At 44.4% G+C, this 285,618-nt stretch overlaps 1 protein-coding gene across 2 annotated transcripts; it reads left to right on the top strand.

Annotated features, from left to right (window-relative positions):
• The first annotated feature begins 98,771 nt into the window (after window positions 1-98,771).
• Window positions 98,772-277,491, top strand: GALNT10 (polypeptide N-acetylgalactosaminyltransferase 10). 2 transcript variants are annotated; one of them, XM_016166984.2, is made up of 12 exons: window positions 98,772-98,930; window positions 184,949-185,051; window positions 187,598-187,736; window positions 204,879-205,045; window positions 245,397-245,582; window positions 248,898-249,081; window positions 252,168-252,285; window positions 265,174-265,281; window positions 269,845-270,066; window positions 271,798-271,914; window positions 272,797-272,946; window positions 273,421-277,491. In XM_016166984.2, the coding sequence occupies exons 1-12, from the start codon at window positions 98,772-98,774 to the stop codon at window positions 273,577-273,579; spliced, it is 1,812 nt and encodes a 603-aa protein (XP_016022470.1). In that variant the 3' UTR covers window positions 273,580-277,491. The 2 variants fall into 2 exon arrangements, with proteins under 2 accessions (XP_016022470.1, XP_036080537.1); XM_036224644.1 differs by lacking the exon at window positions 98,772-98,930 and having other exon boundaries at window positions 184,947-185,047.
• The last annotated feature ends 8,127 nt before the right edge of the window (window positions 277,492-285,618 follow it).

Raw genomic sequence — 285,618 nt, 5'->3', positions numbered from 1 at the left:
GGTGGAGGTGCGGCTCACTGCTTCAATGCCACAGACTCATTAGAATGAAGACCTAGCCGCTGCTTCCCCATGGCAAAAAAATCACTAGACTTGGAGTTCTGATTCCACCACTAGCCATGTAATAATGGGACTTAGCCTCTCTGGACTTCATTAAAATGGAGTCGATAGCATCTACTTCACAAAATTAACATGAGGATTAAATATAGCTTTGCTCCAGGAATCTCTGAGAGAAGGATTCATGCGCAGCAAGTCTATCTGGAAGGCGATCCCAGGAAGGCAGGGGAGTGGGGAAGTGAGACGGAAAAAAGAAAAGCCGATATAGGTGCACTAATGAGTGGGTCACTGCTTTGGGCAACTAGTATTCATTCCTCCTGGGAACCTCAGGGATCTCTGCCTGCCCGTATATGTAGTTCATTCCTCAAAGTTGCCCCACCTGAAGGCCACGGAGCTGGGATATTCATGTACAATTTCCATTTGTCATTGATGGCCACTCCCAAGGTCACTAACTCCTGCACTTCAACCTGCCATATATGGGCTAAACTTGATCCTGTAGCCAGCAAAAACCTTCAGGTGCAGAATCACAGGAGCTTTTGTGGGAAGCCAGTGGTGAATATAGGAATGGTGAGTGTGAAAGGGTTATGGGCAGAGCACTGATAGCACCTGCTACACAGGATGACTCCTCCAGCTCCAGCATCTTGTCTGTATTCCAGGTGAAAAGGGTAGAAGGTCAAAGGACAAAAGACACATAGCAGCTGAGTCTATACCTTTTTATCAAGAAGGCCATAGCTTTCCCAAAGCCTCACCCAGCTACTGCTGCTCAGCTGCCAGAACTGAATTACATGGCTACCTGCTGAAAACCTGGGGAGATGAGTATGTGTAATTTTAACTGGGCACATTGCCCCAAAGGGTTCTATTAAGAAAGGAGGGAAGAATGGAAATTGTAAACAACTAGTAATATGTGACAAGGTCATCTTCACATAAATTACAGGAGCAACATGTACTTCTGTAGTAGATAAAATTGCAAACCATTTTCCTCAAAGGAAGAATCTGAAGAAATAAATCTTAGGCTAAATCTTCAAGTCATCATTTATACTGTCTCCAATACATGTGTCTCAAACATCAGACAAGTTACGAGAGTCTCCTGGGGCATAATTGGCTTATCGTAGCCTATTTATTCATTAACGTGTTTACTGACCACCAGCTAAGAACAAGCAGTGATAGTTCCTAGAGGAGAGCAAGGCTGGCCTGTTGGAGAAGTAGAAGAAACAAGCCTGTGGCTGGTGAAGGAAAATAGAAGCAGGCCGGGGCCAGAAGTACAGTTAAAAGATTTCAAAGCTCTTTTTGGCTGGCCCCAGAAATTCATTTCTTAGAAGAAATACTAGGAGTGCCTAATCTGGAAGAGGAGATTTACATATTAAGAAAGTTTGATCATCCAGATAATGCTATTTGTTTTCTCCTGAAGATTGTGTTAAATTTCTTTAAGGAATTAAACTCCTTCAGAGCCCCTTAAATTCCACTTATGTTCTTGAGTTTTTATGTTTTTGCTGAAACCTATTGATTAGGAAATATATATATGTAAATATACATATGTCGCTCCATCTGCCTAGAAGATCGGTGGCTGCCGGCAGAGTGCTTATTTATACATCCTGACAGTTGGGAACACTCTGCTTTGCCTCCTGCTTAGCTGTGCGAAAGGGAGGACTCAAGTGTCCCAAGTGATGATAAAGTACCCTTCAAGGGACCTCCTTCCCATAGAAGAGCCACACTCTGGGAAATTTTTCCTAAGCAGAAGGGTTTATCAAGAGTAACTCCCTTTGGGAGATAGCTTTGCTGTGTGAATTTCCTTGCTCTTTCAGAAACGTTTGGCAAACAGTTGGACCATGTTGGAGGCTATTCCACTTAAACCCTTTGGCCACCTTGAATACCTAAAGCCACACCTATTCATTCAATTTCTCAACAAGTGTTTGTTGCACACCAACTAGGGATACTACTATGAACAAAATCAGAGGTAGCCCCTGCTCTATGGGAACTTACAGCCTCTGGGAATACATATCCTATTCAAAAATCGGACATGTTTAGTTGAAAATGGAGAAATGGGCTAGAAAATAATTTTATGAGAGCTTGAAACAACAGAACCTGATCTAATTAGAGGTCAGAGAAGAATTTCCTGAAGAGACGACACTTGAAGCAACAGGCATTGCTCGAGGGCTTATGTTCTTCTACCTGAGCCCAAACTGTGGAGTTAAGATGAGTTAAAAAGATGTTCCTACAATAAACCATCTGAAAGAATGTGTCATCAATTGCTGAAATGGATGAGCACTATAAACAGGAGTACTTAAAGATTAAAAACGAGTGGTAGCAGAAGGTGTGCGATCCTTTGTAGATGGGCTGAGATTTCAGCCTAATGCAAAATGATGAATAAACCATGGAAAGAGAAGAAAAGGTGCTAATATGATTGTGGAACTCAGAAATCTTCAATAGTGTCCTATTATCTAAGCAGAAAAAAAAATCCAATTTCTTGACCCTCCACAATCAGTTCCCAACCCATCTTCCCAAGTTGATCTTTTGAGAATCCCCTCCACATTCTTGGAAGTGCATTCCCATATTCTACCTTTTATACTGTTACTCTTTTCTTACCTGTTTGTGAGCAACTTGAGAGTTGTCCATCTTTATAGCCTCTTATTTTTTAGGGTAACACCTTTCACATAGAAGAGGCAGTAAATGTTTAATGGAATAGGAGGGATGAAATTGCCATGCTATGATATATGACCATGACCATAGGTCAGTGTGGTACTTAAGGATGAGGCTTTGGCTGCCCCTTCTCCACCAGCACTCTTTTCCTTGGTGACATCACCCACTTTCAAAGTTTTAAATATGATCTTTAATTGGAGACTCCCAAATCTATATTTCCAACTCTAAGTGCTCTCCTTCAGACTTGTGGATCCAATACCTCTCTGCTTAGCATCTCTATTTGGCCAGGCATCTCTAAAAGGCTTTTCAAAATTAATATGTCCAAAACAGAAGGTTCGATTCCCTGCCCTGATAACAAAAAGATACATCAGCGTCTATCCCCTGTCACCTTTACTCAGTAAATGACAAGACCCTCTACTCATTTGCTCAAGCCAAAAACTTGTCATCCTTGATTAATTTGCCTCACCATGTTCAAGGTCAGCAAGTCCTGGTATCTCGTTTCAGGAAACATATCTAATCCATCCACTGCTCTCTACTTCCAATGACACCATCCTAGTCCAAGACAACATCGTCTCTTGCCTACACTATTTAATGGCTCTCCTGAGCTCCTTGCTTTCACTTTTGTCCACACTACAACCAGAATGAACTTTCAAAAGCACAAATTACATTATGTCATCTCTGCTTATATTCCCCATAACTAGGAGAAAATTCTGAAAGACTATCCATACTCTTTACCATGGCCCATGACCTTGTATGAGCCGGCTCCTTTCTGTGTGTCGAATCTCATCACCCAACTCTCTCCACCTCACTCGTGACGTCCAGCCACCCTGACCTTACTGTTCCTCAAATACACCAAGCTTGTTCCTACCTCAAAACCTTTCATTTTTGTTGTTTCCCTTGACTAGAGGGATCCCCCCCCCCCAAATTCCCTTCATTGGCTTCTTGGCATCCAGATCTCAGTTTATTTGTCAACGTTTTAGAGAGACTTCCCTAACTATACAATAGTAGATGCTTCTAGCATTGAGGTTAGAGTCAGGGTTAAATAACTCTCTAATAATAACTTTTATTTTTATTATAATGTTTGTCACTATTTGTCTTAGTCCATTTGGGCTGTTATAACAGAATACTGTAAACTAGGTAGATTAGACATAGAAATTAATTTCTCACAGTTCTGGAGGCTGGGAAGTCCAAGATCAAGGTGCCAGCAGATTTGATGGCTGGAGAGAACCTGTTTTCTCCTTCACAGATGGCTGTTTTCTCACTGTGTCTTCACATGGTAGAAAGGAGTGAGAGACTGCTCTCTTTAATAGGAGCAGGAATCCCATTTATGAGGGCTCCACCTTTATGACCTAATTACCTCCCAAAGGCCCACTCTTGATACCATCATGTTGGGGATTAGGTTTCAACATATGAATTTTGGGGAACAAAAACATTCAGCCTATAGCACTATTTGAGATTAATGATTTATTTGTTTACTTGTTTATTATCTATACCCCCCCCCCCCCGTGTGGAACATCAGCTACATGAGAACAGGGACTTTATCTGTCTTATTTCCTATTGTACTCCCAGCAAAAAAACAGCGGGGCACCAAGTTGGCAATCATTAAATATTTGTTGCATCATTGATATAGATGGACGGGTGAATACTGATTAATTGTAGCAACTTAAAGAAATCATTTAACATCTTTGCCTCAATTTACTTTCTTCCCTGATATAATACACTACTTGTCTCTTGGACCACAAGGAGGCAGTTAAGATAAGTGAGAAGGCTGAAGGAAGGCCTTACCACTTACTATGAGAAAAATATTGGAGTGTATGGGCAAGGAGCCATTTGAAAGTGGCAGTGACAGGCTAATGGAGAAAGAAATTCATTTGTTTTATTACCCATGAACCTCCTGAGGACTGAGTAAGATGGGGGAAAATAAAATGTACCCATTTGTAATATAAAAATTCATAAATACAGCTTACATTAATTCAAAGTAGAGTAACACTATCTGACATCAATAGGTATTTTGCGAAGTGTTTTGTATTTTCACATAGTTACTTGTTCCCATTGTAAGATTTTTTTCAGTTTGACCGTTTTTAGTGAAAATAGTTTTCAAATGAATTTCAGTGCCACTTTCTCTGGCAGCACAGAGCCTTTCGGCAATAACTTGGGGACATCATTATAGGCTTCCGTTACTATATTTGGATATAAAACAGTGATAAACTTTGAAATCACAGATGTGTAGAACAGTTGTGCTTTCTGAGATCTCTTATGTGTATTGCATAGGTTTTTCTCTCTTCTCTCATTTATGTAACCAGCAAGTAGGACACCTGGCACCTGCAGGCTGGCTACTGAGGACTACACCCAGACTGATAAACAATGCTGTCCCTGCCCTCTTGGAGCCCATGATGTGTGGGGAAAGATTATAGTGATCAAGTAAGTACAAGCATGACAAGAATCTCAAAGGCCTGTCTTGGGGCTGGGGAGGTCTCCCCCAAAGAAGTGGCCTTTAAGCCGATTTCTACAAAGGAGTTGCTCAGGGGAAAATGTTCCAGGCAGAGGGAAAAGCATGTGCAGAGGTTGTGAGAGCCAGGGTTCATTTGAGAAGACAGCAGAAAACCAGCCTGACTCCTGATGATGCTTCAGGGTCCCTGGGGGCCAGATTGCAGACCCTTCCTCCCATATGCCCAGGTTAGGAATTTGAGTCTTCATTTTAAAAACAAATTAAATGCTTTTAATGAGAGGAGTAATACGATTAGCCTTATATGTCAAAATATGTGTTAGAAGAAAATTAACCACTAGACCTGTGCTTTCACACATATTTTTTGTTTAGAAGAAGTTAAAATAAGTGATATCTCAGTAATCCATCTTCTACAAACTATGGAATTGGCAGGTAGTACTCAGGCATGAGGATAGTGCAAAAACTGAGAAGTAGATATTCAGGTTTGAGAAGTGTGGATTTCAGAAAGAAACCTAATTATTGAAAGCCTATTACAAAATTGTCCACGTAAGAGCCCATTTTAATTCAATTCAGTACTGTCTGAAACACTTGCTCTATACCCAAAGCCTAAGGAGAAGTGTGTTAGGGTAGATGAACATGCACTGGGAGTAGATGTCTGAGTTCCAGGCGCACCTTGGCCACTACCTGTACCCTGGCCTTGGGCAAGCCTCTTCCCCCATGGACCTCAGTTTCTCCCCTCCAGAGTAAGATGATGACTAAGGGCCTTCCCCTCTCTGGAATGCTGAGATGCATGTAACTTAGCAGGCAAGAGGCTCAAGGTGTGAGGGGCTTGGACAGAATACTTAACTACTTTGAACACCAGTTAACCTCTTTTGTGAAAACAGTACTCACCGGGGAGTTGTGAAGCCTACATCGCCTGTCACAGAGGAAACAGTCAGTAAATATTAAGATCTTTCTGTAATTTTATAGCTTAATACCTATGGATCACATATTAGCCCATTAAGACAGGAGCAAGAATTTGGAAATGAATGTCTCCATCAGGAAAAAAGAGGCTCCTAATTAATTAAGAGCTCATGCCACATATTATATTTTTCTGTATCCTTTTGAGACTTAGTAACATCTTGCACCATCCATCTGTCCAACATTTGTGCTCTGGAATATCTTCTCTCTAACAGCTTGGCCAAACTCTGTTTTAAACGTGTTCAGCGCCGCTATCCCTGGTCTATCTATTCTTAGCGTGTTATTAACCTGACTTTGCATGGATCAGTTTAAATTCCGCTAAGAGCTAAGGTTTTCTTAATTTCTGAGCATCAGTGCAGAAATAAGCTTGCGTGGTTTCTTTGTGGTCTCTTTGCAGACCCCAAGTGTGTTAATAACAAGTCACATACCCTCTACTTTTCTTATTTTTAAATAACTGGGTTTTAGATGATAAGCTTAATACATACACACTGTTTAAAAATATGAACAGTATAAAGGTTTTTAGGTTAAAAAAATCTTTTCTTTGCTTCCTATTCCTTGCTCCCTAGTTATACTTCCTATGTATTAGCAGTATTTTATACATTCTTCCAGAAATGTTTTTCCTCCCTACCTTCCTTTCTATATATAGTCTACATAATTGTCTTTATTTTATGCAAATAAGGTTATAACATCCTTTCCCATCTTCCTTTCTATATGTATTTTAAATCATATTTATTTTACACAAATGGGACTGTATTGTTTAGATTCCGTTTTTCCATAGTAATACCTATAGATCTGCCTTATTCTTTTCAGTGGCTTTCTAGAATTCTATTTATGGGACATACGCTTTAACTGCCCATGTTGGCAGGCATTTTAGATGTTTGCAATCTTTTGCTCTTACATACATTTCTGTAACAAATATCTCTGGACATATGTCTTTGCACACTCAAGGGACTTTATCTGTAAGATAAGTTCTTAGAAGTTTCGAAACCGAGAATAGCATCCTCCTATATGTTCACTAAGCCTGTTACTACTAATGTCAGACCTCCAAAAAGAGCTCCTTTCAAGGCAAGTGGCTGCCTTATTGGACATCATAGGTACAATCAATACCTTGAAAGTTATCATTAATCTTTATTGTGAAGATAGGTGATAACATAGCAAAATGCTTAACAAATATCTGATGCACCATAATTACCCGACGAATGGTAGCCATTAGTCATATTGCTTTTATCCTTGTGAATAATAGTCAAGAATTTATCTCCAAGGCCTGAGGCTAAATATAACCTGAGTGAATGGACTAGTATAATATTAGTAAACTTTAGGTAGCACTATTTTTAGGATATTCAGCCATTTATTTAAGAGGAATGTCCAATGAAACAGGAAAGTCCTTTTTAGGTGGTAAAGGAAAACCTACAAAGCACTGTGCTTCGATATCAGAAATTTTCTCTGGCTAGGTCTCTAAGAAGCCTTAACATTTTCAACAACAAAAATCAATCCATAGGTGATAGGTTTTTGTCTGAGCATTTGGAGAAAAATAATTGCCACTTTAAACAACATAGTGTTGGTTTTAATCTTAACTAGCCATGAGAACATAATTTGAAAAAAACCCTGAGATGGAAATCAGGCATTTGGGTTCCACTCATTTATTTAACAGATGTTTATTTAACACCTGCTAGATACCAGGTGGGGTTCCAGGTTATGTGAGCGAAACAGATATGGCACCTGATATTAAAACGCCATGTGACCTTGAACAAGCCCCTTGCCCTTCTTGAACTTGACCTTCCATGTCTTTACCTGGCCAAACTGCATTATCTCTAAGAGTCCTCCCAGATGTATCATTCTGTGCCTCTCCTTAATGCATTCTTAATGGCGATCTCAGTGCAGTGCAGCACTAATTGATGTGTGTGGCACACAGGGGTACCACAAAACCCTTCACAGGTGTACTGCCAAGTTCTGACCAGTGGGTACTGTATTAGTTTCCTCGAGTTGCCATAACAAATTACCACAAATGTACTGTTTTAAGAAAACAGGAATTTATTTTCTCACAGTTCTAGAAGCTATATATCTGAAATCAAGGTGTGGTCAGGGCCGTGCTATCTCTATCTCTGAAGGCTCTACAGAAGGAGCCTTCCTTGCTTCTTACAGGCTTCTGGTGTTGCCAGCAAGCCTTGGCATTCCTGGTCTTGGAGCTGTATCCCTCCAATCTCCGACTTCCTGGTCATATGGCCTTCTCCCCGAGGGTCTCCCTGTGTCTCTGTTTTCTCGTCTTATAAGGACAATTGCCACTGGAGTAGGGCCCACCTTAATCCAGTGTGCTTCATCTAGAAATTTGCTGTTACACCCGCAAAGACCCTTTTCCAAATAAGGTCACATTTTGAGGTTCTTGGTGTACATGAAGTTTGGGGGGACACCATTCAACCCGGGACAGATATTATTTCCTTTTGCTTCTACCAAGAATATGGACTGTTACAGCAGTGACTATACTAAACTGGAGAGGTCATGCATCCTGGGACAGAGAAAGGAGCTCTATAAGGAAGAAGTAGGGAGTTATTTCATCCTTTCTAGCTGAGCATCAAAAATACAAGAATTTAAACGGGTATCCCACATGCAGAAAGCCCTATGGCTAGGCTTTGCAGAGCAGGGGTCAAGGGCTCCAGCTCTGGAAGTGATTCCAGGATGAAACCTCTGCTCTCCTATTTTATTGGCTGTGTGTCTTTGAGGGCATTAGTTCATTTCTCAGAGTTCAGGCTCCTCTGTCTATAAACTAGGAATAATAATAGAACCTCATCATAGGATTGTAGCAAGGAGGAAATATTCGAGGAAAATAATTCTTGTGTGACATAAAGCACAGTTCCAGGAGTGTAAAAATGTGCTTAATGAATGTTGTTGTTATTAAAATAACAAGTCATTTTTTCCTGTGCTGGAAGATCTTCCTCAACAAAGAGAAACATGTTATTTCTCTCATATTAAAAAAAAAAAGACCTTGTTGACCCTATTTACTCCATCACCCTCCCTTTATAAATATTGCAAAAGAATTGTTTGTCCCCTGTATCTCCAGATTTTACAAACAGGGCTTTGCCCTGCTCTCAGTCCCTCCACTAACATTAGTCTCAGTCATTGTGGCCTTCTGCGACCTCAAAGCTGCTAAATCTAGCGGGCAATTCCCAGTTCTCATCTTACTTGACCTATCAGCAGCATCTCACAGTTGACCATTTCCTCCTTCTTAAAATACTTGTTCACTTAGGTTTCTGGGACATCACTGGCACTTGGTTCTCTTTCTACTTTCTTCCTGCATTGACCTGCTCCTAGGGCTACATCTGACTTTTTTTTTTTTTTAATCTTTACTCCCTAAGTGATCTCGTGTAGCCTTATTACTTTAAACATCATCTGTCACGGCCCACAGAATTAGATGTCCACCGTAGGCATCTACCCTGAACCTAGTCAGCGTCTCCATTTGGATCTCAAATAGACATCAAACTTACCATGTTCAAAATCAGACTCCTGATTCCCTTCCCTGAGGGATCTGTTCCTCTCACCATCTTCCCCATAATAGCAAATGGAATCCTCATCCTTCCATCTGCTCAGGTAAAAATCAGGGAGTCATCCTGAGTTTTCACTTTCTCTTACACCCTGCATTGCATCCATGAGAAAATCTTCATGGTTCTACCTTTAAAATCTATCCAGAATCTAACCCTTCTCACCACCTCCACTGCCACTTGGGTCTGAACTACTATTACTCCTTCCTTGATTTATAGCAGTACTTCCCAACTGTGCTCCTGGAGGGTTTCAAAAATTCCAATGCCCAAACCATATCTCAGACGAATTAAATGGGAATGTCTGAGGGGTAGGGCCAGGGCACACAGTGTGTTTTTTTGAAACTCAGATCATCGCACTATTCAGCCCCAAAGCTTCCAATGGCTTCTCATCTCATAATAAAAAGTCAGAGTCCCCACAGTGGCCCGTGAAGTCACGCAGCAGTGGTTCTCAGAATGCAGCAGCGTCAGACTCACCGAGAGGACTTGTTAAAACACGAACTGCTGGAACCCGTCCCCAGAGTTTCTGACGCAGTAGGTCTGGGGCTGGGCGCAATAATCTGCATTTCTAGTAAGTTCCCAGATGATGATGCTGCCATGGAGGCCCATGCCTTACCTGACCTGGCCGCACAGCCTCTCAGATAGCATGTCCTGTTGTTCTTACCTCGCTGTTGCTCTGTCCCAGCCTTGTTGTTCCTAAAATAGGCCAGGTGCCCTCTCACTTCAAGGCCATTACTCCTCGCTGTTTCATCCACCTGTAATTCCCTCACCATTTCTCTCAGGTCCCTCTTAGATGTCACCTTATCAATGAGACTTCTCTGCCCACCTTTTTGAAAAGTGTTACCCTCTTCTCATCCCTATCCTTCTTTCCTGCTTTATTTTTCCATAGTTTTTTTGAACATGGACATATGTGTACAGTTATATGTATGTATATTCTTTCTCCTCTCACACATGCTAAAGTGTCAACCTTAAGCATAAAAGGACCTTGTTTTTTCACAGATATGTCCACAGTGTTGAAAACCGTGGCTGGCACACCGCCAGTCTCAATAAATATAAAGGGAAAGAATGAAGAAAACCAGACAAGAGTGCCTGTAGCTCTATTGATGGCCACAAGAGGCCACTGTTGTGTCACAGAATGGACAGGATGGCTTGATATTGCTCATCCTGTCATAGCCAACACTTTTAATATAGAGTCCTGGGTGGGGCTCAATTGCTGGGCACCTGAGTGGCCAAACAAGCCCAGCTGGGACATGGAAAAGTTATTATCTCATCCAAAACCAAGCCAAACTGCTCCTGGAGCTGCTCTTGGAGATAGCTGCAGCCCATATCCAGTAAAACTGTCACAGAACACGTCAGGGTAAAAGCATTTCAGCAAGTCTCCAGTGGGTTTTGGTGAACACCAAATCCTGGGGGAAGGTTGAGGAGAAAGAGTAAACCTGGCCTGGCCCAGGTAGACATAGCCCATGGTCAAAATTATATTGAGTGGAGTGAGTAGTCACTCCAAGTTTAAGGCCAGAAACCAGAATTCCAGGGAGGATGGATGAGGAGCCTTGCTCGACTTTTTTTTGAGGGCCCATGCTTTACTTTTTTCTCATTAATATAGCCATCTGTTTATCCACATGTACATACATACATACAATCATGTACCTAAAGGCTCCAATAGAACCTATTTTTATTCTTTATGACACCGTAGATAAAAGCTCTAGACTTAAGAATTAAACAAAACAAAAGGCTTTTATCCCACCTCCAGCTGTGTTGACTCATCTTACCTGAAAGAAGTGGTCAGCACATCTGTGCTCCTAACCTCATGGATTAGTTGTGTCGATCAAAAGATGAAATACTGTGAAAGCTCCTTGTGAACCATCCAAATGTCATATTGGTTTTCCTGATGATGGTGAGAATGACTATTTAGCTTTTACAAATGACACTTGAAACTAGCAGGGATTTATCAGAAGACCCAACACAGCTATGGAATTCAGGGGAGCCACAGGTTTATTTGCATGTGCTTTGCATATATTTAAGAATAATATTAATAATGGCTAAAAGTATGGAGCCCTTGCTATGGGCTCATAAACCTATTACATACTTAATTTCATTTAATCCTCACAACAAATCTATAAGATAAGGGTTGTTTTAATCCTTTATTGTATAGATGAGGAAACTAAAGCTCAGAGAGATTAAGTAACTTACCTCAAATGATGGACTAATAAATTAAATTTGGACTCAATCAGTCTTTTCCCACCAGAGCCTGTTGAGCTAGAGGGGCAGTGAAATCTGGCTCCTTTGTAAAATGGTAGCAGGATGTGGTGGACCAGCCTTGGGCCTTAGGATCAGACAGACATGGTGTGCATCCTAGATTTGCTACTTCTGATCTATATAAACTTGTGCAAGTGGTTTATCTTCTCTAAGCTGTTTTACCTCTGTAAACTGAAGATATTATTTTCCTTGAAAGTTGTTCTAAGCATTAAATGAGATAACACATAACGCATCCAGTCAGTTCTTGCCAGAGCAGATGTCCATTAAATAGCAGTCCACCCCTGACTTCTCATTAAAGATGACAAAACAAAACAACAAAGCACTGAGAAGGTAAATGTCTTAGCTGACTTTACCCAGCATGTTCTTTTAGACTTTGTGGCCTGTCCTCAGGCCTTCTCCAGATAAGATGTTATCTTTGCTGCAGTTGGCAGCGAAGGATCTTGACTTTTCTCTGTTCTCCCTTAGCCAATTCCCAATCCCCCCGAGGTGGGACCCCTGGAGGTAGGGCTTACCAGAAGCCTTTGCCCTGCCACCTTTTCCTTTTGCTGGTCCTTCTTTCCTGCCCCTTCTCTATAGATCAAAAAGAAGAAATGGGACAAGGAGAGGTTAAAAGTTCCCTTGGTCATCAAGAGAATTAAGGCGAGGAGAAGGGATGATGTGGAAGGGATCAGTGGCTCGGATCACGCCTGCACTCCAGTCAAGAGCCTCTTAGCTCTAAGCCACCCACTTAGGCACAGCACAATTCACTTAGCAACACAGTCTAGAATCACCTTTGGTATCGGAGCTGAAAAAGACCTTAGAGATGATTTCCTTTTTCATCCAGGCTTCATGCTTGGTAGATGAGGCATCACAGTGATTGGAGTCGCACATTAGCAGAGCTGCCCCAGCACCCCAGGGTCCTGGCTCCCCAGCCTCTTTGCTTTGTGCTACTTTGAATCCCGTGACCTCACCAGTCTCTGTTGGGCCGTTGCCCTAGAGTTTGGCAAGAGTTTGGCATGGTCACGGGTGCAGTGGTGGACTTCACCCTCCTGGCGTCATCTTCTCCCCTGCACTCTTGCTCTGCTAGGTTCCATTTAGGCCCCCAAATCTTTTTTTTCTGCTTCCTGACTGCCCAGGACCCCACACTAAGGTAGCCTCCATTGGGCAAAGTCCAATGTCCTGAAGCTTCCCCTTTGCCCATTTCTCTATCACAATCTTTCCTACATCTCAGCAAATTGCAAAATTCAAAAGTAAATCTGAGATGTAACAGACCTCAAATTTATGACTGATAATGAACTCAAATGGTTCTATATGGTTGTTTATTAAAACAACATCCTGTCCCTGGTCTCCTAGAGGAAGGAAATCTTTACCCAGAGGATTAAGGTCCTTTTATGGTAGAATTCCGGGAATTCTGGTGCAGAGTATTCTCCCCAGCATACCTCCAACTGTCCAGTATAGACAGCTACTCACATTGCCCCCAGGTAATACTAGTCTTGAGTTAGAGGTACGTGTGGTTTTAACCAAGAACCTGATAATGGCCTGATGTCTTTTCAGGATCTAGGATGTTCCTTGGTCTTCTTATCATACCAAATCTACAGTCATTTGTCTTCCTTTCCTTGATGGAGCACTCTTTTAATCCATCTCTCCTTTCACCCAGAGCCTGTAGTCAGAGGGCGAAGAAAAGTGGGGGGTTGATGAGGAAGGGTGCCAGCTGCTCTTTGACTACTTCTTGTAGCAATCCAGAGGCAATTAAATTTACCCCTTCCTAAAAATCACGAGCACCAAATCCCAAATGCCTCATTTCCACAGCACTTTACCCCTTTCCTAAGATACTTTCTAAAATCAGTATGAGTGTTAATTGTAATAATAAAAATGGTGGTGGTGCCGTCTATAGTAGATTTCTCTTCCATGTCATCATGATTCATGGTGGTCCTGAGGACTGGGGAGAACCCAGTGGTCAAGAGCTGGGGCAACCATATGTCTCTTGTTTCTGCCTGCTGTCCTGGCATAATTATTAATAATGCCTTTCACTCTTCACAGTGTCCTGGGTTGGACAATAAACTCTATAGTCATCCTATTACAAGCCTGAGCTTTGGAGTGAATTTAACCTGGATTCAAACATCAGCCTTGCTTCCTAATAGCTGAGCCACCTTGGACAAGTTACTTAAGGCCTGTGAGCCTCAGTTTCCAAATTGGCAGAAAGAGGGTACCATTAACCCCCATCTGATAGGGTCATTTGGGAGGACCGGCCTCACACAGTGCCAAGCACATGGTATGGTAAGAATGCAAGATGAGTTAGCTCTCATTCCAGAATTACAGAACATCCATGTACATCGTCCTCATTGGCGAACTCACCTTGAAGGGGATGTAGAGTCCTTTGTGGAATATTTTGCACTGGAAAAACCTGGACTTGTAACCAGACAGACTAGCACTCAAATTCCAAATTTCCTACTTGCTAGCCCTGTGACCCTGGGCAATTGAAATGTCTTTTCTGAGCCTCACCTTGTTCTTCTGTGCAATGGGGATAGAAATCTCAGGGTTGTTGTGAAGAGAAAATGAGATAAAGGTACTGGAAAGCACTAGACTTTCTGTATGAAATCAATAAATGCTGCTCTTCTTAGTACTTTTGGGGAAAGTTAGGTGCAGGGAGGTGAGAAGATCTACCCAGGTATACAATTAGGGTTCGCCAGTGAAACACAGAGCAGGTCTGACCCCGTGTACTTTCCACTCTATCTTATGATCTCTGAGGACTATATTCTCCCTCTGCCTTAGGTCGTGGTTATGCCATAAGCCGTCAGCATCATTTCCAACTCAAATTACTCCCTCTCAAACTCTCCCTTTCTTTATTATGAAGATTAGAAGAAACAGGAAAAGGAAGCGTCATGATGACATGCAGCTGGCCCTGGGGTTTCTGGATTGGAACCAAATTTCATGTTTGTGGAATTGATGTCAATTTGCTTGCTGTGTGACATTGGGCAATTACTCCACCCTGCTGAGCTGCAGTTTTCTCATGTGTAAAAAAGAAAATGATCCCCCTCGCGGGATGAGTGGCAAACCCAAGTCATTTTGACTCCCTAGCCCATGCTTTTAACCTTGATTCTTCCTCAAGTTTGGGAACCGTTCAGTCCCCTGGCCATTTGGGGGATAGTTCAGATGATGGCAGGCAGTAAGAATAGAATCTACATTTCAGGTGTATGAGACTGACTTCAAAGGTTTAGGATTTGTACTAACGTATGAGATGTGATGCTATCTCTCATGGGTAGATATTTTATTCAAAATAGTCTACAAGGCATTTGGCTTGTTTTTTGTTTTCCATACCTATAAACTTCTAGCACAGACTGCAGCCTGCAGGCCAAATTCAGCCTGCCACCTATTTTTGTAAATAGTTTTATTGGAGCATGCCCATTTGTTTATGTACTGCCCATGGCCTCTTTCTCACCACTATTGCAGAGTTGAGTTGCAACAGAGACCATATAGACAACAAAGGTTAAAATATTTGCTATCTGATCCTTTACAAATAAAGTTTACGATCTTGCTATAGAACATAAGGTCATTTAAGTATTAATATGATAACTACGGTAATACCTAATGCTATTATATGCTTGCTCCACACCAAGTACTGTTCTGGGGACCTTATATATATATATACTATATATGATTTAATATGTGCAACAGTCCCATGGTACACACACTATTATTCCCATTTTAGGAGTGAGAAAACTGAGGCAGAAAGAGATTAAGTCACTTGCTCAAAGTCTTATAGCTGTTATGTGGCACGGTAGGATTCTAACCCAAGTAGTGTAAGTATTAGACTTCCTTAGAAACGTTCATGCCTATTTTCCTTTTCTGACCAACTTAGCCACTCATGATATGAGAGACAATTTTATATGGTCCACAAACACATTAAAAAACATCCTCTCCTATGATAATGAAGCTGTTCTCTTTTAAGTTCTTTAACATTATGAATCTTCCTTTTAACAGAGAGAGTGAGTGATCTCTTCGCATAGAGCAGTACCTTGCTAAAATTTAACTATATTGCTTTGTTTCATTGCATTTATTTTTATAGTTGCCTTCTATTTGTGGCAAACGATCCTTGCTTTCTCTTTATAGCAGTTTCCTTTCAAAATAAATTTATTTAGGAATATAAAACAATCAATTCAAGTGTTAAAGAAACCATGCTAATAAAGGTACAGATGGAATGTAAATATGAGAAAAATCATGACAATGGCACAGAAACGAATGGCAGCCCAGAGCACTGGCCCAGGACACAGTCACCCTGGCCCTCGTCTCAGTTTGGTCCGTGGATATGGACACATCAGGCCCCCACTGAACCTCAGGCACCTTATCTATTAAGCGAGAGAGTTGAATTAAATTATCTCTAACATTTTACGGCATCCTGGTTTATGCTTCCTGGCCTGGAATTCACAGTGCTTAGATTAAATTAGACTTGTTAGAGATCCATCTTTTCAAATCCTATAAACACAAAGGACTCAGCACCCCTGTGTCTCTCCATTTTAGAGTGAGCCTATTAATCCCCGTGGAGATTACTACAGGAAAAAGGTGAGGAGACAAATGCATATGGTACAGGATTCAATTTATGCTTCTGGCCTAGAAATTAAACAAGTCCAGGTTGGCCCAAGGCATTTGTCAGGAGAGGTAAAGTCCTTGACATTTCTTCGTTCATACTTACTTCCCCCAGGCCTAGCAGGCCTGGCCTGATGGATTTCTCCCTCTTTGGAGGACTGTGTCTATCCACCCAGAGACCACTATAGTCAAGCTCATGGTGGCTGGAAGGAAAAGAGAAGTATTCTTATTAGAAAGTACAAAATGAAGCACTTACATGGTTTTCCAAGCCTATATGACCAGTAGTGGCAAGATGGGAAAGACCCATTCTTATCTTTAAGGGGATTTGGGGGATGGAGGGATGGCCAGGATAGGCCAGGATAACCTATTTATAGCACACTGTGATATTTAGGTCTTAAACCTCTATATCTATCCTAAGAGAGTTATCATCCTCATCATCAACATCATCATCATTTATCATTAATTTTATTAAACTTTATTTTATAGATGAAGAAATTAAGACTCACAGAGGTTGCAGTTCCCTCTAATTTCAATACAATCCTAATAGGTGCAGGTATTAACTTTCCCTATTTTATATGTAGGAAACTTGAGATTCAGGGAGGTTAATTTACTCGGCTAGTAAGTGATGGAGTCAGGATTTGAACTCAGGTCTGGCTCTCTCTAAGTCTTATTCTTGTGCTTCCTCTCATGTAGACCTAGTGAAAACTTACCCTTAATACCTTTTAGCACTTAGCAGGAGAAAGGGAGACGGGGAGAGCGAGAACAGACAAGCTAGAATCCAATGGAGATGCTAGTGAAAGAGGGCAAGGGAAATTTCCTCTTCCTGTCACATCTTCATAAGGGCACCAACCCGACTCAACAACATTGTCATTTTTCATTCCTCGCTATGAGTCAAAAATTCCTATGCGGTCAATACAATGCACATTTTTTTTTTTAGCCATCCAGTCTGTCCCATTCTTACCCTAAATTATACTTGTGCCTGACTCTCTGCTCCCACTATCTGAGCACAGACCCCTGACTAGGTCCCTATCACCCATCCTGTACCTATTTTCTGCCAAGCAAATTTTCCCTCAAAGGAATGAGCTAGAAATAAAAATATTTGGTTGATTAAAGCAAATAGGTTGTCAGGAAATGGCAGCTGCTCCTATGTACATCTTTGATAAAAGAATCTTTCCATTATGAGGGACTCAATCAAATGACAACCTTCTCTTATTCCTGATGTTCGCATCTCACAGTGCAGAGAAAAGAAGCCCCACTTTGTGAAGCGTATACCCAGGCAGTGAATCAGAAGCTCTTCAATCATTTATTGATTTTTCCCTCTTGCCATTCCTATTGAGCATGATGTCTTTTTTATCCCACACCGAGGGGTTTTGTGTGTGTGCTACTCCTCATTAATCTGATCACAGAGGGCAGATCTAAGATGTGATTCAAGTAAATGAAAGGTTCTCCAGAAGCTATCCAGGTACAGGCATTCTTTGCTGAGCCCTCATCCGTGCCTTTGAATTCATTAGCTCAGAGCACACTGCACCTCCAAAGAGACACGTAGATCACATGTACACACTCCAGAGAGCCCGACTCTGCAGACTGGCACCGAGTCACCTTCTCCCAACCCAAGTAGACAAGACACACATCATGTTTACTCCAGTTTGCTCATTAATTTTGCTAGCTGCCTGACAACCTCTGTCTCCCCAGATTAGATTTCTGGAATTAGACTGATCTTAGTGTATAAGAGAGCAGCAGACCCAACCTCTTTCCAGACAAATATCTCCATCCCCATTTTGCAGATTAGGCAGCTGAAGCTCTGCTAGGAAAGATAGTCTCCTATGTGCTGGGGAGACTTGCCTTTATGTGTAGGGCAAGTAATTTGCCTAACTAGAAAGAAAACCTCACCAAAAGACAGCTGCCTGCCACTATGCTGCGGTGTACAGCATAGGTCCAGGATTTAGATGGGGTATTTTAAAATGCAGCACTTACCCGGAAGGATTGCTATAATCAGCCATTAATGCTTCAGTGCAAATGAGCTCGATCAAATTGACTTTAGCCACCCAACGGGGTCAGGAGGGACACAGAGAAATAAATTCTAGTAAGAGAAACGGATTCTTAAGAGCAGCAGAGGTAAGAGTGCTAGGGGGCTCAGGACTCCAGGAACATCAAATGGACATTAGACAGCAGGTTGGAGACTAAGAAAGACCAAGAGAGCATGGGGAGATGGAGCAGATAACTTGTAATCACCCAACAATCTTAGGGGAACTTGAGATGATGTCAGACACATTTCTGAATATCCAAGCTGTGTGAATGAGCCTCTTATTTCCCTGACCCCATCATAATTATCAAAAGCAGATAATAATGGTTTATTTAACCAAAGGCAGATGGGTGAATCAAAAGACCTCTGGAGATCTCTTACTCCAGGAAGTTTCTTTGAATCAGAGTGAACTCCAGGCAATGAAGAAATCCTCTGATTTAACCCTTTCCAGGCTCATCATCATCTTTAGAGCCAGATAGACTTTGTTTCAGTTCTGAGCTCTGCCTGCTGTTCAACTCACTGTGCAACCTGGGATGAGTCCCTCAGTCTCTTTGGACCTCAAGTTTCTAGTCTACACATAAATCATAAAAGTAGCTCACTGGGTTGTTGGGAGGTTTCAATAGTACACTGTATTGTCAATACAGTGCTGTGCATAAAATAAATGCTTAATAATAACATTTTAGCTACCATGTATCATCATTAGCACCACCGTCATCACCATGCCATGCCCACCAGTGATCTTGTGCCTTCTGGTGGGTGCTAGTTTAGCACCCGCATGCTGAGGGGAATGGGTTCTGTCACCTGTTCATCCTCTCAAATATGAGTTCTAATGGGGACCAGGTATCTTACCTTGGGCAAGGTATTTACTCTAAACTTCAGTTCCTTCATCTGTAAGTGGGAATAAAAAAAAAAAAAAGCCTGCCTCAAAGGCTAGGATTAAGTGAGATGATGCATGTGATTTGCTGAGGGCAGTGCCTGGCACACAGTAAGAGTCTAATAAATAGGACATACGGACCCCTCATCCTCTGATTTTCTATTGTGTATCTCTTTTGTTTGTGTGTATGACAGATGGGTTGAGTAGAGAGAATGGAATCCAGTTCTATGAATGATCAGAGTAGATGCAGAGACCTTGCTTTTCAACCAGAGAGACAGAGAAGACCTCTGTGAGCCAGCTTATGGATCCAAATCCGTTTTCTTCCAGCTCCCATAGCAGTATTCTAGCTTTTGGACTGCAATATAGAAAAATTAGCTCCCCTGAAGTTGTCCCCATCAGAATGGAGCTGGGGAAGATAAGGAGTGGCTAAAGAGCTCTGGACAGTGGCTAATCTTCTAATTCACACTTCAGAGAGAAGTGATAACAGAAAGCCACTCTCAGCAATAAGCCCAAGGGAACAGTAGGGTCTGATCAATGTTTTCCCGGAATCCTCCACAAAGCCTCTAGGCTTCTGCAGCTTAGTGTGTGTCTCCGTCCTGGAGAGTTACCTTCTGTCCCATTCTGTTGTCCTTCCCTTTTTCTCTTTTCCTTTTTCTATCCTGTTCCCTCTGGGTTTCAAAACTCCCCCACCCACCCCTAATTCTTCCATCTCTTTCTCTCAAAACTGCCAAAAATATGGGGTGCGTGTAACAACTGGGTGTTTGTTCCTTCATTAGACGTTTACCGAATACCAAGTAGGTGCTAAGAATATAGAAAAGAATAAGATAGTCTCTTTGTTCTCAAGGACATGGACTAACACACAACGGACAGTGCTTCCAAACAACTACGAGTGCTTTTTTAGAAGTGTGCATGGGGTGAGTGTATACAGAAAGTGCCAAATTCTGGCTGGGTGAGGCAAAGAAGGCTGTTCTAGAGGAGCAGATGCTAGACCTGAGACCGAAGGATAAGTCTAGGTTTTTATATGGTCTAATCATTTAATCGACTGTAGTTCTTAGTCTTTCTTTAAACTGCTATGACTTAGTTATTTGTCAAGTAGGAACCAGCATTCCTAAACTGAGTTGTTTTTGACAAATGTGTAACCCTTAGTTTTTCCCTCCGTATGCCAATGATCCAGTAGGAAAAAAAAGCTTCCCCTCCTCCAGGGCTCCGTAATCCCGTGGGTGACTTAAGGTGGAGGTGAGTGGGTAACTGAACCAGAGAAGTGCTCCACACTCTTAATATCTGTAGACTGAGGGTCCTATGCTTTGCAGTATCTAAGGTTTACTCCTTGTGATTAAGCCATGGTTTTCAAAATAACCCAGTGCCTTCTTTTCCCCATACCTCTCCAAGGCCAGAGCTCACAAGTAAGAGGAGCATGGACTTGAAAGCAAGACCTCTCTCCATCCAACCATTGATCTGTCCTCATTCTCCCCAGCTCAATGGTTGGAGCAATTTGTGAGTGGCAGCTCACAGAGACAACATGTTACATTTAAGCCATTTGGGTTTTGAAGCCTTTTAAGTCTGTCAAAACAATGCTATACCCTGCTGTGTTTCTGGCTTAATAACAGGCTGAGCAGAGCAGATTCTGACTCAATTTCTATGTGATCATGTGAATGTGTGGGGATTAAAGGAAAGAGAAGTTGTTGTTGTTGTATTTAATTCTTAACAAAAACAGGGACCTTTCGTTCAAATTTTCCCTCTCATTCAATGCCATGCACCAGTAAATCTGGATCTGAGAAGGGCTCATTTTAGCTGAAGTGTTAAGTGTTGAGGTTTAGCAAAGAAACTTCACTCCCAAGATTTAGAGGAAGTTAAAGAATATCCGGTTACCTTTATGTGGGCAGGAACTGCAAATGCTTTATTCACTGGAGTATTTATTCCACAGCTTTGCTCAGTGCCTGCTGTGTAGTAAATGCTCAAGAATATTTGTTGATGGAATCAATGTTTTTAACAATACCATCTGTACCTCTCACCCCCATGCCATACACGCTTTCTCCCAATTAGTCTATTCCTGGTGCCATCATGCCACCTCCTTGTGCTTCTAGGGAGCTACATTTGGATGATCCATCCTCACTGTATCTCTGAGTGGATTTCTATCCTGCAGCTGAAGCTGTTCATTCCTTTGTCAGTCCTATATTTGTGTGGAGGACCCATCTTGGCCAAGCTTCCAATTAGTGAAAGGAATGTGAAGATAAGAGACATGTGTGAGATGCCCTTGAAGAGATACCAGTTTAGTAGAGGAGATAGGGCTACGGATATCTAAAATCAAGAACATCAACCTGGGCAGAGATGAGTTAAGATAGAAACAGGAAAAAGAAGACATTCTCAAGGCAGCCCCATGTAAGAGTTTAGAGAAATGACAGATGTCTAGTCTGTGGGGCTTGGGGGTTAAGAGTGAGAATCAGTAAAAGAATTATGAAAAGAGTGACTTTGGAGTTGGATAGTGGGTTGCCTGGAAATAAGCTAGCTAGGATCAAGATTCCTCCCCATTCACCAACCAGAGAGCTGTACCCAAACTCAGCTTTCCACAGGACTATGGCTTCCTTTGTCTGGTAAGGAGGACTCTAACTTTCTATGGACCCCAAGTTCAGGTTCACTCCAGGCTATTCTGGTAAGTGGTTTGCACCCCAGTTTGGACCAAGTAGTCTGTGTGTTCCTCTGCCAAGGCTGTTTCCTCACTTTTGCCCTGTGGTTCCCTGCTGGAAATCAGATCCTCACCGTAGGCCTAGCAATGGCTTCTCTCTGTGGGGTATGGAAGTACCAGCTTTGCAAGTTTTCTCTTTCCCCAGTGAAACCTACTCCTTAACCCATGTGCAATCCAACCCAGACTCTGATACATGACAGGCAGAAATAAGCAGGAAGGGCATCCCGGAGTGAGCAGGGCATGAAATGGAAGGAATGGGGAATATAGTGAAGGAGAGGGGACAGTATGTTCGGAGTCATGGGAAATGGGCCAGCAAGGGTGGCTGGAGCCTCTTCATGCAGGGCCTTTGTGGTAGACAGCTGCTGTTTCTGCCTGCCTGCCTTCTTCCCTTTTTTCTGGTAGCAGTACATCAGTATTTCTTTGGGGAAAACTGCATGCCATCAGGTGGGCCTGTCAGTCCTGGCCACACACTGACCAGAAGAGAGCTGATCCACATCATCATAATTTCTGTGATTTAAATCCTTAGAAAAATGATACAGAGAGAAAGCCATGCCACTAACTCACCAGAAATAGTCCCTGTGGAATGATTCTGTTTCTGCCTTGGATCCTGGAGATGCCTCTGCTGGCCCTGTCCAAGGCCTCAGCCTTTCTTTTGAGTCTCTCAGCCCCCAAACCTTTTATTAAACCCACTTTGGGCATGCGTTAGTCTGAGTCAGTCTGGTGGCTTGCAAACAAAGAACCTTGACAAATAGTCCTGAGCACCAGGCTGAGGCTAAAGAATGCCAGCCTGGGGCATGTGTAGCATTAGAATCCATACCTTCTGTTTATATGGCGCTGGGCAGTTTCTTCACACATTCCCCTAAAGTGGCATAGTTGGAACATTTTACCTACTCTAGAGATACTGAAAATTAAGCTTCAGAGAATTGGGGACATCCCAGGCTCCCACTGTGACATAAGTCTCCTCTTGGGGATGTTCAATTAGAGAGAGATGTATTGGTGATCAGGGATGAGTCTTTATCTTCCCAACTCAAAGCTGCCTCTGAAGCTTGATAAAGAAATCAAAGTTCTGTGTGCGTGAAAGTGTATGTATGCCGAAGTGTCCCTGATGGTATTTTATGAAGCCATGAAATTTATTTGTCATTGTCATTTGTAAGATTTACTCTAGATAAAATTCAAACCCACGGCATCCTCTGGAGCCTGGTGACAACCACCCCTTCCGGGGCTCTGCCTGAGATCAGGCTTGCCCCGACTCTGCTCTCTGCTTTTCTGCATAGGGTTCTAGGGGTGGCAAGATACCTAGCGTGGCTCACCTGCTTAGAGGCAGCAAGCTACACACACCCATCCCCTCCCCAGATTTTACTCCCCTGGGTAGAAAGGATGATGAAACCATGTGTAAATTTTCAGTAGTGCAGGAAATGTCAATTCCAGAACTCTTAAGGAAAAGGGCAAATTCATCAGATACTGGATCTCTAACCACTTGACTGTTGGGGCTCTAATGCCTTGTTGTTGTGCATTATCAGCAACAGATGGCCATGTTCCTTGCCACAATGGTTTGGCCATCAAGCACAGTTGTCTTGGAGCCTATTTTCATCTTACCAAACATGCTTACTGGGTAAAGAAATTAAATGCAGGAGAGGGAAGACAACTTAGGTCCCCTGCTATTAAATATATGGTCTGATTAATGAGGAACCTTTTATCACCTTAGAATCTCAGAGCCAGAAGCAATTTTAAAGGTCATCTATTTCAAACCTTCATCTAATCCCCTTAAATTAAAAAAACATATATATATAGATATGTGCATACCGAATGAATCTAGGCACTGTGCTAAGTATTTTACATGGATTTCTCTCATTAATAGACTTTGAATCCTCACAATGACCCTCTGCAGTAGCCACCATTATTCTCTCCACTATGCAGACGAGGAACCTGAGGCCAGAAGTTTCTGTCATTCACCCCAGGTCATAAAGTGAGTAAGTAGCAGAACCTTTTCAGAGACGGTGGCTTGACAAGTCTTGGCTAAACCTTGCTTGAATGTGTGCTTTTAAATCTTTCAAAATATTGTCAAAAATTTTAAAAATTGGGAGTTTCACATTAACAATAGCCAGATTTCTAGTTTTCCCTGAGAATTCAGAAGACTTGACCACACGGGGCCATATGTACGTTTTTACATGGCATGTATGGGTTGAAGCTGAGAAGCAGTCACCTTTGGACATAATGGCAGATGATGTCAGTGACCAGCTTTGGCTTTCCAACGGCTCCCGATCACACTTGGAGTAAAATCCGGAGTCCTCGCCATAGGCCACAGGGCCCCCAGGCCTGGCCCCCACCATCTGCTCCACCCTCATCTTTTCTGCTCTCTGTGATCCATCACCTGGCCATTCCCTTCAGTGTGTGGGCCTAAAAAGCTCTCTCCTCAGGGTTTTTGTCCTGGAGTAGAAAGCTGTTTCTTCTATTCTTCTCATGTCTGACTCGTACAGCGTCTTTAGCTTAAATGTTATTTGTGCAGACCTTCTTGACCCTTGTGATAGGTAAATAATGCCTGCTCTCCCCAAAAGATGTCCACATCCTACTCCCCAGAACTTGTGAATATGTTACTTTACGTGGCAAAGTGACTTTGCAGGTGCGATTAAGGATCCTGAAATGAGGAGATTATCCTGGTAACCCTGATGCAATCGCAGGGGTCCTTATACGAGGGACGTAGGAGAGCCAGAGTCAGAGAGAAGATGCGACACAGACACAGAATTTGATGTACTTGGAGGAAGGGGCTGTGAGCCAAGGAACGCGAGCTGCCAAAGGCAAGGAAAAGATCGTGCCCTAGGACCTCCAGAAGGAAAGCAGCCCTCAGACACCTTGACCTTAACTAAGTGAGACTGCTTTTGAACTTCTGACCTCCATAACTGTCAGAGAATACATTCATATCGTTTTCAGCTACTAAGTTTGCGTTGATTTGTTACAGCAGCAGTAGGAAACTAATATGACCAAATATTCTAAAATACTCTCTTCCCCCTCATTAGTCTTCAGCTTATTCCTTTTTAGTATTCTTGCATGTACTTATCACAACTCGAAATTACTAATTTTAGCCCCTTTGACTTCTAGGCTAGAAGTCCCAAAAGGACAATATCCAGCACATTGTAGGGGCTTGGCAGATATCTATTGAAAGTTGAAATTGGTTATTGAATAATTGACCTCATTATCCATCTCAGATGTTTTCATCAGAGCATTTCATCTGAAAATGTCCATATTTAAAGGTGGAACTTAGAATTGAGCTCAGCCAGGTGCAAGTATTTCTCTGAAGCATAAGAAACAACCAGAAGTTTTAATGAAATTAGGCAGCAAGCAAATGAAAAAAACAGGCAATGTGCCCAAGATAAATTTATTTCCTGTTTCTTACATCCTGGCTACTCTCAGCATCACCTGGGAGCTTGTCAGAAATGCAGAATATCAGGCCTTGTCCAAGACCTACTGAATTAGAATTCTCATTTTTAGCAAGATTCCCAAGAAATCCATTTGCATGTTAAAGTTTCAGAAGTGCTGCACTACATATTCGGTCATGGGCCGGGGGCAGGGCACAGGGGAGCGCTCCTCTGAAGGGCATGCTACAGGTGTGTTTGCCACAAGCTGGTCTAATAAGCATTAGCTTCCCTATTACAGCCTGAGAGAGCCCCTGACCCAACAGGTCTTTGTTGGCACATTCCATAACCTGCTCCCTATGCTGAATTTTCTGACTCTACTGATGATGCTCCTCAGTCCCATCTCCCCACTTCAGCCATCCGCCAAGTCTGCAGATCCAGGCAAAGAGATAATGAGTTTTTAGGCACCCACAAAGCTGATGAGAACCAGGCCTAATCAGGGGAAGAAGCCCCTTCCTGCCAAAGGTGGTGGTGACAGGGTTTGGCTTTGTTGAATCTTGCCCTGCCTTATTATTCCAGGGAGTAGAAGAAGCTTGAAATAGTACCAAGGGCCTCTAGGCAGCTGGAGTTAGAGATGGTAAAAAGATCAGTGGTTGCCAAGAGTTAGGGGGAGGGATGAATAGCTGGAGCACAGGGGATTTTTAGGTCAGCGAGACTATCCTGTTTGATACTGTAAAGGTGGATACGTGTCATTATAGGTTTGTTAAAACTCATATAACACCTAGAGAGGACTGTGACTGTAGTTAATAACAATGTGTCGATATCAGCTCACTAAATGTACCACACTAATGCAAGATGTTAATAATAGGAGAAACTGTTGGAGGAGGGAGCAGAGGTAAGGGGCTACATGGGAATTTTCTATGCTTTTCACTGTTTTTCTATAAACCTAAGACTACTCTAGAAAATAAAATCATCTAATAGTAATAATAAAAGAGAAAATGCAGACCACTTTGGTTTGAACATGGGTCAGGCATTTAGAATGGGGAAATCTTAAGCAGGTTACTTAATCTCTCAGTCTCAGCTTACTCAGCTATAATTTGAGACCATTAATAGCCACTTCATAGGGCTGTTGGGAAAAAAAACAAGTTAATGCATGAAGTGCCTAGTGTAGTCCCAGGCATCATGTAGCAAACACTCAGTAAGTGTTAGATGTGGGGATTGGGGGGTAAGGGTGTTGTTTAGTTGTTTTCTGTAAACACCAAAGAAGCCACTGAAATTTTAGATTCTGGGAAGCTGCTGCTCAGAATTCCGCTTTAATAATCTTCAAATGGCAGCTACCTACAGAATGGATTTTCATATAGAGAAGTTTGAGGCAGGAAGATAAGTTAGGACATTATTCCAAGAAGACATGGCAGTAGAGAGGGAGGAGAAGGAATGATGGAAGAGGTGTTGATAAATAGGGAATATGGAAAGGGGTCTTAAGAGGGGAACAGATGCCTCATATGAAGACTGGAAATGTGAGGGTATAGGGAGCCAGCACTGGACTCTTAAACTGGTCAGAGAACTAGCTGGATTGCTGAAATTGTTTGTGGCTTCCTCTTTGACTGAAGACAGTCTTCATGTTCAATTGCCATCAGAGAATCTTACATCATTCCCCTACTCCAAAACAGAAAGTAGATTTTTACACAGAAATTTACCTGCCAACTGCATTTCTGCCTTGACATTTTAAGTGGTACCTGCCCTTCTGTGTCAGACATTTACCACAGTAAAAAAGTGACAAGCTTCCCTAATGGGCATTCAGTGTTCAATCAAATGAGAACCCTGCTATGGGTGGGGAAACCTGGTGCCTACAGAAGACAAAGGCAGCACCAGCAACAAATATATTTTGAGCAATTATCTTGCAGCCCTCCCACCCACTGTCCCATGCTCAGCCAAGCAAGGTCTTCAAGAGAAAGGCTGAGCAGATGGGTGCCTCTTCCCCCCACCCCTCCTGCTGATTCACCATAGTAAATTGCAAATAGAGCTACCTTGCAATCGGCAAGACCAAGCCCCAGGAAGCACAAATGTTGGCCTTCTAGATTTGAAAATAGGTAACAAAACATATTGATATTCTACTCTCATAGAAGAAAAAAACTGTAAAGGTCATGTGGACCCATCTTGCTGTCCCATAATGGAATCCCTTCTGTGACTTTGTTGTCCTGGGCTTGCCTAGCTATGACTCAAGCTTACTTCCGATGACAAAGAACTTACCACTACACCACAGCTAAGTGGTTAGTTGGAAGGCTTAGAGTGATCTCACTAATTCAGCTGGGGACTTTAAGACCCAGATGAGAGAAGCAGCTTGGTCTAAGTCATTAGTGACCTGGAGGCTGACCTTCCAGGGTCTTCTTGAGTACATATACAAGAAATAATATAGTAGTTAAAAGTGTAGTTCTGGGGTCAAAACCAAGCCCTTGTCGTGGTTCAAGCCATTTTTCTTTCTAAGTACCTGTTTTCTTGACTGAAAAATTGAAACAATAATAGTACCTAACTTACTAGGCCATTGTAAGGATTAAATGAGAAAATGGACACCTAGTATTTCACACTATGCCTCTAATATAGCGACATGCAGTAATTTTTAACTACTAAATATAACTGACAGTGATTCTTCTTTTGTTTTCCTACAAGCCCAGTTGAACATGAGAAAATCGCATTCACCATCCTGACTCTTGACTGCTCATCATTTGGTTTTATGTGGATCCCAGGGTCTCATAGAGCCAAAATAGCTATGGACTTCCAAAAAGACATACTGACAGGAAAGGACCCATGGTGGTCAGGGACCTCCTGTCTCTACCAACCTTGGCATCCCTGCCCCCCGCCTCCAATCACCCATCTCCCTGATTGTGCACACCATAGTCTTTGAGCTGGACCAAGACCTCTCCTCTGAGAGTTCATTTAAAAACAAAACAAAACAAAACAAAACAAAACAAAAAACACTTTATCAGCACCTTGGACAGCATGCAAGTGATTCCAGATCTCAGGGAGGTGCCAGTTCTTTGACAATGCCAGGTTAGTGCAGCTGAGATATTTGGAAAGCAGGCATACAGAAATCTTTCCCTTAGACCATATTCCAAGGGAAATAGTACAGACAAGGGCCTATAGCAACCAAACCAAGAATAAAACCTCCCAAATGTATGGCTTTCGTTCTTCACTTCCTACAGAAAGCCCACCGCTTATTAAAAGTTTGGGATAGAAAAAAAACAAAGTTAGTACCTATTCCAAAGAATGTGATTAGAACAAAGTAGGCACATTTCATGGGACTGGCTGATTCGCCAGCTACCTCTTTGTAGCATTGTTACAATTACATCTATTCTTGGGGATGTAATTCATTACAGACCCATTATTCCCAAGAAGCAGAGAAGAGCAAAAATCAAAGGTTTATCATCTGGCTGTGGTGCACAGAACACAGCAGGCTGCCTGCTGGGCACATCCCAGGTGGCACTCACAAAGCTCAGGGACAAATATATATTCTACTGAGCTCCTTCATCCGCCCAGATAAAATGATGCTATTTGCATCAAGGAGAGAAGGCTGCTGCCTTCTGGGCAATTTCTAGTCAGCTGGCCAACAGAGGAAGAGCTGCTACCTGGAAATGGATGGAGGTGGCCACCCCCACTATCAGAGCTCAGAGGAAGAAGGGCAGTTGCCAATCTTTGAGCTCCCATTACATGCCATCACTGTGCTGGACACCTTACATATGTGGGAGAGCTACTCTTAAACCCCACTTAGCAGAAGACAAACCTGAGCCTGAGAGAGGTTGTTGAGGACTCTTTTAGTGACAAAAACCCAGTTCTGACTGCCTTAAGTAAAAAGGGGGAAATATTGGCTCAAGTAACTAAAAAGTCTAGGGATAAGTTGGTCTTCAACATATCAGCTGACTAGAAGGACTCAAAGATGTCAGGAGTGTCCATCTCTTCGGTTGCCTTTCCAAACAGGCTTTTCCTTTTGGTTGTAAGATGGAAGCCACAAACATCGTACTTCATTCTTCCAGCCTAGCAACTCCAATAGAAAGAAGGCTTCTCTTCCTCGATAGTTCTAACAAAAGTCCCAGAGCTGACACCGATTGGCCTGGCAAGCCCTGGGGTCAGGGTAGTGGAGTGCCCTAGTTGGCCAAGCTTGACTCAAGGAGCCACCACCGGAGCGGGAGGAAAGACCACCTTGAATATCACACAGACTGAGAGGCAGAGCAGTAGTGATTTCTTAATAAAATTTGACTTGCAACATCAAGAGAGGGAATAAAAGATTCAGGCAGGCAAGAAAAACCAATGTCCATTATAATCACACTGCTGACAAGTGGCCACATTCTCCTGCCTATCATATATGTAAATGTCTTAGCACACACCATGTGCTGGATCAGGATGTCACTCTGGAGCCAAGCTACACTACTAGCAAAGATAATATTTAATGTTCCCACTGGGCTCCAAAAGAGAGGACCAGAAAATTATTCTAGATAATTGAGACTCCAACCCGGCACCTTCTCAAAAATCAGCCATTTTCCTATTTGGGGTGATTGGATGACCAAAATGATCAGATTTGTTCAGATAAGAGGATAGATTCCTTATCATCTTGCTCAAGGAACTCACATATAAAAATATATATATGTATATATACTTATGTTTAAAGCTTTATACAATGAACCAAAAACATAAATAAAAATGAGACATAACAAATAAGGTCCAAAGGGCTAATCACACCAGTATTCTTGCCATCAGGAGAGTAAGGAATAATAAAAATTCTTTTTAAATAATAGGAAATGTTAAACTTGTACCAAGTGATTTATACATATGGTTTCATTTACTCTTCACTGTCAGAGCTCAGAGAAGGAAGACAGTCACCTCCAATACGTGCCAGCACAATCAGGTGTGTAATATAAAGCAGCCATTTGATCCAGGCTTAGAAATGTTAAGTAGCTTGCCTGGTACCTACAGCTAGCAAATGACAAACTCAGGATTTGAGGACAGGTCTCCCTGACTCGAAATTAGTGTTCTTAACCATATGCAAAAAAATCCATGAGAACCTCCATTCTTGCTGGAAGATGAGGTAACATTTCCTAGAGAAGGAATCATTTGAGCAATATAGTCGTCAAAAGTGTTTGGTTATAAGTCACAGAAATCTTATTCATACTGGTTAAACAGAAACATAAGATATTTTTGTTTTATGTAACTGGGAAACTAGAGACTGTAGGCACAGGCTGATCCAGGAACACTTGTGATATCCCCAGGGCTCATTCTGTCTCAGTTTTTCTCTTTTGTATGAGCTTCATTCTCAGGCAGGCTCTCCCCCTCATGGTGCCAAGACTGCTGCCAGCTGCTCAAGGCTGACATTCTCCTAGCTAGGCTACCTTTCTGGAAAAAGGGCACCATTTTCCCAAGAATTTTAATGAAAGTCCCAGATATGAGTCTTATGCGACCATTTGAATCATGTGCCCGTCCTGATGGCCAGCTATATACTGATTATCTCTGGAATCAGGGGAGCAGGTTGAATTAGGTTCAACAGAAACATGCACATAGACTGAGAATGAGGGAGAATGTTTGTCTGTATAAAATCAGGTTGCTATAACAGAGAGGGTAGGAGATAAGAAAAATTGATGGTTCCATTCAGTATCTATTGTGCTTAAGAAACCATCCAAAAGATATAACTTAAAACAATCACTGTTCACTTAGCACAGGATTCTGTGGTTCACAATATGGGCTCACTCATGCATCTGTGAACTGATACCAAGTCCACTTGAGGCTGATTGGTCTCGAGCTCTTCGTGGAATGGCTCTTCTCTGTTTCACAGGGTTTCTCGTCCTCTATCAGGCTGGCCCAGGTTCATTCCCATGGTGGCAGGTTTCCAAAACAAACAAAAAGAATTCAAGCACTTTTTAGGCTTCTACTTGTATCACATTTGCTAACATTGCACTGGTCAAAACAAATTATTTGACTGAACCCAGCATTAGAATGGGAGGGCACTCAAAATTACATGGCAAGGGAGCATGAATACAAGAAGAGGATGAATTTGTAGCCTTTCTTGCAATCTGCCACGTCAGCCATATCAAATAAAATCTTGTCAAATTAATTGGAGGAAGAACAAGGAAGCCCTTCAGGCAGAGGAAACAGCATTGGCAAAGGCCCAGGGAGTAAATACAGGTTTATTTGTGGTGAGTATGTATGCTGTGGTTAAAACGTGGAATAGAGGAAGTGGGCCGTCTTAGGTAGGGATGTGAGTGCTGAGCTTAGGATCTGGGCTTCTGTATGCACTGGGGAGTTGCTGAAGGTTTTTGTTTTTAGCAGTAACATAATTTCCATTAGCAAGTTCCAAGCAGGGTTTCGAAGGGTGGCTGTAGACAGGCGGCCTTCTCTGGAGGACAAAATCCCAAGGAAGGTGGAGGGACAATGACATCTTTGACGTCACAGAAACAGAGAGGCCGCAGAGTCTAATGTGTTCCATTGGGCACCCAAACTGAGTTTTAACTCGTTTTCACCCTGGCATGTCCTAGATACGAAGCTTCTTCCTGCCTCCCCCCAGGCAGTGAGGGTTTGGAGGTGCTCTGTGTCCTGAGTGCCAAATAAATGCTGCTTGTTTTCTTCATCAGCATGTACGTGGCTACCACAGTACCTGGGACCAACTGACTATTGGTCTACCAAGCCCAGATATTTCTTGGTGGGTCTTTAATGCTCTAGAGCCTCACTGGGAGTAAGATTTCAGCTCTAAGTTCCCATTTACTCCTCTGTTCTGGAATCCGATTCTGCTCACAGCTGGCCTGTCCTGGTCTTTGCCAGCTGCTCCAATGTGAGACCAGCAAATACCAAAGACCTGAGACCTGTTTAGGGGTGTCATTTCTGTGCAGAACCACTCCAAGCTCAGTCACAAGCTCAGCAGGCTTTGAAAATGGCTGTGATGGAGCTTTACTGTCCCTGATTTGCCTAAATATGTGTCTCGTCTCTTAATGGAAATGCTTTGCGGTGTGGACTTTTTTTTTCTTTTTCACTTATTTGCATGTGTATTTTAGCAAACAAATGCTGGCCTGTGGCATACAAAAAACAAACCCACAGGCCACATGGTTGTCTTTTGAGAAACAATAAGCATTATGTTCATATACCAAAAGGATACCTTGCAGCAACTCTCACGGCAACACCGCTCATTAACTATGGTGTAGGCTTCATCCACAGACCAGCTCACTGAGGCTAGACCTGGCTTCTCCAGCTCCCAGGAGCAGGGTTTGGAAATCACAAGTGTCTGAATTGCTGCAGTCGCTCATTCATAGCCAATTTCCACCTAATGGTGTCCTCTGGGATGGAATGCAAGAATCGTGGAACAGTGCAGAGCTCTACTCTAAGCACTTTATATATTTGAACTCATCTTCTCAAGCACCCTTTGAAGAAGTTGAGACACAGAGAGGTTTAGGGACCTGTAGAAGCTCACACAGCTTGATGATAATGCTTCCTCCATGATTAAATGCTCAAACTTAAACAAAACTGAAATATAAATAAGTGATTTTTTTTTTACTTCTAATTAAATGATTTTAAACAGAGAACTCTAATAAAAAAAAAGTTCAAATATTACTTTTGCATTAAACCTTTAAGACCCCATCCACCCTGCCTGCCCTCTCCACCAATGGAGAAGTGTTAATTCCCTACTTTGGGGTCCCCCTGGAGATGACCCACACATATTCCTATCATATCACTTCTAATGTAGTGCTCATAAGTGTTTATGTTTCTCTCTTCCTTAATAGAAGTGAGCTTATCAGCATCTAGCTTGGCACATAGCAGATACTCAATACTTGATTGAAGACCAAGACTTAGACGGATCCCTAGGTCTTAGCCAGACTCATAATTGCAGTGACTATAAGCAAATTATTGCCTGGTCTGTGCCTCTATTTTCCCATAAAGGAAAATTGTGGACAGCGGCACTACTGTTTATAATTTAGTTGTGAGTGGTGGTAAACTCAGAAAAGTTTTATCTATGGAATCCCGAACTCAGAACCTGAAGATTGGGAAGGAATGCATGTAGGCCATGTGCAAGAATCAGTCTGCCCAGCCCACCTGCCCTCAGTGGCATTGTGGCATTGTGTCCAGAAATGAAAGCCCTTGCCTCAGTGCTCATGCTGTGTTGCTATTGCTGCCACATGCATTGACTTAGCAATGGCACTTCCCTACATCACTGCATTATCCAAAGGCTGCCAGGTGACAGCTGGCATCTTTGGCTGCCGTGGTAGACCAGGCAGCATGTGTCGCTCCAGGCATCCAGCTGGCTCTGTTGGGGAAGGACTGGTGAGGATTGCCTTCCTCCCGCTGGGTGTATTGGCTGGTAATGCTGAGCAGGTGGGTGGGGGAGTCATCAGTGACACTTGGCTTAAAGCCAATCATATCCCCAGCACTGGAGTTGAGGGTCGGGGTGGGCAGGACAATCATCTGGATTCTTCACCCTCATCTGAGGTCTGCTGCTTAGTGCAATCTGGGTAACCTCCAAACAACTGGCTTCAAGTCTCAGCTTCTCTGTGACATGGGACATGTTATCAGATCCTCTGAGCTATTGTTTCCTCATTGAAAAAAAAAAAGGCGAGGAGATTAAGAATAGGTACCTGGCAAGTTTGTTTTCAAATCGAAAGATGAAAAACATTATCTTCATACTCTAGCTTAACACCTGAATTTTTAGGCACCTATTCTCTTTGTAGTTACTAGGCCTGATTACCCATCCAAAAAGTGCCCCCCAATCCCTCCCTATCACACAGTCCTATTTTATCTTCCAAGTAGCCCTTATCACAGTCTGTTTAAGTAAGCTCTTGTTTAATTGTTTGCAAAATGTGTTTTTAAATATTTGTTTAGTATATTAATCAATTTAATTGATTCAGTGTTAAGTTGTGTGCCTCTCCCACTCTAGAACATAAGTCCCATGAGGACACAGGCTTTGCCATCCCTTGTCCCTGCTGTTTTTCTAGGACCTTGGGCAATGCCTGGCATATAGAAGACATTTGAAAAACAATAACTCAATAAATGGATGGTAAGTAAAAGAATGTAGTAAGGCCAGACCTGGGGCTACAAGGAGAACAGGTATCCATGAGTTTAGGTGTTCAAGGAACAAACTAGGAAAATCTACCAAGAAGATTCCGAGCGGACAATACCAAGTGCACCCCAGCTAAAGGACACAGAAATTACCCTCACCAGGGTTGTCATCATCATTATTATCGTGGTTACCATTTATCGAATAATAATGTCTGCTTGGCACTACATTAAGAAAGGGAAAAAACTATTATTTATAGCAAGAAAAGTGTGTACTTGCTCTTTATATCATCTGTACATTTGTACACACTTACACACATGTTTGAAGTTGAGTTCCTCCAGAAATAGACCCTGAGACAAAGATAAGGTACACAGAGCCTATTTGGGAGGTGATCCCAAGAAGTGATAACTGAGTGGGTTAAGAAAGGCAAGGAAGGGAAAGAAGTCAATACCGGTGTAGTTCTGAGAGGATGATTGCTGTGGGCAGCTGGGGCTCAGTCTGCTGGGATCCTCTGAGAGACAGAGCTGCCCATTCTAAGGGGCAAAGAAGCTGCAGGATTTACCCACCAACTCCTGTCCATCACCCAACAGAGTCAACTCCTGGCATTTCAGTCCTGCCCACGTAGAGGCTGAGTAAAGTCTTTAGACAAAAAGGCACAGCTACATTCATGAAAAAGCAGAAGTGGCAGTTTGGGAACAGTGAGTGCCAAGGGGCTACAGGCAGAGCAATGATAGTGTCTGCCACACCATCTAAGAGGATGGATCTTGGCTCGTGAAGTCTCACTTGCTGTTGGTCTCGGGTGTACCTGAAGGCAACATTAAGTGATGGGCATGGGATACAAAACTGTAGGGGAAAAGCCAAAGCTAACTGCCTCTGAGATAAAGGGAGTGATGAGGAAGGTCTGAGGGAGCATGGGGCTTGGGGGCAGATAGAGAGTAATGACCAGATGTTAGTAAAATTTATGTTGTTTGTTGAGGTCATGGACCAAATTTGGATGGGGTGGGAGGCTAGGGCAGGAAAGTTGATAAAGTCAGAGTCCTACACTGGGGCTGGTACAGATTGAACCAAGCAGTATGGCTCATGAAGACACCAACATCCAGGTAGCATGCATATTCTCATTTAATTTTCACTGTTGAAGCTTCTCTGTATTAGTCAGCTATGGCCACAATAATGCTATATAACAAACTACCCCCAAACTCAGTGGCTTATAATAAAAAGCATTTCATTTTCTAGTTCATGTGTTTGCTGCCCAGTTTGAGAAGGGCTCATCTTCAAGCCACAGGTTGTCTCCAGCCTGATGATTGTCTTGATCTGTTCCATGAGTTATCTTCATTCTCCTTAGACCAGACTTAGAACATAGACTATAAAGTGTATGTTCTCCCCGCGGTGGATCATAGGTGCAAACACCAAACCAAAGCTCAGAAGCACATATATGGCCTCTGCTCACATCAAGTTCTTAACATTCTGTTGGCCCAAGCAAGTCACATGGCCAAGTCCAACACCCTAAGGTGATTAGTGCACTCCTGTGCATGTGTGTGCACTGCGAGGTCACCTGGAAGAGGGAGGTTGGGAAGAATTGAGAACAGTTCCATCTACTACAACCTCATTTTACCCCATGGGGAAGCTCAGACTTCAAACAATTAAGCTATGTGTCTGAAGTCACAAGCCTGGTCTGGGATGCAGCTGGGTTTTGGACCCAGCTTGGTCTGACACCAAAGCTTGTATGTTTAATATGCTGAACTCCTCTGCTAGAACGCAAGGTGAGCTAAGCCCCACAGGCAGGAGTTCCTGGACGCTCTTCACCCACCCAGCAGTGTGCAAAAGCACCCATATTAGCCAGAGATTGCCCGTCTACTCAAGATCATGCCACGAGTCCATGTCAGGGGATACCTGCTCTCGCACAGTTCTCCCTGGATAGGACCCTGTGTTTTTGGTGTTAAAACATCACCCAGGGGAGTTCCTCCTCTCTGAGAAATTTTCCTCTTTGCTCTCTAGCCGGAGGTTTTCAAAGCAGGCTCCTGAGACCCAGAGGTGACAAATAGTTCTGTTTTCACTTCCTTGAATTTTCTCCTAAATGTGCCTACTCTGTGAACAGCATCTGCAAAAGGAAAGAGGTGAAGTTCACACCATTCAACTCCTGGCTGTTGCCATGGAGCCCATCCAGACACCAACACAGCCAGCAACTCTGGCTGCCTTTGCAATGGAATCAAAGAAGGGGAAATTATCAGCAGGGGAGCAAACTCTTGTTTAAATGCAAATACCTTTGAGAGGAAGCAATTGAGGGAAAAGAAATGATGAAAACTCTAGTAAAGAACACAGAGTTGGGACTAAGGCTGATAAGCCACACAGGTCTCCCAGAGGGATAGTCCCTGCCGAAGTGGGAAGCTCATTTCTAGAAGTGATTTGCCAATGGTACATATCCCAGTCACCCCTAACAATGTTCTTAGAATGGAGCAGAGCAGACTTCCCGATGGGCAGAGAGCCTGTGGGAGCCCAGGGACGCAGACAGGAGGGCTGAGCTGCTTTGCACTAGAATTTACAGTGACAGAAATGAAAGGTTGAGAATTGGAGCCCAAGTGAGAGATTTTAGAAGGCAATATAGGTAAATTTCTCAAGCTTCCCAAAGGAGAGGATGCAGCAGGGAAAGTGAATGGTGAGGAAGGTGTCTGAAAGCTCAATTAGAGGCAGCAATGCTTTAGATCTTTCTAATAAGAATTATAGATATTTATTTTTTATCTTGTTTATATTAAAAATAAAACCACCCATTTTTAGCTTAAAATTTGTCAACGCTCAAGTATTTAACCACAAAGGAAGTTATATCTTTGTATTGAGGGTTGTTTTGTTCTGTAACCTTTTTAAAAAGATTCTCTGCAACTAAAAGATATTTTGTGTCTGATCTCAGGGAAAGTGGGCAGAGCTGGAGGCTTGGCATGAGAGGAGCAGCTGAGACAATTCTAGTGCCTAAAAACTCTGAATCTTCCTGCCATCCCTCTGCTCCCAACCCCTATCACTGGGCTGTGGGTGTTACATGCAAACACATTGGTTGAGGTTCTATGGAGGATCTCAAACCGCTGTTATCTGCAAGCACTGCAGGAAAGGATGAGGGAGAGAAGCGAGGAGCACTGTGTCTCCACCCCTGAGCTCCTGAAGGGCTTCTGGTCAGCCGCTGGCAGCTTAGCCTCCAGGCTATGATTTTCTAGAAAGATTCCTACAATGTGGCAAAAAGGCACCAACCTAGGAGCCAAAAGACCCACGTTAGAGCCAGGATTCTAATATAATCTAGTCATGCAACATTAAGGATAGCTTTGGCCTCAGAGTTCATATCTTTGCAATGAGGTTGTTAAGAGAGCTAAATCAGATTATCTGAGTTTTTCTTATCATTCATGGAGCACTTAATGGAAGTTACAAACTGACAAACTATGGGCCACATCCTGGCTGCAGCCATTTCGTATTTGCACAGTGTTACAAAAAAAATTGTGAGCCAATATCTTAAGATCAGGCAATTTTACATAAAAATGCAGGTTTCTGGTTTCTCTTGGGAAAAAAAAAATTCAGATCTGGCAACACTGAGACCTACAGTGTTACAGTCGGCTGGCGTAAACTACCCCATTTTAGAGAATATGCACTCTGCTTGGCCTCAATCACCACCACTCTCTATTTCCCTAATCCTAGAGTCAAGGATCAGTTGCCTATTTATCAGAGACACTATGTTTTATCCTATAGTAGACAGAAATTTGGAAATCACTATACATTTAATCTTTATAAACAACTCTAAGCAGTAGGCAGAATTTTCACTCCCATTTTACAGATAAGAAAACTGAATCTTCTTGCTTTCCTGCCTAAATAGAATTATACATGCTTCCCATTGATTGGTACTTGCTCAAGGCCATACAGCTAGTAAGAGACAGAGACCATATTTGATCCCAGGCAGTCAGCCTCAAAGCCCATGCTTACAATTACTTTGCTGTTCTGCTGGTCTACAAAAGGTACTATTAAACATATGACTTTATTCAGATCATCACACTGTGGTTTAGGAGATGGTAGACCACCTGGGTTGCTTTTTCCACATTACCCTTGTTGCTGAAGATAAGTGACCTGCACAAGGATCAAAGCTATGAATAAAAAAAGAGCAGAGAAAATGAGAACTGAAGTGGTCCAAATTGATGATTCAGTCAGATGTTTTCATTTTAAGAAAGGGAAACAGATCTTTGGAAAGGTTAAGCGACTTGCTTGTGGTCGCATATTTATTAGAAATATCGATGCTAGGACTAGATCAGGAAAATGCAGTGAAGAAATTAATTCATTTGCCAGGTATATATTTAGACTCCCAAACTCACTTAGGTTGCAGTTGTGTAGATTTTACATGTACAGGCTTTTTGAGGGGGAGTCAGAATTACCTGGGGGAATCGCCTCCAGTTTTTTCCTTTGCTTTTGATAGATGTTGTCCCCAAAATCTTAACAAGGGAATAATGTAGTCATTTCACATACTTTCCTTCTGGAAACATAGAATGCCAGGAGAACAAATGTCATCAGAAGTCATCTAGGCCAGTCATTTCATTTTACAGGTAAGAAAATCAAGGCCCGTATGTGAGGGAACTTGTCCAACACTGTTCAACAAGTTAGCACAGAGCTAGACAGAAACAAGTCCCTGCCCCACATCCCGAGGTCTCACTGTTTGGTGCCGCTGCTGCTGTGAGCTTCTCACCCACTCTGATCCATTCTCTTCCTGAGAAGCATTTTAATGATGTCATTTTGAGGCTCCAAGCTTCGTTCCCCAGGGGCTCTGTGGGGGAGGACAGCTGGTCTAAAAAATGCTCACAGCTGGATTAATAAAAGAAGTAACACCTCTGAGTTTCTTCACTTCAGCAGGAAGGCAGGCAACGCAGCTGTTTCTCTCTCAGCATCCCAGATGCTCCCAGGAAGGCAAAGATGTTTCTTGCTTTCCCACCTGACTAGATTTATATAAGCTTCATGTTGGTTGTGCATGTAGACACCTCCCCCTCCAAGCAGCCTTCCAGACTCCCTACAGGAGTAAGCGTCTCTTCCTCTGAGCTTACTCACTGCAATGTCAGTGGAGAAATTCTAGGCATAGTCGTGGGACAGCTATTGCTGATCTCCTCAATTGTACTAGAAGTTGCTCGAAGGCTGGTACCAAATCTAACTCATCCTTTCCCCCCTAGCTCACACTAACAGTGCACCTTGCACAGTTATAAAAGGATAATTGCCATTTATTCTAGGATTGTAATAGATCAAGTTCCAGGCTAAGTACTTGGCATACTTTATCTCAGTGAAACCTCAAAGCCACTCTGCAAGGAAGGAATCACATACCCATTTTATGGATGAGGACACTGAAAGGTAACTTGTTGACATATTTCATTGCAGAATGAATACGTTAGAACTCCCCATTATGTGTGGCTCCTCCTTCGCCTTTCCCTTCACCCTCTACATTCCTCCAGGGCCCTCAGACTTGCCCAGCTCCCTCTTTCCTCAGGGTTTTAACTGAACAGATTCCTCTGTCTGCGTCACACCCCCTCCTTTACCCAATTAATTCTTGGCTCAGATTTTCTTCAAACAGCTTCTTCTAACCCCTAAATGAAGCCCCTCTTCTTGTAATTAGCTCTCATAGCTTCCTCAACTTTTTATTCGTGGCATTTACCACAATTTGTGATTCCGTATTTTGTGGGATTATGCAATTACCAGGTTTTCTGCACCAGTAACAAGCTCCTTGAGGACAGGCCCTTTATCCGTTTCGCTTGTCATTTTGTCCCCCTTGCCTGGCCGAGCATTCAACATAAAGTAGGCACCCAATAAACATTTATTGAATGAATGGACACATGATTTCAAAGCAGGTGCACCAACTACCATGCAAAGTAGAAAAAGTAGATCCTCAATGAGAGACTAGATGGAGGAGGTGATTAGCCACAAGAGACCGGCTAGGAAAGATCAACTACTTGGCTAGTAGAAAATGTAGAGGCCCAAAAGCCTGCTGGTTCACTTTTAACAAAGTAGGCTCCCTGTTTAGACAAAAAAGAATATGCTTAGGTTTTCCATTTTCTCTTTTCAGTAGCTGCTAGGAGCCCATAGCTGTAACAGTCATCAACTGCAAATGAAAGAATAAGTTGGCTCATATCAGAAATGAGTATTTAAGGACATCTCTATTACTTCCTCCCAAGCACTTCACACTCAGTCTCTTGGAAGAGCTACTCTGTTGGCCCAGCCCCTAAAATCATGTGAGCCATCTTTTTTTTTTTTTTTCCAAATTGTGTTTTCAAAATTCTTCTTAAAGGAAGATGGAGAGTGGGAGAGTATGAACTGAAAGTGACAGGAAAATCAATAGCAGGGTTTCAAAGTCATTCTGGATGAAAGGCTCAGAGGCCATATGATAAAAAGGAAGAGGAAGGGCGGGGACGGTGGGGGATCTGTCGCAGGCCTCCCAGCGCCTCCCGAAAGGCGCGCTCCTTTTACACTGGGGGCGGGAAGAAATGGGCACATGTTGATAAAAAGAGTGGCCGGATAGAACTCCAAACCTAAAGCTTGTACATAAAAACATATAAAGTGGAGGCCGGAAGGCACGTGTGAGGTGTGTAATCTGGCCCGGCCCTTCATTTTTTATCTACTCCAAGTCCAGAAAGGCAAGGGATTGGCCCGCGGTGCCACGACGAGTCAGCACAGGGTCCAGATAGAAGCTGGATTGCTGATTCCCACTGCAGGGTTCTTTCTGTTGCATCAGGATTCCTTACACAGTAAGTAGTCCAATGTGACAGATAGGCAGAATAATGGCTTCACAAAGATGGCCATGTCCTAATCCCCAGAGCCTGTGAATGTGTACCTCACATGGTAAAAAGGACTTTGCAGATATTATTAAGCAAAAGATCTTGAGAATGGGAAGTTTCCCCGGATTACTTGGATAGATGCAGTGTAATCACAAGGGTCCTAATAAGAGGAAGGAAGAATAAGAGAAGGAGACGAAATGATAGAAGCGGCGGTCAACCCAGGTGGCCTCTAGAAGTTGAAAAAGGCAAAGTAGTGGGGGGCAGGAGGCATGGCCAAGCTAAGGAGTTTGACAGTCTGGCTGAAAGTTTGAAGTCTGATCTCCCGAGGCCAGTGCAATAACAAGGTGTGGAGAAAGATAAAGGGCTCAGGTAAGCAGTGAAGCAGTGTGTACAGCGCGTGCTTTTATCTACTTATCCCTGGAGGAGGAGATATTAATCAAAGACTCATCCTGTGAACAGTCACTACCTTCTCCTACAGCAGCAGGTCAGCAGGAGTGATAAGCTGGTGCTGGGGAAGGAAGTCGGATTCTCTGCTTTTCTCTTAAGACTCCCAAGCTCCCCGCTCCATAGTGTTCCCCAAGCCAGGAATCAGTCCTTTGGCCAGATAACCATCAGCTCCACACAGGAAAGTAGAGAGTGTGGGAAAGCTGGCTGGGGCAGTGGAACGAGTCCTGGACAGGAGAAGTTCACATAGAAATGTGCCTAGCACATACTGAGCACTCAAGATGGGTCTGGTGGTAGTGGTGGCAGTGGTGGCCCCAGCTCTGTGTGACCTTGGAGACGCCATGCAGTCTTTCAGTGTCTCCCTTCCCTCTTATGCAGAAGGCAGATGAAAGAAATTGCTTGCTGAGCCCTCCTCTTGGGGCAGTTGGGAGGTGCTCAGCACAGCGGATGGTGCCTCTTAAGTATTTACTGAATGACTGTTAACCACAAGCCCTTTAAAAATGCAAGTTCTTGCTCTTTCAGCAGCCAGCTGAAAATTTAATAAGATGTCTGGGCAGGTGGTGAGCTCCCCATCACTGGGTACATTCAGAGAGTCGCTGAGAGAGGAGGTACGTGCATGGAGTACCAGTGTAGGCTCCCCTCTGGGGACATGGTGCCATTCTGAGATTTAGCTTCAGAGCCCCACAGTGAGAGTTCAAATCCCAGCTGAGCTACTTATTAGCTGTGTGCTTTAGATTAAGTTCCTTAATCTCCTGGATCTTTAGTTGCCACATTTCTAAAACTGCAACAATAACCGTACCTGCCTTGTATGATTGTTTAGAGAATTGAGTGATATAGTGGACGAGAAACTGATTTATTGAACCATTGACATGAAGTGACTTTTTTCCTTCTATTTCTGCCCTAGTTGTCCCCCAGTCAAATCTACCACCTCACCCATTTGGTAATGATCACTTCAGCAGATGCCAAAACATTCTGGTCATTTAAAGTCAAGTCCAATTTAGATCTCAATTCTTCCCTCCTCCTAGTGTGAGTTGGACCCACAGCTCAAGAAACAGAACTAGAAGTGAGGCAGGGGCTTGGCCTGCTCATTCACACCCTCTCTCCCTGCACCTCGAAGGGACCACCTCCCTCCCTCTCTGATCCTAGGTCTCTCCTTCCTCTGAGGTCCACTGTCCAAGGCAGGCAACTGGTGTATTACCCATCTGACCTCCTGATGAGAGGAGGTCAGTGACTTTCCACAAGGCGCTGATGGTCTCTGCTAATGTGGTGTTCTTTGTATTGGTGATGTATCTGCTTCTCCTAGGTGGCATTTAATTCAGCATAAAGGCAGCTCTGAGGACCACCCAGAAAGGGGCAGCCTGTTCATCCTACAGCCCTGCCAGGACTTCACGAGACCACCTTCTCCTCTCTTGCCAGCTATGGTCCCTTTCAGAAGTCTCTAGCTCCTTCAGATAGAGCTGCTGGATTGAAAATTAAGCTGACATAGACAGATTAACAGGAAAAGAGCATAAAGATGTATGTAAATTTTAAGTGACCTGAAGAAACCTGAATATTTCTATGCTAGTCTGATGAGAGTGGACAGTCCTAAAGGAGTATGATAGGGCAAGAAGTACGGGGCAAATGTAGTAAACTGGGTGAAGTCCAGCAAGGCCTGTTGGTTTAGATTCTTCTCCTTGTCCCTTTTTCTTCAGAGATGACGATACCACTTTCTTCCAGGTGTAGGCAGGCAGCAGCTAAACTGTAGCCAGCACTTACTACCTTGAGTTGTGAATTGTAGTGAGCACTTCCAAACGGGGCTCCAGGGTCAGAGGCAGGCTCCGTGCACCCTGAGAGGGGTTTTATGGCCTTCCTCAGAGGAGGGATGGGTGTCAGTGTGGTCTTTGTCCTTCTTTTGTTTTCTCAAGTTCCTTCAGCTTAAAATATTCAGTATGCCAAGGTGCTATATTTTGGGGTAGTAATTCCTGAACCCCATCATCACTTAACTGTCCCAGGCAGCTCCAGCTGTCCTCCTTCCTTCCCCAGCAGCAGGCTCTGGACATTGTTGCTAGCAGGCCTCACGGCACCAGGGTGAATAGCAGCACTATTGGATCCTTTGCTCTGGACCTTAGGCACCTGTCTCAGGGCAAAGGATAAGTTCTTCCAACATCCTGTTACATAGAGAAATGTTTCATGCAGCATATAGTAGATGTTCTCCACCATGTAGCCGTCGGCTGGCTGCTTGACACACTCCCTGCATGACCTTTTTGCCTTCCCCTTTGCCACTTGCCTGCCGTGCTCCAGGCTACGGAACTTCTTTGGGGTTCCTCAGATCTGCCCCTGTGTCTTCTCACAGTCCATTCCCTCGCCCTGGGGCAGGCTCCTCCAACTCCACTGTCCCCTAGCTAACTCTTTTCAGTCATTTAGGTCTCAGCTGGAAGATGGCATCCTCAGGGAAGACCTTGCCGACCATCCTGAATGAGTCAGGTGGTACTCTGGCTAGGTATTCCACCGCACCTGTCCTTTCCTGTTAGAGTGCATTTTTGTTTTTTTCGAGCTTATTTTTCTGCTTCTCCTATTACAATGCAGGAACATGTCTATCGAGTTGTCACAGGCCTTGCCTGTAGTACAACAGCTGGTACAGAGGAGGTGCTCAATACCTGTTTGTTGAATGAAAAAAAATTAGCTGTTCTTTATAACAACAATTTTTTTGGTGAATCTCCCGAATCCTGGAGGATTGGGAGGCTTAAAGAGTGGAGAACTCAGAGAGCCTCTGCTCTTCCTCCAAAGAGGCAAAGAAATCTGTCAACACCCCCCTTGCCTAGGGCAAACTTCATTCTGCCTTCCCACAGAGCTTCCCCGCACCGGCCCAGAGTGATCACTGTCAGCAGATTTGACAAGGCCTGTGGAGCTATGTGGAAAGAGAAAGAAAGAAAAAGAAACTGGAAGCCAACTCTATGAAGCTATAAAGTCACCAGGACTCATTTCCCCCCTAAGGGCCTCCCTCCCTAGGGTCTGTGTTAATGGAGCAGTTAGTAACAGTTCCATCTGAGAACTACACAGATAGTTAAGGGCTCGAGACCAAGTCTAAGGCCATTAACCAGCTAATAGGTGAGAAAGAATGTGTGGGCCAGCCCTCGCGCAGCTGTCAAACACTGCTGGGCTGTGCAACAAGGCAGAATCCCCATTTGGATCCCAGTGGCCTTCACGAAGTTAGCTAAGCTCTCAGAACCTGATAGGCAAACAGGGCTTCATTCATTCCACAAATATTTGCTGAGTACCTAGTATGTGCCAGGGCCAGAGGTTTCATTCCTTCCTTTTCTGTTGGTTTTAAGGAGAAGGAATACTGACTCAAATGTGTCCAGGCAGTTGACAGAAATGAACAGGTAGGGGAAAAACTAGGGCGCGCACGCTGGTTTTGAAGGAGCAGCAGATGCTCCAGCTGGTTATTGCCCTGTAGGAATATGACCCATCATCTCTTACTTTTAGAGAATCTGAAAATCTGTATTATTATGTGAAATCTTATTATTTTAAGTATTGGCAACTAATTCAAAATTTTAAAAATTTCCATGCAGGTCAAACGTGGGCTAGATTTGACTAGCTGGTGACCCTTGGGAAAGGCTATGAGATAATTAATGTGAAGGACCCAGCTCAGAGTATCTATTCTTAGCTTAGCTTGTATCAGTATTATTATGGTTTGTAATACATACTCAGTTCCCAGAGAGCTCTTGGCCCAGGGGGGGAAATCGGGTACACAAATGTAAAGGTATAACCTACAGTCGAACGTGTTAATGTGTACCACAAGATATCTGTAGAGGATGGAGAGATCATTTCCCTAAAAAAGAAGGCAGACTTTTTGAAAGATGTGGCATAGTCTGGGCTCAGAAAGACTTATGAGACCCAGGGGTCCTTAGCCACAAGGTCATACAAAGTGTTTTACCAACTCCTTTATTCTGATAAGGTGACATCATCTGATATTTTGGGATGGGAAGACTCAATGTCATCATAAAGATGATAATTCTCCCTAAGTTAATTTATAAAACCTAGGTAGTCCCAATAAAAATATATTCGGATTTTTCTGTAGCTAAATAAGTTGATTAAAAAGTTCATTTGGAAGAAAAGCAAGTAAGAATAGTGAGGAAAATCCAGAAGAAAAAAAAAAGAGGGACAGACAACAGGGGCCAGGCCTACTAGCTATTAAAACATGCTATAAAGCCTCTGTAATTGAAATAAAAAAGAACAGAAAAGTCAGGAAAATACTCATTCATATGCAAATTTTATATGTGATAAAGACAACAGCTCAAATCAGAGGAAAAATAATGGACTTTTAAGTTGTATGCAAAAAATTGGGGAGCCACATAGACAAAAATTGGATCCTTTTCTTGTGTTATATGCCAAGATAAATCTCAAATGGATGCGAAATGTAAATGTAAAAAAGGAAATCATATAAGCACTAGAGGAAAACATTGTTCAATTACTCTATAGCCTGGGAATAGGGAAGTTGTTCCTAACTATGACTCAAAATCCATCAGCAATAGGAAAAAATATAAAATTATTACATTAAAAATTTTTTTTTGCATGGCAAAAGTTGTTACAAGCAAAGGGAAAAGATAAATGGTAAACTGAGAATAATATTTGCGATTTATATCACAAAGAGTTTATATATCTAACATATAAAAGAGCTTCTAAAATTAGAGAAGAAAAAGACCAAAAGCCTCTAGAAAAACAGGCTAGAGAATTGTACCAGTAGTCCATAGAGAAAGAAGTGCAAGTAGCTCTTAACTTTTTGAAAGATGCTCGAATTTGTTCATAATAAGATAAATGTAACTTAAAACTATACTGAGGTATAATTTCTCCTCTATTCAATTGAAAAAAATAAAAGTTTGACAAATTTGCTGTTGGTGAGTCTCTGGAGAAATAGGATTACAAGTTTTGCTGACAGAAATACATGTCACCCAATCCTTATGGAGGAGAATTTGACACTATCTAGGAAAATTACATAATATTTACCTTTGAACCAACAATCCCATTTCTAAAATTATAACTCAAAAATGCACTAGCAAAATATGAAGACATATGTGCACAAGGCTATTCAGTGAGAACTATGCGTAGTAGTAAAGGTTTGGAAACAACACAAATATCCATTCAAGGAAGACTGAATAAACTGTAGTACATTCATACAGTGACAAGGTGACTAACCAACTTGGTTTGGGACTGATGAAACGTTCATCACTACTAGAAAAGTGCTAGGCACATGGAGATGAGTTAGTTACTTTTGCAATTGAGGACTTTGCAACAGTAATGAAGGAATGAGCAATATCACTTTTTACTGGTATGGAATGAACATCAGAATAGTTACATGAAAAAAAAAGTGAAGTGGAAGAACATATAGAGAATATACTACAATTTCTCTAAATAAGGGATGAATACAAAGCATACACACCTGCTTATGTTAACAAAAGAAAGAATAGAAAAAAATCATAAATATTTTTAATGGAAAGAGTAGGGCAAAAAGGTACAGGAATACCGTATGACCTCTATGATTAAATCTCATTTTGGAGATTTGATGTGGACTCATACAAATATTCTATATTATTAAAAAACAAAATTAAATTACAAAAAGCAACTCCTAAAAGCAAAAGAATATAACTTTGCTCTTGGCATTGACAGAGTAACTAGGACTGGACCAGTGCTTCCACCATGGGAAAGCATATAAAGTAACTGTTTTTAGATGTTGCACAACAGGCAGTAGAGGACTGCGATCCATCAGAGAAATTGCCCTTGCTCTCTGCTTGGAAGTACTGCTCCAAACCATGCAGCATAGTGAGGTGGAGTTCAAGCAGAACATGGCAGTTTTGCTGAGTTGAGGGACCATATACTAGAATTCAAGGCTGCTGAAGCAGTTGAAATTGCAGGACTGGGAACCAGACAGGAGAGACTTGTACATGGAAAGAGCTATGATATCTGCATAATGGTCCCTTAAGTCTCTAGCCAAATACAAAGAGTAAATGCACAAGACTAGATTATGGAAAGCCTGGCAAAGAACAGCTACTTTAAAAGAACTGTGAACTAAATGCAGATTCTAAAAGTCGCAGCTCTGGGAGACACATAAAGTCTAATCATCCAGAGCAGAGAGACCTGCTGAACTCTCTAGGCATTCATCTGAGATACTGGAAAAGCCACATCTTAGAGTGAAGGGCTATTATAGCTAAAGAGTAAATACTATTCTAGACATAACTTTACAAAGCTTAAAAACAAGCCTTTACATGATCAAGCTGATCCACTGCCTGCCAGAAAAAAAATTCAAAACTCTCTAATGGAAGATACCAAATCTCAGACTCAACAACATAATATTCTCAATAACCATCATACAAACAAAAGTTGTTAAACATGCGAAGAAACAAGAAAAGAAGACCATAACCAGGAAAAATAAATTGTCTATAGAAATCAAAAGAAACAGATCCAAAAATGACAGAGATATTGTAATTAGTAGACAGGGACTTTAAAATGGTTATTGTAAATGTGTTTTAAATATTTCAAGGATAATAGGTAAACCCATGGAGGAATATCAGTAGAGAAATGGAAACTATAAAAAAATCAAAATACCAAAAAGTATAATATTTGAAATGAAAAATTTAGCGAATAGGCTAAACAGAAGATGGGACACTGCAGGAGAAAAGATCAATGGACTTGAAACAACAATAGAATCGACCCAAAATGAAACACAGGGAAAAGGCTTTTAAAAAATGAAGAGTTTTAGTAACCGTTAGGATAATAGCAAGCAGTCTAACATATGTGTAATTAGAATTCCAGAAATAGGGGAGAGAGCGGGAAAGAAAAAAATATATTTAAAAATAAATAATGGCCAATTTATTTTACTTAAATTTGTTGAAAAATATCAGTTTACTTCAAAGAGCTTAATGAACCTCAAGCAGGATAAAGGCAGGGAACAAATAAGCATACCATGGTCAAATTGCTTAAACCAAAAATACAGACAACATCTTAAAAATAGCCAAGGCCAAAAGATACATTATATGCTGGAGAAAGATCGAAAACTACCTATGTTTTTTAAAAACAATGTAAGCCAGGAAAAAAAAAATGTAATGATATATAGAAAGTAGTGAGAAGAGAGAGGGAAAAAAAAACAACCCTGTCAATCTAGAATTCTACATCCAAGGAAATAACCTTCAAAAATGAAAGCAAAATAAAGACTTTTTCAGAACAAAAACTGAAAGGATTTGTTATCAATAGATCTGCACTGCTAGAAATACTAAAGTTTTTCAAATGAAACATGGATCTAGCAGAAGAAAGGAAGAAAGCTAAAATAATAAATATGTAGGGAGACATAAATGTCTTTCCTCGTTCTTAAGTTTTAGAAACATAATGACTGGTTTAAAGCAAAAGCAACAATGTATTGTGGAGTTTATAACATATGTGAAAGTAAAATGTATTCTAATAACCAAAGGATGGGTAAGGGGTGAATGGAAACATACTGTTGTAAATTTTTTATATTACATGTGAATTGATACAATATTAACTTGTAAGTAGACTGTGATAGCTTAAGGATGCATGTTGTTTCCATAAATCAACTATTAAATATAAAACAGAGAGGTCTATCTAAAAAGCCAACCGAGGAGATAAAATAAAATACTAAAAATAAATAATTCAAAAGAATGTAAGAAAGGAGGCAAAAAGGAAAGAAAGAACATATGAACAAATACGAAGCAAATAGCAAGATGGTAGACTTAATGCTAACCACATCCATAATTATGTGACTTTATATAGACTAAACACTTGAATTCAAAGGCAAAAATTTTCAGATTGGATAAGAAAGCAAAGCCCAACTGTATGCTGTCATCAAGAAATGCTCTTTAAATATAAAAGCATGGATAAGGTTGAAAGTAAATAAATGTGAAAAAGATATGCCGTGCAAATAATAAGCATAAGAAGGCTAGGGCAGGCAAAGATTTCTTGGGCAGGACACAGAAAATTCTAACCATAAAATATTGATAAGTTTATCTTCCTCAAAATCAAAAACTTTTTCTCATCAAAAGACCATTAAGAGAATGAAAAGGCAAGCCACAGCTTGAAGAAAATATGTACAATACACATATCTGACAGAAAAATTTTATCTAGAATATATAAAGAACTCTGAGTTCCCATAACCCCCGTCCTTGGGTTCAATAATTTGCTAGAATAGCTCACAAAACTCATGGAAACACTTATTGATGTTTACCCATTTATTATAAAGGATATAGGTGAATAGTCAGATGCAAAGATACACAGGTGAGGTCCTCGAAAGCACAGAAGCTTCTATCCCTGTGGCATTGGGGTACACCACTCATGTGGCACATGGATGTATTCACCAGCCCGGAAGCTCTCAGAACCCCATAATGTGGGGATTTTTATGGAAGTTTCATCACATAGATATGATCAGCAATAAACTCAATTTCTAACCCTCTACCCTCTCTGGAGGCTGAAAGTACCAAGGGTCTAATCATGGCTTGGTCTTTCTGGTGACCAGCCCCCATCCAGGATCCCACCAGCAGTTGCCCCATTAGAACAAAAGATAATCTGAACACTCCTGTTTAGAAGGGTTTTAGGAGCTCTGTGTCAGGAACTAGAGGCCAATAGATGATTGATTGATTGATAGATACATACATACATACATACATACATACATACATACATACATACATACATAGATGGATGTTGGATGAATGGATGGATGGATTTTTTTTTTTTTTTTTTTCCACAGATAGAAAGTAGCTTTCTAGGCTATGGGCAGTCTATATCTTGTGAGGGGTATAAGTTACATGGGTATAGTTAAAGGTCATCAAACTGTAAAACCATGTATAAAGACTTTAAGAACTGAGCATTTCACTGTGTAAATTATACTTCAATTAAAAAAATAGAAATAAAAATTTTAAATGAACTTAATTACATATGTATTGGTGGCATAACCACAAATAAATATTCCCAGTGACTTTATAATAATTTGACTGCACATCCTTAGTAGTATATACTCCAAGTACAAAAATAATTGCAAGAAATAAATTGTAAACTCTCTTCAGTGATCACATTGGTGGTACTATTGGTATTATTATTTTCCGACTGTATCATGGGATAAAGAAAATACGTAATTAAGTGATATTCTAATGTTGTCGTTGTCACTGAGAACCTGGATTTTCAATTTAGGAAAAAGGTGATATGGGTGGAATATTTAAAAATGGTTAAATAAAAAAATTCTAAAGTACTTAATTTAAGTAGGAAGAATTAATATTGAACACATCACATACTTTATCCTTAAAAAATTTTCAAGCTCTGTTTTGAAAAGGCCTAAAAATAATAACCAACCAGTGCCAAGGAGCTCCCTTAATAACCTGTTATGATCATGAAATATCATTTTCCACCAATAAGAACTAGAGATTCTTAGAGAAGTGGCTGATTCAGATCAGGCATAATGTTTTTTAAAACATACAAGATGAACCTAGAACATCTTACTCTTAGTAACAAGAAGATTTTGAACAACTGGTAAGGTCATGTCAAAAGGACTCAGTAATTAACTTGAAGAAGTGGTTCCCACTGGCCAAATATGAATAATTTAAGCATCAGTAAGGACAATAACTGCAATGGATTGAAACACATTCAATATTTTTAAATCCATGAATTCAATATGATGTTAAAACAAAATAAGACTAATTAAATACCACGGAGAATGCAAGATAATCAACTTTTGAAAATTGAAAATTGGTGAAGAAATGGAAAGAATCAAGTGTTTATTCTACATTCTCTATTCAAAATAAATTACTAGAAAGCTAATAGCATTAAATGAGGGGATATTTCTCTTTCTAGAAACATTCCTGTTAATAAACAAAGAAGACTATTACCACTTTGCACTTCCTTGTGAATTAATTAATCTGGCAATGGGCAGCAATAGCTGTTAACATCCAAAACAAGTCAGTCAGACTTTATGAGCCTCCTAGTGGAAGAACACAGCACCGCCTATGAAACAGTGTTGCTGAAAGGAAAAAAAGAAACTGAATCTGATGAAGCCTTAGATAACTACAGAGGACACAGGAACATTTTAGACAACACCATGGGGATGCAATCTGTGGTATTGATCTATGGGATACTCTACAGGACAACTCGATTTCTTCAACAAATTGAAAGCAGAGAGAGAGAGAGAGAGAGAGAGAGAGAGAGAGAGAGAGAGAGAGAAGTCCTATATAGAAGAGACTTAAGTGCCATATCAGCCAAACTAAATATGTGGACCTTATTTGGATCCTAATCCAAATTGAGAAAGAAAAGGCTATGAGAATTGGAACTATGAACACCAAAAATTTAATAATAGTAAGGAAATATAATTTTTAGATGTGGTACTGTAGTTTGTAAGAGTTCTTATTTTTAGAAATACATACTGAAATTTTTACAGCTGAAATAATTGTAGGGGTTCAAGGGATCTGGGGACACATCAAGGAAAAAATGTATGACCATAAGAAGCATTAACATACAACACGCTTTGTTGGGTGACAGTTGCATGAGATGGGGAGTCCATACAAAGCTTAGGGCAGGAAAGGGGCAAAGGAACTTCTAGGGGAGAGAGGGAAAAGAGAAGGTCCTTAGGTATCTAGATGATGTCTGTCACTCATCAACACAGTGGGAAGTCTTTGGGTCGGAGAACTCAGAAGGGCAGCTTGGGAACTCATAACTCCAAGGCTCCATCTTACCAAAGGTCAGCAGATCCAGGTGAGGTTTCTGGGGTTTGCAAAGCAGACAGGCTCTAAGTGGCTAAAAATCTGCTTGTTTTGGATGTTTTGAAAACAAATGGATGTGTAAAATTTGAGTTTGGCTCCCTTGGGCTTTTAAGCTAATGGATCTAGCCTGCAGTGAAAAGGGGAAGTGTAAACAACCTAGGGGCCAATACACAGATTCCATCTTTGGCTCATTTATAACAATATATCATTTCTGAGATTTCCCAAAGCAATCTGGGAGGGAGGAAGTGGGTAATGAAACAAGACTGGCTATGAGTTACTAATTGTTGAGGCTGGGTGGTGGATATATGCGGGTTCATTAATACTCATACTGTTGAGTAGGTTTGAAATTTTCTCTATGAAAGCATAAATAGTCCCTGGTTTTTGTGACCCTGGGAAGATGTTCCTCTCTCATCACAAGCTAGGTCTGAAAACCCTTCCCAAGAGGCTTGACTTTCCTCTGGGGCTTGAAAGACTTGCTTTTCTGGAGACAGCTCCTAAATTTCAGTATTAGGAAGAGCATCTTGAACCCCTAGTCCGTTGGCAGAGATTCAGCAGGAGACAAGGAAAGAACAAAAATGGTAGCAAAAAGCAGAGGACCAAGTAGGAAGTGAGATTTACGTAGCCAGGAGAGTAGAGAGGGAAAGAAGGAAGCACAGTAAGGTGAAAGACCCCCACCACCACCAAGGCCAACTTTTCTCTTACTATTCCGCTCTAGGGTAAGCCCAAGCAAGGGCACTGTAGGGAACCATTCCTTCAGAGTAATCCGGGAAGGGAAGTGGGTGGGAGTAATGAAATGAGATTGGCCATGAGTTGCTGATTGTTGAGGCTGGGAGGTGGGTACATGAGGGTTCCTTAATACTCTTTATACTTTTGTGTAGGTTCAGTGCTAATAATCCACTTGCTGTGTGACCTTGAGCAGATCCCATCCCCTCTCTGGGCCACCACTCCCTCGCAGTGGTATGACCTCCTCATTTACAGAAGAAAGAGAAATGGCTATTCAGGGGTGCAGGGTAAAGGGCTTGCCTAAGGTTGCGTGTGTTATAAGGAATTTTTCATTAAGAGATCACTGAGCAGTAAACTTTGGGAAAGAAGAGAGGAAAAGGACCAGCAAAGAAAGTGGGGAGCGTAGGGGCGGCACAAAACGAAATGTAGAACTTGCTGAGTGTATTCCCAGCTGGATAAGAAGGGAGAGATAGAGACATGGGCATAATTTAGAGAAATACTTCAGTGCAACACTGTGATAGCAATCACCCCATCACTCCCTGGCTCCCCAGGCCAGACTCTTGAATCATCAGTGAGTAATGATGCTGAGCCCAGCAGGCAGACACTGGATTTGAGCTTCAGTCCTTTGATTTGTTTTGTTAACATACTAACAGTATCCCTGCAGGTCCTTTACTTCAAAGGCCTGAGGGTTTGGGATCTGAGGGCCTGCAGCTACTGCATGAAGAGAAGGAAAACAATGGGAAAGGGGGTTCTGCTACAGGCACCAAGATGAACTGCTTTGTCTTCACAGTTAAAGCTTCAGGCTGTGGATTCCAATCCTAGCTTCACTACTTCCTAGTTGCGTTAGCTTTGGCGAGTTTCTTAAACTCTCAGAGCTTCCTCATCTATAAAACAAGATTACTTACAGTTCCCAGCTTAGAGTGTCCTGGTGGATTAAAAGAGCAAATATATTCAAGGCACTTTGTTTTCTGTGATAAAAAGGTAAACGGGCCATAGTCTCTGCTTTCAGGGAAGTCATAATCTAGTAGAAAAGGTTAAGCTAGGGATACACATAGCAATATTGGAAGGCATAAAGTGCTAATGTCTTGATAGTGGAAAAGATAAAGTATCACATGAGTACCGGAGAGAGAAAAGATCATTCCTGTGGCCAAAGACAGGATAGGCTCCAGGGGGTGGTGACATTTTAGTTGGACTGAGGATAAGTACAGTTTGGGAAACAGAGGCCAGATAACAGAAGCAAGAATGAATAGGAGCCTGAGGTGGCTTCTTGGCAGAGGGAGGTGTGTATGGTCAAGGTCAAGAACACTGCTTGGCAGAAGAGTAACCTCCATGATAAGACTTGCGGGAGCTAAAGCTGAGAGTGGGCTGGAGCTGGCTTCTGGATCGGGCTCTTTTGGATGCAAGGAGCAAAGAAACCTCACTTTGAACAGCAGAGTTCTTTTAAGGGAGCAATGCAGGAAAACCCAGCAGAAAGAGGGAATAGGTATTTTAAGAGTATTGGGTCCTTTATTTAACAAAGGGTTACTTAGTACCACTGGATACCTGGCAGTGGTCTAGATCCTGGGAACAAGGTTTCTGCCTTTGTGGGCAAATAGTAAACATGGAAACAAATCAATAAGATAATTTCACATAGTGGAAGTGTTGTAAAGGAAATAAAAAGCAGAGTAACGGGATCATGGCTGGCAGGGGCAAGGGGATCTGCATTGATCAGGGATAGGACGGGCTTAAATGGGGAAGGAGCTTTCCAAGCTAAGACCTAAGTGGTGAAAAATCTCATTAGCAAAGATCAAGGGGGAGCGTGGCTGGCAGAGGGAACCATGAGTGCAGAGGTTGAGGATGGAAAGAAAGGAGAGGAAGCCTAAGGAAGCCAGGTGGGCAGGGCCAGATCACGAAATTGTTATCCTTGTTAGACTATGGCAAGGGGTTTGGAATTTATCCTCCGAACGATGAGAAGAGATTTAAGCCTTCTCAGCAGAGGAGTGACATGATCTGTTGGGCATGGTTACAAGCCAGCTCCAGCTGCTGTGTGGGAATGGATTGTCAGGGGAAAGCCTGGAAGCAGGAAGGCCAGTTAGGAAGCTTTCCCAGTGTCCGTGCAGGGACGGTGCGTTCTGGATCCAGGGAAGCTCTGGGAGCTTGACAGGGGGAGTTTGTGCATTTTCCCAACTGGGGACCTGGTAATTTATGGTGCATCCATGAAACATTCCGCAACCACAGCTATGGTGCAGATCTGAATACATTGTCAGAGAGACACCCAGGACATGAGAGACAAAAAGTGTATTGCACAACTGCATAGACGTTTTATGAGCCCAACTATGTAAAATTAAATTCTCAATTCTATATCAATTTATCTACATATGAAAAGACATCTGGGCAGATACTTTCTTATCAATGATTTTTATGAGAAGCAAGGGTTTGTGTTGCTTTCACTTTTTTAGTTTCTTCTTTGAACTTTTCTGAATTAAATTTTTTTTTCAGTGAGTATCGTTTATATAAGTCTAGCAACTTGGAAAAAAAAAGAGAAGCAAGGGAGGGAGGGAGGGTGGGAGAAAAAGATGGAGAGAGGAGGAAAGGAGAAAGAAAATAAAAGACCAACCCCTCTGTGCCCCTAATTCAGCCTCACACGCATTCCCCATCATGGGGCTATGAAAGGCACCTGGACCAACTCCAGGTGTGTATCTTCCAAGGACAACACCAGAGCCCTGGAGAGTTTCTTTCCAAGAGGATGATTAATGAAGGATGATTAATCCTGCCACCACGTGGCTCAGGTGCCCAGAGCAAAGATCCCTCACTCCTTGAGAAGCCAGCTTTGAATTCAAGAGGCAGGAAGCAGAGATGGTGCCTTCGAAGGCCCCCTCCCCCATATGCACACTCCCTGAAACTGCCAAGCTGCCTTTAACCACCTGTAGAGCGTTGCCAAGGCATCCATGGGCAGGAAGGAAGTGTCCAAAGGGAAACAAACCAGAGTGTGGAGAGGGTAGGACAGCTGCAGTCTTGAGACCCAGGCTCAGCTCGGTGAGCTCGGGAAGATTTCTTGATAATCTCAGAAGGAGAGCTCACCGGACCATGAGATGGTCAGGACAGAAAAAAAGAAAAAATGGGAGACAGCAGAGGAGGCATGCTGCTCATTGTGGAGCTTACTGAGTGACTCCTGAGTGCCAGTTATTGTCACTTGGCATGTATGGTTACAAGCTCCTGGCCCTCCAATTGTTTTGTTTCACCAGTGTTGTTTAAAAACTGAATTAGTTGCTAAGGCCTAAAAATTAAGAGTTTTTACATAAAGATCTGAACTTCTGGTTTTTTTTTTCTTAGAAAATTGGGAGAGTGCTATTCCCTGGGCCTCCTTCCTCCAGGGGAACAGTCGGGTAGAACTGAGTGGCGGCTTCCACTTGCGACTGTGCTGTCCCTACTGACCACCCTGCCACGCTCACCCATGTCTGTTGCTCCCCGGGGCCATGCAGGCATATGCCTTTCCAACTCCTTTACTCCTTAGACAAACCTGTGATGTAGAACTATTTTCATTTTATGGAATAGGAAACAGGCTCAGAGAAGGTAGATGACTTACCCAAGATCACACAGCCTTTAGTGACAGAGTCAGGATTTGAACCTCTGACTTCAGACCCTATGCCCTTGGCAGTGGGGCATAGAACCTGGACCAGTGAGTCATCTCCTCCGCTAAGGTTCCTTTTTAGAGAAAGAACTGCTCCTCGTCTAAGACAGCACTGAGCTCCGGGTGGTGGCCAGCTGGCCCCTGTTGAGTACAAAGGGAGTATAGACACAGCGGCAGGGGGCTGGGAAGTTTCTCACCTGTGATGTGGAGAAGGTGAAGGAGCATAAAGGTTTAAATCTATGCTGAGCCTCCTGTTGCCTGAGGTTAGGCCTGATGAAAGGTGGGAGGGGGGGATATAACCTGAGTGGGTGGGGCACCGTGCCCCCATCTTCATTTCCATATTGGGACCACAGCAGCTTGCCTTTTTCTCTTTTCTATGTCAGGATTCCATTTAAAACCTCCTTTGGGCAAAAGGGGATTTTGCTTCTCCAAACTAATTTGAAAAAATTTGACATTTTGAGTTTGTGTCAAAAAGCTGCAGATATATATTTTGTATGTGGCTAAGAAGCTATCACCAGGAACTGTCAAATGAGCCCTGCAGGCCATGGCCAGCTTCTTATCTTCAGCTTTCAGGAGGGGCCTCCTGCTAGATCAGCCTCCCACCCACTGCTCCTGAAAGGGAGCCCCTCACAGAACTCCCAGCAGGGCCTAGAATTTGTTTGCGTGGATTTGCATAAAAAGCTTCACTCAGTGAGATTCACTGAGATTCACTGAATGCAGGTGAGATTCAGAGTCCCCCAGGGCAATGATTTTCTCTTTGAATTCCATTTTCTTGTGAGAAGCAAACACTTCAGTTCTCTGGTTTTCTCCCTCCAGTAGACCTGCATTCCCTCCCTTTCCGTTATTCCTACATGTCACGCACACAGAGACACAGAGACACGTGCATTCATATGCATACACACATGCGTGCACTCACACATAAATGCACATGCACACGCAGCCAATAAGTTTTAAGTCAATGAATACGTGACTGTGTTGTTTCTGTCACAGATGGATCCTGGAGTTTAACTCTGGTCTATTGTAAAGTCTGGCCGGGGTGCAAAGGAAAAGCTCCCATTCCTGCGTGCCTGAGAAGCACCTGTCATTGCTTTGGGCATGGCGGTGTGGCCTCCAAAGACACATTAGTGAGATCCTGCCCTGTGGACTGAGGCTCGGGTCTGTCTTGAAATCTGGGGAGAATCCGAAGGCCAGCCAGTTTGGGAAACCCTGAGGAAAACCCTCCCTCTCTATTCCTAGATTGCATCTCAATTCTTGGCAAAGAGCTTCAGACATACCATCATCCAGGCATTGTCACCAACCCAGCACATGGGGAGTGACTCTAATAGTAAGAAGTCACATCACTATAAGGGATGGGGTAGAAGCTTTGAACGACCCTCCCAGCAGCCCAAAAGCATAACATGGAGATATATGCCATTTAATCAAAAACCAAACCCACCAAGACACCTAGATGGTTCTACCCCTGGGCCCTACGGATGGGATGAATGGGCTTCCCACCTCACCAACCTGCCCCCCATTTCCTGGCTTGACCAGGCATCCTCAGGGACCTACATGGGAGTCCCTGCTGGGTAAGGGTCCAAATCCACTTCTGTCTTCTGGGCTGGGTCCCCCACAGTCCTCTTCTCCTTCCATATCATCCCACCCCACCCCAGCCAGCCGAGTTTGTTCACCTCTTCCTAGATCCCTCACCAGCTCTCTCCTAGGTGTCTGCACACCCCTACCTTCCTGTCTTCACGCAGCTCGTAGCCACGTTCACCGCCTCCAGACCCCTTCCCCAGTAATATTAACCATGATAATAACCAGCATTTATTAAGCACCTTTTATGTCCCAGGTACTCTTATTCATTTCATTTAATTCTCAGAAAAACCCTGTGAAGCAGATATTATTACAACTCTATAGATGAGAAAAGTGAGGATTGATGAGGTGAACCAGTCTACTCAGGTCAAACAATATGTACATGGAAAGCGAGGCTTCACATCCATGTCAGTCTTGTATATTTCATCCGCCTTATCCCTAGCATTATATTTCATGTTTATTGATTTGGATATCATCAATGTAGAATGTGGGCTCCCTGAGAGCAGGGACCGACTTACTTACCACTTCCTATATCACCACTTCTTATATACCTGGCATATAATTGATGCTTAATAAATATTTTTTCAGTGAATAAACAAATTGAATGCAAAGTCTACACTTTAAAACATTGTTAATTTTCAAAGCAACAATGCACACGGTTAAAAACATCAGAAGTATGACAAGGTACAACGAAATTTGAATCTCCTTCTTAGACATTTAGTTCCATTCCTCTAAGGTTACAAGGCTCTTGCATATTCTTCCAGAGACTGTGGAATATTCTATGCATGTGTGGGCTTGTATGAGCATGTGTATAATATGTGCGTGTGGTATCACGCCATAGAAATCATTCTGCAACTTGATTTTTTTCACTTAATATGTCTTGGAAATGCTCAAACCAGTACATATCTACACACACAAATCTCTATGCTTCTAACCAATATGCTAAGCTTTGTACCCATTATGGTTCCAGAGAAGTCCCTGGAGACTTTTTAAGGCTGGAGTAGTAGGTATGACCTGGCATCATAAGTGACCTAGAATCTTAGAGTGGGGAGGGACCTCTGAGGTGGTCTGGCTTAATCCCCTCATGTTACAAATGGGGAAACTGAGGCCCAGGGAATGATGATATTGGAGTCACACAGGGAGCTAACTGCAGATCAGGGGCAAGAACCAGGCCTCTGGAATCCTTGGCCAGGCTCCTGTTCCCCCAGTCTCTTCTCCACTTGGCAAGCACAGAAGAAATCATAGCCAGTTCCCAGCAGAGAGAATGCCTGGTCTGGCTTTGTCAGCAGCCGTGCCTCTCAGGCAAGATGGGGTGAGAGTGATTATGTAGGTCGCCTGGTAATCAGAAAAGAGAGCTCAAGCCCTTTAAATGCTGGCTGTTTCATTTGGTCCCAGAAGACTGGATTAGCATTGATTGTCTGCACTGAGCTGGTAGATAAAAGACCCACACCGAAAGGGAACATCAGTCTGCAAGGATGAGCCAAGATGCCTCACTCTTCGCGCAGCCTCCGCTTTAGCATCTGGGACTTCCGAGCCCATCAGCAGCTTCCAGGAGTCTGTGCCTTTCCCTCTAGTTGGCATAAGTATAGGTGGGTTGGGAGAACAAATCAAGAAGGAAAGCTGGGAAAGCAAAAATTCAGGGAAAGGAGTCTATTGGGATGAATGCTCTTACCTGCAGGTGCCTTCTCCCAATGTCTTCCATCCCGTCCTTCACCATACCCTCCCTGACACACACACACACACACACACATACACACACACACACACACACGTGCACATGCACACACATAAACACACACATATGTTCGGCAAGCCCCATGAGGGCAGGAATCTAGCACATCTTTGCTGTGATTCTCAGTTCCTGGTGCAGTACCCAACCTGTTAGGTGCTCAATATTTATTTGCCGGAGCAGTCAATACAAGCACATGCATGTGTGATTCCTCCTCACTAAACACACCCATGCTGTCCCACCCTCTGGATTATTGTTTATACTGATTCTACTCCCCCACCTGTCCTTTTCCTTCCTTATGGCCGCAGGTCCAGCCTCCTCCAAGAAACCTTCCTGCTCCTTCAGCTACAGCAGCCTCTCCTTGCCCTGAAGCTCTTGTAGATTCAGTGAGTAAAGCAATCGTATCTTCCAGACCCCACACCCAGACATGATCTGATGGGTATGCATGATTTACAGGAATGAGACAGAAGGTTTAAATGTTGAACTATCACAGAAAATCCAAACTAAACTATTATTGACGTCATATAAACAATAGTTAATTCATGTTGCTTTTTATAGAGAGGTAGAGGCAGGTAGTGGAGGGAGCCTTGGGCAGTCCATCACACAGCCTTGCATTCAGATCTGTCCTCTGCCACTTGCTAGCTTTGCAACCTTAGACAAGTTGCTTAGTCTCTCGGTGTCCAGTTCTTACCTATAAAATAGGAGAGATAAGACCCTCCTCACAGGATTACAAATATGAAGGGAGAGAGCACTAAAATGTCACCCCACAGAATGATGATTTTTGTCAGTTTTGTTAATAGATATATCCTAAAACAGTGTCTGGCACATAGTAGGCACTCAGTAAATAGTTGTTGAATAGTAATAAATGTAATTATGATTTATTAATCACTCACTGTGTATCAGGTTGGATGTTAAGCATTTAATGTGTATTATCTTATTTAATCCTCACCATAGTCCTGAAGGTAGCCCCATTTTTTTTTTTCAGACTAAAAAACAGGCTAAACCCCAGGCTTCATAGCAAAATTTCAATGGCACACTGTCACGTTTCTCTTTCCTCTGTAATTAGCTTTGTCTGGCTCATTCAGCCTCAGCAATCCAGCAACCACAGCCTCAGCCTTGTCCTTTCAGGGTCCCTGCCTTGGGCCTTCTGCTGAGGTTACAGGGTACAGCCAGTGCTTATATCCAAAGAAATTTGATGGGGCCAGACATGGATCCTCATTTCCATGCTCCATCTTCCCCACTGGCTACAAAAAGCTGCCAGTGTTCCAGCTCTCACTCTGTAGTCTCCTCCTCTGTCCATCATGCGAGCTGTTTGCTGACCTCTAAGACTTGGGCGTTTTCTGCCTACACTAAACCTTTGCCTGGAATATCCTTCCTGTCTTCTTCTCTTGTAAATAATTAGATAGCTCAAGTTAAGGGTGGCATCCTCCAGGTATCCTCCTCTGACCCTTCCTGCATCATGACAAGGTCCCTCCTTCTGTTCCTGTGGCTCCGTATATCCCGCCACCACACCCCATCGTTCTGTTTGTTATTGCCTGTTTAACTGCCTGTCTTCCCCTACCCCGCCCTCACTTACTGAGTCTAAGTTCCTATTTGAGACCAAGTAACTTTCCATCTGGCCTGCTGCTGTATCCCCCATACCTCTCTCAGTGTCTGGCTCCGAGTAAGGCTCACTGATAATTTGTGAGTAAATGGTCTGTTCTATTAGCTGACGTTACGCTCCGCCAGGACCCACAGTTTTGCTGTCCCTTTCCCGTCCAGTCTGCAGTCCTGCAACCCTCCTAGCAACGCCTTCCTGCTGCTGAGCCGGACTCCTGGATTTGGCCCTTCCTTACCAGGCCAGGCCAGTTTCCACCAACTCTGGGAAAATTCTTCCTTACTAGTTCAGAGAGATTTTTCCAGGCTGTTCTAGAAAAACATGTCAGGTGCTCAATAATTATTTGTTTAGGTCAGGGACAGGAACGAAACCCAGGGTTCCCAACTGAACATGCAAAATCGTTTCTCTAGGTTTAGCCCACGGCACATCTAAAACCAAACAATGAGACTTGTTTGGATGGGATTTCACAACCACAGAAATCAAGACTACAACTTGAATGTAGGATTTCGTACCTCATTAATGCGTGTCCTGCCCTGTCGCACACTAGAAAGTAAGATGAGAAGCGTGGTGGGATTTAGACTTTCCCGCGCTGGCTGCAGCCTTGCCACTAATGGGCAAGCCATTTCCCCACTGTTCTTAGAGAACAGTGAGTTTCTCTCTGTAGCGTTAGAGGAAGAATGGTGGAAAATAAGGCTGTAAAGAAAGGGTGAAGCGCAATCAAGGAGAGAGAGCTTGGAATGTCCCGGTGAGCAGCACTTTGTTTGGAAAGCGAGAGGAGCCTCTGGGGGCCTTTGAGCAGGAGGTGGCCTGCTCAGCCACAGCTGAGCCCCTAGGGAACACTTGGCTAATAAACCTTAGTGGAGAAATGATCATTCTATGTGAATTAGTAACTTTACCCCGCCTGCTGCAGAGGCTACTGTCCTAGTATCTCTACCTCACCGGTAACAGCCATCTCCCCTAACAACTCTCATTTCACAAGCTCAGGTTTCCTGAGGGAGAGATTTGAGCAAAGCAGAAAGCTTCCCCAGGTAAGTCATTAGCAGGGTGGCTGGAATCTCAACAGAAAGCTTTGATGAATAAATCTGCCCTGAGAGGCCAGTCCTTGCCAAAGCCTGTGCTGTGGAGCCTGGCCTTCCAGGAGAGGACAGTTAAGTGGAGGCAGAGAAAGGCCTCAGCAGGACCTTTTCTTTGCCCAGCCCTGAATGCAGGGGAGGAAATCATGGCACCTGCAGATGAGCTCAGTCCAAGCCAGAATGTTGTGTCACGACTGATGCCTCTGGGACTGCCATAGGGGAAAGACTCGGCATGCAGAAAACAGTCCTGCCACTAGTGGGCTGCATGTCTTTGGGAAAAACTTCATCTTTCTGGGCATCCATTTCCCAAACCTTTGAAGGAGATATCTGGACCACTTCAAATACAAAATTACAAATAAAAAATGGGTTCCATCTCCCCTTTTCAACTCTGATCAGTTGTTAGCAATTGACAGATATATTGTGTTAAGAATGATTCTGAGACTACATTTAGAAAAGAGAACAGCATTCTATCAGGTTCTCCAGAAGAGGGAGTAGCCTCATGTATTAGTTTCCTATTGCTGCTGTAACAAATTACCTAAAGTTTTTGGATGAAAACAACATAATTTATTCTTATAGGGGTAGAGGTCAGAAGTCTGGAATCAGTTTCACTAGGGATTAGGACATGGGCATATTTGGGGGGCCTATTACTCAGCCTGCCATACCTCACATACGGCACTAATTTGCAATCCCTATAATCAGCCTAGAATTAGAACTGGAATGGAATAACAGAATAGTTCTGAGTTAGTCTATGAGGCCTGGCGTATGGGAGCTATAACAGAGAAAAAGATTGCATGTGGCATTTTCTGTTTCAAGAACCATGCCAGCCTCATTGAAATTCCACATCCCACTGCCTTCTCCTGACACTGTATCATTTACAATGTTCCCGAGGCTAGTACAGTGACTCATTATTATTAGTTAATGAAGCATCGAAGGCCTAAACCCAGAGTCAGCATCTGGGATAAAGAGTGAGGACAGAGCTTGACTGAATGGAGGTCTATAGCTGGGATGTAGACCAGAGAAGACAGAGGCCATGCTGTCCTCATGTTTTCATTTCACTAACATTTACTGAGCACTTAGCGCATTCCAGAAACTGTGGAAACAACAGGAATAAGCCATGTGAGTGGTCCGGACCCAAGAATTCACAGTCACATGGAAGAGACAGACATGCATGAGTATACGAAGACACCCGTGAAAAATGCTCGGAAGAGATGGGGTCGGGCGGTATTGAGGACAGTCTCTGCCTCAGAGAATCAGGGGAAGCTTCCTAGAGGAGGAAGCTGTTGATCTACCTGGGTCTTGAAGGATGACTAGACATTTCTGAGGTTGGAAAAGGGAAGGGAGGGGGACTTTGGCAGAAGAAACCGATGCTAAAGGGAACAGTGAAAAGGCATGGTTTTTCACGGTACCCTGAGCAAAATGCAGAGAGATTCTGGCAGGAGAAAAAGAGAATCTGGAAAGTGTGCCTTTAGACGGCAGTGATGGCAAGGAGGTGACATTTGGCTGATAAGGGGAACATGAGCAGACACTGCGGGGTAGTCTGGCTTTGGGAACAAAGAGCCAAATCAGCCTCTCTGAATAAATCCAGGGGGCTACAAGGTGAGGGCAAATGCTGAAGTGGTAAATACACACTTGGGTTCAAATCTCAGCTCTATCACTTACTAGCTGTGTGATTCTGGTAAGTTCCTTAACCCCTCTCCTCATCTCTAAAATGGGAAAAATCATAACCAACTGTGGGGATGGTTATACAGTGAGAGCCTCGTCTGCCTTGTTTTCTTCAGTATACCCACCATCTGGCACATGTTCGTAAACTGAATGAATAATGTCTGGGCAAAAAATGCTTGGCGGAGTGTCTGATGAATAATAAATGTTTAGTACATGAATTAATTAATTAATTAATTAATTTTAGGGGAAAAAATTCAACGGTCATCTGGCCCAGCTCCCATGTCCCGCTGGGCATCTCTAATATTCCTGAGGAGCAGTCACCACCTGTAGTGTCATGGCAGGCTGGAACCAGGGCAAAGACCCCTGAATATGGAATGAGGGAGGAGGTGGGCTTTGGTTCCAGTCCTGACTGTCCCTTGTGAACTGTGATTCTGGGGACACCCATGTCCTGGTCCAGGCGCTGTGGCTTCCTTAGGCCACCTCCCAACTCAGTTCTGCCCCATTCTCAGGGAAGGTCACCGAAGGCTGAGGAAGGGCACTAGGCCGTTTGGGCTTCTTGATGAGCTCCATGCCCTTTCCCTTCCTTCTCAACTGGCGACGCAACAGCACCTCCGGAACTTTTCTCTGGGGCTTGCACCACAGAAAGAGCCTGGTCTCTGGAGCTTTGCCACTACTCACAGGCTGTGTGACCCGGACCAGTTTAACCTCTCTGACCTCAGTTTATTTATCTGGGCATAACAGCTAATTCCAGGATTCTTTAGCTGTGTTACTGTGGGAACTTAACATCTCTGTCCTTCCGTTTCCTCGCATGCCCTATGTGGATAATAGCACCGCCTCCTAGGGTTGCTGTGAGCACTGGTTCCCAGAGCTGCCGTAACGAGCCTCCCACCTGAAGACCGCACCCCACCTCCGGCTCTCTAATGAGTCCTGCCTTAGGCTGTCCTGACTCGGCTGCCAGCATTTGGGCCCCAGGGCAGGTTTTCAACCCAGTCTAGTGATGGAACTCTGTCTCCTTCCCTCTGCAGGAAGCCTCTAAAGACTGAGCCTTCCCACTTCCTCATCAATTATGGGTGGGGATGGTGGCCCTGGCCCAGTAACACAGGCCTTATGCCCGAGACCACGGGGCCCAGAGGGATAAATATTTTGAAAGAAAAGACTTTGAAGTGAAACCTCTTAAATCCCTCTCTGTCTTTGGATTTCACTTTAATAACCTCTCAATAATTTATGTGGTCCCTCAATTAAGAGAAGGCAATAGCTTTTCCTTCAAATGTCTCAGGAGATATATCACCCATAAGTACCATATAAAGTGAGAAGAGGTCCTCTCCTGGGGCTGTGTGGAGGGAGACTGGGTCAGGATCAGCCCTACTGCCACTTAGTGTCTCTGTCTCTGTCTGTCTGTCTGTCTGTCTGTCTGTCTGTCTGTCTCTCTCTCTCTCTCTCTCTCTCACACACACACACACACACGCTCATACACACACATTCATTCTTACAATGAGTTAACCCCTTCACTAGCTGTGCATGACTTCGATCCTAAACCAGAACAACATAGTGGTGAAGTGTTGAGGCTCTAAGTGACCCAACCTGGGGTAGGAATCCCAGCTCCGCCATTTCCCGACTGGGCAACCTTGGGCATGGTCTTGAACCCTCTATGAGCTCCACGTTTCTCACCTGTAGAAGGAGCAGATAATAGTACCTACATGATATACGGTTGTTGGTGAGGATTAAATGAAATGAGACATGTAAATAAAGCACTGAGCATTATCTATCTTTAAATAGAAGTCATTGCTATTATTATTATTATTATTATTATTATTATTGTGTTATTATCATCTCTATGAAAAAGTAAGCTCTGTGAAGACTGGGTCATTGTCTGCTTTGTTCGCCACTATATCCTCATCACCTAGGACAGTACCGGGTGTATAGGCAGTGCTCGAAAATATTTGGAGAATCAATTAATTATCGTACTTCTTGGAAGCATGGCGTATTCTCTCCTGATGTGATTTCAAGAACCCTCCACTGGGTTCCCACAGCACCTGGATACAGGAATTATCACAAGAGCTTCTTATGTGCCAGACATAGTGCGACGGGCCTTATCCTACATTTATTTCTTGCCTCTTTTTCCTTTGCCTTGTGGATTCCTTGAGGGGAAAGAATAGAAGTTCTAACCCGGAGTAGGTGTTCAGCAAGTGCTTTCTGAAAAAGTGGATAATTGAGCAGCCCATTTTACACACAAGGAAACTGAACCCCAAAGGGTTAACATACTTGTCCAGAGCTGGGTGAGGGGGAAGTTCTGGTCCCCAGAGGGCCAGACCATCACTGCACCACCCTCCAGCACCAATGACTCAACATGGATGGGTCTGCCAGCACCAGCAGAGAGAGAGCTATTTAGCCAGAGGAGGAGAGAACTGTGTGCTCCTACATCCGTCCTACAGACACCTGCCTGATCATGTGGAAGGGTTACCTATACTACTGTGATGTGCTTTTTATTAATGCAGGGCTCCCTCATCGGTAGTCTTTCAAATGTCAGTTTTAATTAAAATCCTAATCCCGATAAACACATCACAGATTAAACCCAGCCAGAGCGGCTTCCTGCTGGGTGAACTTCTCACATGCTTCAATAGACAAAATTGTCTCCAGTAAAAGGGCATGTGTGGGAACATCCAGTCCACCAGGCAGCCTCATTCAGAGAAGGACCTTGGCCATGATTCCCAATGTCACTGATTCCAGGCTCCCAAAGACATAGCCCAGAGTGGAGACAGCTCAATGCCAGTCCCAGATCAGCCCCTGATATGGAGTTAATGCTTAGCCAAGAAAATTAGAGCATCATCAGCATTTGAAGGGGTTGTGGAGATCCTTCAGGCTATATCATTTTACAGATGGGGAAACCAAGTCCTAGAGAGAGGAATGGACGGAGACCCGTTAGTCACTGGAACCCAGATCTCCTACCTCCAAGCTCAAAGCCTGCCCTCCCTGTTCCTCACCTTGGCTTTGCCAACTGGTAGCTATGTAACTTTGACCAAATCCATTTCCTTTCTCAGCTTCAAATTTCTTATCTATGAAATAGAAGGGGTTGAACTAGAGCAGTGGGCTCAACCTTGACCACACATTAAAATCATCTGCGGAACTTAAAAAGCTTTCAGTGCCTAAGCTTGCCTGAGACCAATTCATCAGAGCCTCTGGGCATGAGTATTTTATAAAGCTCTTCAGATGATTCCAATGTGCATCCAGGATTAAAAACCAGTAGACTCAATAATCACTAAGCCTCCCTGGCTCTAACATTTTATGGAAACCTCTGTGCATCACGTACTCCCATGCCCCTCCCCCTCCACACACACCTACGCCACTGTTGATTTAAGCAATTCTTTCTTATACCTCAAGTTCCAGACTAAATATCCCTTCATCAGGCTGAATGAGGGAGGCATTAACTGAGTTCTACTCCTCTCGTAGCCTTCACGATAATTATATTTTGTGGCTGTCTTCCCAGAGTCATACCAGAGACTGAGTATAGTGCATGGATTCTAAGACGTCCTCCAATTATCCTCATCTCCTATTCTCACAGCCATGTATCATCCTCACGCCCTCACCCTTGAGTGTGGGCAGGACCTATGACTTCCTTTAACTTGTACAATATGGCAAAGTTGGCAGGATTATGTGATATAAAGTCATAAAGTCTGTTATGTTAGGAAAACTCCCTCTCTTCCTGGCTTTGATGAAGTGGGTGGTTGTGTTGGGGAGGACCACAAGGCAAAGAAATGAGGGTCACCTCCAGCCAACAACTAACTAAGAACTTAGGTTCTCAGTCTTAGCCTGTAAGCACCTAAGCCTGCCCTACTAACTACTACATGAGCTTAGAAGTGGATCATTCCCCAACCAAACCTAGCTGACACCTTGATTGACACCTTGTAGAGGACCCAGCTAAGCTGTGCCCGGACTCCTGATCCACAGAAACTCTGAGATCACAAATGTGTGTTATATAAGGTGCTACATATATGGTAATATTGTTATGTGGCTAGAGATAATGGATACACAGCCTATCTCCTTCAACTGATACATCCTTGTCTTCTAGCACAGTGCAGGGCACATCGTAATGTCATCAGAATGATGACGTTAAGTCCTTTGAATTCAACATTTGCCCAACTCCTTTTTTTTTTTCCTCCTAATGACAAGCTAATACCCCATAATTCAATGTCAGACCATCAAACAAGGGCTGTACTCAAACTGTTTACTCTTAAAAGTGAAAGTGGAAAGCACACATTATGATGATAATCGTGATCCAGCTTAATGAAATCAACGTGTGGTTAAATAACTATTTGCTGAGTGTAAATTTTTATTGTTATTGATGGACCATTTCCTTTACCTGATAAATGCAGCACACAGTGCTCCAAGCAAGGAGCAATCATGGCTTTATCGATCCTCAAACTTTCCAAAGATACAGGGGATGCCATTGACCACTGTGGGTTGGCCTTTGGATGACACTGACTCTCAGTTAAAGCCCACACCTGGACTCGCCCACACAGTCTTGGCTTTTAGGCCTGCCCATGTCAGCTGCTCAAAGTAAACTGCATGTTCACTGCTGCTCTTTGTGGTCTGAACAGCAGCAGAAACTTCCAAGAGTAAAAAATTGCAGAATGCATACTCGCTTTTCCTGCTAAGGCTACTGCCAGTCTCCTGCTACTCTGGCCAGTCTCCACAGGGCTTTGACAGGACTCTGCGGGCTCGGGAACAACTCTGTGAGGTTATCAGACTTTCCAAGGTCACTTGGGGAGTCATAGACAGAGTGAGACAGGATCACAAGGCAAGACCTCACTGGCCTCTGTTTGATTTCAGGGCAGCTTATCAAGAACGCTGCTGACTGGCACTCAGATAAAATTTGAGTAAATTGAATGTAACTAGGTCATCAGAATTAGTGGAAGTTCTCCACAGAGCCTGCTGAACGCGTGTTGGAGGTCCCTGGGGAAAGGGTGGAAGGACTTTCTAGGAGAATATTTGTGGCTGGTGCTGGGAAGGCAGTGTGTGGTCAGAGGCCCGGGGCAGAGAGAGCTGTCTGGGCCTCTTTTCTCACCCCCACTCTCTTCCTTAGTCTGTGTTGTGTCTGTCTGTCTGTCTGTCTATCTGTCTGTCTGTTTCTCTCTCTCTCTCCCCGCCCCCTCCTTCCCTCTCCCTCTCTCCCTCTCTCTCACTCTCTCCCTCTCTGTCTCTCCACCCTCCTCCCTAATTCTCAATTTCCTCATCTGCCTCTGATTAGGTCTCAAGCTTGTCATTGTTCCCACCACCCAAAGCTCATTGCCCAAAGGCCATGGATGCAAGTGTCTTGCTCCTTCCTCCCAGCTGGCCTACTGAAAGAGTCCTCCAATGAGGACAGGACCTACTCACAGCAATAATGATAGGAGTTCCTATTTTACCAAACCCTGACCACTTACCATGTACGATGTGCTAGGCTTCTTACACACATGATCTCATGACAGCTAATGACAATGGTTCATTACTGTTTTACAGGAAAAAATCTGAAGTTAGTCCTTTGAAAAACTGATAACACTGATAAACACCTGGAAAGACTGATCAAAGAATAAAGAGAGTAGGAACAAATAACCAATGAAAAAGGGAATATCACTATGTATTCTACAGAATTAAAACTATGATGAAATGATAGTATCAACTATTTTACATCAATAAATTTGAAATAAGTTAGGTAAAATGAACACATTTCTAGTAAAACACAACTCACCAAAACAGATGCAAGAAGAAATAGTCTGAATAAGCTATTCATAACTCATAATTAAAACTCTCTCTCAAAGGAAATTCTAGGCCCAGATGGCTGTGCAGGCAAATTCTATTAAATATATTATACAAACTCTCCCAGAGAATAGAAAAAGAGAAAAATATTTCTCATTATTTGAGACAAAATACTTCTCAATTCATTGTATGATACATAATTTTGATACCAAACCCTGACAAGGATAATACAAGAAAGAAAAATTACAGACCTATCTCACTCGTAAACATAAATGCAAAAACCCTAATCAAAATATTAGGAAAAATGGTTCCAGTGACATATAATTAGCATATATATGCTAACCAGATTGGGTTTTTTCCATGGATGCAAGGTTAGGATAACATTAAAAAATTAGTCATTCTAGTTCGCTATGTTAATTGAATAAAGGAAAAGCATCAGATGATACTCTCAGGTACAGAAAATGGATATGATGAAGTTTCATATCTAGTCATGATATAAAACTTTGAGAAAACCAGGAATAAAAGGGAATTTACTTAATTTAATCAAAGGTATCTAGACAAAATCCTTCATGCAAATATTCTACTTAGCGATGAAACGCTGAGAGCTGTCCTTCAAGATGTGGAACGTGACAAGGATGCCTGCCATCCCCGCTTTTGTGCAACATTAGACTGAAAGTCTTGGCTGGAGTGGTGAGCTAAGAAAAAAAGTTAAAGGCATAAGGACTGGAAAGCAAAAAATGAAATTGTATAATTTGTATTTGCTATGATTTTATACAGAGAGAATTCATAAGTCTCCATTGATAAATCACTTATACATAAAAATCAGTAACAAGTAGGCCACAGACATTAATCTGAAAGTCAAAACAACAAAGCTTTAAAAAGATGGCAGAAAGATTTTCCTATGAGGAAGAAATTTTTTTAAATAATATACAAAAAGCACTGATCATAAAGGGAAAGAAAGTACAAATTTGACTACATTGATATTTAGAACTTCTGTTCATCATATGATGTTATTATGAAAGTAAAAAGGCGAGAGTCCTGCACAGAGGAGAAGCAGATATCTGCAAAACTCACAACTGACCAAGGGGTCATATTCTGAATATACAAAGAACTGCTATAAATCAATAAATAAAAGACAACTCAGTGGAAAAGCAGACAAGAGTCTTAAACAGGAATCTCACAGAGAGATTATCTGAATGGCTAAGAAATATAAGAGCAACTCAACATCATTAGTCACCAGAAAATGCAAATTAAAACAATAATGCAGTACTACCGCATTCCATATATCTGATAGCACGGTATAGACACCAGAATGGCTAATTTCTTAAAAAGACTTATAATACCAAAAGTTAATGCAAATACTGTCATAAGAACTCTCTTGTACTGCTGATGAGAGTATAAATTGAAACAACCATTTCGGAAAACTTACCAACACTTTCAACGATCCTTTCCTACATACATGTCCAATAGAAATTTGTGCACAGTTGCACCAATAAATATATATAGGAATGTTCGTGGTATTATTTATTGTTTATAAGAGCTAGAAACAATCCAAATATCTGTCAAAAGAAGAATGGATAAACAAATTGTGACGTGTTTATGCAATAGAATATTACATAGCAATGGAAATGGATAAGCTATAACAGCACACGCAACAAACATGTTGAATGAAAAAACTATACATACTGTATGATTCTGTTTAGCTGAAGTTTAATATTAGATAAAGCCACATTTTAGTGTTTAGGGATGCATCTTTAGGTAGTTAAAATATTTTAAAAGCAAAGAAATTATATCAGTCAATTTCTACTCATGAAATAGGAACACCATCACACAAATTATTTTAACAGAATTTTAAAAATCATCCATCGGGTATTTAAAAACAGAAAAGGCAAAAGCAGTTCAAAAAGGTAGCAACTGCAGGAAGCAGCTATCTGAGGGAACAGAGGAAAGGGGCTGGAATGATTAAACCTTAGAAACTTGGAGCTGTGACTGGCACTTGTGAGGAGAGGGGTGCTGGCCAGCCAGCAGGTGCTCATGTCTCTGAAGGGGCACCAGGAGACAGTTTCTGTGAGCGCTGGAAAAATTACAAATGAGAGGCAACTTCCGCTACTGAAACAAACTGCCCTGCTGTGGTGTAGCTGACAGGCACAGAGGGTGAATAGGGGAAGCAAGTCCTTTCTCCCTCCTCCGGGCTTGCCGTCTCTCTATTGGCAGCACCAAAAAGGAAGCTAGCTGGTAGAAGAGAAAAGTGGCTTGTAAGGTCCCAGCCTTAGCATCACAAAGTAGAGATTAGGATGTTGAGCTTGAAGCAGGGAGACAAGAGCTTATTAAGCAGCACAGATATGATTACCAAGAGGTCAGAGTACTGGTTACTTTAAGGAAGGAGGGAGACGGTGTGCCCTGGAGGAACTGTTTAGGGATGAGCTTCTTTCTAGGATGCAGGCAATTTTTTATTTCTTAACGGAGGTTGTGGTCACTTGGGTGTTTGGTTTATAATCATCTACCATGCTATATACCTGTGTTCTATGTACTTTGCTGTATGCGTTATTTTTTACAATTAAAAATGAAGTAAAAATTTTAATAGAAGAGCTGGGGGAGGAGAACAATGCTGCTGTAGACTGGAAAGTCAGAGGCGAGCTCTCTGATGGGGAGCTATTTGACCCTAGCTTGAGTAATCAGAGGGACCAGCCATGTCCAGAGCCTTTCTGGCAGAGGATGATGGGTACCCTACATCTTATGAATGCAACCCTGGTGGCAGTGTGCAGCTGGCCTGGGGGGACAGGAGGGACCAGAGGAAGGGAGGCAGCAAGAGGCCGCTGCTGTGGAAATTGTAGGGCACAAGCAGAAGTGGGCCTGGCTTTGGGGGTGACCCTGGTAGTCAGGTGCTGAGCAGTCCCTTACCCATGGGAGGGCCAAGGAAATGCAGCTTGCCACTCTGACCACACGCCTCTTCAGTCCCAGCCTCCTGGAAAACATCCCTAAGTCCTGAGAGGTGATTCTGGGACATAGAAGCTGGCAGATGGACTGGCTCCAGAGAGAGTCCCTGAGATTTCTGAAGCAGTTCCAGTTGGCTTTCCTGGAGCTGGCAGAAGTTTCCAGAAAGAACAGCAAGATTCGATCTTGTGCTGTCTCATTTCCCTCTTTCTCCTCTTCATCCTGAAGCCTTATCATTCTTACTAGTTCCTTCTCCCTTCCTTCTTCCCTTCTCCCTCCCTCCCTTTCTTCCTTCCTCCCTCCCTCGCTTTCACCCTTCTTCCCTACCTCACTTACACACATTAGCTCACCCACAGCCATAACACCATGTATATAAACATACACACCCATGTGTCCACCTTCTACACACGCATTATTATGTCTCCACACACACACATGCACAAACTGAAACACAATATATGCAGATTCATTCATACACATCTCACATGTATTCCTCGTATGCCTGCAAATCACTTTAAAGTTTAGCTTTCAAGTTCATAGCCTCTTTGCAAGTCAGGTGAAGAACTTGAGACTCAGAGAAGTTGAAGAATGTCTTCAAGGTCACAGAGCTGGGAAGTGGTAGAGTGTAGACTAGCTTTCAGGTGCAAATGAGGCTTCAGCCACACCCTCCTATCCCGCAGGATTTTAATTGCCTTCCCAAGTGGCTACACCCACCAGCAGTGGTTGATAGCACACATTTCTTCATATCCTCACCGTTTGATATTATCAAACTTTTTTTTTGCCACCTGATGGATTAAAAATAGCATGACATTGTTTTAATTTACATTTTGGAGGGAGCTTTCTCAGAAAAATTCCTGGGTCCTAGTCTCAACCTTTCTGGTCTGAGGCCAAGAACCTGCGTGATTTACAAACTTCTCAGGTGACGCGAAGCAGGATGTGGAAATTAGTAGCCTAGTTTCCATAGGGTGACATCCCTTCCAGCTCTATTGCTCTATGATCCTGGGACACCTGCCTCCTCCTAGCTGGAGCTTGTTTAGTTAGGTCCAGTGTCTACACCATCTTTGCCACTCACAATGCTTTTTTCTCCATGAGGGAAGATTTTTAAGACAGAATGAGTCCTGGCAAGTGTGGCCACTTCCTAAGTTGGCTCTTGAAACAGTATTTCAGATGTCTCACTGGAGAAATCCCGCACCTCAGAAAGAAGAGACTAGCATGTGCAAACAATCCGTTGTTTGCTCAGTACCATGCTGGGTTTGCTGGATACAACTTTTATGAGGTCATTTAAACCTCACAACAACTTTGGGAAAGTATTGTCCCTATTTCACAGATGAGGGAACTAAAGCTCAGTGGCTTAGTAATTTGCCTAAAGCCACACAGCTACCAAGGGGGTTCTGTCCAGATCTGTCTGGCTCCATAGTCTGTGCTCTTTTCATTGTCGCCTGCCTACAGAATAGGGTTTCTTAGGAGAAAAAGACCATAAATCGCCAGCGCCTCCTTTCTACAAATGCTCAAAGGATTCTGATCACTTTGGCTCCCAACTCACACACCCTGCCTGCCTGAACTGCCCTTCTGACTCCTGGAGGTCTCTGGAAGGTGCAAGTATTTCATGGAAAGAGTATTATTTTATCTTACTAAGCATGTAGTAGTTCGTTTGATTCAATCCTAGAGAGTTGTTCCTGAAAATATGAACCGAAGGGTAGATGGACTGGGAATATGAGAAAGGGGATGATTAAGTTCTATCTCCAATTATCTCTGCTGCTTCTGTACTCTGGGATTCACGTGGAGAAAGATAAATATAAAAATGACTTGTCGCACTAATTATAATCAGTTGTTCAATTCTTGAGCTTTTTTTTTTAATCTGGGAAATTTTGAAAGAATGGTAGTATATACTAAGTAACAATTCAAAAATATTTGTTAAATTTCTTAATAAAATAAGCAACGTATTGTTCATTTAAAGATGAAACCCCCTGATTCTACATTTCAGATTTCATTTCCTCTCCATCTCATCCCCTGGCAACCTCAGTCATCAATTTAGTTTATTTCTGCCTGATTCATGTTATACTTATATCTGTACGTATGTGTTAAATACATGTATCATGAACAAATAAAAGGTAAAAATTGAGTTTATATAAATGGTATTATACTGTATCATTCCACTCCCTGCAGAGCTCTTTAAAAGTTAAGAATCATGTCTTATTTAATCTCTGCATCCCTGGCGGCCTTATACATTCTAAATGCTCATTAAATCAGGAAGGGAAGGAGGGAGGATGGGAGGAAGGAGGGAAAGTCTTTTAAGTCAAACCTTTTTGTGAGGCTCCCAATTACAAGTGAGGGTGATTACAAAGCCTGCCATGTCCTCCATACCATGAGTTCCCTGACTCTGAGAACTGTTCGCGTTCCTTTAGAGCAGACATCCCTCCAACCTTTGATCTGCTCTCCATCCTCTTCTCCTGAGAAGACCCAGCCATGGCTCCAAGAAGTTCCAGGCCACATAGCCGCCTAACGTGCTTAGTTCCAGTGTGGCCCAATCTCACTGTTCATAAATCAACCAGCCAAGGCTGAAGTTTGCATTACTTTATCTCTCAAAAACCCTCAAGGATTTGGGGAATTTGCTGCTAGTCAAACAGTTGTCTTTCCTCCTTTCCTTCTCCCACTCTGTCTCCGTCTTGATGAATGTCTCTGCCTCACTGAGTATCTTTCTTTCTGAGTATTCTTGTCTGTCCCTGATTCAAAATTATGCCTTCCTTTTTTCAGCCCCGGCGTCTACCTTCCTGCCCTTCCTCCTTCCCTCCCCTGAGTCTAGCTGCAGCCATAGATCCAGGATCCCAGCTGGGCCATAGATCTCCCCGTTACTGCTGTTCTTTCCCTCTCACTTTTAAGAATGCTTTTTATGGTGGCTTCTAGCACAAACAGCTGTTGGAGCTTGTTTGCGAAAACCTCCGGGAGCAGATGCTCTGGCAGTCCACAGAGTCTTCTTCCCTCTGCGATCTGAGATGGATGTAGGAAGAAATTCATTCATTCATTAACCCATTCAACAAATATTGATTGCGTTCCTATGATGTGCCAGTCTCTGAGGTGGATGCTGGGAATGTAGCAGTAGGTAAAACAGCCCTTATAGAATGTACAGTCTAATGGGGGAGGTAGATATAAATCTAATGGTCACTTAAATATATAACAAATGATGTTCAATACTATGAAAAATAGCCCACAGTGTTCCAATAACAGTTAACATCTATTGAGTGGTAATTATGTAACTGGCACATTGTAAGCATTTCACATATGCTTATCTTAACAAAAACTTCCATACTTCTATTTTACATATGATGAAACTGAGCAACATAATGGTTAAACAACTTGCTTGTGTGCACACAGCTTGTGAGTGAGAGGGCCAAGATTTATACATAATTTGGGAATTGGGGGAGCCAGAGGAGGAAAGCCTTCCCAGAGGCTCAGTTTCTTAAAGAAATTGAATTTTCTTCCCTAAGATCACATAGAGAACAGGAGGCAGAAACGGGACTATAATCCAGCCTCTTGAATCCCAAACTAATCCAGTTTCTAAAGTCAGATAGGCTGGAATGTGAAGACTGACTCTGTTGCTAAACCCCTGGGATTTCCTACAAAATAAAGGATGGGGGTGGGGAGAGAGTGGGGAATAGACACATCCTACTAAGATGAGCCCGTGGCGGTTGAGCGTCCTGCCCTGGGACATCCTTGGGGATGGTAAGCTCCTTGAAGGAAAGACCACATTGTGTTCTTCATTGCATCCCTACCACTTAATCTCTATTGACAAATGAATGCATGGATAAGTTGAATTAAATGTAAGTAAATTAAGTGAAAAAGAACAGATGGAAACTTCATGTTTATTCCAGTAATTTCATTTCTTTCCACTCTTGCTAACACCAGCCAATAGTGTGGAAATATCCTGCCAGGTATTTGGCTGGGTCAGTTTCTACCCTTTCTTTTCAATCTGCACATCCAAAATGTTTTCCTGCTGTTTCATAACACTCTCTTTTGTATGTATGTATGTATGTATATATATATATATATATATATATATATATATATATATATATTTTTTTTTTCCCCAGTTTTTTGCTGATTCAATTAAGAGCTGAGTTTGATCTAGAAACCTTACTTCTTAAGTCTCTTTTGATAAAACAGTCCCCAGAGTACCTATCTCTTTAAAACCTCTTTATGAGTTTTGGAGCTGAGTAAAATGCCAACCACTTTCAGGATAATTACACTGGAGCAGACACATTGTTCCTGGAATCTGTTTCCCAATCTGGGTAAACAGAGCCTGGTCCTTTTTATGTTCTTGTAATATGCACTGCTTCCTCCTTCATTTTTTTCTCTATCTGGAGAGCTACCTCTGGGTTATTTAATCTCTGGACCAGAGAAGGAGGAAAGACTTATTTGGGAAAGCATCTTCTATAGGAAATTTGGCTATGAAGGGGCCTGTGGCTGGGGGCAGGGCTGACTTTGCTGATTCTGCTGCATTTAGTGGCTTTCTCTGCCTCACAAAGAGAACAGAATGCCAAGAAGCACTCAGCAACCTTAGAAAAGGATCAAGTGTACCCACCAACTCAAGAGCCTTTAGGCTGAAACAAAGTAATGCCTGCTGTACCATCTTTTTTACAGGTGATATGTTGGATAAGAACACAGGTGGGGATCAAGCCAGTGGTTCCAGCTATTTAAATTAGCTATGTGACCTGGTTCATGTGACCTACGCTCTGGTGGCATCGATTTTCCCATCTGTGTAATGAGAATAATAATATTATTTATCTCGAATCCTTATTATAAGAATAAAATTAGGCGATACCTTTAGAACAGTGCCTGAAATATAATAAATATCTGACATGATGACGATGACAGTGATTATGATGATGATGATGGTGATGGTGATGATGATGATCCATGAGGTGCAAAACACTTTTACATTCGTACTTGTGTGTGATCACATTTTCCTTGCTCTCTCAATAGAAGACCTGAATGAGAATCATACTCTTCTGACTCTCAGTCTCTATGCTCCTTTATTCTGGACCATTCCAAAGGGTTTTGACTTATTCTCTGTGACTCCCAGGACAAGGAGAAAGAAGCTACAGGAAGACAGATTTTGGTTCAAAATAGGGAGATTTCTTTTTAAGGGTTAGAGGTATCAAAAAATGACTGCCTCAAACAAGGAATATGTTTCCCGTCCCTGGCAGCACACATGCAGAGGTTGGCCAGCCACCTGCAGAGGATGTTGTAAAGGAAATGGAGATGTTAGACTTGGTGGCCTTCCAATCCTGACAGTCTGAGTTTCTCATATGAATAGGAAGTGTTTATTTCTGCCAGCTCCATACTCCTCATTATTTTTCTGAGAAATCCCATGAGGCTTGAGAGTTTTATCTGCTGTTCTAGCCCTCAAACTCCAACCTATTTGACTTAAGAACTGGATTTTTTAAGATTCAAGAGTCTGGATTCTAGTCCTATTTCAGTTTCCTATTCTCTAAATGATCCCAGGAAAGAAAATTCTGCAGAAAAAAACTCCCATTTCTGGAACAGCTCCTTCATTTCCCTCTGAGGACCACTCCTCCCCTACTCTCAGTCCATGTGGCTCTAGTGAGATTGTCTCAACTCCATGGTCAGCACATGACCCAAGTCTAACCATGAGCTGTTCCAGCCCCTTGGCTACAGTAATTGCTTCAGGAATGGGCATCTGATTCAAGTTGGACCCATCAGAATCCATCCCTAACCTTTTGCTAGAAAAAGAGATGCTTTTTTCCATGGAGGTTGCTAAGCTGGCAAAATGCAAGGCTGGATTTTCTGGGATCCATCACATGGGCAGAGCACGCCTGAAAATGAAGTCAATATAGAGAAAAGCAAAGCCGAGAGGTGGTGAGAACAAATCCTGATGATATCATTCAGTGCCTGGCTCTAACAGTACCTGAAATTAGACCTACAGCTAGAGTTTCTGGGTTATGCTAACCAATAAATTCTGGTTGTGTTTGGTTTTTAAGTTTTTGATGATTGCATTTATTGTTTGTTTCTCAGACACATTTGCCTTGGATTCCAACTGCCCACAACCAAGAATTTCAACAAACACCTGTGACAATGTGCTGCAGGGGGTAAGTCTTGAGCTGCACTCTTCCCTGCATCAAATAGACCTGGTAAAATCTAGTAAAGACTGAAAATTATTTAATGTGTCACTTTGCAGAAAACCTTGAGGGTCTTAACCAGAACCGTCAATGCCTTAATGAGAGTGAAATTTGGGACCACAGCAGTCATTTTCATAATTATTTCTTCTAGTCCTTATGTATAAGTCTAGTCTTTACCAGCATTTTCAGAGTCTACTCTTTCCTCCTTTTATAATGAATGAAATTATCACTTATCCACCAAATATTGAAAATACTAAATACTTATATGCCAAGTGTTATATTAGATTATGTTTGGAAGACAAATAAGTGCAGGATATTAAGAAGCTCACAATAAAACCAGGACACACTATTTGTAGTGAACTTTTATGTAACCCACCGAATGTGCCTGGCATTTTACTGATTAAAAAAAAAAAAAAACTTACAGTAGTAATACTTTATTAGTTTCCTTTTGCTGTTGTAATAAACTACCACAAACCTAGTAGTTTAAAACACACAAATTTATTTTCCTGCACTTCTGGATATCAGAAATCTGAAATGAGTTTCTCTGGGCTAAACTCAAGGTATCAGCAAGCTGTGTTCCTTCTGAGGGCTCGAGGGGAGAATCTGTTTCACTGCCTTTTCCAACTTGTTCACGGCTCCTTCCTCTATCTTCAAAGCCAGCAGTTTACCATCTTCAGTCTCTTCTCTCTTTCTGACTCTAACAATCCTGTCTTCCTCCTATAAGAACCCTTGTGATTATATTAATCCCACCTAGATAATCCAAGATGATCTCCCCAAGTCAAGATCCTTAATCGTATCTCCAAAATCTCTTTTGCCATGTACGGTAACATATTCACAGGTTCTAGGGATTAGGATGTAGACGTCTTTGGGGGGCCATTATTCTGCCTATGACAATTAAAAATAAGTATTATAATTATTATTGTCCCATTTTGTAGAGAGAAAAACTAAGGCTTAGAGAGGTTAAAGTAGCCCTTCTGATAACTAGTTAAAACCAGAGCCTTCGTTCATTCCCAGGGGGTTCTGATCCAGAGTGCACTTGTTTATTCATTGTTATTTTCCCTGTCGACTTAAACATTTATGGATTTTAAAGTCACACTGAACTGGGCAAGTCACTTAACTATCTTGTGCCTTTTGTCATCTGCAAAATGGAGCTAATAATCTTATGTTTATGAACTTTTGAGGTTATGCATGTGGCACTGTTGGTGCTGCCCCTGATGCAGGGCAGGTGCTCAATATGTGGCCACCACTCCCCAAACTGTTATGCAGGAGTAAGGATGGCAGGGACCCGAAGAGACAGACACAGTGCCTCCGAATGCGGAGAGGAGTCTCATCCAAGGAGGAAATGCTCATCTGTGGCTGAGAAGAGTTGAGTCTCCAAGGACAGCTGTGGGACTTTGGGGGAGGAGGGAATGCTTCCTGCCTGCTTTTAGAACACAGGTGAACACAATACAGTGTGTGCGTGTGTGTGTGTGTACACACATACACACATACATGTACATACATACATGCATGCCATACTATTAAATTGTGCACCTGAAACTTACTGGATTTCGTTACCCAATATAAAAAAAATAAATAAAAATGAAAAATCGTAAAAAAAAAAAAGAACACAGATGAGAAGACACCTGGCTAGGTTCAGACATCTGAGGGAGTAAGCCTAGGGCCGAACAAGGCTGGGGCGACGTGGTGGCAAGATGAGCAGATTTAAAAAAAAAAACCTACCATCCCCGCCACTCATTATTTTCTCAGATGTTTAACAACAGGCATGTCAATCCAACCAATCAAGACAAATTATTGGCCAGGCCCCACTTTGAGAAAATGTACTTGGGGAGCAGCCACCCCCTCTGCCCTGCAGAACTTTGCTGCCAGGTGAGCCCTCCCTCCTTGTCCGCTGCTGAGCTGGTTTGCGACAGGGGCCATCTTGCATCAGAAGAACAGCAGGATTTATCACGGCCCTAACTTGCCCATTTGTCTTCACTCGGAGGGTACTGTCAGGGGAGTTTCCAGGGACCTCACTGAAGCATACTTGAGTTCTTGACAGAGACACATGGCTGTGATTACACGCCACGTTAGGCACAGTTACTGCAAGGCACAGCAGCTCCAAGTCCTCTCTTGAGCACAGTCTCAAACTGGCTCTACAGCCTTTTTTGCTTCCAGCTTTTATAAATTATGTGTCGAGATGTGGAAGGAGGGGAGGTTCCTCTTTCTCAGAGATGGAAATGGGTGTTGGCACAACTGAATGAGGCCCCTGGGAATGATCTTCATCACCAGTTTCCTGTCCTAGGACGCAAAGGCATTCATTCCTTTCTCAAACATGATACTCAAACCGAGATCCCCTCGGGAAGGGGCATGCGAAGATACAATGTGAAGGAAAGACAGAGTGTTTCCTAAGGTGAAAAGTAGAGGAAAAAGAAGATGGAATCACAGAGATTTTTAAGGCCATGAACTCCAGCTCCTGGGCTAAGGTTTGATTTCTTTCCTATCCCTGTCAGGTATTCATCTGGCATTCGCTTACACATTGACAGGGGGCTCTCTTTGGGCAGCTATTCTATTCTTGGGCAGCTTTGACTCTTAGAAACATTCTTCGGCCTCCTCTTGGTTCAGCTTTTCAGTCCACTTTCCTACTCGCAGTCTTTCTCCAAGAGTTGCTTGCCTCTTGCATGAGAATCATCCAGGGAGCTCTTTAAAATGTAGACTGTTGAGCCCAACCCCAACCCGCTGAATCGAATGCCTGAGGCAGGGGCCTCGGGATCTGCACCGGTAAGGGTGCATGATCTGTAAGAGTTGCAGACTCCTGAAATGAATTAGAAGGGTACCCACAAGCCAAGACTGTCTAAAGGAAAAGTCAGAAACCCAGAGGACAAACTTCTCTAACTTGTCAAACTCTGCCAAGGGAGGGGCTGGTTGTGGAAGAACTACCTAACAGCTAACACTGCGCCCGCCTGTGGAGGCACAGGCCTAAAGGCTTTGGCATAACCCTCTATATTTAGGCACTACAATGATCTCTAGTTGACAAACAAGGAAACTGAGGTTTAGAAATGTGACTTCGCCCAAGGAAATGCATCTGGAAAGTGTCAGTGCTGAGGTTTGTGTGACTCCACACCCCTTACCACCATCTGACAGCCAGATGGGAACCCCAGATCTAAAACTCCCGAGGTCCGGACTTCTTCCTTTATCTCAATAAGCAGACTCTAAGTTGCTGCCACTTAACTATAGAACTAGTTTTCACCCTTACCTCCTTTTGAGGAGTACTGGCCAGTCCCCAAGGTGGGGGGGACTACTTGGAACAGCCAGGTGATGATTCTGCCCTGGGGAACAACACAGACCCTCAGGGAGCAGTCTCGCTTCCGTAGGCTGCTCACCTCACCTGGTCACTCCTATGGACAGGCCCACACCAAACATGTCTGAAGCGTTAGAAGTTATAAATTAAAGTAAATAATAAAAAAAAATACATGTTCTATCTTAATTACTTTGACAAATATTCTTTCATCGTGGCCTGGAAGGCCAAGTTCACATTTAGACTTTGAAGGACCTCCTCCTTGGAACGTGGCAATGTGGGAGAGCTAGCCTCCAGCTCTGGCTTCAGGCACGGCACCTTTCTCTTTCTGCTCCCAACTCTGCCCCACACCCAAAGGCCTCATGAACTTGTGTGTGGACACCACAGCCTGAACACCCCATCTCTGTCCACCTGTCCTGCAATCAATTGTACCTTGGCCCCCCTTTGTGCTGGGCAGAGTCATTTTGGGGAGTCTGTCTTGCCCTGTCTGCTCTGGTCATGGTCCCTGGCCAGCTATCTCCATCCCCTGAATCCATTTGCTGCAGCAGCTAATCATAGGGGCTGGGATGGGAGGGGGCTCAGGGTGCTGCAGCACCTCGGGCCGCAGGCATTAGCATGCCACTCAGCCGCCTGGGGGCCTGCAGTCCCTGCTCTCAGCCTGGCACCAGGCCTGGCAGAGGGGGCTGGGAGGCAGCTCCTCCCACGGCAAATGAAGCACCAGGCAAGGAAACGAAGTATTGAGCTACTGCTCCAGGCCACAAACGAGAGAGGATATTAGGTAGGGTGGGGTGGGGAGAGAATCTTATACTTTAGGCAGGGAACGAGGCCACCTAGATCGTGAGATCATATCTACTTCACGCCTCACTTGAAATTTGCCTATTAAATCTGATCTGTGGATTTTTAAAATACCGTAATGCATCTCGCTTCGGAATGATATCAGCTGCAATCTTACAGGTCAGTGATGATCAAAGTGCCATCAGGACCAGGAGCATCAGCTTCACCAGTTGATAAACATGGAGATTCTTGGGACCTGGTCTGACCTACTCAATCAGAAACTCTGGTTGGGTCCTAGCACTGTGTTTCACAAGACCTACTAAAGGTCGTGATGTTCGCTGAAGTCAAGAACCACTGATATAGGTGATATAGTCATTGATTTTTTTCAGAGCCAAGCAGTGATTCCATGAGAGCGTGTTCATTCAACAAATTTTTATGGAGAACCAAACACTGTATTAAGTGCTGGGGATTCAAGATACCATCTCTGCCCTTGAATTGCTCATAGTCGAGCTCAGAAGCAGGCAAGTAAACAGATCACTACACTAGGATGTGACAAATGTTAACACAGGACAGGTGAAGGATGTTGTGTGGCAGAGGAGTGTCAGATAAGACTTCCCAGAGGCAGCTCTGCCTTCATGGAAACTTGGAGAAGCAGGCATTGTCAGATGCAGAGTGGAGAACGGTAATGTGTTCCCAGTGACAAAGACTCCTTGATCAAAGTTTAGTCAGGCTCCTCCGAGCCCTCTTTTTGACTAGATCTTTACCTTGGCCCCCATCCTGTCTGTGCTCTACCTAGCCCAGTGTTAGCAAAGAATCCTGCCAAGTCATCCTCTCACCCTTAAGATCTGATCAAATGCTTCATCCCTCACCCTTGATGTCGAAGCCTTCACCTAGGCCACTTTAGCGAGAATCCCCTACCCTTGGTGCTCCATTTAATAATTTTCCATCTACTGACACCCTCACTGTGCCCATTGGCTAAAGATCTCCAGCTGTCTTGGTTGTATTGTGGATTGAGCCCTGTCTCTCTCCCCTATTGCAATACTCCTGTTATAATAGCCTCAAATAAGTCTTCCTTACAGTTTAACAAGTGTCAGAATAAATTTTTCTTTAACACTGGACAGGGGAGCAGTTGTGCAGAGGCCTAGAGGAAGGAAAGAACATGGCCTAGCCTGCGCAGGCCATTAGCATGGCTCACAGGTTAGAGTGAGTGTGAGTGAGAAGTAAACAGGGCTTGTGAGGCTCTCTGGGAGTTGGGGTTTGTCCTGAAGGAAGTGGTATCAGGGGGAGATTTTAAGCAGAAGAGTAGCATGGCTAGGCTTTTGTTCTAGAAATATCTCTCTGGCAGGCTGCCTCATGGTGAATGGATTAGGGAGCCCAAGCCTGGAGCCCGAAAGGACCAGTGAAGCTGTCCCCAGGGGAGAAGTGATAGACAGAACTGGAGTAGGGTGGGTGGTTAGAGGGAAGTAGACATCTTTGAGATCAGTGTAGAGAGGGGGCCGTACATCGGAATTACCTGAGAGAAGTTTTGAACACATACTTGCCTGCATTTCCATCAGAACCACCGAATCAGAAACTCAAGTATCCGTATGTTTCAAAAGCTTCCCAGGTCTTTGATTCACAGGCCGAGCTAGAATCTGAGATAGGAGGTGAAGAAGTGACGGGGTGCAGAGGAGGGCAGAAGTGATGACGAGGAAGGAGTGTGTGTGGGTGTGTGTGTGTGTGTGTGTGTTGGTGGGGGCGGCCCCCGGGAGTCAGTGGGAGTCATCAGAGATGTCAGTTACTTCGTTTTCAGAAGGCAAATCATGAGACTGAACTTAGAGAGTCGGGGTCCGAAAGCTTCATCCTCCTTTGCAAAGGAGATTCTGGGTTTTGAGGAGACGAAACCTCACATAAACATACCATTTGATTAAAAAGGTTGAATGAAGACTCATTCATTCACTTCTTCATTCAAGAAATGCTTACTGAGCACCTATTATTATGTGCTGGGTGCTGGGTGAGCAAAATTGGGGATGGTCCCAATCTAAGGGGTGAAGCCAACTTTATACAAGTAACAACTCTAATGTAAAATTACAATTGTGCTAAGGGCCATGAAGGCAAAATACTATGAAAATATATAATAGGAGATGTGACCCAGACCAGGAGGTCTGGAAGTCTTCCCCTAAGACAGTGTTACCTGACCAGAGGTGCAAAGGATGAATAAGAACTGGCTAGGCTAAGAGGGAGGAGGGTGCTACAGGCAGGACAGCATGCACTAAGATCCTGGGCAGGTGGCCCTTATCTTCACGTGTTGGGCTCTTCGCAACTATCCAAGCCCAGATTCTCCAGGTTATGGGAGAAGCCTCCCAAGTAGCAGTCGCTGAGGCTCCTTCCTCTGAAAGCCCACTTTGGATTATGTGCTAGCAGAGTACCCCAATTTTCCTGTGATGCGGAGATGGCCAGAGGCCTGTGTGGAGCTCCCTGGTGGCCTCCCACAGGCTGGCATGACAGGCCCAGGCATGTGAGCTGAGATGACCTTGCAGCAAGGTCATTTGCTGTCTCTGCTGGGTGAAGTGCTTTGACATCTTCTCTGAAGCGATTCTCCTTCAATTTCTATTTTATAGCCCCTTGTTCCCTCTTCAGAGGGAGGCTGTATCTCTAAAGAAGTCAGGCTGACATTGCAGGCAGCAAGCCCTCACCTGACTGAGATGCCATGGTCATCTCCTACCTTTGGGCTGCTAAGTATCTCTGCATTTATTCTGTTGCACAGATGTTTATCGGATACCTGCCAGGTGCCCATCATATAGCTGGGTGCTATGGTGGATAGCAATGGATAAGAAGAAAATTTAGGATGGCCTTTCCATCTCTCAACTCACAGGTGACCTCACATAACTAGTCAACAGATGTTTGTAGAGTAGAAACAAGGGATCGAGGTTTGAATTATTTAAAGTCCCACCCTAAGAGACTTACTTTAACTTTATTACTCCTTTATAGGCCCAGTCTCCAAATACAGTCACGTTCTGAAGTAGTTAGGTTAAGGTTCAACATCTGAATGGAAGTATACACAATTCAGCCTATAACAGTGCCCTGAGTCATTTGGCCCCCCAGCACCTAGGAGTCTATTGCCATGGTATTTTGAGGCCTAGGGTCAAGTATCAGGCACATGACTAGGGTAGACAGTGTCACCTGGGCCTACAGGCTATAGCACTGGCACAGAATGAGTGGTCCCAGCCATTCCTAGAAATGCCCATATCCTTCTCCAAGTCCTTGCCTACTCAGATAGATGACTGCTCATCGCATGAGGGTCCTGGGTTCAGCGCACCAGGGCCCCTCTTGGATTGTTCCCCTACTCAATTGTGTGATGGTGGGTAATTCACTTTTCTCTCTTCCTTAATTCCCTCTTTGATAAAATGAAGAAGTTGTTTGTCCTGAAGGACTTGAATTCTAATCCCTGCTCCTTCTTCCTCAATCTTTGCAGTCTAGGAAGCTTGAGCTTTTATTGTCTGGTGTCAGAAACCAGACAGCAGTGTGTGTCCAACCCAACTCTCTAGAGACTCCAGAGACTCCTCCACTCTCATGAGACAGATGCAGTCTGAATCTACCACTGCTTCTAGATCTAGTGGTCTTGCCTACGCAACATCTATCCATTTACCCTCTAGACATAAGACTTTAATTTTCCTTCATGGTAGGGGTGAGCAGATGACCCAGACCTAGCCAATGAGGCTCAGGCCTGGTATTTTAGTGAAGCTATTGGGGAAAAAATAAGTCAGCTTCCTGTGGCATTGCTAGCCATCAGGATAATGTAAACCTGGAGCTATTGGCAGGTGCCCTGTCACCTGGAGAAGGTAGGCCGCCTGAGGGCAAAGAACGTATAAAGAAGCAGCAGAGCTGAGGTATTTTCTGAAGCTTAATGATGTCCTTTGAACACTTGTATCTTGCTCTATCTGAAGAGATATCTACCCTGGGATTTTCATTAAATAAGGCAATAAATTCCTTTCATTCTTTTTCTCTTCCTCTATTTATTTGTTTGTTGCCAAAATCTTTTTTTGAGCTGGTTTTCTTTAACTTTTTGAATATTTATCTTCAAGAAATTATTTTCGTGTCCCTTTTTTTTCCCTAGCAAACTTCGACACATCTTCAGGATCCACCCAAAGGCACTTCCCCTGTGACCTCTCTCATATGCCCCTCAGCAGAATTAGAAGTTCTCTTCTGTGGGCTCTTATGGCAACCCATACCTTTCTCCAATAAAACACTTACCATGTCATCTAGAGCTCCTGCATACCTATCTGGTCAGATCCCTATGTTTAAGTGTTTGTCTTTGAACCTCTAGTGCCTGGTTCAGGGGCTGACACACAGTTTATGTTCAATGAACTAGAGAGTGAATAAATATATAACCCGCATCCTTCTGCTGTGGCATCGGCCCTCTTTCTGGTTGCTCAGAAGAAATAGAAATCAATTCGTTTATCTGCTCTACTCAGATTAGTCAGTTTAATCAACTGCAGGATGGTGTGATATAGTTACTGAGTTAGGTACATACTAAAAAACAATTCCAGTTTTAAGGCTGCAGTATTGTCAGTGCTTTTACACATTTCTCTGCCTCTCTACTCATCCCTCTTGTATTTACTCTGGAATCCATACGGTGCAGGGGGCTGGGAGGGAGTAGACCTGGGTTCTAGTCCCTACTTAGTTTCCTCTGAATTTGTGGAGTCTCTCCATCTTCACAATTAAGGGGCTGGACCCGATCAGGAGTTGGAACTCCCAAGACCAACAAGGGCTATCGTGACAACTCGGCCTCAGTGACCACTCAACTCCAGTTTGTTATGGCCATGCAGGCAAGCAGGCCCAGTACCGCCAGCACTTGTAATTTTTAAGAGAACATAGGAGTGTAGATTCTTATATAAAATGCATGCTTTGAAAAAATATTTGTAGGCCTAGGCCGTGAAGAATCAAGTACTCTCATACATTGCTTGTAGGAGGACAAAAGGATTTGGCCCCTATAGTAAGCAACTGGGCAATATCTTTCAAAACTAAAGGAGTGATTACACCTTGATCCAGCCAATCCTACTTTTAGGAATTTCCCACAGAGATTCACATTATGCATTACAGAGCAAGATATGCACTAGGTTATTCATTATGGCATTACTTTACTAGCCCCAAATTGAAAGCAACTCCAAAAGTCCATCCACAGGGGACTGTTGGAACTTTGGTTTATTCACACCATGGAGTACTTTGCGACTGGAAGAAAGAATAAGACAATCTGTGTATTTATATGAGTGATCTCGAGAATCACTGATGTGATAAAAACAGTGCAGCACAGAATATAGAAAGGTGCTCTTCAAACTCAAGTCCCCCAGCTGAGGACAGAGGGCATTTGCAAAGGCTACTGCGTTGGCTCTCCCCTTTCTGCATCTGGAAATATAGGTCAGTGGAGCTCTCCCGATGTGTGTGTGTGTCTATGTGCGTGCACGTGCATGCACGCATGTTTGAGCCAATGTTTAGGCAGGCCTCCCACAGTAAGTGGCAGGGACTTGTTTACTGCAGACCTCCTACAGGGACAAGCACCACCCAGAGGGCCATTGGCAAACCCAGTGTCTCATCAGAACAGCCTGGGCAAGTCATGCTAGTGTAATTTTGCAAAAAGTGTATTGGACTTGGATTCCAACAGTATTAGATTCTAATACTAGCTCTGCCCCTAACAGCCATGAGAACCTTTCTTCTTCCTCCCACGTAATGCAATTATTATGTGTGTTCAATCTTATAATGCCTTTCCACCACTAGACCATGAGCCCTTTGAGACTGTGAATGATCTGTTTGCCCACTACTGAATTGCTAGCACTTCCCGTAGTTCCTGGCATGTGATAGGTTTTTAATAAATATCTCTTGGATGAATGACTAAAATGGATATATGGGTGATGTACATAGAGAACTTAGCCTACTACCTATGTTACAAGTAGCAGCAGGTTACTTAATGTTAAGGATGACGGTGACTACAAGTTGTATGACTGTAGAGAAATTAATGAAATCCCTGAGCCTCAGTTTCCTCATTCGTATTATGGAAGCAGTAATACCTATTTCCAGGTGTTGTGAGCATTAATGAAATAACATATGCAAATCAGTATGTGTTTTGGCACATGACATAATAAGTGGTGGTTATTATTAAAGAGAAATAGCATGAAATAAATAGATAAATCAGGCAGATCCCCCCATTGAAGTTAAAATGCGAAGAGGCTCTGCCTTGCACCTTCCACTGTCCTCCTGTGTAGGGCAGCCACTCATTCTTCAACAAGTGCTGGTTAAACAGCCTACGTGCTGGGCACCATGCCATCTGTTAAGAGTAACATCAAAAATGATCAATTAATAAGTCTGTACTTCTTTTTGAGGTGAGGAAAATGTTCTAAAATTATGGTGGTTGCATACAACTTAGCGAATATACTAAAAACCATTGAATCGTACACTTCAGTGGACAAATGAATTGTATGCCATGTAAATTATATCAATAAGGCTGCTATTAAAAAAAAGATAGACCTATGTCTGCCATTTCTTACCTCTGTGACTTTGGGCAAGTCACTTCACCTCTCTGCTTTAATATTCTCTTCTGGAATATAGAAATAATAATAGAACCTATTTCATAGGGTTTTGGTGAGGATTTAAAAAGATAATGTTTGAAAAGTACTAGCTTAGAGTTTGTCATGTAATAAGAGCTCCATAAATGTTAGCTAACATCACTACCATCATCTTTATTAATATGTAAATACTAAGATAGAAATTATGTAATTAGTATGGAAAAAAGAGGAAGAGGCTCTTAGCTTCACTGGATGGGAGCAGGAAGGAGGCAGAGAGGAAGTGAGGGAGGAGGAGATGACATTTAAGCTGACTGAGAATTTGTCTGCGCAGAAGGATGTGAAGAATGTGAAGCCCTGGACGTGGGAACAGCATGAGCCCACTACTGAATCGCTAGCACTTCCCATAGGCATGGGGGCGAGAGACACCATGGTCAAGGGGAAGGACCTACTAGCAGTTTCGCACAAGGTGCATGTCTAGCAACTTGAACTTTGCTGTATAGACAGTGGAGGCATGGCAAGCAGAAAGCAACACGGCAAGTTTGCATACCAAAATAATTACTGCAGTGGGGAAGATGAATTTTAAGAGATGAAGGACTGAAATGGCAGAGGAGTTAGGAGACTATTGCAGCAATCCCAGTGAGAGGTGATCAAGGCTTTAACTTGGACTTTGAGATGAGGATACCAAGGCTAGGGTTCCTTTGATCATAAGGAGCAGAGACTCATAACTTCAGGGAAAGGTTATACAAGAGGAAACCTCACAGAAACCCCAGTGCAAGTATCCCAGAAACTAGGCCTGGAACAAGAAAAGCAGGAGCCAAGGTGGTTGTCTTTCACAGTTTTCTGTCTCGGCATTTCTTCTCCCCTGTCTCCTTTGACCAATGCACTTCTTATATTACTCATGGTTCCTGCTTTCCTGTAACTTCTCTTTGTGAGTGGCTTAAGAGTAATCTCTATGCTGAAGCCACCAGAACTTCCACCTTCAGGGACCACCACCTCTTGCCCCTGGGCCACTTGATTCCAATTTCTTAGACAGGCTCTGAGTGGCTCTACTCATTATTTTGATCCAGGTCAGGCAGATCATAACCCAAAGCCGAACCTATAGATGAAAGTGGGAGCTGGTCCACAAGGAAAAGACTTTGGCTATTTCAAGTAGCAGGGTTCTGACAAGGGACTCTTCTTCAGACACCTGAAATACATCTCATATAGGAGGCCTAGAGGGGAAGTGATAAATTTAAATTTTATTAGGCAATAAAATCAGCATTATTAGGTAATTGTTTGGATGTGGGAGGTGAGTTGCAGTGAAGGCAAGGATGATGTCAGGGGCTGGACTGGGTAACTGAGTGATCTCTCAGCTCCACTCCTTCTATGGTGGTGGTGTTCTTGGATTCTCAGGAAGGTTTCCACTTGATTCAGTATGGTCTCTGCAGAAAACAGGTGGTTTCCTCACACTAGCAAATTTGAGGAGAGTTTATTAAGAAGACAGAGTATAGGGTAACTGCAAGGGATAGTGTAGTACCTTTGAGCTACAAACAGCAGTGTGCTGTCCAGCCCCAGGCAGAAGGGTGAGAGCAAGGCGGTTCTCAGCATCCGGACAGGGAGGCCTGCCTGACATGAGCTGTGGCCTTTAGTGTGTGGACACAGCCAACCTGTGGTAATAGGAAGCCAGAGAAAGAAACACACGTCCGTGGCTCCCCAAATGCTGATGCCAACAGGAAGACAGAGAATAAGGAAGCCCATTGATGTATTCTATACAGCCTCCATAGGGCGGGGAAGAGAAGCTCTGGAGGAGTAAAGGTAAGATGTCCAGAAGTACACTCCTTGTGGTGGGGTTTATAGCCAATCCTCTTAGCAGTCCGAGCTGGAAGAGGCAACTACTTCCTGATAGCTTCTACCTAAAAAGCACAGGATTGAAACGGGATTGTCCTAATTTGCTTGGGTAGGTCAGGTAGCCATCCTTGGAGGAGTCACTGTGGCAGAAGGGGATAGTGTGCTCTGATTGGCTGAGCCGGAAGTTGGGAGTGGAGTCAGCTCTGATCCAACCTCCCAGCTGGAATGCGGGGAAAGTCAGATCTCCAAGGAAAATCAGGGTTTTGTTAACTGACCAAATAAAAAGAACAGATGTCCAGTACTGCCTACACGAGTCTCGTTAAGGCCTTCTAACTGAGGGATTGTAGTTCCTGTTGGATGGATTGGGGGAAGGAGACCACAATGCACTGTGGAAAGAGTGAGCCCAGCCACAAGGGATGGAGCTGTCCCCTCCCCTGGTCTCAGTTTCCAAGCGGGGATGAGTCTTAACATTCTGTGGCTCTAGCGCTTACCAGCTAGTTGTTAACCAAGTTCAGCCCCGTCATCAAGAGTGCAAGCCCCTCAGTGCCAGTAAAGACCACCAAGCTTTGTTTTCTGAATCCTTGCAGTTAGACCTAGGTGAGACTTCTCTGGACTCAATGAAGTTTGCTAGACGGTGCCACCTAGTGGAACATCACATGACCTACTGCTTAGACAAGAAACCTTAGGAGGGTTTTACAGCCCTGAAAGCCTTTGAGCAGTGGTCCTCTCACCTAATTGGAGATTGAAATCAGTAGGGAATGGTTAAGCCCTAATCCTAGAAGTTCTGACTTAATTGGCCTGAGGTGAGGGGTGGACATCCAGAATTTTGAAAGGTCCCCAGATGACTCTACCCTCAGCTGAGGTTGAGACCACTGGGTTATAGAGTTCCTAGCCCTGTGTTTTACAAAGGTGCTTACAGATGGGAGTCACTCCTGCAAGACTCTCAGACTCCCAGGTAGCCCCCTTCCCCTGCACCCCACCACCTCTCTCTATTTGTGTTTTTGTACAACATTTTTTTCTTTGTGCAAAAATGAATAGTAATTAAGCAGGAAGCACTGATATTTATTTCCCAAGCCCTGATATTTATTTTAGTGGCACTGCCAGGAGGAAGTTAACTCCCTGTATACCTGATATTTGCATATGCCCCTTCTGATTAATACTCTATTTGAAGATGTACCTACCCAATGATGTAGTATATTTACTCTTTGAGATTTAAGGCTTTCTCTGTTTGCTCTTTCAAAATGTATCCTACTCAAGGCACCTTCCGCATCCACTGTCTCGATTCAGTAGCATTTCCTTATAGTTGGCAGGATTGGCTTTAATTGGCATCTCACTGTGGAAATGACAAAGTAGATGCCAAGAGAGAGACAGGCAATTTTCTGTCTGGAGGTCATTTCATATAGGCATTCTGCAATCTCTTTCTTTTTACTCAGACTAGGAGCTGAACCACCTGAATGCTTTTGCATGTCTGGCTCCCCTTCTCCCATCCTACCTTGCAAGATTGAGTCCCAGAATTTTAGAATTAAAACAAAAACAAAAACAAAAAAACCTCAAAGAGCATCTGATTCAACTGTTTTATTTAATGTAGCCATAGTCTATATTTACATAGACATCTCCAGTTCCTGCTGCCAGAAACACTCATGGATCCATACATGATAAACCTGACACTCAGATAATTTGAGGTTCTTGTCTGGAGCCACACAGGAAGTTAGGGTCAAAGTCTGAACTGATTAGACCCAGGTGGGTCTAATTTTCAGCCTGAGAACTTTTTTTCTCTTCCTCTATATTAATCTGAGCCTTGTTAAATGACAAAACTGGTAGCAATAGCAATTTGGGTCTTCATCACCAGTGTTAATGAGTTTCCTGAGTGCAGGTGTTAAAGAAGTGAGTGCTTGATTAATTAATTGATTGATCCATTCATTGCCCAAATGTTTGCTGAGAACCTTTTTGGGGCCAGATACTATACTAGGCATTGAGGATATGCTTGGGAGGCGGGGGTATGGTCTCTGTTCTCATGGGACTTACAGTCAGTCCAGTGAAGGGAACAGATATCAACCAATCATCTAGTAACCATAGATACTGTGACTGTCAAAGAAAGGCATTAGTAAGAGGTCACATACCTGGGGAGCTTAGTCTGTCCAAGGAAAAGAGGCAGGCTTCTCTGAAAACGTGTGATGATTTTGACAATCCTCAAAGAGAGGAGGAACAAGAGGCTTAAAGCTTGCAGCAAACACAGAAATCCAATGCCTATAGCTTCTCAAGCTTTGCTTAGGGTCAAGCATCTCTCACCACCCTGGAAATTATATCATTATAGAGTCACAGTTACCCCATTTTACAGATGAGGAACTTGAGGCTGAGAACAGCTAAGGACTTGGCCAGGATTACAGAGTGTTAAAAGTAGACTGACATACAAACCAACACCTCCTGCCTTGCTGATCCATTCCACTTTTACACTGTCTTGGCTCTGGGCTGTGTTAGACCAGCCTGAGGGTATAGCCCTTGACAAATCGGGTCAGCTACAAAGGAATCTAAGAAAGCCAAGATGATGACCTCTAGTAGGAAAGGTTTTCATAACCTCATCAGGAAGGCTAAAGGCCTGCACCTATCACCTCTCTTCTAGCTGACTCTTCTTGCTGAAGTATATCTCAGAGAATACAGAAAGATATGCCTGTTATTGATGACGAGAGGGAAAACTAAGAGTAAGAGAAGGTAAACAGCTCCTTAGGAGGAGGAGGGGCGGGGGAGGAGAAGATGGGGGAAGACAAGTGTTCCTCATCATTCATCAAATGTGTGCCACAAAAACAAGTAAATAAGCAAATACATAAGAGGGATATGGCCTATGAAGAAAACATACCAAGATGTAAAGTATGGAGAAAGCACGGTCAGAGAGGGTCTCAGTGAAATGATGACATTTAAGCTGAGATCTAAAGTCTGAGAGGGAGCAACAATGGGGGAAGAGTGGGGGAAACTGCATTCCTGGCTGAGACACAGGCTAATTCAAAGGGCTTGGGGCTGGAATGAACATAGTGATGTCAAGGACCAGGAAGGTGCTTGGTGGTTCGGAGTGTATGACAGGAGGGTCATAGGCGATGAGATTGGAGAGGCCCAGGCCACAGCCGAAGGTTTTTGCCATGTAGCTGAAATCCTTTTCATCCCTCCTCAGTGTTCCTATCGGTGTTGGACTATTTTTTTTGGCCTGTTACTAGTTTCATTAGGCTAGTGTCTGTGGAAAGCCCTTTATGCACATTACCTCATTTAATGCTCACAATAAGCCTCGGACAGCTCAGTCTGAGAATAACACCTCTTGTTTAATTCAATGAATCACCAGATCAGTTTTCCCAGAAAGACAGCCAGAGCTAATGGGCTGCCTGCATGTCTCAAATGGTATTATCTCAGTGAGTGGGATAAAGCCCCAGGACTTACCTCCCCCTGGAAGCCCCCATTGTAGAAGGAGAGCAAAGAGTCCTGAGATTAAAGCTGGGTTCATGGGTTAGGGTTTCCATTAAGGGCTGACCAGGCTGGTGTGTAGCTTTGATTAACAAGTCACTCAGTAAGACAAGAAAACACTCAAGTCCACTTTTGCGCAGAATCCTCTAGAGAGTTGAAAGAAGAGATGGGGAGGACAGACACTGAAGATTTTCATGTGCGTCACCTCAGTTGCTATACTTCACTCAATCAGTAATTACTGAGCATCTATTGTATTCCAGGCCTGGAAGAGGCCACAGTTTAGTTTCCTGTGGTTGAGCAGGAGTAGGAGCTGAAATCCATATTCCCTGGCTCCGCTCCTGCTGCTTTGGCCTGGAGAAAGGGGAACGCTCTTTTAAACTTCCTTTGCCTGGAAGGAGCACTGATTTTCTGATTCCCAAAAAAGGGAAGTATGTGCTAGCAGAGGCAGGACATACTGTACAGGACAAAAAGGTACAAAGCTCTTCCTCGCTTGGAACTCACAATCTAGAGGAGGAAACCCCAAATGATACCCGTTCTGAAGAAAAATCATGCAAATGGTGGTGATGGGGGCGCTCTTTGATATTTAAGATCAGCTGGTTGGGGATGCTCTCTCTGAGGCAGGACATTTGATTTGGTTCCAGTGAGATAAGAGAGAACAAAGCAAGGGTTTAAAGGAAGAAATTTCTAGACAACGGCACAGTAAATCTGCAAAGGCCCTGAGGTCATCATCAGCTTGGTTCATTTGAGGAATATAACAAGAAGACCAGTGTAACTTGAAGGGAAGGAAAGAAGGCAGAATCTAGAAGTAAGGTCAGATCACGTGGGGGCCTCACGGCTATGTTAAGGATTCTTACAGAGTGTTCTAACACAGTGGGAGGTCACAGGTGAGATCCCAGGAGCAGAGTTTGCCTCCTTTATGAAAAGATCACCCTAGCCACTCTGTATCTAGCATTGTGCTTCTGCTGTGGAGGCACTTAAAAGAATTCTGCAACATTATCTTTCCCTCTAGGAACTTCCACTGTTGTCAAAGAGAGAGGATGGAAATTATATTACATAAAAACTGTATATCAACTGCAATTTTAAAAAATAGAGCACTTTATAGCAGCATTATTCACAATAGCCAAAAAGTGGAAATAATCCAAATGTCTATGGAAGAATTAATAATAAAATGTGGTGTATTCATACAATGGAATACTATTCAATCTTCAAAAGGGATGAAATTTCCATACATGCTACAATGTAGATGAATCTTGAAAACATGCTAAGCGAAATAAGCCAAACACAAAAGAACAATCGTTGTATGATTCCACTTATACGACGTACCTAGAATGCTCAAATTCATAAAGACAGAAAGTAGAATGATGGTTGCCAGGGTTTGGGGGAGGGGTTGAGAATAGTGAGTTAGTGTTAATGGGTACAGAGTTTCAGTTTGGGATGATAAAAGTTCTGGAGGTGGATAGTAGTGACAGTTGCACAACAATGTGAACATATTTAATGTCACCGAGTGGTTAAAATGGGAAATTTTATGTTATGTATATTTTGCCACAATAAAAAAAAATATTTTTAAAAAGGCATAGTGCAAGGATCTAGGAATAGAAGAGTGGGCCATCTAGGCAAAGGCACTAGCAAGTGCAAAGGCTTGCAGGTAAGAATGTGTTTGGTGTGCTCTGATGAATAGCAAGGCCAATGGGCTGGGGAATAATGCAGTAAAGGGTGAGGGCTGTAGGATTTTGTAGTTCTTTATAGAAATCCAGTGGGAGGTGGGAAGCCACTGGAGAGATTTGGGCAGAGAAGTGAAGCTATCTGACCGTTGTTAAAGCAGGATCATTCTGCCTTCCACTTTCTTTAATCTGAGACTAATCTGCAAATGAGGATAAGAAAAGCATTTACCTCACAGGGTAACTCTGAGTATTAAAAGAGGTAATACATACCCAGGCTTTAACATAGTGCCTGACATACAGTAAGCAGTCAATAAAAGGAAAGCATTACTGTGACGGAAATCCAAAGAAAGACAGCAGCTCCCCCTCCCCGCCCCCCAGGAGTTTTGGAGGACTTCATGCAGGAGGTGGCAGTGCAACTAGACATGGAAGGATGAACACGATTTCCATCAGCATAGATGGGGAAGAGGAAAGGGCTTTCTGGGTGGAAGCAAGTATGTGGTGGAGGAAAACAGCCAGCAACTAGGCGAGGAAAAGAGGAGAGAATGTTTGATTAGCCCCACATGTCGCAGGGAGGTGTGTGGACTCTAGAGCCTAAGTAATAAATAGCTTTATAGGTTTCATTAGATGTCAAGATCTATGAACTTTGATTTTAGAAAACTGAATCTCCATTGCTCTGCCTGGAACTAGAAGAACTGGAAGGCAAGAGGCCTTAAGACATTGGTCCAAAGCTGGGGGCAGCTAGGCACGGGGTGGGGTGGGGTGGGGGGGGGTGTCATTGGCTGGGCTGGAGATGGAGAGAATCAAGAAGACTCACGTAGGGGTGGCAGAGGAAAGCAACCAGGAGGGCGCTTAGTCCCTCAGCACTAGAGAGGAAGCACTTGCATGAAGAGCATTGAGGCGCCCCTGGCACCACCCTCCAGCTCCGTGGCCCTCTGTAGCGCCCAGACGGCCTGCCTTCCCCAGAGCCCTCACCACGGTTACAGACACATTCCCTCGTCTAATGAGATTATGTGTTTAATGTTTCAGCTCCCAGACGTCAGGGATCGAGTCTGTTTTTATTTTATCCCGGTGCCTGACACAGTGACTGGTACACAGCAGGCGTTCGCTAATGGTTTGCTGAATAGCTAGCTACCTAGAGACAAACCAACAACAGGTTTCAGGAATGAGCTCCGTGAGCTAAGTGCCCAGAGGCACACATGGGACCAATTTCCCAAAGAGGTTGGACTTGTGCGAGAAAAGGTCCATCCAGCAGAGAGGCTCCAGTCACCTCCCCGTGGGTTTGCAGGGACAACAGGCGGCCGGGCATACCACTGTACAGTTCACAGAAGACGTTCACACCCAACTCCAGAAACTCCGACATGAAGAGAACGAGGGCCCGCGGGCAGAACAGTGCGCGTGGAGCACATCTGTGGCCTCATTTCACGCCTGGGAATACCGAGTCCGGAGGGTCACATTAGGTCCGCATGTCTTTGGAGCCGAGCTGCTAGGGGCGGGAAGCCACAGCCCCAGGGACTGCGGGCGCGGAACGTCCGGCCCCGGCCCGTCTCCAGCACTAATTGCAAATCCCCGAGGAGCTCTCAAACTGTTGACCAGAGTCCACAGCAAGAGGTTGCCGGGCGGGGCTTAGGGATCCCCGGCGCGTCCCAGCGCGCGAAGACACACGGCTGTCCAGCCCGCATCAGTTAGCGCCCAACTCGCCAACTCCGGGACTTTCGCAAAGCTCCCGCGGGCGGGGGAGCCGCGGAGGAGCGGGCCGCACCATCGCGGCCGGAGAGGGGGAAGCGGTCCGCACCCGGACCCCGCCGCGCCGGGGCGGACGGGGAAGAGCCGCGAGAAGGCTGGGGCTCGCGCCACACAGCCCTCGGCAGCCGACCTTCCAGAGGGCGGCGCGGGGCGCGCGACTCGGTGGGCTCAGGGGCGACGGCAACACCCCCGCGGCGGCGGCGCAGTGGCCAAGCCCGGCTCCCCGGCTGGCGAGCAGCGGAAGTGCCGCGGAGTTGGAGCGGGGCCGGCGCCGCGGCCGCTTCTTGTCGCCGAGCTGCTGCCGCCGCCGGGCGGACAGGCGGACGCGCGGAGCTGGGAGCGGCGCGGCGGGGCCGGCGGGACGCGGCGGGGCTGACCGGCCCCGATGAGGCGGAAAGAGAAGCGGCTTCTGCAGGCGGTGGCGCTGGTGCTGGCGGCCCTGGTCCTTTTACCCAACGTGGGGCTCTGGGCGCTGTACCGCGAACGACAGCCCGACGGCACCCCCGGGGGATCCGGGGCGGCGGTGCCCCCTGCGGCCGGACAGGTGAGTCCTCCAGTTGTCGTGAGGTTGGGAACGCTCCCCAAATTCACTTCTAGCTTTTAGTTGCTTCCTCTGCCTTTCCTTGTCTGCCTCCTCAGAGTCAGCGTCAGAGGCTTTTCTGTTCGTCCCATTTTTCGGATGGGAAATTGAGGCTCAGAAAAGGACAGGAACTTACTTGCCCAGGGCCCCACACCCATCAGAGACAGACCAGAACTAGAAACCAGGACTTCTGATGCCCAGCCTGGAGGTCTGTTTCTTACCATAGGTCCCCATCCTCCTTTCTGTCCATGTCTGGGTATCCCCTTGCTCTCTTTTGGAGGACCCTGTCTGCATGCTGTATCCCAGGCTAACTCTTCTGGAGATGCCGGTCCTTCTATTTAGTATCCAGGTCTTTTCTGCTTTTTCTCCCACCTGCTGATCCCAGTGTTGCCTACTGTGGTCGGCTGCTTTCCTGTTTTCCCATCTGCCCAAAGAGACACCTGGGCCTCCCTCCTCTCCCCATTTATTCACCCTCCCTCCTTCTCAGCCTTCTTTCTTTCCCAGATCCTGTGGATTCCTGGGAGGATGCAAAGATCATGCTCCCTTTGGAGCTTCAGGCCCTGGAGGTGGCGAAGGGGTGAACTCCTGGTCCTTGAGGGGCCAGCTGCCTTTGACCTTCTGGGAGTCCCGAAGTGGTCGCTCTAGTGGAAGGACCACTCCAAATTTTCTAGAGGCTATTTGTGCCCAGTGTCCTTCTCAAAGTACTCATGACTCCTCTGAACTTGTCTGGTAGAGTTAGGTGTAGTGTTTCTTGCAGCAAAGACTGGGATCTCTATTGTTTTTGTCTCCTCTGAACTCACCCACGCGTGTGTGTGCAAGCGCGCGTGTGTGTGGCACGTACGTATGGACTGATAGCAGAAGCTCTGTCATATCACTCCTACCCTCCCAGCTCCTGGCTCAGTAGATGCCAGTGCACGTGTGCATACTTGAACTGTGTCACACAGTGGGACATTTCAGGTTTTCTTATGGGATTTCCCGGGTTCCATAGGAAGTAGATAATTTGTACACAAGGGTCAAACTTGACTAATTATTGGCAAGACTAGAGAAGAAGCCAAGACTTTGGGGGTTGATGGTTCTCCTTCCTCTCCCAGTATCAGGCTGCTCTCTGGGCAGTCTGGCATCTTGAGCACAGAGGGCTCTTTGGGACAGGGCTGACCAATTTGAATGTACAAATCATCCTGGAGGGCTTGGTTGATTTTTCTGTTGATCTTTCTATTTGGAAACTAAGGGCCCTAACTCCCTTCCTAAATCCCTGGTTCAAAGCTGATAGCCAACCTAGACCTCTCGCCCTTCAATTCTGTATTCATATGGGTTTTTCCTTCATGAAATCTCCTTCTTCTTTTCCCATCCTGTGCCAGCATCAAGGTCTGGAAGTCAGGGTTCTATCCTCAGCTCTACAATTAACTTGCTCTGTATGTCCTCGATCACCCTTCCAGCAACCTCTCTGAGCCTCCCTTTCTCCATCTGTAAAATGTGATTGTTGGTCCAGCTTCACCATTCTGTGATGCTGACAATGAATCACTGAGGAGTACAGTGACCACTTTTTCTTTTTCTTTCCTGAAGCAGGATCTTCATGCAGCATCCCTAACTATGGGGGCTCCGTACTAGACACAGCCCCAGGTCAATAGGGGAGCACGCCCTGCCCAAGTACAGACTCTCCTTTGGAATATCTCTAGCCAGTTCTAAAATAGCTCATGACATTCTGCCTCTGCCTGGAGAAACCCCTCGTATTTCATTTGCTATGAATGCCAGAGACGTCCCGATTTTCATTTTCTATAGACCCAGATGTGTAGAGAGAAGGTCAAGGTTAACTGCCAGTTTGGCCTGAGCTTTCAAAGTAAATTACTCACTTGTGCAAGAGGGAATTGATGGAGTAAGGCAACCTTTTGGGCAGAGAGAGAGGGGAGCAACAGCTGGGTGCTGCTCAGAGCCCTTAACTGAAATGGACAGATAGGCTCATCTGGGAAGGTCTAGTTCTCGTTCATTTCATTTGCTCTGGAATATTATGAGGAAGAGGAGGAATAAGTACAGGGGTTTGGAGCTGGTGGTGGGGAGTGCCAGCTGGTTATCCTAGCTTTAAAGAAAATCTCTGTTTCCTGGGAGCAGTAGAATAGAGCTGTTTCCCCAATGATAAGCTCTTCTAGGTGCTATAGGATTCTGCATTCATCTGCTGCCTTTCAGGAACGCTCTGCCAAATTTCCACACAGTCCTCTATTTGTTCCACTCTCCTGCAGATGCACTGCACTGGGCTTGGCCCCCAGGTCCCATGTTTGAATGTCAGCTGGCCTCGAGGGAAGAGACTGACTTCTCTGAGTGATGGTGTTCCATCCCTCATCTCAGTGTACTGGAACGTGCACGGAACACATCAGGCTGCTGCTATCTGGGAAATCTGGCATCTTGAGCACACAGACCTTTTTTCAACAGGGCTAACCAGTTCTGAGCTCAACCTGTCACTCTTGTAATTGTTGAAAATCATCCCAGAGCACCTCGTTGATCTTTCTGGTAGAAATAGTTGCAGAGCCTCTAGAGGGAAGTCTTACAGGACTTTATCCAAGTAAAAAATATATTCTCTGTGGGTTTGAGAGAAGTTTCTTTAAGGGTACATACCCACTGTTTGAGCAGTTTTTAACTCCTTGATTTCTACACTGGTTTGAAGAATACAGTTTTAAATTAAGAGCATTTATCATCTGCTAGAACTTAAGTCTACATAACTGTCATACTGACCCATTCTGGGTGTGCCTCTGGAGCTGGATAGGACAGCTGATTTATAAAGGACACATAATGCTTTTAGGATTTTAGCATTCATCTGGTCAGACAGCTGGCTGCTTTGAAAGCTGCAAAACCAAGCAAGAAAAGCCAGTCTTGAAGCCATCTTCATTTTAATTTGGGGTTCCCTCTCATTCCTAGCCCCCATCTGCTTAACATCTTGTTTTAATTCTACAGTCTGTTTCATATTCCAGGCTTGGGAACTGGCCATTAAAAACTCATGCTAAGAAATACGATACAATCCCTCCCTATTTCTGAGCTATAATCTCTTGTAAGAAATGACTTCACTGGATAATAGTGACCATGGAATAAAAATTGGTGGGATAATAGAATACCAATGACTTAATTTTCAATTATCGAGAGTTTTTTTCATTATGTCAAAGCTAAACTTTACTCTTAGAAGATCCAGATTTCAGTACTCCCCCCACCCCCTTTTTTCAGTCTTCCTGATGGCAGAGCCTTACCATTCAGAAAGTTAAGCACCATAGAAATGTAGCCTTGGAATGACTTCCTTAATTTTCCATAGAGGGGCTGAGATCCTTTGGATGGCTAATCACTTCTCTGCATGCCCAGCTAAAATCTCATGCCACAGGGGAAGAGTCATTGATTTACCTGAGCAAATCTGGCTTCCTGCATCCTTTCTCATCCTGGGCTTGAAGTCTCAAGGAGCTCAGGTGAGGTTCTAATTCTCTCTCCTGCCCTAAACTCACCATGTAGCCTCAGGTAAGTGGTTTAACCTCTCTCTGGGCCTTAGATTCCTCATCTGTGAAGTGAGGGCTTAGATTCAGAAGGAAAAGGTATTGTGTATCATAGTGATGCTTCCCATTCCCTGGCCAGGGCAGACATTGCTAATCAATCTCTTTCTCACTAAGCCTAGATGTGGCCTCAGATGTTTCTCAGTACTGTTACTCAGATGACATTAATGGCATGTTGAAACTCGTTTGTGATGTAGGGCAGTGGTCCCCAACCTTTTTGGCACTAGGGACAGGTGCTCCCGTGAGAGTCTAATGCCTAATGATCTGAGGTGGAGCTGAGGCAGTGATCCTAATGCTGGGGAGCGGCTGCCAATACAGATGAAGCTTTACTCCCTCGCCACCACTCACCTCCTGCTGTGCAGTCCTGTTCCTAACAGGCCCTGGACAGGTACCAGTCCATGGCCTGGGAGTTGGGGACCCCTAACATAGGGAATAGATACTGTGTTAGGACTTTTCCAATTCTGACATCCTGGTGTTCTACGAGTGTATTTGGAAACATATATTGGAAAGGCTTGTATTGTAACAGTGTGTTTCAGTAGGCCTCTGTATCTAAGTTGATGAGGCTACTATTTAGGGATATGTTCATTTTCTAATGCCCCCTCACAGGCTGTGGTCTAAGGACGTTTTAATCTAGTGACACCATAATAATGGAATCAGGAATTAAAAAGCAAAGGCCCACTTAAAAGATAACCATCTAGCTTGCTAATTGTACCTTGTCCACAGTCAGCTCCTACACAGAGGTGGCATCAGGATCTCATTACAGAAAACTGGAGGCAAACTTGGCAACCAGAAGTATATTCTATGGCATCTAAATGCTCATGATGGTGTTTGCAGTGGGTTCTATATTTTTCATATATTTGACCCTGTGTCAGAGCCAGTAGAGGAAGAGTTGATGGATAATGCTCAGAACAACTGCCCTCATGCCCCACAGTAGGTAGCCTAGACATGCCTGAATTCCTGTGGCCAAGGAGTGCATTGTGGCCTCCCCTTCCAAAAATGTCTCGAAATAGGAACCACACATCCCTTTTCTAGAACATAGCATAAGGCTTAGCTCTTGGAAGACAGTCAGAACGTGTTCGCCAAATAATCGATATGTGTCAGAGCAGGAATGGGGTTTCAGAAATCATCTAGTCCAACCCCCTGTCCAGTAGGTACAGAAACAGGCCCAGGAGAGCGAAAATCAGTCCTCAGAGGGAAGAATGCAGACCAGAACCCATTTCTTCTCCAAGTTCTTGCTGTCTTTTGCCATGAATATTTTTTTTCCTCCATATTCTAATATTTGATCCTTCTTTACCATTATTTCCCTTATGAACCAAGATTATCCCTCCCAGTTGGGAGGCCAATACTTATTGAGACCATCTCTCTACTGGCACTTACCTGGCTTTTAAATTTTCTTCCCAAATTTTTATAGTTTAAAGCAGGTAAAACGAGTTAAATTTTAAGGTGGCAAAGGGATCTAGCAGGGGAATAGAAGGCTTAAAAGGATGTGTAGCACATGGCATTATTACTGCTGTCCATGGCAGATGACGCTAATTTCAATTTAAGAGCCACCTCAGATTCTCTGTCAGTTGCAGGTAACAGAATGAATTAAGCCATGTGGGCTGAAAGGGAACACATTCTCTCTGGGCATTGCAATTGTGATATAGAAGTTCATGTCCTAGACTAAGCCCCCATGGTTGCAGCTCTTTTCAGTCTCATATCCACACCCAGATCATAGAAGAAAGAGGTCACCTCCTCTGATAGTTTCTGTAGAAGAGAGAGGAAACTTCTTGCCTATAAGCCCTAGTAAGATCACCTTAGGCCCGATTCAGATCTGATGTGCTCTTTGAATTGTTCATAGTTTGTGCTGATTGATTTAACCCACCCTGGAGATGGGGATCAGGTCGAGCCACCCAAATTTTAGGAAGAACAGATTTCATTTCCCCTCTTCCCCACAAGAGCACCCAGATTTTTTCCCAGACGAAAATCTGGGTGCTCTTGTGGGGAAGAGGGGAAATGAAATCTGGGGAAGAAGCCAACAAATGTCCACTTTAGAATGCGTCTGTCCCAGGCCATCACTACTGAGGGATCAGACTTGCTCCTCAAGATAAAGTCCCTTTGCCGTCCTGGACTCAGTTTTGATCACCGAACCTGCAGTCTAGAGGTATGATTCTCATCTCAGCTCTGCCACCCCTTGCCTGAGACGATTAGCTCCATGTGCCTTAGTTTCCTCCTGAGGACAGCTTGGGTACTAATGCTTACCAGCGCCACGTAGAAGTTTGAGATGAGGAGCAGTTGAAAGCTGCTTTTATTTAATCTTATGAGTTCTGCTGCTGCCTTCCTTTTCCCTCACAGATGTCTTAAGAGCTACCCTCCTATACGCAGCACACGCGCACGTGCACGCGCACACACACAGGCACACATTAAAATTTAGTTCATTGAAAATTTCTCTCAAGCTGAAAAAGAACTTCTGTCTCTTTTGCTTCGACTTTTTTTTGCCTGGCCCTCTTAGCTGGAGGAGGCGGAGTGTTCATACTTTGGAAGCTAGAGGAAGCTAAACAATTCCGCTTGCTGGGGTGGGTGGGTGTGTATTTATGAGTGTGTAGCTCTCTCCCCATGTGTCTCTCTTCTCCCTCTCTTATCTTTGGATGGTTCACGTTTGCTGCCCTCTACTGAGTATAGATAGAAAGAAGGCAAAAAAAGCAGACCCGTTTGTTTTCTTCTCTTTGATTTTAAGAGAATTCTGAGTTTCAAATGTTGAATTTTCTTCAGTTTGGTGATAAAAGCCACAGCATACAATGATACTACTAAAAACAGTGATGCTGAGCATGAAAAATGGTAATAATAATAATTGCAGCTATCATTTATTTAGCCCTTATTCTGCTAGGCAATGGATTAATAAGCCCTTTACCTGTACATCTTGTCAGAGTCACTGTTATAAATAGGTGGGCATGAATGAGGGAAGTGAGGCTCACAGCGGGGCAGGTATTCATCCTATGCGTGCACAGCTTGTTGTTGTGGAGCTGGTATTTGAGCATGTGGGTATCTGACCCAGGACCTAGCAGAACAGAGGACCTATCTCCCACCCTGCCCCTTCCCCACATCCTGAGAGGCTGCCGTCAGAGCTCCCGATGTCTGGGCAGAGGGAAGAGACTATCTGTCCAACACGGAACCTCTTCAGTAGCCAAGGAGGAACCTACAGAGTCCCTTGGTGGTTTTGTGACTTGGTAGGAAAAGGAAACTTCGCCCCACCCCCGCTTAAGCCCCATCAGCAAAGCGACTGATCCTCCTTGATTGTGATGGTGTTAGAGTAGTGTGTAGGGCTCGTGGTCAAGGTAGGGAGGGGTGCCTTTACTGTCATTGTTTGGAAAGTGAGCAGTCCAAGCATAGGTGGTGGCCTAATGGCATAGGGTTCAGAAGTGGAGCAGGGCCAGACAGCTTTTAATGATCGGGTGTGGGAAAGAGGTTGTGCATGCCCTGACTGCTCTTCGTGCCCCGCTCCCTGACTCTTTGAAATCTGAAGCAGTTATTAGGGTGACAACCTTCCTGCTTCCTACCCTGGTAGAGAACCCAGGTCTTCTGCTTCCTTCTAGGAAGTACTCTTTGCCACCTCCAGGAAGTAGTCTTTGCTCACTCTAGTCCTGAGGAGTTGCTCACACATCTTAGATCCCTCAAACCGTGGTTTTTTCATCTGCCCTTCCAGGAAGTCATGGCCTGGTATTCTTTCTGCTTTCCCCCTCCCTGCAACTGTCAGTGTGTTCCATGTGTCTGGGGCTCTACACGGGCTCCACACATATTGCTCCCTTGCCTCTGACACCCTTCTTTCCTGCTTCCTGACTCCTAAACCTGGCTCACCCCTGCTGGGGTATCCCAGGGTGGCAAGAGTGAGTCGGGAGCTCAGAGCCCATTAGATAAATGTATTGTTTAGTGTAGTAATTGTTTTTAATCTGTCCAGACTGGCTGCTTCTGAACGCAGGAGCTAACTTCTGTCCTGGTCATCCACTCTTGTTAGCCCACAATATTTGCTGATGCCTTAAGAAACAAACAAGTGAGTGAATAATATGGTTTATACCCAGGCACTGCTGGCTGAGTGTAGGAAGCTTAGCCTTGAGGAATGGTTCCTCTTGAACTGCAGGGTGCTTCAGAATCCATAGGGAGCCTGTTAGCTGGGACACTCATGGCCATGCCCAAGGAGGATGATTGGGCCATTGTGGGGTGGACCAAGGAACCTCGTATTTAACAAATTCTATGAAAGTCCCTCGGGGAACACTCTTCTCTCCGCCCACATCCCCAACTTGCTAGTACTCCAAGAAGCAGACCTCGCCTTCCTCAGGGCCCACTCTACTCTCCCCATGTGCTTCGGAACCTGCCTTTGAACTTCTGTTCCTGGAAAGTGCAGTTATCTGCATTTTCCCCAGGTTGCCAGCCCACACTCCCAGGAGAGCTCCATGGAGCCTGTTCGTAGTAGTGCTATATCAGATGCAAGTGGCTCAGAGTCGAGATCTGAGATCTTAGTTCTCAGATGGGCAGCGCACATTGAAAACCCCTCTGCTGTGGAATGCAAGGCCTCTCAGGAGCCCGCAAGCTTTGTTTTCTTCTGATGTGTGTGGTCCGTTGCCCTTCCAGGATTTCCAAGAAAGGTGGCTATAGTGGGGGTGAGTGGTGATACTGAACTTGGGGCCTTTTTGGAAAGAGGTGGCATTATGGAGACCCTAAGAACCTCTCCCTTGAGCTAGAGAGAGTGTGGGATCGGGAGCCACTCCCCGTGATTCGCAGGCCCAGCTCTGCCACTTACTTGCTAGGCTCGTCCGACCTCTGGGGCCGCAGCTGCCTCCTCCTAAGATGAGCACACTGATTGCTACTTCATAGTGCTGTGGTAATGATTAAATCACATTAAAGATAAACACCTGAGGTGCAGAGAGGTTTGGTGACTTATCCAGGGCCACACGGCTCGGAAGTGATGGCAACATGTCCCCTGTGAGTGGAGGGCACAGTCTGAGGCTTCCTTCTGCAGCCTCACTACCCGCTGGCCCTGTGACCTTGGGTGAGTCCACCACCCTCTTCCACTGGACATGAGAGCACAGTGGGAGGTTATCGCTGAGGGCCCCATGAGCCTAGTTCTCAGATTCGTCATGTTGGCTCTGGAAAGCCCTTCCCTTAGCTCAATGGCCAGGCGGCAGTTCCGAGGCAGGTTACAGAGAGCCCCATGCACGTCCTGGGAACCGACCTCCCTGGGGCAGCCTCCCAAGAGTCCAGTTAACCAGGGTTGTGTGTTGTGTGGGCCTCCCTCCGAGTTACAAATGTCAGCCTCCTTGAAGAGGTGGGCTGCTGAGCAGAGGAGGCTGGCAGGGGCTTCTGGAGGAAGGGGATTTCTTAAAGGGAACAGGTTTGAAACATCTGGCAGGGAGTGTGTGTGAAAATTACTTCCTGCTGCTAAAGCACATTGTATGTACTCGACTGAAAACTGTTATTTTTGCATGTTTCCTCCTGAGTATTGATCAGAGTCAGCTGCTGACAGTTAAAATGTGTATGTGTGTGCACATCTATTTGTGAAATAACTAATTTCTAAATTTGGCACCTAAAGTTTAGTGAAAAGTTAGTGATTCTGTTCTTAAGGCACCAGGTTCTATAGTTTGGATTCCTGGCTATTTTATTGATAATAAGCCTAATGGCTATCTTTTTCAGAGAACTCTTTTTTATTTATTTGACCTTTATATTTGTTTTTCTAAAACCTTACATGTTTACTTTAATAGAGCTTGTAAACTTGTCGCCTGTGGGCCTGATGTAGCCCAGAGATCTGCTTCATGTGGCTCACCTAGCGCTGGCCCGTAGATAATTGGGTGTCTTTATTTTTAAATGTTATTAAGTTGTCAGTACCTACACATTGGACACATTAGAATATTTCACATTTTAAAAAATTCCCACTTTTGGATTTTGAGGAAAAACAAACAAACAAAAAGTCTGGCATCAGGGCCTGGGTTCCAGTATCATAAAAAGTGGCTGCACATGAGTAGCAGCCGCCGCCTCTGAACAGGCCCAGCTCCCTACGTGGCCATGGCCCCTGCCGCACCTTGTGGCCTCAGACGTGGGATCTGCACCCTTCATGCAACTTGCCTGGGCTCTGGAGACATTTGAGTTTGGGAGCCCTGCTTTATAACCTTGTTTATGGCCCGCCCCACTTTAAAGATGAGAAAAACAAGTTTCAAAGAGTGTAAGTGACATGACTACTCACAGAGCTAATAGGTTGAGGCTAGTCCTTCTGTCAGCCTAATGTACTTTTCAGGGAAAGAAGAAAAAAAAAGACGGTTAGTTGAAAAAATAAATATATAAACCCTAGGCTCTTGAACAAACTCACTTAAGTTCATATCCGGATGATTTCTGCTCTTTCTGGGCCCAAGGCCCACTTACCTTGCTTCTTTGTGTCTCTAGGGCGTTCTGAATTTGAGGCCCACTCTGCCTAATAAAGCTTGTTCCAGCTGTGTCAGGGGCTGCTGTAGGTTAGTTAGAAACAAAGTAAGCACACGGTGTACTTAGTTTTCTGCATTGAACTTCCTGGCATGTGAGGCAACCCCAGAACGTGCATTCCTGTAATGGGTGGCGGGGCGGGGCGGAAGGGGGGGAGCGGTTAGGAATCTATGAAATAAGAAGAAAGATGGCTTTTCCAGCAGAAATGGCGCTTGCCTCATTCCCTTGTCTGAGGGGGCCTCAGAGACATCTGGGGACATTTTTAGAAAAGAGAGAGCCTGTGTGAGGACCATTTGTGGCCACCCAGAGCTAACTGGGTGAGGCAGTTCGGCTGAACACAGCTGCCCATGTGTATTAGTACGGGGCCCTTTGCCAGGGCAGGAGTGGCCGCAGCTCCGCCCCCTTTGGAGGTGTCAGGTGGCTGCTGATGTGGCAGTGGGACATGGATGTGGGGCACAGTCGGCGTGGCAGCCAGTCCTGGGCCGAGAGCCAGCTCTGTCTTTGAGCCCTGGCTCCACAGCAATAACAATGACATTCATTAATTTATTGAGCTGTTGCTGTGCGCCATGCACTGTGCCCATCTCATTCCATCAGCGTTACAACCCCAGGAGGCGAGTGCTCTTGCTGACGTCATTTTGTAGGTGGGGAAACCGAAGCTCAGGAAGTATAAATAACTTCCCAGGCCTGCAGAGGAAACAAGTGGTAAGACTGAAATTCAGGTTCCTGACTCTCAAACTTGTGCTCTTAACTATCATGCATTATTGATGCCTGTGGCAAGTCATTTCACCTCTCTTGGCCTCCATTTCCTCTCCTCTAAAGTGAGAATGGTACCTTCCTGGCATGCAAGCCGACCCCAGTAGAGATGACTCTTCCTGCCCTGGACTCCCCGCCTTCGGGCAGTCGTCAGGTATTGCTATCTGCTGCATTATCATTCCTGCTGGGGTAGGCAAGGCTTCTCTGCTTCTAGGGAATAGGGTCTCCCCACAGAGTAGGCCCCACATGCCTGGGGTGCATCTCTCTGTGCCTCCCTCTCCAGCCCGGAACCTGGCTGGGCACCTGCTCTTTATCTCCTCTGCCAGTGATAGAGGCAGGTAGAGGCAGCTGAGGGCCCTGCCAGAGAACAATGGGGCATATTAAGGAGGCTGCTAGGTGCCAAGCCAGAGGTATTAAAGAAGCATTTGATTAATTTTAACCCTAATTGTCAAGCTTTTTTGCAGGCAAAGGGGTAGAAGACTGGTATGGATTCCCCCCCTCTGTGGTTTGTGTGGGCTGTCTTTCACTCCTCTCCTGTTCTGCACCCTTTCGTCTCCCTGTCTGCGTAGGTCTGTTTGTCTTCCCCTCTACTCTCACCATCTCTGGGCCGTGTGGTGTTTCAGAAAATGCGATGAGAGATGAGACTGAAGAAGCCACAAGCCTACAATTGTGAAATCCACAGTTTTAAGGGACTGTCTTTCATCATGTCTCATCTCCTCAACCTCATATCTGCCAAATGGTCAGCCCTCTTTGGCTTGAATACCTCCAGTGATGGGGAACTCACTCCTTTTAGCTCAGCAGAGTCCTAGGTAACCTACTATGGCATAGGGTGACTTAGAGGATTTCTCAAGTGCCCACGACCCATCTTTTAGAATCTTCTCAAATCTTTCCTTTCCCAGAGAGTCTTGTCTGATCTTTCCAGTTAGAATTAATCTGTCTCTTAGAAATGCTTATGGACTTTAATTTGTACAACATTAGCAGCATGGGTGTTATACAGCTGTGTTTTGCCATTTCTCTAGGCAAAGGGCAGTGATGCTGAAGGAGGCTTCACAGCAGGACAGCCTCTTGGGTGAGGTTCCAGCTGGAGAGAAGGGACCCCAGAGAGCTGCTGTGTGGGCCTAGGCTTCCTCCCATTTCTAGAAGGTCCATCTCCAAATATGGCCAGTGTATTTCATCTATTCTTCTAGTCCAGGGAAATTTTAGGCTTTGTGGATCACATGGGCTCTGCTGTGACTTCTCAGCTCTGTCGTTGTAGTATGAAAGCAGCCAGAGACAATACAAAAAAGAATAAGTGTGCTGTGTTCCAATAAAACTTTATTTGCAAAAACAGGCAGCAGACCGGATTTGGCCAGCCACAGTTTGCTGGCTCTTGTTGTCATCTCTTCTTGGTGGAGGAACCACCTTGTGTTGCTATGTGACCTTGAGCAGGTCCTTCTCCCAGGACCACATCTACCATTAAATTGAAGAATGGACTATTAGGGGTTGAATAGTATCCTCAAAAAAGGTATGTTGACATCCTAATCCTCAAGATTGCAAAATGTGACCTTGCTTGAAAGCAGGGTCCTTGCAGATGTACTTAGTCAAGATGAGGTCATGCTGGACTAGGGTGGGCTCTTAACCCCATATGACTGACTAGTGCCCTTGTTAGAAGAGAGACAGAAAGAGAAGATGGCCATGTGAAGACTAAGGCAGAGGCCTGAGTTCTGCTGTCAAGGAATGTCTGGGGCTACCAGAAGCTGAAAGTGGCTTTGGAGGGAATGTGGCCCTGCCAACACCTTGATTTCCAATTTGTAGCCTTCAGAACTGTAAGACTATAAACTTCTGTTGTTTAAGCCCCCTAGTTTGTAGTACTATTTTAATGGCAGCCTTAGGAATCCAATAGATGGACCATCTCCCATTTTCCCATCAGATTGTTCTGTGTGTGTGCATGCAAGTGTTTACGTGTTGTGTTTGGGTGGAGGTGGATGAAACACTTTGCAAAGGCAGATAATTGTCTTAATCTCTTCTAGCTACTTGGATTCCTTTTTAATTCATGGGGAAAATCCTCTCTTCCTGTGGAAGATTAGCATATTACCCTGCACATATGCATTCTTTAACTAAAGCCACTCTCCTTGTTAAGAGATCAACCTTTTTTTTTTTTAACTTGGATTTTAGCCTTGAATACTAATGAGTTAACACATGGTACATATTGCCTTTTACTTAACTGTATCACTTTTCTTTTTCTGAATTTCAACTACAATGTTTCAACAATTTCTTTTCACCCTGGATCCCAACTTAATTAATTTTGGGAGCTACTAAGTGATAGGTACAGGAAACAGTTCCTATCCTCAGAGAGGTCATAGTCTACAACGCGACATGGACAAGTTCATGGTGATGTAGTGCACAAGGCAGAGCATACTTACACTGCTGGAGGAGTCAGCCAGGTGTTGTGGGTGCTTATACTGACTGAGGTCAGGGTGGACTTCTGAAAGGTCAGACTTTTAAGGTGGCCCAAAGAAAGCTTAGGAATTTAGAAAAGTTCATACTAGGTTTGGGGCCTCTGAGGTGGTAGAAAGAGGGAACCTGTTCCAGGAGCAGAGAGTAAGCCAGAGTCTCTGAGCCTTCAGGTGTCCCTTAGAGAGTAACTGCGGGGAGGTGGGGGCCAGATCCCTGGGGCTCTGAGAGGGTGGACTTCAGGACGCAGGGAAGCCACTGGTAGTTTTGGCACAGAAGGTCAGCGGTTCATCTCGGGAAAGTGGATATGGCAATTCAGAAGTCAGTAGAGGCCAGAGGATCCATTTAGAGGCAGTGGGAGTGGAGGGAGGATGAATCCATTCATTCATCCACTATGCCTGCTGTGGTCCAGACACCTTGTCAGATAGTGAGGACACCAAACTGTGTAACTTGCAACCTCTGAGTCTCAGATACTCATAATAGTAACGACTCTGCAGGCTGCTTTTGCTAGGCAATGTTATACACATCATTGTTCTTAATCTTCACAGAAATTCAATGGCATACACACTATAAATATCCCCATTTTATGGACAAGGTCACCAAGCACTAGGGAGAGGAAATGTTACACCCAAGGCCACATAGCTGGTCCCTGATGGAGCTATGACTGGCCTGCAGGGCCCTGAGCCTTTACCTCTGCCCTTGGTTCCACACACCACACAGGTCAGTGAGGGTACAGTGGCATCTCTGGTAGCTGCAGGTAAAGTGTTCTGTGTGAGCACATAGGAGAGCCAGGTAACCAGATCATCAGCGCGGGTGGAGGAGGAAAGGCTTCCTGAGGGAGGAAGTCCAGACCTAAGGCCTTGAAGGCGAGTGGGCTGGGTTAGCCAGGCAGGGAAAGGGCTGGGGGCAGGGCGGGGAGCACAGGATTCCCAGCAGAGGAGAGGCACAGTCTCCGCCTAGACTGGGGAAAACAGCATGGTATATGCAGGGTCTCCCAAGTTCAGTGTTACTGGCTCCTAAAAAGTAAAACCAGGAGTTAGCCTGGCAGAGGCAGGAATGCTGGTGGGGCCACGTCCATGATCTCTGCAGTTCTCAGACACGTGATGAGCAGAGAAATCATGTGACCGAATTTACTTCATGACGGGTCCTGGAGTTTAAGAGTTGAAAAAGACGTAGGAAGTCATTTTGTCAACCACTATCAGATGTCTGCATGTGAGACCAGATGAGACAAAGATGCTCCCAGGACAGGATTTGGGAGGCCAGACCCCTCCATGCACGAGAACATAACTGGGAGGCTTAGCCTGTTATTTAGCTGGCATTTGGGTCTGTAGTTCTGCTTTACTCAAAATGTCATTTATCCTGCAGATTTTGACTGAATACTGACTGTGTCCAGACTGGCTTTCTGCTAAGCATTTGACATTCCAGGAGAAAAGGACATGGTCTCTGCCCTTGAAGACCAGCTGGACCACTAGGCAGATAGTTCCAGGGCAGTGGACGTGGGCAGTCAGTGGAGAGGGCATGGGCCCCTAGAGCATGGTAGAGGATGCACAGTAGCCTTCATGCTGATCTACCTGTCTCCACCTCTCTCCTCGTCCCTTCCCCGCCTCACCCCCCAGGTTTCTACGGCCACAGATTTGCCCTGGTTTGAATCCTAGCTCTGCCCTTTCTTTATTCCCTTTATTCGCTGTGTGACTTTGGGAGAGTTCCTGAATCTCTTTGTTTTGCCATTTCCTCTACTTTAAAGTGGACATGGTAATAGTACCATAGGATAGTTACTAGGATTAAATTAGTTCTCACACACGAAGCACTTGGAATAGTGCCTGGCATATAAGAAATGATGCATAGGTGCTATTATTATGTCAGGTCCAGAATCCTTTAACCTAAACTCTCTGTATGAGGCACATTTTAGGATTCAGAATTATGTTAGTCAGGATTCAATCAGGAATGAGAAACCACCCTGAACATGGAACATTTAATGTAAAGAAGTATTCACTATGACAGCAGATTGGAGTAATGGAGGATTGGCTATTACAAAGTAAAGAGAGCTCTAAATATTTTCTAAAGAATGTGAGAATAGCAAACATGGGAGCAGCCACTACCCCTACAGCTGAGATGGAGCACCAAGAAGCATCCCTCCACCCTGTTAGGATGCTCAAGGTAGAGGCCCCCAGGCTGAGATCTGGACTTGGTTGAAGAGGGCACAGCTATGCTTACTGAATGGCAGCGAAGTTGCTCTGGGTCCCCACCAGTGAAATGTGCTGGGGAAAGCTGTTCGTGTGAGGTGTCTCATGGAAGACATGCAGCTACAAAACCGCCCAAGGGAGTGGGTGCTGCACGAAGCTGCTGATTATTGATGCTGCTGGGCACTGCATCTGGACGGTGGAGAAGTTGGGCTTGATTCAGGAGCTTGGTGCCAGAGAAGCCGTCTGCTGCCTGGCTGGCTAATACACCAGAACCCAGTTCGAAAACAAAAACAAAAAGCCTTCCTCCTGCAATGCCTTCCCTGCATCTTCTACTGATCAGTGTTAACATTTTATTAGCTAGAAAGGAAGAGATGTTTAAAAGGCCCAGATCTATCTTTGCACAGCAGGAAATGAAGGTGGATTTCAATTCGAGAGGCAATAAATTGATAACTGGGACAAAAATCTTTCTGGTTTAGGAATGTTAATACAATGCCTACGCTGTATTATGTAATAGCCCCAGTGGGGTCTGCAGTAGCTTCCCATAATCAAAACTCTTTTTTTTTTTTTTTTTTATCTCTGGCAAGAATGTAAGTTTTCATACAAAGCAGATGGATAAAAACTGTAGGTAGCCTCATGTTCATTCAGGTCAGGTTGTCGTTAAATGTGTTATTTTTTAAAAAAGTTACAAATAAAGCCTTTTAGATTCTAGAATTGAGGCTGAGAAATTATCAACCCATATTACTTTCATTACCTTTTTCCACACAGCAGTCAGAGTGGTCTTTTGGAAGTGTAAATTATACTTCTCCTGGGAACCCATCCGTGGCTTCCCATTGTTCTAGGGTAAAAACTAAACTCCACCCCTGGCCCCGTATCCCCTCCACCTCTGCCCTCCATTCATGCTGACCTTGAACCAGCCATGCGTTCTGCACAGAGCCTTCTCGTATGTCATTCTCACTGCGTGGAGTGCTCTTCTTCCAGTTCCTCCCCTCTCACCCAGACACACACAAACTTTGAGCATGGCTAACACTGCCCCGCCCTTCACATCTCAGTTCAGGTGTCTCAACCTCAGGGGACCTTTCTGACCTTCCTCCTCCTCAAGCCACCCCCAACCTTTAACCCAACTGGAGGTTTTTCTTTAAAGCACATGTCTTAGTTTGTGGTTATATAAATTTATAATTAGTGTGATTATGTGGTATGTCTCCTTACTAAACCGTAAGCACCATGAGGACAGTGATTGTGTCTTTTTTCCACTCATTTTATCCTCAATGCTTTACAGAATGCCTGGCATGTGACATATTTGATCAGTGAAAACAAACAGTGAATGAAGAGTCTTGTATTAGATTCTGAACCAGAAAAAGTATCTGTAATGGACATTATAGGAACAATTGGCAAAATTTGGGTATGGACTATAGATTATGTAGTAGTGTTGTATTAGTGTTTAATTTCCTGATTTTGATGTCCTTATTCTTCAGATATACACACTGAGGAATTTAGAAATAAAGGGTTATCATGTCTTCAGCTTTCTCTCAGATGTTTCAGAAAAAAAATTATAGATAGATAGAGGAGAAGGAGAGGGAACGAGAAAACAAATATAGAAAATGGTACCAGCGAACATGAAGGAAGGATATGGAGGAGTTCATTGTGCTATTCTTGCATCTTTTCTGTAAGTTTTCAATTTCACGATAAAAAAAAATGTTTTAATTCGGTGAAATAAATGAACGAAGGGGAAGGGGATACTAGGGGAGGACTCCCATCCTCCCAAGTACGAATGCAGGAGGGCAGGAGAGGGCTTGGTCCCTGCGGGGAGCTCTGAGGGGGGCTGTGTGGCCGGAGTGTAGCTGAAGGAACGGCCAGGTGTGGAGCCGGGGCACTCATCTGGCTGCGCCGGACAGCGAGGCCCTCTCCTCTTTTGAGGGCGTGGAGAGCTGAGGGCTGAGCTGTTCAGCCAGCCTTAGCTTGAGTGTCCTCATGCATATTTCCCCGTCTTGTCTTCCCCATGGTGATTTCTGGGCCAAAGCCTGAATACATGAAGCCAGCCCATCTCTAGACATCCATCAACAGGGCAGCTGTCATCCAAGTGTGAAGTGTACTCCTACCCGAAACCTATGACTTTCCTGTTGTCTGCATGCTTTAAACTCACCATATGGTTCCTGTTCGGTTATATATTGCTGTATAACAAATTATCCCAAAATGTAGCTTAACACAACACACATTTATTATCTTACAGTTTCTGTGGGTCAGGAATTCAGGCTTAGCTGGGTGGTTCTGGCTCAAGGTCTGTTCTAGGATTGTAGTCAAGACTTTGGCCAGGGCTGCAATCACGTAAAGTCTGTACCGAGACCGGGGTTTCTGCTTCCAGGATGGCTCACTCGCATGGCTGTTGGCAGGAAGCCTCAGTTCCTTAGTGCCTAGACCTCTCCATGAGGAAGCTTGAGTGTCCTCACTGCATGGCAGTTAGCTTTTCCCAGAGCAAGTGGTCCAAGAGAGAGCAAGCTGGGAACCACGAGTCCTTCTATGACCTAAATTGCACACTATTAGTGACACTTTATTCTGTTAGTTGGAAGTGAGTCACTAAATTCAGCAAGGAGAAGAGAATTAGACCCCACTTCTTGATGGAGGAATGTGAAAGGAATTGTGGACATTTAAAAACCACCATAGTTCCCAAGGGCCTGCTCTGTGCTTGGCACTATAGGTGATACAAGAGATCCAAGGCACAGATCAACGTCTGCCTCTAAGAGGTCTATATCTGCTTGGGGAAGCAAAACGTACTCCAAGATTTTCCATGGATGGATAGCAAAGGAGAGCTCTTGAGAGCAGGTGACACCTGAGCCAGGCCTTCAGAGATGCTGCTCTTCCCTTGGTTCTTGACCCTGATTATTAGCGCCGTCCTACAATGATCGTGAATCCTCATGGGAGCATTTTGAGCATTTTCTCCACGATGGGCACTGTGGCAAGCAGGATTGCCTCATAGCACGTCTCCATTCGTGAATAACGTTCCCTGGAATCATGCAGTAGGGCGGCCCCAAAGCCACATGCTTCATTTATGTTATCTCATCTGTCGCTTTGAACTGTCTTATAGGGTCCCTATTATTATTTCCATTTTACAGATTACAGAAGTAGAGTTTAGAGAAATTAAGTAATGTATGCAAGATCACACAGCTGGTAAGTAGCAGAGGGCTTAAGACCCACGGCCCAGCAGGTTTAAATTTCATCTCCTCTACTTTAGAGTTGTAGACCCTTGAGCAAGCTGCTTTAACCTCTCTGCCTCAGTTTCCTCATCTTTAATATTCATATAAAACTATTGAATGTTCTCAGCTCAGTGCCAACATGTGATAAGCATTAGCTACTACGGCTGTGGTATCGGCTCACAGTCAAACACAGCTGTGCTGTCCTGAAGTTCTTTGCATTAGTTTGTTATAAAGGGTTGAGATAAGAGAAGCAAGTAGTAACTAAAGCCACCCCTTCTTTGTGTGTAGAGATTACAGATTTGAAAGGGAAAACAACTTTTCCAGGCTAAACATGCCAGCAGGTGTTAAGTGATGCTGCCATTCCCCATTTTTACTTTATTCCCAAATGAGGATGTGAATTCTTTGAGGGATACCTGCCCATTCCGTCTTCTATATAAACCCAGATGGTGGCCAAACTAGGGTTTAGGAAACTGAACTTGATTTGGCAACTTTCTTTGGAAATGCTTTCCCTGTTGAGAAGCAAAGCACACTGGATTAAATATCAGTCAGGATGTAGGTCTGTACTATGTGTCCTTGAGCCAATTAACTATACCTTTCTGGGCTCCAAGGACCCCTTTATAAGGGGGGCTTGGCAAACTGTCCTCTCCAGGGTTCTCCATGGGAAAGAAGAGGAGAGGATGAGTTTTGAAAACTATAAAACTGTGGTGCGAGGCCTTGGGACTCTTCATTCCCTCCAACCATTTGAGAAATTATGGCTTCTTAAGCAATTGAAATACAGAAAGTCTGTTTGATGGGAGTCACTCCTCCCTACCCACTGCCACCCACAACCTCTTTGCTAAAACATTTTGGAGAAAAATCACTTTCATCTGAATTCTGAGAATCAAAACGGCCTCCAAACAAAATTAAGAACCAGGTGGTTCTCTTTTTGAATATTCATATCTGATAACCAACTTGAAAGACTTATCTTTTAGAATTAATCTTTTTTTCTTCATTAATGAATTGAATTTGCATTTGTCTTCTGAGCTGGTCATTATGGAATTCATCTGAATATTTCATTCACTGTGATCTCAGAAGCCGAGTGCACTCACCACCTGTGGGAATGACAGAACTTACTTGGCGAAAAAGAAAAAAAAAATCTTCCTCCTTTCGTTTCCTCACTTTAGACTAAAATGCTTCCCTTTTAAAACTTAAAAGGACTAATTTTTTTCTTCTTAAAATTCAGATATGCATGCACCAATCTTTTAAAAAAAATGAATACATCTCAGTGTATTCACTACCCACCGAGGTTATGAGTAAGTCGTCCCTGAGTCATTTGGTGGCACAGAGTGATGGGAGGAGATTCAGTCACTTACCTGTCTGGGAGGCTCCGTCTCACGGTCTCTCCTCCATTTTCCCATTGTTAAACTGAGCTTACCAGAAGACAAAAAGGGGAGAGGAGGAGGGGAGAGGAGGAGGACGAGGGGAAATGTCAGAGAGAAGCCTGGAGCTGCCAGTGATTTCTGCTCTCCAGCTGTCTGACCTCAGGGCAATTACTTAAACTCAGAGTCCTTGTCCCACCTCTAAAATGGGGATAATGACAATAATAGCTATGTTACAGGGCTGCAGGGATGATTACCTAAGAAGATACATGTGGGAAAAATGCTTCGTAAATGCTATTATACTACTGTTGGTACTAAGATATGATTATGTACATGTATAACTTATGTGGTTTTTTTTAAAAAAAAAAATTTAAAGAGTTGCTTTTATTTTTAGAAACAGAGTTGGAGTTGGAAGGGAACCTAGGAATCATCAGTACAACGTCTCGCCCTTGGGGAGGGATCCTCTCTGCAGCTGCTTTCAGAGGTAGCCTGCTCGTCTCATCTTAAATAGCTCCATAGACATGGAGGCCACCACCTCTCCCTTTTCTTCTTTCTCCACATCATCCCAGCCCTTTAGTTCTAGATATAGAATAGACCAGCTGATTTTTCTTTCCGTCAGATAGATTGCAAAAGAATAATGTCGTGGTTGAAAACAAATGAGCTTGCCATGGTGTGCATTGTGCAGATCTGCTGTCTCTACATGTTACTGCTTGAAGGTATGTTAGCCACTCTCCAGAGTATTTAAATTGCTTGTTCAGATGGATCTGGTATTCTCCGTACCAACTGAGTTATCAGGACTGAGGCTGCAGCCCTGGAGCAGGAAGAAGACCTCGCAGGGCCCTCTTAGCTCTGGGCATCTGAATACCTTTCTCTTTTTCAGATAGTGGTGTTTCTAGCCCTAGGTATATATGGATTCATCGGAGAAGGTGAAGTCTGTGGCAGTAATTATTACCTTCTCTTCCTCATCTCCCCACTTTCCCCTCTGAAATGGGGGAGGCAGGGAACAGGTGGAAGGCCTGTTGCTTCAGGCGGGCTCCTGCCAGAGGGGCTTGTTTCCATCCCTCTCCATTCCAGATTTAATGGTGAGGAGGCGGGGCCAGCGCTGGGAGGCCTTGCAGACCATACCAGCCAGCACTTTACAGACTGTCTGTAGAGGTCCGAGTGGGTGCTTCAGGGATAGTGTAAACATTGTTTCAAATGCTGCTAACTCTTCTTAAAGCTGTGATAATAAGAAAAAACATTTTCTAAAAACAACTTATATGCGTTATATACTGCACTTTTACATGTGGAAGGTCACCATCTTATTCTTCCAGCATCTGTTTAATTGAAGAGAACCTCGAGATTGCAGGGCAGGCTCTGTTTAAAAAAAATATATCTACTTACTCATCAAGTACATCTACTATCTATTACATAAGAAAGGTTTTCTCAATATTGGCCAACTAAAGCAAAATGGAGAAGTGGTATTTTGAGGCAGATGTAAGCTGTTATCTTTAATTCCTGAGGTCACAATTATTTACGTTGATCAGAACAACCTCATTGTTCTTATTGGTTAATGTTACAGTAAGGAAATGTTATTGATTTGAGAAAAATTTATAACAATATTGGGCTTAGTAATGAAAGACTTTACTCACTGAAAATTTACCAGCTTTTCAAAGAACGCAGACCTGGCATCCCTGAAAGTAGTTTGGTACCCTCTTCTAGTCCATCATTGCTTACTGATTGAATCATGTCCCAGGTATGTTGGATAACAGCGTGGTATTTGCACTAGAAAGCTTACCTACTGACGACTACATTTGTATTTTCATGTTCATGTCCAAGCAACAGCTTTTTACTGGTGAGTGGACCCCGACAGATTTTTTTTTACCATGCTAGATTTTGTCGACTCATGAAAGAAAAACCCCTTTTCTGTTATCATGAGTGAGAAATTCCTTCCTCTGCCCAACCTTGTCATACTTTAATTTTAAAACCATAACCTTTTACCTCTCGTTCAGTTTCTTTCCTATGTGGTCAGAGGGCTGTTGAGCAGTTTGCTCCCCTCAGAAATTACTCCAGCAGCCATGGAGCACCTAGGATGATAAATAGCTTACCTCCAGGCCTCCTCGAGGCCAAGCAACCCCCATTGCCTTCCTCTTCCTCTCACTGAATCTCTTTTCCACTACCTGGCAGACCTCACCGATCCTACTCCTATCTTTTGCAGCCTTTGTGAACTACAATGGCTTCAGCCTAAAGCCCTGTTCTCCATCCCAGTGATGCTGATGGAGCCCCCAGATTCGCATGTTCTGTGCCCTCTGGCAGGTCAGGCACCCCTTGCAGAAAATAAGGATATCGCCTCACGCTTCAGGGAGGCAGTGAAGGCAGCAGGGCGAGTGCTGCCTCTTCCTGTGGAGTTGTCTGTGCCCTTTAACCCTTCGGTGCCCCAGCCCTGTCTGCTGATATGTCTCCTTTCTCATCTCAGGAAAGCAGGCAGGAAAAAGATGGAAAGAGTTCCAGCTTGCCTTCTACATGAAATAAAGTCAGCGAAAGTTCCCACATATACATGGTCAGTGTATCCCTCCTTCCCCGTCATCAAAACCAGCCTGGTGAGGGGGCCTCCCCCTCAGACATCACCTCCTCCTCAAGCAGACCACAGGCCCAGCAGTCAGAAGGGCCTGGATTGGAATCTTGACCTTGTCATTTGTCATAGCTGTACGAACCTTAAGGAAGATGTTTAATCTTTTTGAGCCTCAGCTTTCACACCTGTAAAATGGAGATAATAGTTACCCACTTCGTAGACTTACAATTAAGATTCATTGTGAGACTGTATAGACAGAGCTTGTACTTGGCACTTCGTAAGGGCTCAAAAATAGCTATTAATTTTTTAGTGATAGTGGCATTTAGAGACGGTTTTCCTTTCTACAAATAAACTATACAGGTTAACTTAACCTGATTTGCCCTGGATAGGACTATTAGGGGTGGGAGTAGAAAAAAGAGAAGCACTGCATGGGATTTGTCCCCGCTGCCCCTGCCAGCGCCCTCTGCTCCACCCCGCCCCAGCCTGGACCCTCCTGCTTGACTCGGAGCGGGATTATCCCACCTCCCAGGAGCAGAGAAGGGCCTCAGCTGTGCAGGCTCAGCCTCCTCGGAGGGAGCATTTTACAACCAGGGATGACATATCCTAACAGGCCGTGACATCTTCTCCCTCCCCACCTTGTAGGTCTCTCCCTCATTTCAGAAGCCCTCCCAGGACTTCAAGATGAAACACTTCCACACCCGGCAGATTGTTTTCATTGAATATCCCAGTTCGCTGTCTCCAGTGCTGAGGAGAGACATTTTAATTACTTACAGTCCCCGTGGGCTCAGGGATCAATAGCAGTAAAGAGCCGTGGAGTGAATTCCTAGCCTCCGCTTTGTTTCCAGCTCTGGCTGTGATGTTGTACCAGGTGCTCAAGGCCTCCGGGCCTCAGTTTCCTCCTCTGTAAAATGGGAGTGCCTTTTTCCCAGGAGCACTGGGAGCCTCCTAAAAGGTATGGTGATCAAAAGTGTTGTAAACTGTGGAGAGCTGGCCTCAAGTAAATTGCTGTTAAGATCACATTTATATGCCCAAAGGGCAGGCATGAGAGCTGTTTCTCTACTGAGCTGTTTCTGGAACCTTCTTGCTTTTACTTCTGGTTACCTTAAGACCAATTAGCAGATTCCATCTCCCTTTCTTAGCCAGGGAGAAGCACGCAGCCCAGACCGAATTAGGCAGGTGGTATGTAGGTAGGAAGAGGTTCCTGCTCTCCCAGCCCCAAGTTTCTCCAGGGAGGAAAAGTGATCATACTAGTGGGACCTGGGATAAGAAACTAAAAGCCTAGGATTCTCCCTGACAGTCAGGGCCCCCAGCCTTTCCGACACTCGCTATGCTGGCCATCCCTACTACTGAGCCTTTACGCTCAGGAACAGAGCCTTGTTTATTCCAGCCTCTTCTTTATTCTTGCTTCCTCTTTCCTGCAATGTATTCTGGACACAGCAGCCAGAGTGATCTTTCTGCAACACAAGTCTGGTCATGTCTTGACCCTGCTCAGAGCCTTTCTTTCCCTTTAGGATAAAATCCAGAGTTATTGGTGTGGCTGTCCAGGCCGTGCACGACCTGGCCCCTGCCAGCTTCTCCAGTCACCATCTCCTGCTGCTCCTCCAGCTCCCTTGGCTCCCTCTATAGCCCACCCCAACTCCTCAGATGCACATGCTCTATCTGGTCCCCAGGATTTGGACATGCTTCCAATTTGGGTTTCCTTTAGCCACATCCTCCATATGCCTTAGGTCTCTGCTGAGACATCACCTTCCCCAGCAAACCGTTCCTGACCACTCTGCCTTCCTCAGTCGGGTGGGCTCCCATGGTACCCTGTGCCTGTGGGTGTCATGGTCCTGACCACATCTTTGGCAGTCTCCCCTCACCTACCAGCCCCGCCCACAACATGTGAACATCAGAGCTGTGCCTCTGTGACTTGTTTACTGTTATAGTGATAGCCATAGGATCCTACTTTACCTCCTACCAGAGCACATGCCAAGTAGTGGAGTGGAGGAGTGGACTAGATGAGAAACCCAGGGTTTCAGACTCTCTTGGGCCTCTGTCAGATGCCAGTTTCCTGACTACCACAGCCATCTCCGAGCAGGGCTTTTGTGGATATGTCAGGGAATCTGCATGGTGAACATGCACACCACACCCAGGGGGACCTCTCAGTGACCTGGTCCGTGCCTTGCTCTCTATAAGACAGGAAAGTGAAATCCAGACACAGACAGCTAGTGACTTATGCAAAACCTTAGCCTGCCCCCGCCCTCCTGTCTGTCTGTCTGTCTCTCAATGTCTCTTAGGCACACATACACACTTGTATGAGATAAAATAAAGGCCCAATGCTTTTTCCGCTCCCGAAATGTTGATCTCCAAGAAAACCACGAGAAGCACAGGAGAGAGAATTAATTTTTGTCCTTGTTTTAACCTTAGGTCTGAACAGTGGAATCCTGGCATACTATATATTTCCTTTCCAAAAAAGGACTTAACCTCAGAATATGAGCTACTTATTTTTAAAATTCGAAACAGTTACTTTCACTCCAAGATTTACATAATTTTTTAAAACGTGGGAATTCCCCAATGTTTCATTTTTCTGTTTCAGAAATGATTTGTGGAGAGTATGAATTTTCCTGCCTGATGCCATGAGGTCTATTTTTATCAATGTGAGGATGTTGAAACTAAAACCTACAGAACATATTTACTGCTGCTTATAGTACTTGGTGGCTCTGCCTCTGTTCAGAGCCCACCAGAGGACAGAAGCCATGTAGTAACCCGTGTTTGTAATTAATTCAACTTGCTCACTAGGACAAAATGGGAAGGAAAAATCCACTAGCTCCACAAGTGACAGAGACAAAGTGGAGCATGTTCAGAGCAAAGCCAGGGGCTGAGGACATCGTGTCTAAAGGGGAGGGCTGAAGAAAGTGGGTATAAGGATTTTCATGGAAGGACCGGTGGCTGTAAATGCCCAAAGCACTGGAATGTGGGGGAGAGGGACATTAAAGGAAAGCAGAGCCCAGGTCTGAGGGCGGGAAGACCTTCCACTGGAGTTTAAGGAAGAACTTTTCAGCAGATGGAATCCGACCAGTGAGTGTCCTCAAAGGTCATGAGTTCCCACATCAAGAGAAATAGTTGTTCAAGGCTGGAGCCATCTCACAGACCTGTCACAGAATGTCCAAGGTGAGAGGTAGTCTGGACTAGATGAAGTCTCGCTGACTCGAGAGCAGACCCAAATGCCCCACAGGCCCAAACCAGCAGCCTAAGTGAGTGAAAGGTTCTCTGGCGGGGGACGTGGGCAGGTGAGAAGGGGGCTCCCGCTTCTTTCACTCAGCTCCAGCTGATTGCTTGAGAATGTGGGTCCAGTGAGGCCAGATCTTTGGGTTTTTCAAGAGAAGACAGACTTCTGGCTTTTTTCATATGGACTCTTCCGACTTTTCAGTATTGTGGCAGCCAAGTAAAGCCATCTGTGCCTACAGTCCTGGCCATGGCCTGTCATTTTGACCCCTCTATTCCAGTATTCTCAGGGTTATGTGGGCTCAGTCCTTCAAGCAGGGGATAAAATGAGCAAAGGGGGCTGGGCTGGGATTACCGCTCTGTCCAACAAGTGGGCAACCAGGACACCTAGAGGCGAAGGGGCTTTCGGAGATACCAGTGCAAGATAATAAGAGATGAGGGCTAGGATCGGGGTAAGCATGATGGATGGACAAGGCAAAGAATGCATTTCCTTCTTTGCCTATTCTATTGACATTTCACTTTTAAGCTCTTCCCTTAAAATAAGGTTTAGTAAAGGGAGCACTGGGAAGGCCCAGGACTTCCTGGGGGGAGGCCTGGAGCCGGAGATTCGGTCTAGTGGGTGGAGAAAAGCTTTCTTTTCCCTCCATGCGCTGCACCAGGGGCACCACATGCCCTGTGGTCAGTGTTAATGGTGCCCCTTGGAGTTGCGCTGTGCTCAGGCTGCACATTCCTATCTGGAGCCATTCCAAAGCTCTGCCTCTCCTTTCCCCCAAGGTCCCCATCTTTAGGCCTCCAGCCATGCTTGAAATCGCCATCATAACTCTGCTTTTGGGTGAAGGCTTCATGGCACCCAAGAATCTCTTGAAATATACGCAGAAAAAGAAAAAAGGCCGCAGGAATGCAGCCCGGTATCTGACTTAGATTCGAAATATTGGGCTGCCAGGGATTTGGGCACTGAATAAATTAGCTTTGCCACGAAGCCAGCCTCAAAAGGCCAGTCCTAGCCAAACCACATTTATGACACTCCCTGCTAAGATTTGAGGCCTGTCTGTCTAGCTTCCTGCCTTTTGGCCTTCCTACCACTCTTTATGCTGAGGCTGTGCTTTCAAGAGCAGCTGTTGGACCAACCTTAGGCTTTCACCGGTGAATAGCCTACTTGCTTTATTTTACTGTCATTGTTTTTTTAAAGTAGAGTTTTAAAAAGTATTAGTACTTGTTTTCATACCACTTTGTTGCAGTGTATTTGAAGTACAATAAATTGCACATTTAAAAAATGTGTAACTTGATCAGTTAATTTTAACATATGTATAAACCTGGGAAACTGTCATCAGAATTAAAATTGTAAACATTTCTGTCATCCCCAAAATGTATTTTCTGCCTCTTTCTCCACAAAACCACTGAGCCGCTTTCTGTCTCCCTAGAAGAGTTTGCATTTCTTATATAGGATTCATACAGCCTGTATTCTTTTTGCCTGCTTTGTATTACTAAGCAAAATAATACTGAGATCCATCCAGTGTTCTTGTGTACATCTATTATGTGGTTATACCACAATTTGTTTATCTGTCACCTGTTGGTAGGCGTTGGACTTGTTTCTAGCTTTTAGCTATTCCAAATAAAGCCGCTATGAACATTTCTGTGCAAGTCTTAATGTGCATATGTGCTTCTGTTTTTTTGGATAAATAACTACAAAAACAGTGGAATGTCTGGGTGGTATGGTAGGTGTATATTTAATTTTTGAAGCAATGCCTAATTGTTTTCCTAAGTGTTGGTATCATTTTGCATTCCCATGGTCACTGTATGAGAGTTCTAGTTGCTCCACACCCTTGACAACACTTGGAATGAGCAGTCTTTAATTTGAGCTATCCTATTGCATGCGAAGAAATGAAGTTAACAGGCTCTCATGAAGAGTGCTTCGTGTGTGTTTATTGGATATTTTGTATCTTTTGCGAAGTGTCTTAAAATCTTTTGGCAGTTTTTAATTGGGTTGTTTATCTTATTATTACTGAGTTTTAAGAAATTTGTTTTAGATATTCTGTAATAACAAGTCTTTTGTCCAATATATGTTTTGAGAACGCGTTCTCCCAGTCTGCAGCTGTGCCTTTTGTTTGCCTAATAAGGTGTCGGTAGCGTCTAGTAAAATCTAGAGCATATGGGGTTTCCAGGGGCAAGAAGGACATTGACTATTTAACAAATGTAAACGTAAAGAGCCCTGGAGATCCTGAATGTGGTACCAGCATAAATGAGAGCATATTAATATCGTTAACTCTCAATTTGGAAATTATTTTGTATCATTTGAGAAGAACACTGTGTGGGCCAACATACTAGGTGCAAGACGAGACAGAAGGAAAGGCGCAGACGTTATCAGACAAGGGTAGTGTTCTCAGGGGGCTTAATCTGTGGAGGAGGAGGAGGCGTGAACATGAATTCTGATCACAGGTATCGTATATGCTGTACGCTTTATTGGCACATAAACCTTTAATCTTTAGAACAATCCTCTGTTGTAGATTTTCCCTGTTCTGCAGATGAAGAACCTGAGACTTAGAGAAGTTAGCTAACTTCTACAATTTGTCTAGCTAGGGCACGGCAGACCTGGATTCAATCCCACATCCGTCTGACTCCTAAATCTATGTACTTAACCTTTAGGCTAAATTGCCTCCCAAGCACATCATAAGAAAGTTAGAAACAGTGTTATGGAACAAGAAGTGAAAAATTTATTTTTGGCTCTTCACCAGAAAGTGCAGAGGAGTTAACCTTGGAGGAGCTAACATCTGAGTTGGGCCTTAAAGGATGTACGCAACTTCAGTAACAAGGATGGCCGGAGGGGAATGATAGTTGGAGGGAACAGCACGAGCAAGGATGCAGGGGTGAGAATGGCCATGGCATCTACCGGTTAATTCCTAACATTCTTAAGGGGGAATGGTGAGAGAACAAGTGATTAAAACTGTCAAAAAGCCTTGGAAAGCAGGCTAAGGAAACTGAATTTATTCCAGAAGGCAGTTGTGATCCATTGAAGCCTTTCAGTAGGAGGGGGGTGGCGAGTGATGTATATAGTAATAGGAGGAAGTCTGGATGGACAAAGAAATAGAAGAGGGACAAAAGTCAGTCAAGGACCTTGTGGCCCCTACTGTAGGCATCGAGGGTCCAACTAGAAGTAGCCGCAGAAATGGACAGGAAGGGATTAATACATAATTCAAAAGTAAAAGCCACCTCCCACACATGATTTTTTTTTTTTTTATCATTTCTATAATACGACCCATTCCCTTACTGCCTCCCCCTTCATTGTCCATCTGTATTTTGCATATGTCGTTGCTTCCAGACAATGGCCAGGGGGAAGAGAGAAACTCACTTTGACCTACCTGTAATTTGCTAGCTTATTCCGGTAAATGAAGTGATGCCTGGAAAAGACTAAAACTTTTGGCCAGAATGAACGTTTAGATTATTAACGCATTCGTTTATTCATTCACCTAACCAAATTCGTTCATTTACCATTCCACTGTGTTTTTTCCAAAACCACCAAGCAAGTCTCCAGTTCTCAGCGACACTAACTGAGTATCCTACAAATTTAACTCAATTCTGACACTTACCTACCTGGAGTTAGTATCAGATCCCACAGGTTAAGGGCTCAGCCTTACAAGACTGCTCCCACTTCAGATGCCATTCACAAGTCCAGGTTGTCACCTGTGCCTCTGACCAACCAGCTATAAATCAGAGGTGCCTACGACCCCCTCCGCGGGTTAATTAATTTGCTAAAGCGGCTCACAGAACGCAGAGAAACATTTACTTATGTTTACCAGTTAATTATAAAGGGTATTATAAAGGATACGGATGAACAGCTGGGTAAAGCAGTACATGGGGTGAGACCCAGAAGGGGCTCTAGCACAGGAGCTCCGTCTCCATGGAAATGGGGCGTGCCACCTTCCCCACATGTTTACCAACCCCAAAACACATCAAATCTCCTTATTCAAGAGTTTTTATAGACCTTAATCTGTAGCACCCCTCTTCCTCTTTCCAGAGGTAGGTGGCTTTTCTGGAGACCAGCCTCATCCTAAGGCCATCTGGGGGACCCACTGTAAGTCACCTCATTAGCATAAAATCAAGTGTGTTCAAAAGGGGCTATTTTTATGATTGACAAAAGATATTCCTATCACTCTGGCAATTCCAAGGGGTTTAGGAACTTTGTGCCAGGAATCTGGGACAAAGACTCATGGATTTCTTACTAGACCACAACTTTCCTTTCATTCACACATTTGTTTATTCATTCAGCAAGCTGTCAGTCATTTCAGTATTTGTCAAGTATCTAATATGTGCCAGACACTGTGGTAGCACAGAAGGTACAGTGATCAACATAGCATGGCCTCTATCCACAAGAAGTTCACGTTTTAGTGGAGGATTATTTCTGCCTTCTAGGCTTTCTTTTTGTCTCACCTGTTTGTTTCTTTTCCTTTTTATGTTTCTTTTCCAAGAAAAATTGCCTTCTTTAGATTTTTTTCTCATTTTGCTCTTTTCCCCTCTTCTGCTAAGAAAGTTCAGTGTTTTGTTTCTATATTTTGAATAGTTAACCAAGAGATTTCAACACGTATTCTTGAGTCTAATGTTAATATTTTACAAGGGACTTAGTGAGCCTGTCAACTTTAGACACCTCCCCTCACCTGACTGACATGCTGTGGTTGTCATGTGTTTTAGTTATTATTTTTAATTCTGTAAGACTGTACTATTATTGTTTTATGTGGGCCCTCCAAACAGAATCACTTTCTTTCTGCCTAAAGCATATTCTTTTAAATTTCTTTGACTGACTGAGGGTCTCTTGACAGCAAACTCGGGTTTTGCTTGAGAATATCTTTATTTTGTTCCTGTTCTTGCTGGGTATACAATTCTAGTTTGACAGTTGTTTACCCTCAGTACATTTAATGTGTTATTTTGCTTGCTGGATTCTATTATAGGTGTCGAGAAGTCAGGGCTCTTATAATGATTATTTCTTTAAATGAAATCTGTCTTTTCTCTGGCCACTTTCAAGATTTTATCTCTGTTTTTGATGTACAGTTTCACTGTGATGTAGATTTATAATAACAGTTTTATTGAGGAATAATTGGCATTCAGTAAATTGTACATCTTTAAAGTATATAATTTGGTAAATTTTGATTTGTATGTACCCATGAAACCGTCACCACATCGGATAATGATCATGTCCATCATCCCTCAAAGTTTCCTTGTGTCCTTTTGTATTTGTGACCCCTCCGACCTGCCCTTCTATCCTCCTCCATTCCCCAGGCAACCACTGGTCTGCTTCTATCATTATCAATCAGTTTGTATTTTCTAGAGTTTTATACAAATAGAATTATATAATATGTACTCATTAAAATCTGGTTTCTTTCACTGAGCATGATTATTTTCAGATTTATCCCTGATGTAGCTAGCATGTATCACTAGTTTCTTCCTTTGTTATTGGTCAATAGTATTTCTTTGTATGGACTGCATTTACCTGTTGATGAATATTCGTGTTGTCTCCAGTTTGGGGCTAGTACAAAGTTTTTGTGCGTATCCATATCCAAGTCTTTGAATTGACATATGCTTTTATGTCTCTTGGGTAAATACCTAGTTGTGGAATGGCTAGATTATATGTTAGGTATATATTTAACTTTTTAAAAACTGGCGGAGATTATTTTATGTTCCCAGCAGCAGAGTATGAGAGTTTCAGTTTCTCTGTATCTTTGTCAACACTTGGTATGATCGATGTTTTTAATTTTAGCCATTCTAATTTGTATTTTTCTGATGACCAGTGATGCTGATGCATGTGCATATCTGCCCTCTGTATATCTTGTTTGCGATGTATCTGTTCAGATCTTTTGCAGATTCTTAAAAAAATTAGATTGTTTAGTTTCTCATTATTGAATTTCGAGGGTTCTTTATATTCTGGATACAAGTTCTTTAACAGATACATGCTTTACATTATTTACTCCCAGTCTGTGGCTTGTCTTTTTATTCTCTTAACAGTGTCTTTTGAAGAGCAGACATTTTAAATTTTGATGCAGTTTGATATACCAATATGTTCTTTTGTGGATCATGCTTTTAGTGTCTTGTCTAAGAAATCTTTGCCTAACCCAAAGTCACAAAAATTTTTTTCTTATGTTTCCTTCTAGAAGTGTTATAATTTTAGGTATGACATTTAGATCTATGATCCATTTTGAGTTAATTCTTATGTCTAGTGTAAAGTGTAGATCAAAGTTCTCTTTTTTTGCATATTGATATCCATTTGTTTTAATATCATTAGTTGAGTAGGCTGTCATTTCTCTACTTACTTGCCTTTGCATCTTTGTTAAAAATAAGTTACCTTTATATGTGTGAGTCTGTATCTGTACCCTCTCTTCTGTTTCCTTGATCTGTTTGTTCTTCTTTATGCCAATTAAACACTATCTTAATTACTATTTTATAAGATGTCTTGAAATCAGGTGTTAGTTATCCAACTTTGTTCTTCTTTTCTATAGTCGTTTTAGCTATTCTAGGCATTTTGCATTTCCATATGACTTTTGGAATCAGTTTGTCAGTTTCTATAAAAGAGACTGCTGGAATTTTTATTGCGATTACACTGAATCCATAGGTCAGTTTTGGAAGAATGGACATCTCGTCAATATTTAGTCTTTTGACACATCGATATCATGTTTTATTTATCTTAGCAATGTTTTGTAGTTTGCAGCCTTTTACACCTTTTCCAAATTTACCCATAGGATTTGATAAATTTTGATGCTTTTATAAATGGTAATTTTAAAAGATCAGTTACTGGTTGTTCATTCCTAATATATTGAATTACGATTAATTTTTTTGTATATTGATCTTATATCCTGTAATTTTCCTAAACTCAAGATTAGTTTTAGTAGCTTCTTTATAGATTCCATCAGGTTTTCTAAATAGTCATGTGTTCTGCGACTAAAGAGAGTTTTACTTTTTTATTTGTAATCTAGATGGCCTTTTTTTTTCTTGCCTTATTGTACTGGCTAGAACCTCTAGTACAATGTCGAATAGAAATAGCAAGAATGGACATACTTGTTTTGTTTCTGATCTTAGGGTAAAAGTATTCAGTCTTAATAATAATATTATATATAATGCTGGCTCTAGGTTTTTTGTAAATGACCTTTATCAGAATGAAGAGCTCCCTTTTATTTCTAGATTCTCAAAGGTTTTTAAATCAGGAGTAGAGGATGTATTCCGTCAAAAAGATTTTTATGTGTGTATTGAGGTGATTATTTGGTATTTTAAAAATTTCATTGATCGATCTTAAATGTTAAACCAGCATTGCTTTGCTGATATAAACTCCACTGGTCATGATTTATTACCTTTTAAATATATTGTTGGATTGCTTTACTACAGTTTTATTTAGAATTTTTATATCTGAGCTAGGGAGGGAATTGGCCTATAATTTTCTTTTAATGTCTTTGTCTTCTTTTGGTATTAGTATGTTTTTTTAAATCCTGCTTGGAATTAGTCTTTCAGAACCTTGGATTATTGTCTTTTATCAGTTCAAGAAATTTCTCAGCCATTATCTCTTCAAATATTTCTGTTGCCCAATTTTCTTTTTCTTTTCCCTTCCTACTAGAACTTTAGATATTTTTTTAGACCTTTACACTTTGTCTTTCATGTATCTTAACTTTTTCTGTATCTTTCCTTTTTCCTCCCAGTGCAGTATTCTAAACAATTACCTCAGAATTCTTTAAATGAGTCGTCAATTCTGTTTGAGCTCTACTTCAGCTTCTATTTTGCTTCCCATTGAAGCATTTTAATCTTTGTTTTAATTTTCTATTGTTATAGTTCTAAAAGTTGCATTTAGATCTCTTATCGTCTCATTATATTTTCATATTTTTAATTTGTTTTATTTAGCAAAGCATGTTATATACATTCTATGTCTGAGAATTTAAAGTTTCACTGTTTGTTTCTTTCACTGCTTTTCTGATACCTCGTTTCTTTGTATGTTTTGCATGTTTGCTTGTTTTGGTTTTCATTTTACCAAAAACCCGTATTTCTTAGAACCTTTTCTATGGGGGTTCATGGAGGCTGGGTGAAGGTGTGTTCCTCCACAGAAGTTGATATTTGGTCCTGCCCCATACCTGGTGGGATCACTTTATGCTAAATTCTCGTCTTGAAGTTTTCGGACCTCCCAGGTCCTCTGATGATGGACTACAAACCTAGACTGAGAGTTGGCTTGTGGTAACAAATTCTCAAGAGATAGTCTCCTCCCCCCAACTCATTTACTCTTTGCCAGACTTTGAGCCAGTCAGTCCTCTGGCAAAGCAGATTTATTTCCAATTTATCCTTATACTGGGGATATAGGGAGTCCCAGTGGTGGGGTAGAGTAGACTCCTGTCAGACTTCCTGCAAGGTATGTATGTACTCTGGCTTTGCCCTCCGTGCCCTGTGTTCTAAGGGGATCTGCAAATCTGCAAGCCTGGTTTAGTAAATGCCCTCAGACAAAAGCCAGTTTTAGTTTCTGGGTTCCTATTTTCATTTGATTTTTGGTTTCTCATTATTTTTTACTTTCTTGAAAGCTTACATTTAAAAATGTATGTTTTTGTTTCTCTCGTTGCTTTTTATTTTGCCTTTTTACCTGTTTTCATCTACTGGTCTGGTCACAGTATCCAGTTCATCACACTGTTGGAAATAGAAGTTAGGCCTCAAACTTTATGTTGTGGTTGTTAGAAAATGTTTCTGCCATGCGATCAATTGCATTCATGTCCGTTCTTGTTTCCGTTTCCTTTGGTGAGCATTAGAGAATCACAGGAGGAAGGCATTTACTTTTCCTGCATTGGTGATGTGTTCACTGTGGTATTACTGGGCTTTCCGTCTTTCCCGTTTACTAAATCATCTCTGCCAGCAGAGGAGGTTTTGTTCTGGTATGACTAAAATGCCTGCACTCTGCCTCATCTAGAGTCATTCCCTTATTATATACTGTCATACTATTCTCTACCTCTCCTTTAGGTTATTTATTACATTAAAGCAATATGATTATTTTTATGGCTGTTGGATATGCACATCTATTTCCCTTGCTGAGAACATAAGTTTCATGAGATCAGGGACCAGGACAGTCTTACTCCTCACAGTACCTCTGTTTTCTAGCACAGTGCCTGGCACGTAAAGAGCAGCCGATGACAAAATGAATGATTAAATGACAGGGTTTGTTAGGCTACACCAAGGAGGCAGAAAGTTGTAATAACTCAGTTTCGTTCAGTAGCCATGTCTGGAGCCCCTGCTCTGTGTCATTATCCATGCCAGGCACATTGGAGCGTGTAGAGATGAGCAAAACATGTCTCACCCTCTAGGAACCCACAGTCCAGTGGAGAGAAGGCACTGTTTCCGTTATTAGAATTTCCAAATTGAAATGATAAATTCCTCTCCCTGAGAGTAAACTGTGTTGGGGTATAACCTCACTAGTGATTACTATCCGGGGTTTAAATACTACATTCCTATATACACAAAGCTTTGTATCCCCAAAATAGTCCCAGCTGGGCACTTTATGGCGAGATGACCAAACACCTGTCTCAGCCCTCCTTATAGTGAGCTCTTGAGTTCTCTTTGCCCAAGATGTATCAAAGCATTGATCCCTGGCCTCCAGGAGTTTATTCGTTTGGGAGGGTCGAAATCATGGGCAGCAACTACTGGACCTAGCCATAGAAATCCTAGGTGGACATAAATAGACAATTCCTAGACTCTTTAGCATAGTGCACAAATAAGGGGACCCTGTCCCTTGGTGCACAGCAAGATGTTCAGGGCCCCAAATCTGCACCTTAGGCCTCTGTGTCTGGCTTGCTGAGGTGCAGGTGTATGGTCTCAAGTTGTTTTCTAGGTGTGATGAGGCTAGGAAACAAGTCCACAATTCTGCTTTTCAGACCTGTGAGGTCCCTTGCCAACGTTGGGCTGCCTAGATCCCTGGGCCCTTAATGTGCCTCTGAGAAGACACGAGGCAGTGGGGAACCATGCGTGCTCACTGCATCTTCTGTGCATCTCCTCTGCTCTGCTTTCTAGTGGCTTCTGGGTAAAGTAAAGCTAAATGACTGTGAACTTAACCCAAATTACAGTTCTCACTCTATCTGGAACCCAGACAAGCCCAGGTGTCCGTCCTAGCCCAGGAAGAAAAAATGCAACATTTGGCAAGTATAGAAAAGTCAAACTCTTTTGACATATCTTTTATGCACCTGTCTTCACAGCTACGGCAAGACACACATCAGGCAAGGCAGGCCTCATGGTTCCTGAGAGCCACTCCTCAGCTTTGTGGAACTTGGGGTTGCCTGTTCCTTATTCATAGATGAGGGAGATGGGCTGGGTCCATGATTCCCAGTCATTGGTCTATAGACCTGGTCCAGTTATTAAAATTGTCAGCAATCCACGGTAAAATGAAAGACAAAATGAAGAGAGAGCACTGAGTTTTGTCAAAGAGCTCAGTGAGTTACCGATCCTGAGTGGATGTCTTTCCAACGTGGTATATTTTTTGAAACGATAGCAGACAGTAGGTAGTTTGTCTTCTTGGTTGAAATGTTCTCACTGAACAGAACACAAAGCTGACAACACAATGTCTCTTCCCAACATTTTTTTTAAGGACCAAGGAATCTGCTCAAGTCTACCACATTCAGAAGTCAGAGAATCGCCAGGTTAGGTCGAAATGGAATAACTTCAGCTTCTCCTATGTGTGGATTATGGGGAGGGGAAGAAATGACTTTCCCTTTCATGCTACCTGCGAAGTTTGGGTTTTGATTAATTTTACTTTTGAATTTATTTTTTCCTATGGGCGTATTAGAATGAGAATGAAGCCTGCTCCTTGGGAGGGCCGAGGCCATTGCGGGGTAGCACCTCAGTCCATTTTCTCAAGGTCGTGCATATGTTTCTTCTAGGTCACGGGTTTGGTAGGAGCCTTACTGCTGGCATAGCTCTGACTCTGTACACCTTTTAGCTTTCTGGGATACAGATAAGCCCTTTGACACATGCATGCTTGCCTTTGCTGAAGCCTAGAACCCAGGTTTTTGTGCTAATCAGCTTTTCTGCACAAGTTTCTGGGTACATTGAGTTGTGGATTATCTTCACCTCAGAGAGCCTGATAATTCATATTTCCTTGCAGTATTTCAGCTCAAAGCAGTGCTGCAGGCATGGGCAGCTCTCTTCCCTCTTGAGAGGGAGAGTCAGAGGGCTCAGCAAACAGTACAGTGACCTGTGAAAATCTTTAAGGAAGTGGGAAGAAACAGAAGGAAAAACATTTTAAACAGATTTTTATAAAATTTGACAGTATTAGAAAGCCAGACTGCAGACAGGTTCAGGGTCCAGCCCCACCTCTTATTGCTGCGTAGCTTGAGGCAAGCCACTTAATTTCTCTATTAATTTCATCCTTAATAAGAATAGAAAGCTGTTATCTGACCTGCCTTTATTTGATTATCGTAAACTTATTTGGCCATTGTATATAATTTGGTCATTATAAATGATATAATGTGCACTTTGACAAGGCAAATTGCATATAAGATTTACTTATTTATTCAGCGCACTTATTAAATGCCTGCTATGTGCAAGGCATAGTTCTATGGAGTGGGGGTACCCTGATGTGAAAACCAGACCCTGCGTTCAGGAAGCTGATGTTCTAGTGACATAATCAGACAAGCAAATAAGCAAACAAACATATTAATAAGACACTGATGATGGGTACTGTAAGAGAATGATGGAAGGGAGTTGGAGAAAGTCTCTATGAAGAAATGATGGTCAAGCTGTGGCTTGAAGGTTGGGACAAGCCAGGAGAAAAGCATCCAGGCAGAAAGAACAGCAAGAACAGGAGCCCTGAGGCCGCAGAGAGCTGGCTTGGCTTGAAGACTAGAAATGAGTGCAGTGTGGCTGGCGGGCTATGGCTTGTAATGACATAAGGTTAATTTCAAAAGGTAGGAAGTGACTTCAGCTTCCTTCTGTGCTTTCATTTCTATTTTTCAAGCTCATTTATCTTGGGGAACAATAATTAATTTATAGATATGTTCCGGATATTAAAATCACGCTTAAAAATAACTTTAGAATGTAGAAGGGAAAATACTATATAATAGAGTGTGGGTCAAGGAGTCAATCCCTGTGTGTGTGTGTGTGCGCGCGCGCGTCTGAGTGTCCAAGTATGCGTGCATGTATTGCTCTCCCCCCCCACCCCCACCCCCACCACCCCCTATCACCAGGTCTCAGCTCTGCCACTTATGAGCTCTCTCTGACCTTGGACAAGTTCCTCAGCCTTTTGAGCCTAAGTTTCCTCATCTGTAAAAGGAAGAGAATAAACCCTGCGCGCTATTCCTCAGAAGATTGTTATGAAAATAAGATTTTTAAAAGGGGGAAACAACAAATGTAAAAAATGATGCTTGGAATGTTTAAAGAGCATTTCTGATGGGAAAGAGGATGTCTTGACTCCAGGTTGGCTCTTTGCTTCCTGGGCTTGTTTGGCGGTCGATAATTGGATGCTCTTGGACAAGACTGGCGGTGAGGGTTCAATCAGTGTTAGATTGCGAGTATGAAGCCTTTTCTAGGGCCATGTCCTTCGCGTGCAGCAGCAATGGTATTACAAGGAAATAAATGAATAATAAATGAAAGGCTCCAAAGTCAGGCTGCTCCTGCAAGATTTCTGTGCGCAGGAAACTGAGCAGAAAGGAGGTGGCCTCGTTGTGCTGTCCCTGTAGAGGAGGTGAGCTCTCTGGCAGTGCAGGGGCTCGAGGCTCTGAAAACTGTGTGGCCCCACGGGAGAGACCTTGTCCTGGGCTGCCCAGTGGGTCAGTGGCAGTGCTGGGATGAGACTGTGGCTCTTTCAATGCTTATTGAACCCCAGCCCTATATCTTAGCATCCTGAAACATTGTCATTCAACAGCACATGATGTTAAACACCTCCCGTGCTTCCGATATTGTGCTAGCCCTGGGGATTCAGGGCAGACAGGGCCGCCCTCGTAGCACTTACGGTCTAGTTGGGAGACAGACTTATGTCTGCGATGGCAATGAGGTGACAGAATGTTTCCATGGAGCAAGTAGAGCACATAGCGGGTACCAAATCTAGCTTTGTTTTTATTTGAGGAAGGGGAGTCCAGGGAAAGCTTCCTGGGAAAGCAACACTTAAGTGAACATCCAAAGGATGAATGAGCCAGGTTGGAGTATGGGATGAGGGGAGGGTTCCAGGCAGAGCATCCTGCAGAGAAGTGTTTTGTCTGATTGTGGCCTGGCCTTGAAGGGCCAGATCGTGAGGTTTGGAACCAGAGAGGGTAGGGAGTCTTGGGAGAAAGACATGTTCCATAATAAGGAGTTTAGATTTTATATCAATTATAATGGGAAGGGTTTTTGCAGTTAGGTCTGAATTCTGCAAGGGTCACTGCAGCTGCTCAGGAGAGACTGGCTAGGACGGCATGGGAGAGAAATAGATACTTTCAAGAGACATTCAAGGATTAGAGTCAACAGGACCTGCAACTGTGACTACCTTCTTGGGCAGTTTACTTTTCTGATTAATATTTTTATCCAGTCTTCAGACACCATGAGTTATAGTGGTGTCCAGCGTCAGATTTACCATGAAGCTTCAGAGCCCCTCCCAAGGCCCTGACAGTACATTCCATGGTCAGGTGTTCTCTTAAAATTTGCAAAAGCAAAAGTTGGGTAGTGTTGGGATGGCCAGACATTTTTAGGATCCTGCAGTGGGAAAGCTGAGTTGGGACTCCATCTGGCAGCATATAAAAAATACATTGTGTGTATGCCCTAACTTTATATTCTTTTTCTTAAAGAGCCTCTTCATCCCCACTCCTACCCCCGTCCCCCAGTACATAAACGTCAGGTTCTGTAAAATTGGATCTACCCTTGGTGGTGGCTGTGATCTTTCCTACCTCCGGCCTCAGTGGCTGGCAGTGGTGGCAGGTGCCAGCAACTTTACTCCAATTGAAGAGAAGGCTTACAATTCTTTAAGAGCCGTCTGCAGGTATAAAAAGGGCTGGCATGGAGATTGCTATGTGTACTTCTTTTTATGTCTATAGTGTGCAATTTGGGTGCAAATATGATAGTGTTTGTTCCATGCCAGACCCTGTTCTAAGCACTTCACATAGTGACTTATTTAATCCTCAGAAACAAATTTATGAAATAGACATTACCTCCCTTTTCCACATGAGGCTAGTACTGGTCAGTAAGTGGGATCCAGGCCCATGGAGTACATCACCGGAATCAGGCCACATGGGGTGCAACCAGTGCAGTCACCCAGGGCCCCATGCTTAGAAGGGCCCTTGCTTATTGCTTTGCTGTTGCCATCGTGAAATCCTTAATATTTTTGAACAAGCATCCCTATGTTTTCATTTTACACTGGGTCTCACAAGGTCTGTCATCAGTCCTGGTCAGGGTCTGTGCTCCTACTTCTCACTACGTTATTTTGACAGTAGGCAGAATATAGAACTAGCTGCCTCGGGAGGTAGTAAGTTCTCCATCCGTAGAGGTATTCAAGCACGGGCTGGATGACCCTTTGGCAGGAATACTTTAGAGGGGACCTAAGTACCAGATGGGAGGAAGGGGTAGGGGTAGGAGGTTGGAATTAGCCTTTAGCATCTGAGATCCTCTGAAGCTTGAGATTCTGATTCTGTAACCTGCCCTTCATCAGCTTTATAACAGTCAGAAAATAAAGGAAACAGGGCCAGAGTGAAATGGTCCAATGCTTAGAATTTTGTGAAAAAAGTGGGACAGTTCCCATAGGAAAGAAATCCGTGGAAGGACACAGAACCTGGAGATACTTTCTTAGACAGCTGGCAGTGGCACTGGGCTATGGTCCCTTCACAGCCCAGCACAGCCTGTTTCTCTCCCTGCTGTCATCAGAAATGTCCCTGACCAGCTGCAGATAAATCAGATGAACACTAAATGGGGGGAGGGAGGGGTTAGTGCACCCACAGTTTCCATCCATGGGTCACTGGCCACAGCAGCTGCTGTAAACACTGTGTAAAATGGCACATATGGGCTCTTTCTGAAACCCTTAGGTCACTTGTCCTCTGTGACCATGCTCTTTAGTCTTTCCCTGTCACCTGGAGACTTGAATACTGACTTGAGCTTCAGCACTGGGGAGGGATCTTCAGGTGTGATTTCCCAGGAGTTCTGAAGCCCGGGGGTGTGTGTGTGTGTGTGTGTCTCTCTCTCTCTCTCTCTCTCTCTCTCTCTCTCTCTCTCTCTCTCTCTCTCTCTCTCAGTGGAGTTGAGAACAGGAGGAACAAATCACCCTCCAGACTCTGTTGTGGTTGTGGCATTGACTTTCAATCTTGTGACCCTGAGCAAGCTGTTTAATCCCTCTGAACCTCAGTATCTACCTCTGTAATGGGGACGTGAGAGAATGCATGTCAGCACTCAACTTTGATAAGTTTTATCTAAGTCTTTTCATTAATAACACATTTGTACGATGCCTTGGCATCTCACCAAATTGTTTTAGCCAAGAGGTGGTATCACTCTCATTTTATTGATAAACTGAGGCTACATCATCAGGCCCAGAAGTACATAATTTCATAATAATAGGGATCCTTTGCATTTTCTGAGCATATGTCCTTTTGTTTATTGTGCTGATGACAGGTTCCCACAAGTTGACATTTACCTAGTTGCCAGACCTCTCTGAGTGCACAAGGGTGTTTACTGAGGTTGGGGAGCCTCGGTGTGCCCCATCTTAGATCTGCGGTGACTGGGGTGGACCTATCCTGAGCTCTGAAGCTGAACCCCTCACGTTCACAGCTCCAGTCTGTCACTCCCCGACTGTGTGACCTGGGACAATGACTTAACCTCTTGGAACCTGCATTATCTCATGTAAAATAAGGGTAATCATAGCACCTACCACATGGAACTCTTGTGGGAGTTCAATGAGATAATCCGCATGAAATGCTTAGCCCAACGCATGACCCACTACAGCTTTGCCGTTGTTACCATTATTATAATTATTAGCACTTTCACACTAAATATACCCATCTTAACACGGGCCACTTTCCATATTTTGGCCATCGTACCTTTTTAATAAACTGGTTTTAGGCTTGAAATTGCAGGCTCTTCTGGTTTTCTTTTTAGCATTTGTTAGAAGTATTCTTCAAAGCTCTGGCTGAATTCACGGGGAGCTCCGGTAAATCCACTTGAAAGCAGATCTCATCACTAAAAACCCACAAAACACCTCACTGAGAATGGAAGAGTCGGGCTGTAATTTATGGCGTCCACTTCGCGCTGCCATTTGACATTTTGCAAACTGCCATTGCCATTAGCCGTCACTTTTGAGTATTTATGATCTTGCGGTTGGAGCACTTTGATTCTCATAACAGAAACAGGGTCACATTTAGAAAACGTACCCTACGCCGAGCTGGAAAATTAGATTCCCCAGGGTGTCTGATGGATGGGGCTATACAAGGAAGTGTGGCCTGCCAGCCAGGCTGAGATGTGCCCTTTCCAAATACCCCAACTGGAGCCTGTCTTTATGTCTCAGGCCTCAGCATGCCAGGCCTGGGCTTTCTGCTTGGCAGTGGCCCCGAGGCTGGGGCAAAAGATGTGTAGCTACATGCCAACCATGTTCCACATGGGTGCCCTTTACTGCCACAAGGTTGGAATTACAGAGCTAGGATTTGGCTGGAATTCCTCCGTGGTCCTAAACTGGTTCTTTGTGTCCCAGGCAGCAAGAAAGTTTTGGATATTGCAAGTGAGGAAGTATGAGTTAAGTGTGGCACCAATAGACCAAACTGACAATAGGCAGAACACTTGTCTCCTCCTCTGGGACTCAGGTTCCCCTCTGCTCAATGGGAGGATTTGTTCTTTGTGAGGATTGTTCTTCCAGCCATTGAATCTCTTGATTCCCACAAGATGCTTGGCTACCAAATTTTATAGGATTTTTGGTCAGTAGAAGGTGAAGGTTTTCAGAGGAGTGAAGAAATTTTATGTAAGTTTCAAGATAACTGTGTATGAAAAGGAATACCATCTCAATCATCCTGTAATACATCAGCTTGCTTATGAGAGTGTGCAAGACCTGGGATGGGTCTCTCCTCCTAGACCCCTTCTCCCTCTGTAAAACCCCTCCAAGATACCACTTACATTAAATCACCATGTCTCCTTGGGCTCCTTTTGGCTAAAACACTTCCCAGACCTTCCTTGCCTCCGATGACCTTGACAGTTTTGAGGCGTCCTGGTTGGGTATTTTGCAGAATCTTTTGGGATTTGTCCGATGTTTTTCTGATGTTTAGATGGTGGTTATAAGTTTTTGGGAAGAAGACCACAGACTTAAAGTGCCATTTCATCACATCATGTCAAGGGTACATACTGTTAACATGACTCATCACATTTGACGTTGCCCTTGCTTACCTGGCTGAAGTAGCATTCACCAGATTTCTCCTTTTTCCTCCTTTTCACACTGTGCTCCCTGGAGGGAAGTCACTGTGTGTAGCCCTCACTCTCCTTTTATGGGGTCGTTAATTTGTTTCGTTACACATTGTTGGCTACTCCCTACATGCCTGGCACAGTTTTGGGGACCAGGGATAAGGACTTATGTAAGATGTGGCCTCTGCCTCCAGGAACTTGGGGTCTAGAAGGCAAAACAAGAAAGGAGGTTCGCAGTCACCAGACCCTCAGGTACGTGCAGTGAGAAGGTTCCACAGGAGAACAAAGGAAGTCCTCTCACGCCAGGCTTTCCTCTTTTACGTTTTTGTGCTTTAAGTGAATTTTCTTAAGGCCCTCCATTTCTTTGAACCATAAAATTTTAAATGTTTTTTTTTTTTTAAGAGGCTAGCTTATTTCTTTTTCATACTTACCCTGTGACTCTTGGGTGTTATTATTTTTTAAAACATTTTCATAGGACTTTCTATGTTGAAAACATTTTTTAGTCATTAATTAGTAATCCACATTAATATGCAGATCGAATTAATCTATTTCAGGCAGAAGTTGGTCTTGAGGAAACAAAATAGCTAAGTGTTATTCCTGCCTACCTGTGTCTTCTTTTTCTCCACCCGCCCCTGCTTTTTGCCCTGATCATTATTAGGATTATTGCCGTGATTATTAAAGGATGACTGAGCACCGGGAGTGTCCATGGGGCTTTGGAGAGCTCAGGGGAGGGCGCGTCCCTGCACTCTGGACTCAGAGCTGCATGGAGGCTGCCGTGGGGGATTCATTAGTGCTCAGAAACCAAAATTGGCCTCATAAATAGTTATCCTCAGAAAACAGTTTTCGGCTCCTATTTTTGTTTTAGTTGCACTAAGCTTCATTCTTTTTTGGCTCCATTATTGTCTGAAAAGGTTGGCTTGTACCTTCAGAAAAAAAGTGTGTCCTCCATAATACAACTGTCATTTACTGAGCTCTTACTATTTACCAGGTGCTCAGCATACCTCGTCTTTGATTCACGACAGCCTTCTGGTGTAGGCTCTGTTATTTTCCTCCTCGTAGAGATTAGGCAGCTGAGGCTCAGTGAAGTGAAAGCTCAAGGCTGGTAAATGTCAGAGCTGGCATTTGAACCCTTAGCTGGATGGCCCCAAAGCCCTCTCCCTCAATGCCTGTCTTTGCCCCACCATTCAAGGCCTTTCTAGCCTCACTGCCCACTTTTCCCCTTTATCATCACAACCTCTCGGCTCTTCTCATCCGATGCCAAAGGTTTTCCATTTCTGCCTCATTAGAACTCTGCAGGGTCAGTACTGTCTTCATCCCCGTTTTAGAGATGCGGCTGGCTCCGGAGAATCTGGTGCACAGCTCATGGTCACCATCCCGGGCAGGAAAGGTCTCCCGCAGCAGCAGCCATTTGTTGAACACCATTTATTATCTAGTGCTAGGGTCACAGATGTGCACTTTCCAAACCTGTGCCCAAGGAGCTCAGAGTCTCCTGGGGGAATAGAGTACCTTCAGTTCCAGCTGTCCCAATAATTGGGCACTTCGGTTTCTTGCCTTGTAGTCATAGGCGTCTGTGTTTTAATAAGCAGTTACCGTGTGCCAGACCTTCTGCTCAGAGACTGCAGCCCGATGGGGTGACAGACAGACACAAAATAACCCTCAAATACGACTGGGTACGATAGACGTTACAGGGCAGTTTCTGGTTCTGGGTGGCCTTGGACAAGTTTCCTAATTTCTCTCAGCCCCAGTTTTCTCACCTATAAAACGGGAGGGAATATCTCTCAGGGTTATGATAACGATTAGAAGAGAGAAAGTACGTATGGCACTGGGTATATGGCGGGTCCAATGAGTAGCAGCACTTACTGCAGAAGTGTTAGTGAGACCTGAGTTGCAGGTTGAGTACTCAGTAAGGCTCGGCTTGACACAATTTTGGGGACCTCTCAGTCTGTTGGTCTGCAGTGAGATGTTTAGACACTTAAAGACATGGATTACTTCTGGTTGATATTTTGTGTGTCCTGGATTGAGCATGAGCTTCCCTAGTACACAGAAGATGTATCCCCAGCAGCTAATAAATGCTCACTCACTGGTTGATTGAAAACAATTCTATTTTGTGGCTGGGGCATAGAGTCTGGAAAGTTGGGGAAAGTTGCACATATGTACCTTATTTAAGAACCTTAAGTGTTGACAAGAGTCCAGCTTCTTGGATGAGGAAAGAGAAACTCAAGGTGGAATACTGAGCTCTACAAAAACAATGAGAAGATGCCGTTTCACTGTGATACACGGCAGAGTTAGACCTGGGGCTGAGTCCCTCTAGGCGACTTCCTAGCCATGTTACCCAGGACAAGGTATGGCAGAGCCTCAAATGTCCTTCCCCATGATTTGGGAGAAAATACCTGCCTTGCGAGGTTGTAGAGATCAAGTAAGAAAACGCTCAGCACACATTTAGCACAGCTCCCCAGCGCGGAGCGGGGCTTAAGTGCTCGGTGAGTGGCTGGAGGTGTCCCTGTGAGGAGGCTCCTCGCCAAGGCTCTGAGCCCCCACGGAGCTCAGCTGGGGGGATGGTCTGTGTCAGACCCCTGTCCTTACCACTCATAGCTGAGGTTCTTCTGAAAATGGGCATGGGGAATAAAAAAAATGTGTTCTTGCCAGTTAATGAGGCCCCTCTGGAGAGGCCCCACCGCAGCCCATTCCTGAGGAGTATGAGTTTGGAGTTTGGCAATTCCTTGGAATGCTGGGCTCCAGCTGGGGAGCAGAGCTGCAGGATTAGCCAGCCCGGAGTCCCTGGACTGGGGGAAGAGACATTGTGAGGGAGAGGAAGGATGTTGTAGAAAGCTTACAAAATACTGATAACCATGAACACAAATAGATAATTTCCAGTGATTATGACTGTACACAGATAACCACAGCTACATTTTAGTGTCTGTCCACTCACATTTTTTTCGTTGTTGTTATATGTCTTAATTTGAGCTGCTGTAACGAAGTACCGTAGGCTGAGTGGCTTACAAACAACAGAAATTTATTACTCACAGTTTGGGAAGCTGAAAGTCCAAGATCAGGGGGCCAGCCAGCATGGTCGGGTCCCGGCGAGGACCCCCTTCCCGGTTGCAGATAGCCGACTTCTCACTGTATCCTCACACAGGAAGAGAGTGACGTGATGGTATTGGGTGGGTGGTGGTGGCGGTGGGGCCTTTGGGAGATAATTAGGACATAAGGTCTAGCCCTCTTGAATGGGTTAGTGCCCTTCTTGAAATGTGTTTAGACAGCGATATTCTTTTCCCAAAGGATCTTTGAGAAAACACGGTAACAATAATTTTTGGCAAGTGCTTACTCTGTGGCAGTCACTATTTAAGGAATTAACTGTATTGAGTATTTTAATGCTCATGATAACTCTATAAGCTAGAACTATTATTGTGTCTGTTGTAAAGATGAGAAAACAGACAGAGTGGTTAAACAATTTGCTCATGGTCACACAGCTACTAAATTAAAGAACCTGTAGTCGAGCCCAAGTAGTCTGAATCTCAATAAACCGTGCATTTTTAACCACTATGCAGTATTACCTCCTTTGGTTAAATCTCAAAGAGAGGGAAGGTTGATTGTGGGGGGAAGGTGCCGAAGACCCCCAGGTCCTCCTGGCAAGCAGTCCTAGGTTAAAGAGTACCCAGATAAACACAGGAAGAGTCACGCCATTTGTTCAGTGAGTACCGTACGTCTCATCTGGCCCTGAGAAAGCAAAGTGCTCAGGAGTGAGGGGAGAAAGCCAGTCACTACTGTTCTCTTCTTATAAATGGCATTAAATTTTCTGAAATGTTCAAGCTCTGAGTTCTAAAGGGAACCTAGAGAGCATCTAGTCTGTAGTCCATGCCTTGCAGATGAGGGTCAGAGGCCCAAGCAGGAAGGGGTTTGCACAGGTCACTCAGCAAGTGAGTGGCCATGCCAGAAACTAGGAGCCACATCTCCAGCCCAGTGCTCAGGCCACTACAGCAAGCTGTTAGTTTTATTGCCACATTTCACACCTGTTGGGGATGAGGAGGCTCATTTTCTCCTGAACTGGGGGCTTTGCCCAGACTGGGAACTGAATGATTGCCTGGTGATGGATGGATTACACAGTTAAATATCCATCATATGGCCTGCTTTACTCACTGCATAATCACAGCCACGTTTGTGTGGAGATTCATTTCCATCTGCTTTGCAATGAGATGTGATTCCAACCCCAGAAGGCTTTCCTTGGGACACCAGAGCAGGTTCGTTCTGTGAGCCCAGAGGGCAGTGCTGGGACTGGTGAGACCGGGGGAGTTCAGTGTTGATCCATTTAATAAATAAGTTCAGAACACCTTCTCCTGCCAGGGCGGTGTTAATCCAGCAGACAGCAAGGGCAGCAGATGTGAAAACACTGAATATGAGCCCTGTAAAGCGGAACAGGTGCTGTGAGAGAAGCAGGTGCAGCAGTCGGAGAGGGCCCAAACAGGGGCAGTCACTTCCACCTGAGAGCAAGGTTTCAAGAAGGTACCAGCTCTGGGCTGTGTCTGGAAAGATGAGTGTGGATTTGCCAGACAGATGGGGTTCGGGCGTTCCTGGAAGAAGGCAAAGGCCACATTTTTCATGGTCCAAATTAGGTATAGAGCACGGGGTTAAGTACAGGGAACCCAGATGTAAAATAGAGATGGGGTTGCTGATCACCAGGGGCCTTCTGGGTTCTGCCCAGGAGCTGGTACCCGACCCTGAAGAACTTGGGGAGCTACTGCAGGGATTAAGGAAGCTCACGCAGCAATATGAGCAGCCCAGCTGTGCACTTAAGGCTCATCGCACTGTAAGGCTGGAGAGCACACTGGGGGTCAGACTTGCGTGGTGATACGGGGCGACAAGATGAGGACCAGAACCTCCCCCGTGGCAGCAAAGCAAAGAGGCCAGATGTGGGAACAGTCAAAGAGGGTAGAGTTAGCACGACTTGGTCCCCAGTCGGACGTAGGAAGGAGAGGGACTAAGTGATGTTGATGTTGAAGAGTGCACTGACAGCTCACAAGCAATGAGCATGTAGCTATGTGCCAGGCACAGTGCTGAGCACCTGACATAGGTCATCTCATTTCATCCTCACAGCAGGCGCTATCCCTGTAAACTTGCTGTCCTCAAGTTACAGCTGAGGGAACGGGCTCAGAAAGGTTAAAACTGGCCCAAAGTCACACAAGAAAACAAATCAGGTAGCTGGGGTTGAACCGAGGCAGTCTGCTTCCTACGCTCTCGCTTTGGGCGACCCTGCCCCCACAGTGGCTGGGTTTCTGGCTTCGGTCACTGGGTGAATGTGGGCACTTTCCTCTAATGCTGGCCGGGTAGAGGAGTCAGAGGGGGAGGGTGCCCTGGCCTTATTGTCTCATATTAGGAATGCAGGTGTTTGGGTTCAGGGCTCCAGATTCATTGCTAAGAGGTATACAGAAATACTAGAAATGGTTGGGAACGATTTTGAAATGGCTCGCAGTACCTTTGCTTCCTCCTCTGATGCAATGAGAAAGGCACTAGATTGGGAGTTAGATCCAGTTTCTGGTTTAGCCTCCACTGCTTTCCAGCCGCGTGACCCTAAGTAAGTCATTTTATGCCATTTATGCTCCATAATGAGGTCGATAGTCTAGTCTTCATGTGCACAGAAACCACCTGGAGGGCCTGTCGAAACACAGAATTCTTGGCCCCTTCCCTGGAGCTGTGATTTTGTCAGCCAGGGTGGGGCCTAAGAATCTGCATTTCTGACCAGTGGCTGAGCTATGCTGATGCTGCCAGACTGGGACCCGCACTTTAAGCACCAGGTGCTCTCTCTGCTCCCTTAAGCTTAGGTCCATGCCAGCGGACAGGGATGTACTAGGCAAATGTATATTCCAGCGTAAAACCAGAGAACGTTCAGTCCAAGACAAAGAGCACTCAACGAGCGAAAGGTGTGGCACTTTGAAATGATAACCAGGTACAGTCCACCTTTCCTTTCCGTCTTCTCTTCTATCCTTTCCTTACCACCAAGCCAAGACTCCTCTCCCCAAAACTTGTTTCCCTGTATGGTCTTCAGGATGGATAGGTCAGTGGAGGAACCTTACATACCAGCTATTGCCAGGGCCAAGACGCTTGCCCTGAGCAGCTGATGGATTGAAAATACCCAGGATGGGCATAAACTCCCCAGAGCTCAGGAACTCACCAGCTTCTAAGAGAGGGGCCATTAGTAGCCTTCCGCCTTGGTTGCAGCAGCCCTAAAGTCTGAATATTGTCATGGTGAGAAAAGGAAAAGATCCTCTCCCACGTTCTTGGCCTCCTTGTCCTTCAGGGGCACATAAAGGAATGTTGTCTTCTGACCACACTCCAGGCATGGGCAGCATCACACCTCTCTGTGACCCTGTGCCAGGGATATACTGAAGAAATCCTAGGGAGACAAATGGAGATTGCAGGGCAATCAATCATGCACAGCTGGTGTTCTCTGCAGGCAACTGTTCAATTTTATTTCCTTTTCATTTTTCTTCCTGTTCCCTGGGATCGACTCCTCCGAGAGCTTGACACCAGCTAGACTCGTTGATCAAGTGGTAAACTTAAACTGGCTGCTGGGACCACTGAGTTCTATGGAACTAGGGGATCATTTAGGGCAACCAATGGGTCATGAGTCCTTTGGTCCACTGAGGCCATGGGGCCTGTTAAAAGGCATTTCTTGGAGTCTTATCTATCAATGTCTAGGTGGGCTTTTTTATTATTTTCCTTTAAAACTCCTTTATATCTTTGGCTACTTTGAGCTGCAAGACTCAACTCATTTAAACGATAAGGAGATTTATCATCTCATTTAACAAGGACACTAGGAGAAGGGCAATTTGGGAATTAATTAATTAATTCAGTCACTCAGCAACATCACCTGAGTTCATACTCCTGCCGTCTCTCTGCCGTCATGCTGTCATACTCAGCATGTTCTCCCTGGGTTAAAGTTTCTCATTGCTGAAATATGCTTTCTGTAGCTACAGACGTTACGTGTTGACACAGAAACCTGCATAACTGGACAAAATAAGAGTTCTCTGAGGAAGAAGGAGGGGTTGGAGTGAAACATGACCCTTGGATGTCTTCTGGCATAAAGTGTTACTGTTAAAAAGTCTGATGATAATATAATTTTCTTTCCCTTATAAGTAATTTGTTCTTTTTTTTTTTTTTTTTTTTTTTGGTACTCGGAAGTGTACTCCTCTTCTCTCTTCCTTTCTTTCCAATAAATTTACTGGTTTATGCCTTAGTGTTGATCATCCTTAATCTATATTTTTAGGTTTTCAATATGCTCTTTCAATACGTACTTTGAATTTTTCTCAAATTTCAGGAAATTTTTTTTGAGTATACTTTTTAGTATTTTTTTCTATTCTCTTTCTTTGGTTTTCTTCTTCAGAGACTCCTGTTATCTATATGTTAGATCTTTATTGCCTGTCTTCATTATTTGTCATTCTGATGAGTCTTTTTTAGTTTCTTCTCATTGTAAAATTTTTTCTTCTTTTCACCTATTTAAGGCATTAACTATAATGTTTTTTAGTTCTTTGTTTCTTCTAGTTTAGTTTTCATGTCTGAAATGATTTTTTATGTCTAATTCTTTTCTAAGTTTATTTTCACATTTCTTAGTCCTTCTAATTCTAGTTTTTGTTGTTTAATCATGTCTTAGAGCATTTTGATAATGTCTTTTAGCTAATTTTGAAATAGTAGGTTATTGTTTTGATCTATTTTATGAGCATGTCTTTCAACCATGCCTTCATTGACCATAGGAATGCTATTCCGCTTACTGTTCTATTTTTTAAATATTAATTTATCATGAGATCAATATTTGGCTATTAGTCATTTTTTTTGGTGAAATTAGTTTTCTTGAACTCTTTGAATAAGTAGGATTCAGTAAAGCTTTTCTAACTTCATAGAACTTCCTCTACTCTCTTTTTTTTTGTTGTTGTTGTTGTTGTTGTTGTTGTTGTTTGTTTTCGTGTAGTATTAAAAAATATGTATGGTGGCTTGCTTTCTTAGATTTCCTGGCCCTGAGTTCATCTCCCACTCATCTGAAACTCCTCTTTCTTTTGTTTCCATTGTTCCTGTCCTGCGCAATTTGTACTTCACCCTTAGCAGTTTCTCCTCAGTTTAGGTCTTGATCCACCTGGCAGCCCAGCTTCAGGAGTTCGTAGGGGCTTGGTTGTTCCAGCCCCTTCAGACCTGCTTACCGTGGACCTCTTGAACTGGCCCCTTGTTAAATTAGGCAGAATCCCTCCCCGTTTTAGCTGCTGTTCTCACATTGGCCCATTGTGCTTCCCAGGGAATGCCCGTTGGCGATTTTGATGTCTTACCTTAGGACTAGCAGCCACTGTTCTGATTGCTTGCTTGCTCTTGCTCGCTCTTTCTTTCTTTCTCTCTCTCTCTCTCTCTCTTTCTTTCTTTCTTTCTTTCTTTCTTTCTTTCTTTCTTTCTTTCTTTCTTTCTTTCTTTCTTTCTAGTATAGTTGGTATATAAATATATTAATTATTTTAGTTTCAGGTGTGCAATATAGTCATCCGACATTTTTATGCCTTACAGTGTGATCAGCCTACAATTCTAGGGATCATCTGTCGCCATACAAACTTATCACCTTTTTCACCTGTCCTCCCACTCTGTCCCTTGTCATAACCATCTCCTTGGTTTCTGTTTCTATGAATCTATTTTGGGTTTTTTGTTGTTTTTTGGTTTTTAGATTCCACATGTAAGTGAAACCATATGGTATTTGTCTTTCTCTGACTCATTTCACTTAGCTTAGTACCCTGTAGGTCCAGCCCTCTACCTGTACAAATGTCAGGAGCATGCCTTATGACTAATGGTGCTTTGTTTTCACTCATTCACTGGTATTTTAGGGTTCATGAGGATGCCTTGTTAGCTAATTTGGTTATAAATGTTGTTTCATAGGTTCTTGCTGTCTAGTTGCTTTGTGTGTTTCTGTGGGGATCCAGAGACATTGAAAAAAACCATGTCACTTCCATCAATGTCTTTCTTCTTCACCACTTTAATTACTCCAGTGCCTGTTATATACATAGTAAATACTTGTAAGTATTGAGATCACGCGGAAGAATTGTTCTTGTTGGCAGAAGAAATATTTACCTGGGGTATTTTGTTTTATGCAGCCCTTTTGGTCCCAGAATTTCTTTGGAGTTTTTTCCGTCTTCAGGTAACTTTTATTAATGATGAATTTTTTTTTTTTTTTTTACTGGTATTGATACTTCTTTGAAAAAAAGTGCACAGCCCCAGGAAGGCACATATATATTTATGTCAAGTGATAATTCTCATTAGTTGATAATGGCTTTCTGAAGCATTATGTTTAAGGAGTCTAAAGCCACATCACAGCTCTCTGGGTTTATAAATTAGGATGCTTTGGTTGCAAAGAACAAAAGGTCAAATCAAATAACTTAAACAATAAACAGATTTAATATATTGAAATAACAAAGAGTCCAGGATGAGGGCAGCTTCAGAGATACTTAATTTGACAGCTCAAAGGTGTCATCACAAACCTGGTTCTTTACATCTTTCTTTTCTGTCATCCTCAGTATGTCTACTTCTTTACCTCAGAGACACACAATTCCTACAGGAGCTCCTGCCAGGAGCAAAGAAGACAGTATTTTCTCTGTCACCTTTTAATCAGTGAGGAAATCTTTCCCCAAACCCCGCCACTAATCTCAACAGATCCCTCAACTGATTCTATCCTTGAACCGATCCTTGGTAAGAAAATTAGGACCACCAAAATTGGTACAGACTCACCCATATATAGTTCTTAATTATGTGAAGGAAATATGGCAACTATATCAAAATTAGGACTCTGCTAGCATGGCAGAGAGGAAATGACTCTTAGATAAGCAATTGCAAAGCTTGCTACAATGAGGAGTGTCATGATGGATTAACTCTGTCTACCACGGGCATAAGACAGAGGTATGGTGTCCTGTTCTATATTTTTTGTACCTGGTACAACCCTTCACATTAAAAAAAAAAAAATGCTTTCATCTCTTTTGTCTCTACTGTTGGTCAAAACGATCCTTGATCTAAACACACCAGGGATTATTATCTCTATTTTATGGTAGTGACACTGAGACCTAGAAAGCAAGTTGACTCACATAGTCAGGGACCGACAACGCACGGTTTCCTGACTGCTGCTCTAATACGCCTTCTACTTTCCCATATTTTCCAACTCTAGTGGCTGACTGGAAACTGGGTTCCTTTTCCAGAGGGCAGGAAAGGGACACTAAAAGAGAAGGTTGTAGTTTACCAAGGCTGTATCACAGTCTGGTCAATACCTTACCCTACAGAAAGCCTTTCCTTCTTTCTTCGTTCCTTCTTTTGTTTTGTTTTGTTTTGTTTTGTTTTGTTTTGTTTTGTTTTGTTTTAAGTAGTAGCTTTATTGAGATATAGTTCACATTACTATAATGGTCACTTTTTAAAAGTGTACGTTTCTGTGGTTTTTAGCATATTCACAGAGTTGTGTATCCATCACCACGAAAACTTTTCTTTCTTAGCAACTCTTGTAACTTTCCTTCTGGAATGGGGAGGTTGACAGAGGAATTGCTGGGTGATGGCTTCCTGAGGTCCCAGATCTACTCCTTTCTTATAGGTAACAAATGCAGATTCTTAAAAGGATTCAGGAGGCCATTTGCATGAGTGATGCCTGCGTATGTAAGAGAATGGTGAGAGCGGGGAGGCAAGCTGGAGAACATGCCCTCCACCGCCATCGAGAGGGGCATACACCGGCAATTTAGCTGCTGCCAAGTGCTACCTTGCAGGACCACAGGGCCAGGTCGTCACGTGTTCTGGTTATTCAAGAGAAGCTGATTGTTTAGCTTCTTAACAGAACATTCTGATTTTTAGTAGTTGGCGATATGTTTCATTTTCACTAAGTGCCATGGGTATGGGCCCTTGTAAATTGGAGGTGATCTTTGACTTTCAGTTTGAGATCTTTTTCATTGGTTTGATTTAACACATTTGACTTCATCTATTTTCATTCATTTCTTAACATTTGCTTATTATTTCATATCACCAAGTACGTGAGGGTTTTCTGGTCTGTTACAGGAGCCAGCTTTTAAAAACCTAGTGCTTGATAAGCCCCAAGAGGTTCCATTAGTTGATGTAATTGTGTTCTTAAATGTGAGGAGTAAACAGTTCCTTGAAAGAGAGAGGGTTTGCAATGAGGTGTATAATCAGATATCTGGTTCACATATTTGTCCTCAAACACCGTTTGGATGAGAAGCCTTACTGTCCCACCTTGCTTCACAGTCGGCCGCGGATGGTTCTGATGTGGGCTCGTCTCCATGGGCTTCACCAGCTGTCTCCCCAAACCCAGATGCTCACGTCATCCCCTCCCATCCTATCTTGCACCTCAGCAAGGGAAAGAAATGATCCTTTTTGGTTGGGCTATGCTTCAGTGTTTCATCCATTATCTCTTTGGCTTTTATACGAACTCTATGAAGTTACCACTTCCATTTTAGATATATAAAAACTGAGGCTCACAGAGGTTTAGCAGCTACCTAAAGCCCCATAGAGCCGATTTAGAGTCTTGTCTCTGACTTTAAAATCCATATTCTATTGACTTTTTTTATGCTTTCATGCTTTTATGACTATACTTTTACCTGAGTGGAATTGCCTGACCCTGGATCTTAAAGTTGAGGTTTAGAGGCTAAAAAACCCCATTTCATCTCTACCTTCCTAAGATTTTCTATTTCTTTTAAAGGTATTTTAGGACTCTTTCAGTTGCAAGTGACAAACTTCTCAAACTGGTTAAAACCAAAAAGGGAATGTATTGGATTATGTAACTGAAAAGACTGGGGATGCACTGCCTTCAGGCGTGGCTCGGTCCTGGGGTTCAGGTGTCTTCTGGACTCTCTGCTTAGTGTTGATTGCATCTCCTCAAACTAGTTTCCCCCGTCATGGCAGCAAGAGGCCTCTAGCAGCTCCAGGCATCCTTCCTGCAGCTCACTGTGGTTGGGACGATGCCACACTTTTTAGTGTAGGGTCAGGTCTCCACTCATGAATCTCAAGGAGAGGCCAGCCCCGCTAAACCTCATGCACCCCGACAAGATCAGGGTGAGGGTTCTAGAAAAGCAAAAGAATGAAGGGTGGTCAGGCAATTGCCTGCTTTTATATTAAAAACAACAGTTATCTTAATGGTTATTAACTATCCTGAGGACCAAAAAACACACCCTTAACAAGAATCCTGGCTTCCCAAGAAAACAAAGCCAATTGCAGAATTTTAACACTACTTCAAAAACAGGTAACCTCTTATCAGCAGTTCAGATATTCTCTTTAAAAACTAAAAGGACCATTGGGACATTTGCCAAACTCATCCTTTTCATAATAGAAAAAAGAAAGAGCAAGCTTTATTTTCCCATGCATAACTAATATATGTACAATATAAATTTCCTAGGGTCTTAACCCAGCTTCCTTGTAGAGCAATGTTTCATTTATCTGACATCATTAGAGAGTGAGGTTTTCTAGATGAGTGGATTTTACAGATATGCTTGTATTTTTAAAATTTAAACATGTAAAAAAAAATCTTATGCGACTTCTTTGTACTAACAGAATACACTGATACAATGAACATCAACAAACATTTTGTAAGCCATTTTGCACCGTGCTTCTAGAAAAGAATAAATATGACCCTTCTTTTCTGGACTTGATTTGGGATGGACGAGTAACCACTTTTTATTATATTTATGTGAAATTTAATGATATCTGAAAATAAACGTGAGTATGTTATGGCATAGAATACAAAATTCTTAGGAATTTTTCAGATGAAACCTGAGTCGATTGAATTACTAGCTGGACTCTACCTGTCCCCCCCTTCCTGTCCCTTTTCTCCCATTCCTGTCCTCATGCCTTTAGAGAGCAGTTGACCTCTATTTAGTTCAGAGGCTACTTAAGCTCTTCGCCTCTTCACCACTGTTTCCAAACTACAGTGCTTTTTTCCTTCTTTGGTGTTTATTGTTTTGAGCTGTTCTCCATCACTACTAGGTCTTCAGGGAATAAATGAGCATTGCCAGGCGACACCAGATAGTCCAGCTTTTATAAATGAATAGCATTAAAATTCACATATATATCTAAATTAGTAGACTTGGCAGGACAGGGGTTCTGTTATTTTTCTGTGAAATAAACCCAAAGGCTGTGAAACTTGTCCAGTGTGGATTCACACTGGGAAGAGACTGGTAAAGTCTTTGGGACTGACCATCAGACAAATGGGACATCTACTGCCGCTGCCTGGTCATTGATTTCGGCCATGACCTTTGTCACTTAGAAGGATGTGGGTTTTCTTTGTTTTCTTGGCACTTGTGCAGAATGGAGAGCCTGTTCATCTCTGTGAACGATCCTTATTTCTTGTTCTTTGGAACTTTTCTTCCAGACAGGTGCAGAGCATTGTGGCCTGGCTATTTGTGACCATAGTTTGATCATGAGGTTGCATTGTTGCTGGCCCCCAGCAAGGCCTGCCTCTGTCATATGTGAAGATCAAGCCAAAAGTCCAATTGTATTTCTCCTGGATGGTGATTTTTTTTAAAAAATTTCATTTAGTTTACATATTTTTTCTTTTTTCTTTTGAAATAATTTTAGATTTACAAAAAGAAATTGCAAAAATAATCCTTTGAACCCTTCACCCAGCTTCTCCTAATGTTAACATCTTACACAATCATAGCACAATTATCTAGACCATGAAACAATATTATTAACCAATCTATAGAGCTTATTTGAACTTTACCAATTTTTTCCACTAATGTCCTTTTATTCTGCTCCAGAATCCCGCATTACATTTGGTTGTCACATCTCCTTAGTCTCCTCCAAGTTGTGACGTTTCCTCGGTCTTCTCTTTGTTTTTCATGACCTTGACACTTGAAAAGAGTAGCCAATTATTTTGTAGAGTGTTCCCCAATTTGGGTTTCGTCTGATGCTTTCTCAAGATTAGTTTGACACATTTGGGCAAGAATACCACAGAAGTGACATGTGCCCTTCTCAGTACATCATATCGGAGGTACCTGATGCCTTATTACCAGTGATGTTAAGGTGATGCATGCCAGGTTTCTGCAGTGTAAAGCGACCATTTTTCCCCTTGCAATTAATAAGTATCTTTTAGGGAGAGACTTTGAGACTATGTGAATATCCAGTTGCAGGGCATTTTTCTTCAAAGGGTGTTTTATGTGAAAGTCTGGCATAGAAAACAAGTAGAAGTTGTTTTTATTGCAGTGGACACGAGACGGGGCAGCATCCGGGCAGCCTCTCTCCCTTTCCTTCCCTAACACAGCCTTCGTTGCCTCTGGCGACCACCTCTGCCCCTGTGGAATAATGTTTGAAAGTCACGGCTCTGGACTGTGGTTTTTTGGCCTTTGGTTTTTGTGATACTTATATGTACTGTAAGTGCCTGCACTCAAAATATTCTGCAAGATGATACCAAATTGAAATTAGCAAAGTTAAATTTCGCTTAAACAACGTGCAGTATAACTGATGTCAATCAGCAAACATTTACTTAGCACCCAGTCACTGTGCTAATACTAGGGAATATAAAATTTATAAAACACGATTCCTGCCCATGAATCGTGCATCTTTTCTTTCAGAACAGAAAAGACTTTATAATCTAGCCCCAAAGAAGAAACATGAAGGCAGGAAACAAAAACAAACAAACAAACAAAAAAAAGCTTTTTTTGGGAAAGATGCTTGAGGATATTTGAGTTGTGTTTTGAGTGTGTGCTTCGCCACTGTGACCTAACTAGCCATCATGTCTTGGTCAAAAGCAGTTCCTTGCCCTCTGAGAAGAATATACAGTTTAATGGGGGGGGGGGGGGAGAGACACCAAGACAGTTCTAACCATCCCCCATCCAGGAAAAAGAACTACCCTTTGGTGCCTTTCATTCTCCTCCCTATATTTGAAAGACTCCGAATCCTCGCCCTTCATGGGTGAAGCGTTTTAGCTGTCCATAATTACATTATCATTCCAGACACTGTCCGCACACGTCTTGCTGAGGAGGGAGGATTAGGCCGAGGAGGCTGGAGCTAGCACAGCCAGTCATCTGCCCCGGTCCTGGCGAAGGAGATTACGCCTCTGGAACAGAATTTTCTGGCTGAGCCTTTGTTACTTAATTAGTCTCCTGTCTCTTTTCCCTTCACCACCGTGGCAAGATCCAGGATGATGCACCCCTGTTTAGACGAATGCAGATGCCTCTAACGAAGTTTTTTAATCGTTCCTTTTAAACAAATCAGAAAATTGTCAAAACTACTCTAGCACAGGGATCAGAGATAACTTCTTAAGGCATATATTTAAGGCATAGTAAAGTAGCAAATACCATCTCTTTAAATTCTGTTTAACATGAAGCCTTTATTGATTGCTCATGATGGTTCTGTACAATTTAATACTCTTTTAAGTGAATATTATTTAGCTTCTTCACTCAAGGCAATGCAGCCTCGTGGATCTGTAAATTTAGATGCTGATCACAACCAGAAGTCAATGTATAAAACGGTTACAATTTAATTAACTGGTAATAGATCTTATGCAATGTCAGGTTAAAGGGAATGTATAAATATTGCTTTATGAACTGGCCTCTGCAGAAAGTGGAGACACCGGCCTCTCTCTTCTCTCTCTCATGGGATGAGTTATGGGATGGCCCTATTAACTGCAAAGGAGTGTGAGGAGAGGCGAGAGGGATAGGGGAGAACACATTATTAAATATCTGTGTCCAGCCAATCAGCCTTGAAGAATTTGACTTCAGAGGTCAATAAAGCTTCCTGACACAGTTAATTTCATTTTATGAAACACCATTGAAATCATCAATTCATAGTTTATCTTTGGCTTTTTATAGAAAGGAAGAGAAAAAGTTTTGAAAGTTCATAAGTAGAATTAAGCTAAAGAGCAAGTGTTAGTTCAACCCATTCACCTTGGGGTGGGAGGCAGGAAACTGAGGCCCAGAGGAGAGGGACCTTGCTCTTGGCACTGTCCAGTAGCACCATACGCTGCTGGCGAAGTCTAGGACCTCAGGGAGTTTCCTCAAAGCCTAAAATTCCTTGGGGGTCTTGCCTTGACTTCTTGTCTGTTTAGAAGCTGAGGTCCTTGGGCACTGGAGTTCATTCATTCTGTGGCTCTGTAGTCATCACTGAGAGGGAAAAATTGCCCTTCTCCTGCCATCATGGAGGCCCCCGAAGAGAGTTTTGTTCTTACTACCTGAGGCGTGTATCTCCCACCTCCCTGGTGGGACAGAAAGAGCCCTGGACTGGGCGCCATGCCCTCTGCGAGTAACTGAGGAGAATCCTCAGCCCAGGTTAGGGGCCTCTGCATGGACTCCCCGCAGTTCCCCAGCTTAGCCCTGCTCGAATTTTGTTGCTTACTTAACTGTTTGTCTTTCTCACCCAACCGGAAACTCAAAAGGGAAAATTCCTACCTGTCAGAGCTCGCTGTTGTGCCCCAAGGGCCTAGCACAGCTGCTGGCATATGGTGGATACTTCAGATTATTGTTCAAGAATGAATGAGTTAACCTCAGATCTACAAACCTTCATCTGCAAAATGAGAATAACTAGACCCCTTTCTACCCCATATGGGGCCCAGTAAGATAACATATGCAGAGGAGCCACGAGGTGCTACATAAATGTGAAGATAATTCATGTGAGTTCCTAGTAGTGTTGTGACCTTGGTGGCTTTAGCTCTTCTTGCTATTATTTCCCTTTGACAGGAATGCATCTGAGTTATTGTCAGTAACATGAACTGAGATTCCTGACTAGAATGAGAAGCTCCTGGAGTTTAAAGAACTCACACGTGTTCCTTCCCCTACACATCATGGATTAGGGAGCAGCCCTGAGAAATTGATTTACCTGCCTGGCATCCCACAGGAAATCCATGGCTAAGCCAGGACTAGGTCTCAGGTTCCCCGACTCTGTCCCATTCAGCTCAGTGCTTCAGGTCTTCCTTCCTGTTGGAGGAGCGGCGGGGTATTTAATTAGCTACAGTCTGAGATGTAATACATGTCAGAGCTCATTACTGTGGTGGCGCTGGTGGGTTTTATTCTCCAGTGCTATCCCTTGTGGTAGTTCAGTGACCCCAATTAACTTCAACACTCAAGACAGCCCAGCTGGGCAGGTGTCACCAAGAGCCACTTTGAGGCAGGTGCCCAGATTCCCCTCAGACACGCTTTCTTCCACCTCAGCCTGACCTCCTGACCTTCCACTAAGCTCCTTGTTGACGCTGAACAGAAGCCTTAAGATGTTGGAAAACATTTCCCAGTTAAGAAACACGAGATCCTTTTGCTCAACACTGAGCTGGGCTCAAGCCAGAACTCTAACCAGCCTAGCGTGGTCATCTCCCTGGAGGCTGCACCCTCAGTGCCCCCAAACTGTCAGTACAGTGGGCAAGAGAAAAGTGCTTTAGCATCATCCAGAATCAGGGATGAATCCCTTCTCTGGCCTAGGCTCTTTTTATTCTGACGATGTTAAGGCCAAGAAAAGCAAACGAAGGTTGGGGAGCTGGTCCAAATGAAAGGAAATGAGAGACGTGACAAGTGAATGTAATATAGAATCCCCAATGTGATCCTGGTTTGGAGGAAAAATATCTGTAAAAGCAATTTGGAGACAGTAACAAGCGTTGGCAAGGACATGGATAAGTCAGAATTCCCATATATTGCTGGTGAGTGCGAAATGGTACAACAGCTTTGGAAAATGGCTTGCAGTTCCTCAAAAGGTTAAACAGAGAAATGAAAACATATACATATATATACACACACACACACAAAACCTTGAACGTGAATGTTCATAGTAGCAGCATTATTCATAATAGACAAAAGGTAGAAACAACCCAAATGTCTATCAAATTATGAAGAATATACAGAATTTGGTATATCCATTCCGTGGAATAATATTCACCTATAAAACAAAATGAAGTGCTGATCCATGCTGCAACATGCGTGAACCTTGCCATGTTATGCTAACTGAAACAAGCCAGATGCAAAAAAGCCACCTATTATGTGATTCCACTTAATGTGGATTGTCCAGAATAGGCAAATCCATAGAGACAGGACATAGATTAGTGGTTTCCCGAGGCTGAGGGGAGGGAGAAATTGGAGTGACTGATAATGGTAGAGTTTCCCTTTGCGATGATGACAATGATTTAGAATTAGTTGTGAAGACTGCAAAACTTTGTGAAAATACCTAAAACCACTGAATTTTATACTTTAAAGGAGTAAATTTTATGTTATGTGAATTTTGTCAATTTAAAAAAATAAAAGTAATTTGGGGGCAATGAGGAAGTTTGAATATGGAGTGTATATTAGGTAATAGTTTGTATCAGTGTGATAATGGAATTGTGGTTATGTAAGAGGATCTTCTTTTGCTGAATGAAGTACTTAGTGATCAAACATCGTGATATCTGCAGTTTACTTTCACATGATTTAGCAAAAATATGTATACATACGTTAGCAAGCAAATATAAAATATTAATAATTGGTAAACCTAGGTGAAAAGTTTACTGGCTTTTACTATTCTTACAGCTTTTCTGTTGATATTGTTCAAAATAATGGGTTGGTAAATAATACTTTTGAAAGACAATGAGGTGAGGAATAGGGTTCCTGGGCACACTTCATGTGTGTGTGTGGTGTGTGTGTGTGTGTGTAAGTGGTGGCATATAAAAGCATCCTTGTCCCCAAGTGTAGGAGCTCTTTAATAAAAGGGCCAAGGACCTGTCCTTTGGGGATTTTATGGAGACTTTACTACGTAGTCATGATTAACTAAGTCATTGGCCATTGGTGATTGATTCAACCTCAAGCACCCATTTCCCCTCCCCGGAAATCAGGGGTGGGACAGAAAGTTTCAGTCCTCTAACCACTTGGTTGACTCTCCTATCAATCATCCCCCTTCCTTGGGTGGGGTTCAAATGTGACCTCATTCACATAACAAGACACCTTTTTGATTTCATCACCTAGGATATTCCAAGGGATTTGGCAACTATAGGTGAAAAGCAGATATATCTAAGACATATATTTTGGTCATCTGAATGACACTGGAATGACCGAAATATATGTATATATTTGTTCTAAATCACTATATCACAGGTGGGAATGTTAGAATACCAAGGGACAGAGACAAGTCAGAAGGCTTTTTGGCTGTCCACCTTGACCCTATAGTCTCTGTGCAGGATGACACTAAACAAACACTTATTTCAGCCTTCCTCAAAGGAAATTAATTCCATTTCTGAGCAGCTATAGTTGACCCGCTCACCTGTTCTTAGGGAGTCCCTGAAATCCACTGGCAAGCGCTGTGGGCCCCTGTATCAATTATCAAAGAGGATGTTTTCTTTTGGCCTCCAGTGAGCCCAGTGTAAAGGCCAGGGGAGGTCACCAGCCCCAGCTCCCTTCCTGGCCTTGTTCCTGGTGTGGGGAAGAGCAGTGGCAGGGCAAACTTTTTTCTTTCTTCTCCAAGGGAAATACTCAAGTAGCCAGCAAGCATAATTTCTGCAGAGAAAGAGTTCTCAGTTAATTTTCTAAGCCTGCCATATTCTTCCCTTTTTGGCAAGATTCATATTTGAGGTAGGGATGTACAGAGCCTTGCAGTAACTTCTCAAGTTCCTCGTTTCTTGCCCCACTCCCCCAAGTGTGGAAAAAAATCATTAAGGTCTCAGGCAGTCTTCAGAGTCATGAAGGAGGACCTGACAATATCCCTTCCAGAACAGTGGTAAAAACCAATAGTGGAAAATGTCAGACCTGGGTGGGACCTTGGAGCTGCCTCGTTTTCCTCATTTTGATGAGGCATTCTGCAAGTGAAACTCACTGCCCTCACACCTCGTGCCCACCCAGGAAATAGAGTCAGGAGCATTAGCAAAAGCCTTCAAACCTACTGCTCTTACCGTGTGCAGGCTGATTTTTCAATGTGCAGATTTGCTATGAATTTATAGTGTTTTGATTCTAAATTCACAACGTGCATCTTTAGTGGCTCCAAGTTGGGATAATTTCATGCTGTTTATATCCTAGCAGCAATGGTTTATGCATATTTCCTAAGTTATTATCCTCCTAGGAGAAGAGTGAACAACCTCCTTTTACAAAAGAGAGCCCCATATGTCCTGGTTTAGTGTGTCTCTCTTCAAAGATCATTTTGCACTGAGATATGAGGAAAACTCGACAGCTGGATGAGGCACCCACCAAAGTTTGCAGGCAGGTGGGTTTATGGGTTTCCTGGACCCTCTTATCTGGCTCCCAGATGGTCCTGCATTTGAAAATCACCAATTAGGCACTTTGCAGTCTCCTAGAGTTTTCCTATTGAGACAGTTTTCAACATCATTAAAAAAAAAAAAAAAAAAAAGGGTGTTGTCCTCCTTCATTTCCGAACTTTGTTTATGTGCATGCCATGAGAGCCTGAAAAAAATAACCCAGGAAATTTCTTTCTGGGAGTCCAGCCTGAGGGGGTAATCGGAAATAGGAGATGTACAGGATGTTTATTAAAACTTAAAAAAAAATTGTATTAAAATACCTATAACATAAAAAAAATAATTGTGGGAAATTGGAAGCAATTAAACATCCAACAACAGGGAATACGATTCATCCAAGTATTAGAATAGAACACACCCTTTGAAAATACTTTCAAAGAACTTTTAATAAGAGGAAGTTTCTCTTGACACCATGATGGATGAAGAAAGCTGGTTTCAGACCTCCAGTTATGTCTTCAGATTTCCGACACGTGTACCGAAACAAGATAAAAAGGGTAACCACAAAATTATTAACAGTGGTTATTATTGAGTGCTTGGATTATGGAGAATTTTAAAAAAATTTTTAAAGATAATTGCAGATTTTATATACAGTTGTAAAAAGATTACAGAGATCCTGTATACCCTTTACCCAGTTTCCTGTAGAGGATTTAAAGAGTAAGACCTATGAGAGAGAGAGAGAGAGAGAGAGAGAAGAAGAAAGAAGAAGGAAGGAAGGAAGGAAGGAAGGAAGGAAGGAAGGAAGGAAGGAAGGAAGGAAGGAGAGAAAGAGGGAGGGAGGGAGAAAGGAAAGAAAGAAAAGGGAAAGGGAAGGGAAGAGAAAACTTATCCATCCTTCTAGAGAAACTTGTTTACAATTGTAACTAATATCTCCTTTCCCTATATACCCCCAGGTCCCATTGCCTAGCCCTCTGGTCCACTGTTTACATCTTAGCATGTGCTAATATTGTAGTTAATTGGATTTTTGCCTAAGTATGGGCTTTTATACAGTGAGTTCATGTTGAAGAAACAAGGCACACCTTCTACAAGCATCAGGTTTACTCAAACTCTTTAGAGAAGACAAGAAAGAAACATTTTTATATTAAAACAAGGTTAAAATAAGACATCCAAATGATAGAATATAAAGCAAGATTTGAGATATGAGGTGAATATTTAAGATAAAGCAAACTGCTGTTTGAGAAGCCCTGCTAGTAGAGGTCGAAGAAATGCCCCTCGAATTGAATTATGCCATCTGCTTCTTCGGCTGGCTTCTTGTTCCTGGGGAGCGGATGTCAGAAAATACACAGCACTGTAGGAAATCACTGGGGAAGGGAGTGACTGGAGTCAGTCTCCTTAACTTTTTAAAAAACGATTTAGATTTTCTCTCTGCCGTAGGGCCACGTCTTACCTAAATGCACACTACCAAGGAGTCGGGGGCTCTGGGTTGGAATCTTGACCCCAGCATTGACCACGGTGGGAGTCTGGCAGAACGTTTCCCCACTGGGCCTCCTTTTCCTTGTCAGCAGCATGAGCTGTCCAGACCAAGTTCATCATTAAGGGCCCTCTAACTCTGACAGGCTGAGATCAGTCAGCCCAAAGCATGTGATTTTCCCAAACTCCTTTTTTCTATTTGAAAGTGTACAATAAACATGCAAGGATTTTAGCATCCTTGGAAGTTAGTCTTCATTGATTTGGGTATTTCTCTGCCTCCTTGGTGAACCTGCCTGTCAATATCTTTCTTCTGTCATTAAAAAAAGGGGGGGGGGGCTCAAAGGATAAAAGGTTATTGAAATTGATTAAGAGGATACACCTCTTTTTTCTTCCCCCTAAAGATTATCTCGGGGATGTCAAAAGCAATGTTTATAGGCAGGTTGATCTTTTACAAGAGATGTGTTTACAAAGCATGAAATTAACATTTTTGCACAGAGTCAAATAATTGCTTATAATATGGGACTTTAGTAGCGAGTTGGCAGCTTGAGCAGTTATTAGCAAGGTCACATGGCACATGCAATAGCGCAATTAGCAGACTCCGTCACAAAGCAAAGTTAACCAAGCACCTTGTAAGGGAACAGATCCTTCCCACTGAGGAGTTCATCCGTGAGGTCATTTCAGATGTTGGGAACAGTACAGTCCATTGACATTGCAGCCCACGAGCACTGCAGTGTTGCAGGGAGGGCTACCCCACTCCTGAGGCCTCGGACTCCTGCGAGCCCGCTTACAGGGTTACACCCCTAGAGGGACTGAAGAGGTTCACCAAACAACATCCAGGCACTTTACTGCTTGCAAGGGGGGTGGCTCCACCTTCAGACCAAACTTCACGTTAGAGTGAGGGCGTGCCAGATGACAGCACACAAGGGGAAGAGACAGTGGCACAGACGGGTTTGGGCAGCTAGCGTGCACATTTCAGTCGCAAGTTAGGCCATTCTTAAGTTCATGAAGGTGGCAAGAGGATGTTGAGTTCCATTCAGGAAAATCTGCTCACGGAAGCATGTTGGTGTGTGGTTTTGGACTTGAACTCTTGAATTCTTATTGGTGATGTTAGGCGATATAACAAGTCAACCCTGAAACGCCAATGTGGTAACCCCGCAGAGATTTATTTCTTACTCAGAAATTATACTCTGGCCTAGGTCCCAAGAGCACTCCAGAAAAGAGAGAGAGAAAAGTCAGGAGAAGATGGGATTATTGAGAGGTTCCCAGGGAACCTGGCTCAAATTCCTTTGGGAAAATATAAAGAAGCAGAGATGCTCTCATCTTTGTGTGGCTCAGATCCAGATGTTAGAAGAAAACTCTCCCCTCCACTGACAGTTTGGACTCAAAAACAAAGGGAACAAAAGGGAAAAAAAAAAAAAAAAGAGTGCAAGCATTGGAGTCAGACAGACCTGGGTTCAAATTCTGGCTTTACCACTTGCTTCATCTGTGGCCTTGGTCAAGTTACTAGACCCTTATAAAATCCTAGCTACTGTCTGCAACTTGGAGATAATAACGGTACCCACCTCAGAGGGTTGTTTTGAAGATAAAATGAAATAGTGCATTAAGAGGGAATTCTTCTAAGGACTGGCACATGCTACGCACCCATTTCTCCATTCATTCATTCATACGTGTCTGGTGCTGTGCTAGGTGAGCCAAAACAGATGCTGCCCTGCCCTTCTGGAGCTAATAGTCCAGCACAGATACGTGTTAATCAAATAATCACTCTGAACGAATGTCTGTGTTCTAACATAGTGCTCTGAGGATAGGACCATACTGTCTTTGCCAGAATTCTGGACTGAGAAATCGGAGAACATTTCCTAGAGGAAATGGTATCTGAGCTGAAATGCGAAGTTAATTTGGTGGAGTGGGAACTGGGTGTGACAGTGTTCTTCAGGAAATGACATATGCAAAGGCTCCATGGTAGGAAAGACCGATGTACCTTTGAAGCACTTAGAAAAATGCCTGGACCTCTGAGACCAAGGGAAGCGTGATGTGAGATGGGCTGGAGAGATGGGCAAAGGCCAGGCCACGTAGAACCTCGTAAGACTGTTAAGGCATCTAATCTAGTTTCATCTTGAGAGCAATGGAAAGTCATAGGAGGTCTTTAGGCAGAGACTTAAAAAATACTAAGCTCAATTAAATGTCAGCTATTGTTGTGCCTTTCCAGGAACTTTTATAGTACATCCTAACAATATTAGCTCTCTTGTTGGATTCTGCGAATACATCACTTTAAAAAACATACAACCCTATTGATCTATTTGGTGGTCCAAAAGCAGAGTCTATAATATGCCCGAGCCACATGGCCCACTGTGACGTGCTTCCTCTTCTGTATGGTACTGGAAAGATCCAGGGCAGAAAGGAGAGACTGTGAGAACTGAAGCAGGGGCAAGCTGGACAGGGCCAGCCTACTCAGCAGGCCTGCTGAACTAGTTAGGCTTCCACGGCCCAAGCCAGCCCACCTCCGGGCCTCTGACATCGAGTGGATGCAGCTATTGGAAGAACAGTGCCAGGGGAGGGAACCTGTCACGGTCGAAGCAGACAGAACATCAATATTAGAGTCTGGGATGTCCGTGGAGTGGAGAGCTCAGGGCTGGACTGGCAGAGGGCAGGGAGAACTGGGCTGTGGGTCCGAAGACTAAGGAGTCACTCAGGTGAAGATGGGCCCTTGTCTGAAGGAGAACGGAAAAGGTCTGGGCCCTGAAGCAGTGTCTGACCTCGATGAGGACACTGAGCCCCAAAATCTGGGGTCCACTGATCCTGCTCTTTTTCCTGCCAAAGGCCAGATTGATCTCCAAAGCTGGGGGTCAGGACTTGGCTGAGGCTTCTGGTGGGGATCAAGTAATCCCAACTGTCAGAACATCTTTCATTCATCCTTGTGTGACTACACTTGTCAACTGTCTGGCTCAAAACCAGACCTCCTGAACACTGCTGCCTAACCAAAGGCTGTGTTTCGCATTTCAGTCTTTACCCACCATCTGTCTGTTTCCTGTGGTGAGTCCTGAAGTTGGAACAGGATAGTATGTATTCCTCATGCCAGACCTTTATCTAGCTCCAGTCTAGTTGTGTGACTGGATAACTGATTTTAGACTTAACTGAACTTAGCGTCATTTTGCCTAAGAACAACGGCAGGGCCGGGCTGGAGATGGCCTGGACCCGCAGACTTAACAGCCTTTTTCAAAAGGAATAGATGGGCAGAGTGATTTCCACACGCCCTGAGCTGAACAACATGAGACTGCTGGTTTCCTGGGTGACCCAGCTCAGAAGACAGTGTTGACTGCTTCCACATTTCTGGCCCCTCATAGCCAGTCACAGACGAAATAGCCTGGGGCAGCAGTGATCCTCCCCTTTCCTCCTATGAAGAAACTGAGGCATGGTCAGTAAGTGCTGACCTCAGTGTCGTTTGGAGAGAGAGGGAAAAGGGGAGAGGGGGAAAGAGAACTTGGACTAGTGAGATAATTGAAGAAACTATAGGCTGGACAAATGTTTAACTCCTGTTAATGAGGGTAGGGCTCTACGTGGAGAAGAAATGCTTAGTGCGGGGTTTAACAATAGATTCGTAGGCTTCTTTAGATGATTTTGCTAATTTAAGGTTTCCAAGTCCAAGAGTGTATTTGGGTGTGTCTGAATGTCTTTCTTATGTGTTTATTTCTATCTTTAGAAAAGCTGAAGTTAATATATCTATAAATTTTATGTTATTTGAGCCCTGACATGTTTCAGACAATGACCCAGTTAAGTGCCACGTGTCCAGTCATTTGTGACTCCTCTAGGAAACTAAAATACACACCAAGAGAGGAAAGAGTTGAAAGCCAGAAATGCAAGTAGAGTCCACGCTCAGATTCAGGTCAGCCGACAGAGCGTGTTCTTAGAAATTAAGCTTTCTGCAGTATGAAGACTGAGAGACGTCCCCCCTCCTCTGCCTCTTTCTTGTGTAATTTTTTAAAGCATGAAAAATGAAATGGGGCCCTTCACATATGAGAGTTATTTTCTTAGGTCTCATGCCTTCCCTTTGAATAGCCTGAATAATACAACTTGTAATTATGCCCTGCCAGGCGGCGTATTTTTGCCTTCTGCATGATAGTTGAAATTTCTTGGCAAGTGAACACCATTGTCAATAAACCTCTCTTTTCCCACCCTGGTTCCAGGTGGCCCCTCTGTTGCCATCTTCCTACCTACACCGGCCTCCAGTACTGCCTGCATTTCAGTCATTTCACCAAAAAGGGCTCCCTAACTTCCTTGTTTATCCCAGGGGTGCTGGGAGGGCTGAGCACCCCTCCAGAGGGATCCAGGCCAATCTGATTAATTAAGGTAAATAGGGGAGTGATCAGCAGTGGCTTAAGCTCCAGGCAGGTAACCTAGGCAACGGCAGGGAGTCTGCACCTCTGGTGACAAGTAATGTAGGATTAATTTCTTCACAGATCTAGGGCCTTCTCTTATGCTCCAAGTCCACTTCAAGAGCCTTGAGAAGAAGCTGAGCTATTGGATAACAGGGGGAGGGGATTGCTTATAGTTGCCGGGGTTACCATAGGTGTTTTATCCCCTTTAGGAACATAATGTGGGCAGTGTAAGAGGCAGATATGACATCAGAGGCCTCAAGGTCAAGAGCAAGTCCTAAGCTTTAGGAACTTGAAGATGTCCCTCTTGAGCCTTGAGTTGGCTATCTCCATGTCCCTATCCCAGCTACTGCTTACTAGTCAGTTTTCTCATCTATAAAATGGAGTGATATTAATAGTGTCAGCTTCTAGGGTTGTTGTGAGAAGGACTATACATTGCCTGGCATTACCTGGCACACAGGAAGCCCAATAAAAGAAGGCCACTGAGTCTTCTTTAGATAGAGCTCTGGGTGCTGTCTTTTTACGCAGTCTGCACCACCAGGCAAGAAGTGGGTTCAACCTGGAGATGGATCCAGAATGAAAGGCAGGTAGGAAAAGGGGGTCCAGATAGGGAATGACAGCGGCACAGCAAGAAGACAGGAAGGTTGGGAATTGGGGGCAAAGCCTGAGGGTCAGGAGACCAGTGGAAAGGTAGGCAGTGTACCCAGAAAGACACTGAAGCCGTTGGAGGATCTCTGGAGGCCAAGGTTGCAGTGTTCTTGCTTCTTCCATGAATTTGGTTCCAGCTTGAGTTCCCATCCAGCGTCCCAGAATGCTCGCTGAGTGTGCACTTTTACAACCGCCTCTCCTGGCTTGCAGACTGGCCAGTTGAGAAGGTGATTCTGGTTGTCTTGCCACCATATGATGCAAAGGCCAGGGGGAAATATGGTCACGCAAAAAAGATATAAGATTTTCCTGTTCAGTGACCAAGGCCAGAAGATGCATAATGTATGATTTCTGAAGCTGCAGGTGGATTGGAGAGAGAGCGTGCAATCTACGGCAACATTTAAGATTTGCAAGTTATAAAGGAAGAGAGAAATGTTTAGAGCATAACATCCAGTAAATAGCCCTTACCGAATAATCTCAGACAAGCCAACCTCAGTGTCTCAGTTTTCTTATTAAAAATTCTAGAAGAAACACTCAAGAAATTGTTAATCATGGTTATCTCTAGGGAGTGGGACTAGGGGTCGAGAGTTGGAAGAGATTTATTTTTCATTGTATACCCTTCTGACTCTGAATCTTTCACCATGTGCCTTTATTATTTTTAAAATTGCAAATCAAATTATAGGTTTATCTTTAAAAAATGCAAAGAAAGGGTTGGTTGGCTTAGATCACTGGTTTTCAAACTTTGTTTTGTTTTGTTTTTGTTTGTTTTAGCATTGAAACATTTGTCACGTAATCTTACTTGAAAGCCTAATAAATGTATGACAGAGAAGTAATCAGAGCCCCTCCTGCCGGGACTCTTCTGCCCACAACTTACCATTCACTGCAAACCAAAACATCTGTGGTAGGCGGAATTGTAAGAATGACTTCCAGTGACCCTCATTCTCTTATACTCCCCTCCCGTGTGAGTGTGGGTGGAACCTGTGAATCTGATGACAAGGTCCGCATCTCCATTGAACCTAGTTTGAAAATAACAGGTTTAAATGGTTTCTCTTAGGCCCCTCCCACCTCTCTAGTCTCCCTGCTTCCCTTGTGTTTAGCAAAGGGAGCTGGGGCTATCTAGCCCTGTGGCACAAGCAGCTGCTTTCACTGCTGTAGCTGCAGACGCGCCCTGCCCTTCTGGGAAAGTCAGCAGTTAGGAAGGAAGAGCTGTGCACAGGCTGTCGCTCAGACTCTGGGGGACAGGAACAGGTCACGCTTGGATTGCTTCTCCTGGGCTGGAATAATAGAGAAATGTTCAAAGGTGGATTTTGCAGCCATTTGAGGTAAAACCAAACCTGGGGCTTTGATAGGCAGGATGCTTAAGGGACAGTGAAATGATATGACATGGGAGAAGAGCCATTCACCTTGTAAAAGTGTGGTTGTAAGCACAGGCCCACTGCTTATCAACACTGTGATCTTGGCAAGTTACTTAGCTTCTCTGAGTGTCTCGCTAAGTCCACAAAAGGGGTTTATACTAGCACCTCCATCCACGGACCTTGTCATCAGATTCACAGGTTCCACCCACACTCACACGGGAGGGGAGTATAAGAGAATGAGGGTCACTGGAAGTCATTCTTACAATTCCGCCTACCACAGATGTTTTGGTTTGCAGTGAATGGTAAATTAAAACAAAGTGGTTCTTCATCACAGTTCCTTTGGAATCTAGTAGAAAGAAATGACATGGATACGAATGGCTATAATTTGAGACCTTAAATTCTAACTTCCAAAAAGAGAAGGAGAGAAAGTCTAGTGAGAGGTCAGTAGGAGGACAGATTATTATTTAAGTGGAGAGGGATAGAATTAAGGTTTCTTGAGGATATGGCATTTGAACTAATCACTGACAGAGAGGTGTGACTCGGATCTTTGAAAAATGAGGCAGGTAGACCAGGATTCCAACACTTTTATTTCTGTTCTGGCACCTTTGCATGCAAACACAGAACTAAACTGAATCTTCTGAATCTTCTCTAAGGTCATTTTGTCACTTCTTATTTCCACAAATATTACTGCATAACAAACCACCCCAACTTTTAGTGATTTCAAACAACAACCATATATTATTGTTTATGGGTCTCCAGATCAGCCGGATGGTTTCTCTGTTCTGGCTGGGCTCTCTCTGGCAGCTCTGGTTAGCCACAGGGGGCTAGGCCGCTCTGCTGGCCTTGTCTGGGCTCTCCTATTTTAGGGGATTGGCTGTCTATCAGCTGGTCGTGGATGATCTCAGTTCTCCATTTGTCTCATCTTCCACTTGCCCTCACATCTTTCTAGCACACCAGCCTAGGCTTGTTCCCTTAGAGGAGGCAAAAACAAAAAAAAACAGGGTGAAAACTCCAAATTTCTTGAGGCCTGGGCTCAAAATTGACACATTGTTACTTCTCCCTCGTTCTTTTTGCCAAAGCAAGTCAGAAACCCAGGTTCAGAAGGTGGGGAAATCGGCTCCACCTCTTACTGGGAAGAGCACATGATTCTCTTGCAAAGAACACGGACAGAAGAAGAGTGGCGGACGAGGGCCACTTTTTCTGTCAGTCCACCACAGTCATCCTGAAAAATCTCTCTAAATTCTCTAGAATAAAAACAAGAGTCTCCCTCCCAACTTAAAGTGCATTGTTTCTCAAGCTACGCGAGGATTTGGAGAGTAATTTACATATGAGAAATCATTCAAAAAATATAAAGTGATCTAGTAACCAGAGTTATAAGAAGCGAGGATTATAAAACAGTCTATATAGTCTTTTGTGTGAGTAGAAGACAAAAGGGGACTATTTCCTGGCAACCTCATCATCCTTTGCTCGGGTGGTACCTTCACCAGCCCACACGATGCTCATCCTTCAGTGCTCAGCCCCAATGCCCTCTGCAGAACTGTCCCCAGAATAATTATTCTAGGACAAAAATACATGGTTCTTCTACCAGGTCCCAATAGCAGTTTTTAGGATGAAATGATCTCAAATTTGGCCTGTATCATAGACAGAAACTGTGTCTTTTATGATATTCTCTGAGGCACTTAACCCAAGGCCGACAAATAGTGTTAGTGCAATAAACGTTTATTAGACAAGTGGATAGATGGATGAAAGAATGAGTGAGTAGACAGAGATGGCAGATGCTTCGGCGGTTGACCGAAGCCTTCCTTTAGAAAATCTTATGTTATCATAAATTTTATTTCTCTCCTTCCAAGTCATTATGTCAGCTTGAAATCTTTTCGTAGTTGTTCCATTTCTATGTGCTTTAAAGAAAAAAAGTACAAAAAAAAAAAAAAACTGATTGCACATTCCATAGAAGAGGAACCATGTTGTGTTCTCACTCATTATTAGCGTAACATTTCAAACCGAGGTCCATGAATTCCCTAAGTTGTTAATCATTGTATTCTCTAGTGGGTGGGGGAACTTCTCACCAAAAAGATTTGTGAAATGCTGGATTAAACAAAGTTGGGCAGCTTTCTTTTCTGTGAGACTTCACAGAGCCTAAATATGTTAATTTACTTTGTGAATCTTCAAGAAAGCATTAGAATATGTTAGCGTTGAAAATTGGACAGATTAGCTTGGGCGGGGCAGGGCAGCAGACATCTTAACAATATCAGATCTTCTGTTCCGTAGACATGACTTATCTCTCTGTTTATTTAGATCTTTCTCAGCAGTGTTCTGCACATTTTTGTTAAATTTATCCCTCAAGTATTTAATACTTTTGATGCCATTGTAAATGATATGATTTATTTTAATTTTCAATGTTTTATTGCTGGTATTTAGAAATACAATGAATTCTCATGTCATCCTTGTATCCTGTACCATTGCTAAACTCATCAGTTATACTAACTTTTTTGTAGAGTCCTTGGCATTTTTTATATAGATAATCATGTTATAAACAGATATTTTGACCTTCATTCTACCATCCAAAAGTAGAGACCTAGAAAGTCAAGGGACCTGCCTACTGTCTCACTGTTCATAAATATAGAGCCAGGAGTCTGAGCCTGGCTCTCCTGAATCCTCCACCACACCAAGTTGCTTCTTAGGCTTTCAAGAGAAGCTTCTATCTGTTAAGATTAGATTTGAATGGCTTAAACATAATAGAAGTTTATTTTTCTTTCATGTAAACGTCTGGAGGTTTGCAGTCCAGGGCTGATAAGATGGTCGTGCTCCAGAAAGTCCTCAAGAACTTAGGCTCCTTCCCAACTAATACCTTCACCATCCCTAGGGTGTGGATCTCCACCTTATGATCCACCATGGTGACATTTGCATCCTAGGCAGCAAAATAGTAGGAATAAAGAAGAGAGAAAGGAACACACTGGTTATTTCTGCAGGTAGGGCCCACGCACTGCCTCACTACCTATAGTCACAATTCATTGGGTAGAACTGAGTCAGACCACATCTAGCTGCAAGGACATCTGGGAAATAGCATCTTTATTCTGAGCAGTCATATTCCCAGCTAAAGTTTCTATTACTATGGACGAAAAAGAGAACAGCTCCTGGAGGACATACAGCGATTTCTGCATGAACCTTAAGATTGGGAATGCAGAAAGGAAACAGTCTGAAAATGAAAGAGGGAAGAAAGTGGAAGAGTTCAAAGGGTGTTGCATCGTTTGGAAATCATTTTAGGATCAAGGAAACCAGCTCTCTTCAGAGTTTTGTAGCTCATTAAGTTCACCTGAAGCCGTTTAGTCAGAGGATAAAGTTAATCCTCAGAAGCCCTTTATGGTGTTAAATCCTTCTGACTGTATTAGACATGTCTAATCAAGGATGACTTTTTTTCATCTGAAAAAGATAAAACAAAAGATGTTTCTGCTCATTTATTTACTCAACAAAAAATGCTGTCTCCTACCCTCTTGGTGCTCAGGTTGTGGGGAGAGACAGGCAATAACGAAATCATCACCCAAGTGAATGTGAAATCACAAGGGGCAGTAAGGATGCTGTAAGGGCACAGTCAGGGACATTATCGAGTCATGGAGGTCAGAGAAGTCTTGCTTGAAAGTTTGGAGTCATTCCAGCAGGAGTGTCTGCTTTCATAGCAGAGTGGTGTGTTCTGAGAATACCATCCTGTATGTATTTGTGGTTATACTTCATGTATTTTGCTAGGGGTACCATTATGTAAGAACAAGAATGCCATAGTGAAAGTAAGGTGTGGGTGGGGTGGGGGTTGGGCATGCTGCTCAGGGAAGTTCAGAGACCTTTGTGGCCTCCACCTCAAGAGAAATGGAGAAGAGTTTAGAGGTTCCAAGATGGCAGATGGAAGAGACCAGGATCTTAGTTCAGTTAGAGACTTTCCTTGTGGGCCAGGAAGGAGCCCAAGTAGCTAAGTATCAGAAGGAATTCTCTAATACCTATAGTCATCTGCGTGGAGGAAGGAAGCTCCTGTTCCATAGCTGCCCAAGCTAATCTGTCCATGTGCTGTAGCAGAGAAGGGGTCACTGAGTCCAGTGGGCCATCAAGGCTGTAGATTCTGTGACTGAAGCATGGCACAAGGGAAAGTCCCCAGCAGTTGTGGATGAGAGGAGGGCAGCACCAGAGGAGGGGATGGCCATCAGTCACCTGCTCCCCCACCTCACTTCTCCCCACTGCCTTAGGGGACCTTTGCAAGCAGTAAACAGCCAGCCAGGTTGAAGATCTAAGGCTGTAGAAGTCAACCAGTGGGTCACAACCTACCAAGTGGACTTGGAGCGCAGTGTTGAGAAGGACTCTGAGTCTCGGATCCACAAGGGAGAGTATTAGGATAGGTTAGCAATTTCTACCTTTATCCTAGTGTGATTAAGGTAAAGAAATGGGATAATATATATTAAAAATGCTTTGTAAATTGCAAAGTACTATCTAAATAATAGTGGTAACTATGATTTTTAGTGCTTCCTAAACACCAAACACTGCTAATAACTTACTGCTAAGAACTTTACTTGCTATATCTCATTTAATCCTCACAGTAACCTTTATGCTAGATACTATCTATACGCCCCCATTTTACTGTCAGGAAACCCAGGCTTAGGAAAACAATATCACTTGTGTAAGGGCACACAGCTTGTAAGCAGCAGAACTGTAACACAAGCCTAGGTCTTGCCGACTCCAAAGCGTGTGCTCTTTATACACTTTGTTTTGCCGTCTTTGGAGTGTAGGGGATAATGATTGTAATTATTGCTATTAATAGAGCAACTACTCTTGGTGGCACAGTCCTAATTCTCCAACTAGGAGACTAATTGGATGTGTTCGCAGTTATTTTTCAGTCCCTGAAAGTCTTGGGACTTGCCTTCTACTCAGCTTGCCAATTTTGCCTGCCTTTCTCTTTACCCATCCACGTCGGCTCTGCAAAACAATATAATTACCCTCCGTTATGCTCAATTCGCCAAGCCTCTGAGAAGACACTTGTTAGAAGGTTTCTGTGGTTAATCACACATCAGATCCACTAAGACTTCCAAGACCCCTCGTGAACAAGGCAAATAAGAATGATTCACTTCAGCAAGTTTTCCTTTCCTGAAACTGTGTTTCTAGCATCTTTCTAGACACTGAGATATGGGAAGGGGTGGACAGATGTGTGTGGTAGGAACTATTCATTGTGACGATCACACTCAGGTGGTAATGGCAACTTGCAAAACATTTTTCGGGTCATTTTTTTCCCCAAGCCTCAGTTTTATCATTTATGAAGTGGATATAATGACAATAATAATAAAGTCTCAGCTTATGAAAGGGTTAGGTTGTAATAAACATACCACTTTAGGGGAAAACACCATAAAATCAGGATCACCCTTGGTAATCACCCGTGGAATATAAAGACAAACCACCTGTCCAAAGTCCAGTTTAGTCAGTTTTTCTTCCAACATTAAAACCGATGACTACCTTTGGTTGAAGTCATCACAGTGCCTTCTAAGATAATGAAAATACTTACCTTCCAGGAGTAGGCTCACTCAGCACCAAATGTCCACACTTCCAGAGGCTGGAGAGAACAAGGCTTCTGGGGACACCATCCAGGGCATAGGCTCACTGAGCATGGGGACAGGAGGATTGCCAGTCCCCACCCTCCACCTGTTCCTTCTTTCTCTTTCTTTCTGACCACGTATCACTTACGTCCTGTAGGTTAAATATACATATGATTCGATTTCCTGCCTTGCCCTCTGTGCAGGATTGAAACTTGAAAGTAACATGCGATAAAACAAATACCAGGCTAGGTAAGGGAAGCTCTGAGCTCGGCCCAGGTTAGCCCCACCTGCATTCATGGGACTCTGGGCTTAGGGACCTTAAGAATGAACTTATCACCCAAGTGTCCAAGTTCTCGGGCTGCATTTCTTGCCAACAAGCCTGCAGGACTTCATGACTCTTTTCTTTTTTTTTTAGTGGGCGTAAGTCCACCCTACCTCTGCCTTTGCAGCCCAAGCTGGCACCGTGCCTCTGACCGTACCGCTGTGATAGCCTCCTCCCTGGGTTCTCCCTTCCTCTTGGCCTCATAACCCCTTCTTCACCTGGCTGCTAGAGAGCTCTCCAAATGCAACCTGATCTTGCCACCTCTGCATATAAAATATTTGGATTTCCAAATGCCTCTGGGAAAAAGACAGAACCCTCGCCCTCGCCCACCTCTCGTCTCGGCCAGGTTTTCCGTCCTTTTCTGTGCAGCGCATGTTCCGCTCTCCCGTCAGCAACGCCTGTGTTTCACATTGGCCCAGCCACAGGGCCTTCGCACAGCCACGCCGTTCCATCTGTCTAGAATCCTCGGTTCTCTTCCTGCTGAATTAACTCCTAATCGCATTCCATCCATCTCCTCGTGGAAGCCTTTACTCACCTTGCTGACTGGATCGGACCACCCGATCCGATCTGAAAGAAGGGGGCCTCTCTTTGCACCATGTGCCTTTCTTTAATGCACATTCCACTGAAGCTTTTTAAATTTATTTGTGGTTCTGGTTTAAAGTCTATATTCTCCCCGGCCACACACAGTACTGTAAGCTCTGTGAAAGCAGGGCGCTTGCCCGTCTTGCTCACCAGGTGTGCTGGGTGTAACCTGGACACCTAGCACAGTGCCTGGCATATGCTTGGACGGATGGATGGACAGGATGGATGAATGGGTGGTGACAGACGCCAGTGAACGTTATCAAATGATGGATCAGAGTATTGTTTTCTCACAGTGATAAAACATTTGAGAACTTCAAGAAAATCGAGGAAGTTGCAATTGTTTTTTTTTTTTAGAATAGAAGGGCAAAGTTATTATAGGTTCCATTTGCCCTATAGGTAACAGACATTTCAAAATATCTCAGCTTTTTTTTCCTCTGCTGTTTAAAATATCTTTTAATGAGCATTCACACCTTAAGTAGCAAATGACCTTTTCTAGAACCATCTGTACAAAACAGAGGGTGAATTATATGGGTGGTATGGCTCTGCTGTTGAAAGTACAGCAGGTTCTCAAGTAAGATCATTTCCTTCAACGTCGTTTCATTATAATGTGATGAGAAAAAAAAAAATGACTCTGTCATTTGCACGTTCTCCCCACGTCTGCATGGGTCTTGTCCAGGTGCTCTGGTTTCCTCCCACATCCTAAAGATTTGCACGTCGGGTGAACTGGCATGTCTGTGCTGTCCCAGTCCTAGTGAGTGTGGCTCTGTGGGGGAGTGGCCCTGGGGTGAAAGGGCACCCTGTCCGGGGTTGGTTCCCTCGCTGTGCTCTGAGCTGCTAGGATGGGCTCCTGCGATCCATGACCCTGAACTGGAATAAGTGGTTTATAAAGTAGTGATCTTACTTGTTTTTACTAATCTTTCCTAAATGCATAGTTCACCTGTGTTCCAATGTTTAATATTAGAAGTATTTATATCAGCCTACAGTAACACTGGTTTCATTATACATCGTTTAGCTTAAAGTTGTAATTTCTAAGAACCTATCGATGACATTAAGGATCAGGCTTTTTAAACAATGGTCCCTATATGTGAATTGCCTTGCCCTCTTAGGGAATGAGGCCCCATCCAGATTTCAGATTCCATCATCCTGGTGTTGAGATGATGGAGTTATTGGAGCGAGGAAGATTGACATGCCCGATTGCCCAGTGGAACAGCAGGACTTGCTCTACGTGAGCCCAGCAGACTTAGGCAGTATTGTGGTTACTGGGTTGTCATGTCCGTCCACTCATAAATGATACCCTTTAGGCTTGATTGTTTGTTTTGCTTATAGTGAAAGGGAGGTTTTCTCAGAACAGCAGCCTGCTGGATAGGGGCTGGGGTTAGGTCGGCCCCATTTAAGTCTGACTCTCGGAATGCCAGAATGAAAGTGGTCCTCTGCCTTCAAAGAGGGAACATTTCTTCTGAATGAAAACAGAAATGTCTGTCTCCCTACATCTCACACAGGAAGAGGAGGATTCCAAGATTAATTGCAAGTGGGTAGGTAGTAACATATTTTATTCTCGGAGCTCTGTTCCAACCTATTCCTTGATCACACACCTTCTGTGGCTCTCACCTGCCAAACAGCTCAAACGCGAGGCCCTCAGATTCTGGTCCAGACTTCCTGCCCTCATTTCTCATGACTTTTGTGCCCTACTCACCAGCCAAATCAGGCTTCTTCCCGTTCAGTAAGCATGTCCCCTACTTTCTAACATCAGTTTCTTTGTCGACACTTTCCTTCCAGCTGGATTTTGTTCCTTTATTGTTAGCAGTCATAATTCTACCCATCCTTTCAGGCAGGGCTCACAGACTGCTTCTATAGGAATTCTTTCCCAATCTTCCCAGGTAGAATTTAATCTTTTGCTCTTGTAATTTGCTATAGGCACTGCGTGACAGCGTTGTGTGTTTTTCCTTGCTTATACACATCTCTTATCCATGATCTTTGTTGAGGCCAAGGACTATCTTATTTATCTTTGTCTCTCCACAATCCCTTGGACTTAGTAGGTCTTCATTTGTGGGATGAATGAATAAAGAAAACAATCCAGTTTATGTCCTCAGAACTCACAAAGAAAGTAAATTTATCCAATTGCCCAAACTTGGTTGCTTTTAAAGTAACTTCAAGCTTTGGGCTTAATTAAGTCATACCTGACCCTTTTTGACGTATAAGCTGAAGGCAACTTTGAGGAGAACGCTTTGCTCTGTGTGTGTGTGTGTGTGTGTGTGTGTGTGTGTGTGTGTGTGTGTATGTGTAGGAAGGTTATTAGAATAATCTACTTAGCAGATAAATAAATGTTTGGAGTTATATAGTTCTTTAGAACTCAAAGAAAAATCATTCCAGCACATTTGCAGGAGAGGAGAGTGGGCGGAGAAAGCATCCTAAAATTTGTAACAGAATCTGGTCTATAGTATGTCCTCAGACCCTGAATGAAACAGATGACCTCCTCAGTTTTCCTTTCAACATTGCCATTTTAGACCATACAGCTCTTTTTTCATTATTTTGAAGACATTAGCCAGCTCGGCCAGAGACGCAAGCATCCTCTCCGAGCGGGAGTTGCCGAGTCCGCAGTGTTGGGATTAGAGCACGCACTTTAACAGATCTTTCTTCAGGGGCAGAATACAGCTGACTTGCTTCTCCACCCTTCTTCCCTCCCCGCAAAGGGTACCAGTGCCACTAAATAGTGATTAAACAAAAAATTAAAGTTCTATTTTTATGTGTGAGTGTGTGCCTATTTGAACACTAATCAGTTCTTCCACTGGACTGTTAGGTAAAAGCATGCAGATACCAGAAGCAGTTATTTAGAGGAGCCCGTCAAAATCCATTTTCAATTTATTGTTTACTGTGATTACCACATTAATTCTGCCAGCCTCCTCTACAAACTCTCCCTCGCCTCTCTTACCATGCTCCGTCCCAACCCCTTTGCTTCCTGCAGCAAAATGACAACTGCAAACCGAGGGGAGGAAAAGTAGCAAGAGATGGTTTCTGGAGGAAAATAATCACAACTTTTATAGACAAATCTTAGAGTCTGTAGAATTAAAGAAACGTCACATTACTTCCGTTTTGAAAATCCAGACATGCTTTTTTACATGATATTAAATGACTGCTATTGTACAAGGCTTGCTGTCTTTTGGGAAGCATTGTTCAGGTCTTTCTTATTGCTAAAGGTCTGTGGCATTTATTTCTGTTGTAGACTGCCACTGTTAACTAAGAACTTCTTACTTTCCTGAAGAACACCGGATTGCCACATGAGCACGTGACCTCCTGTTAATGAGGAAACTCTAAATCCTGTTATCAGCAATAGCCAGTTGAATCGGCTCAGGTGTTAAATAGGTTGCCTTTGCAGGGCTCACAGTTTTATTATTAGATTCTCATCCCTCTCCTATCCCCCCAGCACGGCCCTCGCAAACATCATATCATAACCTTTCTCTAAAAGTAGTGTATTAATAGGAGCACTCCTTTGCTGAGAGGGCCTAACTTTGTGCCAGACACTGACCTAGAGGCTTTTTGTGGGTGAGCTCAGTTCATCCTCCCAACACCCTAAAGGTTATTTTGTTAGTTTCCCCAAGTTATCAGTCAAAGAAACTGGGGTCCACCTGCCTGGGAAGTGAAACCCAGGATTTTCTAATTCTGGACTCAGAATGTTCTGAGTCATTAAAACTAGACTACCTGCCCCATTGATGAGCAATCATTCATGCATTGATTCAGCCGGTATTTATTGAGGGCCTCAGGTGAACCAGGTATTGGCCTAGGAATGCACAGTGAAGAACCAAAGCAGACATGCCCCTGCCTTTAAGATGCTCACAGTCCGTCCCAGGGAGAGAACAACGGAATCTGGTTTGGTTTGGGAGGATGACAAGCTATGGGATTTAGGGCAAGTCTGTTCTACTCTATTAGACTCAGATTTCATATTTGTAAAATGAGGCAGCTGGATATAGACAAATGGTTCCTTACCTTTGTTATGAATCAGAATTATATGGGGAATATATTTAAAAACACATTTTCCTGGCCTCCTACCCACCCTCCCCTGCCCCCAGATACTTTGATTTAATAAGATCAGAGTGGGGTCCAGGAGTTTATAGTCAGGGTCCAGACCTCAATCACCCTTTGAGAGAGACCAGTCTGGCTGTAAATTCTATTAGTGCCGACACAGGATCTGTCTTGTCACTCCTGTGTCCCCAGTGCCTAGCACGGTGCTTGGTCTAGAGTAGGTCTCGATAAACCTTTGGTGATAATTTGAAAGACCCGTCTATGGGGTTTGCATGGGTGGACCTCAGAGACTCATGACCCACCCGAAATTGACCACAATTTTTGTTAAGGTTTGTGGATAGGATTATAAGAGCCCTTTGGGCTCTGAATGCTCTGTGATTTTAGGATTGAAACCAGTTTGTTTTTTTTTTTCCTTCCAAAAGCTCAGACCTATTTTTGGAAATATTTTTAATGTTAAATGAGTCCTATATCAAGGCGATTTGGTAAGATGTCAATTTACAGTAGAGTCTTAAAATCCTAAAGCAGCTGATTTCCATATTCCATATGTAAATTCTGAAAGCATTCAGGATATACACTGGATGTACAGGATATTCAGACTCATCTGAAAGTGCCTCTTGGGCAGGTAGTGCAATCTTCATTTTCTAGGTAGGAATACTGATTCAGCGGCTGAGTGGGGTCCGAGATTCCACATTTCTAATAAGCGTGCCTCTTCTAGCTTGTCAAGGTCAATTGCGAGGGCTTTCTCTACCCAAAACTAGCCTGAGAGTCAAAAAACATGGCTCTTATCCTCTTGCCTGTTTGTGTGGCCTCGGTTGAGTAGCTTGGCCTGTTTGAGCCTCAGTTTCCCCATACGTAAGATGGGGAAGGGTGGCCTGATAATCTGTGAGCAGTTGCTTAGCGTGGATATTCGCGGACCCGCTAGTAACTACATGCACAGACGTGCAGAACTCTCTGTGTCAGCAAGCTCTGAGGTCTTCTTAGTTTAGGAAAGATGTGAGGACTGATGAGACCACCTGCAAAACAGCACAGGTCATCTCCACAGTTCATTCAGGAGGGACACGCATCATTAAGGCAAAGGCAGTGCAGGTGGCAGAAGCGTGGATGTGAGATTCCCAGAATTTTGGAACCTTAACTCTCTGCCTTGTCTGTTCGGCGATTTACTGTTCATCCTGAGAAGATTCAAGGAGTTTACTTCTATGAGGTCATAACTGTGAAATTCAGTCTTATGCCCCAGACTTTTGCAAGTATATAGAGGAAACAGTGCTCTTCATGGAATCTTAGACACTTGAAATGTCCTTTAAAAGTTCACCTAACCTTTGCTATTCAAAGTGTGATTTGTGGACCAGCAGCATCGGTATCACCTGAGAGTTTTATTAAAAATGTAGAATCTGCATTTAACAAGATCCTCATGTTATTCCACTGACCATATGATTTGAGAAGCACTACCCCCAACCCAGCCCTTGATGCTTGTCCTTCGCATCTTGATAAACAGTCGAGCATCGTATTCCTGGCCTCCTCTAACATCTTCCAAGTGGTCCTGCTTCGTCCTAGCACCAGTCCAACTCTTGGAACTTCTTCTCTATCTTAAGCCAGCCCCTCGGTCCTTCAGTAACTTCTGCCGTTAGCCCTCACTCTAGCCTTAGGACCTCATAGAGCAAGATAACTGCTTCTGTGTCCCTCAGAGCTTCTCATCTCCTAGTCCTTATACACCGTAGTATCTGACTTCCTTCATCCAGGAAGAACTGATCAGCTTTGTGGAGATAATCTCATCTCTTCCAGCTTCCTCATCCTGTGTATTGCAACACATTGTAAACTCACTGGAGTCAGCCAGGTCACAAATGAGAGGTAAAAGTCAGGTGACATGCCATAGGGAACGGTTGGGACTGTGGCAAACTGGTACAACATGCTCAGTCTGAGCAGGGCAACTGTTACTGCTCAGCCCAGCCTGCGGGCTGAGGGAACTCAGTCTGAGCACTGACATGCCTTTTGAGTTTTCCAGAGAAGCCAAAAACCTTGATAAAACAGTAGAAAATCTTATTTTTTTCACTCTGGCAATTGGGGGTGGGAGGGAAGTGGTGAGGGAGAACAAAACAAAACAAAAGCCACCAGGTTGTGTTTGCCGGTGACCAGGCCTAAGGTTTATGTGACCTGTGATGTTAAATATCTGCTCACTTTGGGTAGAATTACCCAGGTTTGGTCTGACCCGCACAGAGCAGGCAGGATAATGGCCTCCTCCATCCTAGACCAGTAGTTCTCAAACTTGAGTGTGTCTCAGAATCTATTGGGTGGCTTGTTAAAACATAGTCACGGGGCCCCACCCCCCAGTTTCTGCTGCAGGAGGTCTAGCATTTCTAACAGGTTCCCAGGTGGTGGGGGTTTTGCAGTTTCAGGGACCTCACCCTGAGAACCACTGTAGATCAGTGCCTTCCACTAAGGCAGCCTCCATTGGCAGAGCCTCTCTGGTTCACCAATGCCCTAAGGTAACCAACCGAAGCTCCCAATCCTTGGGTAGCAGAAAAGGGGAAAAGACTTGGGAGAGAGGGCTGGAGAAAAGATGACTAAACAGCTCATGACCAATTAGCGCTACATCTAGACATAGAGTATTTTCCTGGGGCAGGTCCCTGACCCACCCCAAGGCTCAGTCTTTCTGTTTGTGAAATACAGGGAGTGGCCCTCGCTCAACTTCTAAGTTTTTTCCTTCTCTCCTTTCGAGATTTGGTTGTCAATTTGTCTTTGGCAGAGGACCTTTTTATAATTAAATCCCATGCGGTTCGCCAGTAGGGAAAGCGGACAGAGTCATCATCGCTGGTCTGCTTGAACCGGGGTCGTGCTCCCACTCCCAGCCTCCCCCTTCCCCAGGCAGCACTGCGGTGTCTCCTGTAGAAATGTAGCTCAACGCAGTTGAAGTCCGCCGAAGGAACTTCCAGCCTAGCCTCTGTGATGTCTAAGAACTCCAAAAAGTGTTTGTGAGCACATGGCCTTTCTTTTCAGTTTTCTTTCCCTTTCTGACCAAGATGTCTGGCATGCCCACTTTCAGAATTTTCTTTTTGCAACTCAGAGAGGTCTGTAGGAGAGGGAGTACAAAGGGTCCATATTATCATTAGCGCTGTTGTAAGGATATTGAGCTGCTGTGGAAAATCTGCTAACTCAAGCATCAGCCAGAGACTTACTAAATAGGCATGCGGATGGTTTTATGCTGGTGGCTTCTTGTCCGTTTTAATGTTCCAGCACACCACACAGTCAGGGCCTTTGTAGTTAATTACATAGGACATAGGAGTATTGGATTCTGCAAACCACAACAGCAAGAACAAGTCTGTGGGGTTTTTAATGGGCAAGGTTATGTGGGAAGCCATTCTCATCTACAGGAACATGGAAGACCGTATAGTGCCATGTTACCTTGGGAAGATTCTAACTGAGCCCCAGAGCCAAGTCTTTAGACTTAACCGTGGCATGGGAAGGCATGTGGCACCTTCAGATGACCCAAGACACTGGAATGCATCCTCTTAATTAGAGAAACCCTTCCTAACAGGTCCACCACAATGGGGTCATATCCCCAGACACATAATAAACGCCTTCAGAGCAGAGCCCTTTAGGGCTACCGCATAGTCCTGTTTTCTTTCAGCCATCTAATTGCTTGTTCATACATTCCACACAAAATTGCCAAATATTTGCCCTCTTTGGGACTGTAGAGATGGTTTCTGCTCCTGTGCTCCATGTTCTTGAGCCAAGCTCAGCTCTGCCACTCTACCGCACCCCTTCCCCGGCCATGTGCCCTGCCCACCACCCATTTCTGCTTATCTGAAGCGCACCCCAAATACCTACATATTCGTGAAACTTTCTCCAGTTCTCCCAGGTGAACAGGAACTCCTGTAGCCGTTTCTGTGGGCCTTTCATCGAAGGATTCTTTATCCTGCCCCATTCAGTATATAGCCACCAGCCACAAGAGCACTTGAAAAAGGTCTGAATTGAGATCAATGCAAGTGTAAAGTACACATGGGATTTCGAAGACTTAGTACAAAAAACAAAATCAAATATCTAAATGACTTTTTACATTGCGTGGTGAAATAATAATATTTTACATAGAGTATATCGGGTTAAATAAAATATATTATCAAACTAACTTCACCTGTTTCTTTATATTCCCAGTGTGCATACTAGAAAATTTAAAGTTACTTACGTGGCTCCCATCTGTGGCTCCCATTATTAGATTTCTGTTGGAGAGCACCACACTTACTGGTTTTTCTCATGAGTGAAAAGAATGCCTGTCCATTTCTTTCTCCTGCTGGCTTTTGTGTTCCAAGAGGGTAGACGGTGTGCCATCGTCCTCCTGAGCTTTGCACACTGGGCTGGTACATGGCAGGCACTAACAGAAGTATACTGAGGGAATTAATAAATGAATAAATGACGACAGACATTTAATCAATGCCTGTCAGACATCGTAAGAACAAATAATGACAGACATTCAACCGAAAGCTCCCTTAGGCAGCGTAATTTCTAGGTTTCTGTTGTTAAACTCATGTTTAATATGTTTTTTTCTTTTTCACAGTATTTGTCTTTTTTTTTTTTTTTAAGGGATCACACAGTCAGCAAAAGAAGGTATTTTTCTTGGGAGATGGACAAAAGCTGAAGGACTGGCACGACAAAGAAGCCATCAAGAGGGATGCGCAACGTGTAGGTACGGAGAATGGATCGTCCCACGGGAGGGTCCCATGGAAAGAGCGTGCGTACGTGTGTGTGTTTAACGAGGTGTCTGGGCCTCCTGTGGACTCCATCACTCCCATCCCTTCCCCCGATTCTGAAATCTCTCCCCTCACCTGTGATGACCCACTTACATCACCAGATCCATTGCCGTCAGGAATTTGCCCAGCCACCTTTATTGGGCAATAGAAAATGTCTCCCTTTATGAGATATTTTACCACTAAAATGAGAAGCAGTAATAATACGAGCTAACATTTCTCGAATCCACATAGTGAGCAAGGCCCACACTTGGCGCATTTTCTTGATAAATCACCACATCAATCCTTATGGCTTGTTGGGTGAGAAGGGACTTGTAGCTCAGAGAGGGGGAATAATCTGCCCACAGTCACACAGTGAGAAAGAGGAAGGCTTGGGGTTTGAACCCACGTCTGAAGGGCAGAGTTGATCACTGCTCGACACTATAGCCATGAGGCCGACTGAATTTAGTAGGTTTCTGCCAAAGTTTTCTTTGGCTTCTTAGTCTTCGGAGCAATTGCCATTAACACTGGGCAGCTGGGCAGGGTTAGAGTGGCGCAGGACAGGAATTATGTGGAGAGTCATTTCCAGAGAGCCCAGACTAGGAGTCAAGACAGCAGCTCTGACACCGCTCATCAGCCGTGTGACCGTTAGATGAATTCCACACTCGAGCCTCAGTTTCCCTATCTGTCAGTGGGGCTCATGCTTCTTATTTTGATAACCTCAGAGTGTTGATATGAAGTAGCTCTACACTGGAAAGCAGTGTAAAAATGTAAAGGATTGGTATTTTATTCATTTTTATCTTAGTTAAAGGCACCAAGCACTATTGATTTTTTTAAAATTACATTATGACAAAAACAGATTACAGTAAGGCTCTGAATAGAGCTGAAATGATAACCGAAGTTCAGGGAAATCTAAAGACATGACATGTATTTTTCTGTATGCCAGTGATTTAAAATGAAGGCTTGGTAGGGGGGGATACTGTTTAAACTAAGAAAGGAAACATTTGAAAAGAGCTGATTTGCCAGACAATTATACCAGAATTGTTAGATCATTGGGCTCACTAGCAAGAAAAGAGTAATCAGTGGAGAAATTATTCAGAATAATAATGTCCAGTGCTAACTATGTGCCATGCACCTTGCCTTGCCTCCTTAATCATCACACCGAACACTCTTATCCCAGTTAATACGAAGGGCAAAAACCAAGACATAGGCAGGGTGAAGGCATGCCCCACATGACGTGGCTGGGCCGTGGCAGCGCTGGGCTGCGGATGCCACTCCGCCCAGCTCCAGAGCCTGCACTGTGAATCGCTCCCCTGTCCTGCCTTCCTGAAGCCTCCCCCCTCGAGACGCTTCTGCTCTCCTTCGTCTGCTTGCTGCATTTGTGCTCCTGGCGCCATCCGCCCTGGGCACAAGCCAGAAGTGTTTTATCGCAGAACGTCACAGGCAGCGGCGTCCTTGTCCTCATCTGGCCCGACTCGAATAGCCACCAGCCCTCCTTGGGCTCCACCTCTTAGCTTCACCTTCCCTTCAAGCTGAAGTTGTCAGCATTTACTTTGCAAACGAAATGGGGGTGTTGCTCAGACCACAAGCTTGAGAAGATGAGGTGATTTCTAACCAACTGATTTTTTTTGCCATTTCTTCAAGACCCTCACCAATGGCAGATTCTTGGGCTATTGTTTCAGGGGTTGGTGTGGACATTTCCACTCACCATCTGCACCCTGGGAACCCAGAGAATAATTTCTTGGAGCATCAGGAACTCTTTCCTCAGATGGATAGTGCAGAGAGGAAAGAATAGCACTTCGTCCACCCAACCTGTGACTCAAAGCAACACCTTTCAGGCAATCCTGGTATAGCCTAGGCGGATCTTTGTTTGCTGGCTTAAAAAAAAAACCGAAGTATCTTTTATAATTTGTGGTGATTTTGATTTACATATAAAGTTTTTACCCTGCCTGGAGAGTAATCATAATATTTCTGTAGTCTCTTATAGTTTACAAAAAGCTTTCATGTACACAGCATCTCATTTGACTCTCTCAATGCACCGTAGGTACCAGAGGGGAGCCAGCTACAGTTCAGAGAGGTAGTGTGAGGGGTGCCAAGGTTGATCAGCCTATATGCGTGAAACCTGGCCTCTTAGCCAGGTGGTCGGGCTCCCCAGTCAGGGATGTTTGGGGCGCCTGGCAGAGTGGCGGGAACATGGGCTTTGGAACCCGCAGTCCTGGTTCTCTAACTTTCCGAGTCCCCATTTATCCACATGTAGGTTGAGTGCTTTCACGTCCACCCTGCAGATTTGTTGTGGACATTACATGAGAACAGGGTCTGTAAAGCGTGACTCCCCTGACTGAGTAAATGCTCATTTTCCTCCCCTCTGTACACTTTCCCCTGCAAAATCTAGATGTTTGCTTTATATCCAAGCATAAAGTTTTGTCTTCATGGTTGAATCCTATTTTTTGTCCTTCTTCCTTGATTCTATTCAATTAGCATCACTGACATTGCTCTTTGCCCCTAGGAAATGGAGAACAGGGCAGACCTTACCCCATGACCGATGCTGAGAGAGTGGATCAGGCATACCGAGAAAATGGATTTAACATCTATGTCAGTGATAAAATTGCCCTGAATCGCTCTCTCCCTGATATTCGGCACCCAAAGTAAGTATAACATCTCTCATCTCCTGGGACGTAAGGATTTTGCCCTTGGCTCTTGTCAAGAATTAATTAAAGAACCAGGTACATGAAGCGCTGCTGGAAGAGAGCCCTTCCTGTTACCGAGGGCCTGTGTGCAGAGGTTCATGTGATCAGATGCTCCTAGAATACAGAGCTGGCATGGCAGAGGGACGATTATGTCTCCCCAAAAGATTTGGTCTGCTTCCACTGTTCAGGCGGTGGGAACATGGAGCCCCTGCATTTCCTTTCTGCTTTGGCCCATGGGGAAGTTCAGACCTCAATTAAGAAGACGATTGCAGTGACAGTTTCAACACTCACTGTCTCAGCTTTTCATGTGTGACATTTTAATTTCTTTTTAATCTTTATTTTACGTATCTCGTGTATCTGTATATTTACGTCTTTGTTATAAGCTATCTCGGATCATTTGAGAGATGACATACTGTAACAATGATAAAAATAACAGTGGCAGCTAACATTCTTTGAACTGGTAGCATATGCCAGGCACTTTGTTTGCATCATCTCAGGCTCCTGTGAGGGGGGTTCCTAAATGATGCCCATTTTACAGATGAGGAAACTGAGGGTTAATGGAGTGTCATAACTCACATAACGCCACAAGGTGACCAAAGAGCTGAGCCAGGTCTTAGGCTCCAGTTCAGTCAAAAACTATACTCTGGACCCGAAGCCATCCTGCCTCCTGGATGTTTTCAGTAGGGTTATTGTGGTGGTCATGGTGACTTTCCAGTAGAGCAGTTGTTCTTAAAGCTGACGTGCATTAGAATCATCTGAAGGGCTGTCGGAGCACAGGATTTTGAGCTTCACCCCCATGATTCCTGATTCAGGAGGTCCGGGTTAGGGACGAAGAGCTTGCATTACAAATAAGCATCCGCATGGTGCGCGTGCGGCTTGTCTCAGGGCCACACTCGGGGAACCACTGCAAGGAGAAGATCTCAAAACGCCGTTCACACACAATCCTGAGTAGCCCTGGAGGATAAAGTGTTCTGCTGAAGGGCTAAAAAGCAGAGTCCAGGAAACGATGAGAAGAGCTAGCACTCATTCGGTGCTTATCGTATGCCCGGCGTTGTCCTAAACCAGTGGTTCTCAAAGTGTGATTCCCAAACCAGTGACCTCAGCATCACCCAGGAGCTTGTTAGGCGTGCACATCCTCACATCCCAGCCCAGGTCAACTGTGTCAGAAGCTCTGGGGGAGCCCAGCGCTCAGTGCTTAACGAGCCCTCCAGATGATGCCAGTGCACACTTACATTTCAGAATTCTGGGCACTTTAAGTGCGTTAACTCAGCCAAACCTTTTCGAAACTCAGTGAGGCAGGTACCTTTATTATCACCATTTTACAGATGGGGAATTGAGACACAAAAAGGTTAAATAATTTGCACAAGATGACACAGCTGGTAAGAGGTGGCACCAGAATTTGAATGCAGGGGTTCTGACCCTGGAATCTGTGTTCTTAATCACTGAGCCGTAAGGTCTTTCCACCTGAAGGACTCAGTTGGTAGAATGCGATAATCAGGATAGTCTTGATAGCATTTTTGGCTACTCGCAAAACGCTTTCGGCCCCAGTGCATCTGTCAGTTCCTGCAGCGGTGCTTCGAGTCGGCAGCGCTCTTACCACCTCCGCTCTGTACACGAGGAACCCACACAGCCCCCAGGTGCTCTGCTTGCCCAGGACCGGGCCCTAGTCAAAAGGATTTCTTGATTTAAAGGGCGGGGGAACAGGGGGCCTCAGTGTGCCTGCCTGTGGGGTTTGCAATTTGTTTCATGGTCTTCACTGTCAAGCCTGAGATTTTTTTCATCTATGTGTGAGAATAGAGTTCAAATATTACTGAGGTTTCTGGATTCAGAACTGTGACCTGACTCTGAGGGTCAGAAACTCAATTTATGTGTTTAGCCCCTTGCAGAGTTCAGAATTCTGCACTAATATCATGTTTCTGGGTCTAGGAAAAAGTTCGTCTGGGAACTTTATACTCTCACCTCAGCTGCTGTTCGTTGGTATTGTGGACAATCAGCTGTGGCTGTGTCTGGGGTGGTTTTAAAATAATACAAGGCCAGGACCCCACCCTAAGCCACTGTAATCTTGTCTCTGAGGTTGCAGCCTGCGTCTCAGTGTTTCTAAAATCTTTAAAAGCGATTCTCACGTATAACCAGGGTTTAGAACTGCTGGTATTTTTACAATGACGGAGAAGATCTGGGTGTGGTTACAGCTTTTATCCATCTATTCATCTGCTCAGTCAGTAAATATATAAATGGCAGTCTTCCGTGTACCAAGCCTTGTACTTGACACCAGGAACACAGTGATAAATGAGCCATTCTTGCTGCAAAGGGTGGGGCAGATGGCATAAGGAGGTCATTATACCACAGTCGAGAAGACCAGTAACAATAGTAAGCAGAGAGTGCCTCCAACCTCAGAGGACCCGCCCACTCCACCCCACCCCAACCTTTGCCGGAAGACACTGCAGGTGGAGAACTGCCTGGGCAAAGGCCTCCAGGCAAGACAGTACACATTTTTCAGCTTAGGAATTACAAGGGTGAGTTAGAAGTAGAGCCAGGATGGGGATCCAGCCCCTTCGTTAGCACAGTGCTCTTTCCTGACAGCCCAGAAAAAGAACGGTCTTCTCAATCCAGGAGTTCTGTGGTCCACAGAGAGAATTCAGGAGAGTCTTGTAAACTGAGATGAGGAAAAACGTTGCCTTTTTTTTTTTTCATTAACCGCTAATCGAAATTTGGTGTTCCCTTAAGTTATGAATGTAGGCGACAAATCATGTGCTTTCTCATCACTTTATCTTGAAATGTCATTGACACTCATTACTACTTTGAAATGAAGGTAGTTTTTAGAACTACCACTAGATCTTGTTGTTTAATGTGTTCATAAAGAAGCACACTTGTTACTATATTTTAAATTTTTTATTATTTTAATAACTACATTTTGGTTTAGTTAATTTTCTTTACAGTCTCACATATTTTATTTTATGAATTATAAGCATTGCTCTCAGAAGTTTCCCTATATTTTACCAGCCTGGCAGAGGAGTCCAAGACATTGATGAGATGACAAACCCCTTTTCTAGATGGATGTGAATCGAGCCTCAGCACACCACAGGCTCCTGTTACCAGCCCACCCACCTAGCCAGCGTCCAGGTCATAGCAAAAGATGTGGGTAAATTCTATGCCCCTGACATCACCCCCTTTTCAGTTTCTGAAAAGCTGACTTTTCAGAAACGAGTTGACAGATATCTTGACGAGCTTTTCTTTTTTCCAAGGGGGGAACTTTCCTGCAGTTTGACAGTACAAATGTATGAATAAATTAGAGCAGTTGAGCCTCTCATTCCCTCTGGTTTCTTTCAGCTTAAACAACTTCCCCAGCAGGAGTGAGGTTTATGTTTGCCTTTTATTCCCTCCAACTGAATTTTGGCAACAACATGTCAAGAACAGGATGGAGGGGCTGTTTGTTTGTGCCAGCTGCATTTGCTTCCACCAGGAGCTGCATTGGAGAATGTGCAGCCACAGAGAACGGAAAGTAGGAACTTGGGTCTGACTTGCTGGGCTTGCACGTCGGAGGCAGCCAGCTGGCTCGGAGCAGGCCTGCCCTCTGCACCTTTTGCCAAGGGAGCGAAACAGAGGCTGGCTGGTGGGCTGGCCCACTTTCCCTGCTCCCCAAGGGGGCTCTCTGGGCTGCTTGACAACCACACATGGAGGCTCCTCCAGGGCACAGAGCTGATGCCAGTAGAGCCCCAGCTGCTAAAGGGCCCAGGTCTGAAGGTGCCTGTGTAAACCCCTCTGTTGGGTGATCAGTTTCTCCCATACAAAGATTGTCCATAGTGGCAATGAAAGTAGTCTACAATCCTGACATGCACTCTCCAGTCCATGGGTTTAGCTTCCAGTAATGAATGAACCTGAATGGAATCTTTGTTGCAATAAAAGGTTCTAACCTACTAGATTCCTGACTCATGCTCCTTTTCACTTTTTTTTTTTGTTAAATTAACATGCTTATTTTATGGTATATGCTGAATTTCCTCAAAAGAACTTATAAGCTCATATTATTACAATAGGCCAGTATCACTGAGCACCTTTACATCCCCAACAGTTTACAATAGCAACAATAGAGAGAGTTATATTCTATTACCTTTGACAAATATTTATTAAATATATACTCAGAAAAGAAATGACAGTTTGAAAGCACAGGGAGGTAAAGCCAACCACATTTGTTGTAGTAATAATAATGATATTTGTGCCCCTATACGAATGTACACAGAGACGTTAAAAATGCTGTTTAGGAACTAGGATGGAGTAACAGGAACCAGATTTACTCTCCTGCCTGAAACAACTGGGGGGAAAAAAAGACACTGGACTCCAAGAAGTGATGGACAGTTTCCCAAGAGATGAGAAACAAATGGAGAGAGCCCTTCAGTTGCCTGAGCTAATTGCCTCAAGAGAGTTTTCAGGCCATGGTGCAGGGGAGGGGAGCCCAGGTAGAACCCTGAGAACTCCCAGAGTTGAGCTGATAGAGCTTAGAGTCCAGGGAAACCAAAGAGGCAGAGAGTTCACAGGACAATGTACTGAAGAAGAGAGGGCTGCATGGAGATCGAGCTACAGAGTCTGTGGAAGGGCCCCTTGAGTATTCAGCAGATTACTGATGCGCTCCTTCCCATGAGGAAGCCACCTGAGGCTGGCAAAGGGATCACCAAAAGGATTAGAAGGAACGGTGTGCCTGACTCTCACACAGCACCAAGAACACTGCCTCTTCTTACAGCTCAGACTGGAAAACCTTGTAATTTCCAACTCATGTAGAATTGGGTAAAGCACTTAGAAGAGTTTTGCCTCAGTGGGGACTAATTAGCCCCAGACCGAACAGTGCTCCGGCCTAGTCTGAAAAAGCATAAATCATAACCCAGAAGATCAAACTGTTTCTAAGTAACTTAACAGCATCCCAGAAGAAACCTCAAAAAATATTTAACATAAATTTTAAAAAATATGCAGCACTAATCAAGGTAAAATCCAACCATAAATTATCAGAGATGCAAAGAAGTAGAGAAGCATGATGCATAATGAGGAAAAGATTCAATCAAAACCAACCCAGAACTAACACAGATGTTAGAACCAGCAGAGGACACTAAAACAGTTATTATAACTATATTCTATATGCTTAAAAATTAGAGACATGAAAGATATGAAAATACCCAACTGAACTTCTAGAAATGAAACCAACAATGTCTCAGATGAAAAATAGAGTATATGGGATTAAGGACAGATTAAATATTGCAGGGGAAAAAAGATTAGTGAACCTGAAGATATAAAGAAAAGAAACTATTCAAAATAAAACAAAAAAATTTAAAAAAATGAAAAGAGTATTAATAAACTGTGTGATAGCTTTTAAGTAGTCAAATATTTATGTAACTGGAGTCCATGAAGGAGAGGAGGGAAATAATGGCCAGAAGTTTTCCAAGTTGAATGAAAACTATAAAAGCAAAGATTAAAGAAGCTCAGTGAAACCCAGTCTCAAGAAACATGAATAAAACAACACCAAAGGCACATCATAATCAAATTACTAAAATCCAGTGGCAAAGAGAAAACATTTTAAAGAAGCCAGAGAAATAAAATATACTGTAGGCAGAAGATCAAAGATAAGGATGACAGAATTTTCATTGGAAACAATGCAAGGAAGAACAAAGTGTAGCAACATATTTAAAGTATTGAAAGTAAAAACTCTGTCAACCTAGACCTCTGTACCCTATGACTATATCATTCAAAAATAAAGGCAAAATAAAGACTTTCCAACACACACACACAAAAAGCTGAAAGAATTTATTATTACAGTTGTCATGTACTATAAGAAATGATAAAGTCCTTTAGGAAAAAAAGATACTGGATGGAAATAGAATCTTCATTCACAAAGAATGATGATCGTTGGAAATAGTAACTATGTGGGTAAATTATGTACTATTTTTTCTTATTGCTTAAATTTTTTAAAAAATGTATCTGACTCCGTAACCAAAAACAACAATAACATATCATTGGGTCCAAAACATAGATACAAGTAAAATTATCCCAACATAAAGATTAGAGGGGAGAAATGATAATATACTATTGTAAGATTCTTGTGCTCCTTGTGAAGTGGTGAAGGTAGGCTTTATAAGTTAAAAGTGTGTGTTATAAACCCTAAAACAATCACTCAAATAGCAAAACAGAATCACAGCTAATAAGCCAATGAAGGAGAACAAATGGAATTATGAAAAATATTCAGTTAATCCAAAAGAAGGCAGAAAAAGAGGGAAGAGGGAACAATGACCAGAAAGGAGATTGGAACCTATGTAACTTACCTATCAATAACAGATGGGTCAAAGAATAAATCGAAAGGAAAATGAGAAAGTATTTTGAGCTGAATGATAATGAAAACAGAATCATATCAGGACTTATGGGATGTCATTAAGGCAGGACTTACAGGGAAATTTGTATCATGCAAGGCCTGTATCAGAAAAGAATGGTCTCAAATTGATGACATCAGCTTCTACTTTAAGAAGCTAGAAAAAAGAAGAGTAAATTAATCCAAAATAAAGAAAGTTTAAGGAAATAAAAAAAGATCGAATCAGAGATTAATGACTAGAGAATAAAAAACCAAAGGAAAAAAAAATCAATGAAACCAAGAGCTGATTCTTTGAGATGGTAAATTAAATTAACTTCTAACCAGACCGATGAGAAAAAAGAGAGTACATGTAAATTACCAATATCGAGAATGAGAATGGTGACATAACTACAGATTCTGTAACTATTAAAAAATAACAAAGGAATATCCTGAACAACTTTATGCCTATAAATTCAACAACTTTTATGAAATGACAAATTCCTTGAAAGACACAGAGTACCAAAGATCACTGAAGAGGAAATGACTAATTTGAATAGCCCAATAACTAATATTGAAATTGATATTAATATTTCTCATCACACAAAGAAAACTCCTGGCCCAGATTGGTTCACTTGGTGAATTCTGCCAGAAATATAAGAAATAATACAAATTCTATACACCTCCTAAAATTAAAGAGGATGGAGTACTTTCCAGCTCTTGAGCCAGCATTACCCTGATAACAAAACCAGACAACACACCAAAAGGTAGTGTAAGAAAAAAATGTCACAGACCAATATTCTTCACGAACAGGTTGGCCAGGTATTATTGTTACTATTATCAACATTATTCACTTTTTTCGGGAACAGATTTGGGGAAGAGTAGGTTTGGGGAAATCGAGATTTTGCTTTCAATCGAGTTTAAGACATTATTAAATATCCACGTGACAGTGCCAAGTAGGCAGTTGAATAAATGATGCCGTTTGTATTGTGAAGAATGGAAATGGCAACGGGATCCTTTTCTGAGTTGCTATGTTTTTATTGTGGTTTTAATTAACTCGTTTTCCTCTAATAGCAAGAAATCCCTGAGGCATAACAAACAGTAAATCTAAAAATGGCCCAAGATCAGCTGTGGTCTGTATTGTGTCTGGGACGATGGCATTTGTGTGCCATTTTCAGGTCACGGCGAGGTCGGCACCCACCTCCTCCCACCCTCAGCAGTGGGGATGAATGTCTGCAGTCTGCACCAACCCCAGTGCTCCCTCGCCCGCTCCCCACAGTGCCCAGAGGTTTGTCAGACCCTCCACAGAACAGCAATAGGCCTGGAAGACATAGTTTATACATAGTAGCAGTTTTCCCTTTTTATTATAATGCGTGTGGTAGAGTAAGCTCGCTTAACACTTTCATAATGGAGCACTTCAATATTAGATTAGCACCCCAGAGATGCCTACAATGAGTGATACAGACTCCCTAGTTTGGCAGGTTGTTAGCCACACATATGGGGGTGGGGGACAGAAAGAGGAGCTGGAGCCTGAACGGTTTGTGAGCTGGGTTAGGAAAAAGTCCAGGTTTCTTTGGAGCACCACTGATTGTTCAAGAGACTTAAATCAGCTTTCCTCTGAAATTAAATGACTCCTTTCTGAACAGTGGTCTTTCTTTCAAGGCAAGTTATTGATCTATCAGACCTAATACTGGGATTTAAAGGTGCTCATAAGCCTTAACATAAAATGAGAGCCAAAAATATTTCTCAAATCAACTTCTTTTCTGTAATTTTTAAAATAGATGTCAATGAATTCAGCGCTTGGGTTGAAATTCCAGAGAGAAATGGCTTAGAAGCAAAAATGGCTGCCTATCAACTGAAAATCAAATGACATGTGTCCCTACGATTTATGTTGGGTGAAAACCACCTGACATCCACGTGAGCTAATATGCAGTGTGTGGTTCTTTAATCATTTCTGCAAACAGATGCGTTTTCTAAGTCTTCCAGAAAGGGATGCTGTGCTCTGTGCTCTCCATTGATAATAATGGTTCCCATTTATCTAGTGCTTATGTGCCAGGGGTTGTGCTGAGTACTTTACCAGCGTTTTGTGTGATAATACTTTATGTTCCTTATGTTTCAACATTATCTTCTCCTTTACAAAACAAAACAAAACAAAACACTATTACAACTTTTTTTGTGATTCTGGCCTTTCTGAAATCGTACTGAATGTGGATCACTAGGTCCCTTTTACAGATGCGCAACCTGAGCCTGGGAGAAGCTCAGCCCTTTGTTCCAGTTCACACAGCTGGTTTAGAAGGCAAAGGAGACTCAAACCAGGACCCAAGTATATGCTTTTTCTACGGCATTGTGCACAGACTGAGACCCATCCTTCACAGGAAAGGAGGGAGACAGTTTTTAATTCTCATCATTTGTGCATGAAGGTTCTTGGACCGAGCAGAGTGAGCAGGATTGGCTAAAATAAATGAACACAACCAGCAGACTACTCGGGTTGCATTTCCTTCGCCACACTGAAGGTAATATATGCTTGTGCAGGAGAAGATAAATAGCACTCAGTAAAATCGGTTACAGAGATGAGTTTGATTGCTGAGTGGTACTGGCCTTGAAAGAGTTTAAGGAAAAAGAGACTAATGACTGGAAGATAAAGGCGATTATCAATTCTTTCCCTTCATTAAGATGGTATCGAGGGCAGCATGATGATAAGACAAGCACAGAGCAGCTTAGTTTAGGAGCACTCTTATGTAGAATAGAACATAATTCCCTCCTAAGCGTAAGACTCCTTCTCCACACTTTTTTTAAGGGGAAGAAGCAATAATTCCCTGCGAGAGAGAGAGAGAGAGTCTCACACACACACACACACACACACACACACACACACACACACACACACTACCACTACCACCACCCCCATTCCTAAATCTGCCCAGGTAGAGAATTTGCTTATGCAACATATATAGACATATGAAGGGGCTTGGGATTTTTTTGTTTTACGAAAATGTGGTTGTACTATGGATTTCATTCTACAAGTAGCTCTGTTCATTTTATATGCTGTGGTCACATCCCTAAGGCATTTCTAATAGCTTTGTAGTGTTCCACAGGAATATAATCTACTCATCCATTCTTCTGTTGACAGGCCGACAGGTCATTTTCAGGTCTTTGCTTTTGGAAACGGTGGCAAAAACACCTTTATATACATATATTTACATTTTTGTTTGTTTCTTTCTTTCTCCTCCTTCTTGAATCATCAAGAATCTTGATATTAAAGCCCATTTCTTCCAAACGACATTTGCCTGGCTGCCGGCACCTAACTGAGATCCGAGGTGCAGTCCTTAGGGCTGTCGTTTCATCTAGTAATTCTGGGCGCCGTGACCTTCTATACCGTACTGATTAACCAGAGTTCCCCCTTCCTGCTGTCAGCCTGTGTTCAAAGTTTGAGCACATGGAATACATTGCCTTTTATATTTCTAGAAGGACCAGTTTTATCATGTGGGACAGCTGCGTGCAGAAACCATTAGATTTTGCTGTGTACTTAAAAAACTTTTTTGTTGTTGTTATTGTTATCACTGTTTTAAACTATATATGATCTAAACAAAGAGAGGTTTCCAGAATGTGAGTTCAAACGGGAGGAAGGACAACACAACCAAGATCCTTTAAATAAATACTGCTCGGAACCCCTGGCGCACGGTAGGGGGTGCGAAACCAGTGAGGCGCTGCCAGTGCAGAGGGGCACAGTTAACACTAATGACCCCTGTGGCGCTCCTGCGTGTCTCCTGGGAAGAGGGGAGAGGAGGAAGGTGCAGCCGGCTCTCAGCAGAGCCTCTCCTGAATGGAAAGGGACCGTCGAAAGATGTCAGCTTTGGTACATGCTGTCACACTCATCTTCCGGCTCGTCTGATTCCAGCCAGACTGTGTGAAAGGAGAAAGCCCACACCTGTCTCATCCCCCAGAGTGGAGTAGCGAAGGGCTGGGGAGCCAGGTGTTGTAGTAAGGGTGTGTCAGAAGAGGGCCCGTATCTGGGGAGCGAGGGGACAGCAGCTTTTTACAGTGTACCCACTGAGACCCAGCTTCTTCCTTTTGTTCCAGAGTCTCGAGCTATTTATAATTTCCACTTAGCTTCATGGTGGTTCCAGAGCCCATTGGACACTGTCTGAAATGTTGTAAGGGACTGCCCTTTATACAAAATAGGGAGGGGAGGATTACAGAATTTTGAATTCAAACCATTTGCTAGAAAATGACCTACCCTGTGGCCCCTGGGAGGTAGGAACTCACATTTATAAACCAGACGCTGTACCAGGTTTATTCTGACATGGTATCGTTTTCATTCCTTGCGACAGCCTTCATAGATAGGAAATAGGTCTCCATTTCACCTACTGGAAGTGAGGCTTAGGGAGGCTATGACTTTCCCAAGATGACTTGCTACTAAGTGACAAAGGTGGGACTTGAACCAAGATCTGAGGGTCTCTTCAGTCCATGCCCCTCCCCTCACCACACCTGCTGTTGCCATTTCAGAAAGTACCATTTCCCAAGGGCCACAGTTTGAGATGTGGGTATGCCATCTTATTGTGTGACCCTGGGAGCGTCCCTTCCCATTCTGGGCCTCAGTTTCCTCATCCATAAAACAAGGAGTGCCAACAAGGTGAGATTCAGGCCTTTGCAGCCGTCATATTCATTCAGTGGCTCTCATAGGCTTTTCACATCGAAGCTGTGTGTGCAGCCTGGGAACAGTAGCCCAACTCCCTAACTCCTCAACCCAAAGAGATACCACCCCCAGGACACACAAACCAGCTCCCAAAAGGCCCCATCTGGTCAGCGGGAAGTCCAAAACTGTCGTCTGTTGGATAGAAGAGGGTATACTGGATTTTGTTCCCATGAGAAGATGCTAAAATGGTGCCCATTTCCAGAAGATCATTTATATAAGAGTAGAGATACTGGGAGCTTTCAAACAACAGAGTCACTTCACAAGGATTTTTAGAATGATCATTCCCTTAAAAAAGAAAGACAACTCACCCTTGTAATCACTGAGAACAATCTACTCTAGTGCACAGAGCATAGTGGTGGTGAAATGCTGTGGGTTGTGGGTGATTGCTCATGACGTCGTGGTGGTGCGCCTGGCGTGATTTTGGTGCAGTCCTGCTAATCACGTGGAACAATAGTGCTGTGCCCCAGCGGTCTCAGTGCCCATGATCTGGCATTTGGATTGCCACATTAGCGGTATTTGTGGAGTTTAGAAATCTTACAATTCTATAAGAGTCCATGCTTTTCAAAATAATAAAGAAAATATAAGACCACTTCATCCAGCTTTAGTGCACCTTTTGGATGCTGGTTTTTGTTTTTCTTTCCAAGGAATGGACTTAGGAATAGGTCAGACTTCCTTGGCTGCAGTTAGTTCAGCTAGTGGGGTGTCCCCTGCAAGGCGGCAGGGGCAATAATGGGAAATGGGAATGTCAGCCAGGTGGAACGTGGAATTAATTGGGTCTGGAGAGCTTGGCTCTCGCGAAGGAAGAGGTGGAGCCATGGCGCAGCCAGGCCTCCCAGTGCCTGAACTGGGAAGAGCTTTCAAGCCTGGCCACCACATTCTTATGACCCCCTCAATAGCTAAGGCCATCAAGAGGCCTTAGCTCTTTTTTATGTGTGTAGCTTTGTGTCTGCTCCCCCTCATTAACTCTTAAACTCCCTTTCCATACCTCAAGGTTGTGTTCCTAAGACAGAGATTTTTATTTGCCTGATGAACTCCATTTGGGCACAGATTTTTTGCTAGGCCATTGACTGCTGGCAAGTCAATGGATTGGCTGCCCTTGGGTCAGGGATCGTTCCTGCCCCAGGCAGCCATCATGACCAGGGAATGTGTAGTCATAGGGTCCACCCGGAACTCCTTCTTCAGCCTTCCTCTGGCGCGGCCATTTCTGCTCAAGGAGAAGGGGTGGGCAAGGCAGGCACCACGATTGACCTGAAGATCACAGACGTTTCTTTTAACCAGTGGTACTTGATGTGCCCTTATGTTTACAGAGCACCACAGGTTTCTTTTCTATTCACTTCTCAGCTCAAACTTGCAAGTCTATTTTGTAAAGGAGGAAAGTGAGGCTTACAGAGGTTTGGTAACTCGCCTAAGGTTATGCAACTAATAAGTAGTCTTTTTGGCTCTAAGTCCATACCAAACTACTTCTGACAAATTAGAACAAACATCGCATGGACATCAGCAAGCATATTTAAAGCAGCTACGTTCTTACTAGTAGGAGTTTTTATACTGAAGTTCATCAGAACCCCCAATGATCCCCCTTCTCTAGGCCGCGTGGTCCAGCCCTCATGGATCCACCAGGCCGATAGGCAGCACTTGGAACATGCGGCAGGTGCTGCCTCCTTAGAACTATGTATGATTTAAATTCGTTATTTACATCCAGAGACTCCAAGGGATTTTCTCTTTCTGTTGTGACTAAAAACTAAAGAGCCAGCTCTACCTCCCAGTCCAACCAGCTAGCCATGTGGGCTGGGATTTCCGCTTAGCCTCTCTAAACCTCGCCCCCTTACTTGGAAAACAAAAGGGTTGAACTAGGCCCTTCCAACTCCAGTTCAGCCCAGCAACCTGCTCCGCAAGGGCATCACTCTACCTGATCCTGCCCACAGCAGGGCTCTTCCAAGCATCTCAGGAGGCAATGCAGCACCTGGGAGCCCACAAGGAGTTGGATGCCATCAAGTCGCTGTGCTGTATGCAATGCTGTAGAAACAGATACATGTTCGGGGAAGAGTGCAGAGGAAGACATACCCTATATGTTTAATAGAGGTGAGCCCCAGGTGTCGGCATTGGGCAGGATCCTACTTTCGTGATCAATTGTCCTTTACCTTTCTGTGTTTTCCAGACTTTTACACTGAGCAGTTACCACTTTTATAATGAAGAAACACACACATATATATGTTATTTTAAATAGATACTATCTAGATTTGAATCCTGAATCCAGGTCACTCATCTTTCTGAGCTCTGTTTTCCTTATGTGGAAAACAGGGTGAGCGCTCCCTGGTTCATCTCCCTGCCAGGGGTTGGTACAGATTAGAGGAGAAAGAAGGAAGATGCTTTGTAAACCACTGGGCACGACGAACCATGGGGAGGCAGAGGTTATCATTGTCTGGTCGTAGCCAGCCCAGTCTCTTTTGCCAGGAGCAGCACCCTGGTTCCTCCTTCCTGGAGACCACATTCTTTGTGGCTACTTTCTGAAGTCATCGGCAAGGGGACGATTCATGTTTACCATACGCAGAGGCACTGGGTATACACCACCATGCAGTGTTGACAGCTCAAGACAGAACATGCATACAGGTCTCGAAGGGGACTGCTGAGATGGGGGTGTCACTAAAAGAGGGCGGTGGCCTCTATCTTCCTGCCGTCCCCAGGCTGCCTCTGTCTACTGCCGTTTCAGGCCTAGTGGGAGGAGAAATGGGGCTTTTTTGTAAAAGCTCCCAACAGGAAAGTGGCCTGTACGCAGGTCTGTGGAACCAAGTTCCCTGCTGGATACTGGAGAGATACATCTCGGCATGTCATGCAATTTTTTATTTAAACAAAGACCATCTGCTAAGCTGGGGCCAAACTAATGACTAGTTCCCATGGCAAAAGTCGAAGTGTTATTTTGTACTTATTTAATAAATAAATGGATAGATGGGCAGAAGAGGGAGAAAAATAAAGGAGACCAAAAGAAGGGGAAAAAAAGGCATATGTTTAGGGCCGTGATTCCAGCTGAGCCCTTTGAGTTCTGAATAGTCTTTAATGCCACAATTGAATTAAATTAGAAGTGAATTTCGTCTATTGTGGCATTGTCTACTTCCCTTACTATAAGATGGTATTTGTGTATCTACTGGCAGGCTGTGGGGCCCATTCTAGGGTTTTAGAAAGAGCCCGGGCTCTCTGCTGGGTAATAGCTCTATTGTATTCACCCCCTGGACTACAGGCAATCTATTACATCTGTCCCCGCCACACACACAAACCCCGCTTCAGTTGAGCAAGCCTCCTGTGAAACTGGATGGAAGGCAGGGCCTTTTGTAGAATAGAAAACTAGATGTCGCCTGTCTTTTTTGGCCACAGAGGACTCAGCTGAGTTCAGGAAAAGGGATTTTTAAGAACCGCTTTCGTTTATTTCTGAAGGCTGACATTATGAAATTGGAGAAGGCTTCCAGAGAAAGCTGGTTGAAATGATCAGAAGGATTAGAGAGGTGGGGAAAGTCGCAGAGGAGGGCTGCATGAGGCCTGGGTAAAAATGGTCCAGCCGGATGGAAGAACAAGAGGGGACATGCGATAAGTCCAGAGGTCCCAAGGGGAAAGAGAGAGACCGACTTGTCCATCAGAGCTGGACTGCCAGAATTAGGGGAGTCCGGTCTACACAGCTGGAACCGAGCTCACTGCCGGACGCCAGGGATTCATTCCTCCTCCCTCTTCCCCAGCTTTCCTTGGTGTTTCTAACAGAGAATTTGAAACTAAGGAGATTGTGCACCCTGACCCAATTTTTCCTCCAGCATTTCTTTCAGAACATTATCAAACATTCAAAAACATCGAAAGAATTGTACACTGAATGCTTACGTTCCCACCATCTGGATTCTGCAGCACCAGCTCTATGGCATATCTATCCATCCCGCTCTCCTTCCATCCATCCATTTTCCTCTTTGATGTGTTTCGAAGTAAATTGCCAGGAGACCCTGGCACATTCTGGCAGTCGAACAGTGGGTTGCAGTGCATACAAAAGGGAAGACTTTGTTGTTACATTCACGGCCCCAGGCATCACAAAGTTTCCCCCTAAAACTTTGTACCAATCTTGTGGTGCTTCCTCCAATGATGCCTTTTACTTCTGGGCTCTCAACTTCAGATGTCTCCAGAGGCCTGGGAGGCAATGAGAGGGAGCGGTGAGAGCTGGGGACGTGGAGAGCACCTGCCCCATAGAGAGGCATCCACTGTCGGCGGCAGCCTCTTGCTGCCATGGGAGGCTCAAGAGGGCTTTGATGTGAAGTTGTTCACTTTTTAAACGTTAGCTGATAATGTTTACATACTGGGCAAAGGGTGTCGAGGATGACTCCTTATGTATGAGTTTTCTATAACTGCCATAACAAATTACCATAAACTTAGCAGCTTAATCAACACAAATTATTCTTACAGTTCTATAAGTCCGAAGTTCAATATGGGTCTTATGGGGCTAAGATCAAGGTGTTGTCTGAGTATTCCTTTCTGGAACTCTAAGGAAATCTTACTTATCTGCATTTTTGACAGAATTTAGTTCTGAGGAGTGAGACTCCTATTTCCTTGCTGGCCATCAGCTGAGGACCATTCCCAGCTTCTAAAAGCCACCCTCTTTTTTGGCTCATGATCCTTTTTTTCCATCTTCAAAGCCAGCAATGGTGGGTCGAGTCTCTCTTCTATCAGAAAGCAAGGAAGCTATGAGTACCCTGTGATTGTAGTCAAAGGATTAGGCGCCAACTTGAGAAGACTCCCTAGGGCTAAAGATGGGCTTATTTGGAAACCAATTAGAGTAATACTTGCACTGAATTGAAACATATTAATTAGGTTAAAATGTATGAGTTCACAATGAAAACAAAGAATTGGCCTGTGGAGGATGCTAGTCTTGAAAACGAGTAAACACAGAATCAGGGACTTCTTCCACCTTTCATGTACTTCAGGGTAACCAAACAAGTTGATGTGGCCGTTTTTCTCAATAGAAGTATTCCAGCCAGTAAATGGAGAATGATAGAATTAGAGTATCACCATTTTGCAAGCCCCTGATGAAATAAGGATTTAGGCATTGATCGTCAATGGCCACCAACATCACAAAGGAAAGACAACTGGGCATTATGTGTATCTCGTGGGATGCCCGCCCCAGCATCTAGGAAGAGGTTGCCAGAATATCTCATCGAATTACGCCAAGTCTCTAGATGTAATTACCAGTTCCTGGGAACCAGAGGAGGGTGGACAGAGGAACATGTGCAGAGGTACCAAGCAGCAGAAGGCAGACTGGAAAATCCTGTAGGACAAATGACCCAGTTTCTTCAGCAAATAAATTATAAGGCAAAAAAGAGACTCAGGAGAAACATCAGCTAAAGGCAGTACATGGGCCTTGTCTTGACCCTGATTTATACGAACCAACTGTCAAAAGACAGAAGATCAGGGAAATGTGAACGCTAACTAGATATTTGATCATGTTAAGGAGCTGTGTTAATTCTTTTGGATATTATAATGACATTAAAGGCCCACAGGGGCAGGGCCTTCCACTCCCCCGCTCCCCAAACTTACTGTAGGGCTAGTGGAGAGCTGATGAGAAAATGTGCTGGTAGACCCCAAAGAGGGAAAGAAGAGGGGCTGAGCCGATGAAGCCCAGTTTATTCTTCCAAACTCGTGGATAAATGGCTTCTCCTCCATTGGAGAGGAATGTGCAGGGTTGGGGAGAGAGACCGGTGTTACTGAAGGGCCGTGCTCTGCATGGAGCCCTGAGGATGCAACCACGTGTTGTCGGGGCCGAGGCTTAAACGAGTTGGTGCGTGTAAAGCACCGAACCCCAGTGCTGCTCCTCCAGCACTGCCCGTCCTTGTCTGGGGTCTCGTATACCTATCCCTGGGTACTGTGTGTACAGGGATTGGACGCAGGGCTTCAGGATGCCAACTCGAAGGAGGTTCTGAGGTGACTGCGGTGTCCCCGGTTTTTGCTTGTTCCCTGAAGGCTGGAGAGGAAGTGGGATTTGCAGGGAGCCAAACCACATGCCTAGTTCTCTTGGCGAGATGAGAGCTGAACCTGTCCTTTCCCTGTCCCCTGTGTCTCCCTCTAGCTGCAACAGCAAGCGCTACCTGGAGACCCTCCCCAACACCAGCATCATCATCCCCTTCCACAATGAGGGCTGGTCCTCCCTCCTCCGCACCGTCCACAGCGTGCTGAACCGCTCACCCCCGCAGCTGATCGCCGAGATCGTGCTGGTCGATGACTTCAGTGACCGAGGTAGGGCCCATCCCACCGAGCCTCCTGCTCTTCATGCTTTATCCCGTGACTTGCCACAGGGGTGGCAGGTTTACCCTCTTCAGCAGCACCAACATGGAGGCCACCATTTACTGATGCTCGCTGTGTGCCAGGCCGGGAACCCGGCACTGCGCACATGTTATCTCGTTTAGTCCTCACAACAACCCAAGAAGTTCTATTTTCATCCCATTTGTATCAATGCAGAAATGCATTAAGCTGCAGAAAACTTGATAGACAATAGCTTAAACAAGTAAGGAGCTGTTTTATTTATTCATTCATTCATTTCATAGTAAGAATAAGAATTGGTATAACTGCTCAAAGCTATCAAAGAACCAACTTCTCTTCCTCCTTTCTCATCTTCATGGTCACAAAATTGCTGCTGTACCTCTGGAAAGTCTACCTTTCAGATAGGAAGAAGGAAGAAAGGCAAAGAGAACAAAACCTCCTCCTTGCAAGGCTTTGCCTTCTCATTCAGGAAAGACTTTTGGTGACAACTCTGACATCTGGGCCCCCTACCTGCAAGGGTAGCTTGGCATGTGATTGACCTGGGGCCTCTTTAGTAGAGATAGGAAAGGAAGAAGTAGATTAGCAGTGTTGAACGAGCCCCCACTGCAGTATCTGCCACGTGATTTAACATGAGAAAACTGAAGTCCAGAGAGATAAAGTGACTTACCCTTGGTCACACAGCTCTTAGGTGGTAATAGAGTGACCAAACCATGTCTGACCCTAAGCATGTGATCTTAACCAAGAGACTACAGCACCCTCTGGCCAGTCGTCTCAAGCTTATTCTTTGCATCAAAGGTTTCACCCGTTACAGCAAAATCATGAGAACTCCTCTCCTCTGCTCACCTTTTTGCAGAGGCACTAAGTATTGAAGAGAGGGAGTCTAAGTGCACTCCAGAATAATCAAAGTTGACCTACCTGTCACCCTGTTTGTAATACCACACTCTTAAGTACATGCCTTTAGTACAGAGGCCTGAGTGGTGTGTGTGTGTGTGTGTGTGTGTGTGTGTGTACTTGCACACACACACATATATATACACACACATCTTAAACTCAGTCCTCACCACTCTAAAAGTCTCCATTAACTCTTTACCTACACTCATTCTCATGGGACCTTTTCCTTTTCCTTCTTAGCTCTTATCACAGCAGAATTAAAATACAAATAAGATAGCGTGTACACATTGTGTGCGCACGCTGTCTGCTTGCAGGTCTCCCCCACCAGGCTCTCTGTTCTGAGAGCCTGGGCCACCACATGAGTCTTGTTCGCCATTCAGCCCCAGCTCCTTAGGCACAGAGTAGGTGCTTAATACATGTTTGATGAATGAATGATCAGAGCTCATTTCCTCCGTTCCCTTAGTATTTCCGCCATGGTTACAGTGGCATCTAGTGCCTTGTATGAGTTTATTTGCATCCTTGAAATGAGGTCTGTGAGCCCACTGAAGCCTGGGGTGGGTCTCCTGGTCCCCATAGCTCTGTTCTGTAGCAAAGAGCCTGACCTCTGTGCGCTTCAATTCCCTCATCTGTAAAATGGGACCACAACAGTAGGTACCGCTCAGGTGTCTGTGACGATTAGATGAGTTGTATGCAGAGTGCTCAGGACAGTGTCTGTCACATACTGAACATGAGAAATAAACATTTAAGCTTGGTATTGTTACTGTTGTTTTCGACGTTATGGCTAGTTGCAGGAGGCGAAGTCGGACATAAATGTACAGACGTGGAGGTCCAGGTGTCGTCTTCCCCTTTCTGTGGGTAAAGCGCTTTGAAAATTGTAGAGCACTAAACAAATGTCCTGTAGTCTCACCTCCACTTGAATTGCCTCCAATCTATTCACCATATAGGGGGCTTGTATGTCATCTCATTTATTCTTACAACAGCCTCTGAGCGAGGCCTTGGGATCCCTGGGTCTCCGATGAGGAGCTGGGGTTAACCGACCTGCCCATAGTCACACAGCCAGTGAGTGGAACACCCAGGCCTGTGGTCTCGAAGCCCGGAACCCGCGCTGTATGTGTGTTACATGCCACTGAGACGGCTGTGGCCCCTGGCGACCCTATGAATGAGCGATATCTCAGTGTCCTGTCCTCAACAGCCCCGCTCGGCTCCTGCAGACTCATGCCTATGTTTTCTTTCGTGGAGTCAGTCCATATTATATTGGTTTTTTCCTTTGCCCACTGCCCTTTATTTTTCCCAGCATTATTGTCTTTTCCAAAGAACCCTGCCTTCTCATGATATACCCGAAGTAGGACAGCTTCGGTTTTGTCATATTTGCCTCCAGGGATGTTTCAGGCTTAATTTGCTCTGGGACCGACTGGTTCATCTTTCTGGCCGTCCAGAATATCCATAAAGCTCTCCTCCAACACCATATTTCAAATGAATCCATTTTCTTCCTGTCTGCCTTCTTTACTGTCCAACTTTCACATCTGTACACAGTAATTGGGAATACAGGGGTGTGAATGAGCTCTACCACCGCCTTCCACCCCCTTTCTTCTGCTTTCCATGACCCGTCTCCTCTCCCAAGCTCAGCCTTCTCTCAGTTTGGGCCCACCACCCACAGGCCACGGGCTCACGGCCAGGCAGTGAAAAGGAAAATAAATGAGCGCAATGCTCAAGTGATTTCTTGATTTTCATGTACTATGCTGCAGCACAAATAGCCTCTGCTCCTTGGGGCAAACACCCGAGCCTTCCCTCAGGTATGAGCGGCCTGATGTGAGCAGGCTCGCTGCCGTGATTGTTCTTGAGGGCGGTGGTGGTGAGGCTTGCTGTCGCTTACTCACTCTCTTGGTCTTTGTACAGCAGCCAGAGTGGGGCTCCATCCTGCCTCGGATCTTCCTCTGCTTTTCCCTCCGTCTGGACATTCTCATCCCAGCTCTTCCTTGCTCGTCTCACACCATCTTCGTTGAGGTCCCTCACCACTGCCACTAGTCACTGTTCTCCACGTGTGATTTCATGGCTCTATGTTGACCTTTTTGTTGTCAGTTTTCCTCGCTAGACCATTATGGTCTAGAAGCAGGTAGTTAATAAATGTTTGTGAATGAATGAATGAACGAAGAGGGAAGGAAGGAAGAGGAAATAATATATGACTACTACACCCACACACACAAAAAACTATCAGTAGTAACAGGGTTGCCTTCAGCAAGCTAGATGGATATGGCTGTGGAAGACACAGCAGTCTCTTCTGTGATGGGCTCATGTCTTTGTGTTTCAAGCTCAGGTCCCTGTCACCAATTTTCTGAATAATCAGCTCTCCTCAGGGTGGACCCAAAACACTTAGCAGGTCCCTCTCTGAGTATTGCAAGGCATTAGCCCTCCAGAAGTAGAATAAACCAAGCATCAATTGGATTAGAAATGAGTATTTCTCTTTGTTCAATTACAAAAGAATTTCAAGGTCATCTATGCTGCCGGCTGTCACCACATGCCTCCCAGAGCACTTGAGAGCCCAGGAATGCACAGTTAGGGGTATGGAGAATCTTACAGGTGCAGATGGGGTTCAGGCACCTCTCCTGCCATGGTCTGTATTTGGTTTCTGAAAAATGAAAAATCGTTCACTAATTCGAGCTCCCCTTTTTAAAAATGTGTAAAAATCACAGCTGTAACTCAGCCTACTCTTTTGACAAGTGGAAAACAAAAGGCTTGTGGCAGTGGACAGGCTTAACTAAGAACACATAGCAGGGGAGGGACAAAAATCCCATCTCCAGGCTCCTAGAAGAGGCTCATCCTTCCTCATCTCTGCTGGTTACGTGAAGCATCTGCAGAAATGCATTACTCCTTTCTATTCCCAAGGACACTTCTCAATAAATTACTTTTCCATTGTATTAAAGAGCAAACTTCCTGCTAAAAAGAGCTCATTATCAAGCACAGCCAGTCCTGGATTATAATGGTTTATACCTCTAATATCCCAATTTCTTTAATGTTGTACTCAGGGATAAAAATAACATGACACCCCTGCCTGCCCCCATAAAAAAAAAATGTAACAATTGAAAAAGAAAAAGTAAATTTCATAGGAATGGCTTTCTCTCCAAGTACGTCTGCTTCTCCAGAGAGCAAAAGAAAATTAAACCAATGTGGTGCCACACCCACTCCCCAATAAAATAGAAAAGAGCCCAAATACTGTCCCATTTCACAGATGAGAATGAGAACCAAGGCCCCTGATTCTTGCCCCTTTTTCTCAATGAATCAGGTGTAGAACACAGAGGAAAACTCCTTTCTCACACCCCTCAATGCTGCAGATTAGCTGTCAGATTTTGCAACCTGCATTTTTCAGAAAAGCAATCATTATTTTTGTTTCAAGAAGCAATTCTCAAGGCAGCCTTGGAAGAAAACTTACTCAGCAGCGATTGTTTTAAAAATGAGATTTGGGAGAAACAATTTCAGAATTATGGAGAGGCCTGTCTCAAGTACGACAAATATGGGCCATCATAAAAGACAGATTTCTCTGGGCCACATGAGCAGAGGCATTCTCGGAGTTGAAATTCATAGATGCTAACTACAGGCTAGATTGGTGCTGCCTAGCAGAAGGCATTTTCCTCTGAAATGAGTCTCCTCCAGGATCCTCAGGGCAACTAATTGCAATTCAGCTAAGGGTCGAGACCTTGGGTAGGAGACAAAATTGGAGCAGATGAATTCTTGAAATAAGATCCTGAGCTTTGTGCAGGCAGCACCGGGGACTAAAGTGGAGGCAGACGCCGACGCCAGAATAATCCTGGCCCTGCTTACAAATAGGGCACTGCAGAGTCTTGGGGTCTTCAAAAGCTCTTCAAATGTGTAAGCTTTGCTTGAGGATTAGGAGGACATGGAGGTGTTTTTGCACTAGCGGGAGAGAGAGGTGAAGGTGTGGGGAGGCATGCCTGCCTCCGGACTGCACTGCCTGGATAGGAGATTTTTATTAGGAAACAACAAGGAAGGCCTTTGTTCATTTGTTTCTATTTATTCCTCTTCTCCTTCCCCTCTCCTCCTCCCCACCCCCCCATTCGAACAGTGTCAGTTTTCTAGAAAAATTGTAGAAGTAGTAATGGAAAGGGTTATTGTCTTCGAATGAACTCTAGGCCTCCTGGAATGATGAGTTACAGAAACGAAAGGCTATGGTATGAGCTCACTGACAGCGTTTTCCCCAACCGAATTCCCTGTCAACAAATAAATAAAAATATACACAGGGAAGGGTTCCATAAAAGGAAGTTCCTAGGTATTTGCAGAGCTACCGGTAGGCTGTTGGCAGTGAGTGGTGCTAGGAGTAGGGACATTGCAGACCCGCCCAGTGAGCCAGAGTCAGAGGTCCTCTTTCCATGGTGGGTTTATTAACTCTGGCCTGCACCCTCGCGCCATGCTCGTCATGGGACAGGTCATGGGACTCCATTTGCCCTGACCTGATTTGCATTTCCACATACTGGTCTTCACACTGCCCCATAGCATCTGTTCCTGTTTCTTGTCATCTCTCTTATAGCCTTAGTTTGCTTCGAGTACCGCCCACCACAACGGTTGAGGAGCCATCGCCCACTTCCGCCATCTTACTCTTTCACCTTAAGCTTTGTGCTGCTTATTTTGTTTTTCTCTACATTTGTCCTGACTTAATTCCTATTCACGTGTTCAACAAAATGCATGAAATGATTCTGTGCCAGACACTGCACTAGGTGCTGGGGATGCAGGGAGAATAAAATAGACTCCCTTCGAAGGCTCACCTCCAGTAGGGCAGACAGACAAGATGAGGGGCAATCCATAAGACCATAAAATATGTACCACTTGGTGGAGATTCAGGTGCAGTGGAGCATGGAGATGATCAGGGACGACTTCCCAGAGAAAATTCCAGCTAAACTCAAACGTAAGGGATAAGTAGATATTACCCCTAGGGGTAAGGAGGGAGGGGGAAGAATTTTCCAGGCAGAGGGAACAGCATGAGGACAGGCTAGGAATCAAGGAGAAAATGTGGGAAAAGAAGACAGATCTATCCATAATCTCATTACCTGGAGGCAATTACTAATTACATTTCGGCTTTTTTTCTCCCAGTGTGTGTTTGTTTTTTTAATAGACTTTATTTTTTTTAGAGCAATTTTAGGTTCGCAGTAAAATTAAGCTGAAAATATAGAGTTCCCATATACACCTCCACACTCCACACACACACACACACACACACACAGACAGCCTCTCCCACGCTGCCCCGCCCCCATCAGTGTCCTGTAGCTGCACCGGAGTGGTACATTCATTACAATGTATGAGCCTATGTTGACACATCATTATCACTCAAAATTCCTGGTTTATATTAAGGTTTACTCTTGGCGGCGTCGTACATTCTATGGGTTTGGACAAATGTGTAACGACGTATATCCACCATTACAGCATCATACAAAATAGTTTCACTGCCCTAAAAACCCTCTGTGCTCTGCCTGTTCATCCCTCCCGCCCCCATAACCCTCGGTACCCACTCGCCTCTTTGTGGTCTCTATAGTTTTGTCTTTTCCAAAGTGTATAATTGGAATTATACAGTATAAGGCCTTTTCAGATTGGCTTCTTTCACTTAGGAATGTGCACTTAAGGTTCCCCCATGTCTTTTTATGGCTTACAGCTCATTTCTTTTTAGCACTGAATGATATTCCACTATCTGCATGTACTACTGTTTATTTATCCGCTCCTATAGGACATCTTGGTTGCTTCCATCTTTTGGAAATTATGAATAAAGCTGCTATAAACATCTGTGCACAGATTTTTATGTGGACGTACGTTTTCAACTCAGATAAATACCAAGGAGCGCAATTGCTGGAGAACATATTAGGAATATGTTTAGTTGTATAAGAAATTCTCAAACTGTCTCCCAAAGGGACTGTATCCCATCAGCAAGAAACAAGAGTTCTTGTTGCTCTGCATCCTTCAGCAAGAAACAAGAGTTCTTGTTGCTCTGCATCCCATCAGCAAGAAACAAGAGTTCTTGTTGCTCTGCATCCTTCCCAACATTTCGTGTTGTCAGTATTTTGGATTTTTGGCAACCTGGTAGATGTGTAATAGCATCTTATTGTTGTTTCATTTGCAATTCCCTAATGACAGTATGCTTTGCCATTTGTATATCTTCTTTGGTTCTCAGTATCTTTTTATTTCCATTTTCTTTTTCATACCCCTCCAATCCCCCTCTAGTTTCACCTCAGCCAAGGTGACTAATGTTAACAGTCTGGTGTGTATCATTCTAGACCATCTCATAATAAGACTGACATATAACAGCATGTGATAACAAGAGCTAACACTTATTGAGCATTTACTATGTGCTAAATGCATTCACTCATTCATTACCACAGCACTGTTGTGAGTTCTGTCATTCCCAGAGTAAAAACCACCAGACTCAGGGATCTTAAACCTCTTTTTTCTACTTACAAAAGGTAATAATATCTTTATCCCCATTCACAGATGAGAAAACTGAGATAGAGAATGGCTCAGTGAGTGGCTGATGTGTACTTACTTCAAAGAGGCAGAGCTTTGATTTAAAACCATGAATTCTGATTCTAGAACCTTAACCTCTAATCTTTTCATGATATTTTCCCATGTTAATGGGATCATGCTGTACAGTTTATTCTTTTTTTTTTTTTCCTGTTAATGTATCACAGACATCTCTCAGGTCAATAGATATAGAGCTAACTCATCTGTTTTTTAATAGCTAAATGATATTCCTTAATGAGAATCTACATTTAGTCCGTTTACTTTGCGCTTTGTGTAGTGGACATCCGGTCATATTTAACTTTGTGCCCTGGTTTCTTTTACTTACTTTCTACAATCATTTCCCCTTGTCATCATAAAATGGCTATCATCTCTCTTCCTCTGAGTCACTTGTGAAACAGCGATTGGAGTCAAACGGCCCAGACTATTAGCCATATTGTCAGAGAGAGGCATGGATCACTTCCTACTGCTCTCCTCCTGAACTAACTGGCCTAGGGATAGGCTGAGCAGCCGAAGACCTTTGGGCCTCCCTTCCAGGGCAGAGCCTGCACCAGTGAGTGTACCACAGGAGGAAAGGATAAAGCAGGTAGCATGACAGTTCACACTTTGCCCTGCTCGGCATCACCTTCCCCAGCCATCCCAGAAGTGAAATATTGTTCCTTCTATGGAAATATGAGGCCAGGGGAAAACAGTTCCATCTTACAAATGACAAAACTGAGGCTCAGAGAGATTGCTTCCCTGCCCTTAAAGTAGTATCCTCCTGGTTGGTAATCCCACCCGGCAGGAGGGTTCCGTAATCTTTAAGAATCCTGCATTTTAAGTCTCAGTCTCTAGGGTGTCTTCCCACTAAGAAAACCCACAGCTGCCTTGAGTCTCTTCTCTTTTAATATTTTTGACATCCTGAATGCTTCTCTCTCAGAGGAGGGACCTGCTAGAAGATTTAAGCTGTTATTACAGAATGTCAATTAGTTAATAATGAGGGAAATTTATAAACCTTTCGGTGGATATCTGGCAGGAACATAGGAAGCAGGAGTAGGAGTCCATATGTTTGTAGGATATTTTGTGCATGTTTAAAAAACAAACAAACAGGATTTTGCAAATCAAGCACTGTATAAATGATTTACTAAGATAACCAAAACAAACAAACAAACAAACAAACAAACAAATTGCTCAGATTGTACCTGAAGCATCAAAAGCTCTGATATTTGAGAAGGAATCATTTCTGTAGTGGGAAGTAGCTACACTATATTTTCAGAAAGGTGATGCTTCTGTTGAGGCAGATGAGCCTTCTACATTTCAAAAACTTAGCGTAGTATAAATGTGCTAAATTGCTGATACTCTCCTGATTTTCTTCTGAGAGTTAAAAAGCTAACCCTTTCCACTGTTTTAGTGTTTCCTTAGAAATATAATGGGGAGAAGCAAAAACCCAATGGAGCAGGTTATTGGGGGTCCTGGCAATAAGGTCCCCACGGAGAGGTCATAGAGCTGCCCCCTTCCTGTCATAGTCTATCTCTAGAAAGTTTCCGGGCCTTTTTTCTGGCTTAGATCTGATGTGAATTGTTACTCGGGGTCTAGAGGGAGATGAGATTTGAGGGTGAACTAAAAGAGGTCCCTTAGTACCTAACTTGATCTACTACAAACTAACCAAGTCCCTTTCCCGTCACTCACATTTAGCTCGATAATGGGGAGTTGAAAGGGCGGATTTTGCCTGCATCACAGAGGGGGATAACAATAATAGCAATAATAATAATGCCACCTAACACCCACATCTCACTTACTATGTGCCAGACGCTGTTGTAAGCAATTTAAACATATATCTAAATTTATAGGAAGCCTCTTAGTAGCCAACATTTGCCTAAAGGGAAAATTCATGCTTAACAGCAAGTTCAAACCAAAGTACAAGAAATTCACCTCCTCTCCATACCCTACTTCCTAAATAAAACAACTTTTAGGTTAAAAAACAACAACAAAATTTTTAAATAAAGATATGACGTGTTCAGTTGTGACATTTGATACAGATCAATATGTCTTAACAAGTGTGTTCTGCTTTCACTCACTATAAATATTAGCCAGATCCTCTAAATACTGTTGGTTCTAGCAGATTAACAAATCACACTGGCCCCCAAGTCGGCATTAACTCTAACCTGTTGCCCAGCACCCGACCCATGGGCAGCTGTGGAATGGACCCATTGCAAAAAGAAACTTTAGGGATTTTTTTTCCCAGTTTCCTTACAGAACTTCCAGCCCCTGAAAGGTTCAGTCATATCTTTATTAGGCAGCCAGTTTCCAGAGCCAGTTTTGGTTTGATTTGAATCCAGAGATACCTTCAAATCTGTAAATACCAAAGGCTTAAAATGTTACCAATTTTCATAGCCAAAAATAGGCAACATTTGACAGCTCCGAAGATCAGGAAGGCCAAATCCACACATTTCTATAGCACTTATTTATTCCAGGAATCAAAAGGAGGAAATCGTAGCACCGTCAGGCAAGGTAGTGTTCATGGGCATTGAAAGCTTATTTCTCTTTTCTCTCATTTTATTCTCTTGCCTCGTTATCCCAAGGAGAAAAACCTCATGAAAATGTACTTTTTGCATCATTATATAGAACAAAGAAACAGACACTCATGAAGGGCTTAATAACATCCTTTTTTCCCGTGTGATTTAGGGATGTTGACTCCTGTAAAGCGTTAACAGATGCGCACTGTCTTTTCCAACCTTTGGGATTCTTATGTACACCCAGTTCCTTCTGAATAAAACCAAAATACTCATTCCTCCCGGAATAATAAAAAATTTTAATTTTGTTTGCTTCATAAATGCAGACCTCTTCAGAGATGCCCACACTATTTATGAGCCACCAGGATCCTCAAAATAACCAATATCTCCCACTATCTACTGCTTGTCCTCTGCTCCTGAGCTTGTTAATGAATGAGGTTTATTGGGCCTTGCTAATAATCTGCAGTGAGGGGGAAAACAGGTGGAATTATAAGGCTGTTTTCTGCCCAGTCTTCTCAGAAACTGTTAAGGTTTTTTTTCTCTGTAACCTGTCAAACTATATGGTCTAGAATATTCTAAATAATAACTGCACTCCAGTTTCTGTTAACGGAAAAATTCAAACTAACAATTAGTTTCCCAGAACCTCCGCAACAGCCAGCAGAATTGTTTTAACCAGGCGGAAGGAAAGACCAGCCCTGACCTTTCCCAGAAAACATGTCCCTGCTGCCATGTGACAGAAGAAGCGGCACTTTAACTCATGAGTGGATGAAAATGACCTATAAATAGATCTCCCCAAGCAGAGGTGACTCTAAGTATTCTTTGTAGTAGACCCAAAGCTCTGGCTCCTTTCCCTTTTCTGGCAGAGGAAAAATAGGGGACATAGTTTGGTGAACTGTTCCTTGCCTGCCGCCCATTCCTTACGATCCTGGGGGGACAGCCAGTCAGTAATACCACTCAGCCATGAGGGCAGCTCCCGTGGCAACCCTGCCGCATGGCCACGGTCACTCATCCAGGGGACCGGCCTGCACTGCCAGCTGAGCCCGACCTGAATCCAGGTGGACTTCAGACCAGCTCTACCCCTATCCTTTCCCCATCCCGTGGGCCACTACCTTGCCCTTCCTGTGTAAACTAGTTGGTGTTGGGTTTCCGTCACTCCCAACCCAAAAGCCATCACTGTCCTCTCATTCGTTGGCTAGGTGAGGATTAGGTGATCTAATGCAGTGGCAGGGCCCAGCCCAGGGCTGAAGCTTAGTGCACCATCCTTGTTAATGATGCCGTCGTGGCCATGGTAATTATTACTATTAACCAAAACACGATGATGAGTGCTGAGCCACCCCATCTACCTCGAAGTCTTGTTATAGGGATTAGCCAAAATTGGAAATGTGAAAATGCCTAATGAGCTAAAAAGTGCAATAAGGATGTAGGAGAGGATGCTGATTTCCACAGAAAGAAAGAACCCTGAGGAGAACCTTTCATTTTGGTGGCCAAAGAGAAAATGACCTCACAAGGCAGATAGCCCACACCTGGAGTGTGTCCCTCATGGTCTTCATTTCCAACTTGGTTCATGCAGTGGTTCTTAATTCTCATCCATGTCAACATCAATTGAGGAGTTTGTTAAAATGCAGGTTACAAGGCCACCCAGAGGTTCAGATTCAGTGGTTCTGGGGTGGGCTCCCGTAATCTGCATCCTTAACTGGCATCTAGATTATTTTGATGGAGTTAAAATGATGTGCAGACTTGGGAAATACTAGATTATAGGAACGGCAGGCCATATATCACGTATAACGTTTTGTGATATAGTTGGATGGTGGTTTCTTAGATTACCTTACATGCAAAACCACAAGGCCCTTGGGGGACCAGATAAATTAAGATGCCTTCAGCCTCGGCCAGACCCATTTTCCAGGATGCCTTGTCATAAATACTTGCCTCACTGTAACAGGTCCATGTTGATTTATGGTCCCGCATTTAATTTCAACTGCTATTCATTAATCCTGATGATTTCACTTAAATTATTAAACAGTCATATTCCAATTTGGAGGGCACGAATTATATCCTTGAGAGGCTGTTATTATCTGGATGATCATATATACTGAGCCAACACCAGAATGTTTTCTCCCCACTCATCAGAATTTTATCCTTTTTCAGGAATTTTTTTAGTTGCTGAGTATGTGTGTTTCATATGACAAGAACTCAGAGCCAAGGAGTTATGAAATACTAGAACGGGGGTTCTCAGACTTTGGCGTGCATAAGAGTCACCTGGGAAGTATGTTTAACATGCACATTTCCAGGCCCTGCCCCAGCAAGAGTCCAGGTCGAGGAATCTGCATTATACCCAGCTCTCTGGGAATTCCCATGCAAGTGATCCTGGGAGCATCACGGGGAGACTGAAGCCCAGAGAGAAGGAGGCTCTCGTTCCGAGCCCTGCAGCAGAGACACAGCCTACATCCCTGGCCCATCGTAAGGATCAAATGAGATAATAGATAGCAGAGCACTTTGGAAAGTATTCAGCACTATAAATACAAGGAGACACTATTATTTTCAACCCGGAACGTCCTTGTGACAGAAATAGCTTGGTACTTTCTCTCTAAATTACCATAATCACCTGTTTGAGGCCCCAACCAAACCCATAACTCTAAATTCACCAGGCATGGAATAAATTCCTCCTGAAATGTCCAATAAAATTTTTTTTTTTTTGATGTGAGAATGTGCTTGGGTTTCTACCTGGTCCTCAGTCAGAAGCTCTCTGCCTTTTTTGTTACTGGTCTCATATATTCTAGGGTAGACCAGCATCTCCTCCATCCTGCGGGTACCTGATTTAAAGGTCCTACTGTCCAGCACATGGATTTCTGGTCCTTCCTGTGACATTCACCTGTGAACATTTTTGCCCCCCAAAATGCTCCCTCCATCTGAGCCCACTTCTCACCACTTTCATGGCTTTGGAAACAGAAAAGCTCAAATCAAGGCGCAGTGTAATCACTTGCTTACATTTGCTGCAAGTTCCCTGTGAGGCCAGGCTGGCCATCGTGACGGCCACCCATGAGTACCTGCGCCACGTTCGTGCTGCCATGCCCCGATTAACTGGACAGCTCTGAGGAAGGCCTTCCTGGATATCGCATTAAACTCATCCTCCTCGCCACATCCATCAACGGGGTCCGTTTCTGCCTGGTCTTCCCATGACTCTCCCCAGGTTCCGGAAGACCCTGTTTATATGCCACCCCAAGTTCCTTTCACGGGAAATAAATTTCTAAAAAAATGTGAGTAGAGTAAGTTCAAGAACAGACACTCTGGTTCTGTTCACATTTCAACCTTTATTTTTAAATATTTCTTCCACACTCCCGCGGATCCTGCCTCTTAGTGAGCTCTCTACATGTGAAACCTCAAGTTCAGGCATTTGCAAGTTACCCACACGCAAAGTCTATTTTTAAACCTGGAAGAAATCAAGGCTTTCCACTGATGGCAGGAAGCCTGTGTTCCCAGGCAGCACGACTTGAGAATTCCGGGAATTTCTGTACTTTTTTCAGGAATCTTCACCTAGCCTGCACATTTTAAAGATGAGAAATGGAAGCCCACCAGGCACTTTAGGCATAGGGTTGGTTAATGACAAAGTCCTACCCCCATTCGGGAAGCACCTATTGCTGGCCAGCCACAGCCCCCACAAGCTATCAGGACCCTCCGGAGGTCGGGCACAGGGGCACACAGTAGTATCCCAGGCTGTCCAGGCTGTCCCCAATGGGTATGCTGCTGCTGGCAGGACCATCCATTGTGCTCAAAGGGCAAGGCTGAAGCAGCCAGTGGACACCCTGATTAGATCCTTCCCCCCCCCCCACTTTTCTGACTTAATATGTGAGCCAGAGTTCTCCTTGATACACCTCCCGACTAGTGCAGTCAAATATCCACCCTGTTTTAACATTTTAGCTCATGACTGGCACAGCACACACAGTACACTCTTTCAACAGGAGTGAACAGCATTTTTGGACACCTGTCAAAGGCATTTCCTCTCAATGATTTCTTGGGATGTTCTCCAGTGTTTGTAGCAAATACCTTAATTACAAAAGCCCACCTTAGCAGTACCAAGAACCAAATTTTATGACTAACAACTCCTCTGTAGGTCCCACTGTTTTCTTAACAGCATAAACTTAAGCATGTGCAAGTTATTGTTTTAAAACCCTAAATGCAAAACTTAAACCTTACATTATTAGGCTTTGAATTTTTGGCTTCTAAGAACCCTAGATTTAAAGTCAAGACAGTAGAGTGACACTTAACTAATACATAGCCTCTCTGTGCCTCCACGAGTAACATTAGGCTGCTTCCTTAAGGAGTTGTGCAGATTAGCTGACAGATTGTCCACAGAGGGTGCAGAAAAGTGGCTGCTCAGGTTACCCGTAGGTTAACCAACCACGAGTGTTAATCTGGACACCATGACGTTTCTCGAAATAAAACTGTGTTCCTGTTCCTCTCTCCTTTGTTTCCTCTCAGCCCCCATTGTAGCTATACCTTGACCCCAAAACCTAAACTATCATTATCAATATTAAGTTTTGGAAACAATAATAAATGCCACCATTTATTAACATTTAATATGTGCCAGGAACGATTTATTTATGATCTCACCAAGTCCCACGAGATTGGCATTATCGTCCTGATATTACAGATGACGAAATAGAATTAGAAAGATCCAGTTCACACAGTCAGAGAGTGGCAGAGCCAGGATCCATACTCCAGTTTATTTGGATCTAGAATAATATACTGTTACATATTACCTCCTCTGTGCTGGTAGGAATAATGTGTGAGGATTTAATGCCTTTTCCTAATTTATTTCTTAAAGATTCGTTCACTGCCGGTTCTTTGGCTTTGAAAACCAGGGGCTCGGTTAAGCTGGAACAAAATACCCACTTGTAGGACAATGAATGAAAAAACTGGTATTTTTCTGCCAGAATTCCCACAGTTGGTTTGCTGAGGATTTTTCCCCCTCTAAAGCAGAGTGTGATTTTCTTTCCCTTCAACCTTCATGCTGCTGGAAATTTTTAAATTATTCAAGACATTGAAGGTTTATTATCTGCTGGAAGGCTGTAATGTAATTGCAAGGTGTCGTTTAAAGAGCTGTCTGTCTGTGTGAACCACCTTATTCTGAATACCTGCTCCTGCATCAAGTGAGAAGATGTATATTTATCTATCAGTGGTGGTTTCTAACTGCCTTAGATCAATCCTATTATTCTTCCTCCACGGCCCAAGCCCCAAAATAAATGGTTGATGATGCATGGAGCATTGAAATCATTTGTGTATCATCAGTCGTTTATTTTTCCTCCATCATTTGCATCGTGATGGACAGCCATGTGTTTGGGGGATTTCATTTTCATTACAGTCTCTGATCACATTGTCTGTATGTAATACCGATTTGGATATTAATCACTGCACTTAGAGAATGCCCTTTCAAACATCATGTCACCCCCAAGTCGTGCTATTTACATCATGTTTGCCATAAAGATATAAATGCCAACTCTTGTTTCCTTCTTCCTTTGACACCTGTCTCCATATATAGAGAGTTCTTTTTCCAGTGTTTACCATCAGTGAAGCAAAAATATCTTTGGGTGGGAAGAGATATATTATTTTTTCCTCCGTAAATGTCTCATCGGTTCAGGGGCACTGTGGAGCAAAAAGTTCATCAAATGACTTTTCCAGGTATTGATATGAGAACAAGTAGACCAGCCTGGGTTCCAGTCCTGCCAGGAAATAGCTTTGTGACCTTGAGCAAATTACATCATCTCTTTGGGCTTCAGTGTCTGCATCTATAAAGTATGGATGACTTCTAAAATCCTGTCACGCTTCAAATCCTAACACTTTAGGATGGCTTTCCTCACCTCTTCCCTAGAGTTTTGAGTTAGGAAGTGATGCACGTTGTTGTCTTAATGAATATCAATTAGTTAATATAGCCCTACTCTCTAGGATTACTGAGGTCTGGAAAAGTATTTGCCCTTGCACAAAATGACCCAATGGCTCTGTTTTCAGAACCCCAGGTTTAGTATTTTTACTTTTTCCTAAATCTTCTTCCCAGTTGCATTACTCTTAGATGTTATTTACTTGTCATCATCTCCGGAGTGTCTATCCCTAGGAGGCTTTTCTCCTTCTAATTTGTTACTTCATGTCAGCTTCAAAGTAAGAAATCTAGTATTAAAGTTATTCAAATAGAGATTATTTTATCTAAAATTAGGGTTAAATCGGTCCTAACTGGGTGACTCAAGGCTCTCACCTGAGCCATGAGTGATTCACCATGCTTAGTGGCCATGCAGAGGGTAAAGCCTTAAATTCTAAATAGGAATAATCACTAGAGGAGGTGTCATTGCCTACCAAATGATTTTCTGGGCTAAGGGAACAGCGTAGGCAAAAGCACAGAGGCAGGATGGTTTATCAGAGACAGACTGATAGTAGTGATTTTTGGGAGCCCGTATCCCTTGAGTGACTAACCTCTTTGCTTCTCTACTGATCTGAGAGTTCTATATTTCTCAGTTCCTAAGAGGATATAATCTGACAACGGATTCTAGGCAGGAAATGAAGTCTGGAAGAACTTAAATTCTGTAATAACAGAATTTCCAGACATTAAGAAATTCCAGTATGTTCATGTGTATGGGTCAGCGGGAATAGAATATTTGAAATTAGAGATGATGCAAATAATGCAGAATCTCTGGTCACTATGATTATCGATGGGTTACCTATAATATCACCATGATTATCAATAGATTATCAATAATATCAATTGTTATAGAAGCACCATAAACCACCATCCCTCCTGAATCCCTAGCCACTAACCACTGTGGCTTTTTAAACTTAAATTAATTAAAACTCAATACAATTAAAAAATAATTTCTTCCGATACACAAGATATATTTCATTTGTTCAATAGCCTCCTCGCATGACCGGTGGCTACTGTATTGGGCAGCACATATACTGAACATCACAGAAAATTCAGTGGCACAGTGCTACTCTAGAGGGCCAAGTGCAAAACTCATGAAACAGCAGTTAACGTTCAGTCCCCACAGGGCTGGAGGTGGCAAGGGGAGGCAGGTGGCACTTGGTATAAAACGTGCAGGATCTTGGGTCCACAGTCCATAGCTCAAAAGTCCACTGTAACCCATACAGGGAAATAAATGTTTCCCTACTGTGCTTGTGGAGGTATAAGTTGACAGTATAATCAAAATTCCTTAAAAATACCCTTTAATCCAGCAATTTCATCTCTAGAAATTCTTTCAAGGAAACAATCAAAGGTGAACAAATAGATACACATGCATGAATGTTCACAGTAGTGTTAATTATAATAGCAAAAACCAAGGAATAGTAAGTAGCGTTCTAGTACAAGTTAACAGCTGGGGTGAAGGTAGAGCACCCCAATTTTAGTATTTGCTGATTACTATGGTGTAAAAAACTCTTTCCATGGCTGATTTGAAGCGGCCAGTATTACTTGGGATATGGGAAGAGATGCTTATGATTGCCCCTCCTGAGCCTGTACAGGCCCACTCCAGCACACTGCTAGCAAACAGTCTAAATGTCTGAAAAGAGGAGACATTAAACAAATCACAGTAGAAGATGCTGTGAGGCCTTTGAAACCAGTGGTTCTCAAATTCAAATGTGCAGGAGAATCACCAGGAGGGCTGGGGCCCCACCCGTAGAGTTTCTGATCCACTAGGTCAAAGTCTGAGTGAGAATTTGCGTTACTAGCAAGTTCCCAAGGAAGATTGATCCTGCTCGCCCTGGATCCACACCTGGAGTTAGTACTGTTTTAGGAGAAAATTTGATAGCATAATTGTTAACAAAATGATCCATTTTGTAAAGAAAAATGTTGTATGTATAATAATAATTATTATTATTGTTATAGCTACATTTATTAAGTTTTATAATGTGATAAACACTGTACTGAGATCTATTCTATGAAGAAAGTAATGTTAGTATTGTCTCCATTTTACATATAAGGAAGCTGAGACTTAGAGAAGTGAGGAGTCTTCCCTGGGGTCACGCATCTGGTGGGGTTTGAACTTGGAGGCTAACCTCAGGGCTGCCCTTGAACCCCAGCATGCTGCCTAGTATACACTTACCTGTGCCTCACCTGTGGCAGCAACAACACTGAACTACAACCCCATATATGTGGTTATTTCTAGATGAGGGAGGTCATAGGAGATTTCTGTATTTTTCTGTGTTTTTATATGTTTTCCAAATTCTCTACATTATGATATTTTTATCAGAAAAAAATAGACAACATAGTAAACATAAATAAGAAAGACCATCGTGCCTTTGGTTTATGTCTGCACACTTTGCCACTGATGGCCTTTGGGTGAGAGTTTTTATACATGTGTCACCCACAGTCCAGCTTGGCTCTGATCAACCGCCAGCATTTGTTTATCTCTTGAGAGTTCACGAAGTATTCACTTTGGATAACTTCCCTGATCCTCACAGCAACCCCATGGGTTAGGTCATCTGACTGCTTCGTTTTATAAATGAGGCAACTGAGGCTTAATAGAGTGAAGCGACTTGTCCAAGGTCACACACCTAAATAGAATGGTTTCCGCTTCAGTTATGACTTATTTATTTTCTGGCTCCTACTCCTAGTCACAGTATAATTCAGTGGTTACCATTTATTGAATACTCTATGCTAGGTATTTACTTACAGGACTACACTAACTTCACAGCAGCCCTAAAAGGAAGATATTATCATCACCTTTTTAGAGATGAAAATAAGCACAAGGATGCACAGAGAGTTTTAAGATTCCAAAACCCATTGATTCATTTGTAGAACATTTATAAAACACCTACTGTGTATCTGTTCACCAGATACCTGAATTTCTGACATCGGCCATTTGTGGCCTGACTGCCCCCTGGGCTCCATGGGCTGTTCCCACGCAGGGTTCAAATGTAGGGGGAGAAAGGGACAGGAATCCGAGGCCTGCAGCTAAGCGAGGGAGCCCCGCCTGTGGGGAATCCTGAGTCCTCACTGACTTGCTGGCAGCCCTGCCCCTCTGTGAGCAGTTTCACCGTCTGTGAAGTGAGGAGAGTAGCCTACATCTGTGACTTTCCAACTTTTTCTCTTTTTTTTTTTTCAATAGTGAAAACTTTGTTCAGAAGAAATCTTACCCAAGACCCTGATATATAAAATAATTTAGTCTGCTTCTCCCCCGGAAGGTAGGAGGAGAAGCTGGGTGCAGCTCCTCAGCTTTGGGCATAAAGGGAGAAGCCAGTGCCCTCTGTGGTCTCCAAGCCCTGAGGCCTGTGGGAAGGAAGGACTGCAGGGGACAGCCCAGAAAAGAGAAGCCTCAGAAGCTGAGTCCACGAGGACTTTGGGTTCCCAGGGACCCGTTATTGTGCCTTACACCAGTGTTTCTCAGGTTGGGGCTCTTAGCCAGGGATTTTTTAATTTACCTTTTGATTTTGACTTTATCTTTTAAAAAATTATTTTCCCAACCTAAAAGACACTTCTGTGTGCCATGAAAATTCACACTTGGAAGTCAGAAACCTTGGTTTCCTTGGTTATTATTTCTTAGATAAATCCCTGGGACTGTTTATGGAAGACACCACAGTAATTTTTTTCTTTTAAGGGAAATCGTTTGTTACTTTAATTTGAGAAATGTTGGCTCAGTCCATTTAGAAAAACTGCCAAGTCAGCACATTTCGACAGAGGAGAGAGGGTTTGGCGCTAAGGAAGCTGCCTGAGAAGGACATGTAAAGATAATTGCAGTGTAGGGGAAAGTGCAGGAAAACAAAGGCTACACATCGATATGCACATCTGGACCCAATCCTGCTAAATACAAAAAAGAAACAAAACATCTGTATGTGTATAGAGCATATACATATTGAAAGTGTATCGAACAAAATGTTAATAGCAGGGTAGTGGAATTACACATGGTTTTTATTGCCATCTTTTTTTTGACCTGTTAAATGCCTTCGGTCTTAGGGAACTCTATTTGGTAAATTACTCATCCTTTGCTCTAGGTCATAAACTTCTAGCTTTGAAGAGTTTATGTTCCTTTCAAAGTGCTGAATACAGCCTCCTAGACTGGCTTATTTGATCTTTAAAACGATTTTTTAAATCTGATTAAATTGCCAATATTTAGAAGTTAAGAGAATCTCTATTAAAAAATCCGGTACTCTGGTTCTCATGATTTCGTCTCTGGGCCCACATCCCCACGTGGCCCCAGCTGGGTTTGTGAGTTTCTGCCTGGCCCATTTCACACACCCCTCAGCTGCCCGGCCCTAGGATCATGTGCCCCCACAACCACCACCACCACTCTGCTTCCCATAGGGTCTCTTCCAGCTGTGAGCTGCCTCACATGAGGCCCAGTGTGCTCCAAAATTCAGAGTTTAGTGGTGACCACTGGGTTGGAGGAGAAGGCTTGGAGACCCTTTTTGCATAGCACTTTACCTGAGATAAATGGGAGGGAAAAAATAGAGTGGTTAGGAGGTTCCTCTGACGACGTGCTCATTAATTACTGGATATTAGACCAAAAGCATCGGTGAAGTGTTAGTACCTCTACCTAGCAGTTTGTATTTCTGAAAAGGCCAAATAGAAAACAGTCTTTACCATTCTTCTCCTTAAATGACGCTCATGGAACACTGGAAAGGAATTCTGTTTAGGACAATCAGGTGTCCTCTCCGGCCTTAAGTAGGAGAAATGGAATTTGAAGTGTTCTGTATTGGAAGAAGTGTCTTTAGGAAATGTAAATTAGGGAGGTGAGACTTTCCCATTTAAAATATGCCATTTTTCCTGGCGTGGTGTAGCAATAACATCACAGTAACAATAACCGTGACCGTGGCTGGTGGCACGGATGCTCAGTCTGCCTCAGCCACTGGGCTTGCTGAGCTCTCTGCAGACAGCCTCTCATTTCGTCCCAGCGCCCTAAGAAAAAGAGGTTCTGTATAAGCCCCATTTTTCCGATGAGGAAACTGAGACTTAGAAAAGTTCAAGTAACTTGGTGGAGCTGGTCTGTAGAAAAGCGAGGCATTAAACCGAAGACTGCCTGATTTTGCATCCTTGCTCCTAACCCCTGTGCTGCACTCTAACTCCTCTCTCTGTGCCCCGCTTTCATTTTTACTGCCGATAATAATAATAATGGCGATATTCCTTTTCTCGGCATCTTTAAGCGCCCTCCTGCACTAAGTATCCTGCCTGACAAGCAGGGAAGGGATTACTAGCCCCATTTAACAAGAGAGAAACCGAAGCCCAGGGCAGGGAGTGACCTTGGTAGGGTCACATAGCTATCTAATACTAATTCCTCCTAGCATTCCAGGACATTCTCCCCAACTGATTGTGGCCATGCTCCCTCAAACAGTCATGGTCCTTCAGAACTTGTTTTCACAAACCTCTGCCTCATTAGATACGCAGTCATCAGCATTGGGTTTTTTCCCCCCGTTTTCCGCCTCTGTGTGCATGAGCCTTGCCACAAGAGCCTTATTAATCATTTGGAGTTGAAGGTTACCAAGAAAAATATGCCAATGTGTGACAGGCCATTAGTATTTGTGTTGTAAGGAAACCAGTAATCATCTTAATTGGTGCACACTTTGGAGCAGATCGGGGCTGTGTTCTGAAGGGTTGTCTCCTGCTTCTTATACCATCGATGCTTTAAAAGCCACAGTAAATGTGCCTTCCTAACCACCGCTGTTCATAGAGGCATCAGGTCGCTGAAATTCTGGGCCATCCAGGTTAGACAAGCCTCTTCACTCAGAGCAGCTGAGTGTGAATATTTGGCCATACAAGAGATTTATGAGGTCAGCGGAGCAGCCCTGACTTTGGCTCCAAGGGATTTATGCCCACTATTGTGATTTTGATGGTGACCAGATTTGCCTTCTAAAACACAGATGGCCCCGGAGGCTAGGACCAGCCCAGGGAAGGAGGGCATAGTCCTCCTGCCCCATATTTAAAATATACCCTCTCTCCTCACTTCACCTCCTTCCCCTTCCTTCCCCAGATTCTTACCATTCTAAACAGAAACTGCTGGGGGGAACTAAAAATTAGGAATTCCACTTTGGAGGGCATTTCGAGAATATATCAAAAAAACCTTAATGTGCATATCCTATAATCCAGGAATTCCATTTCTCAGTGTCTATTCTAGAGAAATAGGCACCATGTATATCATGAGGCACGTACAGGCATGCAGCACTGTGATAGTACCAAGTTAGAAGCAAGTTAAGTGCCCATCAGTAGGGGAGGGGGCATAAACCACGACATATTCCGAATATGGAATATGATGCAACTATTAAAAACAAGGCACTGGATCTAAATGACATAAACAGAACTCTAAGATTATATTATAAAGTGTAAAAAGGCAAACCACAGAACCAGTTGTGTATTATATACACACAAACAAAAGCAATACTTTGTTTTCAATGTCTGTGCATATGTGTGTGTAAACATATAGAAAGAAGCATGGCAGGATATATTCCAAACTGCTAACATTGGTTACCTATGAGACAGGAGAGTAAACCAGGGTTAAGAATCATGGCAAAAGAAACTTCACTCTCTCTTGTATTTATCGTTTTGGTATTTTTTTTCTTACAAGGAAAATATATGCATTATTTCTCATTTAATTAAAACAGAATACTGTCTTGAAGAAAAGAAGATGGTCGATCCAATAATTTTTTTCCTGCAAGGTTTTAGAGGTTTTTCATGTTCCTTTTTTTGACAGAGTGTCTTAATCCTTTACAGGGTAAATTTTTATTTCTTAGCAAAGCCTTTACGTGATACTCATATACTTAAGAAATGTCCCTTTCAATTCAAAGAAATCATGAATTATGTTATTGTTTATTAACAAGATTGATTGTTGTTGAGAAGACATTGGATTCTATCGAGCTTCCTGGATATTCCACTGTTTTTAAGGCTCTGTTTCCTTTCCATGGGCTCTTCTGCCTGGAATGTCCTTTCCCACTTAATAATGCCATTGAAACTCTTTTTAGGAGACTTCTACTTCCCTTGGTCCCCTCTTCAAAACTAATCCATCCCTCAGGAACTGCTGTTAGCAGCACTGCTCCGAAGTCAAAGTGACCAGGATTCAGTTCCCTGCTCTTCTACTTACTAGCAATGTATAAGATCCTCCAACTCCCCAAGTCTCGCTCTTCTCATCTCTAAAGTGGAGATGAAGATGATAGTCCCACTTCATAGGACATCGAATGAGGTAATACTGGTAGGATGCTCAGCACCACACCTGCTTCAGACTTACTCTTGCTGTGTGTCAGCTGTTCGTGTTATTCTTGTAGCAGAAATATCTTATTCAATAGGCCTGCAGCCTGAGCTTGGTTGTCTTGGTTTCTGATCAGCTCGTGCCGACCCTGGCAGATAATGGAGATTCAGTTAAATGTCATGCTGCACTGAGCTGTGCGGTAAGGAATATGGAAGAAAGACCTGGACCGTGGAGATTTCTTACTAAAGGGTCATGAAAGCCCCAGCAAGTCAGAAAGTTGGTTAACTGGTGATATTTCATTTATTTGTATATAACTGATTTTCAACAATTTCCACAATAAGCACGTTTTACTTGTGAATTTTTTAAATGCCCCTGCCCCCGGAGGGAGGCAGTGGTAACCCGCAGGAATGGGGTCACCAATGGAGGAAAATCAGGTGCTGTGACAAACCTGAATAGAAAAGGTATTGGGACGCTAGGGGACATTGCTGGCTTGCCTCAGATCCTACCAGCTAGTTTCTGAGCGATGCCAGTAGTCTGTGGCTCCACACCTGGATGGCCATCTAGGTGCCTGCAGTGGAGCAAGATGCCTCTCTGGGACTGAGTCCCTCATCACAGCAGGCCTAAGCCAGTACATCTTCTTAGTTATAAGCTCACAATACCCCAGCAGCGAGCAGCTCCTTTTGTTCTCATAGGGCATCCCAGCAGTTGGCATTAGAGGGTGTGTATGTGTGTGTGTTTATTTGTGTTTGAACAAATCTGGCTACATGGACATCAAGTGATTCATGCACAACCAGAGGATTAGAAAAATCTGTCCAGTGGCCGCCCTGGGTTTAATGCACAAAACTCCCAGCCCTGTTGCCTCACACATACCCCCGACGTGGAGTTCTCTTGGAGGCAGCATTCCTTGTGTTTTCTGGCCCTTGACTAATAAAAAAAAAAAAAAAAAAAAAACACATACAACATTGAAAAGTAAAAGTTGCTCACAGCTAGGGCTGGGAGAAAATTACAGGGGTAGATAAAATAGCTTAGAGCTTCTACAAAGAAAATCACGTTCTCTGTGTGCTAATTACTAAGTGCATCTCAGAGGGAGCTATCAGGTTAAGGACTCAGAGCTGGATTTTCACTGTTCTTAGAGCCGGTTACATGGACAGGCATATGATCTTGGAACTGTAGAATCTAACAATCCCAGGCTGGAGAGGGTCTTCAAGGCCACGTAGTCTAACCATTTCTCCAATGTTTGAATCTTTCTCTGCTTTGTGTAATAAGTTCGGCCTCTGACTGAATTCTTTCAGTGATGAACAACTCACTGTCTTATGAGATACTTCTTCTTCTTCTTCTTCTTCTTCTTCTTCTTCTTCTTCTTCTTATTATTATTATTATTATTATTATTATTATTATTAGAAAGTCCTTTCCTTAGGTTGAGCTGAACTATAACTTCAGGTTTTGTCTTCTGGTTCTGCCTTTTCTTTGGAAGGCAGACAGCATGGTGTCAGAGATGGAGCATGAGCTGCAGAGTCAGAGAGCTGGCTCTTCTAATGTGCCAGTTATCAACCTTGGGCAAAGTACTTCCTGTATCAGGCAGAATGGGTCTGCTTTCCTCAATTGGGTTAATTGGAAGATCAAGTGAGGCAGTGAAAAAAAGGACATGCTAGATTCATATATTCTAATACAGAAAGATGACTGTGACATTGTTAAATGGAAAAATAAAGGCAGATTTCAGACGAAGTAAATAAGCACAGAAACAATGGAAAATTAGGTGAGAAATACACCAAACTATTAAGAGTGGCCGTCTCTGGTCGATGAGACTTGAATGGCTTGTCACTCAGATGTTATATTTTTCCATGATGTTTGAAAAATTTTTAACAAATGTATCACATTTGGAATCAAAAAAATAGTAAAGAAATCCACTTTAGAAAGAAAAACGATGAAATGTCTAGAACATGTTATATCCAAAAATGGAGTCCACCTGTGTCAGCTGAGGTTTCTTTCTCTGCAAGCTGTCTGAATCTCTTAGGCATGTCCTAGCAGGATTCTATGCAAGTGTCCATCTATAAGAAATGGCCTTAAACATCTAACAAAAAGAACGGCGACTGCTTTAGGTCCTGCCCCATCTGTCTCAGGGTCTTTACATTTGCTCCTCCTTCTGCAGCAATTTATAATCAGTCTACATTATATTGTTGAATAGTCACATCTAAACACAGCTGTCTCACTGACAGACAGATGTGATGGGCAGAGATATACCTTCTGTTAAGTGGGGAGTGATGTTTGGGAATTTCACAAGTAGTCAGTTCATTGACAAATATCCTGCTGTTAAGGTGACTTGCTTCCTGACACTGCCTCCTATGTTTAGAGAATCACAAGTGAATACCTGGGTGACACGGCCCCCAAACATGCTTGACATCTTCCCTGGGGTGATACATTGAGTCCTCTGGAAGAATGTGGTGTATATAGACTTTAAAAAATAAAAGCAGCAAACGGCAAGCAAACTTTCTCAAGTCAGGATCATTTACCAGACATCTGTGAGCACCTGCTTTATGCCAGGTGCTGTGAGACAGGGGAAAATGAATCACTCTTAGCTCTGCCCTCAAGAAGTTTGTTGCCCGGCAGATGGACACAAGTCCCAATCCAGAACTTGCATGGAATGCAAAAAGGGCTGTGGTCGGAGCATGTACTACACTCAGTGGGGATCAGAGGAGAGCATTGTTCACGGGAGCACTTTGAGCTGAGCCTGTATGGAAGAATAATATCTCCCAGGACAGAGAAGCAAGAAATGATGCTCTGCACTGAGGAATTTGGTATAGTAAAGGAGCAAAGGTAAGAAAAGTATCTGCAGAGAGAGGATCAAGTGGTATCTGCAGAGAGAGGATCAGGTGCAGGGTTGCAGAGGGGATAGGTGTAGTATTGAGGTGGGAGGTGGGCTCTGGACATGGCTGAGAGGCCTGAAATGTCACCAGTAGATCTGTGCTGTAGCAACAACATGGATAGGATGAGAAGTGAGGGATTAGAGGCCAGAGGACCGGTGTACCCAGGTTAATTCCTGATATGGAAGTTGCTGTGAATAGCTGAAGATCCCACAGTTCCTGCTCCTGCACTAACCAGTGTAGAAGCAGCGAGGAAAGAAGCCCAGAGGAGAAGACTACAGGACCCTATGAAGCAGAGGTTTCTAAATAGTGAAGGTCGGGCTGGGTTGGGTCGGGGTAGGGTGGCAGTAGTTAGAGGGGGTGGTAAGGAAAGCTCTGACATATGTTCAGCCTTCTCTTCCTGTGCACTGAGCAAGAAAATCTCCCCCTGGAGAATACCTTTGCCCTTTAACAAGTATGAAACTGGCAGGTTGACACTATTGCTGAAGTGGAGGATTTTTTTTCTTCTTCTTTTTTAATAACGCCTTCAACGATAGGCATGGAAACCGACATCCTAAATGAAACACATGTTGCTCTCCACCACCTGACAACCTGACATAATTTAAGAGCAGCTACCAAGAGCCCACAGTTGGGATTCCCATGAATCTTCTCCCTTGGAGGGGCGCCAACTGGGTGAAAAAGTGAAGCAGGCCAAGTCCGAGGGGCCAGGGCTTCTCTTCTCATTTGTAGCCGATTCATGGGGAGCCGCGTTCGGAAAGCAGGGACGGCTGTAATTAACTTGATGGTGCCGGTTTCTGGAGTGTTTTTATTTGTCATCTGATTATTAAACAGATTTATGACCCTGCCCACCCGCCGAAAAGGGACCAAGGCATTTAGTTAAAATTAAAAGTGCAGATAAGGCTGCCTGTTTAGATAATAGCATATTTTTTTAATAGATTACTCATCTTCTGCGAAATAAGGGAGAGGAGTTAATTTGTGTGATGAAGTGCTTTCTATTTCTGGGAGCTGGCTGCTAGATGTGATTGCCTGAGGAAGGAGCGTAATTCATTCTTAAAATCACCAAAGGCATGTTCAGGCCAAATACCTGCGCCCGAGCAGAGGGGTAATTTGTAATGTGTTGCCAAAGAACAGAGGGACTTGTGGTTTCAGAGCAAATGTTTGGGGAAGGTGTACTATTCATCTTTAGACTGGAGGTCAATTTCCCATTCTTTCTCAGATAAGTGCCAGAGAAATAAACTTAACATGTTAATCTAAACTCTCAGACTAGGAGGCCACTCATTGTAAGGGGTAGTAAAAAAAAAAGACAGACTTGGGCTTGAATTCTGGAGAGACCACCACTATCTCTGTAACCATAGACAGTGATGGATGCTTCTCAGGTCTCAGTGTCTGCCTCTGTAAATTGGGGTTAACCCCTACAGGATGGTGGCAACAGTTCTATGCAAGGTGGAGTCAGCCAGGTGCCTGGGGCAGTGCCTGGAGCCCAGTGGGTCCGAGCCTGAGTCGGCTGCTTCCCTGACTCCTGGCTTCTGCTCCAGGGACTCACCCTGTTTCCCGCTGCATGGAGAGCACCCCGAAAGAACTGATGGGTGCAAAAGTATCAGAGAGGACGTTATACTCTACTGAACATTTGCTGGAAGAGGCTAAGGAGGAGTTTTATGTCGCATACTCCATATCAACCCACTGACAGCTCTCAGTAGATGTTCCTATTCTCCCCTGGCCTCTGGGCTACACACACAACGCCCAGCCTTACTGGTTCCCCTCTCCTCCTCCCTGAGTTTCCCTCCAGAAATGTGTTTCGTTTCTGGAACCTGCCCATGACCGTTTCGCCTAACATCCTCCGCCCCTGGCACCTCTCCCATTGCCAGTTACCACTCTAGACAGCTTAGGGACTCGTACAGGGTCATCTCCAAGGTGAATTCCCTTCCCTCCCCAGCTGTACCATCGCACTGACTTCCCCAGGAATACAGGTGTCTCAAGGAAGGGTTGTACTTACTGAGGGCGGAACTCCACCAGAAGTTGTTCCCCGTTCCAGGAAATTACATCAACAGCAGTGCTGCTCATGGTACCTGAGTTGCCAACCCACCTACCTGTCCTGGTCTGTAAGGTGAACTAATATGTTTTCTAGTATATGACACTTGTAGGTACAAGGATTTGGCTGCTTCTTCTCTGTCTTCATGTAGTCATCCCCAGCGTGTACATATCAAAACACGTTATTCTTTTCTTTGTATCACAATTGGGGCATTATATAGAATTTTTTTCAAATCGAGTGCTAAGCAGATGATATTAAGGATTTCATTTGAATATTAAAATATTAAAGAAGATTATACAAAATAGTCGTTACATAAAGGGACATTGAGTAGGATAGGGTTGAGGCCCCCGAATCAGAAGGTGAGTCAGCCTTGGCTTTTGAGAAAGGGTTTAGGCCCAGTTCCCTCAGATCTGCCGTGTCCGTGATGTTTTCCAGCTGCCGAGACAGTGGGCTCATAGATGCAAAAGCTTCGATACACACGTTTTCCTAGCAGCTCTTGCAATGAGAAGAAAGACACCTGAAATGTGCTCTCTGGAGTCTCTGGAAGAAGGACGTTGACAATTTGGGAGGAATCATTTCCTCTCACACAGCATTCCAGAGATCTCAGATCAACATACAGGAATTCTAGTGATGACCCAGAGAGGTAAGCAGTGCAGCGAGAGTCTCGTTTTTAGAACTAGGCCTGGGTCCATTTTTGTGCATTCTCAGAAGCTCAGTAATAATAACAATAAAAGCAGTGGGCGCCGTGCAAGAAGAACTAGCTTCGGGATCGGAGGCGTGGCAGAGGATCTCGGGGTCAAGGGGAGCATCTTATGACACTGTAGGTTCCAGACTGCGCCCTATGCCAGGGTTTTCCAATTGCAGTAGGCCCATTGGAGGGTCTCGAAATCAGCTTCTGGGGTCATGACCAGCTTTAAAAAAAAAAAAATGAATCCTAAGAGGATAGAATAGAAAAAAATATATCCGAGTGCATCACACCTTGTATTTTAGGTATGTATGTGTGCACTAAGTCATGATGTAAAATATATGTCTTTTTATAGTTTATAGTTAAAAGATTTGAAAGCCACTATCCCCCCCCCCGCCCCAATTTATGGAATCCGAATCTATGAGACTTCCCCAGCATGAATGTGAAAACCAGTTCCCCAGGGGAGTCTTAGGAGCCCTTACTGTGAGCCTATCAGGAGGTGCCCTAGTTTGTCAGATTTGTCTCATTCAAAGGTGAGAGCAGGTCAGGCAAGGAGGTGAAGAGGAGGCCAGGCCAGATGGGGACCACTATGAGTCTGAGGAAGAGGGTGGGAGGGCACCCTAGCCAGCACCCATCCCCATCACAGATTCTCTGGGGTCAGGAAAAAAGTTCTCTCCTTGGAGAACTTTAGTTTTTCTCTTATTCTAGCAGGAAATGTGGGTTTCTAATCTCTAGTCATTTAGAGATTCTAATATGATCACGATGGCCTAGGTTTATTTCTCTGAACTCACCTTCTGTATTAAGTCAGATCAGTGTTTCTCAAATGTTAGCACAAATCAGAACCACTTGAGGAGCTTGTTAAAATCCAGGTCAGCAGGCCCTACCCATCTGATTCAGTAGGTCTGGGGCGAGGCCTAAGATTTGGCATTTCTAACTAGTTCCCAGATGATGCTGATGCCACCAGTCTGGGGACCACACTCTGACAAGCACGTTAGATCAATAGAAAGGTCTGTGCCCAGCATAGTTCATGACACACAGCAGGAGTGCAGCAAATGCTTTCTTGATTAAACTCAACTGAATTCTCCCCCGCAGAAATGCCTTCACTAAGGTACAGTTGATTCGCTACTTTCAGCAGTACGAGAAATGGCTGGTTGACATTGAATTGTTGCTTTAAATCTGTGAATCGTGAGGTAACGTGAATTATATCTCAATGATGCTATTATCAAGAAGAGGAAGGTGGGGAGCAGGAAAGGGAAGGGCAAAAAGAAATAGCTTGTTTTTCAAAACCACACATCAAAAGTATCTGTCATGCTTTAGATTGTCATATAGAGAGGACCGATGTCAAAGGAGAATGAAGAAAGTCTTCTAGCGGAACTCTGAGGCCCCTTTCAGCTCTGTCACTCTCAGAAATTCCTTCCTAGGACTCAGGGCCAGAAAACGTCTCTCCTGAAGGGCTGATCTGTTTCCCAAACAGTAAACGATACTTAAATGCCTGTGTGTTTTACCCACCAAGACCCATCCTCATGCAATCATAACTTTCCTTCCTGACCTTTCTTTCTGATTTTCCTGCTATTTATATTTACCTATCTGTAAGTTCTTCAAGCAGATGAAAGCCCTGGACATCCCAGGGGGTAGGGGATAAGGTTGCGATTGTGGGATTGGAAACTGGTACCCACCAGGGAAAATGGAGAGATCAGGGGCATCAATGGGTGGTATAGTTTTGTGGTCAATAATACCAGCTTTGGGTTCAAAAACACCTGTTGCGACTCCTGGCTGTCTATCATCTACTAGCTATCTAAACAAATAGGCATAGAACATTTCTGAGCCTCAGTTTCCCCTTGTCTAAAATAGTGCCCACCTAATAGAGTTGCCATGGTAATGAAATGAGGCAATGTGGATAAATAACAGCATTTAACACAGGGCATAGGCGCACAGTAAGCACTCAACAGAAATCCTGACAATGATAATGATAATAAAGGTGAGGGTCCACCTCATCTTAACAATTTTCTTTTGGCTGGAAACACCTGAATGCCAAAGCAAGACAGAGTGACACTTGACTGCTGTATGCCCTCCCTCCTGCAAATGGATTGGCAGTGCCAGAGAATACACCATGTAAGACTTGCAAGTAGATAAGTCAGTCAAGACCCAGAGCACCCACCACTCCCAGAAACCAGAGGGCAGCTGGAGAGAGGACAGGCACCAACCATGCACAGCCTTCTTGTCCCTGGTAAGGATTCAGGACCTTCTTCCAAGAGCCGTGGGAAGTCGTTGAAGGGCGTTAAGCAAGAAGAGTGAGTGGGAGGGTGACAAGATGCAACTTACTTCTCTTTTAAGAGACCCTGTGAACTGCTAAGTGGAAACAGGGACAACAGTCATGGCCACCGCAGTTGGCCATAGACTACAGTAGTCCAGACAAGGGGCAGCAGTGGCCTGGACCGGGGCCATCCTCTTGCTGTATCACTGCCCGTGTGTGAGAACCTCCCCCTTCTGTCTCAGTGCCCTAGAGCTGCTGTAAGAAGTCACTACAAACTGGGCGGCTTAAAATGGCAAAAGTTGATCCTCTCACAATTCTAGAAGCCAAAAGTTTGAAGTCAAGGTCTTGGGTGGGCCCTGCTCTCTCTGAAGGCTCTAGAAGAGACTTTCTGTTTCTTCCTAGCTCTCGTTGTTACCTGCAATCCTTGGTGTTTTTTGGCTTGTAAACATATCACTCCAATCTCTGCCTCCGTCATCACATGACATTATCCTTGTGTGTCCAGATTTTCCTCTTCTTTAAGGAAACCGGTCATCAGATTAGGGCCCGCCCTAATCCAGTACAACTTCATCTTAACTTGATTATAGCTACAAAAACCCTGTTTCCAAATAAGGTCGAATTCACAGGTCTCAGCGATTAAGACTTCAACTCACAACAACTCCTCGGAGTGTAATAACCTGTGCCACGACCCACCGGGTAGAATCATCCTCAGAGTCCTACGTGCTCTCAAACCAGACAGGAGATAGAGATTTATTCCATCCCAAAGCAGGCCCTGGGGAAGCCTGCACGCGTGCACGTGCATGTGTGTGTGTGTGTGTGTGTGTGTGTGTGTGTGTGTGCACGCGCGTGCGTGCAGGTGGGATGTACGAGGCGGACCCGGAAAGCACGGGGTTCCGGTCCTCACGCAGACCTTACCAGCTGAGAGACTTGGGGCGAGACCTTCCCTTTCCTGGCCTCAGTGTTTTCTCTGGTAACACCGGAGTTGATTTTGCCTGCCCCACCCTCCTCGTTGTGAGATAATCAGCAGGTATTTCCCCGAGAAGATACTGTGTGCCCAACAGAGAGAGAACTCACTGGGAGTGTTCTTGCGAAAGAGACAAGAGCTAGTTCACCGGAATTGTAATCTTTTTCGGCGTTAATCCTCTGGCTTTTCTCCCCTAGCAGCGCGGTGGTTATAAACAGACTCCATTAGCTCCGCTGTCATCCAGTGGGCAGGGGCAGGGGCGAAATAAGAGTAACCAGCAGCTCACAGTTTTCTAAGCTAAAGGACAGGTAGAATGGGGGTGGGGAGAGGATCATTCTGTCCTACTTTTTTAATACGTTTGAAATGGTTCTTGATCATTAGGAAATTTTACCAAAGGAAACTACAGACTCTGGAGCCAGACTACCTGGGTTTAAATCCAGCAGCTGCCACTTACCGTGTGGACCTGGGGAAAGCTACCGAACCTCTCTGTGCCCCGGTTTTCTCATCAGTAAGATGGGGACACTAATCATGACCTGCCTCGTGGAGTGTCTGTGAAGATTAGAAGAGTAAATGTGTGTGAAGTCCTTGGATTAGTGCCAAGTGTGGATGAGTACTCAACACTCGGTAATTTGTAGAAACCAGGCACCAAAGAACAGCGTGTTGCTGAACTGAAGTCATCACCATCAGCTTCGTGGAGTCACAGAGTCAGCCACGCAGATCCTCTTAAGTCACACCTGCTACTCGGAATGTGTCTTCGTTTGGGTTTTGTGAAGCAGATCCTGAGACGGGATTTCAGTGCAAGTAGTTATTTTGGGGGGAGATTTTGGGAAACACCAACAAGAGACTAGGGAAGTAAGCACGAGGAGAGGCAGCCAGTAAGGGCACCCACGACAGGTCCTGCAGCGGGAGCTCCACGCGATCCCACGGGGAGCGCCCTGGGTTAGCACACCTGAGGGGCAAGGGAGCTGTCCTTGGTTAAAGCCCACCACATGGGCGCAGCGAGCCGCAGGCAGAGACAGGTGCTGGCAGGTGGCAATCAGGCAGGCAGAGAACAAGTGCTGAGGAGATGTGGGTGGGGCACCCAGGACTCACCTGTGAGCCCTCTGATACGTGCTCTTCTAACACCTACTTAAAGCCTCGCAATGATGGGAGCTCACCTTCAGAAGCAGCTACCCCCTCGTTGGACAGCTCTGGCTCACCACTAAATAATGGTAATAAGGGCAAAAGAAATCCTGTATTGTTTTTATGATCGGAGCAGCCCCTGGAATAGGAACGATGCGTGTGTGGCTTCCGGGCGGCTGCCTTCCTGCTGCTCAGGGCAGACATTTCTTCTCGGCCCGGACACTTTCGTGCTGAGCCAAGATACAGCCCCGGAATCTTTCTTAACACAGCTTTAGGTATCTGTTACAAACCCACGAGCATGGGCGCTTCAGCGAAGCCTGTTTCCCACCCCTGCCCCAGCGCTCGTGAAGCTGGGGGAAATCCCAGGGTGGACGGCACTGTCAGACTCTGGGCCAGACACTGGACTTGTCTGGCCCTCTGCCTTTCCCTTGGGCAGGATAAAGGGAGCGCGGCGAGGAGGAGATGGGCTTGGCGCAGTAAGAAGAGCCTGCTCATTTCGTCGGGCAAGGTAGAGTTTTAGACCTTGGCTTCCTCATTTGTAAACTGTGTTCCCTGGGCGGCCGCATCACCCACTCTAAGCTTCGCGGCATCTTGTTCTATAAAATGGGACCATAATGCCCCATTCATAGTGTTGTTGTATGTGTCAGAAATTATGTACATGAAGCAAGGAGCTCCGTGTGTGAGTAAGGCCTCAGTAATTGTTCCTGATAATTGTCATCATAACCGTCATCATCTTCATCTAAAGACCTTTTCAGCTCTGAAATTCTATGACTGTGGAATGTTTTCATCCAAGTGGCAAAATAAGGCAACAGTCCTGATTTTGTGCAAATGTACTTTCTAACAAGGACAGGAGGAGCATAATTGCCCCTAAATAATGCCTCCGACTTTACCGCAAGCTGTCAAAAGGCCTTAATTGGTTGAACTGTAATGATGCAGCCATCTGCGTTCAGGGTGATTTAGCGAAAGGGCTCTGCCTGAGCGGGGCCCTCAATGATTAGAGCTGGACAGGATGATATTTTTCCTTCCGAAGGGATTAGTGGTGTGTGGTCTAGGAGATTATCTCATCCTCGAGTTAATGACCTACCGGTTGAACCCAGCCAAGAAGAAGCGCTGGTCACAATGACTATGGATTTTTCTCTTTTAAAGATAGTATTCCCACCCGAACAGCGGCCTATCTGGAGCGTGACCATGCCCCTTGCTATCTTGTCTCAATGCCCAAGAAAGTCTCTTCTGGAGAGATTTAGTCCCTCAATTAGGGCAAATTGATTTCTGCTTTCTACAGAGTCACTGTTCCAAAGATAAGTGGAAAAGGGCGGGAGAAGCCATATTAATCTTTGCAAGCAAGCAAGAAGGCGACCTGAGGGATTTTTCAGCTTTCCAACCTTGGGTTATATACGTATAGATCAACTCTTCTCTTTGTATCTTTTAACTGCTCAGACCTATGAGACGCTAGGCAACAACACACTTCCTTTCGCACAAGTTTCCGGAGACTTAAATCAGGTGACCAGAGCAGTGTTTCCCTAAGTACACCAGGATGAATGTGATTTGAAATGATACCTAAGACCTCACGTGGTTCAGAGACGTTGCATTAAGTTACATGGACTCGTGTGGAGAGAACTATTTTCTCTCTTCGACTCTTTTGTTTCTTCTGATTACTCCAGATGGAGAGTCTCGGTTGGTTGCCATATCTCCCTCCGTAAGATCTTAGTTGTGGGAGACAGGAGGAGCTGGCTAAAATCTAGTAAAGCTGTTTTGTTTTCATTTGTTTGGATTTTTTTTTTATCAGCTTTTTATCACAAATGGTACCGATTTCCCATTTATGGTAAGCGTTTAACATTTCCTTTAAAATTTAATTAAATAAGATATTTTAATTTAAAAAAGTGAGTTGATTTAAAAGAAATTTAAAAATCTAAGTAAATTATAGTAGGCTAGGTAGATGAGGCAAAAGCCGTGCCAGTAGTAGGTGATCATCAGGGTTGGGAAGACATGACTAGAAGGGGAAAGCATCATGTTTCCACAGAGAGCCCAGCAATTTACTGGCTATATGACCTTGGGCAAGTTTCTTAGCTTCTCTGAGCATCAGTTTTCTCAGCCATCAATTGCAGAGAAAAAATGCAGAGTATGATTTTATGAACCCAAGGAGATAAAATATGTGAATCTGCTTTGCAAATAATAATCTGCCTTACTAGTGAAAGTGATTCATTTCTGTACAGAGTTAGAAAAAGGTTCAGTACGTTCTGGACCAAACAGCCAGGGGACCCTGGCTTGAAACACAGCTCTACTGTTAACCTCAGGACATAGGTGGGCCCTTCCCTTCTCTGGACCTCAGCTTTCTGTCTATAAAATGAAGAGGCTGAGCTACCCCAGTAGTTCTCGGCCTGGTTGTGCATCACAGCCCCTTGTGGGTCAAGTGAAACTAAAGATGCTGGGTGCTGCCCTCAGTCTATCAAATCACAGTCACCCAAGCAGCCATTTTTATAGCCAGCTCACCAAGCGACTTGAACACACACCCTGATTAAAGAGAGCCCCCCTCATCTAACCCCTGATGGAGGAATTCAGAGCAGGATTCGGGCTTGGGTTAGAGAAGGTGATCACCCCAGGGGCTGGCAAGGGCAAGGAGCCCGGCAGCTCCAGTCCTGTGCTACCTGGGCTTCTGCAAGGCCTGGGCCCAGGGCTGTTGAAGACCTTCTGGTCCAAACCCTGATTCAGGGACAGCACTGAGGCCCTGAGGAAATAAGCAGTGGGCCCACTGCGTCAGAAACGGGAGCACAGCCTGGCTCTCCTGATGGCCGGTGAGCGACACTCCTCTGCACTCCAGCTTCCACAGCCGAGAGAGAGAATGAACGCGTGTTTCACCCAGTATTCTTTTAATTGAGGGAAAAATTACAAACATTGAAAAACTGCACAGGTACCTTAAGTATACAAAATTGCCTCACCGTAGAAAGTTCTCTTGTTGTCGGTCCCCACACCCTAAGGGCAAATACTGTTCTTCTGTCATTGTAGATTATTTTGGCTGTTGATGAACTTCGAATGAATGATACACTAAGTTCCTTTTTGTGTCTGGCTTCTTTCATTCAACATGATTTTGAAATTCATCCATGTGGTTGGATGTACCAGAGATTTATTCCTTTTATTGATGAATGGGAATCTATCATGTGACTCTGCCATGATTTGTTTATCCGCTCACCTGTTGATGGACATTTAGGTTGTTTCCATTTGGGGGTTATTATGAATGAAATTACAATGAAACATTCTCATTCTTTTTGTGGATGTGTGCTTTTATTTCTCTTGGGTAAATACCTAGGTGTGAGATTGCCAGCCGTAGAATAGTTGGATGTCTGCTTTATGAGAAGCGATCATACAGCTTTCCGAAGAGGTTGTACCACTGTACGTTCCTCCCAGCAATGAGAGTTCCGGTTGCTCACCTCTTCCCCAATGCTTGGTGTGGTTCCTGTTTTTAGTTTTGTCATTCTGGGAGACGTGTAGTGAACGGCATCTCATACTTTCAGTTTGCGTTACCCCGATGAGAAATGATGTCGAACACCTTGTCATGTGCTCACTCGCCATGTGTGTATCAATTCTTTTGTGAAATGCCTTTGCCAGTTTTTTGCCCGTTTTTCAAATGGTTATTTTTTTTTGTTACTGACTTTGTAGTAATTCTTTACCTAGCCTGGATGCAGTTCCTTTTGTCAGATACATGTATCATGAAGATTTTCTCCCAGACTGTTCCCTGCCTTGTCATTTTCTTACTGGTGTCTTTTGATGAGCAAATTTTTGAAGAGTTAAGTTCTCAATATTAATCAAATCCAGTGTATCCATTTTTTCTTTTATGAATTATTAATTTTCACGTCCTAAGAAATTTTTTCCACCCAAAGTTCACAAAAATATTCTCATATTTTCTTCAAGAAAATTTATATTTTTAGCTTTATGCTTAAGTCTATGATCCATCTAAAATTATTTTTTGTGTATGGGATGAGCTGGAGGGGTTGAGGTTGATCTCTTTTCATACCTTTATCCAGTTCTAGGAGAAGTTGTAGGATAATCTTTTATTTCCTCATTGAGTTGCCTTGGTACCTTTGTCAAAAACCATTCACCAGTATAGATGTGGGCGTGGACTTCTGGTCTCTCTACTATGTCCTGTTGGCCCCTTTGTTGATTCTTTGCCAGTAGCACACATTTTGACCGCTGTAGCTTCGTGATAAGTTTTGAAATCAGTGAGTCCTCCAGCTTTGTTCTTCTTTTTCAAGACTATTTTGACTACTCTATGGAAATCTAGAACCAAGTTATCAATAAAAAAAAAGTCTGGTATGACCTTATTGGAATTGACTCTTAATATGGAGTCAATCTATAAATATTATCTATCGCTTCATTTATTTGGGTATGTGTGTGTACATATATATATACACATATAGTATAAATGCTATTTTTATTGTACTTTCTAATGTGTTTTGCCAGTATATAGAAATACAATTGATTTCTTTAAAGAATTTAATGTCCATTATTGAGATATAATTTACATACCATAAAAATTACATTTTAAGTGTAGTTCAATGTATTTTTAAGTATATTTATATAGTTGTGAAACTCACCGTAATTCAGTTTTAGAATATTTTCATCACTCCAAAAAGATCCCTTGTGCCTGTTTGCAATCAATCTCCGTTCCCGTCTCAGCTCCAGGCAACCACTGGTTTCCTGTCTCTATAGTTTTACATTTCTAGAAATCCCACATAAAGATTATATAATACTTAGTCTTAGTTGTCTGACTTCTTTAACCTAGCATAATATTTTTAAGGCTTGTCCATATTATTGCAATAGCTTGTTTCTTTTATATCTCTAACTAGTATTCTGTTGTATGGTTATTCTACATTTTGCTTATCCATTCATTATTTGAAAGACATTTGTATGATTTTCAGTTTTGGGCTACTAAGAATATTGCTGCTATGAGCATGAGTACACAAGTTTTTGTGTGGACATATGTTTTAATTTCTCTTGGGTATACACCTAGGAATGGAACTGCCGGGTTATAACCGTTTAACTGTTTGAAGAACTGCCAGACTGTTTCCCAAAGTGGCTGCACCATTTTACATTCCCACCAACGGTGTATGAAGATTCTTATTTCTTCACATCCTTGTCAACACAGTATTATCTTACTTTTTGATTATAGTAATCCTGGTGGATGCAGACTAGTTCAGTATCTCATTATGATTTAGATTTTCATTTCCCCGATGACTAATGATGGTACGCATCTTTTTATGGGCTTATTGGCCACTTGAATATCTTCTTTGGAGAAGTACCTATTTATATTCTTCGCCCATTTTTTAAAATTGAGGTAAAATTCACATAAAGTTAATCACGTTCAAGTATACAATTAGTTGGCATTTAATAAATTTGCAATGTTGTGCAACCATCATCTCTATCTAGTTTCAAAATATTTTTATTACCCCAAAGTGAAACCCTATACCCACTAAGTGGTCACCCCCCATTCCCCTGACCCTAGCCCCTGGCAACCACTAATCTGCTTTCTGTCTCTATGCATTACCTATTTTGGAATTTCATACAAATGGAATCATACAATATGTGACCTTTTGTGTTTGGCTTCTTTAGTATGTTTTCAAGCTTCACCCACGGCGTGGCATATCTCAGTTCTTCATTCCTTTTTATGGCTGAGTAATATAGTCCATTGTGTGGATGTATTCTGTATTTGTTTATATCTTCATGGATGTTGGAAACTCGGATTATTGCCGCCATATGGCTATTGTGAGGAGTGTTGCTATAAGCATTGTTGTGTAAGTAATCAAAAGATTATTTCAGCTATTCTGAATCCCTTCATTTCTTGCATTTCCATATATTTTAGCTTCAGCTGTCAATTGTCAACTTTTTAAAAAAAAGTCAGCTGTGATTTTAATTACGTTGAATCTGTAGATCAATATGGGAAGTGTTACCATTTTAACAATATTGAGTCATCTAATCCAAAAACATGGACTGTCAGTACATTTATTTTGGTCTTTAATTCCTTTCAACAATGTTTTATCGTTTTCAAAGTATACAGTTTGCCCTTCTTTTGTTAAATTGTAAATGGTGTTTTTACCATTTTTAATTGCATTTGCCAGTTTTTTATTTGCTAGTAAATAGAAACACAGTTGATTCTAAAATGTTAATGTGTATCTTGAAACCATGTCAAGTTTACCTATTAGTTCTAGTCTTTGTAGATTTCTTAGGATTTTCTATGTAAAAAATCATGTCATCTACAATTAAAGACGTTACTTACCTTCTTCCAATCTTTATTCCTTTTACTTCTTTCTCTTAACAATTGCACCAGGTAGGAATTCAAGTACAATATTCAGTAGAAATGAAGTGAAAGTATACAGCCTTTCTCCTGATTGTAAGAGAAAAGCATTCAATATTTCATTGTTAAGTATAATGTAAACTATAGTGGGTTGTTTTTTGAAACCATACTAGAGTTTTCATAAAGGGCCCAAACCCGATTAAAATTAAGGGACACCAGGATTTAGTAGAAAGAGTCCATCTTTGAAATTTATTCAGAACAGCTTTTCTAGGCATGCAGCAGAAATGCAACTGACATTAGAATGAGCAAAAGGAGGAATTTGTTGCCCTGTGTCATAAGAACATCTAGAACTCTATCTGCATCGAGCACAGGGGGATCTGAGGAATCAAGATATCATCTGGATAACGTCTCTCGCCATCTCTTGGCTGTCTTTCTACACATTGGTTTCAGTCTCAGCAGATCCTCCCACGACTTCTCATCACCTCATTTTGCAAAAGATGTCACCAGCAGTGACAGACTTATTGGCCAACCAGACTCTAGCAAAAAGAAAGGACCTTGTTTTTCCAAAAGTTCTGAAAAAAATTCTCAGGATTCATTATTTGAACAAACCAGATTGCATGGCTTTCCCCTGAACCAATTACTGTGGCCAAGGGAACGGAATACCCTGATTGGTCAGGCCCAAGCCACATGCTCCTCCCCTTTGGAACCAGGGGACAGAGCCAACCCCACTCAAGTCTGATAGACTGAGAAGAGGAGGGGTATAGTTTCCCAAAGAAAACAGAGTACTGTTACCAGAAAATGAGAGAATGGGTCCCAGCTAGGTATAAACCACAGCTGCCCGCAGAAGATCTCTCTGTGTTCCAGGTCTGGCACTATCACTGGGCCTCTTCGAGCAGTTTCTCCACCTGCAGCATGCAGGTGATGATCCCTATCCGAAAGGTCCAATGAGGCCGTGTACTGGAAAGCTGTGATTAAACTGTAAAGTGCTTGCTGTGCACATGGAAAGGGGAGGTCACAAGAATGATTAATAAGCAGCTGTTCTTACTCATCTGTTTATCTGTCCTCTTCTGTCTCCCTCACAGAGCACCTGAAGAAGCCACTGGAAGACTACATGGCCCATTTCCCCAGTGTGAGGATTCTCCGAACCAAAAAACGGGAAGGGCTGATAAGGACCCGGATGCTGGGGGCCTCAGCAGCCTCTGGGGATGTTATCACATTCTTGGACTCACACTGTGAAGCCAATGTCAACTGGCTCCCTCCCTTGCTTGGTAAGGCACCTTCCCAAGGCTAAGTAGGCAGCCTGGAATGCACCAGGCACCGCTGGCCCCAGCCTCCTACAGGGAGTCATCCACAAGGATTCCCTTGCCTGCCCGAGATGCAGCCAGCACAATGCCATGTGCCTCCAGGGATCCGGAAGTTCAGGGGTGCTCAAAGAGACTCTAAAAGTCTGTTCAGCCCTTTCCCTTCATTTTACGGAGAAGGAAGCTGAGAGTCAGAGAGGGGAAATGACGCACAAAGTCATACAGCACATCAGTGTCTAGTAACATGATTTCTTCCCCCTCATTACTTCAAGTTTTATTGGAAAGGAAGGTAAGGCTGTCTCTTGTAAAGAGCCCAACTGCAGGAGAGTATCATCATATCAACCTAGAACAGTTACCATTCACTGCACTGCTGCTGTGAGCCAGGAAGGTTGTAGCATTATCTCTAATCCTCACAAAACCGTGTGAGGTCAAAAGTATCCCCTTGTTATAATAGAAGAAACTGAAGTTCAGAGATATCGAGTGACTCACTTGTTCCCTTGGGCTATAAGCGTCAAAGTCACCATCGGCCTGGCTTCAGAGTCTATCCCCTTTCATGATTCCACACTGCCTCCTGAAACTCATTTCCTCCTCAGAGAGTCTCTGACCGCTGTCAGGGAAGGGCTATAGACAGAGGGCAGCATGATCCAGTGGTCATCCACCTCCGCCTTGAGGACAAGAGAGAGACATGAGGATTGGATGCAGGCAGCGAGGTAACTCATAGCTGGTTAGAGAAACATCCTGAACTATGAGGAGTTCAGTCTTGAGGGTGGTGAGCTGATGCTGACAGGTGGATGTCGAAGAGGGAATATTCCATCGAGACAGTGAGTCAGGCGAGGGGCAGGGATGGAAGCAGACTAGGGAGGAGCTATCAATCCAGAGAGAAGAGTGAGCCCCTCAGAAATAGATGGGTATGCGCTCCATAACAGAGGACTGAAGTTTAGGGAAAACCTGAACGTGCATCAAAATCACCTGGAAGACTTGTTAAAACATGGAGTGCTGGACCCCGCCCCAGAGTTTCTGAGTCAGGAGGTCCAGGCGGGGCCTGAGAAGCTGCATTTCTAACCAGCTCCCAGGCGACACCGGTGCTGCTGGTCCTGAGGAGCATTGGTTAGACCCCCATTCAGGGGTGAGGACGGAAAGCAAAATCCACACAGATAAGTGAGATAACCCAGCAAATGTGTGTCTAACACAGATCAGAATGGAGCTTTAGTGTCAGATTATGTGCTTCCGCCTCCAAGGTCCAGAGTCCTACTAGGTTAGGGAAAGGATGTAACCAAGATTTTCTAGCAAACTGTTTATTTAATTAAAGCAAAACGTCTCTCTCTGCTTCTCATTACTGAAAAAGAATAAAAAAGACAAAAGCCTTCTTATAAATTGCCTAATTTATAGTCCTGAAGGAACAACCCACTTGTTGGGTCATTCAGTGACTCGTAAAGACAGTGGAGTAGCGGGGCAGGAAGCTGAGCTGGTCGTCTAAATAGCCCTTAACTCCGTTTCTATGGAAATATATGAAGGCGATTTTTATAATCTGAAGACATACATGGAAGAAGAATTGCCCCTTTTTTTTTCGTTTTGCAATAGAAATGTGAACCAGCGGTGTAGACTGAAAAGTCTGCCTTGCTAATATGATCAGCAGACAGAGCACATCATGGCTTTGGTCTCTGAAACCATTAACACCTCTGTGCACAGCTCGTTCTGCCTTCTTTCGAGAGCAGCCATTTCTGAGCCTGACAAGGATTTCCGCAAAGGAAAGCCACTGTTGGTCATCATCTCCTTTTCCTCCATCATCATCAACATCCTCATCATCATGGCTCTCCTAGTCTTTCTAGGCCACATCCCCATTAGAATTTGACAGTTAAATGGTAGAACAGGCAGCCCAGGCATCATTATCCACATGTTGCAAATGAGAAAACCGAGGGGCAAAGAGAATAAGGGAGATGCTCAGCCTTCCAGTTCCTGCTTCTGAGCCTCTTTCAGCAATCCTGGTCACAGAGAGAATGTCAGGAGTGCTGATCACATGCTGATCATCTTCTCCCCATTGTACTACTTGGTCTTCAAAGACCCTATGATATAGGTGCTGTCTTCCTTCATTTTGTTGGCAAGGAAACCAAGGCTCAGGGGCATCAGATAACCTTTTCCGAGATTATACTGCAAGCAGGTGACAAAACCAGGGTTCGAACCCTAAGCATTCTGTCCCCAGGTGAGCACAGCACTGACTGCTGCCTCCCTGATGCAACCCCTTGATGTCATACCTGCCACAATCAGCCAGCATCTAGCAGAGTTCTGTGTCCTTACCACACACCCTCCCTGGAAGTGAAATGCCCTGAATGGCCATGAATAATTAGGAAGGGAGGCCCTTCTCTAGATCTTTCCTTGGAGAAGATTCTTCATCTTCATTAAAAATCTCCAAGGAACCTGTCTACAAGGCTGAAATAACTCCACCCCCCAAGATTTGATTCAGTGGGTCTGGGGCACAGGTGGCCCTGGGGTGTTGGGGTAAAAGTAGTTGAACACACCCTGGGTGCATCTGGCACCGCTGGCCCCAGGTCCATACTTGGGGACACACTGATGAAAGCATTTTTTTGACCATGTGCCACAGTTAAAAATACATTAGGTATCTCAGTCCAGTGCACACACACACACACTCTCACATAGTATGACTGAAACACGTTTCCTGAAACAGTACTCTCCCTTATCACCTGGAATGCACCCTGATATTTGGCATTCCTTTTTGGTTCATTGCACACACACAAAATCAATATGATGACCCACCTATGGATCATGTCTTGCAGTTTAGAAAATGACCAAAAAAATGCTGCTTTCTCTCCTAGAAGAAAAATATGCGGCAGCCTAAATAAAGCCTGGGCCCTAGGCTGCTATTGGCCTACTGTGGCCCTGCCAGGTTTCCCATTCCAAGTCTTGAGCTTGACTCCTGGCCCAAAGCCACCAGGCAGTCCAGCACAGCCCACTTGCCCCTAGTGGCAGATCGCCTGCCCCAACAACTCGCTGGTACCCCCAAGGGAGAACACTGGGGTTTGGAGATGTTAGTTATGTAACTGGCCCAGGGTGTCCCCATCCTGTTGTAGGCACCAGGGCTGGGTGGGAGACGTGGTCATCTTGCCTAAAACCTGCATCCTCTCTTCCTCTCCAGGATTCTCAAACGCAAGTGTTTAGAGAAATCACCCAGGGAACACATTAAAAATGCAAGTAAGCTGCAGAACAGGGCTGTGCAGTTTGCTCCCCCATCCTGCCTCCCTAATGGGCATCTCTTTTCTCCTTCAGACCGCATTGCTCGGAACCGCAAGACCATCGTGTGCCCAATGATTGACGTGATTGACCACGACGACTTTCGGTACGAGACCCAGGCGGGGGACGCCATGCGGGGTGCCTTTGACTGGGAGATGTACTATAAGCGGATCCCGATCCCTCCGGAACTGCAGAAAGCTGACCCCAGCGACCCATTTGAGTAAGTACGAACAACCCAGGTGGACACTGTGGCTGACTCAGTGACCCCTCCCCAATGCACATAACTCAGGATCACCACCTCCCCCAAAAGTCCAGCGCATAGGGGCCAGGGCAGATGTCCCCAACCAGAAGCACAGCCCCTCCCAACTCAGGGACCACCAATCTCGTCACCCTTTCCTTGCCTACCTCTGTGCACATTGCTGAGTAGAGTTGCTCATGCTCTCTCCCTCAAGCCCTCCACCCAGTCGTAATCATCATCATCGCCATCATCCCTACCACTTATGGAACCCTTGCTAAGTGCCAGGCGCTGTGCCGAGCACATTACACCCTGAGCCTCTTTAACCCCCACAACAGTTATTAAAATTATTATTCCTGTTTTCCAGTGGAGACACCAAGGGTCCAAGAGGTTAAGCAGCTTGCCCAGGTCACACCACATGTGTGAAGTGGCAAAGGCTGGGTGTATGTGCAGGTCTGTCTGCCTCGGGAGCCAATTTTCCCATCATTCTGTTACGCCCTCCAAGAAAGGTTAGGGAAATAACAGCTTGGACCACCGTGGAAGTTTTGGGGGTGTGGACTGAACTCATAGCATTCTAGAATGTGAACGCTGGAAGGAACCTACAGGCAATGATCTCAACCCCTTGCACATGAGGAGACTGAGGCCCCAGGGCAGGGAAGGGCCCGCTGGGGCACACAGTGAGTGAGTAGCGGAGCCAGAAACAGCCCAGTACCTCTCTGGTTCTCCAAGCTCTGGAAAGGATCTTTTTTTGCACAGTGGGCCTGCCAGCCCTGTGACTGTCACGTGAGCCACTCTGGCTTTCCAGCTGGAGATGTGGAGAAGGTCTTTGGTTGCAAAGCCAAAGTCTAGGCTCTTCTGCTGGATTAATTTCCTAATTATTGCTGCAGTAAGAAATTAGCACAAACTTACTGGCTTCTTAAAACAACATGAATTTATTCTCTGGAGGTCAGAAGTCTGAAATGAGTCTGAAAATCACAGTGTCAGCAGGGTTGCTTTCTCTGTGGCTGCCTCAGAGGAGAGTCCATTTTCTTGCTTTTCCCAGCTCGTGGATGCTGCTCACAGTCTTTGGCTCACAGCCCCTTCCTTCGTTTTCAAAGCCAGCAAGCAGCATAGCAGCTTCAAGTCTCCTAGTCATTCCCCCGCCCCACTCCTCCCGCTCCCTCCCCCTTCCTCCCTCTCACTCTCTCTCCTCCCCCATCCCTCTCTCTCCCCCTACCCAGCCCTCCCCCATCTCTCTGTCTTCCGCTTCCATCATCACATCTCCTTCTCTGACTCTGGCTCTGCTGTCTTCTTTCACTTATGCCGCAGTCCCCAACCTTTCTGGTACCAGGGACCTGTGGTCCTATGAGAATCTAATGCCTGATGCTCTGAGGCGGAGCTGAGGTGGCGATGCTAACACTGGGGAGCGGTCTGCAACCTGGGAGTTGGGGACTGCTGACTTACAGGACCCTTGTGATGGCATTGGGCCCACCAGGATAATCTCCCCATCTCAAGATCCTTAACTTAATCACATTTGCGAAGTCCCTTTTCTGTGTAAGGTAATATATTCGCAGGTTCTAGAAGTTGGGACATTGGTTTTGGAGGGCCATTATTCTATCTACCGTAACACCTGCCTAACCACAGTTTGGCCTCCAGTGAACCCAAACGTCTCTATGCCCTACCCTCCCCACCTGGGAAAACAGGCTGTCGGCAGCTGAGCCATCTTCATGGGCACAGTGCATACCCAGGGTGTCTGAAGGGAGCCCCCTAATGCTGTGGGCCCCACCAAAGGCTCAGAGGCAGGACGAGATGGGCTTCTTGGAGGAAATGGAAAGCGGCCAGGGTGATCCTGTGCGGTTAAGATCATCTGTTGCAGGAAGCTTGGGATGCATGTTCCCATGCGCTTGCAGCTCCCGAGGCCAGGAGGGGACGTGGAGGCTGATGCTAGAATGCTTTCCGGTGTCAAAGTCTGGACTTTTCCAGTGGAGCTGGACGAGGACACAGCCACTCTGAGAGATTTTCACACAGCAAACACCGGTGGCCCCTCTCAAGTGCCAGCCCTGCGTGAGATGCCTTGGGGGATTCAGGCGGGTCACAACAGGCATCCTTCTCAGGCTTGGCACGATGCCATGCTGACTTCCTGTTCCCCTTGGCACCCCACAGTTTATGATCTCTGTGCCTTCCCTCCTGTCGCTTTCGCCTCCTGGGTGCCTTCCCCTCCCCCTAGTTTCTGCTTGTCCAAACCCACCACAAAAGCCACCCCCTCAGAGCATCCTTCCTTGACTCTTGCCCCAACCGCCCTCCTCACCCCCAAAACCTGGAGGCAGACGCTCCCTCCTTTCAGGCTCCTATAGTGCAGTCTGCACCTCCCAGAGGCCCTTAGCACACCCCACCTGTCTCTGGATCCCTCTGTCCTGAGGTGGCTGCCCACCACACTGGTACCCCCTGAAGTCCCAGTGCAACTCTGATTTGCCTCCGTATTCTCCCAGCTTCTGCTTCCCAGCTGGCACTCAGTGAATAAACTAACAAGAGAATGAGCGTGTGGAGTTCATCTTAGCCCAGTTTAACTGGAAGGTCAGAGACTGCAGCTTCTTCCATAAACTCAGCAGAATAAATGTCTTTGCTGACTGTGAATCCTCTGAAGAGCGTGTCTGAAAACACAGGCTCCATCCCCTGAGGTTGTTTCACAGGTCTGGGGTAGGGCCCAGGAAGCTGTATGTTTTTTCATCTAAAACATGCTACAGCCTGGACAGGCTTGGAAAGACCTGATAAGGACCATTTGACTAGTGAAAGGCCTACCCTATGGGGAAAAAGTACTGTGATTTCATTTCACAAGTATTCTTTGGTGTTAACCATGTAAAGGAACTTTGGGTCCATTTGACTAAAATGTTGCATTTATGAATGAAGTGTAGGCAAGGAAGAAGAAAGCCTGGGCCCTCACGTGGAAGGGCCTTGGATTCCCTGTTAGACAAATGGGCTCTGTTCACGGAGCAGCGAGGAACACCATCCCGGGGACCAGCAGTGTCAGAGGGCACTCAGAGCATGTGGCCGTTAGGTCCACGTCCTCACACCACGCTCTTCTTCCCTGACAGGTCTCCTGTGATGGCCGGTGGACTGTTCGCTGTGGATCGGAAGTGGTTCTGGGAGCTGGGCGGGTACGACCCAGGCCTGGAGATCTGGGGAGGGGAGCAGTATGAAATCTCATTCAAGGTGAGCCAGCTCTCCGGAAGCCCCCTTCTCCTTGGCTCAGCCCCCTTGGTGCCTGTCCTGGCCGGCTGCCTGCCTAGTGTCTGTCTGAGCCTGGGAAGATAAAGGCTCAGGTTCTGCAGCCCCGGCGTAACTGAGGTGAAGAAGTCACATTCTCCCTTTATCTGTGGAATCCTGTGTTGATCGCAGGTGAAGAACAGGTCCCTGTGAGGCATGTGAGCCTGTCCTGTACCCTTGTGGTCAGCCACGGCTTACTTCTCACATCCTCAGAACCTCTGGGAAGCTATATCCCCAGCCCACAAGGGTCGACCAGCAGTGCTGTTACAGGCCCAAGCCCTGTGAATGCACAACTCTGAGTCAAGCATCAACTTTCATGCAAAAGACCAGTGTCACACACGGGACTTCAGTGCCGGGGTCAGATTGCCTAGGTCAGATCCTAGCTCTGTCACTTCCTACCAGCTGTGTGAGCTTGGACAAGGAGCCCTCACCTCACTGAGACTCAGTTTCCTGTTATATAAGATGGGTTTGACGATACTTTGATCCTCACAGGGTTGTTGAGAGGATTAAATAGGACCATGCTTGTTAGGTGCTTCTTAGTAAGTATCTCAAAAGATAATTTGCATTATCGACATCGTTACTGTCATTCTGTGTAGTACTGGTTGAGCAGGTCAGCACTGGGGGACATAAATTCTTGAGTAGCAAGAAAACCACCACCTACTATTCTATTGGAACATATTGTTTTAAAAAGCATTCCGCATCTCTTTTACCTCCAGAGTTCTGAAGTTGTCTCCCATAAGGGGCCAGCCCCCTAAGTAAAACTAATTTGAACATCCAGGAGTGATATTCAAAATATTTAACTCTGGTGACACACGCACCACCAAGTCAGAGCAGATGCCAGCTCCGAACCACCGTGTGTCCACTCTGGTGTGCCGCGGCTGGATTTTGTCCCTGGTCAGAGCCAGCAGAACCCTGTGCCAAACACGTGTTAGCTTATTTAATCCCACAGCAACCCTAGGAGGGTGGCATCATTATTATACCCATTTTGCAGAGAGGCAGGTGGGGCTAGAACCAAGGTCCCACACTGTAGGAAGTAACAGAAGCAGGACCTGAGCCCCGGTCTGTCTGACTGCAAAGCCCAGGCTCTGTCCTACCGTGTTTTCTAGGCTTCAGCAGGGATGAGAGAAGAGCACTTGAGAGGAAAACTAGCTGGAGAAATTGGTTGCAGTCCCTCATGTCATCAGTTTTTGCCTCCTCCTGGTATTATTCTTAATTTACGGGAATATTCTGCAGCCTTTCAGTGAAGCAAATTAATAACAGTCTAAGTCAAAAATAGCAGACAACTCCGATCCATTGATAGGGGCTGCCCCACTCCTGTGTTAATATGTATTCTGAGGCTGTATCCAAGCTTATCAGAAAGAGTGGTGATTAATTAGTGATGTCTGCCATAGGTACAGGTTTGGTGAGTGATGGCGTATATCATTTATTTAGTATCCCCGGCCCATGCAATCTGGTTTTCCAAATGTCACATCTTTATGGGTGCAGTGAAATCACACACAAGGAATCAGATGTTTTTACTTAATAGTTCCCCGATCATCAATAAAACAAACTTGATTTATAAAATTTCCTGCCAAGTTTGTTCCCAGAAATGGTCATATCTGTGTCCTGAGTTCTCACCGGAATATAAATTTCAATAGGGTAGGGGTCTTTGTGAGTTTTATTTCCTGTCCTATCCCAAGCGTCAGAAGGATGGTCTGATACAGAGAAGACAGTTAATAAATGTTTATTTGTTGGTTGAATACTCAAAGCAAGTGTGTCATTGGCCAGAACCAGCCTCCTTGGTCAAGATGTACCCTTTCAGAAACTCGCTTTGCGGAGAGTAGCAAGTGGAGAAAGATTTACACAAAGGAATTTCTAAACCCAAAATGATTTCATTTTGTGTATTTCAAAGACCCATCTAATGATGCTCATCAGGCAATTACGGCACTACAAATGGCATTTTTTCTCCACACAGTTTATTTACAAAAGACTCAGTAATAAAGCCATCTTAGAAGTCCCTTGTGTGGGAGGGGGAAGGAGGATGGCTCCTCTTTCCATCTGATCTAATTATGTCCTTCACTCTTGAGGGGAGAGGAGACCGTGTAATGAGGAGGCTCCCGGGTCTGGAAGGAAGACTTTTCTCCCTTAGCTTCCTCTCTCCTGGCTTTGGGAGCATATGTTCCCGGAGCCTGTGACAGCCCATCTGCCAGGACACTGGCTCTCAGGCCTTCCTGGACGGCCTGCCACGGTGCTGAGGGGACAGGACAGCCCGTCCGCCTGCTGGCGACGCCCCCCTGAAATGCCAGGGGTTCTACTTCAGACAGAGCGTGGAGCATTTACGAGGGGCCACATCCCCTCCGATTTCTCTCTGCTAAGATCCCTTTTTTTCTTGGTGATGGAGAAGAGAAACTGATCTGAAAGGCTGAGTGTATTTTCATAAATTAAGATAAATTGATACGTGCCATCAGGACTGATGGATTAATAATTTGGCTCCAATTCCAGACTAGGCTATCTATCCTGATGGGAAAACCTGAGAAAAGATGTTCTAAAGGCTCTGAAATTTCTAGAAGAGTCATCACCTCTTTTTTTTCCCCCCTCTTTCTCATTCTCTCTTTCTCTCTTAGCCAGCAGAGATTCTGTTCTAGAAGGCACAGTCACACTATCGAAGTTGTCCTGCTTGATGGTTAGAATCTTCCCAGTTCTAGTGGTAGGATAAATCTTTAACTCCATAGGCCGGCCTGCACCTACCTCCATGCGCTGATACCTGCTCATACCTCTGCCCTCCCGCTGTCCTCTTATCCCATCGCATTAGTCTGGACTCTTGGTTACAGGTGACCAAAGTCCTAGGCAACCTGATTTAAGCAAAAAATCAGACTCGACTGGCCCACACAACTGAAATTCCAAGGTAGACCCTTTAGGCCTGGCTGGATCCAAAGACTAACCCATTTTATCTAGCCTCTGTCTTTCTCAGTCTCTTGGTTTTGCTTTCATGTGGGAAGCTTTCCATCTGCAGAAATATCCAGCAGCCCATTGGAAAGAGGGTTTCTATCCTTCGTCCTCCTGTAGAAGTCCCCGAGTTAGTCTCATTGGCCAACTCCAGTCACATGTCCATCCTGGAACGAGGAAGATGGGCATGGGCGGTTCCCCAAAGGATAGTCTAGGCACTGTATCCAGAAGGGGGAATGGGTGTGGGACATGGCAAACCACAGCCATGCAGAGCTGCTCACAAGCCCCAGGCTCACATGCCAGGCCCTCTTTGGAGGCACACACTGTTCACTCTTCCTGAAATGCCTTCCTGAAATGGCAAACCCACACTTATCCTTCCAGGCTTAACTCAGACGGATAGCATCCTCTCAGCCTCACCTGAACTCCCTGTGCTGATTAGAGGCCACCCAGCCTCGCTCCTAGCATGGCTTCGAATACCTCCTGTTACGTGATCCAAGGGCTGGTCCATCTTCCCCACTGGACTCTGAGCTTCCCAGGAGCAGGGGCTGGGTCTTGTCCTAGCTCTGTACTCCAGCGTCTGGCCCATAATAGCTGTTTAAAATAACTGTTAGTGGCATTACGTCCTATCTGATAAAACTTCCTTTGCCCTACCCTTCCCAGGCTTACGTCACCATTTTGGAGTAATGGTAGTATGTTGGGAAAGGTACTTGGTGAGAGGGCAGGACCCTGGCTTCTCCTCTCTGCTCCCCATGCATCTGGGGGCCTTGGACCAATCACTTGACCTCTCAGGCCCTCACTTGTCAGACAGAGCTAATGTATTTTTCCTTTTTACCCAATGAAATAGGATTAGATAATATGCTATGGGGAAAGCCCTTTGACTTACACAGGTGCACGGTGGTTTGGATCAGAGGTGGCCCCAGAGAGGGGACTGCACAGTGTCCCCAGGAGGCCGGGTTAGGATATCTTCAACTCTGAGATTCAGGACAGAGGAAGAATCCACAGGACAATATGGCTGAACTAGCATAAGAAAGATGTGGGCTTCGGGGCAATGTAAGGAGATCTCTCTTTTGTTAATAGCTGTTTGGCAAAATCTGTTACATTTCACAGCAAGCACCTTCTTTGACCCAAAATCCATGCCCAGGAGTTTATCCAAGAGACGGCCGCATAGATGAGCAAAGATTTAGGTAGAATGTTTATTGAAGCGTTACATCCAACAGGGGACGATTAAAAATGACCTACATGTATGTCCTCAGGGGATGAATAAGTTAGAGTACTTCCCAACAATGGAATATTATACAGACAATGACTTACGGTGGATCAACTTTTAAGATCATAGGAAAACAAGCATTCAGTAAAAACCGTACTTTAAATTTTGAATTTTGACCTTTCCCCGGGCTAGTGGTAGGCCGTACAGTACTGTCCTGCGATGCTGGGCGGCGGCAGCAAGCCACAGCTCCCAGTCAGCCACGCGGTCATGAGGGCAAGCAACTGACACCCTGCGTGGTACTCATCGTGGTAGATGATTTTGCCAACTGCAGGCCGACGTTAGTATTCCGATTGTGTTTAAGGTTGCAGAAGCTAAGCTATGATGTGCGGCTCTCCCTTTCTACTAATGGGTTATTGTAACATTGAATGTGTTCATCATGAGTACATATCACTTCTGTACTAAAAAAAAATTAAGCTTTTTTTTTAACTAAGAAGAAGGGAAAATGTTGGTTTTTTAAGCCCTCCAGACCCACCCTTGTATATCCCAATACTTTGGGCCATTTGCAAGTTCAGGGCTAAGACTCCAAGCCAGGCAGGCCTGCAGAGAAAAGAGTCTGGGAGGGACCGAGCCCCCCGAGTGCATCTCTGCCAGATCGGCTCCACGAGGCAGAGGCGTGGGCCACCGTCCTCAGAGACACAGAGATGGTCTGAGGGTGCCGTGGGCAGGCTTGTGAGAGCAAGGTGGTGATGGGAAGCCACGTGAGGAGGCAAGGGCGAGCCAGGTTCCACCCCAGAGGGAAGCGCATGACATCCGAGTAGAGGCACGAGGCCTCAGAGGGAGTGGGGTTTGCGTTGTTTGACATGCTATCAGTACCGAAAGCCTTCCGGGTCCCAGACCTCCTTGGGCAGATTTTAAAAAAGAAAACTTGCAGATTTTCCTTTTATAAAAGTTCAGGAGGCTTAAGTGAAATCAGGTGTGTGAAAGAAAGTAGGATGCACCCCAGAATCTGTCAAGGGTGATATTGTGATCTGATGCCCTTCGTGGCTAGGTGAGTGCGACAGGGTCCCTCAGCTAGAAAGAGGCAGAGCCAGGACCAAACCCCAGATGTCCTGACTCTAACCTCAGTGCTCATATCCCTCCACCTGGTGGGAGGAGTGGAGAAAAGGCCGGCCCAGCCTAGAGAGGGGCCGTTATTATAGGTGTGGCCCAGAAGTCAGGACCAGCCCCAAGGGGGGTTAAATTGCCACACAGGAGGAAGAAGTGATTTCTAAAGGCCAGTCCAAGGGGCAGAGGGTGGTCCAGGGCCATCATCCACGTATCTGCATGGATGACTGCCTTTCTCCTCCCCGTTCACCAGCCCCCAGCCTCCTCAGACTCAGACCAGCCAGTGTCGCTGCCGAGAACCTGGTGTGCCTTCCTTTTCTGGGTTATCCAAGGATGCTGGGAACCAGCTCTGCTGCATGCAGCATTTTCCTCCCGGCCACATGTGCCCAGACTTTCCAAGAGCCGTCTGCCGGGAACAGGGGAGGCATTCTGCTCATGACTCTCAACAAACCGTTTGAAATTCTGTGAGTGTCTCTGTCGGTGGGAGCCTGCCTGTCCCACTGTTCCCCAGGAAGAGGGCTCAAAGGCCTGAGGGTCGCCAGTCCCACCTCACTCCCTAACTAGCGCACACCTGTCTCGTCATGCCTCAGTCTTTTGTCACTAAAAATGTCAATAGTAACTTCTTCAGAGGTTTGTTGTAAGAATTAAATGGGATAAAACATTTATTTGGCCTGCATCCAGGCAAAGAGGAGGCGCTTAGTAAGCAGTAGCGTTCTGATCAGAACCCTCGTGTCAGAACAGCATGGAATTAAGTATATGAGATTCAGAATCAAACCAAGTGAGTTCGGGTACAGCCTAGTTGCTGTGTGACCTTGGGAGAGTGACTTAATCTCTCTAGGTATAAAATGGGGCTAGAATAATCCCTATCACATAATGTAGGCATGAGCATAATGTTAGTCAAACTGTTAAAACCTTAGCTCGGTGCCTGGCACATAACAGATGATCAGTACGTGGTAGCTGTTCATGTTGGTGGTGTTGTGGCCATGTGGTCAGGCTGCAGTTGCAGGCGGATAGGACTGGAAGGGGCTTTGAGGCCAGCAGGACAGAGGCCAGAGACCTTGGCACCAGGCCCAGCTCTGGAACAAACTCTCAGTGAGACGTTGGACAGCTCGCCTGCCCGTTTCACTAAACCTTTATCTCCTCATCCACAGGGGCACTAATAACCCCAAACGCACAGGGGAGTCTGGAGACCGTGCAGCTTGGCAGGCGCCATTATCCTGAAAGGAGTTGTCGCTACCCCAGTGCGCACTGGTTCTTAAAGTGCAGCCCCCAGACCAGCAGTGGCGGCAGCACCTGGGAACTTAATAGAAATGCAGGTTCTCAAGGCCCCACTGCAGACCTACTGAGTCGGAAATGCTAGGGGCGGGACCCAGTGGTCTGAGTCTTAACAGTGCTTAAAACACTCTGGGTGATTCCGATGCTCTCTCAAGGTTGGAAATCATGGCTGCACATAATCGGTGGAATCCTGTGCAGAGAGGACCCTCAGGCTCGAGTGTGGAAGGACGGAGTAGGTTGTCGGCAGGTCGGCCAGCGGGTCCTGACACCTTCACCGAGCTTTTAAGGCTCCTTGGCATCTAGTTTCTTCTCCATTTCTTCCAACTGTGTTTTAGAGCAAGGCTGACCAATGACTAGGCCATGCGCGACTGAACGAATGAGTGAATGAATGAATGTTTGTATGGACTGCATTGTTCATGGGAAGAAAATATGTGCCCAATGGAGAAAAGTGAGTGGACTGCAGCTGGTTCCCGGGGGCTGTGGGAAGGGTCTGTGGTGACCGGAACAGGTGACCGAGGACTGTGGCTGCACCCCAAGGGCGAGCGCTTTGTTCTGCAGGCGATACGTGTGCTGACAAGGCTCTCCGTGGAGGACCATGGTAGGGTCAGGCCCAGGCTGTGGAGATTAAACCAGGAAGGCGTCGTCTCCCTGGGGGCCTCAGATCTGCCTAATTCTGGGGGCCCAAACCCAAATCCACTCTGAGCTCTGCCATTTGTGAGTCAAGGAACTCTGGGGGAGGTCACTGGCCCTCGCTGGGCCTCAGTTTCCTCACATGTAACAATATGATAGTACCTCCCTCTCCAGGTGGCTGTGAGCGTACTGTATTTCCAATTATGAGTCAAAACCTAAATATCCTACAACTTTACTAAGTTCATTTATTTAAAAAAAAACTTTAATGTAAGTCAACTGCCCCCCTTTTTTTTGCCAAGTTGAATAAACATCTAAGGATATTGTTGAAATGATCAGATATTTCATTTATTAATTTAGGTACACATATGTTTAAAGCCATAGCATATAAAATAATATAAGTAAATTCAAATGGTTTTTAAAAAAAGTAAAATTGTCTTTTCCTACTCTTTTTACCAACTGCATCCAGTAACCGTTATAAATATTCAAAACTGGTGACTGAGGTCCTTTCATGCTGGTAAGACTTTCTGAAACAGTATCTTCTTGTGTGAAACAAACTAATATATTCCGAATAATAGGAACTTCTGGAGAATGTGGCCCTAATGCCAGTCCGTATTTTCTGAAGGGAATCGCGTGGCATGCGCACGTGCAGTGCCCACCACCAGTAGCGACAGCTGCCACGTGTCCAAGTAACACCGTTCGGATAGCTCCCAGTCCCCTGTGCTTCAGAATTACCTCATGCATGCCAGCCTCCTCACGGCCCTAGGACGTAGGCACAGTCACCCGTCCCACTTGGCAGATGAGGAAACGGAAGCTTTCAGACCCCTGAAACTTGCTTAGGAGCCTGGATTAGACCCGAGTTCTGTCTAACTCCAGAACCGAGCTCATAACTGCACCCCCGTGTCCCTCCTGCGCACACAGATAACGCAAAGTAACCGGCGGCAGTTGCCATCATCTAAGCTCCCCAAAGTGCAGCTGAATAGGGCTGGAGCTCCGCAGGGGTCCTCAGCGGAGATGCCAGTGACAGAAGACGTAGCCTGCCACTGTCTCCTCCGGGCAGCCGCGGGCAGGTAGGAGGCCTTCCCGCTCCTGCCTGGTTCCAGGCAGCCATTTTCTTGAGGGAGGTTTCGCCCCAGCCCCTGCCCGCTCTCGTTTCCAGCTTGGGACCAGCCCTTCCGTCACTCTGTCTTCGGGTCCCTTTGTGTCTCCCCAATGCGTATCATCACCACTCATCTGTTTCCTCCTCCGTTTGGGAGATAAGAGCAAGTAATTGTCTTTATAGACACTGTAATGAAACCTGTCATCACACAAAAGAAGGTTGCTAATAAAATAAATCAAAGCAGCAACGAAAACGAACGGGGAGCAAGCTTTTACAGTGAGATTTGTAGTCGTCTAGCGGCACGGCGCTTCCAGTGTGGACGCTCGCGGTGGAACAGGGCTCCCAGAGCCGGCACGGGGTGGGGGGGGGGGGGGGGCTGGGACGGGGCTGGGCAGGGAGGGAACGAGAAAGCTGAAAGCAGAGAGGGTCTGCGAAAATGTCGTCTCAGTGGCCCGTAGCCCCCTCTATCCAGATATCATGGGGTCCCGGCCAAACACGATTCCGGCTGTTCTGGTCACCCTTCTCTGCCACCAGCTGGACCCTTCCGCCAGCCTGTTACTTGGGGAAGAGGAGGACACCCTTGGGCTGGGCCCCAAGCAGTGCTCCACGACTGCACCCGCCCCACCTGGCTCTGTCATTCTCCTGGTCATTTGCAGGTTCTTCCACCAAGTCAGGAAAAACTACTTCCTCTCTCTGAACCACCGTTTCTGCATTTGGGAAATTGGACCATAAGATAAAAAAACGTGATGGTGTTGGGGCACAGGGCAAACACTGTATGATTTCAAGGTGGTGGCATTTCTCATCCTTTTGCAAATAGAAGTGATTAATATTAATCAGGATCACTATTGCCAGGCATCAAATTAAACACTTTTACGGGTCGTCTCCTGCCATCTCAATGGCTTGCAAGGTAGCAGTGACTGTCATCCCCAGGTGGATGCCTTGCGTGAGTTCACACAGCTGTACAAAGAGGCGTTGAAGCTGGAGAGTGGCGTGTGCTCATTACCCCCATGGGTCATGAGTGGCTGCCGCCTCAGCTATAACGGAAGAGGAGGAGGGCCCTACAGGTACACAGATAGATGACCTGGACCATGACCAGAACCATGGGACCTGGGATCCAGGACTGGCTCGCCAGCCCAGGACAAGTCGTGACATCATTCTGTGCCTCCAGCCTTTATCATGTCCTTGGAAAGAGAGCCCCCTCCACCTTTGGGATCCTGCCAGATAACCGGCAAACACCATGGAGGTGATGGCTGCTGTGCGAGATGCATTCTGGGTGGCAGAGGGCGTTCTGGAGAGGGGTGTGCCATGCACGGGGCCCTTCTCAGGCCGTTCATCTGCTCCCAGAGGACTCAGGGCTTGGCAACAGCTTTCTCTGAACAGGTGTCTGTCTCTCCGAAGGCAGTTCACATTCTGAGTCAGCCGTCAGTGCAACATGTCCAGGGCAGGGAAGCCATGAAGTTAACCCATCATCTGAAGCAAGGACTCCTCTGGGCTCTGGGCCACCCAGGAATCTGAGAGCGTTCGGATGCTTCGAACCTCTCAGCAGATCAAGGTCACCCTGGTCCCTCAGGAACCTTCAGGCTGATGGCCAGCATGGTCAGGGCCAGAGAAACCTGAGGTCACAACAAAGAGAAGGATTTGGAAATGGATAATCTGTCTGCATTAAGGAAGGTTCCTTGCCAGGCAGAGCTGGAGACGCGGCCTTGTTAGCTAATGTGAGTTTAATATGGAGTCGAGAGAGCTGGATGCCAGCCTAGCCAACTGCCCAGGAGACATTCAAAAATAGAGCAGGGTAAGGTGTCCCCAACCTACTCGGTGCCGCTCCACCTGCCCAGAAGGCAGGAGCAGCCCAGCAGCATTCTGGGCAGAATCTGCAAGACAAAAGCATCACTTCCACATCAATCACTTTGTATAAAGGAAGAGTTATTGTTATGGGATCCTGGCGCCTGATCAATATCTCCTGCTTTGAAAATAAACTTCTTGGCTTGGCCTTGACATTAATCTACCATCAGGAGCCCATTATCTTGAGACCAATGTTCTGTTCTATTGACTTGCTCGATTTTTTTCTCCCCCAAGATCACAATATAATTGCATTTCTCCAGGCAGCACTTCCACTAATTGCAGCCCCCTACACACATATCCCCTTGCAGGAAGCCCAGGACAGAGTACGTCTGGGATGGGATGGAGAGAGCGGCCGGCAGGGGCTCCTGGGGGGCTGAGGCCCCTCAAGTGCACGAAGTAGAAAGAAGAGTGGCCGTTCTAGAGCCCCTGCATCAGTCAAGACATTACCGGATCTCCAGGATCCCACTGAGCAGTTCAAACTGAAAAAAGGCTCCTTTGCACAGACTTGGCGAGTAGATGTTCCCGCTGCTCCTACTCACTCCACAGTGAGGACGTGTGATAACGAGATTGATAATAATGTCCTGGATCCAGCTCTGTCCCACCACCACAGCCCCCCACAAAGCATGACCGAAACCGAGAAGCACAAGCCAACGCCATGGCGGCCTCACACCTGCAGGAGCCACCAGGCCTTCCCCCTCACACGCCTACACCCTTCCTTCTGCACTCCGCAGACAGAGTCATCTTCGTGAAAGAGAAATGGGATTACGGTTTTCTCCCCCAGTGACGACTCCGTGAAGATCTGCCCTGGGAGACCCTTATGCTTGTCCCCACTCACCCCTCTGGCCTCCGTTCCTGGCACTCCTCCGTCTGCCCCAGGCCTCTGTCTGGCTTTGCTCAGTGATTATGCCGAGCCTGGCCCTGCCCCAGGGCCTTTGCACTTGCTCTTCTCCCCACCTGTTCTCTCACTCCTCAAATCTTTATGTTACTTCTACCTTCTCATCATTTAAGTCTCACCTCAAATGTTCCCTTCGAAGTGAGGCTTTCCCTGATGGGCGTGGGTGACATAGCAGGCCACACACACATCCATACACTGAGTCGTCCGTACACTGACCTCACTTTGGCTTCCTTATAGCACATATCACCATCTGACAGTGTCTCCCTGTATTTGTTACCTACTGCCACAGGGAAAACTTACCCCCAAAATATAGCATCTTAAAACAGTAATAGACAGGTATCCTCTCAAAGTTTGTGTGGGTCAGGGACTTGGGAGGGGCTTAGCAGGATCGTTCTGCCTGAGTCTGTCATAAGGTGGTCGTCAGGGTATCAGCCAGGGCTGCAGTCATACGAAGGCTCGACTGGGGCCAGAGGATCTGCTTCTCAGATGGCTTGTCCGCATGGCTGGCAAGTTAGCACTGTTAGCAGTAGGCCTCAGCTCCTCACCACCTGGGCCTCTCCACAGGGCTGCTCGAGTGTCCTCACAACACGGCAGCTGGCTGCCCCCAAGCAGGTAATCCCAGGGAGTAAGGTAGAAGCATTATCATTTCTGCGGTATCCTACTGGTTACACAGGTCAGTCCTCATGGGACTCGTTTGGGAGTGAATTGCATAAGGGTGCAAATACCAGGAGGCGAGGATTAGGGGGGCGCGTCTTGGAGGCTGGCCGTCACACTCCCCCCTTCATGAGAATCGGGGCTTTGGCTGACCTATTCACCACTGTATGTGCCCAGCACAATGTTTGGCATGTAGCAGAAACTCCATCCATATTAGCCAGATGTATGATTTAATCATCGTGGCGTGTAACGCTGCTGTGACTGTGCGCCAAGTCTTGTGCTAAGCACTTTACATACCCAGACCCAGCCTCATTCAATCCTTTACAGATAAAGAAACTGAGCCTCAGAGGTGTTCAGTACCTTGAACAAAGTCACAAAGCTGGTAAGCGGATAAGGCAGGATTTGAACCCAGGACTGCTGAGGGGGGTCTACTTAGACTGAGTGCTTCAGTGGGTGTGAGTCAGTGTTGATCGTACGTTTTAAGAATTCCCCAGTTGCTGTCAGACCAGGAAATCAAACTCAGGAGCTCTTTGCGATGGAGGGAGACACAAGGAGAAACACCAGGTCCCCAGCCGCGAGGCTTAGCGGCCAGACTGCGGAAAGGTCAGACAGGAAGCCCGCTGCTGCCGCTGCTCAGGGCGACCCAGCAAGGGGCTTGCAGATGCAGGAGGAAGCTCCAGAATCCAGTGCCACAGTCAGCAAGTACACAGAGTCTGTGCGACACCTACCCCCCCTCGTTCCTGTGGCAGACATCACTAAGTGATCAACCGGTCCTTCCCACCGAGCCCCCGACGCCACCTTAGAATTCTTCTCAACCCGGCAGTGCAAGCATCCTCCGCGTTTAGAGTTCAGACTCTGGAGTCAACTAAAACCGAGTTTAAATTCTGGCTCCACCACTTACTCAGCCCGTGACTTCAGACAGGCTTCTTGGCTTCTCTGAGCCTCATTTTCTTCATCTGTAAAGTTGGGTTCTGGCACTACCTGCTGTGACAAGGCTTTAATGCAGTCGTGCCTGTGAAGCTCGTGGCACAGTGTTTGGCAGTGAGTAAGCACTCAGTGCTGTCAGCTGTTGTTACCACCATGATCATTACTGTGTTTTCCTCTGTTCCTAGTTCTGCGAATGGGGCCGATGCTTCGATACATGCACCAAGGTGGGGACAGTGGATTGGAGGCAGAAATAACCTCTCTCTCCGTTCTCACCCGCAGGTCTGGATGTGTGGGGGCCGCATGGAGGACATCCCCTGCTCCAGGGTGGGCCATATCTACAGGAAGTATGTACCCTACAAGGTCCCAGCTGGAGTCAGCCTGGCCCGGGTAAGCTGGCGGCTTCCTGAGAGAAGGGAAGGGGGTTGGCTTAGCAGAGCAGAGGCATCCCGGACCCCCGGCCAGGTGATCTCTAGGTGTGAGGATGTGCCCCCACCACTCTCCGGGTGGAATCCCAATGTGAAAGAACTTGCTAAAGCCCTGCCTACCCACCTATTAGCTCTGTGACCTTGGGGGAGTGGATGAACTCCTCTGAGCCTGCGTTTCTGCCTTTGTTTAAAGGAGGCTAATTTTTCCAACTCTTAGCATCGCCATAGAATTAAGAGATGACACAGTGTCCCAAAGTGTGACAGACAAAGTGATTTGAGGTGGTAGACATAGGAACATTTTTATTTACATGTGTTTAAATTAATGTGGATTAGGAAATTAATATGTATTAATGTAGCAAACTTGTGATTTCACGGACATTAGGTTAAAGCTAAAGCACGTGCAAAGTTAGACCAGGGGCCTTTTAAAGACGCGTGTTAGATAAATTTAACGTAGGCAGAATGGCGTGTTTGGGAAAGCCTGAGCCGAGGTGCTTAAAAGTCCCTGGCACAGGGGCGGTTAATAGCCACCAGCGTCTTTCTCTTCTCCCCTCCCCCACCCACTTTTATTGCCAAAAATTCTGTGTGTCGAACTATTTCATGCCTTCACATGGTTCGTATTAATCATTGCTTGAATTAAATTGGCCACTGGTTACAAATGGAAATCTGTTAGCCAGAGATTTGGGAGATTTCTTTTTCTTTTTTGTATTAATGATATTTCACCAAACTTTAATAAGAAATTTTAAAATAGTAAATGTTTTGAGAAAAAAATGAAGGTGATCACGGAAGAAACCTGAAGGGGTGAGAGTGTCACCAGAGAGTAAATAGGGCCTCAAGGCGGTTTAGGGGAAGCTGAAAAGGTCATCTGCACAGCTTTGCTCTTGAGGACACCCCATTCCATCCCTGCCACCCAGTAGAGACCCCTCCCGGGCCGAGCCCTCCTTGTAAGCCTGTTTGGCATCAGTCCACACAGCCTCCTCTGTCCATCCCTCATCACCTGACAGTCGACGACGTGCAGGCTTGTAGCCCCTGGATCCTGGAAGAGCCACTGTCCTGCCAGTCACAAGACTGAGAGGCTCCAAGAAGCAGTGTGTCTGTCTGGGCTCCATCCGAGGATGCAGAGCCGTCTCCAGAGACGGCCTGCTACCCGGCCTTGGGGCCGGCGGTAAGACAAAAGAGAGCCTGCAATGCCCTCTAGTGGTCGAAGGTTGCAACGACAGCCGCACCAGGTGTCTGGGCTTTGGACAGCTCCAATGTTCCGGGGGAGGAGAGGCGGGGAATCCCAGAAAAGGTGCCAGGTGGAGAAAGAGCGCAAAGTCGCCCAGTAAGCCAAGACCGACTGTTCCAGCTACTAGGGACGGTGGGACCACGGGACATCTCTGACCCCTGAACAGGACCACTCCTGTTCCCTATCCAGAGCTGTCACCTATAAGATCAGCCAGGTAAAGAGACACTACCACCTCCTGTTGATGGGACCATAGGCAAATTCAATGGGTTAATAGCTAACTGTAGGAACACGTAACTCCCGTGAGGTAGGCATCTTACAGAGCATCTTACGTACTTATTCACTTAACTCTCACCTTGTTTTTAATCCCCATTTTAGAGATGAGTGAACCATAGAGGCATTAAATACCTAGAGCCAGAATTCAAGCCCACTTAAGTCTGAGCAGTGTCTGGGACAGAGCATTTGTCCCTTAAATAGTGACTGCCAGTATTATTATCAGTATTCATGTCACCATCAATATTAGCAAGACTGGGACATTTATTTTAATGTCTTATCTGTGTTTAAACACTTTAACATCTCTTTCGCCGAATTAGTCTCCTCTGCCTTTAAGCCAGTTAACGATCCGAGCAGCACCCCACGTAGGTGTGCAGGACCTGAGATGCCTTACTCAGGCTCCTCTGACTTTTGGTCACAGTATCTAACTACTCTCATTCAGTTCCAGATCACATTTTAAATGTTTGCCCCGTGTTTTAACAACCAGATCCCCCTAGAGCATTATCTCCTAGAATATCATTTTGATAGATTTGAGGAGAGGTATCCTCCATGCCCAGATGAAGAGGGAAACCAAAATCTTACTAAAGTTGTGCTGACTCCAGAAGGACAAGCAGCCCGTGAGCGGTGAAGTAGCGATACAGGAAGGAAAAGCCAGCCACCATCTTGCCTGCCTACGGGAACAAGCAGCCAGTCTCAATTGGTTCACTCAATTTGCTAAAATCCTTCTGGTCTCTGCCTCTGGGAAAGGGGCTTAGAGGAAGCAGGAACAGAAACCCACTCAAAGAAAACTGGAGACTAACTCCAAGGATCCGGGCAAGCCTCTCTAATCCAAGCATGAGGTCAGGGGTCCTCAGCGAGACTGGGACCCAGAACCCGGAAGCTGTGTGGAGGAGGGGCAAGAGGCACACACAGCCCACCAAAATCCCAGAGTCCTTTTCACGACCCGAGCAAGGGGAGATGTGATTGAAATAGATGTAAAGTCTTTACTGCGGTCCAAGCAGTCGACTACATGAAAAGTTCAAGATCTGGGAGAAATGACTTATTAAGCCATGTCTGGAAAAGGCAATATTCATTAAAATAGTAATTTAAATATCAACTAAAGTTAAAATATTATGTGATTTGATCTTTTAAGAATATCCCTGACGAATTCCGGCACTTTTCCTTGGTCAGATTGGCCACACTTGCCTGTGGTGAGAGAGGAAACTCCGGTGGTTCCTCATCCCTGTGGCTCGGGCAGAGCAGACAGTGAACCGAAGGACCCGGGTGCGCACCCTGGAACCAGGGGTGCTCAGGCGAGCAGGCTCTGCAGGCCCTCAGCTTCCTCTGGGCGCCGTTTTAAGTTAAACCCAGCCTGTGCCATGCAGGGGCTCAGAGGGGATGACGCTAGTCCTGAGCCGTTTTCTAACCCACTGTCAACTTAGGAAGAACAAAGCAGCGACAAGGAAGTTCCTTAGTTTCCTAATCCCAAACTCAGAGCCAACAAAATTGAGGAGTTGGTGATTCTGTCTTTGGTACTGGGGCCTCCTCCTCTTGGCTTCCTTCCTCCTCACTCAGGAGTCAGCAGACTGTTTTTGTGTGGCCTATGAGCTAAGGATGGCTTTTTGTTTTTTGAGTTTTTTTTTAATAGTTGGGAAGAGAATCAAAAGAATATTTCATTGCACATGAAAATCAAATTTCATTGTCTATAAAGTTCTGTTGGAACACAGCCACGCCCATTCGTTTACGTAGTGTCTGGGGCTGCTTTATAGCTACATCATCAGAGTTGAGACCATATGGTCTGCAAAACCTAAAATATTTACTGTCTGGCCCTTTACAGAAAACATTTGCTGACCTCTGCCTTACCGTCTGTTTCTAGAGCAGCCATTTTCACTGAGGTGCGAATGACTGATAACAGCCCAAGCTGACTCCCTTTTACCCTTCAGAACATTTGGATTGCAGTGGGTGGGGGGAGGGAGTTTATGATAGAGAAAAGGCCTGGAGACTCAAATGTGGAGGGTGGGGGGATTTCTGGCAACAGCCCTGGGTTATGGGAGATGTTTCAGAGCCGGGAACTTATCCAGAACCCTGACGCTGTGCCAGCTGTCAGAGGTTCTCAGCAGGTGCTGTCTACACTGCAGATGGAATGGGGAGTTTTCATCACAGGTACAAAGGAGACTTCACTTTTCCTCTGTCTCCCAAGTCTGCTCACAAACAGGATGTTACTTGCCGCCCCTACTTGCCAATAATGCAGTTGTCATTTTGATTACCCTGTGCTTCACAATAAAAGTAGCAACAAGTATCCCACCTCAAAAAAGTTATCAGCAATCTTAGTTGAAAATGACAGAAACCCAGCTCAGACTGGTTTAAGCAGAAAGGGAATTTACGGACTCATGTGAATGGAAAGTCCTGAGGTGGGGCTAGCTTCAGGCATGGCTGGATCCAGGCACTGGAGGAGGAGTGAGCTCCTCGGTCTGGCTCTCAGCTCTGCTTCATTCTGGGTTGACTTCAGCCTTGGACAGGCTTTCCATATGGCCCAGCTGCCAGGCTGGTATCTTACCCATCAAGTCTTACCCAGCAATCCAAACAGAAACACAGCAGTTCTTCCCACAGTTCCAGCAAAAATTCCAGGGCTAGTGCCTATGGATTCTGATTAACGTGGCTGAGGTCACATGCTCACTCCTGACTAATCCCGGTGTCCAGAGCTGTGTGTATTCCCATTAAATGGGCTGGGCTATATGCTGCATGAGGTAATAGTGAGGCAGAGGCTGTCCGAAAGGATAACCAGTAGGAGGCTCTCACTAGAAAAGGGGGCTGGAAAATGGACAGGCAAAACAACAGCCATCTGTTATTCAGCCATAACTTGAAGAGTCCTTAAAACACGCACAAATAATAAATGGACACGCAGAAGGCTTCAAACCATGGTGGGGCTAGGGTCATTGATACATCAAAAAACAAGAAAGGTTGACCTCAACCTCCAGGACCCTTTGCACCTGGCGCCCTGGCTCCGGCCCCTCAGAGACCCTGACCTTGCCCCTGGCTGTCGCCCTCCAGAACCTGAAGCGGGTGGCGGAAGTGTGGATGGACGAGTTCGCCGAGCACATCTACCAGCGCCGGCCAGAGTACCGCCACCTCTCCGCTGGGGACGTCGCCGCCCAGAAAAAGCTCCGCAGCTCCCTGAACTGCAAGAGTTTCAAGTGGTTTATGACCAAGATCGCCTGGGACCTGCCCAAGTTCTACCCGCCCGTGGAGCCCCCAGCCGCAGCTTGGGGAGAGGTGAGTCTGGAGGGCAGGCCGACTACACAGTTGGGACCCAGTGCGAAGTGCACATGGAAACCCCAATTCCAAGATAGGAAAAGTCCCGGTAAAAGTATACAATGTGAAATTTTTTCTTTTCTTTCCTGGTCTCTATCTAGCCTTGTCATTGTGGGGTTTTTTTATTTGCTATTTAATGATCTAAGTAGAGAAAAATTAAAACTTTAAGTGGTTAACATAAAGTTTACCATTCATCTTCATATTTTAAATGCACACGGGGCGGCATTTAACTGATGTGCAGAATTGGTGAAGTTTCCCCGTCTGTGTTTCAAACCTTGAACATGCGTGTGTTTCTTACCGGACAGTGGAGACACTGCACGAAGCGAATTCAGTTGGTTTTGTTTTACTTACAAACAGCACATGCTTTCCGCCAACTCCCTCCACCTGGGGCTCACCGGTGAGTGAGGAAGAGCTGGAGGAAAGGGCACCGTGGGTGATCCTCCGCTTCCCTTTCCTCCCGTGTAGTCATCTGCCGCTGGGGTGGTTGGCTAGTCCAGAAAAGCAGCACATGTAAGGAAGGACGGGACAGAGCTCCTCGGTCCGCCCTGTGTCCTAGAGTGCCAGTCCGCCAAAGCGAGTTCTGTGGGAAAGCGTGGCCTCTCAGACCCCAGCACCCTCACTCAGCCATAGACGCCGCACACTCGCTTTGAAGCTTTGAGTCTGGCTGAACTCCCACACACGAGCCCCCCAGAATTCTGTGCTTGCGGGGGGGGGGGGGGGTTTGCAGACGCCACGTGCAATGCTGCAGAAAGGAACTGCGGGTGCTGACATGGCATGTGTCACCTCTGCTCACAGGGGCGCGCCGTTGTCCCATCAGATTTACCTACAGGTTCCAAGATGAAATTATTCCAGATTTTAAGACAGCTACAGCAGAGCCGTAAACCAAACACAGGCCCTTCTGAACTAGTGGCCCTGGGTGACCACCGGTGTCACACGCCCATGAAGCTGGTCCTGCTGGGGGAGGCAGACGGCCAGCCTTACCGGGGAAGGAGCGCTCTGTCTCTGCCTCCTGGCTCCTGGGTCTCCAAGCTGAAAGGACCCACTCACATATACGTGGATATATTGGGGTTTAGGGAGAGGTTGCATGAGAGTCAGTTGCAGGTGACAAAGTCCAATTTAAAGTGGCCCGCTGTCGTGAGTGCTGGCTAACCGTAGAGCAGCCTAGCCCTTCGCCCTCGCAGCCAGGTGTGCGCTCTTCCCAGCACGCCACGCCCGTCCCGCGAGACCACTGTGGTTCTTTGGATCTTGCCGTTCATCTGCCCTAAGGAGCAGAGTCCAAGACTCTACAGCAAAGATGTCATACGTCCTTTCTAAGGTAGTTTTTAAGGCGTGGTCCCTGGATCACCTGGAATGGGGTTAAAATTTGATTCCTGGACCTCTTGGATCAAATTCTCTGGGGGTGGGGCCAGGGAGTCCTCCTTTTAACAAGCCCTCACCTCCAGGCCCCACCCACCCTGAGTCGCTGCACGCTCTGGGACAAGCAGGGTTTAGCGGAGCTCCTCTCCGTGGACTGAGCATTCTTTTATCGAGGTGCTCAAGGCACTGCCGCCAGCCAGGGCAGGCCTCGTTAGGAGGTTCAGGGCTCAGCCTGTCTGGTGTCTCTGCCTTGGCTCCTTCTTCCACCCCCGCAAGGGCCCCAGTGGGTGCCTTGAGATGCCTCATTGGTCCACTCTTCCCCTCTTTCTCATCCAGATTCGTAATGTGGGCACAGGACTGTGTGTAGACACAAAGCACGGGGCCGTGGGCTCCCTGCTGAGGCTGGAGAGCTGTGTCCGGGGCCGCGGAGAGGCCGCATGGAACAACATGCAGGTAAGGGCCACTCCCAGGGACCAGCAGCCAGGTTCTCTGTGGTGGCCTGCAGGGCTGAAAGGGAGGGGCCCTGGGCCAACACTAAGTGACAAAAGTCGGCCCAGAGGATGACTTACGAAAGCTTCCCGAACACCTTGGAAAGGGAAATCCTTCACACTGCAATAAAACCCTCAGCCTGGCCTGTTGGTTACAGATGTTACACACATGGTCCAACTGGCCTTCAACAAAAGGAGTTATTGGCTCATGGCACTGAAAAGTCTAGATGATGTCATTGGGATCTCTCCAGCGTCTAAACTCTGCTTTCCTCTCTGTGGCTTCATTCGTAACCTGGCTCTTCCCACGTGGTGGCAAGTGTGACCCCCACAGCAAAGGCTTCCAGCCCCGCAGTGGGAAGGTGTGTCCCTTCCAGCAGCTCTGGGAAGCCCCGGGGCTCTCACATGTTGGCTTTCCTGAGCCAGTCACGGTGTGGATGCAAGACAGTCCTTAGGTTGATTGGGCCTGATTGGGCCTGGGTCACCTGCTCACTTCCGGAGGTCGGGGAACGGTCAGCCCCACCTGAAGGAGCGGGATGGGGGAGAGGGGGCTGAGTCCCCAAGGGATCATTCCCAAGAGATGTTATCAGAAGAATGAAGAGTGTGAGCCTACCTTGGCCAAGACCATGATGTGCTAGGACTTACTCAGAGTAAGGAGGAGTGTGGGTGGAGTTCTAACAAGATTCAGCACGAATTGGTAATCGTTGAAGCTGGGTGATGGGAACAGAATTGGTAAATATATTCTTTTTCTGGATCTGTATATTTAAAATGTTCCATAATTACAAAAATCAACAACAACAACAAATCCCCTAGCTTTGCCATCCCTGTCACGATGTTCCTGTGTGTCCAGGTGTTCACCTTCACCTGGAGAGAGGACATCCGGCCTGGCGACCCCCAGCACACCAAGAAGTTCTGCTTCGATGCCATCTCCCACACCAGCCCAGTCACCCTCTATGACTGCCACGGCATGAAGGGCAACCAGCTGTGGAAGTACCGCAAAGTAAGGCGGGATATGGGAGGGGCGGGGCGGGCAGGGCAACCCGATTGATTTCCAAAACCAAGGAAAAAAGGAAGAAAGCGATATAACACCTCACTCCTTCCCGCAGTGCCCACTCAGCCATGCACGTGTTCCACAAACCTGCCATGCCTGACTTTCCAAAAATTCAAGAGAAACCAGAAATCCAAATTGTTATGTGACATCTAGAATCTTAAACATTGGCAACGGAGTCCATTTAAAAAACAAACAAACAAGCAAAAACCCTTGAGAACCAATGGAACCTGACTGGAGACAGGCAGCAATGAGGGCCCAGGCCTGGAGGTGGCACGCTTCACGCCTGCCCGCACTCCAGGGGGCGTGCCTCAGGCACATGGCCGCAGCGGCTGCAGGGGAGGCGGGGCCCCGTCTCGCTGCTGCTGTCCATGCGCGTGCGCGTATCCCCCGCGCTGTCTGGCTGATCCTCTCCGTGTCTTACAGGACAGGACGCTGTACCATCCGGTCAGCAGCAGCTGCATGGACTGCAGTGAAAGCGACCACAGGATCTTCATGAACGCCTGCGATCCCTCCTCTCCCACCCAGCAGTGGCTGTTCGAACACACCAACTCAACGGTCTTGGAAAAATTCAACAGGAACTGAGCCCACACATCCCCTCGGCAGGCATGGCCGGGTCCTCCCTGGCACTTACTGCAGACTTCCTCTCCCGAGGGCGGCAGGGCTTCCATGGCCACCATGGTGTAAAGGTGCTGGCCAACCTGTTCGGGGCGAAGAGGGCTCTCAACGCTGGACCAAGGTGCCTGCCTGGTCCTTGAGGCCTAAGTTGTGGGGGTAGCGTGGAAGCTGACCCCTCACAAGAATGCAGAGACCACTCTGACCCCTTATGGCATCATGGAAATCCAGGAGGGCCTTTCCAGCTTTGTCATTATGTTCCCTTGAGCATATGCAGGAGAAATGCCAGGGCAGCCACAGGCCACCCAAAAATGAGTCCTACAAAGTCACCTGGCCTTCAGATGGCTCACACGTGATGGTCCTTTAGAAAGAGGCAAAATCGCCTGTTTGGGCCACTTTTAGTACTATGGCCACCCAACTGCAGCAGAGGAGAAGGAAAGAAGTCTTTCTCGGGGTCACTGGTTTTAGTCTGTCCAGCTTCTGTTCTCTGTCGCAGCCCCAGGTGACGCAGCTGATGGCTACACTGGGGGCCCTCAGAGTGTTTAGTATTGAACACTGGCCAGCTGCCAGGCCTAGGGTCAGAAGCTGGACCCTCAGATGGTCCTTTGTTGCTGTGGACATACGGGAGGTCTCCCCGCGCTCTCTGGTTACTTGAAATGCCCATGTTAGGGCCCTCCAGGCATGAGGATAGCCCAGCCAGCAGCTTTTCAGGACTGTGTTTCAGATGGCCTTGGGCCCTTGGAAAAGGCTTCGTAGGAGATCTCCATACTAGAAATTCTGGCTGAATTTCCATCAGTGCTTCCATTGCTTTAGTCTCTCTCTTTCTCTCTCGCTTGCTCGCTCACGCTCTCTCTTGTGCGCGTGCGCTCTCTCGCTCTCGCTTGCTCTCTCTCTCTTCTGGCAATTAACTGCCTCGAGAGTGGTATACAGTGTTCACCTCACAAAGTCTGGAGGCCTCCAGGGTGGACCATGGCCAAGATGCCTAGCCTCTGACCTCATCACGGTTGTAGTTCTCATACAGAATGCTAGAATAGAGAACTCTATAATTTGATCACGAACTAGAATGCCGCATAGGATTCTGGTATTCTAGCATCCAATATGGATTTCTAGAACGTTGTGTATAAAGGAGCCAACCAGGTACAATACAATCAAGGCAGCATCCAGCCTAGAGACAATCTATGAAATCCCACGCTGGTGGTATCTGGGGGAGGTAGGGGACTGGGTCCATCACCTCCTACCAGAGGCCTGGGTATGACATGGTCCTCAACACAGACCAGAAGCCCTGCAACCTCCCACCATCATCCCAGCTGCAGTGAAGAAAACCTAATGTCCCAGGAACAGATGCATACCCAGCTCCATGCCAGTTCTGCCTGTTTACCTTTTGCTTTGTTAATTATGTGTCAGACTCCCAGAGGGCTCCCAAACTAATAGGAAGCATTTCTGTAACCAGCCTGCCACCCACTGGTTCTAAAATGGAAATCGCATTCTACAACCTATGGCTTCCATTAGCGAGCCCAGGAAATACTTGAAATCAGTATTCCAATTAGAGTTGGGTCTCTTGATTGTGTCATTTATCAATTAAATAGCTGAGACATAAATCTGGGAACAGAGCCACAAATCTGCCTTTGAGATGCTGGCTGATCTCAAGGCCATCAGTGATCTGGGGGGATGAGCACTCCCAGCCGCGACCCCCCTGATTAAGCATGCAGCTGGCAAAGCATCACTTCCACTTCTGCCCTCGCACAAGCCCCTGCTCTGGCCACCTGTCTGCAGGAGAGGCGGCCCCCATGCTTGCAAAGCTTGCTTATCGAGCCCTAGAGTCTTTTCCAAATGAGTGTTAGATCTTTAGACGTGGCCCTCGACAGGAAGGAGTCCAAAGATGAGGCCCCTTCCTGAATCTAGGTTAACAAGACTGTTGCTATTTGGAGAGTCATGTTAGGATTCATTATCGGAGAGCAATGCAGCATCAATAAAATAAAAACCGTGCCTTTTAAAAAGAAAAAAAAATGCAAATGTACAGCAAATCCCTAAACTTGAACCATTTCCTAGTGCCTTGCTAGACAAATATAAGGGGGGAGGCATTTTTGGTGATGTGCGTGGTTCCTACTGGATGCGTGTGTGTTTGTGAATGTCCAATTTCAAGCAGGAGATGTTGGGCCTAGAGTAGGGCCTGAGATGGAGGTGCCCACCAAGGGCAGAGGCCGGCCGTTCTCGTTCTTGTCAGTAACACTCCAGATTAGAAGGGTAGCTGGACAGCTCATTTAGTCTGGTATAGACGGGCCTGGGCAGCCCCTGGGAGAGGGCCCTGTTTGGGAGCCATGCCTGTAGTCCCCCATTGCAGCCCCCAGACAGTACAGAGCCCTGGCCGGATTTCCAGGTGGTCCCACTCCAAGCGGGTGACGGTATTCTCGACGTGACCAGGACTCGTGTGGAAACCAGGGGCAACAGCAAGCAGCCCTCAGCCTTCCCCTCTCTTATCTTTTGGGTCTCCTTTTGAGTCTGGTTTCCCACACTCAGCAAGGAACGGGCAGGTGCTCAGCACTCTGACATCTGTCATTGCTAAGCCCACATCTGCAGGTGCTGGCAGTTGACAAAGTGTGTAATAAGAGATGGAAGGAGATAAGTTCATTGCTTAGCTGACCAACTGGCTGATTGTAAGTACTGTCCAGTCATTGTTCTGGCCTCATCTTTGAAATCCAGCTGCCTCAAGGATTCAGGTTCCTGCTCACACCCCCAGCTGATGCCCAAATAAAACAGCCAGAAGCCCATGGAGAGGCTGTCATCCGGGTAAGGGGTAAGAATGTGAACCCCTTTATCTGTAAAACCTTTATCCTGAGCATGGAGTCACAAAACAAAGGAGTGGCTAGAAAGTATTACTGTGTGACCCACCAGCAGCCTTTCCAAAGGGGGACTCCAGAAACAGTTCAGCATACAAAGAGCATCTTTACTGTGAGTACAAGGCCTTTGAAGGTGGCTACACGTGCAAGCACATGTGTGAAAAGCCATCCCACCTTCTGCTTCCAGTCGGAGCTTTTAACTTTTAAAACAGTCCAGGAACTGTCAGTTCTCCCCGTTAGGGAAAAATAGCTCAGAGGCAGAAGGGGCTACATCTGTAGAAGAGATCTGACAGTAGATGTGACATTAGGTCCGGAGGAGAAAGCAGTTCTTATTGAAGATGGGGCATATGCATTCCCAAAGTCCACATTATATTCACTTTTCAAACCTCTTACCTGTCGATTTCTTTTTCTTCTTAAGAAATAGGTGATGTCCTTGAAAATGGCTTCATCTTTCTGTGTATCTCCATTTTCCTACTCTCGGGAGTCTCACAAGAGGGGCAAAGCACTTTACAGTAGAAACTGAGACATCTGGAGCCCTTGCTTCAATGATTCTTACTTTATACAGATTGGATGATCTCATAATTCATATGAGGCGGTGCATTTTTAATGTCTTCTGAAGATTTCTAAATGTGAGAGAGGGGCAAGGAGTGTAGTTCTGTTCTGGATTTTTTTTTTTTTTTCTGCTTTTAACTGATGCCCTTTGTGAAAATCCAAGTTATATTTTAGTTCAAACTTGATCTTGAGCCAAGGCCCACTGCCACTTGCATTCCAAGTCACAAGATCCTCGTAACATTCTCTCCCAAAGTGGCTTTGACTCAGCCATACAAGACAGCAGGATCGGCTTCCTGTTTTGTTTGGTCTTGAAGACGGGTCGGAGACTACAGGCAGGGACTATTTGAGAAGTCAGACCGAGATTCCATAGAGAAAGCTCAAGACCGCCAACCTGTCTTCTCCTGCCTGGAAGAGTGAGCCTTTGTGAAGAACCGACTTACATGTACAATTGTGATTGTGATTGTGGTTGAGTAAACCTCCAGACTTTCTCTAACGTGGTCTCTGGCTTATTCCTGGTCACGCGCCATTCTTCTTTTCATTATTCCCCACGTGCTCACTGAGCACCTACTCAGTACCCAGGCCCTCTCCTGGGTACTGAACAATTCCCAACAGCCTTCCTTCTAGGGAGAAAACTAACCAGGATGATTTCAGATGAGAGGAGGGCTATGAAGGATCTAAAAACAAGATATTTTAAGAGACTGGAGGGGAAATCAACATCAGGTAGGATGGTCAGGGCATGCCTCTCTGTGACTTGAAGGAGTGTGAGCTAAGAGGCAGGTATGGAGCTTAGAGCTAAGTATGGGTGAGAGAGTTCCATGCAAAAAGAACAGCTAATGCAAAGCCCCTGAGGCAGGAAGATGTTCCTATGTTGGAGGCACAGAAAGAGGTGAGTTCACAGAGTTCAGCAGGGTGGCCCGCAGAGGGATTTACAGACTACACCCGGAAGTGAATGGTTTCAGGAGGGCAGTGACTATACGAAATAAGCTTAGCTCATTTCTGATGTTCACCCATCAGCCACAAGTCCCTGCTTACCAAAACATGTTGATGCTTCGGAGTATTGGATTTGTTTAATACCATGTGGTAGAAAGAGCACCGGCTGGCCAGCTCTGCAAGGCTCGGTGAGATCTTGTGCAAATCCTGCCCACTATTTGAGGCCTCAAGTTTTCTGCAGTAAACTAAGTTTTCGGATGATGCTTCCAGCTCCACCTATAGTCCTGCGGTTGAGTCTTGGTGTGAGGCTGCAGATGACCATGAGCGTAAGCTGCCCACTGGTGCTGTCACTCAGAGCCCACCAGAGGGCGCTGTGGACCACACCTTGGAGAAGGCTGATCAACCGAAAGGGGGGATTTTGTTCATGGGCTACTGTGGCAGATTTAAGCCCAGGGAGGTTCGATATTTTCTTTTTTAATGTCCACTGTTTGTTTTTTGAAAAATCTTTTACCACCCATGAATAAGATAATTTTCTTCTAAGAATTTTGACGGTTTCTTTTAAAAGATTAAATTATTTTACTAGGAAAAAAAGACAAGGAGAGGGAAGAACATTCCAGGTGTTGAGGACAGTGTATGCAAAGACGTTATGGAGGGAGATGACAGATTTGAAGGTCAGTGAGGCTGGAGAGAAAGCGGAGACGAGCAGTCGAAGGCAGGCAGAAGCCAGACCCTGGAAGGCCGTGTTCAGGAGTTTCTGATCTTTATTTTAAAAGCAGTAGGAATCATTAGGGTGTTTTACACTGGGCAGACTGAGAGCATCAGATGTGCCCTTGTCTAGAGCTGGGAATGACTTGCCCAAGGAGCTGGGCACATAGTAGGCACCCAGGGCAAACAGAATGAGAAACAGATCCAGGGCAACTGGCGCTCGGTGCCTCCTAAAGTCACTGACCGTGGGAGGAAAGGTCCGTCGTCCCTAGCAGGTGGGAGGACAGGGGAACATGACATTTCTCATCCGTTTAGCTGCTCGTCCTCTCAAACCCACAAGAGTAGTAGAAGCCAAGGTATCTACAGCATCATGCTGGTGGTAGCAGAAGCTGATTTAGAGAACTTGGTAATTTGCTCGGTTTTGAATTCTCTTTTTCTATGTTTTTCATTGGGATGGGGGCTCTGAGGCTCCTAGTAAGGGATCAGTAAGCATTTAATGAATGGACAAATATAGTTTGAATAATAATATAGTTTCAGATTACACTTTCGGCCTTTCCCCCTCCACTCACAGCCCACAGACTGTCTTCTAATAGAGTGCTTCCGCATTTGTTATATGCTGTTTGCCCCTGAGAAAGTCCCTTCCCCTCCCTAGGCCTCGGATTCTCCATATGACAACGGGAAAAGGGGAACACATTCGATAATGGTCGGCCTGGACTTTTATAGTGCTACAAGTCTTGCATCTAGTATTTTGCGATGGCCCTGTTCTTGTTAAGGATTTATTTTCCAAGCTCAGAGAGAGCATGGCAGTGAGACACCCCATCCCCACCCCCCTGCTCTGGTTCTGTTGGTGTCTCCCACCCCAGGGCTTCAGAGCTTTTGCTGAAGTAGGTCCAGGATTTAGTATCCAAAGCTTCTTTCCTGCAGCTGCTCACAGCTCTGCTAACCTCTGGCCTCAGGCAGCTGATCTTGTTGCCTCCTGTTTTGTTCACCCTGGGCCGTCTGGCTTGGCAATACTTGGACTCCATGGTGGTTCCCCCGGGGCAGCCTGCAGTTCTTGCCCTGAGGCCCCAGTGCTGGCAGGGCAAGGGCCCTTGGTGCACTCATATTCACATACACAATGCCAGAGAAACAAAAGACCACGCGGTGAACCCTCAGAAAAAGCAGGTTTCTTAGCAACTTTACTGTCTTTGTTCACAAGCTACTTTGAACTGAAGCAACGTCTGATCTCCTGCCAGCTCCTGCCTGGGCATGGGGAGAAGGGGATGGCGGGTCTGCCTTTGCTGGAGCTTGGAGCTAAGCTTCCCTACCATTGCTCTGTATTTAATATAGATGATTAATTCGTTAACATTGAACTCATGGCCAATTGCATTCTAAATAACAATGCAATGAAACCTAGCACATACACGTTCTCCACGAGGCACATCTTAGTGCTTAGTAACACTGGACAGCACCTCGGCACTATGCTTGGGGGCCATTTTAAACCAAAATCACCAACAAAAAGCACAAAAATATGAAAAACATGGCACTAAATAGACCACACACACACACACGCTTGTGCACAGCATGAGAGCTGAATTGACCTCAGCTGGGAACGTGAATGTTGAGTGACTCAAATTTTTGGCCACTCAGCACATGTGCACATCCACGAGTGACCTCAAAGGTGCCACCAGTATTTGTTTTGAGGTTACAGATACATTTTAATGAGTTGGCATTATTGTATAATTGCATAGTCCCGCAGCTGCTGGTAACTGCTAATCTGTCTCACTGACAGACAAAATCAGTGAATAATGAGAATCTTTTAATTACTATTTTATTCATTTGTTTGTTTATTTAACGTCTTTCTTCTCCACTTAACTTCTGGAGGACAAGGCTCTTTCTCTATTGCCCCCCATTTTATCCCCAGCTCTTAGCAGAAACTGTTGAGCTGCCGATAAACCAACTGCTCACCTCTGGAATTTTAGTTTTATAAAAATTATTGGTAAGTTTTATTATTTATATCACCATCAGCTATATATTCAGTTAAGGCCACAACGAAACAGCTTTCCAGGGCTGACTTTTCCTGACCAAACTCATGAAAGACTGATTACACATCAAACATTGTTAATTTTTTCATGGGCATTAGAATTTGCGCAGGATGCAAATAATTATGTGCAGTCTCCTAGTACCCGCTGATTTATTCCATGTAAAAGTTTACTCGGTGATCTAGCGTTAAAGAAAGAAGTGGAGGGGCTAAGTGATCTTTTGCTTTCCCATGACAGAATTTACACAGCCCCACTTCCATACATAATTGGTTTCCGAAAATGTGACTAATGTCAAAAGTACAAAAGTCAAACAACGAATTTATTCTGTCAACAGGGCACATCTGTTCCAGGGGAATAAAAAAATGGTATAACATTTCCAATTATAACTGCATTTTGAGACACAATCTTTGATGATATATTTTCTACCTTTCCTAATCTTCGATTTGATTCTTTCCTTCACTAATCAAAAAACAGGGTTTAAGAACATCTAGTAGACGCTAGAGATTCATACCTTTCAACAAATCTAATGATTTCTCTTTGTATCAATTATAAAGAGTTAATGATATACATACTTCCTTTCTTGAGATACAACTTACCCATTTAAAGTATACAGTGTTAGTATATTTACAAGGTTTTACAACCATCACTGCTTCCAGACTTTTTGTCCCTTCAAATAGAAACCCTGTACCTATTAGCAGTCACTCCCTACCCCAACCTCCCTTTCTCCCTTGTAGTCCCTTGGCTGCTGGTAACTGCTAATCTGCCTCTATGGACTTGCTCTGTCTGGATATTTCACATAAATGGAATTATATAATATGTGGCCTTTGTGTCTGGCTTTCGTTTAGCATAATATTTTCAAGGTTCATCCATATTGTGGCATGCATCAGTACTTCCTTTTTATTACAGAATAATATTCTATTGTCTGACTACACCACATTTTGTTTATCCATCAGCTGATGGGCATTTGGATTGTTTCCACCTTTTGTCTATTATAAATAATGCTGCTGTGAGCATTCATACACAAGTTTTTGTGTGGATATATGTTTTCGTTTCTCTTGGATAGATGCCCAAGAGTGCAATTATTAGGTCATACAGTAACTCTATGTTTAGCATTTCGAGGAACTGCTAAACTGTTTTCCGAAGTGGCTGCACCATTTTTGCATTTCTACCAGTACTATGTGTGTTTCAATTTCTCCACATCCTCACCTACTCGTACTATTTTCTGTCTTAGTGACTATAGCCATCGTAGTGGGCGTGAAGTAATATCTCATTGTGTTTTGACCTGCGTCTCCCTAACAATTAGTGATGCTGAGCAACTTTTCATGTGCTTATTGCCCATTCCTATATCTTCTTTGGAGAAATATCTATCAAACCCTTTGACCACTTTTTAATTGGCTTATTTGTCTTTTTATTATTGAATTATAAGGTTTTATTATATATTCTGACTACAAGTCCCTTTTCAGATATGATTTGCAAACATTTTCTTCCATTCCATAGGTTGTCTTTCACTTTCTTGATATACACATATTTCTTTTAATTGTTATATTTTTATTTTTTCAATGATAGTTGACATATTATAGTTCACAATTTATATTAGTTTCAGGTATACAACACAGTGATTAGACATTTATATAATTTATGAAGTGATCACTCCCATAAATTCAGTACCCATTTGACATCATACATAGTTATTACAATACTACTGACTATATTGCCCATGCTATACTCTACGTCCTCACGACTGTTTTTACATAAACTTGTTACCACTACTACTGGTACTTTCATTTTTCTGTTCACACAACTTTGTAAAGTGAAGATGCAATAAAATAAGTACTTTACCAATCTTTGCTGTGCAGATGGATGTGGAGACTGCCTGTGTGGAAACTGAACAATTGGCAGATAAACAGTACCACCCTGCCATATTGCGGTACATCTTCTTCCCTAACATGCAGAAATCTGAACTTGGGTACCATGGGAAATTTAGGATGTCCGCATGAAATGGATGAACTAGCTACCATTTATTGAGCACTTACTAAGTGCAAGACACTATGCTAAGTGCTTTACATTGCCACATTAATCTTCACAATAGCCCTGTATGAAGAGTACTATTATCATCCCATTTTACAGATGAACGGAGTTTACAAACTGAGGCTCATTTAGCTCTGAGGAAGATGTCAGTCGTCCTACAGCTAGACAAGTGGCAGAGCTGGGATCCAAACCAAGTGCTTCTGAGTCCAGAGCCTTTGCTGTTATCCACAGTACCAACAGCTACAATGCCAGTCAGCTGCCAGGCTGCAGACCAGGGACACGGCCAGAAGAAGCATTCACAGGTGCTCAGGGGAAGGAGGAAAAGAAGGACAATGTTTTGGGTTTTTCATAAAGCTGAATTTATTCCCTTTAAATGACTGTCCTTTATTCTAAAGGCCTTCCTACCTTGGTATTCCACGTTTCCTACTTAATAACAGTACCAAATGATAGTATTTTTCTTATTATAAAAAGAAATATAGGCATATATCTGAAATATCCAAATAGGGAAACAAGCTTATAAAATTCAAATTCTCCCTACCTTACCTTTGATCTGCAGTCCGCAGTGCCTACCATAGAAGCAAAAACAATTACTAGTTTCCCATGTATCTTTAATATGTGTGTATATGTATGTATATATAATTTTTAAGAAATACCTTGGTATAGCTGGCTATAGTTAAATTAATTTAAAAAAAAAAAAAAGTTTACTGAGTCCCTGCTTAACTAGCCACCAGAGTTGGAGAACTGGTGTTGTATGCACCGGAGCCACAGCAACAAACGAGACAGAACAGACGCGGTCCCCGCCTTCATGGAGCTTCTATTGTAATGGGAGAGACAGTCACACAACAATAATGATAATAATAAAGTAGAATAATTGCATGCTGTGGTGAATGCTAGTAAAAAAAAAAAAAAAAAAAAAAAAAAAGACACCGAATAGAGAATAGTGAGGGGCAGGGGTTGAAGAGACTCTCTAGGGAGGTGACATTTAAATTAAGACTTGAAGAATGGAGTTAGCCATGGGAGGAACAGGCCGAACGACATTCCAGGCAGAGGGAACAAATGCAAAGACCTTGAGGTAAGAAGGAGGTTGACTTATTTGAGGAACTTAAGGAAGAAAATAGAGGCAAAGAGATGGCAGGGGCAATGTCAGAATGAACTGGGAAGCTGGCAAGAGGCTTAAAGGTGCGCGTGGCATGGTCTGGTTCGTGTAGATCCTCCGTAGGGACCAGCCGAGAGGCTAGTGAAGCACTTCAAGCAGAAGATGATGGCGGCCAGGGCTGGGCTGCTGGCTCTAAGAAAGGAAGCAAGGTGGACAGATTCTAACCATCTTTTGGAAGTAGAAGAAAGTGTTTCGATGATGGGGAGAATCAAGGGCGGTACAGGTTGTACAGTTTATGGATTCAGGTGTCAGAGAAGGTTTAAACTTGCTCATCTTGGTCAGCAGCACCCCTAGAGCATTCCAAGCAAGAGTTGAATGTTGCTATCTGGAGCTCAGAGAAGAAGGTCTCAGCCAGAATGAAAAAGTTAGGAGTTATTGACCTCGTTTTAAACATCTGGGGGTAGGTTTGGGTGTGGAAAAGAATGTTACAGTTACTGACTTGAGATGTCCATTTTAAAACCTAGCTTATAAATCTTATTATTTCATTATAAATCTAGTAAAAATAAGAACAATCACTTGTTTGTTCTTTGATTACTGTTAAATTAATTCTTAAATTTAGATTTAATCCGCCTTAAACATTTCAACTTACAGATTGAATTAATCAAATTTCCTTAGACATTTCAAACTACAGTTACAAATCTAATGTACCTGGTTTTCTCAAACACTTTAAATGCCTAATAGGGCAGATTTATGAATTTAAAAAGCAAGATCTTTCTAAGCACTTAAGCAACTGTTGTAAATTAATTACCTAAACATAAATGTAGTGAACCAGATTCCCTTGGCCATTTCAAAAATCTTAAATCCAACACCATGAAGAACAAAGAGTCACAGAAGCTTCTCTCCTAAATCCATTTCTTCATTATTTGAATATTTATATTGCCTTTCTGGAGTTACAGATTTACTCCCTCAGCAAACAGATCAGAATTCTTTCCTAATATTGCCATTTGGAACCAATCTACATAATTTGGAGAAAGCTTATGATAAAGCATTCCTTGAAGGCTACAAAACTGTACGCAAAGGACAGTTAAAAGCATGTATCCCTGCCCCCCCCCCCCAAAAAAAATAGAGAGAGACTGGGAGTATTAGTCTGGGTCAAATTAGAAGAGAGAAACCACACAATAATTTGAACACGAAAAGAGTAATATAAAGATGTATTAACTATAATAGGGGACTGCAGTAATGAGGCATCGCCTAGTAAGAAGGGAACTATAAAGAACACAGGCATAGCAAACATAAGGAGCAGCCTGAGGTAGAGCACCTGAGGAAACAGCCCCCTACCCCTCTCCCCTGCCTACCCCAGGACTGGTGCCAGGGGAAGGTGGTGCTGAAGAAGCTGTGTGTAGTGCAATAGCCTGCAATAGCCTGACGCTAGACGCAAATGCTGTTTGAAAAAATATTTAAGTGCAAGATTTATGTGGGAAATGTAGAGCCGTTATCCATGGCAATCAGCTTTGGATCCAACATCACACACTGCCTTGTACAGATACCCAGCTGTTTCCTATGTATATGTCTGAGCTCCCCTGCTAGAAGATATTCTCTTTTAAGGCAAGGATTATGTTTCATCTCCTCCTGTGGCCAACCCTGAAATAAGTATACGCAATATGCTCAATAATTTACTTTTGAGTATATGAACTCTGAAGGAGGAATACTAATAAACTGTGCCTTTTTCCATTAATTTTTTATTCTATTTTTTTCCTTCTAAAAAAGCAATAAACATTTATTGGAGAAAATGCAAGGTAGACCAAAAGGAGAAAAATATCAACCATACTTCTACTACCCA

Source organism: Rousettus aegyptiacus, unplaced genomic scaffold, assembly GCF_014176215.1.
Source record: "Rousettus aegyptiacus isolate mRouAeg1 unplaced genomic scaffold, mRouAeg1.p scaffold_m13_p_7, whole genome shotgun sequence".
Classification (NCBI taxonomy): domain Eukaryota; kingdom Metazoa; phylum Chordata; class Mammalia; order Chiroptera; family Pteropodidae; genus Rousettus; species Rousettus aegyptiacus.
Note: the sequence above shows the minus strand (reverse complement) of the source record. Positions and strands in the feature narration are given on the sequence as shown.

What these genes read in the sequence shown, in the direction of transcription:
- GALNT10 (XM_016166984.2), top strand. Translation starts at nt 98,772, where the DNA reads ATGAGGCGGAAAGAGAAGCGGCTTCTGCAGGCGGTGGCGCTGGTGCTG. An exon ending in TGCCCCCTGCGGCCGGACAG is followed by an intron (nt 98,931 to 184,948) that starts GTGAGTCCTCCA and finishes TTTTTTTTTAAG; the next exon opens with GGATCACACAGTCAGCAAAA. An exon ending in AGCTGTGGAAGTACCGCAAA is followed by an intron (nt 272,947 to 273,420) that starts GTAAGGCGGGAT and finishes CGTGTCTTACAG; the next exon opens with GACAGGACGCTGTACCATCC.